Source organism: Platalea leucorodia (genome assembly GCF_965183815.1).
Source record: "Platalea leucorodia genome assembly, chromosome: 7".
NCBI lineage: Eukaryota > Metazoa > Chordata > Aves > Pelecaniformes > Threskiornithidae > Platalea > Platalea leucorodia.
Window position 1 is genome coordinate 71,235,397 of NC_138829.1, and position 283,155 is coordinate 71,518,551.

At 46.8% G+C, this 283,155-nt stretch overlaps 18 protein-coding genes, 1 long non-coding RNA gene and 1 pseudogene across 46 annotated transcripts; 7 read left to right on the forward strand and 13 right to left on the reverse strand.

Moving 5' to 3' along the window:
* Positions 1–19,407: 19,407 nt before the first annotated feature.
* Positions 19,408–31,299, reverse strand: LOC309593311 (acyl-CoA (8-3)-desaturase-like; the record flags this gene model as incomplete). The annotated part of the gene is made up of 12 exons (XM_082317649.1): positions 19,408–19,459; positions 19,799–19,924; positions 20,115–20,194; positions 21,342–21,438; positions 21,796–21,893; positions 22,394–22,470; positions 22,910–22,967; positions 25,084–25,212; positions 25,404–25,505; positions 26,527–26,724; positions 27,177–27,287; positions 31,081–31,299. The coding sequence occupies 12 exons, from the start codon at positions 31,297–31,299 to the stop codon at positions 19,408–19,410; spliced, it is 1,347 nt and encodes a 448-aa protein (XP_082173775.1).
* A 13,979-nt stretch (positions 31,300–45,278) lies between these two features.
* On the reverse strand, positions 45,279–79,774 carry LOC309593310 (acyl-CoA (8-3)-desaturase-like; the record flags this gene model as incomplete). 6 transcript variants are annotated; one of them, XM_082317644.1, is made up of 19 exons in its annotated part: positions 45,279–46,908; positions 47,693–47,818; positions 48,243–48,322; positions 48,914–49,010; positions 49,362–49,459; positions 50,603–50,679; positions 50,803–50,863; positions 52,358–52,486; positions 52,657–52,758; positions 53,548–53,745; positions 54,034–54,144; positions 59,050–59,269; positions 63,528–63,694; positions 64,559–64,726; positions 65,212–67,857; positions 71,560–73,404; positions 73,491–73,784; positions 77,985–78,137; positions 79,684–79,774. In XM_082317644.1, the coding sequence occupies 12 exons, from the start codon at positions 59,212–59,214 to the stop codon at positions 46,857–46,859; spliced, it is 1,296 nt and encodes a 431-aa protein (XP_082173770.1). In that variant the 3' UTR covers positions 45,279–46,856. The 6 variants fall into 6 exon arrangements, with proteins under 6 accessions (XP_082173770.1, XP_082173771.1, XP_082173772.1 ...); XM_082317645.1 differs by lacking the exons at positions 63,528–63,694; positions 64,559–64,726; positions 65,212–67,857; ... (2 more) ...; positions 77,985–78,137; positions 79,684–79,774 and adding an exon at positions 57,839–58,109 and having other exon boundaries at positions 59,050–59,135; XM_082317646.1 differs by lacking the exons at positions 63,528–63,694; positions 64,559–64,726; positions 65,212–67,857; ... (2 more) ...; positions 77,985–78,137; positions 79,684–79,774 and adding an exon at positions 57,839–58,083 and having other exon boundaries at positions 59,050–59,133.
* Positions 69,945–89,231, forward strand: LOC309593313 (acyl-CoA 6-desaturase-like). Its single transcript, XM_082317651.1, has 11 exons — positions 69,945–70,579; positions 76,566–76,676; positions 78,111–78,308; positions 78,774–78,875; positions 79,740–79,865; positions 82,181–82,241; positions 82,718–82,794; positions 82,988–83,085; positions 84,797–84,893; positions 86,453–86,532; positions 87,367–89,231. The coding sequence occupies exons 1-11, from the start codon at positions 70,373–70,375 to the stop codon at positions 87,494–87,496; spliced, it is 1,287 nt and encodes a 428-aa protein (XP_082173777.1). The 5' UTR covers positions 69,945–70,372; the 3' UTR covers positions 87,497–89,231.
* A 117-nt stretch (positions 89,232–89,348) lies between these two features.
* Positions 89,349–130,823, reverse strand: RAB3IL1 (RAB3A interacting protein like 1). Of its 17 annotated transcripts, none has more exons than XR_014228764.1 (15): positions 130,335–130,816; positions 126,022–126,126; positions 120,375–120,609; positions 119,767–119,862; positions 118,126–118,203; positions 117,294–117,509; positions 113,803–113,931; positions 113,577–113,689; positions 112,244–112,267; positions 110,264–110,363; positions 109,184–109,250; positions 108,389–108,761; positions 105,503–105,725; positions 97,934–98,379; positions 89,861–95,727 (listed from the first exon to the last, which is right to left on the reverse strand). XR_014228764.1 is itself a non-coding variant. In XM_082317635.1 (12 exons), exons 1-12 carry the CDS (start codon positions 130,502–130,504, stop codon positions 108,679–108,681), a joined length of 1,416 nt encoding a protein of 471 aa, XP_082173761.1. In that variant the 5' UTR covers positions 130,505–130,816; the 3' UTR covers positions 106,168–108,678. The 17 variants fall into 17 exon arrangements, 8 of the variants coding, with proteins under 8 accessions (XP_082173761.1, XP_082173765.1, XP_082173763.1 ...); XR_014228765.1 differs by having other exon boundaries at positions 97,934–104,381; XR_014228766.1 differs by having other exon boundaries at positions 97,934–105,407.
* Positions 130,824–131,002: 179 nt separating this feature from the next.
* LOC309593314 lies at positions 131,003–138,220 on the reverse strand. Its single transcript, XR_014228772.1, has 4 exons — positions 138,048–138,220; positions 136,293–136,383; positions 134,520–134,666; positions 131,003–133,722 (listed from the first exon to the last, which is right to left on the reverse strand). It is a non-coding gene; the product is annotated as an uncharacterized lncRNA (long non-coding RNA).
* BEST1 (bestrophin 1) lies at positions 132,454–144,708 on the forward strand. Its single transcript, XM_082317650.1, has 10 exons — positions 132,454–132,473; positions 134,664–134,823; positions 135,799–135,893; positions 136,299–136,532; positions 137,586–137,740; positions 138,842–138,919; positions 140,488–140,640; positions 141,134–141,214; positions 142,060–142,211; positions 142,617–144,708. Exons 2-10 carry the CDS (start codon positions 134,672–134,674, stop codon positions 143,815–143,817), a joined length of 2,301 nt encoding a protein of 766 aa, XP_082173776.1. The 5' UTR covers positions 132,454–132,473; positions 134,664–134,671; the 3' UTR covers positions 143,818–144,708.
* A 632-nt stretch (positions 144,709–145,340) lies between these two features.
* FTH1 (ferritin heavy chain 1) lies at positions 145,341–150,070 on the reverse strand. Its single transcript, XM_082317487.1, has 4 exons — positions 149,804–150,070; positions 147,838–147,984; positions 146,695–146,820; positions 145,341–145,680 (listed from the first exon to the last, which is right to left on the reverse strand). Exons 1-4 carry the CDS (start codon positions 149,912–149,914, stop codon positions 145,516–145,518), a joined length of 549 nt encoding a protein of 182 aa, XP_082173613.1. The 5' UTR covers positions 149,915–150,070; the 3' UTR covers positions 145,341–145,515.
* Positions 150,071–164,861: 14,791 nt separating this feature from the next.
* On the reverse strand, positions 164,862–165,737 carry LOC309593151 (olfactory receptor 5AS1-like; annotated as a pseudogene). The gene has a single exon. The product of its transcript is annotated as an olfactory receptor 5AS1-like (transcript).
* Positions 165,738–170,480: 4,743 nt separating this feature from the next.
* Positions 170,481–171,446, forward strand: LOC309593152 (olfactory receptor 5AR1-like; the record flags this gene model as incomplete). Its single annotated transcript, XM_082317307.1, has 1 exon — positions 170,481–171,446. The coding sequence occupies one exon, from the start codon at positions 170,481–170,483 to the stop codon at positions 171,444–171,446; it is 966 nt and encodes a 321-aa protein (XP_082173433.1).
* A 3,999-nt stretch (positions 171,447–175,445) lies between these two features.
* Positions 175,446–181,483, forward strand: LOC309593153 (olfactory receptor 5AR1-like; the record flags this gene model as incomplete). Its single annotated transcript, XM_082317308.1, has 2 exons — positions 175,446–175,480; positions 180,502–181,483. Exon 2 carries the CDS (start codon positions 180,521–180,523, stop codon positions 181,481–181,483), a length of 963 nt encoding a protein of 320 aa, XP_082173434.1. The 5' UTR covers positions 175,446–175,480; positions 180,502–180,520.
* Positions 181,484–188,396: 6,913 nt separating this feature from the next.
* Positions 188,397–189,332, reverse strand: LOC309593154 (olfactory receptor 5J3-like; the record flags this gene model as incomplete). Its single annotated transcript, XM_082317309.1, has 1 exon — positions 188,397–189,332. One exon carries the CDS (start codon positions 189,330–189,332, stop codon positions 188,397–188,399), a length of 936 nt encoding a protein of 311 aa, XP_082173435.1.
* A 17,072-nt stretch (positions 189,333–206,404) lies between these two features.
* Positions 206,405–207,418, reverse strand: LOC309593155 (olfactory receptor 5F1-like; the record flags this gene model as incomplete). Its single annotated transcript, XM_082317310.1, has 1 exon — positions 206,405–207,418. One exon carries the CDS (start codon positions 207,416–207,418, stop codon positions 206,405–206,407), a length of 1,014 nt encoding a protein of 337 aa, XP_082173436.1.
* Positions 207,419–220,603: 13,185 nt separating this feature from the next.
* On the reverse strand, positions 220,604–221,530 carry LOC309592877 (olfactory receptor 4E2-like; the record flags this gene model as incomplete). Its single annotated transcript, XM_082316813.1, has 1 exon — positions 220,604–221,530. The coding sequence occupies one exon, from the start codon at positions 221,528–221,530 to the stop codon at positions 220,604–220,606; it is 927 nt and encodes a 308-aa protein (XP_082172939.1).
* Positions 221,531–230,012: 8,482 nt separating this feature from the next.
* On the reverse strand, positions 230,013–230,933 carry LOC309593156 (olfactory receptor 4S2-like; the record flags this gene model as incomplete). Its single annotated transcript, XM_082317311.1, has 1 exon — positions 230,013–230,933. The coding sequence occupies one exon, from the start codon at positions 230,931–230,933 to the stop codon at positions 230,013–230,015; it is 921 nt and encodes a 306-aa protein (XP_082173437.1).
* A 7,723-nt stretch (positions 230,934–238,656) lies between these two features.
* Positions 238,657–243,117, forward strand: LOC309593286 (proto-oncogene Mas-like). Of its 2 annotated transcripts, XM_082317575.1 has the most exons (3): positions 238,657–238,766; positions 241,058–241,148; positions 242,001–243,117. In XM_082317575.1, exon 3 carries the CDS (start codon positions 242,022–242,024, stop codon positions 242,976–242,978), a length of 957 nt encoding a protein of 318 aa, XP_082173701.1. In that variant the 5' UTR covers positions 238,657–238,766; positions 241,058–241,148; positions 242,001–242,021; the 3' UTR covers positions 242,979–243,117. The 2 variants fall into 2 exon arrangements, with proteins under 2 accessions (XP_082173701.1, XP_082173702.1); XM_082317576.1 differs by lacking the exon at positions 241,058–241,148.
* Positions 243,118–247,917: 4,800 nt separating this feature from the next.
* Positions 247,918–249,013, forward strand: LOC309593060 (proto-oncogene Mas-like; the record flags this gene model as incomplete). Its single annotated transcript, XM_082317157.1, has 1 exon — positions 247,918–249,013. The coding sequence occupies one exon, from the start codon at positions 247,918–247,920 to the stop codon at positions 248,872–248,874; it is 957 nt and encodes a 318-aa protein (XP_082173283.1). The 3' UTR covers positions 248,875–249,013.
* A 4,800-nt stretch (positions 249,014–253,813) lies between these two features.
* On the forward strand, positions 253,814–254,770 carry LOC309593066 (proto-oncogene Mas-like; the record flags this gene model as incomplete). Its single annotated transcript, XM_082317164.1, has 1 exon — positions 253,814–254,770. The coding sequence occupies one exon, from the start codon at positions 253,814–253,816 to the stop codon at positions 254,768–254,770; it is 957 nt and encodes a 318-aa protein (XP_082173290.1).
* A 7,350-nt stretch (positions 254,771–262,120) lies between these two features.
* On the reverse strand, positions 262,121–263,104 carry LOC309593157 (proto-oncogene Mas-like; the record flags this gene model as incomplete). The annotated part of the gene is made up of 1 exon (XM_082317312.1): positions 262,121–263,104. The coding sequence occupies one exon, from the start codon at positions 263,102–263,104 to the stop codon at positions 262,121–262,123; it is 984 nt and encodes a 327-aa protein (XP_082173438.1).
* Positions 263,105–270,494: 7,390 nt separating this feature from the next.
* Positions 270,495–276,850, reverse strand: LOC309593444 (proto-oncogene Mas-like). 5 transcript variants are annotated; one of them, XM_082317991.1, is made up of 3 exons: positions 276,762–276,782; positions 273,775–274,078; positions 270,495–273,143 (listed from the first exon to the last, which is right to left on the reverse strand). In XM_082317991.1, exon 3 carries the CDS (start codon positions 273,082–273,084, stop codon positions 272,125–272,127), a length of 960 nt encoding a protein of 319 aa, XP_082174117.1. In that variant the 5' UTR covers positions 273,085–273,143; positions 273,775–274,078; positions 276,762–276,782; the 3' UTR covers positions 270,495–272,124. The 5 variants fall into 5 exon arrangements, with proteins under 5 accessions (XP_082174117.1, XP_082174115.1, XP_082174114.1 ...); XM_082317989.1 differs by having other exon boundaries at positions 273,718–274,078; XM_082317988.1 differs by having other exon boundaries at positions 273,703–274,078.
* On the reverse strand, positions 274,280–281,873 carry LOC309593443 (proto-oncogene Mas-like). The gene is made up of 3 exons (XM_082317987.1): positions 280,846–281,873; positions 277,651–280,061; positions 274,280–276,937 (listed from the first exon to the last, which is right to left on the reverse strand). Exon 3 carries the CDS (start codon positions 276,909–276,911, stop codon positions 275,949–275,951), a length of 963 nt encoding a protein of 320 aa, XP_082174113.1. The 5' UTR covers positions 276,912–276,937; positions 277,651–280,061; positions 280,846–281,873; the 3' UTR covers positions 274,280–275,948.
* Between the last annotated feature and the right edge of the window lie 1,282 nt (positions 281,874–283,155).

The window sequence follows — 283,155 nt, forward strand, 5'->3', positions numbered from 1 at the left end:
GAATGTATGGACCCAAACATGACCCAGCCCCATGTCACCTCACCCTTTTCTTCCTATTCTCCTCTCCTCAACCAGGACCTTGATCTGAGTACCCGTGTGCAGAATTTCTATTCAGAGCTTTTAAAATATTCACCTCTTTTTTCCCACTGCAGGTGCAGAGCTTACACATAGCAATTAGCTGTGGAAAGTGGATAGAAAATGATTGTGGACCTTCAAGAATTCACACTGGTTACTCATGCCCTGAGTGCTTCTGTACTGCTGCACTACCTCATTATCCAGACGGAGCCTTCAGGTAGGCTGCATTGCAGATATTAAAGTAACGCAATTTTGCAAGGGACGTTAAAACAGGGCAAGTGGGGAGTGTTCTGAGGAAGCAATGGGTCAAAAGGATCTCACTGCCTTGGCTGGACATGAGAGAAAAGGACGAGTTTCTTTGCCCTTTTCTTTCCTGTGTCATTTGAAAAATAAACAGCAGCTTTTAAGTCACAAACACCTCCTTGAGCTTTTTTAGCTTGGTTTTCCAAGAAAATGAGATTTAACAGGTGCCTACCTGTTTCTCAGCTCACTTTTCCTCCCAGCCAACAACTTTTGTATTTACTGGGACCTTTACGCTATGTCAAATTTGATTAAAATAAGCCAAGAATAAGTTCCTACAAGTTTGTATAAACTCACAGTGGGTTCTGAAAGCTCGTTCAAGTGTCTCCACTGAGGGCTCAGCTATTATGAGACAAACTACCAACCGTTAAAAAAAAAAAAAAAATAAGAAAAAAACCTTTCAACTGGAACTTGCAGTTAAGGAAAATAAAGTTACGAGAAACTAGGCTCTGCTATTTACACTCAAACTCCATACTCCAAACACTGTGCTCTCTCTTGAGATTTCTGTTAACTTACTTCGCATGTTGGCATGGAGTAATATCCTTGCTTGTAGATTTATTTGAATTTGAAAATGCATAGAATAACTAAATATTCACCTTGGCCAGGCTGATCCTTTTTCTGTGTCTTGCTGTCTACTGCAGTTCTAGATCAAGATTTTACTGTCAGACTAAATCCCCTTCCGCTTTTTGCAAGATGGATTGAAAGAGGAGGCTACTTGTATAAGAGGCCATGTAGCCATTCCTATACTCCATTTCTTGGAGAAGAGTTTTTGGAGGAGTCTTGTACAGAAGGGAACTCAAGGACTCTGACCCGTCATCCAGACCCTGAGTCTTTCCCCTTCAGAAAATGAGGCACCATAAGCTGGTAGCAAAGAACACCTTCTGTGGCTACCAAGATAGTTTCCTCAAAGACGACATGTGTCCTCCTGGACACTGGCAAACTCCTTACAGTATCCAAAGCTATGTCAAAAAAGAAGGTACTAGAGAAACATTCCTGTTGCTTGCTGCTTTCTCTACAACATGTTGAAAAGCAACACTAATTGCATGTGAGGTGAGAATGCTCAACCGCCTTGTTTAGGCTTGCAGGCAAGTAAGGTGTGTAGGCAAGAGTCTGCCAAGTTCTCTAGTTTATGAACAAGCCCTCACAATTTGTTGGAAAAATATGTGAGGCAAATTCATTCTACAAGATGTAGAGCAGTCAGGACACAGAGGGAAAAACTGCAGCAAGGCACTATTATGAACTTCACACTGAGAATTTCCCTGTGGACAACTGTCCTTCTTGTACAGGTCCTGGAATGGCTGCTCTAAATATACAGTTTTCAGCTTACAGTTGTGAATTTTAAGTCCCATGTAGTCCCAAATATACTGCTGTTACCAATTAATCCACAAACAATGTTAGTGTTTTCATGTCATCTTTTCTCTCTTTTATGAGCTACTTACAAAGTGGCATTTTCAAGCGGCCGCAGCCAGCACCATACCCAGCATGTGGTCTACCCACTGACCATTGTGGGGTTTGTAACTTGTCCTGGGGAAAGCCATCTGTCAGTGTGTTTAATCAAAGGCTTTTAACGAAATTCTGAAAGAATGATTTTTTTTATGGCTTTCAGACAATCATGCTTTCTAAACAAAAAAATACAGAATTTGGCTTTCTGTAGTCTGCATTTTCTTAGGCTGGGAATCAGAGGCTGTCCAAGATTTTTCTGTTGTTCATTTATATGAGTTTATTACAGCTATTGACTGCAAAGTTCCTTACTTCCTAAGAAGAATGATAAGAAGGTGTAATTCAGAAATAATTTTTAAAAGTCTGTAGCCTGGTGTGGCTTTTACTTTTCGTTGTGCCTGGTTTTGTTTGTTGCTGAAAGGATGCCAAAGCTCAGGGGTACCTGGTAAGCAAGCTGAAGCTTTGCTGGTGAATAAGTCCACCAGCCTCAAAGAATGTTGTTCCAGTCCTCCCTGGGTCTAAGATTTTTCATAAAACTGCCAGAGGATGAGGTTCCCTTTCATCCATGGAAGGGGGCTGCTTAAGGAGAAAAGCCCTTAACTGTTTCCTAGGCCTTTCCCTGTAATTCCTTATATTTCCCTGCAAGTTCTTATATTTCAGCTATATTTTTAATGCTTATTGGCTTCCTGCTCTCTCTCAGACAGTACCAGACTCTCTTGCTGAAGACAGTTTGGGTTCTTTTAACCACAGAGCAGTGCTTTGACTGAATAGCTCCAGCTGCATAACTGTGTGCTATAAATTAATTGCTACAATCGCACTGCCTTTTCATTTTCAAATGCACCTAATACAAATGATAATGGTAGCAATCCAGGAGAAAGATATTAAGGGTTTTTTATATTGTCATTACGCTTCTTTGGATAAAATTTCTGTGTTACACACACAGTGCAGGAGCACTGCATTGTAGTATCGGATATTATCAGGCAAAACTGCGTGCTCTCTTTGTCCTGGCTGAACAATGCTAGCTGGCATTAAGTCTCCAAAATCACAACTGAAGTCCTAAAAGGCCAGGGATGCTCTAAGCAGTCTGTTAGGACCACAGCTATTCCAGTCTCAGCAGCAAACAGGGAGGAATTCATACAAAGAAAAGGAAAAAGCGGTCCATTTCTAGGCATAACAACAGGACAGCACCACAAGGAGGCAAACTTGGATTATTTTTCCTAATCCTTTCCTATTTTTCTCCTTGAGAGAGGCTATAGCTCTAAACTATTCGGATTGCAAATAAATTTCCTTTTGTGGAAATCATGCCAGGATCTTCCACCTCTTCTAGCACTTCAACAAGTAAACAGGTCACGGCACCAAGGCTGTCAGAGTTCAAGGAGCGTCTGGACAATGCTCTTAGTCATATGGTTTAGTCTTAGGTAATCCCACGAGGAGCAGGGAGTTGGACTCAATGATCCTTATGGATCCCTTCCAGCTTGAGATGTTCTGTGATTCTAGGTGAAATGAGCAGGACACAAGTCAGTTCAGAAGTCTACAAATGCCCTGGAAGCTTCTTTGGCTAGTCACAGAAAGATCTAGATGGCACTCAAGGTGCAAGCTATAGCTGCAGACCAAGAGTAGTCTGTCAGGACGCAGCCAAGGTGGGCAGCTCCTCACAAGATGGAGAGTGGGGGGCCACAAGCAGCACGGCCATGTCAGCTGGGGCCTGTCTCACAGTACCTGAGAGGTGAGCAGGGCAGGCCTGGGATGGTAGCCAGGTTCAACCAAGTCCCAAAAGCCAGGAAAAAGCTTGTGGTGATGAAGCAGGTCCATGGGTCAGGGTCAATGGGGTCCATGGCCAGGCCTAGCTGAGCTCAGGGAGGGACTGAGGACTAAGCTAAGCTTACATGGGGACTGGGTGAGGCTGGTCACAGCCACTAAGACCTGTTACTGTACTCAAGGCCCTGACATAGTCCGCCTTTTCTTAGAAAAAGAATAGAGAAAGAGATGCTGTTTATGATTATGAGGTTATGAGGTTGTAGATGCCCCATCCGTGGAAACATTCAAGGTCAGGTTGGACGGAGCTCCGAGCAACCTGATCTAGTTGATGACGTCCCTGCTCGTTGCAGGGGGGTTGGACTAGATGACCTCTAAAAGTCCGTTCCAACCCAAGCCATTCTATGATTCTGTGATTCTATGATGGATAGCTAAACAACTGACTCAAAGCTGTGTTTCCCCACTTTTCAGCCCACTCCCTTCCATATTGAAAGACGTCCTTTACCCTCTACTAGCAAGACTGTCATTGTGCAGCAAAAGGTGCAAGATGTGTTGAGCCAGAGAAAGACCAAACAAGCACAGAATATAGTAGGCCACCAATTAAAGATTTGATCCAATGACCAAGATTTGATCTAATGCAGACCATAAGTCTAGCCCAGGAGCGCACTCCAAAATAAGGTAATTTCACACTGTCTCCATATTGTCTAGAAATAGTCTCCTCAAAGAAAGGCCTGAGAATTTACACCTGAAAAACTAAGTGAGGAGCAATCTTTCCTCCAGGCACGCATTAAATGCTTATCTCTACAAAGAAAATGAGATCACATGGACAACTGTGTTGAAATTATTAAGTACCCTGACCTCTTTTTTCTATAACTAAGGATTGCCTTTTTGGTTTTAGAAAACGTAAAGTAGAATCCTGGCATGTATTTCATCTTCATTTTCATGCATTTGCCACTGCGGGGAGCACATTGCCACGGCTACTATTTGGCTTTAGTAAGCACATGAGCTAGACAGCACCTGGAGCAGGCAGGTTTTGCTCCCAGTTCCAGATGGGGATGTCGCTAAAAGTATCAAACAGTGACCCCAAGGACAAGTTCAGCTTGGAGATGAGTTCAGCACAGAGTGAGTCCAAGCTATAGGGCAATGTAAATGGGAAGATCCAGTTGCCAGTAAATAGAAGGAGGTCTTACCACCTTCTCCTGGCAGTCCCACCATGAAAGCACTCATTAAGACAAATGCAGAATTTTTGGGGGCTCAGAGCTGGGCTTATCAGGTGCCAGCTCACCAGTTAGCACCAAGTGCATGTACTTTTTCATCAGCATTAATATCAGAATTAAATGTTGTGAAAGGATGCTGGAATGCATACAGAGAAAGTAAATGATAGAAGTACCACATGGCAGGCTGAGACACAAGACAAAGATAGAGCCAGGCAAGAAGGGATCGAGTCCACTTCTCTTACTAGTGCAAGTATTCATCTTCAAAGGTCTCCAACCTGTTTCTAACTTGCCATTTTGCATTTCTTTCTCATCTTTTTTACATCTGAATCTCTCCCCTTCATATTAACGGACACATCTATATGGCCATTTGCTTTCACAAAGGGTCCAGTGATGCAAGAAATTTGGACTTAGTTATGTTCTCCGCCACAGTCTTCTTATAAAAATAAATGACTCATTGCACACTCAAACCATTTAGAGGCAGATGTTGAGACTTCTCTCCCTGTAAGGGATATAGCATTTTCCCAGCTCCCAAAAGGATTATGAAGATCAATGCGTGAAAAAGACATGTGGGATGATCAGACACTGCTGTTGTGGAGTCACAGAAGCCTCTAGTCACTGCTTATTTTTTCTCTTTGCCTGTAGAGCTCTTACCTTAAAAACCCTCATATTAACAAACCAAAGTCTGTAGTCTGGGAACAAAAATGAGTAACAGTCTTCTGGATGCCCCATTGCTGGAAGCATTCAAGGTTACGTTGGATGGGCCTTTGAGCAGCCTTATCTGGTGAAAAACGTCCCTGCCCATGGCAGGGGAATTGTACTAGATCATCTTTGAAGGCCCCTTCCAACCCAAACCATTCTATGACCAGAGACAACCGCTGATTGCCTTGCCATAGATTTTATTTAAAATCCATGGAATCTTGTCCTGTCCCCAGGGTAGCTCTACCACTGGGAAACATGTTAAGAGTTTGTTTTTTTAGAGACCAGAGGAATTATATTGCTGTCAGCAGATGCAGACACCACAGCAAGAAGAACGCAAGACACGCCCTGGTTCATGCAACTGAACAGTGACGACACACTCATGGAAGACAATAGAATAGTCTGTATAAACAAGGCAGCAACGCCTCAATCTTGCTTTTAATATCTGAGGTCATATTTAAAAATTTGCTTATCAAGAGAGTGTTCCTTCTCCAGGAATCTTCTGCTCCACAAGAATTGCAGTTCTGAAGCAGCAGCAGCCAAGGAAATTATATTCCACCAATTTTTCCAAAGCCACGCTTTCCTTCTTAAGAAAAAAATGGAAGGCAAGCTTTTATTCCCACGACCAGCCCCAGCCACACTGACCCTGGGCAATCGGTCCATGCCAGGGCAAAGTGCACTCCAGTCATGCGCTGGTAGCAGGGCTAGGAGGACTGGAGCTGGAGGAATCAGGTTGGAAAGGTGTTGGGGATGCATAGAGAGAAAAAGAGGTAACGGGATCCCTGAGGTGGACACAGAAAGGTTATGGCAATACAGACCTAGGGAGCGTGACCAAGGGAAACAACCACTCGAGGAGAACGCTGGTGAGAAAGGAGAAAGCACTCTGGCATGTAGAACCAAACCTGGGTTTCTCTCTCCTGCTGCAACAAGGAGGTGAGTGGAGGAATGCCCCTTGAGTTGAATGAAGAGGGCAACATAAAAGGACTGCGATCAATGCTGATCAAGGCCTGAAAGGCATCGTAATACAAGGACAGGGAACAGGGCTCTTGTACAGCTCCCTGGAAGAGCCAACTACTTAGATCTGTTGCCTTTATCTCAGTTACTCTTGGCATACTTTCAATAAACTTGCAAGAAATTAGCTGGGATCTCTTCTCCTCTGCTGCACATAAGACACTGGGTGTACTTGTGGTAAGAAATAACAATAAATTGTACAGAGAAGGACAGCTCACACAGAAACAGTCCAACTGCCTAAATCCAGGTATTATAGTTGATATCCCACCAGTATTCATATCAAATCAACTTACAGTGGGAACAAAGACTGTCAAAATACCAGGAGTAACAAAACCAGAGACAGTAGCCCAGAGGTAAATCCCTTCACAAGTTGTTATTAGCAAGAGATGAAGGTGGCAAGATAACTTACACAAGTTGTATTTACAACTACAATGAAACTACCTAGGGATATTCAGATTTTTAACTGGTAAGTGTAACAAGGGTGTAAGTTAACAGTCCATACTGGAAAAAAGGAGACGTTAGTTAAAAATAAAACATATTGCCTTTAGTCACCAAATATTTTTAAATATAAGTAGTTAAAATGAGGAACTCATGCCCATGATATAGAGAATGAAAAGGATTAAAGCAACAAAAAGGAGTTGAGATTTTTGGTGAAACCAGATCCCTTGGTTCATTGGAGAGGACACATTTTAGAGGGATGGTCAAACTGTAAATCACAGTCCAAAGAACATATTATTTGAGTCAGGGAAAAGTTTCCTCAGTATTTTTTCTAGTATGTTATTATGCACTGCTAAATTTCATCTCGTGCCAGAGAGCACAGAAGTCAGGACGTGCTACCAGACTGCTGCCTTAACGTCCTCTGGATAAAACGCACATACTGCTTCTAATTAGAAGTGGCCTACCTTCAAACTCCAACCGCTCCTTTTTACCTGTTCACGAAGTCTGTCCAAACCAGAAAACAGCACTTGGAGCTTGCACTCAACATAAGTAGTTTGTTGCAGAAGAAATCTAGTAAAGAAGGACAACTTAGGCAAGAAATACTGCAGAGTTTTAGCTACAACCAGGGAGAGGCAATGGAAGATCCCTTTTTCAACAGCATGCTGATCCCAGTCATTTACTATGTGCATTAGACAGTAAATAATCGCTGTGGACTACTAACTTGCATAGAACCCTGCTTACAAGTCTTTCTGCACAGTGAATAAAATTCACATACATGGCTTAGGCTTACAGCCTATAGCTATTGCTATAAAATACAAACTTCTCCAACCTCATGCAGCACCTGTGAGGCTCAACACTGGACTTGCATGCTTTCGGTCCACGTACCCATCACTCCTCTTTCATCCTTCATGCAACATATGTTGGGGACCACTAAATGAAAGTGGAGGCTTTCCACATATTTCAAAGGATTAAAAAGCAGGGGCAAAAATCCAATTTCAATTGGAAGATTTTAATATTTTATCTTATTTTATAAATCTAAAATAAATGTAGGACACGATTAATTCATCAGAATGAACATGACTTCTACAAGTTTAAACCTGCCAGCAGGCAAACAGTGGGGACAACCCATGCTGTTGCAAAACCACCAAAGCAACCTTGTGTCAAGAAGCTGCAAAAGAATCTACACATCGGAATTAATTTTTTTCACCATAATGCAGGCTGCCATTTTGAAGTTTTTTTGTCTTGCTTGCGTCTATAGTAGCTTTTTACCATAAGTGGTAAACAAAAGCTAGTAAATAATTTATAATGTATAAGGCTGGAAAGTGAGGAATGAGTAAATCATGATGGAGTGGCTACATTAGTGGACAAGGGAAGAGCTATGGACGTCGTCTATCTGGACTTCTGTAAGGCCTTTGACACGGTCCCCCACAACATCCTTCTCTCTAAATTGGAGAGGTACAGATTTGATGGATGGAGTACTCGGTGGACAAGGAATTGGCTGGATGGTTGCATCCAGAGAGTAGTGGTCAACAGCTCAATGTCCAGATGGAGATCGGTGACAAGTGGTGTCCCTCAGGAGTCCGTACTGGGACCAGTACTGTTTAATATCTTCATCAATGACATAGACAGTGGGATCGAGTGCAGCCTCAGCAAATTTGCAGATGACACCAAGCGGAGCGCTGTGATTGACACAGATGTTCTACACTCTTTACACAATTACACACAGCGATCGAAGGCTGAGTTTTATCTCGCTGGCTGTCAGCATGTCAAAGCTTCTTACTGAAGGTATTTTTTTATTTAAAGGTTGGTAAGGGCAGTCAAAAGAAGAAGTTAATAAAAAAGGATTAAAAAGTATCCTGAGAAGCTCTCTCTCATTTTCACACACCCACAGCTTCCAACTTTATTCATAGGGTTAAGAAGCTTACAGCACCATCCCATACATTGAGCAAATTTGGTATGCTGCAATATCAAACTTCTAGCTCATGTCCCACAGCTGACATTTAAAGCTATTATAATGAGTGTTTTTATGGGCACTACATGCCTGCTTTGTTTTGCTTATTCATGTGCATGGCTGATGTATAAAAGCATTTCTGATTCAGCAAATTGGAGCTTCATAATGGTGTGTTGAAAGAGAGCATCAGAAATCCCAGCAGGCCCTGATAGAAAGCAAGATACTATATTCCAAAATTGGTTGACTCTGCTCACCTTGACATAACACGAATAATATAGGGACTCTTAGTGTCGTGGTTTAACCCCAGCTGGCAACTGAGCATCACCCAGCCGCTCACTCACTCCCCCCTGGTAGGATTGGGGAGAGAATTGGAAGACTAAAAATGAGAAAACTCATGAGTTGAGATAAAGACAGTTCAATAGGTAAAGCAAAAGCCGTGCACGCAAGCAAAGTAAAGCAAGGAATTTACTCACTACTTCTCATCGGCAGGCAGGTGCTCAGCCATCCCCAGAAAAGCAGGGCTCCATCACGCGTAACGGTGACTTGGGAAGACAAACGCCATCACTCCAAAGGTCCCCTGCTTCCTTCTTCTTCCCCCAGCTTTACATGCTGAGTATGATGCCATACGGCATGGGATATCCCTGTGGTCAGTTGGGGTCAGCTGTCCCAGCCGTGTCCCCTCCCAGCTCTTGTGCACGCCCAACCTACTCGCTGGTGGGATGGGGTGAGAAGCAGAAAAGGCCTTGACTCTGTAAGCCCTGCTCAGCAGTAACGAAAACATCTCTGCATTATCAACACTGTTTTCAGCGCGAATCCAAACCATAGCCCTGCACTAGCTACTATGAAGAAAATTGACCCCAGCCAAAACCAGCAGACTGGTTTGAAATCACTTTTTTAATGGCATAGCTCTCTCTTTTTTGGTAAACCTCTACTGTGATGTTATAGTTAAGAGTGTGCATTCTCCGAATGCACAGGAAGGAACAATCACACAGAAACAAAGCAGTGATGATTTTTTCATATCTATTACTACTGTGATTTTTTTCTCATGGTGTGTGTAACTTCAGTGCCCACTTCAACAAATGTTAAAAAATGAAGACAAATGCTTTTTCAGCCTCATGAGGAGCCGCAGCCTGGTAAATCCACTTCTATTGCAACAGGCTGAAGTGTCTTAAGCTATTTCGTAATTCAAAAGGAATTGAAGAAGGTTAGACTAATACTTGGGACATCTAAGGTGGGATTTCAAAGGTCCTAGTAGGTCAGTGGGAGTGGAATGAGTAATTCCTGAGAAGAGCTACCCTTTAAATCACTGCTAGCAACAATTTCAGTAGCCAGAGCTGCTATTATTTTCCTTCCCACATTGCATAAGTCACCGCGTATTCAGTCCATATATGATAATAAAATAGAGATTATAATTAATCCCTATTGAATCTGTTTTTATATTCTTCTTCAGGCATCCACTTTTTGGACACTGGGCTGGCTGGAATATTGCTCTGATCTAACATGGTCTCTCTTATGCCACCTCATGCCTATTTATTGTTCTAAGGTAGCCCCATAGACACAGGTAACTGAAGCTTTAACCAGTCTGTGTGACACTGATCGGAGAGGTTGTAAATGGTTTGGAACGCCCATATAAGCAAGACCCAGTTACATACCGAATGGTATGCGACTGCCATGCACGGTTCTGTTCATAAAAATGGAGTTATGCGTCAGAGTGAAAATTAAGGTCATGTAGATTTCTGTATGTGGCAATTCTTGCAGAGTATATGGGCTTTATTTGCATAATTAGCTTGCTCTTACTCAATGTCCTCCATACTATGCTGGTATAAAACCACGTGTATCAGCACACCAGTTTTTTTGGCACAAGAATTGTGCAGTGCTAAACAGGTAATTCTAAAATACATAACGTTTTTTATACTAGATACTTAAATCAAAGCAGGGTGACGCTGCTGTCACGAATGGGCAAATAGAGAATCAATCCGAGCGACCCTCTGATAGTACATGACATAAGAAACAAAGTTCCTGTTGCTGCTTTTCCTTACACAAGGATTTACACGTCTCTCTTGTGCTCAACTCACACTTCTCACACATTTTTTAAGACAGCAACTGTTGATGCCGCTATTCTCCTGTCAAGTTTGGTACAGACCAGCAAACACAATCCTATATGTGAGAACCCAACAGTCAGCGGTCGCCATAGAGGGATGACTTCCATAGGAAACTAGGCTTATAAAACAAATCTAACGTTAATTCACACTGGAGTTTGACGGTGGAGATTCTAGAGGTTCATGTTAGGTTTCTTGGGTATTATATGCAATAAACAAATCCAAAAGAAAAGAAATAGTGCTTAAAAAAATGCCATTATTTTTATTTCACTAATACATGTGGACTGAATTTCTTCTAACCCATCCTAGATCAGAATAACAGCTCTAGTGGACACCCTTGTGTCAACACCCTTCAATCAATAAACTTGATTAATTGGCACAAAAAATAGTATGGATCGCTGTACATGTTTCCACTAGAATGTTTCCAACATATCACAAAACCAAAACATAAAGTATAAGCATATTTGCTTATGTTAAGCATAACCACCCTGCTGATAAAATATACAGATAGTGTAAGTATTACTTGAGTGGTAAATATATTTAATGATAGGGTAGTCAGTAGGGAGAGATCTAGATCCCCTAGGAACCTAAACCATCGCAAAAAGATGTATTTTCACATATATTTATATGTGTTTTCCAATGTTAATTGTTACTTCCAAGAAGGAACGTAGGTCCTTCGGGGAGAACGATTTTTTTCAGAGCATAGGTTACCAGCTTCAGTTTAGTGTCCAGTCAAACCAATAAAGATTATTTCTCTTGATTCTCGTTTTTCCTCACGTATCCTCAGCCATAACAGGCATACCACCTTTCTGATAAGATATAAATACCCTTCAGGGACCAAGGGTCCAAATGAGGAACATCTTCACAACTCATCAAAAAAGAACACTTGAAGCATAATGATATAATTCATATTCTGGTACAAAACTGTCACAATGGAAACCTTCGGTCCACAGAGAAGTATTCTGATAAACATTCTTCTGTGTCTAACTGGAAGCAGTTGTTCATTAGGCTGGCTACCAGCTGGAAATGTTCTTTTAATTAAGATTCAACCTGAGTCTAAAAATATGTAACGAACTCGTCCTTGTTAGGAATTGCTTTGTGATTTCTTATCAAGTTGCCAACCTTTACCTGTGTGGTAGTTATTACTGTGTTTATTGTACTGGAGTTATTACAGTATTACTGACAGAATTCTGAAAGAATGTATCTTTCCATCATCTTATCCTCTTAATAATCCTACTCGGTTTCTCCAAAAAATAAACTTTGGAGCAGGGGCAGCTGGGGTTGGACTTTATACAGGCCCAAATACTGCTGTAGGCTAGTACCCTTTTCGATTCAGTCATGAGGAAAGATCAGCTCTGATTATTTCTCTCTCCCAAGCAGGGTTTTGCAAGCTGAGCATTTCTTGGTATGAAAACCAGAGAATTCAAACAGACAGGCACCTTCCAAAACACAAGTACTGACTCCTTTTTTTCACCTTGATTTTAACAATATTTGTTGGTTTCTTTGACCTGCAAAATCCCAGTGGTGAAAGCAGGTTTTAATTTGCAAGAGCTGAACAAATTAATTTACTTTTTATCGCTATTTAGGTACTTTTCTAAGTTCATCTTAAAGCATTGAGGAAATAAAAGCTACCTACACTTACAGATCTTAAAGAAAGCATATCTGACTTGTCTTTAGTTCTTATTATAGTTACATACATTAAGCACAGAGATTACACTGACCTCATGGAAGTGCATTTGGCAACACCCCTATGCACGTTGTCAGTGCAATAGCACTGCCAGTCCTAAAGGAATGCCTACATTGCATGACGTATCATGCTAATGTAGACTCACCACACTGGCCTCTTCCCCACTTTATTCCCCGGTGTCCAGGTGACCACTTGAACTCAACAGTTCATTAAAGAGCCCATTAGTAGCTCTTGAAGGTGCTGCAAGGCAAAGTTGGCATGTTCGGCGCCAAACACGTTGTTGAGAAGCAGGGAATTAGCATGTTGGCTTCATTCAGATTCCAACTTGTACATGCAGAGCCTAACTTGTAGCTGACTCTACCAGCACTGGGTAGCAGAAGACATCATATACCATAACAGGTGTTTCCAACTAGCTCTTACAACAGCATTATAAAAGTTACCACTTCATACTGCACAAGCTTCTGTAGGCTCTCCAGTAATCTCTCTGGTTCTCACTCCGTGTTTGCCCTGGACTTCTGCACACAACTATTCATCCTCTAGTATTCAAGGCACATCGTTGTTTTATTCGAGGTGACAGTAATGAGTGCGAAAGGGGGGACACTAGAGGCACTATCCTGATTTTAAATTGCTTCTTCCTGGTACCAGAGACCCATCACGGTGCTTCTCAGACTGCAGTGTGTGCACAGCGCACAACCCTTGATAGCAATTTCCTCAAAAAGGGTACCGAAAACCAACGTTTGAACAATTGACTCAGTCCTGGCACACCATTTTCTAGTCCCTTGTGGAGTTTGAGCAAGGACAGGCTCAGAAGTACAACTTAAGGGCCCAGGCTGCCTAAGATAACAGCTTAGACACTGTATCACTCTTATCAATGCAATTACAAAGGATGGAAATTGCTCTTGCAGTTATCACCAGCCATTGAATCTAAGGTGTAGAAAGCATCTAAAATGGGGATTGAATTCCTCCCCGAGAAGTACACTGAGAACGAGACAAGAAATGCTATAAATGAGAGGCCAGTTCTGCCAGTCTTGAATTCTTTGTTGCACTGTGGTACACCTTCCAAGGAGAGGGGAACATGTCACCATCCAGTCCACACGTGGGTGAGAGGTGGGCGTCATGGCTTTGAGTCACTTTTGCTAGGGAGAGAATCCAACCTAGGCAATTATACTGCCATAACAACTGCATAACCACCGTATCATGAAAAAGTGGAGGATCACCTCTTCCAGTTCCATTTTAGAAAGAAAATAAACACAAATGTTCTCTGAAAGGCACAGTCCTGCCAGCATGTCAAGCGTGTTCTGAGCATGCCTATGGGATCAGGCCCCTCAGGAGATATGGCAGACAGGAAAACCAAACCTGCCCCACCCTTAGGTGGGTGATAAGCTGAAAACGGCTCAGACCGAGGCAGTTCTGTACATGCACAGGAGCATAGCTCAGCATTTAAAGAGCTTTAGAATAATCGCAGAACACACCTACTGAGCCAACTGTAAGTAACACCTGAAGAAAAGGCATTTTAGGTGGTGAGCTGGAATATAGTCACCTATGTCATCAGACTTCTTTTTAGATATCGTCTCTATTTCTGGTTGACTGTCTCTTAAAGGGTATACATTATATACATACATTGTAGTTTCCTTCATGTCAGCTGACAAGCAAGTTGGCCACCCATCAGTTATTTACGAGTTTACGCAACAACACTGAAGAACTCCAGCATTTTGTTGCAGGGGTGGGTGGTAAGAGGAATCAGCGAACAAGTCTTATATAGGAATCATTTTACCCTTTGGTGGGAGGAGAGAGGGCAAGTGCTAAGCGGAGGTCCTGCCGCACAGAGCAAGACGCCAGTAGAAAAGGGAGTTGTTCTTTCCTTTTCTATATTCTTTCAGTCAGATTCCACTTGAACCATCTTATCCAATTGCCTTCCTAAATCTAGATCCCGAGTGAAGAACAAAAGCAAAGATACAAATTTAGGAGAGGAAATGTAACCATATATGCCTCCCTTCATCATGAAATAAGCTTTGTTAAGCCAAGCTTATCCTTATCCCCGAAGCTTCATAATCCTTTTTGGTCTGCGTAAGGATATTTGCTGCAGCTTCATTGACATTACCTACCCATACAAACAGCCGCCGAGTCAGCATCCTTCAAGTCTTTCAGAGAACCTACAGGGTAGAAAGCCCGGAATCTGTCTAATCACGAGGAGACAGGAAATATTCACGAGTTGGAGGTGGGAAAGAGGTTGATGGAAACCCATTTGGAAAAGAGTTAAAGGAGGCAATGGTAAAAATTATCCAAGAGGAGAGTGAGAGAAAAACTGAGAAGTGAAAGGAGAATACTAGAGATGTGTAATATGAGAACAAGAAAGTAAGTGGAAGAAGAAATAACAGATTTATGACATTCTTCCTCCTTTTGCTATAAAAGATTGTCTATATTTCTTATTAAAATAGCCTACGTATCATCAAGTACGTGAAGCGTTTGATGATGGAGGGAGGGAGACGGACTCAGAGTGTCCACTACCAATTTGAGAGAGAAGCTTGTTGTGAGAAGTGACCCTGCTTAGTCAGAAGAAGAGATGAAGGGGACAGTGGCTTAAAGAAGTGACTTGGCGTTTGGAATAGAAAGAGAAGGACTATAAGTGGTTTAGTTCTCTCTGCACATCAGTTTTAACAGTCCTCTGGAATATTGCATTTCACTCTGATAACTTAAAACCAGAAAGACTTCCAAACGTACAACCTAGATCTTCAACCCCATTTGCACATTCTTGTGTTTGCTCTTATCTGTAAGATTACTGAAACGGTGGATCCAGGAGTCTGGCTTTGGTTTGATTTTTCTTCAAAACTGCATTTTAGTAAAGGCTGGGCTTTTGATTACATTTTTTTCTTAAAAGTCTCTGGTTTCTTTGAAATTTTGACCATTCAGAAAGGTAGTGCCTTGAAACAAATATTTTTGTTTGACAAGCTGACTAATTATGAATGTAAAGTTACATTAAACCCCTCAATTAAGGCAAAGGAGCTTTGAGGATGCAAATACAGTTGGGTATACAAGCTGGACAATATCTAGGGGTTTAGTTCCCATTCTTTCAATTAGAATTAAACATTTAATTACTATGAGAAGCTGGAGATAGGATTGCTGCAGAATAAAAAGCATGCTGCATTACTCTGCATGACACACTGTATTTACATGACCCGAATTCGATTCCTAACCACTGTCAGGGACTGTGCCCCATTTCTTTTGCTCTTTTGGTCTACCTGTATTAGAAAAAACACTTCTAGCAGAAACTCAGTATAAACTCCTGAAGCAAGCAGGATTCTGCAAACTATTTCCCTAATTTCCTTGTTTCTTCCAGGTATTCCAGATGGCATATATTGTCTTTCAGGGATCATTACAGTCATGAAAAACGTGATGAATAAGATTACAGTCTCAAGAAGACTGTTTAAGCACAAAGCCTGTATTTCAAGCTTAGTCTGTTGGGAATGTTTTCTGTTGAACAAGCTTTCACTGAGCACATTTTACTCTCCTTCTATACCAGTGTTACAGCTGGGGCAATTTCCAGTTATTCCTCATTAAGATCAGACTATTAGAGACTTCAGTATTAGTGCGAATGCAAAATGAAGCGGCTTGCCAGCTTCTCACCAGGTGTTAGCCTGACCCCTTGAAGTCTGTGAACTGTGTTAGAACTCGATACAGGTAAACCACCTTAATTGTTAATAACCTTTATGAAATAAATAAAGAAATGAATATTCACACAAAGCAGCCTGTTGAGCCAATTAGACAGAAACGTTTTAACTAAAATGAGGTTGCAAATAGACTCAATAAATTACTACGTTCAAATGAGTAGAATGTTAACTAAATGCAACAAATAACCCGTTTGATTTATGAGACTGACACCAGAAAGAACCATTTTGTGTCACTCTTGTATTTCAAGGATTTCAGCGGGTCTCAGGATCTAACCAGCACAGCTTTCAAGTCTCACCGGTAAAAAACCATAGGAATCCTTAATATTTACATTACCTTCACCAAAACACCCATTTGAAAATGTCTTTGTGTATTACCCAACAGAGCATGCAGTGAAATCCCTGCATTCATCTGAAGACGGTACTGTCACTTAAATACTTATAAAATGTTACTACTGTTACACATAATTGTGGATATCACCATTCTAACCAACCTTGGATTTGGGAACACAGAATTGTTCTAGGTACTAGTTAGAAGGGATTTTCAAATTACATTCAAAGCAGTTTTTGAATAACTACTTTTTTAATCAGGATCCTTTTCAGTGACATCTGTCAGCTATTATTAGGGAGTAACCAGAACAGTGTTGTTAGTACCTGCACATACACACAAAAAATATAAATAAAAAGAATAAATGGAGATGTTCTTTAAAAACAAAGGCAAAAATAAAAAGTCCAAACTCCTTCTGCTTTGTGTGTTGGGCTTGATGTGATTTGTTACCTAGAAGGCGGCTGTGGTCGTCTGTAGCTTGTAATACATCTAAGCTGCTCACCAGTGGGTTGCAGATGGGTGATGTTGTTCATGGTGGAATCTCACGTTAAGATCTTTCATGTTTTCCTCCTTTAGGTGGTTTGTAAACTGAAAGCTGGGACATGGAGTTCTGGATGTGAATGGCAGAGGAGAAGAACCACTTTTCTTCCACATGGTCTTTGCTTTTATGGGCAAATTGTCTACTTATTGCCGTTACAGACTACCTTCATGGTTTTAGGTCAGTTAGGTGAATACAGTACAATACAGGTTTTGCCAGTATGGCTCAACTGTCTCATAATGAAATATATGAGCTATAAATTATATTAGAAAATGTCATCATTGAATCATCATTCCTTTGCAAAATCAGCAAGATTAATCAGAGGTCATACACTCTTTCTAAAACAGGTATTGACTTTCAATTTAAAAATCATGAAGCGGAGCTTTATTGATATTCTTATTTCTCTTTTTTCCTGTATTCTAGCTTTTCCAAAAAAACATGTTATCACCACTCAGCTTTTTTTTTTTCCCTTCTTTTTTTCCTGCTATTAATTGATACTCACACATCTTGTTCTTTCATACATCCTCTATTTCTTTGGTCTGTTATTCAATGCTCATCTCTCCTTATCTACAGTTTACCTTTCCCATGAAGTTTAAAGCACTTTCAGTGAAAATATTCTACTATAGGCCCACTCTTAGCTTCTTCATTTTGTTGGCTCTCTCTCAAAAACCAATTGTGTTCTTGGAGAGCTACTGTGCCTTTACACAGGCGGTCATTACGCTTCCACTAGCAGAAGCTGTCTTTGCCCATAAGCAGGGAGGGGCTAGGTCCTTCTTGGGCCCAAACAGCTACGTACCAGGTATCAAATTGGTAAGAGAGTGTGCCAGGAAAGGAGCTGGTTCTTGGGGATGCTGAAAGAGAAGAAGAGTTTGCAAGGCCCAAAGAGGGATGACAGAATTAGGTATGATTTCTTTCCTTTTCTGGATACAGCAACAGAGCCACAAGTGTACTTAGTTGCCTAACAACCAATGTACATGCCCACAGGTCCTTGGAATCACTGGGAAGTAAGTATTTAGATGAAAATGAAGGTATATAAAACTCAATAAAAGCAAGAGTACCCTAAATACCCTTGCAATCCTCAGTGCCTAGGCTTCTCAGTCTTACTCAAAGCTGGTCTACATCAGAAAGCTAATCAGACAGCACAGTCACCACTCAAATAAGGGGTACACGTGTATTTATGCATATAAATAATACATGCTATGCAGACTCTTTGGACTGTATTCAAACCAGCTATTACAGGTGTAAAACTTAACATCTACTTATCTGCCTCCTTATGCAATCTATGAACAGTACTAGTTATAACACCTAGGTGGTTAGAGCGAGTAGTGTACACATGATCAATAGCGATGGGGACATACCCCAGGCCATCTTGTTCTTTGCGTACTTATTTTATCTATTCTAGAATATCCCTTAAAGATCCCCCCTGCCCTAATGTGTCCTGACTCCCTGCAGTTTGCTTCGTTCTATGCCATTTTCACTGCTCCACTGAGCCAAAAACACTAAGAAGGAGACCTTATTGTGGCCTTTCAATACTGAAAGAGGGCTTATAAGAAAGATGGAGGGAGACTTTTTACCAGGGCTTGTAGTGACAGGACAAAGACCAATGGTTTTAAACCGAAAGAGAGTAGATTTAGATTAGATATAAGGAAGAAATACTTTACTGTGAGGGTGATGAGACACTGGAACAGGTTGCCCAGAGAAGTCACGGGTGCCTCATCCCTGGAAGTGTTCAAGGTCAGATTGGACAGGGCTTTGAGCAACTTGATCTAGTGAAAGTTGTCCCTACCCATGGCAGGGGTTTGGACGAGGTGATCTTTAAAGGTCCCTTCCAACCCAAACCATTCTATGATTCCATGACTCTACGAAGAATTTCCTTTCAAACTTTTTCCATAAGCAACGAGCTGGTGCCTCCAATGAAGTAAACCGATCAAGCTGATTCAAGAGCTACTTCTCCCCAATTTAAAGGCCCAGTTCATCATAGCTCTAAATTCTGAGACTGAGAGCAGGAAAAATAGAGGTTCATGGTTGGGTACAAGAAAAAAAAATGTATCTTTAAACCACTTCCCCACCCATTCTTACTGAAATTACTTTTGCCCAGCTCCTGAGTTTCTATGCCAGAAGACGCACGCACACACACACAGATGGGCTGTGCTGACTCTTTGCAGCAGTCGTCTGGTGAAGAGGTTCCCTTTGAGAGCTGACAGTTTCTATCCATGCAGATATGCTTCAAGCCAGTGCTCCCCAGAATCCTTCAGTGAACTGCAGGAACAGAAAGTAAAAAATGGCTTATGGGGAGACAATATTCAACTTCACAGGAAGCAAAATGTAGTTTAGATGTAAAAAGAAGTAAATGGAAAAAATGGAATAAAAACTGCACGGACATCTCGAAGTCTGACTACAGGGAATGAATTGAGAGGATTTAAGGAAGAGAAAATAATCTTTGAAACTTTGAAAATTTTTGAAAATTAAAAGTGCCTTTAGAAAAACCTAAATAAACTCTAGGTTTGATCTCTCCATGGATATTGTTTTGAAATGGTTGCCTACGTCCCTCCCTTGCATGCTATTACAGTGCAAACTGTCTTGTTAAGTGATACTTACTGCAAAATATCTACAAAGGCTGTCAGTAAAGTCTTGCTTTTATACTCAATGCCATGCTTATCACAAAGGGCTTTCACCAGAGGAGCAGCTTTCCAGTAGTTGTGTCGAGGCATTGTGGGGAAAAGGCTGCAGAATTGAATGAGAGAGAGCTATTGTAAGACTTTGCTTGCACCGCCCTCTGTTCAAAATATTTCCCTGACCTCCCCTAGAAGGAGAGCCAAGGGTCTCCTGAATGGTTTCATGTGAGGCTACATGGTCTTTCTCACTTTTAAGTGCCCCGTATTATTCCCACTCTTCTCCCCTTAATCATACTCACTGGTGCTCAATTTGGAAGTTCAAGTGCCCAGTGAACCAGTCATTGAACAAAGATTGCTTCACATTGCATGTTGCGTGGAGCTGGAAGGAAAAAAGACCAAAGAAATACATGATTTATTTTTCTGGAAGTCTGATAATTGAACCCCAACAATTATTACCCACCCTCATCTAGCATAAAAAGCAATTTAGTGTCAGAGATTGTAGGTATCATTGCCCTGAAGAATTAAACAAAGTCTAGATTGAAATGGGCTGTTGGGACATAGGTTATTTCAGCTGGCTCTTCACTCAGAAAGAACAACTTCACTGGCATGCACACAACTCCAACTGTGGTTCTTTTAAAGAGGTTCTCCTCACATCTTTCACTTGGATGGAAAGAAAAGATGCCCAATAAAGAAACAAAAACCATTCTTCTGGCCTCCTCCCACCGGTACAAGTGGAGTCAGATGCAAAAGCACAAGGACAAACGTTTGTGTACACAGGGTTCATCTCACCTAATTTAGACACCTTTAGTTTGAAATCTGCGTCTGAGCTCATCACTTTAGAGTCAATGGAGAAAAATAGACATTTTTATGGTGTCATTCATCTGACCCGATTTAGATGTCTATTTTAGGGTAAGATGAATCATGCTCTAGAAATGGCTTTTTCTCTCCAACGAATGTGGCAGGTGTTCAGATGTAGACATCCAGATCTCATCAGATGAATATCAGGCTGGGTCTTTTTCCCTCAATATAAGGAAAAATGCTTAGAACCCACTATGTGGGATTATACTGCTGGAGGAAGTATAGATGTGAGTAAAGTTGTATTCACATACTCATTTTTATCAGACCTACATTTTGTCAGATTTATCTTATCTGCAGTAAACCTGTAATCTGTGGGGTAAAAAATAAAGGTATCCAGTCCTACTTTGCTTCTCTTTAGTTGGCCTAAAAAGGAGATTGACTGCTATTCTATCAGTACGTTTTCATAATATGACGGGAAAAGTGTTGTGAAAAATGTGTGAAAACTTTTCAGTAAAAAAATAGGATTTTTTTTTTTTTTTAATCTAGATGTCTTGTTTTCCAACTAAAGTTTTAAATGCTTTGATTACTACAGAAATGCATGCCTATTTAACAAATGGCAAGGACAAGCCTCATCAACACAGCGGTAAAGCTAAGAGAAGAACAACATTGTCTTTGTCCTATAATTCAGAACTGCAGATCCACTCTTCCAGAAGAAAGGAGATTCTCACCTGAGTAGATACCCAGTCTTTGTTCTTATCATAGTCAATGTCCATTGGAATGTGATTCATCTGTGACACCCAAATAAACCAGGTACTCTCTAGGTACCTGGGCAGATAAACACAGAAACACTTATCATATCTCTGATCCCACCCAAAGATACCATTAAAACACTTTCCTGAGTCTCATCTTAAGTAAAAGAGCACTTTTACATAATTCAAGATTTTCCATTCCATTCCTTTGCCTCCTAACTTCTGGAGTTTCTTTTGAGAATCACTAAATTTGTAGTTGCAGATGTCCCTGAGCAGCCACCACCACGTCCCCAAGTTACACTGTTCCTTCTTGGCTGACTATTTATTCCTGAGAAAATTGTAGTGAGTATGACTAGTTTTCATTTATTTCCATTGAAGTTCAATATTGTTTACAATTATTAGTCGTGGAGACTCTGGGTATGCTGTGTGTTACCTGGACAGCCAGTAGTACACCATGAAATTGTTAAATCCCATTAAAGGAATATACATAAGACAGACTCGGATGTTGAAAGACACAATCAATAACAGGTCCTGTAAAAAAAAAAAGAAAAACAAACCAAAACAAAATAAAACAACAAAAAATATTAAAATAAGTCTTTGTTGATGAACTCCCTCCACTCCCTCCTCTCCCCTTTACTTGAACTGCAGCATTAAAAATGTTCTTATTTATTGTTCTCTTATTTATCAAGAGTAAGCTCCATACCATCATTCCGCCTCAAGTTGAGTGTATCCTTCAAATATTCCCACAGCACTCACTTTACCATCAGTAACTAAAGATCAGCAAACAGCCCTGTAATCACAACCTGCCTAGGTCTGATAGTGTTCTGTTAACTTTTATTCAGCTGCTAAGAGGCTAAAAAGCCTCTCCTAAAAAAATCCTCCCTGGACCCCTTGGCTGCATTCCTGCTGCAGCAAGCCTAGACTCAGCCTTTTCTATCTTAAGCCCCACCATCACCTGAGGTGAAGGTTAATATAGCCACAGAGTGGCAAATATCTTTTAAAGTCTTCTAGACAATGCAAGCAGTGCTTACCAACCACTTTTTCCTCTTGATTGCAAAGTAGAATATAGACAGCTGGAAGAAGGGTACAAGTGCAAGTGGGGCCAATACTGAAGAATGAAAAGAGAGAGACATTATAACTTCTCTGCATCATAAATCTTACAGAACTGGGGGCGGGGAGGACACGACAGTTCCCCCAGAAGATTCTTCTTTGCAGTGGAATAAAAAAATTGCTGTCTTCCAGTTACACTAATTTTTCATGTGTCCACATAATCTGTTCCTCTTTTCATCTCACCAGTTCTTCACTTCTTTCCCACCCCTTTCTTCCTCCCACTCAATTCACCCCTATCTAGTACCTACCATCACATAATCCTAACAGAGACGTAAGGGGCAATTCCTCCTCACGTGAACCTTCTTTAATGTGAAGGAAGCTTCCTGAAGCTGTGACTTCAATAGGGGTGTCTTTAAAATCTTTAATTTGGGGAGGAGATGCAGTCATGATTTTTAGGTGACGTTCCTATAGCACTGCAAGGAAGTGGGGATACTCACAGATGAAATACTTATGTTGATAATTGTAAGGCATGAACTTCTTCTTCTTTTTTCCAAGCTGAAAAATGAAAAGACATTGTAATGGGCCAGTTGGAGACCTGAGACCCTTCATAAGGTATTTCTTATTCCTGACTAATGAACACATCGAGAACTACCTCTTAATCTCTCTAATTCAACCCCTTTTCTTGAAAAGCAGGTGCTGAAGTTCCAAAGCAATGGAGAGAGAGAGATTTCATTTGAGCCTCTGTATCCAGATATCAACGTTATGCCAATGTCAGAACAAAGCCATTTTTAGGAGAGTTCCAAAACTCATGGCAGGATACAAAAATGCTCAAAAATCACAAAACCACTCACAAGTCATTTGAATTTTGTAGGGGAAGTTTCCAGTGATGGTAATGAAAGTCCAATCTAACCAATTCCACATATTAACCGCAGAGTGCTGAGACTGTGGCTGCCCAGGGAGGAACAGGTTATTAACGTGAAAACTAAGACAAGAAACTTGGTGGATGACAAATGCAGGATGTTTGCTGTGAAAGCTACATCTGAATTTCTGTATCAGATAAGATAGGATGCAGACATCCCAAATTTTTGAATAATAGAGGAGATAATAGTGGCCAGAAATGGATGCTATCCTAAAGTGATCACAAGATCAAAGTAGTAAGTACTCTATAAAGACATCTGCCTTTTTGTTTTGTTGAATATTTTGCCTTCAAGTACCTGAAACAGCAAAAAGGTAAAATATCTACAAAAAGAACAACTGAGTTTATTTCCTCACGGTGTATTTTTTCACTATTTGCACAAAAGGGTTCTTAACATCTTCTGCAAATTTTATGCTTATGATTCTTCAAAGGACAAAATAATAAGGTGGTAAAGCAAACTATTTCCAGAGCTCCCTTATTACAGAGAAAAAAAGCTTGAACACCTCAAAGATTTCTTCACTGGATCAAACCCGAAACAAAACAAATGAACTGGACTAAATGAAACCACTGAAATCCATTTTGCCCATCCACAGTGTGCCTGACTCTTTTCTGTTAAAAAGCAGGAAGACATGAGAACTAATTTTCTACATTTTCACTTCCATCAAACCCAATCTAACACAGCCAGCCTACTCTAGATGCTCATGCTAATAGATAGCCATGAGAGATCTTTCGGAAGACCACTGACAAAATCCTTCCCAGTTGCAGCTAACAGTTTTCTATGAATAAGTATTTTGTATAAACTCTCTTTACAGGAGTCTTTCTGAGACAGCAGAGCTGGAATTTCCCACATGCCTTGGAGAGCTGTAATTTCTTTGCTTATTACCAGCTAAAGGAGAGTGAGAGTTGCGCCGGGGAGATTTAGATTGGATATTAGGAACTTCACCGAAAGGGCTGTCAGGCCCTGGCCCAGGCTGCCCAGGGAAGTGGTTGAGTCCCCATCCCTGGAGGTATTTAAAAGACGGGTAGACGTGGTGCTTGGGCACGTGGTTTAGTGGTGGCCTTGGCAGTGCTGGGTTAACGGTTGGACGTGATGATCTTAAAGGTCTTTTCCAGCCTAAATGGTTCGATGATTCTATGATTCTGTGATTATTTTAAGAGGCTGGTTATCTAGCAAAGAGGCCATTTCATCAGCCCATGAGTAAACAGAGTTGCCAGGGAAAGAAAAGGCAAAAGAGACCTTGCCTATCCTGATGATATCAGAAATCATGAGGATGCAGGGAAGGGCTGTTCATGGTTTCTGTTTTTATGAAAGCCATAAAATTTGTGATTAAGAAATAATTTGCTATGCTTGTGTTTTGTGCGTAGCAGCTATACTGATCCTGAAGGATTTAGGTGCCAAACAGCTCCCATGGCCAAAAGGACCCAGAGGGAACATCTGACTCACTATCTACAGGATCACTATGAACATCTAACACTAATGCAAGTGGACTGACTCATTCTTTGGACTGCCTTCAAGGTGCTTACCCTGCTCTTCTAGCAACACAGAGAACTTCACTGATTTTAAGACTTTGCTTCTCAGGAGCTGGTGCCTAAGCATCATAATAACCAGTCACTACATGAGACTCTCAGACCTTGGAACGCTTTGGAAATTACCATGAGTTTATGCAGAAAGGCACAATCTGGGTTATTATTATACCTCACTCTACAGCTTTCTGTCTTTAAAATCTTTGCTTCTCCAGGCATCCCCACGCTCACCTCCACAGAAAGCGTCTTTCCCAAGCTGAACAGGAGAGGGTGCATGTTGAGGTCAGGGTCTTTGCGGAAGCAGTTGGGTTTGGCATGGTGCTGGTTGTGTAGGTGATTCCACCAGCTGGCGGGCAAGCCCTGCAGGAAAAGTTGAAGACAAGGGATTCAAACTAGAACAATATCAACAATTACATCAGTATTTATCCACCTATTATTGACAGCTGCACTATGTTTCCCTCACAGGCGATATTGCCTGAATATAGGGACACTCCCATTCATTGCTTAGTCCAGATGGGCCTCAGAGTCTATTCCCACCATGAGCCAATTACCTTCAGAACATTTATCACAACCATCTGCAGAAGTCGATTCCATTTAGGCTTCCTGAAGACAGAGCAGTGCCCCAGATCATGTTGGAACCAGCCCATCTGGATCTGGAAGACAAAAGGATCACAGCGGCGTCGCGTTAATTTGCCTCAGGATTCTCTGTATCTCCATAGTGCGAGTGCATCTTCCTTCTGGTTTGGGGAAGCAACGCTACCTGCCGTCCTACGTGCTCAATGCTGAGCATTTCATTCCAGGCTACTGTCCACTAAAGCTGCTCAAGGCTTGATATTAATTTTATTGCAGCAGCTAAAGGGAAAGCAGCAAAGCATCTTTATAATTAATTTGACTGTTACAGCATGGAAGTCTTCTGCTCCCATCGCAAATATATAATTTCCAAGTAACCAGCTAGAAAGTGCAAGAATTTCCAAATCCATAGCTTCGTTGCATTTCATATTCCCACAGAAACACAAGAATGCTCTTTGTGGAATATCTTCCCTAGCAGATATTAGGCAAACAGAACAGATTATTTAAAAAATTAGTTACTTTGCACACATATTCCATGGATGTCTGAGCAAACCTAAGGTTTCAGCGCTACTAAGAAAATCTTGCTTTCTTCCTCCCCTCACCCTCCAATTTCTCCCACCTAAGGGCCACAAAGTCCTGTGCCCTCCTTCCCTACACCTACCCTGACATGTATCGTGCCCTTCTATGATTCAGTTTACTAAACAGCAGAAAACTATTCAGGTCTAGTGAGTGTAATTGGCTTCTGAAGGACCCAACAAACACCAGAGCCATCAGTCAGTAAACAGAAGGAACATGGAGCCAAAAGTGGAGCTGAGAATGAAATATTCCCTCTTTTGCTGAGGTAAGTGATTAGATCAGCTCATCCCGTCTTGTGAAATTGCCGGCTCCACAACACCCCACAAACCCTAGTGAGCAGCTCGTCAGCAAATCTAGATTTGCTGGAGGCAGCAAAAATTATGGAGAACATGCTGCTTGTCTTCAGCCAGATTACAGGATCTAAGAAGAGGCAGTAAAGCAATGACTGGGATATGAACATTTCATTAACCCTCTCCATTTGGAAGAACCAAATGTGGCTGCAGTGTTGAACAGCTGTCAGGAGTTTACCTGAGCAATGGTGAAGAACGCAATGCCAACCAGGAAAGGCACTAAGGATATCCCAAAGTACCAGACCACAAGCCAGGATGCAGCATCCAGTATCAGGAGGTGAAGGAAAATCAGGAAGAAAAAGATGTAATTTGGTCTCAGAAGTCCCATCTTCTCAATATCACAGCGCAGCTCACGAAAATCCTCTAAAAGTGATTTCTGTGGGTAAAGTGAGTATTAATGCACTATCTACTTTGAAAATGCAACATAGCAGACCCGGGAATCCCAAAGCAGCCATGGAAGTCAGAGGAGATATTCTATCAGAGGGGTCTCTGTGCAAAAATGAGCATGAGATCCACAGATCTTGGTTTTGCTTTGATGCTGGAAAAGAAGTTGCTGACAGGCTCTGTTATTGAAATATCACAGTGGGAAGAACTGAGGAGAATTTGGGGCTCTGGGCCTCGTTCCTCACACCCAGGTGTGGATTTGGTGATTCTGGGACAGCGCGTGTTTCCATGCATGACTACTGCTGGCTGCCTCCCCACCACCCAGCCTATGGCACAGTGTCAGGCATGCTGCTTCAGAAATTATTTCTGATAGCTCCCTTATTTTCCTTCTCCTCCCACACTGAACCCCAAGCCGTTCCCACAGCTGGATTCTAGGACACTTACTTTTTTATTAGACTCAAAGCTGGGTTGATCTGGTGCCAACTCCCCGATCAGCAGAGATTTCAAGTATTTTTTCACCAGGGACTTATCATTGTGAAATGCCACAAAGGCGTCCTGAGAAACACACAAAGGAAGGGGGTAAGAAGGGGTATGTGACTGAACACCAGATGCTGAGCCTCTCCTTTTTTTCAGGTCTTTGTTATAATCCATAATCCAGTTTGCTTTGTCCATTTTTGTCCCTTTGGTTGCTCCTGTTGTTCTTTGCCATCAACTGGAACTTGGCCCAAGGAAGCTGGAGAAGTTTCAAGAAATTAGATTTCATAAAAGTACCTGGGTGAGGCTGGTAATAAACGCGAAATTGTTTGATGAAAAACTCTTTGCAGAGGGAAACATGCTCTTTCATCTGCTTGTTTCAGCACGGTCCTTCCCTAGAAGGCTCCAGCCAGCAGCCCTGCCTTACGGATGGGACCCAGGAGCAGGAAAACACCGCAATGAATGAGGTGTGTCTTTGCCATGCTTAGGATGATGATTTTAAAATCCTGTTTTTATTACACTAGGACCATAGGAAATATATGCTGAAGCTCCATACACAGCAGGACTAACTGGGTATCTCTTACAGCTCCCTCTAAGTTGTCAGACTGATTGATGTTTTGGGGAACTGGGTAACAGTAGTGACACAAATGGGTCTGTCCAAGAACCATTTGAAATACCAGTTTCAAAAATCAATATAAACTATGGAATAAAGGATGAAATTCCAGAAAACCAAAACTCTTCTTTAACTCATGTCCTTAGTGAATTTTCCAGAAGAAAGGTAAAGAGGCTGACCGTACTCTTTTGTCTTCCAGAAAGAGTAGATATAATAAAATCCTCAGTGTCTGAGCAGCCAGGTACTCGCTGATTTTGGCTCTGAAAATCAATGTGGTTTGATCACGACACAAAAAAATTCTGCACATGTCTGGTCAGGATTAAGTCCCTGGAAGAGGACAGAGGACTTCCCTTGTGCAGTCTGACATTCCTCTGGAGTCCCTTGTTTAGAGACAGCCTAACTCCGAGTACTTTAGTCTAGAAGTCAGCGTAAGGTGACTTTTTGGACAGATGAGCTTTCTACAGATATCCAGTGGCTCTTTGTCACAGTGACAAATGAGGAACTCTGTCCAGACCCAGAGGACTGGGGAAATCTTTCCATTATGATTCTGTGCCCCTCATCCTACAGGTTTTTTATGCATTTTTATGTAGCTCCCTCTTGCCAGGAATTCTAAAACTGAGTCAAGCTGTAAGTATCTATACTGCAGCTTAGAAACAGGAGCCAGAATCCTTTTAAGCAGAATTTCCTATCCACATCATCATTATTACAGATTCTTATCACAGAAACACAAGCCTTTCAGTCCTGCAACCTGTCCTTTCTCCTCCCTGCTCTTAGGCCTTGATTATCATCTTATGAGAGATTAACTTTAAAGACTATCATCTGTAACGCACCTAACCTCCAACATTTGACATCAATGTAATGTTCTGCAATGCATATTGTCTATATTTATAAAGTAATCCACACAGAGGAAGAAAATTCTCACCATATATATACAATTATGAGTTCTAGAGTAGTCAAGAGTACTCGGAAAAAAAATCTTGGGTCCTGGCTTTAGGCAAAGTCATGCACCAGATGATCTTTTGAGACACCTTCCAGTCCTGCTTTTCTGTAAAAGTGTGTATTTCTCAGAATATATGAGCATAGCAGCATTTTAAAAGCAAAAAGAACGATAAAGTCTAGCAGAATAAAAATCAGGAGCAAGACAGAAGAATGTCATTATGATGCAACATAAATCCACAGTGTACCCACAACCTTGAGTACTGCATGTAGTTCTGGTCCTTCTGTCTTCAAAAGGATGTGGTACAACTATACGTAGCAAAAAAAGATGAATAGAGTTCTGGAAGAGCTTTCTTACTAGAAGACTGCCTTGGAAAACAGGTAACAAGTTAAAGAGTTTTAAAAACCCGTAAGTAGCATTGAGAAAATGATGGAAAATCTATTCACTTTTTCATAACACAATAATGAAATTATCAGGAGGTAGGTTTAAAATGTATGAAAGTAATAATGAGGAAAACCACATTGTAATATTATTGTAATAATAAATACAAGTAAGATCAAAGGTCATTCTTTAAACTCATTCACACCAGACAAATTCACTGCGGTTAAAACCCCTGGGTGTCTACAAAGCGTAATCATCTAAATGCAAGTCCTTACACTGGTGGCGGCAGAAGCTGGGAGGACATAGCTTGGGGACAAATGCCTTCTGTATTCCTTGTCTCCTTTTGTAAAAGTCCAGTAATAGAAACTGCAGGAGATGGCTACAGGGATCTCTGGGCTGGCTCGATATGGTTGGTCTTACGTTCTTAAGAGTGGCAGCCTCAACATTTGTCTCTATTGCTGCAGTAAGCTCATCACAGCATGGCACAAAACATCATCTGAAAGGGTTGTGTTGATTTAAAACTGGCATGTTCATCTTTAAGTAAAAACAGAGTTTTCATTAAAAAAATACTTTTAGCATGCTTAAATCCTCCTGAGAGAAGACTACAGTGAATTAGCACGCACAGAAGGTTTACTGGGAAGATAAGAGGTTGGTGAGAGAGCTGGCAGTGGCCGGTGGGCAGGATTGGTGTCCCTTCTCCAGGTAGCTCCTGGTGCAGCCCTGCAATCTCCCATCACGTTGTGCAGGTGCTGCATAATGGACACACAACCCTCTCCTTCAAACAGGGCTGTATCTGCCAGTCAGTGAGCTGGAGAAGAAAACCAACGAGACTCAGAAGCCGCCTTTTTTCTTCATTTGAGAACACTAGGTATTTTTCTTCCTCAGTTTCAAGTAGGGTGAAAGGAATGAAATGTGAAAAATAACTGATCTGACCCATTTTGGGCCATGAGTTAGGAAGTGCTATCCCATTTTATACACTGAAACCTGAGGAATTAGGCAGCCTAAGCAACTTCCTTGAAGTCAAAAAGTCTTGTCGAATTAAATCTGGGTCTCCCACATCACAAGTTTATGACATAATCCTGGTCATGTTTCTAATGTGCGTATTTCTGACTATTCAGAAATTCAGTACCTACTTTCAGCAAATAGTCTGTGAGATCCGCTTAGAATTTATTATTTCTGTCAACAAGCAACAAATTATTTTAGAGAAATCCTCTAAATGAAAGAATTTTGCAGGAATCTCTGGAAAATCTATTTTCAAATAGTGATTATTTGTAGCATTTTTCCTCATTTTCTGCAGCCAGATGTCATTCTGTTTCTTTCTCAGTCATTTTTCCTGTATTTTATTTCTTTTATCCCCTCTTTTGAAGTAGCCATTTTGCTCAAGACTCTCTTCTCCTCCACTTACCTGGACAAAGCAGTGTCACTTCCTTGAGTACCCCCTCCTCTTGCTTCACTGCCCCCAAAATTACTTTATGTTTGGATATTACCTCCTCCTTATCTATCTACCCATGCTCTATCTTTGGTTATCATTTGCTTATCACCAATCACATCCACGTGACACTGAAAGAGCAGCCTTTAAAGTAAAAATACGCAGTGAGCATACCGCTTCCTACCCTCTTCCCTTTCTCACTGCTGCAACAGAGACACTTTTCAGGCATCTGGAAGACAGCTCGCCTGATCACGCCTAGGGGCAAGGCAACCTGCATGGATATTGCTTCGTCTACAGCAGGGTGGCATGAACCTAGACAGAGCTTTACAGTTTGCATAGCAGGTTACCTTGAAGGTAACCAGAAGGGCATTTTTACAGATAGCACAGATATGCCCATTACATTATCTGACCAAGCACAGTGCCAGCTACCATGGGCACTCTCCGCTGGCGTCCCGCCATGTCATCCTGCCCTGACAACAGAACCACCTTCCTCCACTGTCCTCCTAGATCTTACCGTAGCATCTTGCCCAGCGTAGTGGCTAATAACTCGGCTGCCTCCAGGGTGTTGTTTGGAAAACTTGGTGACATCATAAACCTTCCTGTCAATCACCAGCCATTGCTTCTGACCTTGACCATGGCCGTTGTGGATTCTGATCTCTTCCCAAGTGAAAAGCTGTAGAAAGGCTGGAACAGGTCGTGTCTCCTTTTCGGTGGAGCCAGTCTGTGGAGCCATCTGTACCGGTAGATGTGCAGTCAACACGGAGATTCACTAGTCTAAGCTTTGCGGCACTGTGTCCAGGTGGAGGGTGAATCGTCTCAGCCTGCCCGTTACACAGTCCCTCTCCAAGCCACTCCCTCTGCTTCTAGGGCTGGTTGGCTCCCCTTGCCTAACACACCCTTCCATAGCTCCCTCCTCTTCTACGTTCACACCAGACACTTCGACACGCCCTTGAATAAAAGCCCTGTTCCTTCATCTTTTCTGAGTTGCCTTTGGAAGGTCTGATTACGCATGAGAACTGTAGCCTACTTCACTGAATATAAATGTGCATAAATAGAAAGACTTAGGAAGATTATCTGTTATTCAGTTAAATGGGATGGCAAAATGATGGAAAGAACTATTAAGTGAGCACCTTCATAGAGCATTAGGAACTGGATAAGGTAAGCTGTTAACTTGCTTCTACACTGCTAAGTCAATACGGGGGTTAGCCACAAGAGAAATCCGAGGAAGGCTGCGGGAAGCTCTTCTGCAGCAAATATTCAGTGATCTTCTTAGAAAACTGAAGCACTGTCAGCATCCTGTAATCCTTTAATCAGTCGCTAAGATCAGGAAATCCTGCATTTACCAGGCAGTGGAGCTTCATAAAGTCATAGCGCCAAAATGTAAAGCTGTAAAGGAATTTGTGTGGAGAGGCAAAAGCTGCTATTAAATATGTTTGCTAACATCTCTCATTCAACTGTAATTCCTGCCTTCAGGGCATAGGGCCAACTTTTACATAGCATAGTGAAAACAGAAGAATGCTCCAAGGTCTGCAATCTCTCCACAAGGTATCTCTCAACAGTCTCGTCACAACCCAAAAATTTCAGGTTGTCCTTGGGCTTTGAAATTTTTCATGTTGACCCTGGCACACTAAATTTACGTGTCTTAACTAAAAGCATTGCTGTTCAAAATACCACCAGATCAGAGTAAAGACAGAGCACATTAAGAAAACATCATTTATCTCCTGTTAATTTAGCTTGCACATTGACAATACTGTGCATACAGTTGTTTTCAGTCTCCTGTGTATACTCCAGTCATTCAATCATCTCATTGTTCACGTAATTAATTCATAAGTCAACAACAGATGTTAAAAGATTTGGGGGTTGAGAATAATAATAACAATAATAATAATAATAACAACAACAACTGTTAACACCAAGTTTGGCTGTAGATTAGGAGTTTCTAAAACTATGTTTAACGGCAGTCTTTACATAATTAACCTTACTTAAATATTAGTCTTGTAGAGCCAAAGTCTAAATATCTCTGATGTTCAGAGAGGATCTGCTATGCAGTAAAGAGGTAAGAGTTCTCAGTCGTAAAAAATAGAAGGCAATGCCATGTTTCCTATGAAGTCACATCAATTTTGCATGTGACCCAGAGAAAACTAAGCCCACATACATGAAATATTGCCTTACTTGAGATTTAGGGTCCTCTTAATCTTGTTTTTTTTTTTTCTTTTAATCCAAAATTATTAGCCTTGGGTGCTTTTGAGGAAGGTACAAGCAACAGGCAGATACAGTATAGTCTGTCCTCCTTAGGTTTCCATCCTAACCCTTTACAGTGCAATACTGAGTTAAATCCCGAATCATGATTTTTCCACCTTTCCGCGAACTTTTTATTTATGTTTATCAATGTATTATGTTTATAACCACAAATATTGTCTACAACGATGCCCAGTCCCTGCCTGAAACCTAACAAGTTCTAGGTCTCAACTATCTCTTGTGGCAGTTTTCACAGACAATTCACATATCGTGATTCAACAAAAAGTGGTTGTTGTGATGAGCTCCCAGTTCCGAGAAGGCCTGAAAAAAACCAGCTGAAGTTGCAGATTTCAGGAAGAACAGAAAGAAAAGAAAGCCAAACTACATTCTTGACCAAGGTACCTCAGCAGGGTGAGATGAAATTATGGCTGCATTCCCTGTCTCCCAAGCAGACGGCATGCGTAGGCAAGAGCTGATCAAAGCAGAGATGATCTGATAGGCCTCTGCATCAGGAGAAAGGTACCGTTTAAATTATATAGAATAACTTTATTTTGAAGAGTTTGTCCTTAAGGGACTCTGGAATGGAGTTTACAGGGTATATGTGATATAAGCGACCATGAAGTTCTCTGCTTACAATTATCTTTCTTAGCAAATTCTGTCCAAGTCTTAGACTGCAAACACAGTGGCAAATGTGACGTCTTGGGTTTTGTCTTCCTTGTGTTTCCCAGTGAATTAACAGTAGCCCAAAACCAGTTGGATAGAGGCAGCTGAACTCTCACATAGCAGAGACGCCTGCCTGGCCCTCAGCCCTGCATGGAGTGGGCAGTCTTTCTGGCTGACACAGAACTGTAAATTATGCAATTCTCGTTCTTTAAATCATGTAGCATCTTGCAAATTAATCAGTCAAGCCCAAAACAACCGTTTAAAGTTCCTGATGTGTGGCAATGGTTGAACCACCCTAGGTAAAAGAGAAGTGTGACTACTGGTATTCATTAGAAGGCAGTGATAAAAGAATGGGAGGAATAATGCCTACCGTGCTGTCACGTTGCATTTTGAAACCCTTTCTCTTGCTCTAAAAGTTAAGAGTGTCCACACTAGTGATGTGTTCATCTTCTAGTTGGAATATGTGTAGAGTCTTACATAAATCATGTTCAGTACTTGAGGTGGTGGTAATAAAATATGCAATAGTTGTTGCAAATTTCTGCATATGTGGGTTTTTTTTATACATGCAAAAAAATTTCAAGGGACTCCATAGCTGGCTGAAAGTACAAAAAACCCTTCCCATTGTGTTATATTCAGACTTGTAAACGTAGCAGCTACCTGAAAAGAAGTAGATAAAAATGTGGGTTTAGATTCTGGTCTACAAGGAGCTGGAAAATCCAGAGCCAGGAACATATTGAAAAAATACAGAATGTCTCTGCCTATAACGCACACAGTCAGGAATCGTGACTTTCGCTGGTAACACACACTGCAGGTGCCAGTATCTACCACACCACTGTTGTGACTTAGAGGAATTAAGTTTGGGAACTCTAAGATAATTGTCTTCCATATTAACAGTGCACGTAGTATTTCATGTCTGAATTTATTTAGCATCAGATCCCATCTAGAGGGTCCTGTAATGCCTATCAATATTACATTACATTAAAAGACCTCAAACAAGTCCTTTCCCAATCTGAAAGCAGAAGCTGTCTCTGTCTATATTACCCAGGTCACCAACCAAATTTCAGAGTTGCACGGAAAAGCCCAGACAGATAGTGAAAGCCACCACAGTCATGCTCACCCAGAGAAACTATTGAGTGAATTTACACCACGCTTGGTGTTCTGCAACAACTACCCACACACCTGCCGAAATCTATGTCGTATGCGTCTGGGAGCTAGTATACGTGCACAGAGCTATTCTACAGCGCTGCTTTTGTGACCAAGAGTCTCCTTACACAGGCACTTGACATGGTTTTCCGGATCTCCAGAAAGCCAGTATGTGACTGCTAAACTGGTAGTTATTGCATCAACATTTTTGTCCCGTACCACATAAATGTTTGCCATTTACACTTAATCCACTGGAGATAAACTGGCATAGAGTGGTCCAGAAAACAATCTAGTACTAAGACACACTGAAGCACCTTGTGTCTAAGAAAATCTCTTGTTCCAGAGAAGGCCTGAGTAATTTTGTCATACAGGATGCCACCTATGGTTCTTTTGACCACTTTTTCTATGAAAACTAAATTTTGCATGGAGCCTGTCACATGTGCTGTGAGAATACCTACCAAGTGAGGCTCCTGGGCAAGACTGGATGAAGAACATCTACTTTACAAGCTGCACAGTCTCACCCAGAAGGAGAACTTAGGTATAAGACAGACAGCTATGGGTTGTACATGTCTTTCTTTGCTATGAGGCTGGTGAGGCACTGGAACAGTTTGCCCAGAGAAGCTGTGGATGCCCCATCCCTGGAAGTGTGCAAGGCCAGGCTGGATGGGTCTTTGAGCAACCTGGTCTGGTGGAAGGCGTCCCTGCCCATGGCAGGGGGTTGGAATCAGATGATCTTTAAGGTCCCTTCCAACCTAAACCATTCTATGATTCTGTCTCCAGGGTTACATGTCAACAGGACAGAGAGTTTGAGAAGTGTGACCTTGGAGGTAAGCATCTACAATTACGGCTGCACTTATCTATGTAGGCAGACCTGGGTCTCTCTGCCCTGCCCTGGCTGGTCTGAAGCCATGCTGGAACAGCACCTTGCCTTTGTGGCCGGCTCGTGGATGGTCTGCCCTAACATGGCTCTGACCTCTGGCAGGGAGCTGACCTGCATCCATCTGCTCCCACTCCTGTAGGCAGAGCCTGTGCTCCTTCATGGACCCTCATCCAAGACTCTCTTCTGTGACTATGATGCGTCTCTCCAAACACAGCAAGGAAACTGCAATTGTTAAAGTTATTTTCTCTCCGGTAGAAAACTTAATTGGGAATCCATAATTCAGGACAAGGCTACATTCTGAAACATCTCCTCCATCTTTTCAAGGGACAATAACTTTTGCAGGCTGCAAAATTTTGTTTTGAAGAAATGTTCCAGAGGAAAAAAAATCCAGTAATTACTTGTTTGATAAGAACATTAAAAGACATCATGTCAGTCAGGAGGAGAAAAGGACCAGGTTTTCCTTTTTTCAGTATATTCGGAATTAATGAGACACCACCCTGTACCTCAGATGGGGCTACTTTTCAGGAACATCATGTACTTTCAGAAAGAGAAGAGAAACCACAAGCAAAACCAAGCTTTTTTTTTTGTAGGGCACAGAGTCAAGTTTGCAATGGAGGCCCTTTTCTCTTCACTACCTCGAGGAGTTTAGTTTGCTCAGATAGTCAAAGTCTTGATGAACTTTGTTTCATTCCTTAATCCAGATATCAGTAGTAAGCTAACACATGGGGGGTTGTCCTCTGTGAAAGCAATCTTCATATCCTTTGCAAAAGAGAAAAACACACCTGTGAAACGCTACCATTTGGGTGGTGCCAAACTTTGCTTTCACTCCTAGCTTTGGGTTGCATTTTATGGGTAAACAATAAAAAAACCAAGATGGATGTCAAGTCAATTATAATGAGGTGTAAAATTAGATTTTGTAATAAGCACTGTGAACCTTCTCATCTAAAACTTCCCACAGAACACTAAGTTGCATTAAGACACTGAGCTATATAAATTTTGTGTACTTCTGAGTAAGTTACTAAAACCCCCACACAGAAGATGCTGCAATGCTGCACAATGAAGCTGTAAAACTTGACACAGTTTGCTATTGCAATTTTGATGTGACCTTCTCGTACACACCATCTGTAATTACACACCACAAATTCTTTTTAAACAGGGTCAATATTAATCTCTTCAACAATCACCATGTACTTTTCTGTTTTGTGTCTCTCATGTAACCTGCAATTCCTATGGAATATACCCTTCACATCCTCCCACTTCACAGAAGTCAGAACCCCAGGGGCTCTTCTGTGGCTTTAAGATCTAAATTCAGCTGATCTAAAATCATAAATTCTAAACGTAACAGTTGTTTAAAAGCCCCTCTCTCAAGCACACGGCTAGCATTACATATTGTTACAAAAAAGAACTAAGACACAGCATGATTCAAGCTAAAATTGTTAAATGCCTATAAAAAACCTATTTTGTTTTCCCACTGTCAGATATTCAGGGGTGATTTTTTTGGACTAGTCAGCATTTTTATAGCATTTTCTGCGTTCAGTGCAGAGCACCCGCTGATTACAGACACACTTCTGAATGCTCTGGCTATCTGAAATTGTGCATCCACAAAAGAAAAACTCTACAAAAGGTGACCGTGCTTGAAAGTTTTCTTAAGAGAGGACTTGTGCAACACCAATTAGGAACAATGTGGCATAAGCAAGGATTAAAACACCCACGGTGGTTCCACAGCCTACACACAGAGCACCTTCTTCCTTCTGTCCTTCTTGTGGCTCTTGGGCCACCTTCCAACTTCTGCAACGTATGAGGCTGGGATCCTGCAACAACTTGTCTCCTGCACTATTCAACCATAATTCAATTCTCTGGCCTTCACCATTTGCCTCCTACGCCATCCTTCCTCAGACGCATATTGTGGTGTATATTCTTAGCGGGGCAACATATGCATTTTGACTCAGAGATGTGCATCAACCTTAAACTTCTACATCCTACCCTCTCCACAAGGAAGTCAGTCAGATTTTTCATTTATATGGCTGAAGAAGCTTTTGTTACTTGCTTTAATTTCTCTTGCAAAGTTTCATTTTCTTTGACACTTTACCAATTCCTACTTGTGCTTCCATGACCTTTTAGCTATTCTTTGCATTCCCAATCTGCCTCACAGACAGTTCCTTATCAATCCAAAACGCTCTCCTCAGTTTGTTTCTCCCCTTCTTGCTAGGGACGTAAGTCCCATAAAGTTTTATGCTCTAAGACTCCTCCATACTCAGGTCAGAGCTCCTTCCTCTAGCTGTCTGTAATGATTACTTTCTTTCATTTTTCAAACTTCGCTCTTAAATAAAAGCAGCAAAGGCTCAACTCCAGTGTCGCTAAGCTGGGGCATGTAGCTCTGATGTGGGTGCACAATACTCTTAGCTGCCAGTTCTTTTATCTCTGGTGGCAGATCATAACTTTTAGCCACAAGCTACTCCACTACTTCAGACAAAAATGGAATGAGTTCCAGACCCATTTCTACCTATTCTGCCTATGGTACATGGCAAACGTGCAAGGGTCTGGCATGTTCAGGACCCAGGGACCCTAGACTGCAGCAATACGAACTGCTTGGTATTTTGCTGTTGCATTTGTTTTGCTTTTAATTTTTTTGCTAAGAACTATCATTGTCTAATGAGGGAAATCGGCTGCACCTCTCTGAAAACAAGGGACGCATGCAGAAGTGCTTTCGGATGCAGTCGAGCAGCGTGCTTATACGCCTAAGAGGGCTGACATATAGCTCAGCACAGGTCAAGAGTTGCCTGCAGGGAGACTCCACCTGGAGTTTGGGTCCAAGAACAAGAACGTATGCCCTTCTTTGTTAAAAGTACAAGAATATTTAAGAAAAGGAATTGCCAATGCAGAGTTCTTTCATCCGATCCCTGCATGGCCTCACAGGTCTTCAGCATTAAGCTAGTCTTGATAGTGGCTCATTTCAAGGGACAAAGGGTACTCCAGATCTGTACGTGAATGTCTGATTGATAAAGGAAAATGGTCAAGCAGCAGAAAAATGTTAAAGCATCAGGTAAATACCTGCAATCCTTGTAAGCAACCCTATAACTCTCCAGTTTGGAGTTAATACATGGAAGCTACACCCCATTCCTGTCCTATTTCTAGAGTTCTTTGTGTTTGCTCCTGAGTTCTTGTTGACTGTAGCTTTTCTCTGTTCAGACAGTTTTTAGGCAATGTCAAATTGATTATAGTTCTGGACATGTCTCCAACTACTATGGTGAAATTCTCTTTAAATTTTGAAAACCATATGACATCCTACCGCTGTGTAACACTTCCTCCTAGAATGAGCATCAAGAGTTTTCATATCTGGGCAATCAAATGTATTATTGGGTTGGGCAATCTAGTGACTATGCTTCAGACCATCAGGTCCTCCCTTTTGCAGGAGCAGGATCTGTCCGATGTCAATCTATTTCCACTTTCTCCATCCAGGTTTCCCATAACAAAGTTTCAAATGAAGTCACATGTTTCTGATCTTCCTCTTGGATGAAGGGAGAAGAGGGAATAAAATAAAGAGAACCTCAAAATGACCAAGACACAACCTGAGCTCACTGGCAGCATCTTCATTCGCCTTTTCTTTTACTTGGGCAACATCCAGCGTTTATTACTTCATCTTGTTCATTTTTCATAACTGGTTGTGAGATGATCCTGGAAAGGAATTCAGACTCACTTGTTAGGACATTTGCATCTTTTCTTGCCAGAAGAAGTTATCATTCTATCTGGCTATGTATCTAAATTATTGTTTTAGAAGCACTCATGTTCATTCTGAAAGGTCTATTACGCAGGAGATGACCTAATTATGGTAATGCTGCCCACAGGACTGCCCTGATCTCTTTCTGAGTCAAAGCAAACAACAGCTACAGTTTACAAGGAATCGTCTTCTAGAAAATTAAGTTATTCTTGAATTTTGGTATTTCCCTTAGTGGACAATCTATCGCTGCTCCTGCTATATTGAACATCGGGCTAATTAACCTTGATACTAAGAATTTGCACCTTCTGTATAGCTTGAACTGGTATTGATTCACATTTCAGCTACTGAGTATTTCTTATCACTGACAGATTGAAGTACTCTTTGCTATAAAATTTATCATTTTATGATCTAGTCACCACTTCTTCTTTTATTGGTCTCAGGGAGCTCCAACAATTTTATTCTTCTACAATAAGGAGCTTGCCGAAGGCTTGCCAAAGGTTTTCCTGCATCTCTGCCCCATATCCTCTTTAGCTCTTCAACACTGTTTTTGTAGAACGTAGGAACTCTTCTCTATTCCTGTCCTTTTTAAGCCTTTGTACATACTGGTCTTTTTTTAGGCGTTTCAGAAAGCATCGTTCAGCTGGGAGTTCATGTGCAACAGACAACAAACAGTGACTCCCATGTCTTTTTCTGTTCTGTTCTCCTAATTATCCCAGAGATAATTAGGAAGGGCTAGAAAAGCAAAATGGATCAAATTTCTCAGCACTGGCTGGTTCTCCTTGAATTTAGTTTAAGACACCCATTGAAATGGGTTTGTTCTTATCCTATCTTTTAGGAGAAATAGAATTTTGTATTTCAGTAACGTGCCACGCAGACAAGATTCTGCGTGGGAACACTCCAAGCAGGCAGGGTCGCTTCATTTACCTCCACGTGCTTCTTGCCAGAGCCCGTGTCTGTCACTGAGGGCAAAATCTTGCTCCCTTTTCTGCAGCTTGAGCCAGTGTGAGGAAAGCAGCAGGTAATAAAACAAAACAAGGGAGGTCCTGACAAAAGTTTTCTCTACAAAGATAATTAAGCTTTGGAAGACATTGCCCAGAAAGCCTACAGGATCTCTGCCCCTGCAGGTTTTCAGGACTTAACTGAACAAAGCCCTAAGCAACCTTGCCTGAATTCAGTATTTACACTGTTTTGAGCATGAGGTCAGAATATATGACCCTGATATGATATATGATATATGGTATATAAATATATGATGTCCCTTTTAACATGAACAATCCTATGATTCAGAGGTCCTGAGGCCCTGTTGTCTGCCCAGAAAGACACTGCCTTTGGCATCCATACAGGACATATTTGGGTTGTCCAGAGATCACCTTTGGTAGTTGTAGAAGTTAGCAACACCTCTGATACACCAAGAAACATATATCGGTGTAAACAACCTTCTTCCCAGAGAACTGAGTTCTGACAGTAATGAGGAGATTAATCCTAACCTAAGCAGAGGACAACTTTTACAACGTTCCCGCGAGGCTGCTAGATTAGCCTTACATGATTCCACCTCCACTCTCCAAAGCCTGAGTAGAAGGGGGAGGAAGGAGATGGAAAAAAGGACAGGCTTGGCAATAGAGGCGAACTGGTAAGAAACCTGTCCTCTAGCAGATCCAGAAAGGAGTTCCAAAATGGAAGGAGCATCACAAAAAATATGCTGCTAAGAGCCTCCGGTTTTTACAGGGGAAGCATCAGGCTATGTGCTTTTGCTCATATGCTTTGCTATCAAGTAGGTTTTTGAGCACTGGACAAGTTACAAATCTACTTAAAACCAACTAGAGCTGTGTGAAGCATTTTTCTTTCTATTTTTAATGGCACAAACATTCAACCTCCTTTTTATGCATTAACACCAATAAGTTATCATTCAAGACATGGTGACTACGGTTCAGAGGATGCAGAGAGACGTAGTTTCTTGGGGTGGATGACTCAGTGAAGAAATCTACTTGCAAACAAACAAGCAAGGAAACTTAATTTTTTCTAGAAAACTGAATTGTCTGTGCACTCTTTGTAAGCATGCAGGACTGCCCCTCCAAAAAAAATAAATAAATGTATATATACATATATAAAAAACAAACAAACAAACTGGCAAGAGTCCAAATAGCTGCAAAAATCAAAAAGCCAGGCTAGTTCTTGTGACCAAAGACAAGGTAGACTACTATGGATCAGCCAGACCTTTGGAAATGGCCTAACGGCTTCCTCTATATTAGTGATTCCACTTCACCTTTCTTTGCCTTTGGGGATCAAACATCGTTTTGCATTCAACCTGCAACACATTTCCCAGTTTTCCCATCTCAACAAGACGTGAAAGGCTTTGTCATTGACTGGCAAGCATTTGCTACCATTGTATTGCAGAACCTGTGAAACAAAGCCTCCAGCAACCAAAATGGAAGGGCAATTTTCACCATGACTATGTCTCCACAGTGTTCCTAGAACATCTACTGGAGGTGTCAGACACACGTAAACTTGATGTTCTAAAGACTCTTTTGTCCTTAGACAAGCGTTCCAATGATTAAAATTGCACTGTTAAATGATATTTTGTTTATTGCAGTATATTTATAAGCTGATTTTCCTGAAGAAAAAGCATTCTGTCATTTGATCCTCCAACTCTACAAAACTGCTACTTCTCACAGAAGCAAACTATTTTGCCTAAAGGACACCATCATAATCAGCCTTTCATATAAGCACTCCTCAGTGCATTATTTTTTATTGCTGTTTCAAAACTCTCTTTGTAGAAACTCCTCACCATTTTCTGAACACTTAATATTAGTCTCTGTAGCAGATGTAAATCGGACAGAAACCACATTCATGCCAATGAACTCTCGTCCAGTGTAATGTAATCCTCTTTCTTTCCCCACCCATGAGTTGTATTGCATTAATACCTTAGTCTTCTACACCTGACCTGTTAAGAAATCTCTTTATATTCCTTATAAAAGAACCTACCTTGGGAAGCAACAAATCATCCTGTTTCCAAGCGGCTTAGCTGCATCCATCATCTATCCTTTATGGACCTACGATCATCTTCATTTCTCCTTCTTTTCTAAAGATGGAGAAATTTCCATAAACACCACAGTTCATCTCTTCAGGAATTCAGGATAATGGAAACAAACACACACATGGGCTGGGCAAGGATTACAAACCCAGATCATTAACAAGTCAAAACGAGTGGGTGTTGGGAAGGGGAAAGCTACAGCATTTTCCTCTTCCAGTTGCCCCATCACCCTTGACTGTTTTAACATCCCCTTAACTTTTTTATAATTCCAGCTACTCCATTGCTGAAAATGTTCCTCCCTGATTTGAAAAAAGTAATTTATTCTGGGCTGGAGCCACCTCTTTGTCCAATTATACTCCACTTAACTGGATACTCTTCTAAGCCTTATGAACCTCAGACCGCAGTTTTTAAGACCCCATGCAAATGCCCGATAAATTTGTTCTCCTTGGAACATCTTTGGGGACTATATCCTCTCCCAACATCCAAATCCCATGGAGAGGCTGAAGACTAACAGGCGGCACCTTGGGTGTAAATGCTCTGTCTTCATCCCTAAATAAGCTTTGCTACAGTGCTGGGGCTTTTTAACAATTATCCTATTAATTAAATCTCTCCTTACACCATGTAATTCAAATACTTCATTGCCTAACCTGCCACAGCTGTGGCAGAAAAAGAGCATATAAGTACAGGATATGTGAATGCAACCCACACAACTTCAGAATTACCATCTTAGTGGTCATTTGGCTTTAAACAATTACCAACAGCAGAAGATTAATGAGTCTCCCTTACCTCATGATCTGATCCACCGCAGGGATCTTCAGAGAGAATGAATTTTTATGTTTATTAAATCCATACTCGATATTTAGCATACCTTTCATTTCCTAGTGTTTAGGCTGAACTAAAATAAAGACCCAAAAGCAAAAGGCTCAACGAGCTATTCCTGCTTTTAACACAGTCTTACCTATTACAGAGGGTGAGATGGGGACATAATGCTTTGGTTGGTGAGTTTTAGGAGTTCCATTCTCACATCAGCCAAAAGTTGCTTTAAGTTGTGCATTAATTTCATATTTACTTCCTTTAAGTGAACAGAAAAGTAGGATAATAGCAAGACCGGAGCCTTTAAACCCTCAGGCTTCAGTCCCCAGGAAGGTTGGATGTCCTCCTTCCCTTCTGATGCCTGACTGCCACCCTGTGGCTATTTCACAATGTTCAGGTTCCACGTTTTAAAGCTGAATTGTGAAGCCAAAGGGCTTCCACTAAATGGCAAATTTGGGGCCGAGGTTGTTCCAAAAAGGTGCATCTCAATGCACATCCAGAGAACCAGAAAGGGGTTTTGGACTTGCATTTGAATATTGTTGTAAAATTTCAATATTAGAAGTCTGAGGGTAATATGCCACTGTGGACTATAAACAGCCCAGAGTAATCACAGAAACTGAAGAAGTTGTCATACAGCTTAGTTCTCCTCTTGAGCTGTCATATGCCTGGAGAGCTTCTAGCAAACTCAGCATATGCAAATCTGCTTATGTGGATTCAGGTCCCCTTTCAGTCTTACCCTTTAGGATGGTGAATCAGTTCATACATTTTATTTTTCCTGGTTAGTTAGGCAACTGGTTTAGTGTATTGTGGATGTTTCCTCCATGTTGTGGCAGAGAAAACACAAGAGTCTCCAAAGTCTTAGGCACTCAAGTGGAACTTAGACACATTATTCCCTTCAGAAGTGTTAACTCCTAGATCATCCCAGCCCAGGGAGTAGCTCAAATTTATTTGCATTTTCAAAATTCAACATCCAGATAATGAATGTTCTGACTCTGGGCATTCAAAAAAACCCACTTGCTGGGCAACACCAAGCACTTCAACATTGCTGAACACTTATGGCCCACTTGACCTACAAGCGGCATTTCTTCTACTTACCTTATTTGCCACAACCCGTCTGGTAAATATTTTCAAAGCTTCATGAACTGAGCTGAAGTCTAGCTGTCTTCCTTCAAAATGTGTTGGAAGTACTTGCACTTCTATAGTATCTTCACGCCTAGAGCGCTAGTATCCAGCAACCAGAGGAGCTTAGGCTGTTCCCTCTTTTATCAGAGATGACTGAAAACCTGGTTTTGTCCTGACAAAAGAGGAAGAGTACCTTTCTTGCCTGTTGAAACCAATCTACTTGCATGTCCGAATTAAAGGTTGACCAGACCACAAAAAGAGAAGAGTGAACTTTATTCTCAAACCTGGCAGTTATGGCCAAAACGTGAGATGGAAGCATTCTTGCTACCAGAACAGTCTGCGTGGTTTTAGCCAATGGACAAAATTCAGAGTTGTGAAACTTGAGTTAGGGAGATGGAATGCCTCTAGAGGATTTTTGAAGACTTCCTTGTCTTCAGTGTTTTTTCTTGCCTAGCTTAGGCAGCTCCCCACTTGTCCAGCTTTCTCTGTATGTATGAAGAGCCCAGCCTGGGGATTGGAGCTCCTTACGGAGCCGAGATGTTACACAGCTCTCCTGACTAGCACAACAAGACTTCTGGGCCTTTGTGGCTTAGGGTCAACACTCCAAGGTCAGAGGGAACTTTTGGCAGTGCCACCGAAGTTTCATCTGAGAGCTGATTCCCTGTTGAATTTAAGTCCCTGCGCTACAGCTCTTGATTTCATCAAACATGCGTACCTTCCTACATATAAAGTAATGCAGCCACCAGAAGTCGGGGTAGATCTTTTTTTCCTTTCCTCCTCCTTCTGGAGGAAGAACTGGTGTATGGTTTTGTTTTGGTAGGATTAATTTTGGTTAATTGTTTATACTTCATACAAGCTGATTCCCTTCCTCCGGAATACAAATGCTAAGGTTTATGACAGTTCTCCCTCTGCAGCTGTGGACAGGCATTTGTTCCACATTTTAGAGAGTGCAAACTCTTGCGCAGACATATTTTACTCTGATGACAGCAATAATTGGTAAGATAAGGAATTTTATTATTAGACTTTCCTCCATCAACAGTTCTAATAGTAAGAGGGAAAGAAATAGAGCAGGAAAAACCAAGATAAAAGAGTAACTAAGGCCCATTTGCTTTATGGTCTTTATCAATAGATAACAATGATTTAATGATTATTTTGTTATTTCCATTACAATTTTATTCTGTGCTTAACAACACTCTCGGCCTGGGAAGATGCGTTTCTTCCATTCCCTCCCTCTTTTTGGATGTTGATCAGAAAAAGCACCATATCTTCCTCAAAATCAACCCGTCCCTTCTGGAGCCTAAGCCACCTGTCACTGAGGTAACACGGTGATGGGGCCATCTTCATTAGTGCTACGCCAGGTGCTGTATCCTGGTTTGGCATCTCTAACGTTGATGTAGTAAATGAAAAGACACCAGGAAATACAGTAAGGCTAATTCACATTCCAATAAATCACATAGTAATTGCCCTCTTGGGATGTGTTTTGAAGGCACATCATTCAATAAAGACCAGCAATGATTTGGCTGATGTGTGCCTATGGGTGTGCAGCCTGCTGATTTCTGCCGATTGAAAAGTTAAATGCATTTAAACAGTACCCCAACCCCTAACACTTTTACAGGTTCATCACACTTGTCTGCAGCTCAGACAGGAACACCTCATGCTCCATGGGCCAGAAGTCATGAGCTCTCTCCGCTTAAATCACTCATCAGTTCAGAGGTTCAAAAAAGAGTGAAGCTTCAGGTGACCACAGACCGATTACTCTTTTGCTTCCTTAGTCACCCTTGCAGGGATCCCGAGTATGGACATGCCGTATTTCTGTCTCTTCTGACTTTCAGTAACGGGTTCAATAACGCTCAGAAGTATGGCACTGTGGAAACCACTTGCAGAGACTCCATGGGAGGTTACAAATGGGCAAATACCCCAGAAGCCTTCACGATAGAAGAGATGTGGAGGGCAGCAACATTCCCACAGAATATGGCATGCTGAGCTCTCACATCTACATGCCTGGGGAATAACCTCCACTTTCCTGTTTCTCTACCTCAGTTAGGACTCTAATTACATCTTTTTGCTCATGCTTATTCCTACAGAACTGCTGCCTGCACCTTCTCCGCCTCACCCATATACATACAAATTGGTTTGGGCTCTCACATGCTGCCCGCTGCCCCTTGGTTTGGGCACTTCTATTGCCACTGTTAATTACATAGAGGTATTTGAAAATACTGTACCTACACGATTCCTTATTGCTGCCACATTTTACTAACTCCCGTGTTCTTTGATTTCATACTGTCTCAACTTTCTTACTACCTTCGCAATGAGAGCCACTTCACAAAAGCCTATGTTAGATAAGAGACTTCCCTCCTATATACTCAGCAAATGAAGTATCAGCTGACAGAAAGGAATCTGTTCCCAGTCCCAAAGCTGCCTCCAGCTTGGTGGAACATAACCTCCTCCATAGAGCTTTTGCCCGTAACTCAGCACCAGAGAAGAGGAATGAAAGAAGCACAAGAAGAATTAAGAACACATCTTTTAAAAAATCATATTAATCACATTCATCAGTGGAATTAAGCTGCGCCACCTCCCCACCTCTGGCTTAGCCAGCTCTCTCTCCTCTGTGCAGTATCTTCATGGTGACCACCACAGGAGGCAACAAGGGTGGGAAATCCCTCTGTAAGGATCCACTGCTGCTTATTTATGTAGATACGCATCAAGCCAGAGCTCCCCTGAATCTTTCAAAGAGCTGCCAAAAGAGAACGACATTTCCTCAGAAACAAGGTAACGAAATACAGCGTCCAGGGAACTGAGCCTTGTGGGAATAATTCCCATCTATAGATTAAGCAAAGGAGATCACAGAATCATAGAATGGTTTGGGTTGGATGGGACCTTTAAAGGTCATCTAGTCCAACACTCCTGCAATGAGCAGGGACATCTTTAACTAGATCAGGTTGCTCAGAGATCTTCAGAGGCAAGGCAATGTAGACTACAGCTCCTTGGAAAGATGATGAAGAACCAAACCACTGGGGCTACATCAGACAAAGACTGGAAGGCTAAAGCAAACAACATAATTAGAATGAAAACGAAAGGAGCAAGCATGGCAGAAGAGAGCCACATGACTTTTCAACGGAATAAGAAATATCTGGGGGCAAGGAGGGGAAGAAAGGAATTAAAAAGAAAGAATGAATGACAGTTCAAACTCATCTTTATGAAAACACCTCTTTCCCTGGAGCATACTTGGAGACAGAGGTGCCAGACCTGGCATCCTACTGACCTCTGACTCTTCAGAGCTGAAGAAAAGGAGTTCTCCATTGGGGCGTTCCTACTGACGCCTTCTGTCTGCTGCTACTGAAACCAGCGCCATGGCTGAAGTTTTCCAATCCCTTTCATTTCATCTATACTATCTACAGCTATTCACAGAACTTTGGTGACCCAAGCTGGGTGCCCCTCCCCTTCCCACGTCCCTCGCTTGTTGACTCCGTAATATTGGAAAACCCTTCACTTAGCGAATGCAGCGGGTTGATACGTACTGCACTATGTCTGCAAAGGCGGTGAGCAATGGCTTGCACTGGTACTCAATACCATGTTTGGCACACAGGGACTTCACCAAAGGGGCCACCTTCCAGTAGTTGTGTCGAGGCATTGTAGGAAAAAGGCTGTGGAAAAAGAATATGGTGATTCAATGGCATCCATCATCACCCCACAGAATTCCTGCCCCTCTTCTGTGCCTAAGCCTGGGAGTGCCTCAACCTCCCCTTGTACCCATAGCCATTAGTGCTCTGTGCTGGTCCCTCTCATGTCACTTCAGTCAGTATCTATACACCCAGGAGGCTGGTAATTCCCAGTCCTGTGCCATGCTATTCGCATCTGAAGCAGTGTTGGTGGTTACCGGTGCTCCAAAAAGTCTCTTGGAGTTCCCATTCCATCCTCATATAAAGAGCACAAAATTTACCCACATTATCTTTTGTTCTTGTATTAGCTGATAGAGAGACAGGCACCTTGTAGGCTCTTCAGACTACTACTAGTGTAACTAGCACTCCTTGAAATTCCCTCACATCCCCAATGCATGCTTCAACTCACTGGTGCTCGATTTGGAAGTTCAGATGTCCACTAAACCAGTCATTGAATAAGGACTGATGCACGTTACAGGTTGCCTGGAGCTGAGAGAAAAAACAGGAACTTTTAAGTCTTGTTCCAGGAACACCCCTTCTCTCACATGTGCCAAACACAACAGTAAGCAGGTACAAGTTCCTTATCATCACATGCCTTCTGGCTGAATACAGCAGCTCCAAGAGCTATCATCTCCAGTCAACACAAGATGGCCATGCTATGATATACAATTGGTAGGGACATAATTTAGGAGAACAGACTTGACTTCCCCAGTGAGATAAACCATAAGAACCATGACTTTCACTTCCCTCACTTAAAAAACTGCATGATGACTTCAGAACTAAAATAAGACAGAGCACACGAGATCTGCATCCTTCATGCACATAAAGCTATCTGAAGAGGACTGTAGCACCTCTAATTATTTTCCTTGAAGCATCTGTGCTCAGCATTTGAAGCCTCCATCCCACTTCTGCACCTTCCTTCTTTGCACTAATCCCTCGCTTCACACAGTGAGGACAAGCTGCTGCTGTTTTCCTCTCTCAGGTCCCATCACTTCTGTGATCAGCTCTCTTGGGCATTGCACACCCAGAACTAGAAATTCTCACCTTCGAAGTCACAGGTCTCTGGAACGAAGGTCTTACCTGGGTAGAGAACCAGTCCACATTCTTATCATAATCGATGTGCATCGGGATGTGATTCATTTGTGTAATCCAGACAAACCAGTTACTCTCTATAAACCTGTGCGTACGAACACACACAAAACCATTACTGATCTCGCACCTATGCCATAACAAGTCAGTACAAAACACGTGTACACATATAAGCTAGTCGTTGCTTGAATAAATGAACACCAGGAACCCCAATCATCTGGTCAGACCTACACACACCTTCTACCTTCTACACAGACACTTTCTACCTTCTAAAGACACATGCCTGACAGACAACAACCTCTGTCTTGCTGAAAGGCATAAGGAGACAGAAGAATAGGGAGCCGACGAGAAAGATAACCGGGAGGCTGAAGAAAAGTTGACGTGAAGGATCAATAGGAACTGAGTAAAGAAAATGGAGGAATTATAAGTCGAATGATACCTGACTAACAGATGAAGCCCCAGGATACCCTTCACCCCCAGTAAGGGCAAGTAGGTGAGAAAGAATCGGATGTAGAAGGTCAGCATCCAGGCCAGGTCCTGTAGTACAGGGAACAGATAAAACTTCATTAAGAGGAAGAATTACTGGCTTCTGAATTTATTATCCACTCTACATGGCACTCCCTTTAAAGCCTCCCATAATACCATCTGCTGAGAGATTCTTCCTCCCCAGCCCCATCACATCTGACACACAGCCACTCCCCAGCCACTCCTGCGCTCGGGAATTATCTTGGTCTTATAAGCCCAGCACAGAGGAAACACTAGAGGACATGCTCTAAAGCATGACATTTCCCTCTGGATCTAAAGAGAAAGCAAGCAGTGAGAAAACCAAAAACCTAGCTAATTAAAAGAATAAAGAGCTCGGGTTTACCTCCGTCTCATCCTTTTTTGTTCCTCTTCACATTTCTTGCAATCTCTTATTTCCCTCATGTTCATTTTCTCCCGACTGTCCCACCTCCCAGGCAAGAATAAAGCAGCAAGATGCCTTGCCTCTAACCCCCACATCTCAGAGAAGACACATCTTTTTTTCTGCATTTTTTTCCTAAAGTCTCTAAAAATCATGCTATTCCTCAAAGTCCTAGATTTTCCCGTAAAAAACTATCTTCCTAACAACTCTGAAAGTCTACTACACATCCCCTATTCCACTTCACACTGAACTGTGAGGATTCAGTTTTAGGCTACCTGAAAGCTACTTGATTTTTAATGTATCATTTTGCAACATGGAGGCGCACTGAATCCTCCTCCAACCCCACCCCTCCAATTTCTGCTACTTTTCCCCTTTTGCTGTGCCCATAAGTTTTTATTGTATTGGTTTGGGAAAACAAAAAAGAGTGGTCGGAATGACCACTTCTACCTTAAACTACACTCTCATGCTACCTGAAGGACAAGTTCTGTAGGAACATCAACTCTGCAGAAGAAGGAATCCTTCCAGACACTCACACAGCCCAGACCGAGCCAGAACATCAGAAAACATCTTTTGTTACCCGTCTGTGAATGGATCTTTTACAGAGGAGAGGGCTGTGTGGAAAGTACCCTCTCTCGCCCAGCAAACATAATTTCCCAGATTATTTCCCACCCCTTGCCACAGATACACAGCTCAGAGTTCCTCCCAGTAATTTCTTGCACTGAAATGTATCCGTAAAACAAGGAGAAGTCACCGCTGGCAAAGTGGAGCTGACTTACCACCCACTGTTTCCGCTGTATCACAAAGTAGAATATGTACCACTGGAAGTAAAGAGGCACCAGAGCTGGGGGACCGACTAGAGAGGAGAAACAGATTGCAGAGACATTAACCGTGCCCTTTTGTCCCAGGGAGGTGGACTGGAAAAGGAAGGGGTTGAGTGAATGCTGTCCATACAACTGCAAAGGGTAGGGTTACTCACTGATGAAGAAGTACTTGTGCTGGTGGTTATAAGGCATGAATTTCTTCTTTTGTACACCAAGCTGTTAAAATAAGCAAATTACGCAGGCCGTGAAGACAGCTAAAGACATCTGTGCATACGCTCCTACCTATGCTTTCAAAGAAATGCATACTCAGATGCCTCCTAACCTTTGAAAGAGATGGCCTATCAAACCATGCCAGCATCCACCATGCCATTGGCTTCATCATCCCCTGGAACTTCAGCCTATGACTGCTATGATGATAAGTTTTCATCCCTGCCTTGGATGCACAAAAGGCTGGGTAGTCCCTTGCACCACAGACAGCAAAGTGCACTGGAAGCTCTTTCCCTACAGAGGGCACAGTTGCCTAACAACTCTTAAACCAAAAACCACAGGAGGCACTGAGACCAGTTTGCTGCTAATGTAGAGCTTCAGAAAAAAAGATAAAGCTATGATACTATTAACAGCATGATGACAGTGTGTAGAACTCCCACCTACTTGCAATTAGTCTCCAAAACAGAGAAATGAGCATCTAGGCATTAACATTTGTCCACAGGAACAGGGGTGAATAGATTACCCTAATAGACCCCTAATTTTTCAGTTTTCACTGTATAAACATAGCAGATCATGTCACTGACTTCCTTGAGGAACTCCGTTACATCCCTGCACATGTACAAACCAATTCCGAACAGCAGCCCTCCCTTAATTTCCATGCAAACCAGAGCATTTAAGCCAGGCGACACTATGAATTTATGTAACTTTTTTTTTTAAAGGACCAGCAAATGCCAAAGCCATTCAATTAATTTCAGAGTTGTACCAGAAATAAAGTTGGACGCCAGATGGGACTGGTCTGACACCCGCTGTCAGACTGAGGCCACTGAAACAGCTTCTTCGATCAGTGACTGTGAAAGTTCCAGCCAGTCCTTGCTTGTCATCCGCTGCTTCATTTCCCAAAACGCTACAATTAGTCAAAGCTGATCTCGGTAAAGAGAACAACTTGGAATCTGATCTTCGTACAGCTGCAAGTCTCTCATCAGAGAAATATGAACTTGTACTTGTGATAAAGATTTCATCCTTATTTTAAAATATAGCAAAAATAACTTCTATTGAAATTTTAAGAACATAAAAATCTCAGAAGCACTGAAGTATTACTAAAGAATATTAGGGATTAGTGGAAGGCAAAGTAGCACTATATAAAATAGCAGGTCAACTCTGTTTTCTGGATGTACTCCTCATGTTACAGAAGCAGTTTTGGTGGGTTTTTTTAAACCTGCAGAATAAATTTGGAAAATTTCAACCCATAGCGAGATTGTATTAGGGTAAAAAACATAAAAAACCCAGCTGCAACATTAAGTATATGGAAGCTAGTGATGCATCAGGATCTTTTTTCTTCTTGTTTTTCAAAGGCCATTAATGCCAAGCTGCACCTTCTCCAAATTTCCGAAATACTGAGACAGCTCATTGACCAAACCAGCTGGTCACTAGGCTCCAAGCTCTCTACAGCTTTCCAAATTTGAATCCTAATGCTGTAACCTCCCAGCCTTCACCAGGTCTCACCTCTACAGAGAGCGTTTTTCCCAAAGCAAAAAATAAGGGGTGCATGTTAACATCAGGGTCCTTTCGGAAGCAGTTGGGTTTAGCGTGGTGTTGGAAGTGGAGGTGATTCCACCAGCTGGCTGGTGCTCCCTGCAGGAAGGGATGAGAAGAGAGTGCCGTAAAGAAGTTGTATCTTCTGCCCTTAGTCCTCCCTCCCCAGTAGTTCCTTGCATTTGCTCTCTTCTTACACTGAGATTGGTTTTGACTGCAGAGCATCCCAGGCAAGGCTCTAGCAGTCCCTCTCAGCACTGAATGCCCACCTTCAGATGGCCGATCACGAACTTGTGCACCCAGTGGTTCCATCTGGACTTGCTAAAGACTGAAAGGTGTCCAAAATCATGCTGGAGCCAGCCAGCCTGGGCCTGGAATTAAAAAAAAAAAACACAAGAGTGCTGCTGGGGAAAAAGAAGAGTCAAGTGTCTGCATCGGAAAAGGGCTTTCTCTCCTCCCACTCCCACGCTCCTTGCACCATACCCCTGGATAGCGAGAGCATTTCCACTACTAAGACCCAATCCAAACACTTCTCTTTTACTATATACCACTGCAGTCCAGACTTTGCCTAACGACTTTTGGTCCCAGATAGTTGTTTTCATGAGGAAGGAAAAAAATCATGAAAAAAAAAAGTCACGGAGCTCAGAAACAGCATTTATTCTCTTACAAAACTGTACTGAAATCGGCAACAAAGTCTCCTTTAAGGAGCAGCTTGCTGCTGCCTCCTCCGAGTACTTGTAATTCCAAGGGGATCAGCTGGCCACAGGAGAAATAGCTGGAGCTTTGAGAGCTGCTCTGCCCTCTCCTCTAACTCGCTGCAAGTTCCCATGGGAACATGGTGGCTTGGCCCCTGCACAGTCCCTTGGAGTTCTGGCACAAGGGACCGCAAAAGCGTAGCGTGGCTTTCATTGTATGAAGGAGGCTGGGAATAAGGAGGGCTTTGACGAACTACGGGAAGGAAAAAGCAGGGCAAAGCCTGCTCTACCAAAGCAGCGTATCATGGCACTGTGATTTTGCCCCTTCGGTGGAACCCAGGGAGAAGCAGAATTTTGGGAAGTCCACAAAGATAAGATTTCTCCTGTGCTTACGGCAATGAGAACCTAAGTCTCAAAGGATTGGCTTTTGGTGTTTCTGGGGCTTCTTTTTGCCTAGCTGCTTACCTGGACAGTGCCTAGAAGCACTGCAGAGAAGAGGAAAGGCACTGTGGATGCTCCAAAATACCAGATGGTGAGCCAGGCTGCAACATCCAACACCAAGATGTGACAGAGATAGAGGATGAAAAAGGTGCGGTTGGGGTTGAGAAGTCCCATCTTCTCAACGGTTGCGCGGAGTTCACGGAAATCTTCTACCAGCTTTTTCTGTGGGAAGACCCAAGAGGATCTGCTGGTCTGAAAATGCCTCAGGAACCCACAGAGGAGCTCCGCTTCCCCTCTCAAGGAGCTACTGTGGCAATGGGGAAAAGCTGAGGGTCACCTGGAGACAAGTCTTCACTAAGATAATAATGACATGAAGTCAAGGGGAAGCTTCAGACCAACACAGTGATTCTAGGAGACGCTATCATTTTAGGTACACGGAATTCTGGCCGCCAGTAAGAGATGTTAAACAGCACAATTTCAACCCAAATATGAAGTTTTTAAGATACTTACATTCTTGCTGGGCTCAAAGCTGGGTTGATCTGGTGCCAGTTCCCCAATTAAGAGTGGGCTCATGTACTTTCTCACTAGCGCCTTGTCAAGATGAAATGCTATGAAAGGGTCCTGAAATACAGATATAGGAACACGATGAGAAAAACGACCGTTCAGGTAGCAGCAAAAGAAATGTGTTTCATGATATCCTGGACTCAGCAGAAAGCAACCCAACTAATGGAGCTGGCTGAACCAGATCTGACTGCCACAAATCTTACTGATTTCTTCACACCATAAATGATCGTTGGAAGCTGAATTCTCTGTATCATTTTCTATCTGGTCGCTGTTAAGTGCAGGTCACCAAAAAATACAGGCTCACTCCTCTCTTACTTCTGAATCTGAAAATTTGATATCGTGTTGAACCTTAAGATATATCATCTCAATCACATACTCCTCTATTTTGTCTTTAGCTTCCATCTTATTTTTCCTCAGGCCCCATATCCTGAAATGAAAGTCTGACTAGGGAGAAGGGCAAGGTGTTAGCACAAAAACTGAATCAGCTAGCTGAACTGGGAAAAATAATGGGACACGCAGGACACAGACAGGTGATGGCAGCTTCTGGTGACCCACACCAACCTCTCAAAAGCCCTACGTTGTTCCAAACATGCTTCCTTGGCAGTCTCCAGTGCCCACCCTGCCACATTTTCCTAGAAAAGTTTTGTTTTCTTTCTATCTGCCTCTTGTTCCTCACCTGGTTCCCCTCCACATTTCTGAAGAGTCCCATGAAAAGGCCTTTTTTTTTTTCCTCCTTGCCATTCAAAAGATCCCTGTTAGGGAAATCAGTTACTTTTATCATTTAAATGCAATGTCAATCTCCGTGACAACCAGGCAGCCAGGTGAAAAAATCCATAGTGATTGCTATCACTACAGACGCTATCACTATATTTAGACTACAAACCCCCGAGCACACATGGCATTTTGACATCTACCTCCTACCGAAGAGCTCCCATTTACCTCCTTTTGCATATTTCTCTCGCTGTGTCCAAATTAGCATATACTGTACAACCTCCCTCAGCCTAAGGATGCTTTTTCTTTCCTGAGACAATATTTGCCCACTGCACATCGGTTTGGAAGCTTCCTGCACCGGCCACGGTTCAGCACTATAATTACTAGCTCATGACTGAATGCTTTTAAAATAAATTATCCTTTTAAAAGATCTCTAGTCAAGAAAGGGGTTAAAAAACCAGCTGATGTTGCCAGCTCTGGGTCAGCCCTGTTGTACTTCAGCTGTAGCATCCTCTCTGCTCAGGCTTATGTGGATAAAGGAGGGAAAGAGGAGAGGGGAATGTACATTTGCATTTTCTCATTGGAAGAGGAAAAAAAATAGGGAGGAGGACGTGGGCAGATCAGAGGAGGATGGTACCACACGTTTAGACCAATCCTTTCCATGGAGGCTGTAAAACCTGGCAGTGCAATCCTAACAGGAGGTTAAGGGGCCGCTGGTTGCACCTCCTAGAAATCAGAACACTCCTGTGGCATTCAGCAAACGAAAAAAGTGTTCTTTCTTTACTTTCCATTTTTTTCCTGGTTTTGAGGAGCCTGATTCTTTTCATTTCCAGGACAAAACTATTGGAAAAATTGGAATTCACTTGGCTCGGGTTCCTCAGCAGTCAGCACTTCAATCGCACCCCGCGGTGACACAGATGATAGAGCCTAAAGAATGCAGCTGGCTGCAGCCTGACGATTTAACTGTGTTCAGCCCTACGTGCTGGCCACCGTCACTGACCCACTTCTGACCACACAACGCCAACGGGGCTTCCAAAACGCACGTGTGCACCCCGGCCTCATGAAATACATGCCAATTCACGTATTATCTTTGGCTTTGCATTACATGCATACAATGAAGTGAAGGAAAGCACTAGATCTCAAGTTCCATCCTTTCTGGTCAGGAACAAAACTGGACTGAAACAGAGTCCATCAAAAACACTCTTGAGGTAGCTTCGACATCCCATACCTGCCCTTGGGGCTAAATACTGACATTTGGAGAAATGCATTTTCTTTCGTGAAAGACATAAGCGGACGAAGGAAACACACTGACAAAATTACCCCACACCCTGCTGCCCATTCAAACATTTACTCCGCTTTGCAATAGCCGTCGGCATTCAGACATGAATGATTTTTTTTTAAAAGACTGAAATACAACTCTCAGTAATATTTTGCACGAGTGCCATCTCTTGGAAACACACTCCTGGGTTTTTAAAGTTAGAGGAGGCTGAATGCATTTGTATACTAGCAAAAAATAAGCCTATGTGCACACACCAGTGTCGCTATCAATAAATACCGTGGCTGTTTCTGTTCGGTGCTGGCCTGTGGCTAGACATGTAGAACAACGGGAGTGTTTTTATTTACAGCATGTGTGCAAAAATTATTGGGTTTGTCCCCAGAGTTACGGCCGGTGACGGACACCCTATTTGCGCACACTTCAGCCATTGCTTCCGAAGCGTTCCCCGTCGGAACAGGCGCCCAGGACCCGGGCTCCGGCGGGCGGCTCTGCACAGGCGCCCTCACCCCGCAGCCGAGCATCGCCCGCCGCCTCCCGCAGCGCCGCGCCCGCCCCCGGCTGCCCCGGCCCCGAGCATCCCGCTGCCTCCCTCCCCGGGCTGCCCTGCAGGAGCCGGGGCCGGACACCCCGCCGCTCACCGTGGCGTCCTGCCCGGCGTAGTGGCTGATGACCCGGGAGCCTCCCGGGTGCCTCCGGCAGAATTGGCTGATGTCGTACACCTTCCTCTCGATCACCAGCCAACGCTCCTGCGGCGCCGGCCCCCGGCCGCTGCGCTGCCCGATCTCCTCCCAGGTGAAGCGCCGAAGCGCCCGGCCGCCCTGGGGGTCCTCCATGGTTGGGCTGGGCTCGGCTGGGCTCGGCTCGGCTGGGCTCGGCTCAGCCCCGCGCCGGCCAGACCCGCCCCGCCCCAGTCCCCCCTCCGCGCTCCTTCCCCGTGAGAACCGGCCCGCCGCCCCGCCTCCCATTGGCTGCCCGCTCCCTCAGGCCCCGCCCCCCCGCCATTCCCCCACGCCCATTGGGCCCCGCTCGCCTTGCGCCCGCCCCTCGGAGGGGCCGCGCGGTGGCCGGGCGGGCAGCGCCGGTGCGGGGCTGCGGCGCCCCGAGGTGCGGGCGGGGCTCTGCTGGGGGCAGCCACGAAAGAGGGGGAACCTTCGGGCTCCCGCAGCTGCCTGGCACCTCCAGGCTGCAATAAATTACACCATTTAAGATAAATTAAACCATTGGTGCAGCCGTAGGCACAGGACAAAATGATTTTGAACATATTTGAGGGCACTCTGTAGATCTCATCATCTTGGCTTGCTCAAAAAGTAGCCGGTTACAAGATGCGTTCCTAAAGGTGTCGATGCTGGTGCCAAACCTATTTACATGCCTTCACTTCCAACCACAGAAATGGGATAAATGCACCTTTATATAGATTTTCTGATTGTAGCAAAGTGGGGGGAACACTTGAGATGCTGGAGAGCAAGAAAGACGGGCAGGCTGACAAGAACATCAAATAGTTCAGCATGAGCAAATGCCGAGTCCTGCACTGAGGAGATAAGAAAAGTGGGAAGGGGATCAACATATCAAGTGGCTGGTCCTGGGTGACTTGCTGGTGGGAAAGGACAGAGGCTTGGTGGGCAGTGTTATACACCAGGTGAAGACACAGCCTGGAAAATTATATCCTGAACCAGAGAGAGGATTTGGAGAAAGCAGAAAAGGCCAAGGACCCAAGCCATTGACAGAGGAACCATGCATGGGCTCTGCAGCCCAGTTCACACCCACCTTGCTTCTTTCTAGACCGATTTTACAACCTGTTTCTCCTCACTTCTGGGCTGAGGATGCCTCATCTTCCCTGCCCTTGGTTTTGTTTCCCCTTTCCAGCAAATCTCTCCCGCTCTTCCATCTGTCCTGCCTCTCCCTTTCGGCATCCATGGCCTCTTCTGTTCCTGTGGCGCCCGGATGCGCAGCCAGAGGGAGGAAAGGGGTCACCCCAGGTTGATCGCAGAAGACGCCTGCTTGATGGTGACCTGTGGATGATTCTTCAGACAATAGACTACAGAATAATGATAGAAGAGCAAATGATGCTAAAACAGACGGATCCATCTACGTGGGACTTCATACATATACATTACAAACATACATTAAAATGCCTGGTTCCACATTCAGCTCCCTTCTTGCTCTCCCTAGGAGCAACCGTCTCCTCTGCGCTCTTATCACCAATTCCGAGTCTCTTTGTTTTCATTCACACCTTCCAACCTGACCTAGTTACAGCAATTCCAGTTGAACGTAACCATAGAAACCCTCCAGACTGCATCCCTCCTTGTTCTGAACATCACCTGATCGCGACAGCGCGTCTTTCTAGCCTGGAATACTACGCCTGCAAAACACTGGATCGAACATCTTTTCTTTCCCTCCCTTTAGCAATGCCACAGCTAATGCATCGAGTAAGGCATCCCTGCTTCTACACATTTGCACCATCGTCCATGAAAGAAAAGGTTCTCTCCCCATCTCAGCAAAAATTAAGTTGCTTTGTATGTTGGCTGCTGACCATCTGACAAACATAACCATAAAAAGCATTAATAAATGTTTAGCATCTTTTTAAATTTAGCCATTATACTCAGAATGGTATTATTTCAACGTCTCTTTTTTCTCATTATCTATTGCACAAAAGAATAATTGCCCTAAATTGTGTTGATAATTTCAGTTTGACTTTTCATCATGAATACGGGGGCGGGGGGGCACTGGTCTGTTTTCTTTTTCTTATACACCACATAGTAAAAAAAAGAGTCTATCTTCCTACAGAAGTTAAACCTTTGGAAACTTGTTTTAAGGGATCTTAACAATAGCCAAAAAGCACCACTGAGCTTGATAGCTGCAGTCTTGTTCCCCTCATGTGCCTCCTCTGATTTGAGCAGGACCAGAAGCTATAAGGGATGTTAATGCCTTATTAACAGATTTTCCCAGACAAACTATACAACAGTCCCTGGAATTACCTTCAAAGCTTCTTCTGACATAAAATCTGTAGCTCTGTTTCTTTCCCCCTCAGACGATTCACCCCGAGATAAGAGGTAATCATCCCACTCCAAACAGGGAAGGTTTTCGTGGCCTGCTACAAGCTGCCAGTTGCCAACAGTGGTTGGTTCTCCTGCGCTTGCCATGCTCAGGATCTCAGTGGGTCTCACAGAGGCAAGAACGAGATCTCTGTAATAAAGGCTGCAAGGGAAAACCGGCTGCCATTATACACTCACCAGCAGCCTGCGTCCCGCTGTGACTGTTGGCATTAACGGAGTCAGTCTTTGCTGGAAGACAATTAACTACGTAAAACCAGACCTGGCCACTCTGCTCTTCCAACAGCATTTCTTCTTTTGGGTGTTCTGACTCCTTGGCTTGCCTCCGCTACTCCGATCTCCATTTCTCCATTCAGTCAGTTTGCAGATGACACCCAGTTGGGTGGAAGTGTCGATCTGCTGGAGGGTAGGAAGGCCCTGCAGAGGGCCCTGGACAGGCTGGGTCGTTGGGCTGGGGCCAACTGTGTGAGGTTCAACAAGGCTCAGGGCCGGGTCCTGCACTTGGGTCACAACAACCCCATGCAACGCTACAGGCTGGGGGAGGAGCGGCTGGAGAGCTGCCTGGTGGGAAAGGGCCTGGGGGTGTTGGCTGACAGCCGCTGAACATGAGCCAGCAGTGTGCCCAGGTGGCCAAGAGGGCCAATGGCATCCTGGCTTGTATCAGGAATAGTGTGGCCAGCAGGACCAGGGAGGTGATGGTGCCCCTGTACTGGGCACTGGTGAGGCCGCACCTCGAGTACTGTGCTCAGCGTTGGGCCCCTCACTCCAAGAAGGACATGGAGGTGCTGGAGCGTGGCCAGAGGAGGGCAACGAAGCTGGTGAAGGGTCTGGAGCACAAGTCTTATGAGGAGCGGCTGAGGGAGCTGGGGTTGTTTAGTCTGGAGAAGAGGAGGCTGAGGGGAGACCTCATCGCTGTCTACAACTACCTGAAAGGAGGCTGTAGTGAGGTGGGGGTCGGTCTCTTCTCCCAGGTAGCAAGTGATAGGATGAGAGGAAGCGGCCTCAAGCTGCGCCAGGGCAGGTTTAGGTTGGATATTAGGAAAAACTTCTTCACCGAAAGGGTGGTCAAGCATTGGCACAGGCTGCCCAGGGAAGTGGTTGAGTCTCCATCCCTGGAGGTATTTAAAGAACGGATAGACGTGGTGCTCGAGGACATGGTATAGATGGACCTGGCAGTGATAGGTTAACGGTTGGACTCAATGATCTTAAGGGTCTTTTCCAACCTTGATGATTCTATGATTCTCCTTACTGTCGTCACCTAGCTGTGACCCAGCTACCAAGGGTCATTGAAAATCTGAGGGGAGATAAGAGATGCTCTTTGATCCAGTCTTCTGATCTGGCTGCAATTCATTCTTAACAGCCTAGATGACTGGAGATCACCAAAAGTCAGAGAAAATATATTAAAACTCCTTGTGTCGCTACCATGATTTGGCTGTAACATACTTTCAAATACCTAAGTGACCTGGGTGATGAGGGATCCCTCCGTACCCAGGCATCTGGTGACCAAACCGGTAATACAGAGAAATAGAGGAGATGGCCTGAAAGGATGGCAGCCTTTATTTGACCATCTTGAAGCAGGGGAAAATGAGTTAGAATAATGAATGGTGGGGTCTGAACCCATAGAAAATAGGAGATTTTAAAGGAAAGATAACAAATGCTGAAAAACAGTTTAAAATAGCAAAGTCTAAAAGAAGAATCAGTTCTTGGCTTTTGTTCAGCCTAAGAAAAGCTTAAGATTCAGGGTGCATGGGAACTGTGGTGTGAAGATTTACAAAATGCGGACTGTCACCTGTGCAATTAGAACAGCCACGCTGATGAAGCAAATGCAGGAGGAAACCACCAACTTTAGCATCCTACTCCTCGCAGGGAAGAGCTTGAAACTCGTGACAGCTCACTGTAACACAGCACCAGACCGAGGATCCACAGGTGCATTGGAAGGATTAGCATAAGACCAGAAAAAGGGGTAGATACTAGAAATATTTCCTTTATTCAACTGTTGCATTATTGGGAATGAGCTGTGATAGTTCATTAATTTGGACTAAATGAGTTAGTGTTGTCCCTGGAACTATTTCTTTGGATTGCTAAACACTTTATACCAACAATAAATTCTTGGTTTTGCATAGAAACACTGTTTCTTCGCTCCGTATTAACTGCATGGGGTATTTGCTCTGGTACTCTGTCCTAACAACGGACTGTTAAAATTTAAATGCAAAAATTATACATGACAGAGGGAAAGAATTAATATGTTATAGTGCGGACTACCAGAGGAAGATTGTGATTTGGGAGGAGTTTACATCTTGCCAGAAAAAGCAACCAGGGATGGGGTTGCTGAGATAAAAGTAAGCGTAATTTTTGTCCTCTAGAAGATGTAAATTAAGATTAGTATCTGAGGGAGTAAGGCAGTAATTGTTGAGAGTTTTTCACATTCGAAAGCAAAATCTGAGTAAAGAGAAAAGGAAAGAATCTGATGATAACAGGAGAACATCAGTAAGATGGGCTTTTCATTACAAATTACTACAAATGAGATTATACTGACAAGGCAGGGTTAAGAACAGAGCCTTTCTTTCCTTATTCTTGTCCTGACGGGTACTTGCAATGCCTGCTGCTTTCTCTACTAAACAAGCGTGATTATGTACCCAGCTTCCTTGGCATCTAGGCCAGTTTGTGCCCTGACCCTGATAATCCCACACGGCCAACCCAAGAGCCGCTGCAGAATGTGAAATTCATGCCAGCGATGGCAGTACAATGGGAATTTCTGTTTGGTTGGTTGCCTTGTCAAGTTAGTCAGCGCTCAGCCACTGTCCCATGACTGGAAAAAGTGTCGCCAACTCAAGCTGCTAGAATACGTCAGAGTAAAAACAATATCAAAAACATCTTTGATATCATTTGGTCTTCCTTTTAAATATATCAACTTCATTAGCCAACTCTAGCAGCACATGATCATGAGCTATGTAAAAGAGTGGAGGAAGCAAAATGACCGATACTATACAGAGTATCTGGAAAAAATTATATCGAAAACTATGTTTTTCAATAGACATTTTTCTGATTAATGTTACACTCAAATGCAATGGAAACATAAAGAAGATTGAACAGTGATCTATGACATTCGCGTTTCTTCCTTTTCACAGATTTTTAAAGGTCAGGGGGGTTTAGTGGTCTAATGTTCTATATGATAAGGAACAGATAATAATTTATTTACCATGGTAAGCAGCATTTGATTAAAACGTGCTTCAGAAAAGCATGTAGCCTTGACTTGAAGGTAATGCATTAATATTCTTAGCATATATTCTGCTTAATTACTAAAATTTTGAGCCTCAAAAGTGTAATTTGTTTGGTTTTGACTTAGAAATTATTTATTGGGTTTTGATTTACAAGTCTTTCCTAGACTAAAAATCAATTGGTTCTGCTATTTCCTCTCTACAGGGGCACTGCCACTCCATAAGCAAGTAATTTCCTGATCTTTATTTTTTCTTTTTGTATCCTAAAAATTGCAGATAGCCTCAGAACACGTTAATCAACAGTGGAAATCTTTCGGGGGGGTTCCTTGCACTTTAACACTGCATATTCTATACCCGTGTTTCACCCTGAAACTCCCACATCCCCAATCTTCAGGCAACTGTAACTAAACATCCAAGTTAACAAATACATTTACACAAACAACGTTTTGTCCAGTCTCAAGGACCTGGATGGCAATAAAAGGGTTCTACCAGGGCTGATATGGAAAGACAGCAGGACTCCAAAGGTGGTAGGAGACTGTTCAGTTTGGTATGAAACTATCACTCTCCTTTCTAATTATTATTTCTTCGTTTCATATTTTGATACCTAAAAGCCTTGGTCACATCCCTGTTTTACGAAGTGCTGTATAAATATCTGCTCTTAAAAAACTCTTGGTGGCTGGCAGAAGAACAAAAGGCAATGAGGAGACAAGAGCAGTCAGATGTATCAGTAAGGGACATTAAAACTCTGAACTGGGAGCACTGTCACTCAAAACCAGTATTATTAACAAGCCAACCTTCTTGGGGGCTTCATATTGACCTAAGAACAGCGTAGTTTAAGATGCCTAAATGGATTTGAAAATGGAAGCACTATTCCCAAGCTACTTTCCAGAGAGAAAAGAGGTTGAGAGATTTTATTGTACCCTGGAATCCCATTTTTTCAATATTAACATGAGGAAAAAGATCTTTCCCTGCTCTTGAAAAAGGCAAATGGAGTTTTCCTTGTGGGTACACATAAGTTTTGAGATGCTCAAATAAGGTGTAGGTTCTTCTTCTTTTGAAGAGCCATGACATCCTCATGGAACTGATTATTACTTTTCTTTCTTCAGGGGAAGAATACTCCATCCTGAAAGCCCAAACCAAGGATCCAGTCTTCACCCAGTGAAATACACAGTACTTATTGCTTACCTTTGGAGAAATTACTGCTCATTACTCCAGCATCTTGGGTGTCTTTCTGCTTGAATCAGCTTCCTTTGGTGCAGAACCACATCACCCTTCATGCACCCATCTGTTCTATACGGTGACGGACAAGGATGTTTCCTCCTCAGAGCCATCAGCTGGTTGCTTCTCAAGCACTAGAAATTTGTTTCAGGGCAGAGACAGAAAGAAGGCAGAGTTTGGGTCTGCCCTTAAGGGATGGAGGAGGTTACATTTGTTATTAAAGTGATGCTGCAACAGCATCCCGACCTAACTGTTGGGTTCCCTCACCTCAGGCTCCATGCTCTGGCACCCCTTTCCCCAGCCCAGTCAGGATGGCATTTCGTTGTTTCCCACTGTGGTTGGACATATTATTCACCCATCTCAACCCAAGTTCAGAGCTCCTCAGCCTTTCCTTCTAGTGAAAGGGAGGGAAAGCCCGGGGTCCTTTCTCTCCTTACATGTATTTTTCCTTGGCAGAGTAACTGAAGGTAGCTAAAAGTCTAAAGATGCAGCTAAATCTGATCTTCGCTCTGTTTTTCTCCCAGTATCCTCAGTTCCCACTTTCTGCCTTAGCCCATCCCCTTCTTCCTCTTCACATAGAATCATAGAATCCTTTAGGATGGAAGGGGCCTTTAGAGGCCATCTAGTCCACCCCCCTGCAATAGGCAGGGACACTACAACCAGATCAGGTTGCTCAGAGCCCCATCCAACCTGACCTTGAATGCTTCCAAGGATGGGGCATCTACCACCTCTCTGGGCAACCTGTGCCGGTGTTTCACCACCCTCATTGTAAAAAATTTCTGAATCTACCCTCTTTTATTTTAAAAGCATTACCCCTTGTCCTGTCACTATTGGATAGGACAAGGGGTAATGGTTTTAAACTAAAAGAGTTTATTGGAGCTAAACCAAAAGAGCTATTGGAGCTAACCGCTCCATGTTCCCCCCATGCACCCCTTCCTCACTGCTCTCTCCTGCTGCCTGCTTTTCCCATCACCTGCCCTGGAGCCGTCCAGCCTTACCAAGTGGCCACTGATGGATCCCATGCTTTTTAAACTGGGGAAAAAGGAGGATTTCCCTGCATCCATGAGGACGACTGCGCAGCTGCAGTGCATTTCCATGTGCTGGTGCCAGGCTGGGTGCTGCTATCCGAGTCATCCTCCAGGTATTAATGGAGACACTAGTCCTTTCTAAAAGGCAGATTAAAAGAATCTTATCTGATCTTACCAACTTCTACATAAAACTCAGTAAAGGGATGAGACAACAAACACAAAAATTGTGATTTCTACTACATTTTTAAAACGCTTTCCTCAGGGTCTCAATTTCTTTTACATTAACAAATCAATGCATGACACAGCGTAAAGATACCTGAACTACCAATATGCCCTGCTTTTTCCCCATTCCAGACTAACCCAGCAAGATGTCCTTTGCTTACTCATTAGCTACGTTATCCTGAAGAGCAGACATACCCCTTCTATGTGTGCTCCCTACAAAAACTCTTCCACGTTGCACTTCTCTATATCCCCTTTCCCATGCTTTCTTTCCTGTCGTGTTTCTCACCTTTTTCCCCCCCACCTCATGGCTACCCGATTAAACTCAGGGCTTTCATGTCCCTTACACAAGCTCTTTGTGCCATTAAAGCTACACCATGAAACAAATGCAGCCTTTCACCTACTTGGCCGCAGCAGAGAGTCTGTTCTCCTCTCATTGCCGTGGCTGGTTTGGGCCCCAGGAGCCAAACAAAACCAAGAACAAGTGCCACATAAAGCCTCGACGGCATTACAGGCTGTGCTGCAAGAAGATGATAGCGCTGGCGTTTTTTTGATAGGCACCTTTCAATGAGTTGTCATTAAGTTATTACACAATTATCTATGTGAAATACCCACTGAGGAGTTCTGTGTGCAGACTTTACCTCCGTGCCCATCTAACTGGTACAAGAGCCGGTTCCAAAATGTACCCACCTCCTTACCAGTTCATTTCTCAGGGGGGAGAGCGTGCCAAGGCAAATACACCATTCAAGCCCAGCGTTTGCATATGTAGCCAGCCCTGCATAGATTATCCACTGCTTAAAGTGAACAGCCCTGTAGTATGAACTTCCATGGACTGACTGGTAAAGCTTTTTGTATACAAAATAACCACTGATTTCAATAACACTAACCCATTCCTTCTGTGGAGCAGTCACCTGATGGACTACGACCGTCAGATAATACTGTGAGTTACCAATAATATGTATCTTTATCTCTACAAGTCAAAAGAAGTCATGGCTTTGAATCAAGTTTTGGACACAGAGGACAATTAGGACACTGAACAAGCAAAAATATTTCATGAATTTGCAAATTAAACTCCTTTCAAAAAATCTGGCTTTGTAGTGGATCCCTCCTACTTTCTAACAGTAAAACATCATCAGTGAAGCTTGAAGAAACGCACCCTAAGATAATCAATCGCAGTATGTTTTCTTATTCCTTTCTCTGTGTTGCCCAGCGGCCCTCTCCATCTTCTTAGACATCTCTATGCTCCTTAGCTTTGCAATCTTCTTCTATACAGAATTATAAAATAAAATGGGTTGCAAAGGACCTCTGGAGGGCTACAGTACAACCTCCTGACTCAAAGCAGAGCCACTGTCCCTCTCGGCACAGTCACTGAATCTAGAGAACCAGATCTTCAGCTGCTATTACCAGGAAAATCATTTAGGATTCGCCAATTCACAGTTGCACAGGATTTTACTCTGCAGAAGCAACAGAGCAAGGGATGCTGCTGGGTCTGTGTTCTGAACTGCTACCAGAAGTAGACATGTTGAAGTAATTCACATAATCCAATAGATACGCTATAAATTACAGCTGAAAAGCAATAATAGATCTTTATACGCAATGATTTTCAAACTGAGGTCTGCAGACTGCTTGGAGTCCCTGAACCACTGCGTAGGCGTTCCACAAAGATGACTGGGAAAGATCTATAGTGCGGACGTTTACATTCACTAAACATGGACCTCTCACTGGAAAATCTTTAGAGGATAACAAATCAAACCGGCAATTTATTGCCATGCAGAGCTAATCAATAGAGATTTGACAGCCGGCCTGATTTCCCTTGGGATTTTCTCCTACACATGGAATCCCAGAGCTGAAAGCAGCTCTCTCCTATCTCCTCCACCAGACCAGCACAATGACTGACATGAGCCAAGGTCTGGTGTGGGGACAGTACTACACTATTTCTTAACAAATAAAGCTTAGAAGAGCCTGACTTCCATAGTCAAAGCCCTTGCTTCAGAGATGAAAATTTAAATAATGCATAGCAAAATGACACTATATTTACAAGCAGAAAAGCAGAGCATCAACACATACAGCATGCAAGAGGATCAAAGAAAAAAGAAATCAGAGGTGTCTCAGAATTGCACCTAAATTAAACATATTCTGCCATGTTATCTACCCTACCTCCTTCTATTCACCTTCCTTGATTGTGCTTTCTTACAAAAAGATCTACAGAATGCAAAAGGTGGAGAAGTGATGATTTGGGAAAACAAAAAAAAGCAGGGATCTATACTCATGACAAGGGTCCATGACTTTCACTGCCGCAAAGAGTTTATGTTTCCTTAGATATAATTTCTCCCTTCATTGCATTTGGAGTTCTTTAAGTACAACTTTAACACTAAATTCCTGTATACTCTTTCTATCAGGTGGTCTCACATACGCTTCCCCTTCAGGATGGTATGGAAGTCATTACTGCGCCGCTCAGTCGATGGGGCTGCTCAACATTTCACATCGCCAAGCCCCAAACCCTCCAGACTGAACAGGTAAATGATTTGCTGGCAAGGTTTCTTTCTATAAAACAGCATGGATCCATGTTTCTTATAGGATGATTTTGCAAAGGATGGTGCACAAACAAAGCCAAGACAGGCTTATATGCACAATTTTTCTTTTTTTAGATGAATCCACAATTTATGGCATACATGGACCTCAGCGCTATTTCAGAGGGGGAAAAAACAACCAAAAAAACCCAACCCAAAACAAAAAACCCAAACAAATAAAAACAAACCAAAGAAAACACAAACAAAACAAGGAGAGAAAGAGAGAAAAAAAGAGAGAAGGAAAACCGTCTTCCCGATGACCAGCCCAGGAACAGAAGCAATGGGGTCATCCAGACAATTGTCCTCTTCTGGCCATCCTCTCCAGTGGAGCAGGGAGTCCACACAGCAGTTTTCCAACACTCAGTTTTCATCAAAACCCACTTAAACTCATTACTGGTTGCTCCTGCCTGCGGTGACGTTACCACTGGCTGGAGCGCACTTGATGAGGTGCAGGAATTGCATGCTCCGTGCACAGGTAACCTACAAGTAATATTTATTGGATACGTAAATTATTTATCTACTGTATTATCCAGTAGGCTCTAAAGTTATAAACAAAAAGCTACAAGGCAAAGCGTAAAAAAAAACAGGGTAAGAAAAGATGATTCACTTACCCATGGTAATCAATTTTTAGGAGAAACCAGATATAACAGACAAACTCATGGGAACGCGTCTGCGCAAGGCCCTGGGGATAGGGGCACTTGGATGCCCCAGTAAAAGCCCCAGGACAGCAGCCTCCAGGTGTGTGGTTAGAAGGGGAAGGCAGGCTACAGAGGGAACACCCTTAGCATTACAAGGGTTAAAGCATCCAACACGCTACGCCTACAGGATTAAAATCCTGAAATTCAAAGAACTCAGCACAGAAAGTGTCACGGTAAACTTTTCCCGCATCACACGCAATGAGCTTCAGGTCCACCTTAATGTAGTGTCTTGCTGACGTTTATTATTATCCTTGTCAGAGGTCTATTTTGAACCAAACTAAATAAAACCAGCAAGTCTTAGGAAAACATTCCTTTCATTTCTGACTTTCGTCACCCCACACCGCAGGAAAAGACTCTTTAATAGGCTGAAGTCCTTGTACAGCAATAAGAGCAGGCAGAAACAGAGGAAACCTGTAGTGTGCCTTGGCACGAAGGCACCACAAAGTGATTCTCACTGTATAGAAATGATGCACGTTCTTTCACTTCAGTCTCCGTTCCGATTGCCTAGGGAGGGAGCATGGGTAGAGAAAAGGAGAGGAGCAAGAATTTTGTAGATATTCGCTGTTGTCAGCTCCTTCGGGCTAATGGCAGCAGGCAAAAACACAGCACCCTTGTCTGTGCCTGCTCCAAACTGCAGCTGGGGCCGGACAGAAGCACACCAGCCCCCGGACTGGAGGCACATCTCACTTTCACTGACGGAGGTGGTCTCTTATCCTATGCTATCCTTCAGCAACAAGACACGATAATGGGCTAGAGAGCAAATAAGCGTTGTGAATTAAAGCATTTGATGGTTCACCATGTGGGGAGCTTCCCCTGCTTTTCCAGACCAGGTCGGAACACAGTGCTATTGAACGACGAGACAAATAAAGGTCTGAGCTACTGGAAGCCAGTGTTGCTCCAATGCTAAGATTTGATCGTGCAAGAGAATGCTGTAACTTAGGGAGTGCAGTCTGTACCCTAAAACGTTTGTATATGAAATCTGCTCAGAATCAGCCGGTGCCTCTACAGAAAGGATTAATAAGCCTTCCACCTATTAATGCAAAATGGTCCCAAGGAAAGATATTTATCACCGGGAAAGCTCTGGGTCACAACTCGCTTGCCCTGGAGAGCGGGCAGACACCTTCAGACATGAGAAAGACAGCAGTGAAAATGCTCTTCCATTGTTTTTACCCTTGCACCACGACACCTTGCATAACCTAACGACAGGGATTATTTTATTATGAAGTGGCCCTGAAAGTGGCCTCTCCTGGCCCTGAAAGGAAACTGGTAAGTCTGACAGCCATTGAGTCGGTAATTCAGCATGACAAAATAGAGCAAAACAGTGCTAATTTCAGGCAGAAAAGCAAAATCTGCTTCTAAGCCCACCACTAAGAAGTAAGGTGAAATTCTGGGGAAAAAGGGGGGGGGGGAGGGGGGGGGAAGAAGGGGGGGAAAGGAAGAAAAGGAGAAAAGGGGGAAAAGGGAGAAAAGGGGGAAGAAAGGGAGGAGAAGAGGGGAGAAGGGGGGAGAAGGGGGGGAAGAGGAGGAAGGGGGGGAAGGGGGGGTAAGGGGGGAAAAGGGGGGAAAAGGGGGGAAAAGGGGGGAAAGGGGTAAAAGGGGGGAAAGGGGGGAAAAGGGGAGGAAAAGGGGTGAAAGAGGGGGGGAGAAGCTTTTTAAAGCAGGAGCCAAAATCCCGAGGAAAAGAAAACAAGAAAGAGGAGAGGAGGGGATGCCCGCAGCTCCCGTCCCAGCGGCCCCGCGGCCAGGGGCAGCGGCGGCGGGGCCCCCCCGGGGCCGGGCCCCCCCGGGCCGGGCCCGGCCTGGCCGGCAGCCGGCTTCGGGCTTCGAAAGATCGCTCAGGGCCAATGGCAGGGACCAGCTGGGCGGCGGGAGGGCCGGGATTGGTGCAGGAGCTCTGCTGATCCCTGTGGAAACCTCACCGGTACTGAATGGAGGAGGATGCTGGGGGGGGAGGAGGATGCTGGGGGGGGGAGGAGGAGGATGGGGAGGGCTGGGGGGTGGAAGGGGCCGAGCTTCCCACAAAACAGGGCTGTGTGCGAGGAGAAAGTGCATCAGTACGGGGAGAACCAGCCTAGGGGGCACTTCCGAGCAAGGGAGGGAGCGGAGAGATTGCAAGGGCCGGGCAGGGAGAGACAAAGAGACGGGAGGACATGAGCGAAGGGAACGGGAGAGAGCAGGGCATCAGCTGAGTTAAATCAGGCAAGAAAAGCTCTTCCCCTCCGGCACATCCCTAAGAAGGGCAGGGACAGGTGTCCCCCCCCCTTTTTTGGCGAGAAGACAAAGAAGCGAGTGGCCCCATGGGGAAAGGGGGTGAGCAAGGAGGGGAGTCGGGGGAGCCGGAGGGGCAGAGCCGCTTCTACACCTGGGAGGAGATCCAGAAGCACAACCTGAGGACGGACAAGTGGCTGGTGATAGAGCGAAAGGTTTATAATGTCACCAAGTGGGCAAACAGACACCCGGGGGGTCACCGAGTGATCAGCCACTGCGCCGGCGAAGATGCCACGGTAAGGACCCACGCACAGACACCCACGCAGCCGCCTCCCAGCTCCCACCAGCAACCCCCGACAGCTCGTTGCCTTCTGGTGGTTACTGCCAAGTCAGCCAGCTTGTGTGCAGCCCGCTGTCTGGCCTCCCTCTCCCCATCTCTCTACCACCTGCTCTACGCCCAGCTCATCTCTTTCGCCGCTTTTTAGGAGCGAAAAGCTTGGTCCAAATGGATGCCGCTCCGTTGCGCCGTGGCAATTCGCAGCATCTGGAAGATGGGTTGGTAGAGATTGCTGGGCTCTGCTTAAGTCCTGCTGTTTTGTCTTTGTTTCTTGTTTGTGCTGTGCCCGGAGCTCTGGATTCATGAGCCAAGCGTCCCAAATCTTCCCCTCTCCAGTGTGCAGCTTCTGACATGCAGAGGCGCAGCAGCCGAGCACAAGAAAGGGTTAAGGAGAGGCTGCTCTGTGCTTCAAAGTTGCTTCTGTGAGGAGGGTGAGCTGGAGGCTTTAAAACAAGGAGCTTTTTAGCTTTTTCCCCAGGAGAGAATTCTCTAGAGAATTTAGTTACAGGTTTCTACAGAAAAGAGGGGGGAAAAAAAAAAGGAAAACCATTTGCTGCTGCTGCAGCGGCTCCTGCACTTCATAGCTGGTTTCAGCTACCGCTCAGGTTTCAGCAATTTAAAAAAAAAAACCAACAAAATCAAACAAAAACAAGCAAGAAAAACCTTGAAAAAGGAACAAATTGCCTCAGAGGTTGTTGTCTGCAGTTTCCCTCAAAGCCACCTTCTTCACAAGCGCATCCCCAGAGCCTGTTCTCTCCCCAGGGCACTAGCCCATAGTTAATAAAATTTAAACTGCCTCAGAGCTTTTCCGAATATGTGCATGGTAAGCGGCAGGAGAGACCAAGCTGTAACATTAACTATTCGTCTCCCACAGCTCTTAACACCTTAGCGAGAAGGAGGCTCTCTGTGTGGCAGAATTAATTGGCAAGAATTACTAACCCTTTCCTTTCCGTCAGTCTCCATTTGCCTGTGGTCTGTGGTTATTTTCCGTTCTTTTCCTTGAAGCACTGAGATGCGTTTTGGTGTTCCTGTCCCCTTCCAAGAAATCCTCTGAATGAATAGCTTTCTCCATCAAAAAGATGGGCCAGGTTTTACTTTCAGCTGCTTGAGCACAGGCCTGCTGAAACCGGAGGAGTTTGACTCCTATCCCCAAAAATTTAACTCCAGTATCTCCAGTAGAAACCAAAAAGCATCTGCTGTTGCAATTGTCTCGAATCTTTGCAGGGGAGGCTGAAACACAGGTTTGTGATCCTGGTCCTGCTGGTCCCCCTCCCACCTCCCCAGGGTCCGTAGCATCCGTGAAGGCACGGTCTTAAGAATGCTCTCAAATTGTTCATCACCGCTCTGAGCCTAAACCAGAATTGATTGGCATCTGGTTTCTAGCTTCCCTGTGGTGAAGAACAGTTTACTGCCAAGCAATCTCTCTCCCATTCAGGGTGAGAAAGCCTTGGCCTTGACCCTGTCAAGGCTTAACTAGCAAGTTGCATTCCGTGTTGCAAGATAGCACAACTGGAAGAGTTTAGGAGGAGGAAAAAGCAATGATAAAAATCCAGTTTAACAGGCGTACATTCCTAGTTCTTACATGGCTTCCATCTTCCTCAGATTCTCCTTAGCACCACGTGCAGTTAGGACCTCCAGTCCAGCAAACGTGCACCAAAGGAACCTCAGCATCTTGTCCATTTGTCTTGGACCAATCCTCCAGAGGATCATGTGTATCCATCTACCACCAGCTGCCCACCGACAGCCTCCCTGAATTCCACATCTATGCTGGGCCGCTCTAAAGATCCCCTGCTAGGTGATGTGTGGGCTACTTCATCTCAGGATGCTCACAAGGCAGCTAGCCGAGACGCTTCCATGACAGCTGTTATGTTCAGCACGCCCAGCTCATGCCGGTCAGGTTAGGAGTGCCCAGGCTAGCTTACGCACGGATTTCCACTACAGGTACTAACAACGCTGAGCATTTCTTCATTTTAGGTCATACTTTAACGTGCTGAGACAGCAGACTGGTGTGGGACAACCTGTTCTGGTATCACATCATGCACAGTTGCCTTCAGAAAATGAAGGCAAGAGCATGCAAGGGCACCTTGCAGCCTGTTTCAGAGATGTTCAAGGATGTGAAAGAACGTCCTTGTACTGACTGCACTAAGCCCTTCAAATGCTCAGGTACAGTTCGTACCTCTCATACGAAGCCTTTTCCACCAAATGCAGCTGGAATAATTCCCACTTGCCCACTTCCCATAAGACACTTCAGCTTATTTGGCCAGGAGACCACAAAGTTGGGAGGTCAGGTGTAAATATCCCATGGTGCTTCCCAGAGACTATCTTTTGCTTTTTATCTCCTCTAGTACAGAACTGAGGACAATTTCAAAATTCAGGTAGTATCTTCCATTTGGGACCTATTAGTAAAGGAGATGCATGAGATATAGCTAATAAAAAAGCAAGTCTTCCATCACTGTAGCTTTCTGTCGGATGATAGTAAGAGTATTCGGGAGATGTTATTCTCTCTCCTGCTTGGAGGCTGTACTGGAAAAGCCCGTTCTCTACAGATGCCAATGACATATATCTGCATTACTTCTCAGTGAAGGTAAAACTTTCCTGCTGCCAGTATTTCCTTCATGGCATAGGCTTGCGATAGCAGTGAAGTGGAAGATAGGTAGTGTAGTTTTGAGTAACAACTGTGGTTTGACATGCATGATTGCATTTCTGACCGGTTCCAACCTTTACTTTTCAGCCCATCCAGAAGGATGTGAGGCTATGAAGTTCAGAGGCAGAGGAGAACTCTCCCTGGAAAAGTCGTGGCAGAGCGTTTATAAGCATGTTTAGAAAACAGACAGGCTGCTGGCAGGGAAGCCCCAGGTAGACAAAAATACCTCTTAGGTGGTCAGGCAGACGCTGCTGTTCTGAGTCACCCCCCAATTAATACAACACGAATCAGCGAGATCTCCAGCACAGTGATCAGGCGGTACCCAGCGCACCTCCAAAGACTTCTTTTTCCCCATTAGTTTAAATAATATTGAGTCAAGAGTCTTGCTTCTTATGTGTTCACCTTCTCCCTCTTTCGCCTTCTTCCCTTTTTTTCACCCAAAATTGCAAAACCTTGCAGCAAGTACAGTCAGCTATTCACATCCCCGCTCATTCTGCTCTTCCCTCCTCTTTCACATCATCTGTAAATTGTACCAGGGAAGAAAAGTAGCAACCAGACTTCATGTTTCAGTGACACATTTATAGGTCCAAGAGCTGAAAATGCTACGATAACTGAAGCACTAGTAAAAGAGGCTTAAGCCTGGTCTGCTACCAGTTGTAACCTTGGGCAGGTCAGTCCTTTAGTGTATCATCCCCTCTGTAGAAGGGAGAGGACAGCATTTCTTAACCTCAGACGGGCTGTGAGGATAACACCAGAGAGGGTGAAGTATGCATAAATTATGGTAAAGCAAATTAAATTCCTCAAAGTAGAGAAGGAAGCTGATGATTCAGGACAAGTATTTCTTTGCATGGGAAACTCCAAACTGTCTGCAGCACAGGGCTGTAGAAACAGCTTTGCTGGCCCTAGAGTTTTATCTTCATTTTGGCACCAATGAAGTAACACCAGCGGCTAACCCAATGCAGTCAAAAAGCATGGGTTTCACTCGTGCCAGGATAAATTTTGCCAGTGATGCAGCCTTCATGAGTGGACCTGGACAATTTGATCTAAACTTCCCCCTGTGGTAACAGGGATCACTCTGTCCCTGAAATTGGTTACAAAAGAGGAAAGTTTGGGCACTTTGGTACTGGCACGAGAGCTGAGCTGAGAGTAACTAGGAAATTCTGGTGCTTTACACAAGAAACGCACCTCAGTTTCATTTCTGGCATTTTGGTTTGCCTCCCCCATTGAAATTACTTTTTTCCCCCTCCTTACTTCTACCCCCATAGCCTCTGGCATTTTATGTTTTTTACAATCTTTAAATTATTCCACAGAGTTTTATTTCTCTCCTCCACCTGTAGCTAGCTCATCTCTCCCCTCCACCCCCCTACCAATGCTACACCTCTAACTTCTCATATATCATTTCTTTAACTTCAAGTTAAATGGCTCAGGTCAGCTTTCACTCTCCCTCCTTCTATGCCTCCCACAGCAAACTTCTATGCTCAGAATATTATTTCGAAGCTCAATCCAAAGTCTTGGAATCAGGTGAAAGTCTCTATTGATTTTGGTGGACTTTGGGACCAAGGTTTTTGGCTGGTATTTTTGAACACCAGAGCTAGACTTTTGATGGAGGTCAACTCCCAGAAGGGTCAGCTGGACCCAGTGAGTACTTTCCAGCCTGCCTTTTGTGTTTAGAGCCAGAAGTGAGATTTTAGTTGGCCCCTACTATTGTTAGGCAATGGGACAAAGGTGGAAAGGCTGAAGCACGGTACTCCTGACTTCTGGGTTTGACTGTTTTTTCTGTACCAGTCTTAGCGCTTCATGTAATTACATCTTTACAGCTCTCCTAGGTGATTTTCTGGAGTTAACTCCAGTTCTGTGCAGTAAGAAAAGGGCAAGGACAGAGTAAGAGTTTCTGACCTTCATCAACTTACTGTCCCTACCACTATCTTTGGAGTTAAAATTCAAGCCATGCCATGTGAAAGGAGGGCTGTGCAAGATCTCACTACTAGCAGCAGATGCATCAAATATATGCTCCCACCAGGTATCTGTAGGGCATAGCTAGACAAAAACATGTGAAAAGGGGAAGGAATACAGAAAAAGAAGAGCCAGGCAAACTCAAGAATGCCAGGTTCAAAAAGACTCTACAAACAAGGCATTGTCTTTCCATATTAGAAGTCTTGATAAGAAAAGTATTATTCCAGCTGGGTTTCCTGCTTTCCCAGCCTCAGGAGTATATGGGATAGGATTCGTTTCACAAGTTTCCTCCCTCAGTTAGGTTCTGCTGCTGAAACTTAACAAGCTGTTTATGTCTATTATCACATGTTTGAGAGACTTCAGTAAGATGTCCCCAACGTTCAAGGCAGGTACCGAACAGCAAATAGGCACGCAGTCTCACAAAAGATTAATGGGCCTCTTATAGGGACAAGCAACCGTATACCACAGCACAGTAGAAATAACAAGAAGTCTTATCATAGGTATTGATAACTAGCAGCTCTTCAAGACTGTTAAACTCCTTAGCATATTTCAGAGTAATGAATAAAGTTGCTTTTTGGTGTAAGTGCTTTTTTGAATGGGGCCCTAGCCACTGCAAAGTTTGATAGCAAGCACTTTAAAGCAATTGCTTAAAGTTCTGGTATACAATCAAGTTTTTGGTTTGGTTCCTAAGACATTCTACTTGGACTTACATGGAGATAGAATTGCCTGTATATCTAGAATATGGTTCTAGAATAAAGAAGAGTTAAGGTAGCATTCAGTTACTCATCTTCCAGAACAAAAAGAGAAAGGCAGTCTCCAAAACGAAGAGTCACCACTTTTCACTCAGCTGTGTTAGTGCTGGGATCTACAGGTCTGGCCAAAAGATCCAGTACTATTTTTTTGTATCTGCAGTCATGTCCAGGTTCAGTCACCCCAGTCACCCCCTCTCTTGAATTGCCTCCAGGCAGCAGACTTTCAAAGGGTATTTATATCCTAGTGGGGATTTGCACAAATTCCTCTCTGCCTGCCTTCTAAGGGAATTAACAGGATTTAGGTATTTAGTTGCTTAGAAAAACATTTCTTGAGGTGCCTTTCACCATATGTCTAGATAGCAGCCCAGGTCTCCCCATTCACTTCCTACCAGATAAGTAAATTCATCAGCCCCTGGCAGAAGTACTGCACTGAGCAGCGGTCACAGAGATGGACGTCAGCCTGGCACCCCTCTTTCACAGTAACATGGGGGGACGACTGCAGAGGACAGTGCTGGAGACGGACAGGAATGACACAATGAGTAGAAAGGAACAGCTTACTCCTGAATCTCTCACAGTTACTCATATTTCCACTCCAGGATGCATTCCAGGCCTTCCATATCAATCCCACCTTGGTGCAAAAGTTTCTCAAGCCATTACTTATTGGAGAGCTTTCTCCAGGGGAACCTAGCCAGGACCGAGATAAAAACGTGAGTATTTGTTTCTGAGCTGGGGTTTATGATGGGTATGTTCCACTATTTTTTTCCTCTCGGGATGTCCTCCAGGTCAGAGGCAGGCAGATTATAAAGGTCTCTTCACTTACAGGCAGCTCCAGAGAGGGAAGAAAGTGCTCAGCGACTGAACATCTGCATGTAGCAATGTGTGCATCCCAGTATAGATTAAAATGCATGTGGGAGGGAGGCGACACATGCAGGCTGGCTGTACAAGCCTTTCCTTTCCCATAGAGCCACCGACAGCTGATTTCTAGCAGCCCATTCCAGGTGCCCAGGCTGGACTTATCCCACCCTGAAGGGACATGGGAACTGAGACACGTGGACTGGGAATTGTGCACCAGCCCTTGTGACTGGTGTCCCTTCTGCTATTCCTTCTCTGGTGACCAAGCTCTAAAACACATGTTATCGCTTGCCTGTTACGGGGGAAGGAGAGGAGTGGGCAAAGAAGTCTGAAAACACTTGCAAACAAGTTGCTCACCACCTCAACAAGACTTGACTCTCTTTCACTGTTTGCTCTGCAGCTCCCTTTGACAGATTAACTCCCAGGGAAATACCCCTTTGAGACTCAAACTGGTTTATCCTGCTGAGCCCAGTACCAGCAAAGCTCCGGAGAGCAGCTATATTTGTGCCACGCATGGCACGAGCAGTAGGCACCTATGAGTGAGGTGAACCAGATACCTCATTTCGGTGGCTGTGCTTAAGGAGCAGCAACCCACCAAGTACCTTTTCCACCCGCTCCGCATCCTCAGGGCAGCTCTGTGTCCCTCCCAGACAGTCCGTTCATTCATTATTCAGGCACAGTGCGTGGCATGACTAGCTCTTGCCACGAAACTCAATCCTGTCCCGTTGTTTGTGACTGGCCATGATTATGATATATCTGTATCACTCACAATAGGAGTGACGACGCTAACCCGCATTAACCCGGGAATGCTCTTCATGAATGATTGCACGGTAGCTGACCTGCATATTAAATAGACCACGGGTGCTCTGGTATTGGGTGCTCACCATCAGAGCTCTGGAATTATGCATAGGACTGAATTATCTCCTTCTCCAGCTGCCTCTTTAATACTTGTAAAGCTCATTCAGATGGGAGTCATCAGCTGATGTAACTGCCAACAGAGCCAGGTAGTGCCGCTGATTCACAGCAGCAGCCTTGAATTACTCTCCTAGCTCAAGGTGCAAAAGGTCAGGACGTGGGCTCAGACCAGCCAGGATGTTTATTCATAGGAAAGTGCTATGAAAAGCTAGAATACAGTGTGAATATGGAGGTAGGTCCTTCCTTACCTCTGCAGTAGCCAACCAATGCAAGAAACAGCCCGGGTCCTTCGTATGGAAGTTGGCCTTCCCTCCTCAGACACATTCAGACTGACTTACAAGCTGCATACTGTGTCTTGCGTGTCTATTTTGCAGTCCCAGCTGGTGGAGGATTTCCGGACCCTGAGGAAGACAGCAGAGGACATGAACTTGTTCAGAGCGAATCCTTTGTTCTTCTCTCTTTACTTGGGCCATATTATTGCAATGGAAGTTTTGGCTTGGTTAATGGTTTCATACTTTGGTACTGGCTGGATCACAACTCTCATCCTCGCCTGCGTCCTTACAACTTCCCAGGTGAGAAGTAGTGGCACAGAGCATACTGGCTACACAAATCACTCAGGAGAAGGCCAGTGTGCGCTGAACTTTTTGTATTAGATTAATTACCAGTGCAAAACAGTCATACCAGTGAAAAATATTCACAACGTACCTGCCACTGTGGTGCCTTCTGGCCAGCCCTACCCACTGCTGATTGCGGCTCACACATTTTTATCACCCCTTTGGCCTTTCCTTCCACGTGTCGGTGGACTTGGTAGTGTTAGGTTTACGGTTGGACTCGATGATCTTAAGGATCTTTTCCAACCAGAATGATTCTATGATTCTATGTTCCCCTCCAGAACGAAAACAGAGATCTTCACCTTCTCACTTCAATTAATTCCCCCTCTTCCTCGCACTCCCAACTTGCCTTCTATCTCCGTTTCCTTTCGTGCTTAACTTTGATTTCAAAGAGCTTTCTAACTACTTTATTTCCCCTCATCCCAGGCCCAGGCAGGGTGGCTGCAACATGATTTTGGACACCTCTCTGTCTTCAAGAAGTCTTCCTGGAACCACATCGTCCACAAGTTTGTCATTGGACACCTGAAGGTAAAGGACATTATGGACCCAGGGCGCTGCGGAAACAGCTGCAGTCACTTTGACTGTGTCAAAGTAGGAATCCGCAGCTCTAAGCCTTTCCACAGCGAGCAGATGCACAGAGGAGAAGTTAGTGACCATTGCACATGGAGCTGTTGTGCAGAAGAGATAAGAGATCATAACCATAGCTGTTAGAGAACACAAGCTGTAGTTCCACAGGCTTCAGTGCAACTGTACCGATTTATAGCAGCTGAGGACAAAGCTTATTAAATTGCATAAAACCCTATTTTAACATCACATTTTTGCCATGCCCTCCACCTCCTTCACACTAAGGTACAGTATTTTTCAAATGTCCCACCCTGCTACCTTCCATCCATTCAAGATGCCATCAGAACTTCTGTCCTGGGCAAGGTCCAGTGCAAGGTCCAAGGCATTTGGGCATCCACCTGCAGTAGGAACTTATAGGGGGTGGGACATAGCTTTGCCCGTTCTCCCAAACCCACTTTGTCTTGCCGGGTTCCTTACAGGCACAGGCAATAGAGGGAAACCAGTATAATAATCAGTAAGGCAGCAAGGGGAAATAGCCTACCATCCAGCTACTAATAACAGCTTCACATGTGGGAAGACATGGTAACACACAACTCACTCAAAGTATGTTTATTCCCTGTTCTTTCAATATGGATGAGCCGTAGCGAGGGCAAACCACCCCTCTGAAACCAGCTTAGCGACTTACTGCTTATTGCTATTTCAAAAGCAAATAAGCAAATAAGAGTTTGGCCGTAATCTGTTCTAGTTTATAGAAATGAATGGGTAATCCTACCGTTAGAGGAACCGTACTTTTCCATGGATTAACTCCTTATTCTTGTATTTGCCCAGGGTGCCTCTGCAAACTGGTGGAACCATCGTCACTTCCAACACCATGCCAAGCCCAACATTTTCAAGAAGGACCCAGATGTGAACATGCTGCATATTTTCGTCCTCGGAGATACACAGCCTGTTGAGGTAAGGCAAAGTGGGTAAAATGTGGAAAACCATTGTTCTAAAGGGCTTCAGAGAATGCTTGTGCAAAACCAGGAGTTGGCTAGCATTGGTAGACATGACTTACACAGTCAAGACTTCATAGAATCATAGAATACCTCAGGCTGGAAGGGACTAATTAGGGTTAGGACTTCCACGAATGCTAAAAAAGTAAATGCTTCATCCAGGGATTTCATCTGTCTATGTTGTCTGATAGGAGTTTGGCCCTCACACCCTCCCAAACCTTGGGCTGAAGAGCAAGATTGACTATATTCCCTATCCATTTCCTATATTGACCACAGAAAAAAGTGTTATGGGATAGCTTGGGAAAAGCAATCAAGACAAGACCGGAAAGAAAGTAGAAAGTCATTAAAGAAAACTTTATCCTGCTGGCTTGAAATGTCAACGTGAGGGGAAAATATGGTGTTCCTCAATACTTCATCAAGAACATTTCAAAACTGATCTTCCATTTGCACAGAAAATATCTTCCAGTGTTTGTCAGTCCAGCTGTGCTCCAGCCAGCCTGTTCAAGGTCCTCTCCACTGGAGCCTTTCCCATGCAGTTGAGGGGATATTGCTTGCATAAGCAATACTTTCTTACATTAACTATGTACTGTTATGCTGCACATGAAATAACAGTCTACCTTAAGGTATTTTAATCCAATCTGTCCTTCTAGAGCCAAAATATTTACTGTCTATTGTATAAAAACCTACACTAAGGACACAAACCTTGTACTATCCCTGGTCTTGTTTATAATGGAACAAGGATTTCTAGTTTTAAAAACAAACCAAAGAAAACAAACAAAGAAACATCTGCAGCAAGTACAACACCAGGAAATACAACATTAAAAAGTTAATGGTTTCTCAGCCAGCTTTTATACTACTGAGAAAGTAACTCCAGACACATGTAGGGGCCGTACATGCTGGTATATGGACATGTATAGAGAACGTCTTGCACACACAGAGTTTTCAAGAGGCAGAAGGGCTCTTATATATGATTAAAATGAAAGCCTTCTCCTGGGGTATAAAAAAGCCATTATCTAGAAGCTGTAAATCAGTATCACACTCTTAAATGTGTGGGTACAACCCATTGGAAAATCTTGTGCTTGATAACTGGGTTTAAAAGAAGACCATGGTTCTGCCATTTAAAGGAAAAACTAAGAATGTAAACATTTATGACCACAAGGAAAACTGGATCTCCCTCCTACAAAACATCTGAAATGTTAGGCCAGCATCAATCTGTCCCAATACCCTTTCACACTTGTATATAATCCTTTTCCAGATGATGCTAAGCACACGGCCTTTCAGAGCTCAGATCAGAGTCAATGATGTGGCTGATTTATTGGTGCTACAAGACTTACCTTCATTGGGAAGCTGCTATCCTGGAAGCAAAAATGCAAGTTCACAGCAATCCAGATTCTCTATGCATTAGCTCCTTGTGTGGACACTCCTGGAGCTCAAAAAAGACACTTCTGTATAGCTCTAGATATTTCACTAAGGAGACGAGGTTAGGAGACCGGGTGCTCTTGGCTCCCTCTTTTCACTGAAAAGAAATGGGCACCTGCAAAAATGCAACAACCCAAGGTCTGAACCTGTGTTTGGAGAAACTTCTCTGCATCTGCTCTTTGTAGATGGACCATAGTAACACAGGAATCAGTGCAGAATAGCTCTCAACGACAGCACTCTATTTCTATCACTTACCTGTCAAACCAGTGACACGCCATTATAGATTTAAGCACGTCTGTGTGACTTGCCGTAGTAACAGCTAAGGACCATGCTAGTTTTCCCACTGTTGGTAAAGTAAGCTTTCACAAGACCTGGCTAATGGCAGGAGTTCATGGGGGCTGATGGCTGCAGAAGTCAAAAAGGATCAATGGCTAGGACATCTCGCATGGAAGACTACCCAAGGATCATTGTCTTCCACTGATATCCTGTGTAGTGACTTACCAAAGGTCAGATTTTATGCCTATCATGTTTGTATTGGTAATGATGGAGGTGATAGCAGCTCTTAGCACAGCCTCAGGCACGGCAGAAGGTGGAGAAATGCATTAAAATGCCCTCAGGCTCTCAAGTAAATAGAACTTACCTGAATATCAAGCCAGAAAACTTAAAAAAGGAATTTACATCTAGCACAATTACAAAGTCAAGATATTTAACCATATCAAAACAGTTTTTACCTTTACTGGTGTGGGAATTTTGTCAAAACTCCCCAGTCAGTAAGCAAAGAAGTATTGCAGAGAATCTTCTCTTACATGTGAGTGTCATAATCCAAGCCTGAGCTTTCTCCTCTGTGCCCTGCAGTATGGCAAGAAGAAGCTGAAGTACCTGCCTTACAACCACCAGCACGAGTACTTCTTCCTCAGTGAGTATCTGCCCTGCACTCTGCCTTTTTCCCTGAATGCCAGTTGACCTTTCCAGCCCCTACTGTGTTAGCAGAGCAACTCCTTAAGTCTCAACTCATCTTTCCCTTCCTCAGGACCACCATCCCCTGTGCAGGTCCCAAAATCACTTCAATATATTCTCAATGATATCCAAGCAGCTTGAACATTGCCGGTGTGGTGTTAGGCAAGGCAAACAACTGAGACTGGGAAATAACCTCTGTGTGAGAGGCTCCATGGAAAAAATGCATGTTGCCAGTCAATGCTCTTTGATAAGTCAAGAAGAATGGGTGTGAAGCAGAGCCTTCTTTCTTCACAGAAAGGCAACCACCAGCCCTTCACCTCTCTCACCAGTGCTAGGCAGGCTTTCCCTAGAACCAGTCCTAAATCACTGGCTCACTCTCATGTCAGACGCCTTTCCACCCCTCTGATGGCCAAAACATTTCCCTTTGCTTTGCAGTCTTCCCGCCTCTGCTCATCCCTGTGTATTTCCAAATCCAAATCATCTCAACCATGATCAGGCGCAGGTTCTGGGCGGTGAGTGAAACGTTCCCTCAATCTTTATGGGGTCTGGCTGGCTCACAAGAAATCACACTTGAGTAGGGAGGGAGGCCAGTGGGCAGGGATTGCACTTTGCTGTATTAATTACCCAGCGTCCCTAACATCCCCAGCAAGGACACGTTATATGAGCTAGGCAAAGTGATGCCTAATGTCTTCTCTCTTCCCCTAGGACCTAGCCTGGGCCATCAGCTACTACATGCGCTACTTCATCACATACATCCCATTCTATGGCCTTCTGGGATCCCTGTCTCTCCTCACGTTTGTCAGGTAGGAGATAATCTCCCCTCCCTCCCGTGCCAGATGAACCAAGTCTCAGCTCTGATGTGCCCCATAGGCCTTCCCTATTTAGATTCTCTACAGTCATTGATCTCACTGTGTGTTATCTTGGGTATTCCCACTGCTTCGCTTACCTCTTATCATCTCCCAGTGTGGAGGATGAATGGCCTGTACACTACACGCACACGTCATTCCTTCTACACAGAGGTTTGGACCTCAGAAAGCCGTTTCACACCACAAATCAAAGTGTTCCTACCCCTACCCTCCAGTCCGACCCCTCCAAAGCCACCTCCTTCAGTCCATGGAGAAGTGCTTCTTGTGCCTCTTGATTTTGTCCCCTCTTCTGGCCCCTTATCATTACCAGGCTTCATGATTTGCTGTTCTTAGTACAGAAACAGTATTAATCAGCCAACTGCTGTTTGACTGATGCATGGAGAGTTCAGTGAGAAACCTAAAAACATGAACTACAAGCGTGAGCTGCCAAAATGAATCGGGCATGGCAGGGCTTGGGATGCTTACACACTGAATGGTCACAGTATTCCACATGGCAGCACTGAATTCATGTTTTCTATCAGGAATTTCTATCCTGCATGCAATAGCTGCGACTCTTCTGGCTAATACCACAGGGCAGCATTTAGTCCCACAGTCAGAATTAGTTTTAGGAAAACATTTCATCACAGTGAAAAACATTTTCTAAAAAAATTTCGTTTTTTGAATAAAAAGAAATGGCAACAGATGTACAAAAACCTTCATGACTTAAGTTTTCATAGTTTCAAAACACTTTGGACCTAAGGAAAACAGGAGATTCAAAAGACATGCATTTGTGTAAGTGCCTAGCCAACCTTTTTGGTCTGAAATCAAGCTGAAAAACTTATGACAACCAACCTATTGTTTCCAAAACTTTCATATTTTGATTAAGCTAAAAGTGCAAGAAGAAAGGCAAAATTGCAAATTCAGATCATCTGCTCTTTCAGAAAACAAGCCTAAGGACTAGAACAAGGATGCTTCTGGACAACTACCTTGTCAACATACCTCTAAGTCTCAGCATAGAGAAACTACTTTGGGTAAATAAAGAGAAGAAAGTGCATTCCTGTAGACTGTTGTACCGGTGCTAAAAATGCGGTTACATACCATAAGCAATAGAAAAGCCGCTCCAAAGCAATACCCAGCCCAGTGCAGAGTTGAGACTTATGGTAAAGGTACTGAGAGAGCAAAAGGACGCCGGGAGCTCCAGTGTGCTAAGCTTGACACCCAGAAAGCTAACACCAATGGGCAGGTGGATTTTGAAATTAGTATATATATGTCCAGCAAGCAATGAGAAAGATGAAAACAGTTCTGAGAATTTCTAAATCGGGGCTTGGTTTTTTTTCAGGGAGTTGGATCATCTTTATTTACCAAAAGGCAAAAGTAGCATGAGAGATCAATCCACTTGTGAGGAAGAGGGATAGCCCAGTAGGATGCCCTCCTTGTATTTAATCATAATTGCCTTGGGCCCAGAGGTATAAAGAGGGGAAGAGAAATTCATCACAGAAGTGATTCTCTCTGGTTTCCACAGAAAGGGATGTGTTTACTTCCATACCTCGGAGAAACACTCTCTTTGCACGTTGTGTCTCCTGCTGCTCCCCGTAAACCCCACGCTATTTACCTCGTATCCTGGTCTGCAATATAAATTGTCATGCTTTTTGCCTGTTTGGTTTTGAAGGTTTCTGGAGAGTCACTGGTTTGTGTGGGTCACCCAGATGAATCACATTCCAATGGAAATTGATTGTGAGAAGCACAGAGACTGGCTTAGCTCTCAGGTAACCGGGAGGGGAAATAATACTCCTGACTCACCCCAAAATGGATTAGAAATTTGCTCAAAGAGCAGACAGGTTACCATTATCCCCAGGTACCAGTATACGATCTCTGTCCATGATGCCTCCCATAAAGATGTTCTCCCCAGAGCCAGTAGTGCTGTGTCAAGACACGGGAGGCCAACCTTCTGTCATTAATTTGACAATCAAAAGGTTATAGTTTGTTCTTTCAGATTTGAGGGAGCATCAGGCTCAAGAAGCATGACTTGGCTTTCCTCTGTGGTGTATTTTGGCATATACATATGAACGAATAGAAGAGCCCCGATGAAAATCAAAGCTGAAGAGAGCGCCCAACATATTTCTAAAGCTTCTATTTCAGCAATAAGGACTGAAATGAAAACCAGCTGCTTTCTACATCTTTTTAATGCCTGGTCAGACAAATCCACCCTGCTGAAAGGACACCTCTTATTTACAGTGCTCCAAGTCCTATTCAGACCTAGAGAATAATGAGAGCAACTTTGACACTGGGCATATGAATTTGGTATTACTGAGCTGAGAGAAGAAATCATCTCATGTGTTAATTAGTATTTGTAGCTGTTAATGGGGCCTTGAAGGTGAGCTTTCACAGTCTGACAGTCAATTTCTCTCCCTTGTGCTAAAAGCACTAAAAAAATAAAAGTGCTAAAAGCACTCTTCAGGAAAGCACCTAAGCATTTGTTTTAAATTAAGCACCTGAATAGCTTCACTGAAGTCATGGGAGTGTTCAGGTGTTCACCTTAAGCCTTCGCTTAAGCACTTTATGCAACTGGAATTTGTAGACAGAGAGAGGTTGTGAGAGCGAGAGATTTGGGGAGGGGGATTACAAGAGAGAGAAAGATGGGGAGAGAGAGAGAAAATGTGTGTGGAGGGAGATAAGCCTCTTTCTTAGACACTGATGGGGTTTTAGGATGCATCCTGGGGGGGCGAGGAGAGTGTATCATCTCCTACGGGTACTATGTAGAAGTCACAGCTTAGCCAGTTCAGAGTGTAAGAGGATTTTAAGAAAGACTACCTAATTGTACAATCATTAATAGCAAGAGTAGCTAAGAAATATTCCCAGAATATTCAGATCTTGCACTTAAGGCAAACCGGACAATAACTAGATGGGATGGGGGAAGCAGGCTTTCTGTGTCCGTGTGTTTTTCCTCCCTCATTTTCCACCTTGGTACTGTTATCAACCATCTGATCTCCAAGGGGAAAGGCTGAGATTTAGGAGCCTATACCTGGACTGCTATGTGACTCGTCACCAAATGTCCACAAACTGCCTCCTTATTTATATTGTCCCCTTTACCACCGGCCAAACCCGTGGAGACATGGTCAGCACAGCAGTTGACAGTAAGCCCCGAAGGAGGATTAAAGCTCCCCTTGCTGCCACCAGCTCTCTCAGCACGGCAGTCTTCTGCGCTCTGACAGCTCAGTAGGGCAGTAAGACACATTACCAGCCCCTGCCACAGGCGAGACAAGCTTCGTTCTGATTTTAGGGTGAGACTTCAGCAATCTTCATAGTGGCTTTCTTGCCTTCACAGGTGGCGGCCACTTGCAATATCGAGCAGTCCTTTTTCAACGACTGGTTCACCGGGCACCTGAATTTTCAAATTGAGCACCAGTGAGTATGGGTACAGAGTCAATGGGCCATTGCCAGGTTGGCACAACACTGGCCTTGAGGCGAGGGAAAGTCTGCTAAAGGCACGTGTGTGGGATGGGGCAGGATCTTTGGAGCACTACCATATGCCAAGGAAAGAGAGTCCCAGACTACTGGGGGTCATAGCCTGCTTCTACTACAGGCATGGCATCTTTCTCTCTTGCTACCAAATACTTCAGCTCTCATTCTCACAATTTTAATTTGGGGTTTAATTAGGGGTCAGTGGTACGAGTCTACCAGTTACAACGGCTATGGACTCATATTCTAAGCTAACTACTTGATCTTGAGTATCCAGTTCAGAAATTTCCTCTCCCTGACTAAACGCACTTCAGCGTTTTACAGCATGGGACAGCTCTGTGGGACTGTGTACGCTGCTGGGTACCAGGTTTCAGGAAAGATATTAAAACCAGGGCCATCTGGACAGGCTGTTGCCAGTGACAACACAAAATGTAAAAGAAACGGCATTTAGGGTAAGGCTGACTGGTTTGGAAGTCAGCTTAGGAAATCTCCATTGAACAGCACAGGGCAAGGTGATCCCAAGTTCTTCCTTACCTGCTTCTCTGTCCCATGAGCTTCCAGAGGTGGGAAATCAATGCGTTCAGTTTTCACAAGCCTCCTTGAAACAGAGGACTGTAAAGCATGGATGCCTCTCTGTGCCTCTCTTTCTTTTGTCTGCTTGTACAGCTTGAGTAGAAGACATTAATAATTAGCCCCAATGAGGAGGCAGAGAGAGATGCCCATCCCTTGGGGTTAGTCTCTAGAGTTTGCTCAGGTTTGTTTTCTCTTTCTCTGTTCAAGCCTGTTTCCAACAATGCCACGGCACAATTTCTGGAAGGTGAAACCTTTGGTGAAGTCATTATGTGCCAAGTATGGAGTCCAATATGAAGAGAAGCCTCTTGGCAAAGCATTCGTAGACATCGTTGGGTAAGGTCTTCTAGTATCATCTGCAGCTTGCAATTCATTGTTACATGAACATCCCATATTTTCTAGTACAGAGAATTCAGGACACTATAGACCCTGCAGAATTACCATGTCGATATGTTGTAATCTGGTGTCACGAGGTTAACAATCTTCATATCGCAGTCCAAGGAACACCTGCAGCAATGTTGACCCACAGCAGAGGTGACACAGCTCCGCTGATTTAGTGGACTAACGCCAGGTGACAACAGATGGGAAGCTGCTTCACTACATCATGGGGGAAGAAGCAACTGTCCCCCAGAGCAGCTTCTGCAACCAGAGCACTGCCATCGAAGCACTGAGTACTTAGCCTTTAGATGGCTACTAACCTGATCAAATAGGGACTTTTTTTATAATATCTTTTAAAATGCTATTCTGCCAGCTGATGATTCTTGCTTTCGGGAGCTGGCAGCCTGTCTTCAGGCTGCAAACTGAGATGAATCAAAGGGGAATGAGTCAGGTTACAGCCCGTGCTCTTTCCCATTTGAGCCCTGCCAGCAGCAAAGGACTATTCCCTATAGACATAGTTGAAGCCTAGCCTAATAGTCCTTGTCAGGCAGATACTGGGATAACGTTTCTGTCTCAGTTACTCCAAGGGGAATAATTCATGAGAGGGAACATGAGAAAGTATTTTGCAGGCCAGGGATCTCCACTCTCAAACCATTCTAAGCAAATGCAAAGTAAAGCAGATTGGCCCCAACATGCAGAAGGGCTGGAAACTGGTTCAAAACTTCCTCTTGGATATCCAATTAGCACAGGAAAATGCTTGCAACACTGAGACCCAGGGAGGGTGAGGCCCAGCATCCCACCATGCAGAGCCTGTGTCCCTACACAAGTTCTCAGAAACCGTCTCAGCGATTACTTGCCCTCTCGATAGAAGGATCATCTCCCGTAAAACGTATTAAGCTATTTTTCCAGCCTCCAGACTGAATTCTGTTTGTCGGAGGACTTTTGGGCCCAAACCAGCTCAGATCTGTCACATAAAATATTTGTGGAGCTGATGCAGATGGGAAATTCTGCAGGAGAATTCCTGGGGGGAAGTGGGGAAGCTCCCTCAGAGGTACAACGTGGCAAGCCCAGGCAATTCTGCTCTGCTGTTTATTCAAGGCCAGAGGGACTACAGAGAACACAGTGGGCATCAGGTGAAGCTCTTGCTCACTGAGTCTCAAACTGGTCACTTTGGGGGTCTAAAGAGCAAAATACATAGCTCTTCTTGCTGTATCTGCTATACTGGGGAAAGACATTCGGTGTCCTAAGGATTCATATTCAAATTCGGTAACAGGCATTTTTGTAGGAACAAAACGGCGTAGGGAAGATGCACGTGCCAAACAAACTTCTCTTCGTGTTTCTTTCCACAGGTCCCTAAAGAAATCTGGAGATCTATGGCTGGATGCTTACCTCCATAAGTGAACATGACTTAACGGGGAGGTGTGAGTGACAGGGAGGGACGGGGGGGTGCGCGGGGGGGAATCACACGTGTGTCTTTTACTCTCGGATTTCGGTCTCTATCTACCTGCACGGTTGGAGGGGAGTTTCCTCTCTTGTGAACTGCTACTGGTACGGGCTCAGGCAACCTGTTTAATCCAGACAGATCTAAAATGTGCTTCAGAGGATGAAAAGCGATGCCAGTATTGCACAAAACGGAAGGTTGGGAGAGGGTGGAGGGAAGGACTGTTTTAAAAAGGGGCATTAATATCTGACCTTGACCTTCTCTTCACAAGATTCATTCTAGTTCTACCTAAACCATGCAAGTCCCCGATTCACAGACACATGAGACTTGTTAGGCTTTAGTGAGTATTTACAACCCGAGGACACCCCAGTCAGCTTATGCCTCTTTCCTCTCTTTCCCGTGTTTGTGTAAAAGAGGAGCTCAGCCAAGTTTAATTTGTTATCAAGGAAAAAAATAACGCAGTCCCATCACAGCAGGGAGCTCGGGTGGGCTGCGATGCCCGCCTGCAGGAATCGCATCCCATGGGGACCGGCAGCTGCCGTACCGTGATGGGGCTTTCAGCCCAGCCCAGAGCCCCGCTGTTGGGCTCCCTCCTTTCTCTCCCTCCTATCTTTCTCTAATCATAGCATCGCTTTAGTAAAAGTTGTGATACTGACCCTGCACAACTAACGTCTAACCACCTCTCAGCAGGGTTAATATAGCTGTATTTTTATGACCAACCCCTATTTCCAGGGGTCTGCGGAAGATCTTCGGGCTTAAACAGCAAAATGTCTCCTTTAGGAGGGGGGTCTATTTTCTCTCTAATGAGCAACAGGTCTGGCACAGCATTATGGTTGTCAGTAACTTACACAAAAGACCAAAATAAGTCACACAAGCAAAACTTACTGATTGCTCACGAGTGCTCCGGTGTAACCACAAACGGTCTTTTCAGCAGAGCAGTTCGGCAGCGTGCCGCAAAAACACGCGGTTCTGCCTGTCTGCACACGCCTGGCAGAAACCAAGCCTCCTTCTGCTTGTCAGAGGCCAGGAGCAATGGCACCGTTTGCCCTTCCCTTGGGAACAATCAGCGAAGAAAATGAGTTCTCCCTGCAAAAGGAGCTGCCCAACCGTTTCGCCTGGCTCCCAGGTCCTTCGGGGAGGCAGCTGAAAACAGAATGGACCAGGCTGTGCTGGTGATAAGAAACCTTCTCTAGAACCCTCTTACAAGTTGGCTAAAACTCTATTTTCTGCCCAACACCTAATTACCAAAATCCATGAATGGCTTATCAGGAGATATGGTTGAACAGCTTCCAGGTGCTTCTCCAACAGGCAACCTGATCCCAAATAAATCAAGGGCTTTAGATTCAGTTGTAATACAACAGAAGAGACATAGTCTTTAGTTTATGATAAAGGGCCACGGTTTCAAAAGCAGTCTCCGGTTCCAACAGCTATCTCATTGCTGACTCAAAACACCCAATAGGGCTACTCTAGTTATTAGGCAATGATTATTTTACTTTGCTCAGCTCTGAAACTGGATCCTCTCTAGCAAATCCTTGAATGCTAACAGAGTCGCACAACATCAGCAAGGTTCTTTGTGAACAAAGACAACTCCAGGACTGCTGCCAGCCACTTAAAAAAAAAAATTTCCCCCTCTTTGGAAATGAGATTATTTCTTTGCTTACAGACGGGAAATTCATAGGCAGGACTGCAACTTAACCTAGCTAGTAATAGTTAAGGTTTGTAGAGGGCTTATTTTGGTGTTCTTGCCCACCCCTAAGCTAGCAAGACCTGAGTGACCGCTGTGAATGGTTAGGTTGAAAAGCTACCGTCTCCGGGGTGTCTGAAGCTTGAATCGACTTTGAGCAAATTTTATAGTTGATTTCTAATAGCATAAACAATAACGTCCTTCTGGATGCTGTAATTTCCCAGACAGGTAGTAACGAGCTAGCCTGGAATTGTGGCTAACATTGTTAAGACTGCCTTAATATCTGCATCTCTTTCTGACTCCTTGAGTGTATCTCACTGTCTCTGCTCCAGCAAGGGTGACCACAAGCACACAGTAGCATCAGCCGTGCAATCTGTTAAATATTCAGCTTGCTTTTCTGACAGTTCATATTTTTCTACCCCTCCAGTTCTTACTTTCCAGAGCAAATATTTTCTCAATAGAGATGCCTCTTCCTCCTTAGCGCTCTTAGTCCCCTCTTCTCTCTCTTACCTTTCTTCTTGGGAAACTGTTTGCTTTTCAACACCTATAGAAACTGCAGAAAACTGGTAGCTCAGCCTAGGTAAATAGTCCTGATTTAGCAGCTTGGCTTCCTTCTTGCCACTGACCCGTCTACTGGAAGGACTGTTTTCCTGCTAAAAACCCAAAGTGCTGCCAACACAACAGCCTGGCCTAACAGGAGACAGCAGCTGCTACTGATGATGGCTGAAAGAACTTGAAACGTTCAAGGAGAGCAACCACGTTGCAATGATCTGCAGAAGGAAAGACCAGATCTTAGGCAAATGGGTGATTTTTTTCCCCAAGACCTTAGCACAAGACACCAAAAGGAAGAAAGGGGGGACAGGAGAGGTCTTGATATTAACTCTTCCTCAGCTACTTGCTTCTTTCAGACTCTCGAAAAATTCCCTTTTCATGAAAAATGTTCAGTTGCTCAAATCCAGAAATAAAAACTGTGCAATGTTACAGTCAGAACCGATTTCCAAGTGTCATGCATCGTCCTTGCTATTGCAAGAGAAAAAGGTCTGTCCTGCAAAGAACAGGTCACCAACCCTTTGTAACTAGCCGTGTATTTTTCTTATTCATTGAGCTTATGGGTGCAAAAAGTTTGTCTGGTCCAAATGTAAGATGTTGGTTACTTTTTCAGGCAAAGCCCCTCTGGCTTATATAGTTTCTTCCCCTCCCTCCAAAAAATCCCAGCCCTCTATCTTGGGAGTCAAGCTGTTTCGTATGTGCCTTGATATATAAGTAAGTTCTCCATCCTTTAACTGGAGCAGGTCAAACAGATTCCTGACAAAGAGCCCTGGAAGTCTGGAGCAATCTGCTTTGTTATAATTTTAAGTAGCACCAAAGTGTGACCAGGTTTACAGAAGATGTTGCAGAGGTTTCAGTAAAACTGCAAGCTTAGGTGGATCTAAAGTTCACATGACTTTGCTTGGCTTTGTCTCCAACCTGGGCAAAATGCAGCAATCGATCACAGATGAGCTTCCTTTTGCAGGTTACAATTAGCCATCAAAATGGTTCAAACACAGAAATTTAAGTACAGTTTTGCCCAGCTTTCTGAGGACCGTCACTGACTAGTTTCTCTGAAAATAATGAGGTGAAATCTTATACGCTTTCTCTTTTGATAAAGGTCATTCAGTCGCACTGTAATGAGACACAAACACACACAAAAACATAATCTGTAAAACATGCTGGGAGCCTGCCAGGGTTTATTTAACCCAGCTAAACGACATCATTGGCTACATGAGCGCTTGGCAACGGAGAGAGGCCACGAGTTGGAAACACAGAGTTTGTTTCAGGGCAGATAATAAAACAATAGGCAGGAAAGGGCTGGCTTTGCTTCTCTTCAGTCACTTGTTAGCAGGGACTGGCGTAGGAGCTGGAGGACCAGGACGGTCAAAGACAGTTGGCAGAGAAAGGCATTAACTGAAGCAAGTGCAGCAAAGGCAAGAGAAGCCTCTGGGCAGGAGAGAGATGGGGATGTGTTTTGGGAGAAGTACAGAGATGGGAGAAATGTGGGAAGGGAACCGGCTGGGGAGGGATGCATGAGAGAGTGGGAGAAAAAACCACCAAGGCCATGGAGAGAGAAGAAAAAGCAACTTGAAACCAGGCGTCCTGCATTCTCCCATTCATTGCTAGTGACTGCCTGGATGACAGCTTATGTTGGAGACACAGTGCAAGAAAGGGCTCAAAGGAGACGGCAGAGGCTGGCAACATCACTAGGCAGCTCGTGGTGAGCTGGACCTTGCATTGAGCTCGCCCTCCTCCAGCTCTGAGAGCAGGGACAGCACAGGGGTAACCCAGACGGTGCCCTTCAATAGTGCCTTTCAGTCCCCTGCAAAGCACGTGCTTCTCCTGCACTCCAGCTAAAGCAGGTTAAAGCTGTAGCCTAGACCTTCAGCAAGAAAAATTAACTCCACTGAAGGCCATGGGTCTGTGCCAGCTTTGTGAACTAACATGAAACTAGCCCCGTGTTTCCAGGCAGAGGCACAATGGGAATTAGGGGATTTAAACACTGAGATTTTTCCTTTAAGCATGGATTTGAGGAGTCTAAGATCCCAACTGATTACTGAAATAGGGCTTGGGAGGCTCAGAGCACCAGCAAAGCTTCATCAGGACGTATCTCCAGGCACCATCACTCCTTGTGGCGGGGCTGATCACACTGGCTGGATTTTAGGTCTTTGTTAGGGCAAAGACATCCTTTTCTTTCTGTAACAAGCTGCCATGTCCTAGCCATGGCCTCTTCTAAGTAGATGCTTTCCTAAGAAAGCCTTCCTAACAGAGCCCTAACATTTCAAATGTTCTCTAGGAGTTGTTAAAACATCAAAACCACATTCCGTACAGCTCCTGATTATTTAATTCTTAAAAATAAATACTTCAGTAACTCAAAAAGAACAATTTCTTTCTTGTGTATTCTACTGCTCAATAAAATCATAACTATTTGTTGACCATAAAATGCTTTATGTGCTTTTTTCAGTCACATCCAGAGCCACTGCAGTGCTCGAAGGACCTGCCTCCTCTCGCAGCACCTTCTGCAATACCAACCCACTAGCAGGTAGCATGGAGAAGCCAACTAAGCCAGCTGGGACATTTCTAGGGCGTGACTGTCACCATCCAGGTCTGGCACCGAGGTCAAGAGCATATGTTCAAATTCAGGATACTTAAAGGGTCAGGGTAGGATTTGGCATAAAGGGTGATTCAAGTCTGAATTTCAGCTTTAGTCTTGCAACTGCTGTTCTTACCAGTTCACAATCAGATCCCAGACCAAGAGCTACAAGAACGCTGTGGAAGCAAACTCTAGAAAAGGATTTGGCATCAGATTTGCTGATTATGGCTTCCCTTGTTTTTCCTAACTATGTTTTTTTCATAGAGGAGCTGCAGGTCCTCTATATAAAGGTCTTTTTTCCACTCCACAGGGTGAAATTAGTGAAATTACTTTTATAGCATTGATTTTTATAGTATAATAGACAGATTTCTTTATCATTCTTCACAAAGCTCAGAAACAGTGGTGGTGCTTACCCTCATCTTGGGAACAAACACCAAAGAAAAGGAGACCTTCCTGTAAAAACATTTGCCTGGCCGTTTGGGGAGGCATCTGACAACAAAACTGACGTGAAAACTTCCATAAAAGCTCCTTACAAGTTGTCTAGACCTCAATTTTCTGCCCATTCATGGCTTATCCAGAGGTGGGGTAAGCAGCTTGCAGCAGCTTTCCTAACCGACAGCTTGATCCAATGCTTCGGTGGGCTTTAGGTCCACACCATCAGTGGGCTTTAGGTCAGCCCAGAGGCTTTGACAGAACCGTGAGACTGTTAGGTCTTGCAAATAAACCCTTTGAACCGTATCACCAGATAGCGGAGCACACAACAATGGAGAGAGGCTGCGAGTGGGAAGCGCATAGGCTGTCCTAGGTTAGGCGACAAAACGATCGTCGGGGAAGGCCAGTCAATGCTTATCTGTTACCTTAAACCAATACTACAGTTTTCCAGAGTACACATTAATTGCTTCATAGGTAAACTCATTCTGCACAAAGTACTCTATGAGAAGTCATAGAATTCAAAACAGAAAATGACCCTACCTTGCCCCATTATTAGGACTTCTATTTGATCCTAGATTAAACACATTCCCCTAATACAAACACAGGGAGCTCTTACACAAAAATAAACTGTTACAAATTGATATATCACCTGGCTTTCTTCCCTGGGAGTACAACTCTTCCCAGAACCTCTGAGCATCCCAACACAACATGGCTTGAAGGGGAACAAGGACCTGATAGTCCTGAGTTCACATTCTGGATTAAGATGCCTACGCTCCAGCCACATCTCACAGCCATACCTAAACATTCCCTGCTCTTACAGAGGGCTTGTACCTCTGCTGGGAATCCACAGGCATTAGCTGAAATGCTCGCCACTTTTTCAAGTTTTATCCTCCATAAGCTTAGGCTCAGCTTACCCGAAGTCCAGCTCATCCCTCAGCTGTGAACTTGGGAAACGCATTGCCCCTGTGAACCCAGTAGTACAAGTGGCTGGGTTGGCTGCTTTGGTTTTTTTTAAATTTATCTGACTTTAGGTGCCAGTAAGTTGTGACAGACTAAACTTTCTGTGGACTAGTTGAAATTAAGACTTTTCAATTCCCTCCCTCCCTTGGAATTAGCACATGCCTGGTAAGGAATCCAAGGCATGAAATCAACATAAAATGCACCTAATATTCTTATGTTAAAAACTTATACGCAAGGCATCGAGCTCATCAGTTCCAACTCTATTTTAAGTTACTTAATGGCCTAAAAACAGAGATTTATGATTGGCAAGATCTATAAAGAAGCCTTAATCCATGAGCAACATTGCTTTAAAAAAAAAATCTGGTTTACTTACTCTGCAATGGCTCAATTCCAGGTGTCTCGGGGAACTGTATGTTTCACAACATACCTAGTATGTGGCATCAACGTGATAAGAAAGGTGTTCGTGGTGCTCGTACACACGGTTTTCACCCAGATAGTGCAGGAAGGTACGATGTCACACAGCTCCTTCCTCGCAACAGGGTTTCTAAAATTCTGTTCAGAAAAGGCAAGGACAAGTTCAGCCTCTGAAGAAACTCAATTTTTAGTTCAGCATTTGTGCTGGGGTTATATCATATTAACACATATTTTCTTGGGCAGCTTGAAAATCTGTCTGAAATCATCAAACATAATATAGACACATTTCCATAGTGCGTCCTACTTATACTGTCCCTCTCTCCTGGCTGTTTTGCAGTTTCTACAGAATAGGTTACAGGTGAGGTTGCTAGCTTCTTGTAAGGCAAATATTTCATTCACATTTCCAGACAGAGAATCATCATTTGTCTGAAAACCATCTTAAGAATAGTATTAAGGGAATAATACAGAATTCCAGAATTCAAAAGCAAGCTGGGAGGCGGATCACTCCCCTGTGGCAACCCTAACACTGTCCTGGGACAGATCTATTTAACACAACATGGTTTTGCTTTGCATAGCAGGGTGCACACCACTTCCAGCATCCCAGAAATTCTGCCATTCGAGCATACTAAGGTCTGAATCAAGATGTCATTCCTCTTCTTCAGGAAGACATTAAGATCCTCCATGATCCCCAGACACATCAGTTGTTTAACAGTCTGAAGTCACTTTCTGCTGTGTGCGTTTTCAGAAGCACCACGATCCCCAGCCGCCGCAGGAATCCAGCGGTTCAGCTGGAGGGAGTCACCATCTAAGCCAGGAGCTTAGCCAGGAAGGTCAAGCAAGATGCACGAGGAACATTTTGCAGAATTCTGACGAGACAGGCAAGAGGAGGGAAGAGAAGGCAAGAGAAGACGACAAGAGAAGACAAGAGAATTCAGTGATGAATTGACTTTCATGGTAATGAGTGCTGCATGTTGACAGATACATAAAATCAAACCATAAAATCAAGATGTTCCCACTTTTTACCTTCAGTCAATGTTTTTTCTAGACTCAGTGAGAGAATGGACTCCCTGTCAATCAGGCATTAGATTCAAAGCCTCCTCTAGTCACTGAACAAGTTCTGGATTACGGTTTTGTATTGAAATGCTGTTCCCAGCACCCCAGGGAGACAAACTGTCCATCAGCCTGCTGCAGAATTAGACAGCATGTGTATCCATTGCAGATGTCTGGTGAGAAGCCCAGTTTTGTTGGAGAAATACTTGCAGGAGCTCACAGTAACTTCTGTTGCATTTCTTGATCAGAATTAGCCAGTCAGTTTGGAGGAAACGTGGGGGGTTTTTTTAGCCTGGGGTTAGTTGTGAGCTCCCAAAAGATAAGGGTACCCAGTACTCGAGATGCTAACATGAACGACAATATCCTGCTACAAAGACATTATTCTTAGGCTGTACCTATACCTGGGGACTCCACCCAAGTCAGCAAGCTGTGTTATAAATAAAGGGGCTATCTAACCCCTGTGGAGGTTGCTTGGTTGCAAATATAAGGAGCTCCACTGGTGTGAATGATGACCATTTTCGTAAATACCCCAGGTTTTTGTAACAGAGCTCTACCACCCACTCCGAACAACTGTTTGCATCTCAAGCGCAGGCTACTCAGGTCAAGTCAAGGAAGCCAAGGGAAGCTCAGCAGAAACCCAAGACTCTCAAGAAATGAGGGGCTCAATGAGATGGATCCTCACGTAGAAGCACCACCCTTGCCTGAAGCATCGTTCTTAGCACAATTAGACAACTATGCAACTTATTGGCCAGGTGCTGAATTTGTATATGACAACGAGAAGATTAATCACAGTAATTGCTTGTGATTGCACCCATCCTAGTTGAAATGGGTGCGGCCAGTTTACTTGTCTGATTAATTTAGTTGACTTTGATTAACTTGCGCTCAGATCTGCACCCTGTTTCATTAAGCAGTGACCCATTTTATATAAAACATAGGAACCACTTTCTCTTCTGTGATTTTTTTCCCTTATTTTGGTAGTGACCAGCACAAAGCCAGAGCCCACGTGCATGGGTCTAATTACAAAGAATGCCTGACAGTCTTTGGGTCCAGCCCAGATCAACCTGCTTCCCTGGGAGTCTTCATGGGTTTCATGTCAGCCCTTGGCTGTGCCATTTCACCGCCCTTCTACCAGAAGTCTATATAGCAGCTTCTGAAATCGGTTCAGGTCTCTTCTGTGCCAAACAACACCCTGGATCAGGAAAGCACCTCCGGTGAAGAGATCTGTGAGTGATTTTGGGAGTCACTGCTTATGGAGAGGTAAAAGTGTCAGCTGAGACCAGAAGAACATGCTTACCTGAAAATTTGGTTTCTGAATCTGCAGAAGATGCTGTTGATTTCTCAGCTGGAGCCAGTTCCTCCTTCTGCCTGGTCCTATAAGCATCTCCAGATAAATCACTCTGAGTTGTTGTCCTTTGCAAGTCAACAGACCTTTAGGCCATCCTCATGACCCCAAACAGCCCTAAGCAGCAAAGCCTGTTCTTCACCATCAGCCGGGAGGGTGGGAAATAAAGTGTGACCATAAATGAAGGTGTTGCTGCCAATACCAATTCCAATCCCTTGCTCATTCTTCTCTCCCAATCATGCTGAACCTCACAAAATGCTAAAATTAAACATCTGACCCGGGAAAGGTATGTAACTGAAATGCAATCCAACATCACTAGAGGGCAAGGCATCATCAGGATGACTTTAAAACTACAGTGTTCGTTGCAGCATTCCAGCATCATGACTCCTTTCACATCCCTGCAAAAAATCAACAATTTGCTTAAGAACAAAACGTCTGGGCTTGAATGTTGGAGCACGAGATTCTGTCCCTCACCTTGGGCAAGTCAGGAACTAGATAATCTTTAAACGTGCCTTCCAACCCAAGCGATTCTATGACTCTATGAACATTTCTGTCTGCGTAACTGAAAATCCATAAATAAAAAGCACAGAGATGTTGCATCGGTCTGCTCTGTGATGCGCAAAGGAATCGCACGCAAAATGGGGGACAGAGATTAAGAGGCCATTTCCTTCCCGCAATGCCTCTGTAGCCGCCTCTAAGCAGAAAGGGGCAATTTTCAAGGTCTCTATTGAAATATTTTGTAAATGTACCTAAGTTTCAAAAAGGCTCTCACAGACGTGGTGTTGTTAAGGCAGTGAGAATCATAGAATCATTAAGGTTGGAAAAGACTGCCGAGATCATCGAGTCCAGCCGTTAACCTGCTGCCAGGTCCACCTCTAAACCACAGTGTGATAGCACACGTGCTGCAGTAAGAGGGTTTAAGATATTTGTGCATTTTGAATGTGGAAAGCCAGGCTTTTAAAATCAGCATAATGAAGAGAAGCTAGTGACACCACTGCTGACAACAGCAAAATTACCTCTGGGTTTTCATAACTCGGTTGGATAAGGCACTGACCGGCCTGACCTAACTCAAATGTAGCCCGGCTACGAGCAGGGAGCAGAACTAAATTACCTCCAGAGTTTTCTTCCCTCTGTGCAAATATCCTGTGATATTTGCATTGCACGTGAAATGAAAGAACCATCTGCTGCAAAGGAGGTAAGTTTTACCCCGTCACTCAGGGATGGACCCCGGAGCACCAGCCCAAGGCAAACCAGTTGGAGGACTCTGAGCCACAGGGAAACTCTCAAATCTTCACAGAGTCACTGAGGATTTTCAAGAGCTTGTCGTAGCGTCTGATGTGTCTAAATTAGTTGTCACGCCAGGAGTCCCTTTGCAAACCAGGAGTGAAGTATCACTAAACCCGTGGATGTGCAATGGTCTGGCCAGAAGAACGGGGAGCTGCAAAGACAACCTAAACTGGAGGTTAAACATGAGGTCTTCTCCCAGGCACATGAATATCATTTCAGTGCTAGATGAACAAGAGTTGGTCCTCCTGTCCCCTCTGTTAGCGTTCCTAGTGTAGAAGTAGATGAGTCTTTAGGCTTAGTGCAAGCCAGAGCTGTCAGGCTTTTTGGGTGGTCCCAACACTTCCCCTGCCCAAAACCACTCTTGTCATCCACTCGTGGGACCATTAGACACTGCTGCAATTCCCACCGAAACATTATTTGTCAAGGCTACTGCACTGCAGTCAGTTTGACTGAAAGCTGGGGTTAGTGCTTCATTCCTTATCGTTTTTGGCAGCTGGCATTCAGCAGGTGGCCTGACAAAGGGGAAGGTCATCAAAGGCAATGGACAAGGCACCTCTTCCAGCCCCGGCTGCAATTCTGATGCAGAAAGAGCAAAAGTGTCTTTCAACCGTGACTGACATACACGTCCATTGGCATGAGGCATCTTAAATTGACTCTAAGGTGATTAACAGGGCAGAATTAGCACAATGAGCCAGGGGAATTAAGGGCAAGGAGCTGTCCTTGAGCCAATACCATGTCTACATCTGCCAGAGGAAAACCTGCAGTCCCAGAACTCAACTGGAAGCATAAATAGGAAACATTAACAAAGTCTCTGGTATTGTACATTGAATTAAAAAGCTCATGAGGTTCTGCGTGCCCACGTGAATGTCACCAAAAGCTCTCTAAGTAGGACAGGAACAAGTGCTAGAGTTTTCACTGCAAAGCTTTCTAGGGACCACCTGCAACATCTCTTTCAGCTTCCTTCTCACAGCTCCCCTCTCTGAGACAGTCCCATGGGGAGCTGGTTTGGGGCTTACTGCTACTCCTGCACAAATTGCTGCAAACCACTTTTCCGTCACTGAAGTTACTGGTAAGTAACCAGACATGTACCCGTGACTCAATTTTCCTGTTCTGCTAACCCAGCTTGATCTCTTCTCCTACAAAGGGAATCACTTCAAGTTCAACCTGGCCAAAAGAAAGCTAAGAATTACCTTTTTCTTCCCAAACTTCCCCTGCCCTCTGCTCCATCGTGCTCGCTGGGGCTAACACAGCTCCTGAGCCAAGGCATCACTGTCAGCTCAGATTTGCCCTTCTTCCCCTCACATCCAGCCCACAACGAGACCTAGTCTCATTTTCTCCACATTCTCTTTCCCTTCTAATCCACCCCCAAATGAGCTCTTTCACTTCTCTCTTCTTCAGGTTGTGCACTGCACACCTGCCATCTCACCAGTGAATTCCTACCGCGCTATGAATTCTCCCACCACCTCCCATCACACCAGCGATCCGGCACAAGTTCCCCTCCAAGAGCGTAGGCCACTCCGTCTTGCTGCTTCTCTCTGATTTCGTCTCCTTTCACGTTCCCTCTCTTGCCTCCTGACACTGCCCACTAAATACCCTATTTAAAGCTTTCCCTGTTCTTCACCTCAATGCCTTCTGCCACACCGTGTGCCCGGATCCCCCGTGATGGAGGGACCCACAGAATATACTATTGCTTGATAAGTGGGGAGGGGTTGGTCTCTTTGGACACCTCCTGTCAAGAGGATGCTGAAGACCCTTTGCTGCACAGCCAAGCTCCGTGGTGCACAGGCTTTGCAGCTGCTTTACCACAGTTCCCTGTGGCACACATCAGCTCTTCTAGAAGGGACCTCACTGTCCACCGAGCCCTGTCCACTTGCCCTCAACACAAAGTAGGTAATGGCACGCTTTAGCCTTCTGCTTGACCTAGCCCCCAGCAACAGGCATGCAACTACAGCGTTTCACTGGCGACCAAAATTTGAAGGGTATCATTACAGCCAAAGTAAGCAGGGCTAGAAGGCATCTTGCTCTCCATCCAACTCATCTCTTGCAAACGGGAATTACCCCACTGGGGGCCTGTTCTGGCTCCTGATAATCCTGCGAATATTATGTAAACCAGCACAAAGTCCATCTGCCTTAACAGGTTGGCTAAAGTCAACCTTTCAGCTCCTTTCAGCTCAGCCCAATAACCCTTGCACAAACATGGAAATATTGACATGATAAATAGCAAAAACGACCTCCTGGCTTCCAGCGGCAGTGGCACCACAGGGAGTGCTCCTATAAGGAACGTGTTGCCTTGGCAGAGCTGACCAGCCCCAGCCCTCAGCGCCACATGCACATTTAGAGTTGTGCCAGGACATTGACTTCTTCCTGGCAAGGCCACGATCCCCAAATTTCTGAAATTACTGGAATTTCCCCCCCGGCTGATATCGTGTTGTCTATTCTGCAGTAATCCTCACTGGTTTGATACATTTGTCATAAAAGAAGGTCGCTAGTCATCACGAAAGCTTTGATATAGCTGACTCTTTTGAGGCCGTCTGCTTACTTCTTCCCTTCTTGTCTGCACCCGAAGCAAACAAAAAAATCTTCCATTTGTTGGTTCCTGGAAACACACAGCTCTCTGCACAGTCGATCAGGCTGTCCTGACATGCACAACGACAGCCTGATTTACAGCCCTGTGCAAACCTTGAGTAACTTTGAAGGCAGGGTGAAGGACAGGACCAGCAGACCCAGGGAATTGCCACGAGCAACCAAATCGCTAGGTCCCTTATCCTGGTTTCTCTCTTCTTGCCATTCAAAGTCTGCTAGATTCTGCACTTAAACATGTATTAACATCTAAATACCTAAAAGCACCTCATTGTGCACAGTAACGCCCATCAGAGACATAAAATATCCCTGTTCTGTTCCAAACCCAAGCTCTTTTGCAGGCCAGGTTAAAATGCCTCATTCTGGACCTGCAGACCCTTCTCCCAGCCGTGAACACAGGCACAAATGCTCAGAGCCCCACATATAAGCAGACCAAATATATCAAGCATACCTATACACCTTATCACTCCTACTAGGGCTCTAGATAGCAGCTGTCCTAAACGGTGCACCCCAAATATTCACCTCGTGGTGGAAACTAATCATCTCCCAGTTAGACAGATGGGGAAAGTGAAGCTCCAAGACATGCGGCTGAACTGATACCACCTGGGATAATCTACTCGAGAACTGGTGTAGGAAAAAACCACAGGAAGATTGCTGGTCCCTTTTGCTGTAACTGCCAGGCTATTCGTGTTGTGGTGCCACACCAAAATGCCTCACGTCCTGCGAATGTGGTTATTGGCAATACCAACAAACACCAGGGGCTGCCGACGAAGATGCCGGCGGCCCAACGGACGTACTATCGAGCTACGTGTACATTCGCCCTGGTGCATCTATATATCTATAGTACTCCTACACAACATCATTACTTAAGTTGGCCAAGCCTCTCTGCATGGATCGTCACAGGGACGACTGAGGACCGCTGTCCTTCACAGCATACCCTTCTCTGGTCCTACAGTTCCTAGGGCATCTCCAGGGCAAACAGGCAGTCCATTCCCACTTGCCCTTTCCCTCATCAGCTCCAAGAAGAGATCAAGGTCGCACACACGTGCTTTTCTGCTTACAGAGCATGAGAAAGCAAGGGGGGATTGCACAAAGGCTGATTTATGGACACGGAACCCCAGCCCTGATATAAAACCATGCCTTTATGCCTTATGGCAGGGGAAAAAGGATTTAGGAGGGAGAGAGGAAGAAAAACAAAATCCTCTGCGATCGTTTTGCTCGTTGTCCTTCAAGCAAGTCAAACGCATCTGCAAAGGCAGATGTTTGAGCTACCATCCCTTTGAAGCTCTTTTTTGGCCCAGGACAGGCTAGCAGGCCCTACGTTGCGGGGCAAATGGGCGCAAGGAGAAATGCTGTTCATACAGCAGCGTGTACAAGAGGACCCAGAGACTGTTCAAAGGACATGGAGAGGGTCTGGCAACTGGAGCGTGGTTTATTTCTCAGAGGGAAAACAGCAGGAAAGCTCTGGTGGGAGAGGTGGGCAGACGGGGATAAGGGATAGGGCTGATGTCTTCTCAGGCCATAGAAGCTTAGGAGCCAACCTCGTGTTTCAGCTCCCAGCTGCAGGCAGGTTTCCGAACAGCAATCCCCGCTGACTCCAGCGAGGACGTTACACCTACAGACCCAGACAGAGCAAACCATTCACAGTCTCTCACCTGGCCGTCCTCATTGCTTGGCAACGTTCCTCAGGCTTAACCTTAACGAAATCCAAATCCTTCCTTTCCGTTCCACGTCCCAGGCTTACCCTCCCGTTGCCTAAGGAGAGCGGCACCCACCTAACACCAATTGCCATGGCCAGCAGCGGAGGAAGGCTGCAGAAATACACCTGCCCAGAGGCTGCAGAGGACAGGGCAGCCCGGTGTGATGCCTTCACAGAGGCAGGAGGAGAAGCAAAGTGGGAGCCTGGGGATGCTCCGTTCTCGCAGGGCGGACAGGGCGGGAGGACAGGCCCTGCCTGGTCTGCCTGTGCCCTCTTGTGGGTGCCTGGCCATGCTGCACAGGGTCGGAGCAAACCTCCAGCGAAAAAGAGAGGCAACTCTTGCAAAGAACGAAGATTCCTGTATTACTTTATAATACAGACTCTGTAGGATGCTAAAAAAAAATATTCAAATTGATATCCCACTCTGGAGACAGCTCTCAATTCAAAATTTAGCTGCGTAACGCAGCTGAGGAGCTGAAAAGCCCAAAGCCGCTTTACAGTCACCTGAGCACAGCCCACACCGGAGCCACCAGGGAAGGGACACGCAGACACAGCTTTGAGTTCGGCAGGAGGGCAGCCCTTCTGATCACTCCATCCTATCTGCTGTTGGCTGCCTGCCATCTCCTCCTTGAAGCCCCTATCCATCCATCCATCCATCCATCCATCCATCCATCCATCCATCCAGGGGAATGGTCTGGCTCTCCTGGCAGCTCCCCTCCGCTCACACCCCTGCTCTGGCACGGAGGGCACGAGCAGGACGGGCAGACACCGCCGGCTCCGTTCCTGCTTTGCGAGAGCCACTTGGTTTCCTTCTCCATGCCCCGATGACTTGTCCTATAAAATAGTAACACCATTTGAAAAATAACATCATTTTAGAAAAAGGCAGAGGACCTTTGGGTAAGCTGTTATCTGTTGGGGTTCTCCACATCCCAGGGGTGGCAGCCCCTTCCTCTGGGCACTTGTCGAAACTGAGCCGCCTCCAGTGCCGTCGCTCCCTCCCACAATGGCAGATGCCAGCGAGTGCGAATCCAGCCAAGGAAAATTTTACGCACCCTCACTGACCAGGAAAATCCGAGAGCAGCAGCGAGGGACCACTCATCCCATCGGAGGGAGGCAATGCCCACATTTACACGGCAATGGAAAGGGATGACAGGGAGATTTGGGGGCCCGGCTAAGAGCGACTCCGGGCGCTCTGGGTAGGGAGGATACAGGACCACAGCTCCTGGCTTTAAACACAGCGCGGAGAAGGTCGTGGCGATGTTTCTGTCACACTGAGCGCCAGTGACTGGGTCTCAGGGTTGCACGCCAACAGGAAAAACAGCGAAGGCCTGACCACCCTGCATCAAGCACAAACCCAGAGGAAGGCCATGGGGGCTCAGCGGTTCGTTGCCCCACGCTGGGGAGAACCCCAGCACCGCGCACTCACCCTGGGGTGAGACACAAGGTTCCCTGGGGCCAGTCTTTCTCTCCCTCATCCTCATGCAAGTTTACCTTTACTGGAAAGAGCAGCCCCAGGTCCCAGAACCACTACTACCATGAGGTCTAATGCTGTTTTCTGCTCTGGCATTCATTTCTGTTGCATTTCCCAAAGGTCTTTGATGTTTTGCCTTTTCCCCTCCACTGCCATCACCAAGAGATGATGACAAGAGATCTTCCATGTTAACGTCCACAGCTAAAGGCAGGAGAGCAAATGATTTTAGCGAAGCCAGAGCGACCCAGCTTCCCAACCTGCAGAGTCTGAGAGCTGCTGTGGCGGCAGGGCCGGCGCACGCTGCGCCCAGCACCAGCGGGCATCGCTGCCTTCTGCTTGCCTCTGCTGTGGCACGGAGAGCTGCACATGGGCTGGGGCCGGGGAGACGCCTTTAAAGGACAAGGAAGGGCCTGCAGGAGCTGGATCTACCAAGGAAAGGCAGCTGTTTTCAAACCAAGTTGCAGCTAAAAGCAGGGTGAATTACCTGAACAGCAGGAGCAAGTTCAGTCCCCAGTGCTGCTAAGCTCATGCTTGCCAGCTCCTGCCTTTGCGTCCAAAGCCCCGGGCGCCCGTGCAGCCAAGGGAAGACCTGCCAAAGAGTCCCTGATCCAAAAGCCTCCAGAAAAGAGAAACGTTCGCTCTGCACCACGAAGGGACCATTGGCACTGGCAGCTTCTGAAAGGTTCCCACCACAGTACTGCCTCCACCTGATAAGGAAAGCAGGAGACTGCTCAGCCCTGCAAGGAGAGGAGGAGGAAGATCCTTGAATTAACCAGCCTTCGGGACGGGCAGCGTTATCCCACGCAATGCTTCGAGCCGGTAAACTGAACCGGACCACGGCTGAGCTGGGAGAGACCTCAGCCTCGCTCAGCGAGAACCACGCAGGCCTGCCTTGTCACGAGAAAAACCTGGGATAAAACTCTCTTTGCTGCCAAACCACTGTCCCTGGGTCCCTGGCGAAGTCAGGGAGCAGCCAGCCACAGCAGGAGCAAGCTGAGGAAGAAGAGCACTAAAAGCCCGGTCCCCCAGGACACGCGGCGGCAAGAGAAGCACAGAGCCCAATGCCGGCCAAACTTTGGTTTTTCTCTTGGCTACCGAGCACACGTGCCCCAAGCAACCCAACCCTAGAACGGCAACCAGACCTTTAAAGAGGTTAATAACTAATGTTTATTTTCCTTTATTAAAGAGCAGGGTGCAACCAACCCGCTGTTAACGGAGTGACTTCGTATTAATTTACCAATTGTTCTCTCTGCTTTGTTTTAAATGTAAGACAACCTCATACAATGCATTTCTCCAATTCCTTTCATCTCAAAGTGCTTTACAAAGTGACACTGGGGGGAAAAAAAAAATCCCACAAACCCAAATGTCTCCTACATAGAGATCACCTCATTCCCAGTGCTGCAATGCAGCCACGACTGTCGTGCAACGTAGCAGCTAATGGCCCAGGATGACTTGTAGAGATCAGAAGGTCAGGGGGAACAGAGACAAGGAGAAACTGGCAGGGATAGAATTTATCTGAGCTGAAATCTGCAGCTGGGAAAAAAAACATTTCTATTTTCTCCTCTAGAAAAGCTGATGTCAAATTGCCACAAGTCTGCAGACAGCACCAAAAGAGATGCAGGTTTATCGCTAGCTCAAGACCCAGCCAGACTCTCACCCAAAGATGTATTTTCCAGGCTTTAACTCCACATTTGAAAGATATTCCTTTGGTGAAGAGTAGATGTACGCACTCACCCAGCTAGGGCGAGCAGCACGAGCTGGGGCACTCAGCTGCGGGAAGCAAAAGCAGAACTGGGGTGGTAACAACTCGGAGGTCAGCCCTGTCTGAGCTGACGGAGGTGGGTGCAAAGCTGGTATGTATTGTCAGGAAGGTGCTCTCCCAGCTCTGGGGATGACAACTCACGTTTCACATAGCTACTAAACCTTGGCAAACAATACCACACGCCAGGATAGCTCTAAGGAAAGGAGTCCCCTGAGGAGCAACTCAGCAGCATACTGTGAGTGTGCTCAGTGACAGGAAAGCTTGTGCTCATGGGGGTCTTCTACAGGTCTTCTCCCCTGGACAAAAACACAGCAGCTCAGTTTTCTTCCACTGAAGATACAGAGCTCCTACTGTAGCACCTCTTAGGAGAGGATGAAACTTAATGGAGCTGAGGATGGTGAGCCGGTTCTGGGCACAACTTGCTCAGATGGGGGTTATGATGATGGCGGAGGGACAGGGTGACATGCCAGTCAAGAGTGCAGAAATGCCAACGTGAGATGAAACCCCCGGGGTGGGTAGTGGCTGAGCTGATTCCACAGTCACTGAAAAAAAATGGCTAAATTGGCTACAAAACACTGTCATGGCTTTAACACAGTTCTGTACAAACCTGGGCCTGAGCTCAAGCTGTAGAGCACCTCCGCTTCACAGCAGCTTTAGTGACATCCTTCCCAGCACATGTGAGGCATGCAGGAACTGCAGCCACATCCCTCATGTGCACACAAAGATGTCTCAAATCTCCTCAGTGGGGATGGCAGCCCAGAAGAAGCGGGGTTTCCCAGTGGACATGCATCTCTACGTCTGCTGCAATACCGGGGAGGAAATCTCGGGGCCTCAAGACTGCACCCAGCCTGGGCACGCTCCTTCTGGAGACAAAGAACCCAGCCTGGGACCATGGTTTCTATCTAAACAGTGGGGCCAGTGCTGCCCAAAGCTACCCTGAGAGCAGGAACAGCTCAAAGGCATCTGTCTGGGCGTGCGGTTTGTATCTAAGAGCACCACAGGGGACTCCTGCACTGAGGATTGTCACAGGGCACCACCCGTGAAGGTCTGCATCCGCCCGTGACAACTGCAGCAGATTCTCTAGACCAGGAGAAAACATCCCGCAGACTGCGGCCACGCTGCAGCCAGCTGCGAGTTAAGCAGTTTCCCTCCTCACTTTCTTCTGCCGATAGCCCCAGGTGCACAGCTCCGGCCTCTGCTCCGGCTGTTCCCCCAGCCTGGGGATTACCCAGTGCCAAATCGCAAGCCCAAACACAAATCCCGCTTTGTGACTCGGTTGGCAGAAAGCTTCTCGTGCAGGCTCCTTTAAAAGGAGCAAGGAAGTACTTGGAAACAGGCTGTTCATGGCTCTCCAGAAGATTATTGTGTGCTTCTGGCATTTACAGGGCCGTGAGGGGAGTGCATGGTTGGCAGGACCTAGGCGTGTGGCTGGACACAGCACCCTCCACCCCAAAGAATGAGTGGAACAGACGGACAGACAGCCAGCATCTGTCCTGAAAGACTTGCTTACAAAGAAGGTCCAGGACTCCTGCCCTGCACAGAGCTGGCCTCAGACTATGCCAAAGCAGACTGCATATAAAAACAAAAGTTTAAAAAAAATGGATATACACTGCATATAGGAGACTCCAAAGAGGACAGTCTGTAGATGGCCACCCCAGAGCCGCCAGGGCCAGCCCAGCTCTGAGGGGGTAGCTCGGCAGCTGCGTTCCAGTCACAGTTGGAGAAGTGGGACAGCTGAAGGTGGAACTTGTGCTTCTTGCTCCTGGATCAGCTTCAGGCGGAGGGAGGGCGGGGAGTAAGGCCCACTGCAGGAGAGGCACGGCATTCATCTGTTCGGCAGACTACGTTTGACAAGCCATTCATACAGGAGCAGTTTCCTTCCATGCTCAGGCGTCTGCTTACATCTCACTGGGATAAAATCCAAGTTTGGCCAGAGACATCTCTCTCCGGAGCCGCATGACCTCCCAGTACATCAGCTCCACTGCAAAGCAAAATGGGTGTGGGGAAGAGAAGGGAAAAAAAAACACCAAAAAATCAGTAAGCAGGGCACAGCTGGACACCACCTCCTGTTACGCTGTGCTCTCAGTGCGGCCCAGCCAGGCTCATCCCCAAAGAGAGGGAAGCAGATGTGCTGGAGGGTCCAGCAGGACAGGCTCCTCAGGTCAGCCCTTACCAGCTCCACCCCAGGGCAAAGCTCCCAACAAGCTGATGAGCAAGGAAAAGGTGCATCTATTCCTCCTGCTCATGCCTTTCTTTTGTCATTTAACTGTTTCTAAAAGACATAGGGAGTTTGGAATACCCCAAGCTGGCCCCATTCCTGCCACGCTAAATAGGACCCTCTTAATCCCTCCCAACGGCCCACAGAAGGCATCCCCACCGCAGCAAGCTGCCATCCCCACTTACCATCCTGCCTCACCAAGCCCTGCTGGATATAGCGAATGTATGTGAAAAAGTTGCACACCGCTGTGATCTGAGGGAGGAAAAAAAAAAAAAGTCAGCTACAGAACTGCTTTGCCTGTCAAGAGGCTGGCACAGCACCCAGCAGGAGAGCAGGACAGCTCTTAGTGTTCGGCACCTGAGAAATGGTACCACGTACCACCAGGCAGAAAGAGATAGGAAGAAAGTTGGCTAAAAAAAAAAAAAAAAAAATCCAAATTCTGGGCATATGCAATCCCATCCCAAGATATTACACTATCCGTGAGACACACTGTGGAAGAACTCTAATCTACTGCAGGTTTGAGACATAAGTAATCACTACTTAATGTGGCAGCAAAGTCCACGATTTTCCTTCAAAGAGCACTGTTCTCCGACCGAATGAAGATCTTTGGAGTCAAAGGTTTGTGCAGAAAGCGTGTGTGCAGGGAGGTAAGGGTGTTCATGACACATTACTTTGGTGCCAGTGACAAAAATTAGTCAACTTAAGTCCATGCACAAAACCAACTTTTTGTCTCAGAAAGTCACATGTTGCAGGATCAGCTCTTCTGATATGCAACTCGGAAAAGAAGAAACTTCTAAAATGCTCTATTGAATCATAGCCCCAGCAGCAACATTAACAAATCATTCACCTTCTCCCTTCCCTCCAAAGAAAGGACAGCTTCTTCTCATAACCATTTGAGTCACTGATCTGTACTGGAACAGTAATAAGAGCCAGCATTTAAAGAGCAGAAAATTACTGTGTTTTACAAAGGAGAATTAAAAAATAATAATAAAGCAAAACAATCAAAGCCCTGTACTGAATCACACCATGGAAAGCGAACATGCTGAAGACAGCTTGCCTGAAGGAAGGTAAGGCAGAGCACCAGAGCATGAGGCAGGGCTGGAGACCTGCACCCTAGTCATCGACCAAGAGCCACCTCGACTCCAGGAACAAATTCAAGCCCCACAGATCTCTGTCAGTTTGAGGGCTGACCCAAGAGCTCCTCCATCTCAGGGCTTGGAACAATTTTGGAGGGTGGAGGCACCCTGGGAAGGTGGAAGACTCACCCTGGCCCTGCAGGATGGTGAAATGTAGTAGTAATTCCCAGAATCGCCCAGCATGATGCGGTGCTTGCAGGTCCTGGGGAGGCCACTCAGAGCACATTTCCTGCAGACGAAGGAAAAACACTTCAGCCTTCAGCAATCTGGCGGCACAGCAGAGCACAGCAATTCAACAGCCTCAAGACTATCCCCAAGAGGTGGAAGTGGGAGCTCAGAAGCCAGATGCTGTGTCAGTTCAGCATGAAGAAGAAAATATGAGCCTCTTGCTCCTTGAAAGATTTCATAAATGGCAAGTGTAGGAGACCTTAGGCTAAATATCTGGAACCATGAATTACTTCATGCCCAAGCAAACCAAGGCTGTACCCTTTCCCTGGCAGACAGCCCAAAACAAAACCACATAAGATATTAAAGACGTGAGGCTGGAGCAGAGCATAACAAAAGTCATCTGGTCTCTGCACATCTCCTCCATGTTCCAGGCAAGGCTTTTGCTGAAGGCGTTCTGCTGAGGTGTATCAGCTTTCCTGGTGGGATGCAAACACGCTGGCTGGGGACCAAACCTGGTCTCAAAACAGGTAAATCCAGCATTTGAGCAGAATTTGCTCATGTTGAGAACTTAAAACAAGCCACACCGCAGCCTTTATGCCAGGCTCCTATTCATTAATTTGGGCCTGATTCGGACCTACACTAGTTGAAGCCACATGGAGTGACTTTGTACTGACTCCAGGGGCCTTTGGATAAGGCGTGCAGTTCCTAAGAACAAGCCAATCCCTTCTTGTGCAGACAGGGAAGACGCTTGGCTTCACAACTGTAAGGAGATTTCAGACCGACTGAAGAAAAGTCTTTTCAAGACAACTCAGCTCCCAGGAAGACCACCGAAAGATGTAACCAGCAAGGGTGCAGCATGCCTCTGTTTTCTTGCCATTTCCTTCCATTATTTGCAAGACGAATGGTTCCCAGCACCAGCCAGTTGCCCTTCCTTCATCACCACTTAAAGCAGCAAAGCAGAATTTTCTACTGCATAGTCATCACCACATTCCCCGGAGACTTAGTGCTTGCATGGTGGGAAGGGGGACATCACTCCCCAGCTGCAACAAATTGCTTGGTGGGCCATGGAAGATGACAACACGTGGGAGTAGATGTTTCAGAGAGCTCTGAGCATGTCTCTGTGCTTGCTTTCCACTGCTGTCAAGGCAATTATTAGCTAAGAATGGAAACACGGGCTGTAAGTGTTTAGAGGCAATGAGAAGTAATCATTGCCCAAATATTAACACAACCTACAGGGATCAAATCCTCAGAAGGTACAGGATGACTGACACCTTTGTAAATGAGATACTTTTAAGAGGTCCTAAATTTGAGCATTGCAGCGCACTGGGAAAAAAGAGACTCCTGCTGGTCACTCTTGGCTTGGTTGATTCCATTTGGTGTAACCCCAGCTATCACAGCTGTAGCTAGAAGTAACCTAAACCACAGCATTTGGACACCTGCCCTTCAGCACTCTACGCACCCCAGGGCACTTTGCTGGGCATGCCATCATGAAAGCCAGTTGTCTTCAGCACCTCCTGGCCAGCATTTTACCCTGATGCTATATAGGCAGTGTCACATCGTGGCCAACTCAGTCCCTGCCCATCTAGACTCCTCAAACTGTTGCACTGAGGTCTGCACAGTACAGTACAGACAAGTAGGTCTGGCAGGTCCCAGCTTGGGGAGGGACCCCAGCTTTCTCCTTTCTGGCCCACAGCCTGTCCAAAGTTGTCATAAAAATCAGTGGTTTGCATCTGGAAAACAAAGGGGAACAAATTCCTTTGGGGTCCTTTATTGCCAATAGCAAGATTCCTTACCATCCTGTCTGGGTGGAAATTAAACAGAGTTAAAAAGTTAGCTTAGTTCAGCTCTAGCCTCAAAGGTGCTAAATTGCACTAAGTTTAGTAACTTGTTAATGGATTAGAGATCTTTGATCACTGACTAAAAAATAAACACTTCACTTACGTTACAATTTGTGACCGGAACCCACTGCGAAGACACAAAAAAAAAAAAATCAAAAGGAAACCAGTAAGGATAAACACAGGATGGGTTGTTCTTGGAACAGGCCTGACACATACTCATGGAACAATTTGCCCAGAGATGACAGAAAATGCAGGAGAGAGGGGTAGGAAAACTGCATGCCGGCAGCATTTACTGTTACAGGAACACCTTTGCTTACAAGTTGCTCTGCTTGAAGGTAAGGGAGGGAAGAACAAAGAGAGCAAGCCCTGACTGAACTTAAATTCAACGGCTGAATAAAATCCCCTATCTTTGTCTGGAATATCACGTCACTCCTGCTAGCGCTCCTCTTCTTTAAGGCAACCTCAAGCTGTCCGTCACATCAGATACAGTCACGCAAGCTCTGCAGCATCCATAGCCCCGGTTCTGATGGCAAGGTGACAGCATCAGGTGGGGAAGGTGATATGCAGCAAGAGGAGATCTCTTCTGACCTAGGCTCAAACCCACCTGGTGCATCAACAAGGTTGGGAGTGCAAGGGGAGCTTAAACCTCACAAGATGCAAGAAGATGAGATAATGCAGCTCTGACTTAATCCTTTCACCCTAGGTTATGCAAACACACCTTCAGAGAACATTAAAGTTGCTACCTTAAGGGAAAAAAATAAACAAACCTCTCCCAAGCCAAGGGCACTAACACATCACTAGGTTATCCCCCAAAACAGTCAAGTCCAGTACATCAGCTGAGCTGAGCTAATTCCCCTCCTCATGTAAAGAGTTGAGCTGAACTACCCCTGGTCGTAGGCGAGGAGAACACTCAGAGTTGAGCTGAACTACCCCTGGTCGTAGGCGAGGAGAACACTCAGAGTTGAGCTGAACTACCCCTGGTCGTAGGCGAGGAGAACACTCAGAGTTGAGCTGAACTACCCCTGGTCGTAGGCGAGGAGAACACTCAGAGTTGAGCTGAACTACCCCTGGTCGTAGGCGAGGAGAACACTGAGTTGAGCTGAACTACCCCTGGTCGTAGGCGAGGAGAACACTCAGAGTTGAGCTGAACTACCCCTGGTCGTAGGCGAGGAGAACACTCAGAGTTGAGCTGAACTACCCCTGGTCGTAGGCGAGGAGAACACTCAGAGTTGAGCTGAACTACCCCTGGTCGTAGGCGAGGAGAACACTCAGAGTTGAGCTGAACTACCCCTGGTCATAGGTGAGGAGAACACTCAGCTGAGCCCTTTGAACTGTTCAACTCAACTGACTGAGCGAGGCCTGACCAAACTCCACTAGATGGTACAAAAAGACCAGTAGCAAGGAGAGGACAAGAGAGCATAAGCACGGTTCCTTACTTCGGCCCACCGCACTCTTCTGCTGACACCTTCACCACAGGCAGTGTCTGGGAAGCAACCGGCTCAATGGTGAGTGTATTCTGCTCCACAGCCACTCGCACCAGCTCCGACAGCTGCAGCAAAGAGAAATGAGTTCAGATACGAACGTGCAAAGGTCACCACCATAAAGGTGCAACTTTAGTGCTGCCAGACTGTGCAGGTTTTGTCCTCCTTTTCCAGCACTCACCTCCTGCTTAGTGAAGTCCAGACAAGGTCCTACATCTTCTCGATAAATTCTGTCCAGGAAGGAGCAGGATTTATCCAAAGTTGGAGATTCCTTCCAGGCCTGGAACTCAGCAAATAAAATGGAGTCGACCTGCAGCAAATGTCCAAGAGGAGCGGGAAGAGGGAAGGTGGGTGGAGGGCGAGACACCATATCAGAAGGTATCTGTTACTGTGCAGGTAACCTAACTATGAAACATCTGCTTTGGCATCTAGAAAGGCTCAGACATCACAGAAGTGGCTGAGGGAAGCTGGCTTGCTCGAAGGATCTTTCATCTCCCACCCATCAGCAGTTCTGTGCCAGACTGACACAGCCATACTGGGCTTATTCTGCCTAAAACCTGCATGCACCTCTCTATCCCATCTTCCTCCAGGACAGGGCAGCACCTCTGCTGCAGGAAAGCCACCACACAACCACCGAACAGACCAAGCGCCCGCTCAGCCCGTGGCAGGAATGACGAGAGGAGCTGAATGGCAAAGCACAGTGGCAATGGCACCCAGGACACAGGAGGCAGGAAAGGATTGCTACAGAAAAGGATGAATTGGAAAAAGCTACTAATAAACAGCCATCAGCAGGACTACATTCAGTGAGCCCAAGTATGAGCTCACAGGGTATGCCAGCCCTTTAAAGGCCACTCTAAGCCCAGGACTCTGGTGTTTGGGGAGTCACGGAAGTAGTGGGAACACTGGGCAGCCACACAGGCTTGCAGAGGCAAGCTGATTGTAGGAAAGGAGGTCTCTCAGAGGGAACTCAAAGAGTAGGAACAGCTTTCCCCATTCTAATGTCTGCTTATTGCCTTTTACAGGTGGACCTGCAAGCATTATCACTGCTCAGCAGAATGGGACCCATGCCCTGAGCCAGCAGGAGGGTTGCTCCCTCCATCCTTGTCTGGCTGAAAATACTTCAGTCCTGGAGACTCTCTGGGACCTGACATTTAAAACCCAGATGGATCATTAGCGGAACCACCAACCTGACTGACAGGCCATCTCCTTAAAAGGCCAGCAAATCCTATTAAAGCTACCAAAAGGAAAAACAAAACTAAAGAAACCCTGCTGAGCAACACAAAGAACATAAGTGAACAAAGCTGAAAAAGGTCTGCGTTCTAGCACACTCGCTCTATGCTACGGAGACTGCTCACCTGGTACCAGGAGACAGCTTCAGAGCCACAAGATGGAAAAACAAATTGAGAAAAACACAAAAGCAAAACAAAAAAAAAAATGGAGGTTAGCATAAAGGGAAGCTAGAACTGAAAGGCTGGAAGCGTGAGAGGCGGATGGGTCCCTCCCCTCCCCAGTGCTGTCCAGAAAAGTTACCTGCCGCAAGGATGAGGAAGCATCTGCCCCCAAGGCCTGCCAGCTTGGTTCATAGGTGATGTGGATAGCCTTCCCGGGGATGATACAAAGGAGCAGAGAGAGGAGAGCGGGTAACCCAGACTTTGAGGGCAGAGGAAGAGACAGACAGTGAAGGAAAAGGTTTAGAGGGACAAGCAAGAAAGGGAGGTAAAAAACACGAGACAAAACAGAAGATACAAAGAAAGGCTCGAGTCCTCCCTTCCAGGGAAATAAGTGTGCTGCTCGAGACATCACGGGGCCACAAGCCACACCTTTTGACTTCAGCTTGAGGTGCAAAAAGGGAACAGAAATTCTGTCATTTTTAGGCTCAATTTAAGATGGGGCACATTTTTTCCATAGAGCACCAAGCACCAACTCTCTGAATGCCAGGTTCCCTTTGACCACCTCTCACATAGCCCCCTAAGGACTTCGAGGGATGGAAATTACCAAGTTAACAAAAAAACACCCCACCCTTGATACACAAAATTATTAGTCGCTTTGGAAGCTGTAGCCCTGGGATTTTAAGCCCCAGGATATCTGCACCATGTGGAAACTACCTACACAAAGAAATGAGAGGTCCAAATCTTTAACAAGCACATCACTTACAAGAGCCAGCGTTTCTCTAAAGACTGTCAACATGAGCTTTGCTGAGACTGAGCCAAGAACAGCAAAATGAACTACCCAGTGGGCAAAAGTTCTCTCTGCTTACTGTAGGCAGAGGGCAACTGCTACAGGGTAGTCGGTAGCTCACCGAACTGGGCTCTCAGTTTGGAGCTCCTCTGTTCTGACTGGAGGAATGGTTAGCATCGGGAGAGGTCACAGGACCTTAAAAAGATTAAAACCTTTTTCTTCCTAGCCTTCAAAGCAGCCTCTAGCTGACTGCATTTGACTCCAACTTCCAGCATATCTGGACTGTTCCCTGCTTGACCAAGAGAAACCAGTGCATCAGGGCTTCACAGCTACTGAACTGATTTTTTTCATTTGGCTTTCTTTCTAACATAGCCTTTGTTCCTCTCTGCCTGTGAACAGAGTTAAAGATCTTCATCTGTCGTTGCTATTGCTGTCTCAGGACAACGGCTACAGCCGACGTTGCCTGAAGCATTTCATCCAAACTCTAGCAACAAGAGCACCGCGCGGAAGCTGACAAGGCACATTCATTGAATCCACCGCCAAAAGCAGACATTACCAGTGTTGCCAGCACAGTCCTGTTTGGTGAGAGTATTAATTTCACAAGCGGCCCTTCTGCATACATTCTCACACAAGCCAAGTGACCAAGTGCCTTCGTGCTCCCTCCACAATTCGTCGTGACAGAGGCCACAGCTCCCAAAAAATCACTAGGGAGACATGTTCCCCCACCACATTCTCATTTTCCTTCTTCCTGACCAAGTGCCATAAGCTGCCTCCTTTTTGCTTCCCAGGACAGCTGTGTACACATCTGGCTAGTGGAGAGTTCCCAGACGGAAAGGTCCTGCTCACAGGAAGAAGCGTTACTTACACCCATGGTCACAGCAGGTGGGGGACTATCAAAGGATCACCGAAAGGAATTAAACAGGGTTTGTTTGAAAGATATTCACAAATGCTTTGTATGCTTCTCTGCCCAGTTCCTTCCAGTGAGGAAGGAATTAAATATTATTAACTAACGTTCTGCAAAGAAGAGGAAGAACACGCTCAAGAATACAGAACAAGTGACAGAGACCACAAGTTGATGGACGTGTCCTGGTGTCCAAGCCAAACTAGGCAGGGAGAAGAAGCAACAGCAAATCACGCCAGAACAGGTAGTGGGCTCAACTGCCAAGATGCAGCAAACAGCTGGCTTCTGCACAGCAGCTCCTGACATATCCCCTCTCGGCACTGGTAACTCCTGGATCTGTCCATGCCCTCCAGGGATCCCTCAGCTGTCCTGACGCAGCCTTCAACACGCTTCCCAGAAGAGGAAATCTCTACAAACCCTCCAGAGCCTGCCTCAGCACAAATTTAGGGAACAAGCCACTACTGCACAAACAGCTTCTCCCACCACTGAAACCACAGAGCTCTCCAGGAAGCCCAACTCAGAAGCCGCACAGCTCCCTGAGCCCAGTGACAGCAGTGGCTCCGAGGCCGATGCAGTGAATGGCCCTCACCCACCTCTTTGCACTCATGGCTGACTGGCTCTGGAGTCACATTCTGGCTGGCAGCTGAGACCATTGCGCTGCTGGTGCTTTTGTTTCGCCCATGGCCCTTCCTGAAGACAGCTTTAGAAGGGCTCTGGAGCTGAGGGTGCAGCTCCCGGTTTGGAGAGGAAGGTGTGGATGTGATCACCAGCGTCTTCAGAGCTGTTACCTCTGCTTGTAGCATGTCGATCTGAGGAGACAAGGCAAGAGTCAACAGCACCTTCTGAGCTTGAGCTTGCTGCAGCCCACCAAACACTAAAGCCACAGGGAACCAGCTACAAGCCCAGTCATGAAGCCTTCTCCCCATTCTCCCAAATGCCCACCATCACCCAGAATTTTAAACAGGACTAAACAGCAACTATTTGGGAACCCATCCCTCTGCTCTTCAGTCTGAGCACATTTTGCCCCAGGCTCTTTATAGACCCAATAACCCAGAAGAAATTTCTCTCTCCTCATGAAGGAACCAGTTGAGCAGCCCTGTGATGCAGCCTTGTCAGGAAATTCCAACTCCCCAGCTCCCTGCTCTATCCATCCCCACAGCTGTGGCAATTAAACAGCATATCACTTCTCTGTGGTTCCCCTGGCATCCATTTCTCAAAGAGGAGCTGGATCAGCAGCAGACTGCAAGGATGCCTTTTCCCCCTCACTGTCTGCTGGAGAGGGAACAGAGCAAATGCAGCATCTCAGAGAGATCGAGCTGCAGGCACTTTACTCTCCTCCAGCCAACAAGCAGCACCACGGCCAGGCTGGGCAGAGACGGCACCAACCTGGCACAGGGATCAAGTCACAGAGAGCGCAGTTCTCACCTTCCCCCGTGCCTCCCTCAGCTGTTTCTCTGACGCCGCCTGTTTAGTGTTTGCTTCTCTCACCATCTTGTGCGCTTCCTGGACCAGAGAGAATTTTAGTCTGCCTGTTGCAGCCCCAACTCACAAAGCCACCAGAGCAGGCCAAAGCTCTGCCACATCGCATGCTCCGGGCAAGCAAGCAGGGGGACAGACATCACTGCCACATCCAAGGGTTTTACTCTGTCAGCCGTGAAGTGCCTTCCCCCAGAATTTCCCAGAGAAGGCTCTCAGTGCAGAGCCTGGAGTGCATCCCCCTTCTAGGAATGTACTTGGCTAAATTAAAGAATCCAGCTAGCTGAGTCCAAGGTCACCTCTTTCACTGATAGGGGCTGCTGTGAAGAAAGCTAGAAGCAAGTGCCTGCCCCTCCTTGCCCTTGGGAATTACTTTAAAGCTGAAGCTTTAACATTAGCACCCACCTGTGCTACATCACAGCTGTGTAGCAGCTGTGTCTGTGCCCAGTCTAATACCTCTGCGACTCTGACCTTGACTCAGACTCACTAGCTTGGCTTCCTGACTTGACCTCAGGCCTGCGTTGTCACTGGTTGATCACTGGGCTGTTTTCTGGCCCTGACTGCTGTCTGTGGCACAGATCCTGATCCAGACTTGCTGTTCCACGTCTTGGCTCCTCGCTGGTGAGGTCACTGCTCTCGCCTGGCTTGTTATTGCACTTTGCTCCCACTTCCCTTGAGGAGTGGCCAGCCCTCACCGCGCTGGGCATGGATGCAACACAGCAGGAGCTGTAGCTCAGGTGGGGGCCAAATGGTGGAGGCTGGCTTAAAAGCATCTCCCACAGGAAGAGGGGAGCAGTGCGAGTCCCAGCTGGGGCCTCCCGCAGTGCTGTCTGGAAGTGGTCTGTCCAAGGCCACCAAAGGAAGGGGACAGCCCTCAGCTACTAGATCTCTAAGTTCGCCCTGAGCCCAGGCAGCCAAATCTCCAGGAGGGGGATGCTCTCTTGGCCCTCACACTCAGCACCAGCTTGTGTTTCAAAGGTACAGATGGGCTCTGGCTTTCCTCACTGCCCAGTCAAATCCAGACATTAGAGCTGCTGGTAAATGGGATTTTTGCCAGGATAGAGCTTGGCAAGAATCACATTACAAAAAAAAAAAAAAAAAACCACAAACCAACAGGCCTTCTGAACGCTCACTGGAGCACAGTATATGAGGACAACCAGCTTGTTCCCACCCCAAGCAAGGGCTGACACGAGCCAGGGAATCATCTCTATTACACAGCAGCTGCTGTCCAGACTACAGAGCAGACACGGGAGAGGGACAAGGAGCTATGCGTAGCTCCAGCTACAGGCATCCCCACATCTGTTTTTGCTAGCAGATGTACAGACCCATAACTACTGTGCTCTTTACGCCACCCCACAGCTGCCAGAAGGGGAAAGAAATGCATGCAAATGCTCCCCAGGAGCAGGTACGAGCCCCTGCTCTGAGGCTGCAAGCGCCTGCAGCGCTGCCCAGCTCTGCTTCTCTAAGTGGGAACAGGGGAAAGAAGGAAACCGTGGGAGGAGATGGCTGGAAGTTCAGGGAAAGCCTATCTTAAAGGAGTTGGATGTAAGCTTAGTTTAAGAAATGATGGGAAAAGGAAGAGGGTGGTACCTCAAATAGGCTAGCTGTTAACTCCTCTAGTTCCTGCTCCAGTTGTTCTCTGACTTTTGACAATCTCTCACATTCTTTGTCCTTCAGCTTCAGCTCCTGTTTAGGAAACAGAGGGACACGTGAGCTCATAGCAGGCCCCAGTAGTGCTGATGCCTGCTTGCCCCCATCTGTCAGTCACAACCTTCCCTCCCCACCACGGCACGGATCCCCGACCCAAGACTCCTGTCGCTAAACCCTGTACCACGCTCCGTGTCACCAAAGGCATCCCTCCACAAGTTGTAGCAGACTTTTGAGGCTGGAATTGCTCATTTGCCATTAGCAAGGAGGCTCCATAGTAAGCACTGCCTGCCTCAAGCCGCTTTCTGCAGCAGGTTTCCAGGACTAATTTGGATGTTGGCACGGAGGCTTTGGGTCAACCTAGCAACTCATGTCCGGCTCCAGAGCACTTTGTGGCCACCTCAGCTCAATCTCTCTCCTCTTCTGCCGCCTCCAGACTGCGGCACAGCCACATTCAGACCCTGCTTCCCTCAGCACCACCTCCAGGAAAACCCCCACTGCTCAAATCTGTGCTGCCATCCTCAGGTGCTCTCACAAACTCTGGGCCTTACCTTTTGTGCTTTGTGCAGCTCTTCCTTCAGGAATTCAGACCCCTTTTCACGGATCTCCACTGAAGAGCTGCGTAGACGTGACACATTGAGCTGCTCGGTGGACTGGGTCTCATCCGCACCTCCAGCATCCTGGCATCCGCTCTCTGGCTCCTCCTTGCTGCCTTTGGATGGCATTAGTGGCTTCCAGCGTCCCACGGCTGGTTGCTTCTCGCCGTCTTCCTCAAAACTGGCCTGGCTGTGGGGTACCAGCACAGCGAAACTTTATATGGGGGCGATTCACAGCCCTCCTCTAACACTCGCAACACGTCCACCTCCAGCCTCTCACAGGCACCGAAGTGAGGCTGGGAGGGTGATGGTATAGGAAGAAGGCAGGGCTGGTTTCGAGGACCTGCTTTGTGCCCAGCAGCACCAGTTCCTTTACCCTGCATGCAGGCACTGCCTCCCTACTGAAGTGTTTCACCCTTTTGGCATGGATTGCTTCCAGACCAGCAACAGAAGAGATTACGGTCTAAAATAAAGACTCTGGGGGAAATCTCTACTCCTATCCTGGGATCTTTAAGAATCACACAAGTTCAAAGACACTGCTTCCCCAACTGAAGGGGAGTAGCAAGAAAAAGACAGTACCACACTCTCATTCCCTAGCAATATACAGGCCCTAATACCCTCCACTGCAAACCCAGCCTTCCTCTCCCCCCACCCCTGCTTCAGAGGGGAAAACCCCATTTTCAACGTACTAGTTTCCCACCAAAGCCCAAAGACAGAGCTGTCTAAAACACTGTATTCCCCTTGAGCTGGGCTGAAGCCCTATTTCTTAGTTTCCATGGCTGTCAAGTAAAGATGTAAGAGAGGAAACCAGAAGAGTCACCCGGGACACTGTTCCCCAGTGCTCAGTAGGACTTTGTCACCTGTGAGCAGACTAACACAGACCCTGGAAGAGGCTGACAAATTTAGTAGGTTTTGCAGCTGCTGGCATCTTGCGAGAGGAAAACGTAGGCTTGAGTGCCTGCAGGACAGGGCACTGCAATCATAGTGTTGCCTAGAGCACGTGCATCCCCTTTCCTTCATGCATCGAGCTGTCCTCACGTGGTCACCTGCCATTTGAAGTCAGCGGGAGCACGATCAAGCCTTGCACGCACAGGAGCTTTCTATCATGTCCAGCCACTCACCAGGCCACACACACTGCACTACTGATTAACCTGCTGCCAGTTATCTCCGGGTCACAAGCCTCAGTGCTATCCTCGTCCATGCACAGCACCAGTCCCTCCTCCCTCACACTCCTGGCTACTGCTTCTTGTCTGCCACCTTCTCCCGCAAAGAAGCTATCACCTTTTTTCGGTTAGGTTCACTTTCTGCTCTTCCCTTTCCCCCAACCTCTGTATTTTCCTCTCCTGAATTTGCCCTGCGTCCTGTATTCCAGCCAGGCCGCACTCCTCCCCCTCGCTCTGACTCCAGCTCCATACTGCACGACAGAGCACGGACTGGGCTTATCTCCTCAGCCACGTGTAGCTCAAAAGAGCCTTGTTCTCCCTCATCTCACCCAAACACAAAAGGCAGTCAAACCATGAGGCCCAAATACTGACAAGCCTTCCTCTCCTAGGCTGTGCCAGCCGGCAACAGCATGGTGCTACCACCTTTTCTACTTAAATTGCTCCCTTTCTGTCCTCCCAAAGCTGCCCACGAGCAGCAGTTGTCCAGAGTCATCTTCCAAAGAGGGAAAGAAGCGGCAGATACCAGCTAATTCAGCTCAGGTACCCCAGGAAAGCATGTGGAAAACTCTCTGAACCCTTGGAAGACAAAAAGCACAGGATCGTCCCTGCTGCCGTGCCGTGCCGTGCCATGCCAACCAGGCAGCGTTTTGACTACAGAACCGGGGGAAGGGGACATGCAGTCGGTATCATAGATTTTGTTGACCTCTCTGTTGAGCAAGAACAAGTGAAAGCACCAGAAGGATGGTCACACAGCAGTGCTAAGATGGTAGGAAAGGACAGAAACTAACTAGTGTCCCATTGACTTCACCTGCTTTTACTGAACATTCACTGGGAAGATCTAGAAAAGCAGGCTCATCCTGGTGATGCTACTAAATTTGGAAGTGTGGAAAATAACGTAAAAGGGTGCCCTGGGGAGAGGGCAAGAAAATAAAATTAGTTTTGGCCAGAGGAAAAAGGACAGACAGTGCCTCCAAGCAAAGATAATTCACCTTGAATTATTCAGCATGCTGGGACCGCTTGATAAAAAGCAGTACGGACAAACATGGAGGGATACGCCTGACTGAGCGAGCCACGACCAACGGGAACCCCCAGACTGGGCAGGCATCTACAGCTTGAGGTGCGAGAGAGCGCGCAAGTGCGAACTACGTGGTGTCCAGGGCGTGCAGTGCCTGCTCCATCCAGTTAGGCTGCTCTGCTGGCACATTTGGTTAATCGGAGGAAAGGCAGAACTGCACAGAAGAAATCAAATGGTTTAGAAAGGTCAAGATTAGCTAATGCGGATCACTTGCCTAAACAGTGACATCACTAATGGGATGAGGAGGTCTCCAAAGGCTCCGAACACTAAGGAAGGGGAGGGATTGAGCAAGAGAATGACCCAAAGGAAGGAATTAAATCCATTACAGGAAGGTGGGGATGTAATGAGACCAATTCATCCCAGAGATCAGGGGAGGTTCTCTGCAACGGATTTGCCACGGAGCAGGGGAAGCATGCCAAACAGAGAGGTCTGTTCAACAGTTAAACCATTTCTCAGTGGAAGCCCTCTCTGCCGTGGACTTTTGAGATTAGACAGGGTTAAGTTGCAGAGAACACATCTCTCCAGGTTCTGCTGTATTAGAGAAGAAACACACCAGAAGGGCCCCAGCCAGCCCGAGCACCTCCAGCTTCTCTGATCAGAAGGAAAAAAAAAAGAAAAACAGAGCATAGAGGAAAAGCTAGATTCAAAACCAAGCAGCTAGCAAAAAAAAATATAGCAGCAGCAAGGAACAGGGACATTTCAACAGTCGACTAAACTACTAAGACAGCCAATCTAACCCATACATAACAGGAAGAAAAAAAAATGTTGTTTTTTTATGAATCTCAAGTTCTCGGATGAAAGGGCCACCACGTACACTCACGCTCTCTGGCTGATCTTTCTTGGAAAAATGTATCATATCCTAAAGGTCCCACACTGACACAAGAAATGCAAACTTAGACAAAAAAAAAGAAAAACAAAAAAAAACCCAACAACTTTCTAAAGTTGGATTCTGTAGAAAAAGCAAAAAAATGTGCAGGATCCGCACTTTTTTCCAGCGGGCCCCACACGTTTCCTGCAGCGCCGATCTGACAGGGTTATTTCCCATAGGAACAGCCCGGGGGTCTCTCCGGGTTAAACTCCTGCCCCGGCTTACGAAGAGGACCCCACTTCTCCATCCCCTCCAGGACAGACGCCTGGCCGCCGCCGTCCCGCACCGCCACGGAGCGGCATCGGCCGGGGCGCTCGCTAACGTGCCTCTCAAAGGCTTTTGGCAAAGCATATGGTAGCGTTTTATTATTTCTGTATGTTATATTTCTTATATTTGCCTCGGCAGGCAGCAATCACCCGCCGCGTCCTTACGCCTGCGGGTCGCCGGTGGGCACGGTGTCGTCTTATTCTGCCTCCTCGGTTGACTTCCACCGGCAAACGGGCGCCGGGAGGGCAGACGGAGCCGGGCGGCTCTCGGCTGCAAGGACGCAAGGTGTTAACGGCAAAACCGAGCAAACCCGAGGGGAGCCCAAGGGGAAACTCGGCCCGCCGAGACGCCCCTCGGCCCAGCACCCGGCGGCAGCCGGCTCCCACCCCCGCCTGCTCCGGGGGGGTCGGTCCGGAGGCCCGCAGAGCCCCGCCGCCACCGGCCAGGCCCCGCCGCCCTCAGGCTCCCCAGCCCGCGGGGCCGCGCTCCCGGACCTACCCCCGCCGCATCGCTGGGTCCCGCCGCCGCCGCCGCTCACGGCGGAGGAGCCGCCGCCGCCCCCATGCCCGCAGCCGGAGCCGTGCCCGGCGCTGCGGCACCGCCTGAAGGACGCGCTCCCGCCGCGGAGGGCGGGAACGGCGGCGGCACCACGTGATCCCCGCGCCCCGCCGGTGGCGGCCGCAGGCCCTGCCACGCGTGTCGCCGGCCGCCGCCCGGGGCCCGGCCCCTCCGCCGCCCTCAGGCCGCCGGGCTTCTCCAACCGGCACCCCCGGGTCGGCTCCGGCGGGTGGGGGCCGGCGGCCCGTCCCCTCGGCTGTAACGGCGTCACCGGCCTGACGGTGCTTCCCTTAGAGCCGCGGCCGCCCGAACTGGCCATCGCACCGGTCTCAGCAAGAAAACCGGGGATGCTTCCAGACCTGCGACCCCACGGAAGAGTTTGCACGCCCCGTAAAACGCCTTGCGAATAGACAGGAGAAACGCAAACCTCCGGATCCCCCGTCAGCGTCCCGCTTTGGGGCTCCCGGCCGGCGATGCCCGAGGTCCGCGCTGCTGGGCTGAGCGAAAAGCCGTCCCGCCGAGCCGAGGTTGCGGCGAGACAACCCCTGTCGCGACGCTGGCACGGGGGGAAGCAGTTGTGCGCAAGCGGACGGCGCTAGGATGCGCGGCCGGCACAGCCGGAGGGGCCCTGGGAGAAGGGGTGCGCTCAGCCGGGCATTCAAACTGGTTCCAGCGACTGCGAACAAACACCCTTACGCTCCCCATAAACACATCACCCCTCCCCGGCATGGAGCACGCCGTCAGGCTCCCCCGAATCAGCTCTGTGGGAAGGCTGGGATGTAACAAAGTCATATTATACAGCAAAGTGAAAGGAGGGGGAAATCTGGCCGGTGGGAGAAATGACTTAGTAGTCATAGGCAACAGTGGGACTGGAGCAGGGTTTTTAAACTCGGCATTCAGGGGAAGCACTGGGCTTGCCATAGCCTTACGTGAATGAGACAAGTCAGCCTCGTTGTTACTGAGCTTTGGACTTTGGATGCTGTGGCTCTGATTTTTAGCTAGCTCATCCTTGCACTCGCTGTCTCCAGGAGGCTGCGGGAGCAGGGCGGCTCGCCCAGCAGACGGGAGCAGCCATGTGGCCGCACTGCGTTACATCCTCTCTGCCAAGCAGCGGGAACACGCCGTTCTCCGTCCACCCATTCTCCCCCCTGCATCACCAGCGGTGCATGGAGGAGCCCCTTGGCCCAGGGCATACTCGTCCTGAAAGCTTTTTCCTCGCTTGCTCTGCTCTGCTAGCACAGAGGGGCAAAAATGGTCAGCCCCAGGTGATTCCTGGGGCATTTGGAAATGACCGATCCACTCCACAGCCCGCCAAAAATCAAGAGCTATAGTTCTAGGGAGTTAATCCTCTCACTGGGGCATTACCTACAGGCAGAGAAACTGCCACTCACAGCACTGTGGGGTTCCCACCTCCCCAGAAAGCGCTCCAGGGAATGCACAGCCTGTGTCCCTGTCCCTGGGGCACATCTACCCTCTGGGACAAAAAGGGCAAAACACTCCTGCTGTTACCCCAGTCCCACAGCGGATCCCATGACCACCTCTGGACTGACAGCACTGCAATTTTGGTGACAATGCCTCCACTAGACCAAAAACTGCCCCTGCCCTCGCAGGCCGCCCTCAGAGTATGTTTTCCAGATCGGTCCTTCCCCCACGTTTCCCATCGCGCCTTACCTTGCCAGCGCCCTGGGCTTTCCTCCAGGCAGGGGTATCCGCTCCGAGCCTTCGCACGCAGGGGCAGCTCCCTGCCTGGTCTCAGCTGCCCCATCCTCTGCCTCGCTGCCAGACACAACGCCAAAGGCAGGCAAGTTAGACATGGCAATCCTTGTATCCATGGCAGAGCGCTGCTGTAGATACTACACGGGGAGCAATTCCCTGTCCCAGCTTTTCCTGGGTGTCCATGTCATCTACAGTCTTGCCCTGCCTCGTGGCCAGGATCCACGGTGACAACAGAGGCCAACCCCATGCTCTGAAGTCTCAGAGCGAAGTGTCCAAGAGGTTTGTGTCGATGGCTGTAACCTTTGTTATCTTCAGGGAACTTTTGGGAGGAGGGGAAAGATCTTAGCTTTGCAAGGCAGCACCAGAAGTAATTAGTCTTTGTAATTATTAACTCCCAAGGCCTGGCTGGCAGGGACGGAGGGTCCTCAGATTAGAAAGGCAGAACTGCTTGCAGGATCCAACAAAGGCAGGAAGAACGAGAACTGATAGTGCAGACAGGCAGTGTTAAAGAGGGGATGTGCTGGAGATGCTGAACCCCATCCGCTTGCAAAAATAACTCGTCACAAGGTGAGAGTGGCATGGAAGTACCCTGCTCTCTCCCACATTATTTCCCATTTACATTTCATGGAAGTCACTGACCGCTGGCTACTGAAGTGTCACAAGATCCACTTTGCCTCCTGCAAGTCTCCCAGCAAGGCACAGACCTGTTGTGAAGGCCCTGATGTGGTACCTCCCCCCTGCCACAGGCATTTTTAGTCACCCTTTTTTTCCCCTCGTATCTTCCCCACTTCTGCTGCCTCTGCTCCCTCCCTTGTGCCCCACTCCTCTCACATCCCTCCTGCAAATCCACCTTGCCAAGCTACTGACCTCCCTGGCTCTTCATCTTACATTTCTCATCCTCCCACCTCCTCCAGGCAAAGCAGCATCTTGCTAACGCTTTCCCTGTCTTCTTGAGAGTCGGGTCCCTTGCTCCCCACAGCTCTTTCACAAAGGAGAGGACCCCCTCAATCCTTCCTCTGGGTTTCTCTGACCCAGCTCTGCATCTCCAGCCTGAACACCTCCTCCAGCACCCCAGGCAGACCCCTGTCACTTCTGGAGCCCCGCCACACCATTCCCCAGTGATCTCCTCTCAGCCCAGGCGATGCAGCTACCTTCATATTCCCTCCCAGAGTGCCCATATCTTCCTCTGAATTGGTCATAAATGAAGAGCAGGACTCAAAATCATCAGTTTGGCTCAAACAAGGTGCAAGACTGACCTGCAGAGCAAAAGCAGCTCTCAGCTAGGACACCCTGCCTGGCACAGATGCTTCCCAGTCATAGGAGAGGGCTCAGGGTTGCCTTGTCTGCTCATGGATTCAGATCCTACTACAATTTAAAAAAAAAAAAAAAAAAAAAAAAAAAGGAAAAAAAACAGACACAGGCTGGGAAGGGAAGGAGAAACAGGGATTATCTTAGAGCTTGGAAAGCAGGACTACTCCCCTGACCCAGCAAACCCAGACCGGATGTTATTGCCATGAAAACGAGAATGAAAACAAATGGCCTAAAACTCCAGGCTTCATCCACCCACTCGCTCCCCTCCCTCTCGCCGGTCTCGGCCAGCTGTGTTCATGTTTGCTTAACTGGCTGGAAGGGCTTCAGCAAGGATCCGCTGGGATCTCTGGGTCTAAGATCTCCGATTTCATGGAGGGGATCTGCTTTGATCACCCAACAAAGTGCAGCCCCTGTTCCAGGGCGACAGGGTGAAAAGACAAGACTGAAAAAGCGTCATGCCCAGCTCCTGACTGAGAGCCAGAAGAGCGGGGCGGGGGGCCCGGCCTGGGGCAGCAGCGCTGTATTGCTCAGACGGACGCTGCTAAGAGCGGTCGCATCGTGGCACCGAGCAGACACCCACCAGAGACACTGCTGTTCCTGCGGGTTCTCAGCTGCAGACAGCTGGCAGAGAGCAACCTCACGCTCAGCAGCATCCTTTGAAGGAGGGGTTCAGCCTGAACCCAGGGGAGGAGACACCAGACGGCAAAGGAAGAAGAGAAGAAGAGCAGCTGGGAAACTCAGAGCGAAAGGAGGACTGTCCCTCAGCTTTTTAGGGAGGTCTGTCTTTCTGCTGGCTGCTTTGGTCACTGTTTATCCAACCCGAAACTTCTCAGTCCTGCAGCCTTCCCACAACATCTGCAAGGAGGTAGCAGGCAGTCCCAAGAAGTGACATCCAGGACCAACACATTTGGTCCTCCCTTTGGAACCTAATGCCCACCATGGTGGCTAAGGCAAGAAAAGGGGGACCTCGCCAAGGACTCTTCCCTCCTTTTCATGTCTGTACAAACTGAACTATGCAACGTCAGAGGAAGAGATTTGTCACCCTCCAGGCCCCTGAAAAATAAAATGCAGAGGGTCAGACAGAGATTGGCACTGGGATTTGCAGGGGGATACAGAGCTTGGCACTGAAACCTCAAAGCAACAGAGAGATGTCGTGCTCATACACTGCTGATCTCTCCTGGGTAAAGACATATCTAGATGTGTCAGGGAGTGGTGGCAAAAAAAATGCTATGAGGTACAGTCAGTCTGTCAGTGTACGGAGCTGTTTGTCCGGGATTCCCAGGCATCCTGCAGCTTGGTCCATGCCTTCCCAAATAGCTGCTTATACACACAGACGCCAACTCTGCCTCACAGGAGTAGGGAGCCTAGTGCTGCCAGATGGCTCTTGATTTGCCACAGAGCAGAAAAAAAAAATACTAAGACACTTGTAAAAAGCAGTAGAGCTGGCAGGGACATGGCTTCTTCCACTGGAGCAGCAAGTTACCCCCGCCCTATGTCAGAACAGCACGGAGTCCTCGAAGAAAGAAATTATCACACTGAGCCTGAGTGCTATACGGGGGGCAGGCAGCACCCTTAGCGTGCCCTCAGCTCTCAGGGCCCCCCCAGGATGGCGCAGAATTAGTGATGAATCCTGCAACGTAAGGGGAAGAAGCCTGGGGGTCCTCACAAAAGCACTGAGGGTCCCTGCATCCTCTTCAAACATTCATGGCCAGCTCAAACCTCAGAGTAAATCCTGTCTGTGCAAAACAGCACCTCCTCAGACACTTTCCACTTTTTAAATTTTTTTTTTTTATTACATCAGATTCCAGGGAAGAATGTCAGTTTGAGAGACACCCCTGATGCCAGCTGCCTCCGTGTTTCTCAGCACTGAAACCGGAGAAGGGAAAGGGATTTCACCAAGCTTTGGGACCCACAACATCCTTCTGAGAAAAGCATTTGTTATTCTCTGGGAGACAGCAAGGAGGGCACCGGGCCTTTCCCAGACAGCTGCAGCTAACTCGGCGCAGAGAGTGGCCCTTTGGGGTTCCCAAAGCGGGGACTCACTTCCCATCACAGTAACTCAACCTCTGTGTCTGTAAAATGGAGAAAATGAGAGTGATGCCAGGGCTGTGAGACTGAGGATGGATGGCAGCACCTCCTTGCTTCCTCCTCTGCTGCTGTGGAAGGCAGGCTTTCAGACCAGCATCTTCCTCAAGGCCTGCAAGGACTGAGGCCACAGGAGACGTGAAGAGAGATCCAAGCAGCGCTGCCACGCTGGTAGCCCCTGAGTTATTTACTTTCATATTAAATTCCACAAATATTTCATGCTGTCCTAACAGCAGCTCTGAACCAGACGAGCTGCCAGCTGAGCTGCTCTCAGAGGAGGGCAGCAGAGTCCCCCAGATGCCAGCACATCCCTCCACAACGAGCAGGACACGTGAGGTTTTACTGCTTCATGTCAGTCCAGCAAATGTCTCACCCGAACCATTTTTGTCCCCCTGCCCCATGTGGGGTTGAAGGCTCAGGCACTGAGACCCTCAAGAACTGCCTCAGCCTGCCTGTCTGCTAATTCCTTCTCTCTGGATACCTCCCCAAAGGGTAGGACCAAACCATGGAGCAGGGCCCTTGCATGGACCACCTTGCCTTCAGAGAGGGTCCATCCCCGTGCTCGCCCAGCTCTTACCCCCATTCACAGAGCTATTTGGCATTTCGAGACATTGTCATGATCCTGAGTCACTTGGAGACCCTGTCCCAAGGCTTTGGGAGCAGCCACAACCTAGGAGCAAAGTTTCAGGGACTTCATAGCAAGCCCAGCCCCATAACAGAGCAGATGACACAGTAAGTACACCTCTGAGGGACAAGACTGTCCCGGAGACTCAGCAAAATGAGGAGACCCCAGCTCCTGTCCCAGACAGATGCCACTCACACAGGGGTAGCCACCTCAGGGTCTGAAACAGCACCCCTGCCTCGCTGCTCACCCAGGGCAAAGCTTCAGAAAGGGAGAACAGCTGGGGTGGTTTGGTCCTGGTGGACGCTCCTCCTTCCCCCTGAGCCGGCCGGTGCTGCTTATGACAGTAAGTGCAAAGCTATGTGCTCCTTCAGTCAGTACGATGAGTTTGCTGTGGTTGGGCCAGTGAGGCAACCCCATCCTCACCAGCCTCTGGCTGCTGATAAGAGCCCTTATCTAGTTCCACACCTTGAATGTGAGCTGTCCCAGTGGCCTTCCATGTGCCCTGCTTCTCCTGCCAGGTCTGTATCTCACACTACAGAAGCATCACGCTGCCTTTTCTCTTCTGCGTTGCCCTCCCACCTACCCAGAGCCAGTCACCCCTGGCAGGGGGGCTCCAGGGCCAGGGAGCTGCAGCACGCCCAGGGATGCAGAGTGTTCATGCGGGAAGGACCCTGGCAAGGCCAAGTGTTCCAGGTCCACCCCTTCCTCCTGCAATTATACACGTTCTCCCAACGCATAGCCTCCCAATCGCATGGCCAGATGTGGTAACTTACTCCCATCAGATGTGTGCCCATGTCTGCTGTCACGCAGTCCAATACAGAGCAGCTGCCACCCGGACACTAGCAGAAGTCAGGAGATCTCCATGGTTTTTTTGCCAGGTGGGAGAAGCAAGGATTGCTCCCTCCATTTCTGTTGAAAAGCAATCAGGATCAGAGGTAATCCAACACACTACAGCCCACACCAGAATTAAAACCTCAGATGCTGGCATTGAGTCCCGTGCTTTAAACTATCATCTCCCCACCGTTGGCAGCAATTGCAGGGCTGCACCAGAAACCTCCCATTAGACAGATGCCAGGCAGCACCTGCTTCAGTGAAGCAGTGACACAACACCCTCCCCTTGTCCAGGCTCGGCCACACAGAGAGGAGAAATCTACAGTTTGGACAAATTAATCCCTGCTGCTGATGCTAAACAAGCGTCAAAGCCACAGGCACATAGACCAGCACAAGAGAAAGTTGGTTATTACAAGAACTAGCTCTTCATTTAATGTCACTGGAGACTTTGCTGCCTCCTTGCTTGGAAAGAGCAGCGAAAAAACACACGTGGCAACCCCACGGAGCACAGGGTTGCTGCCCCGGCGCCGGCTGACAGTGAAGGGTGCATGCCACAGCAAGACTGATTTGGTAAGAAAGGATCTTGATTCAGAGGCTCTTGGAAGGGGAATGTCTTAAAGACTTGACAGGAGAGATTGCAGGAGGTGGTGGAAGAGAAGGATGGTCACAATTGTGAGGGACAGCTTGGGAGCAGAAAAGGGACTGAAAGACCCTGGAGAGACAGAGGCAAGGAGTTCTCTGGCTTGGTGGAGGCTTGAGGACAAAGGCAAGGAGCTGTGTTTGGCAGGGTGGCACGCAAGAAAGAGCAGTGACAGCCCCCAAATGCTGCTGGAGAAGCAAGCGGAAAAGAAAGTGAACACATGGAAGGAGTCTTGGGGAGCCAGTGGCAGAGTAGAAGTCCCCCAGCATCCAAACCACAGCTGGAAGAGACGGCAAACTCATCCAGGGACAGCAGAGACAGTGAGGAGTTAGAGAGAAACGTCCTCCAAGAGCCAGGCAGAGCATGGGCCAGGCGTTTCACCGACCCAAGGAGCTTCCCCAGGGAAGAGAGGGCTGCACAGCCCCAAGGGTGACACATTTTATAGCCGTTGTGGAAAATTCCAGCCCTACTTAATCTCCTGGGGCTCCTGTAAGATTGTGACACAGAGAAAGGGACCAAACAGGAAAGAATTAGAAGGAAAATGCCTCTCTTCTGGCAGCCACCATGGCTGTGCCAGGAGTTAGCAGCAGCAGCTGCGGAGCAGCCAGCCCTGCCTCCCCCTTCTCCGGCCGCCTCTATAAACACGCAGGGCTTACTCAGAAGATTAGAAGGGAACAGGGCAAAAGACAACAGAGTCTCTTTTGTAATGAGGGAGGATTACGGCATCAAGTGACCGGCTGCAGCTCCCAAGTGGGTTTCAGGCTCCTTAGCACACCGTGTCTGTCAGGTTCAATCCCCCCATGAGCCAAGGGGGCACGAGGAGGCGGGCCGTGGCGTGGGCCACAAAGGACCCAGCAAGGACACGTGCGGGACCAAACCTCCACAGCCTCCAGCGCAGCTCAGGAGCCCATGACTGTAAGTATCTAGTCCTCCCAAGAGCAGATAGGTTCCTTCAAAGATCTATCTTTCCTTCCTGCCTATCTGTGACCTCCTCTCCCTCTATCTGTCCACTCTGTCTGCTTGTTCTCCGTCTTTGCAATAGCTGCTCGTGGCTGTTTGCCATCTCACGCGGTGGGTAACGCACCTGACGCAGGCTTGCTGTTGTGGGATCTTGGTTGCTGTGGACTCCCACAGTCTGATTCGTGTCAGTCGACCTTCAGGTGCAATGGTTAGTCCGGACGGATCAGGCAGGCAGATGCAGGCAGCGGCTCCCTGGGATGCAGGCTGCGCAGGTGCCGTACAGGGGTGGCTCTTCCTCCCCATACCGACCCCGGTGTGCCGGTGCCGTGGTGAGTCACCTCCCACCACGTACCGCAACCCCAAATGGTACTTTGAGCGTGCCAGCTGCCGAGTGACATCCCAGGGCAGTCCCGCACAGGCTGGCAGGCGGGCAGGGAAGTGCCTTAACCCTTCAGGACTGGAGGAAAAAGCACTGGGAAAAGCCCCATATCCCATGCTGGAGCAGAACCGCATAGAGGTGGGTGACATCCATTATTTACACGGACAGGAGCTGAAGTTTTCCATGTTTGGTAAAAAGTGAATCTGTATTTGAATTACGCAACGAAGAGTCTCTCTGAGCACTTTCAAGACCCAAAGCATAGCGAAAAGAGCCAGCTTTCTGTAAGCAGCCCCCAACAGATTTATGGGTGTTTGCATACATTTCTCATCTGTATAGCCCAGCGCAGTCTCTAGGGCAGTTAAAAACCACTCTTCTAATCCTGCGCACTGGCCAGAAATACATATGGAAACGGCATGAATGTACATGAAGCTCTAGTGAAAAGTACATTTGTGCAGCTGGGGAGCCCTTGGCAGGGCAGGTGCCAGCTCGGTTCCCCCGATATAACCTGTGAGAGGGGACTCAGGGAAAGTCATGACAGGGAAACCCAAAGGAGGAGCAGCTCCGAAAAACCAAAGCCAGGACAAAGATGCTGTTTGGTTGAAGCAGCCAACAAAACAGACTTTGCTGTTTTTCTTCACAGCACCAGCTCACTGGGACCTGAGTTGTCCCCACCTAACTGCAGATATTTCACGGAGATGCTTAAATGGGGAGCATGGACACAAACTTACCTGCCTTCAGCTGCTGCGAGAGGGCAGTAAGGTCTGAATTGTCCCTTGAAGTGCTGCTTTGTCTCCATCATTCAGGGACGAGCCCAGGGCCCTGTAACTGTTAACATTATTGCCTCTGTTAGATAGCAATGTCTGTGTAACATCCTGGTATTAGCTTTAGATTAGATTATTAGATTTAGAAATACCAGTATTTTCACGTTGGATAATTATTTATAAACCAAAGGATCACTCACCTATCTGCCTGGCATGGATTACACTGGTCTGTTTTTTTTCCATAAATTCAGGTTTATATGAATATGAGTCTGATTATTAATTGATGATAAAGAATTCTTTATCCAGAGTTAGACTAGAAGAAGTGCAATGGGGATGCTGCATGATTGGGAAGCATTTCACGAGCCTGAATGCCTTTTTTCATCCAGCGTGATTTATTGTGCAACGTATGGTTGAAGGAGAGGGGAGGTGGAGCTGCTGGAATTTGTGCTCTGTGAGCCTGGCCAAACTCCATCCCTCGGTTCTCTAACAGGGAGGGCTGTTCTGCTTGCGAGATTAGGACCGGCATAGTCCAGATATGGCCCTCAGCCCAAATTTAAAGACAGTTATACTTGTTGGGCAAGTGCTACCAAAACTGTCAAATCTCCAGGGGGACCTTCATCTGGATCAGTACCAAGAAATCTCTCCTTTCTGGGGTTTCTGCTTTCCTTTGGGTTGGTTTTTTTTTTTTGCCATCAGTATTCCAGGAAGACACTTCCCGACAAGCAGATTTACAGAAACAACATATTTGAAGCAAATACTACCACGTGCAGCTCAAAGACAGGACAAAGATGGCAAGCTCATCAAATTAGTTGCCTACCATAAATTTCCTCCTGGTTCTCTATGTCACTGACTTCATCTTACCTGTCTTTTGATCTCAACTCATTGTTTCTTTCTCCCTTTCTTCCATCTTGCTTGCTTGCTGCGACACTTGCGGTGTCCCCGTCTCCTCCCTCTGTGCAAGCTTGCTGGCAGCTTCAAGGTCTGCTCGTTTTGTGTCTCCACTAGGATCTGTGATGACAGTGACATACACCAACCGTGTGGCTGACGCCCGCCTAGGCACCTTCTCACAGCTCCTGCTCCAATGGAAAGGAAGTATCTACAAACTTCTCTACTCCGAGTTCCTTATTTTCATCTCTCTCTACTTCACCATCAGTCTTGTCTACAGGTAAGCACCCTTACACCCCGACACGAACACAGCCGCATCCTTACACCCCGACACGAACACAGCCCCTCACCCTCAGCCTGTCCCGGAGCAGGACAACTGAGCAACACAGGATCGGGACAGTGATCCTGGTGAGCTGGCCAGCCACGCACCAGCCCCTGTTCACAGGAGGAAAGGAAAGGTCCTTCCTCACTGCTCCAACATGGATTAGCAGCTGACAAATCTCCTTTTTCTGTCCTGGGAAGTAACACAGTTTCTCTTCCCTGGGATGAAGAGCTGCATTTGATGACTACCTACAGAAGAATAGTGTGTAGATCAGTGGAGACCAAGGCTGAGCTAGTACTGGAGATGTCCCGCAGCGGGGAGCTGTAGGAGAGAGTTTCCCTTGTTACACAACAGGCGATGCCTTGGGTACATTTTTGAGAGCAGACATCAGCTCTGGGACCACAGAACTTTGATAAGGCAACTGTAGTCTGTGGCTGGTCTGGTTTTGGTGAGGAAAGACGGGGAGTTCCCCTAGCTGGTTCAATCGGAGATGCAGCACAGAGATAGGAAAGCAGCTCTAAGAAAGAGGCAGGAACTCAGAGAAGAGCAGAGCTTGGGCTGACATTTTGCAGGATATTAAGTGAACTCTGGTGCACATCCAAGCTCTGTGGCAAACCTTGATACCACACAGCGCTCTCCCGAGTGAGAAAAATAGGGGTGGGCCCTGACATCAGACTGCATCGCTTACCGTCAGTGACCACCTCTGGCTCCCCTGGACGGGTCAGCAGGGTATTTTGGGGAGGTGGGCTGATGTCCCAGCCTCACGACGGCTGTTCATTCACATCATCCCCAGACTCACAGCATGCCCAGACTCACAGCGTGGCCATATCGTGACTACCCATCCTTGGCTTCCCTTGCCAGGCTCCTACCCCAGCAGGCCCAACGAGGCACAGACTCTTCTTTGAGACTGATGCCTCTGTTTCTCCCTTTTAGGCTGATCCTGAGTGAGAGCCAAAGGCTGATGTTTGAGAAGCTGGCGCTCTACTGCAACAGCTATGCTGAGCTAATCCCCGTGTCCTTTGTGCTGGGTAAGGAGCTCTGTCTGGGAACACACAGGGAGGGGAAAGGGACAGCATTTCTTCTCCCTGGTTTGATATAGCTCTGCAGGCAGGCAAGATTCACTGAGCAGATCCCTCCCTCTGCCTTTGTATAACTCCTCAAGCAGAATACATCATTCCACGTTGCAGCTGTGAAGTATGCCCCCAGCACCCAGCTTGCACTGGCCAGATGTACCAGCGCGTTCTGGGTTCTGCCAGGAGAGCAGGCACCAAATAAACCGGGAAACCCAGGCTCTAACTTTAGCACAGAGATCTTGAATTGCCCTCCAGGCATGCTTGCACCCATCCCCGTATGAACAGTACCAGCCTTCCTACACATGAGCATTTACATCTCCCGCTCCTTTAGGACTGCTAATTTGCTCAGCTCACCTCTAGGTTTCTACGTGGCTCTGGTGGTGTCCCGCTGGTGGGCTCAGTACGAGAGCATCCCATGGCCTGACCGCATCATGAACTTGGTCTCCTGCAACGTGGATGGGGAGGATGAGTACGGGCGGCTCCTGCGTCGCACCCTCATGCGCTACAGCAACCTGTGCAGCGTGCTGATCTTGCGCTCGGTCAGCACTGCTGTCTACAAGCGCTTCCCCAGCATGGAACATGTCGTGAGGGCAGGTCAGTACTGGTACTGCCTTCTGCACAGCTCTGGCACCAAGCAGACAGCAGCACCTTGCTGCTGGTTTTGGGGCAAAGAGCCCTGGAAACGGCCACATGACCTCCAGACTGGGGATGGGATAGTGCTGCAACGTGCTCAGCTGATGTCTGCAGCGGGTGCTAAGCATCTGCTCGTACCCTAGCTCTGCTCTGCTGAAATAATCAAGTGTTTCTGTCTTCCTGTTGCACAGCATGCTTGGTCCTGCTAGCGGCTGGACGGCTTGTTTGAAAGATGAAGGGTCTCTGCCCAAATTTTTTACGTAAGGAGAGTGACGAGATCCAGTTTGTGAATGCAGATATGCGGCAGGTCACAGGGCTGATCGGATTAGGGTAACTGTGGTGCAGCAACTTCACTGGGAGCTGCTCGCCCTGCGCTGAAAGTGTGCATGGGAAGAGCGCTCTGCAGTAAATGACCCTGTGCACAGCTCTATAGCAGAGCATGGGAAGACCCCTGCCAAGCGGTACGTTTGTCCTCCCTCAGGGCAACGGGTTTCCCCTGGGCAGGTGGGAATTGGAGCCTCAGACTTCCAACCTTAACGCTGGGCTCTCTGAATCCTCTCTGAAGATGCTCCTCAAGGTACAACATTTCCCAGTCTGCCCAAAGGGTGATGTCTGCACCTGCCCTAGTCAACTGGGTTCCCTTTGCAATCCAGCGAGAGAAACTTCTAGCACACAAGCTATCCCGTTCTCAAGAAATGCCTGGGTACACCGGGCAATTGCACCCTCAGCAGTGCTTTATCTCCCTGCTGGCTGCGATCTGAGCAGATATGCTGCAGACATCCAAAGTGAACTGGGGTAAAGCCTGCCCCTCACACTTCTATAACTCAATGTTTTAACAAGAAGACTTGCCCTCCTTCTCTGTGTCTTCCAAAGGCTGAGTGCCTGAGTCTTTCCTGTGATTTTTAAGGAGAGCTAAAGTGACCACCTGAGATTTAGATGTTTTCATTTCAGACCAGATCAATTTCTTTCTGCCCTCTATGGCCACTCCTCTCCCATCTCCTCTTTCCCACCTAGGCCTCATGACACCAGAAGAGCACAAGAAGTTTGAGAGCTTGAATTCCCCTCACAACAAGTTTTGGATCCCATGCGTGTGGTTCTCCAATCTGGCTGTGAAGGCAAGGAATGAGGGGAGGATCCGGGACAGCGTGCTGCTCCAAGGCATCCTGAATGTGAGTGACAGAGGCAATATCCAACTGTTTGAAATTCTCGTCCAGTCCTTTGGGTGGAAGTAAAGGGATTTCCAGAGGTCAGGCAAAGAATAGGAATGGTAAGGTAGGGCGGTGAGCCAAGCCTGTCCCTGGGGATAGGATATTGCATTCACCTTGATGGGAAATGCCTCCACTGCCACGCTCCAGCTTGTGACAGAACTGAGCTTTTCGTGGCCTGCTGACATGGTAGCAGCGTCATGTACAGTAGAGGCGAAGGGAACGTGACATCTTTCTCAAATGTGGGACTGGGAGGAACAATGGGACTCACATCTAGGTGGTAATGGGAGACACCCGTGCAGCAGGTCCTTGATCAGCCTTCCTCCAGCCTTCACACGCTCCAGAGCAGCCAACCACAGTGACCAGTGGAGGTCTCTAGGATACAGATGGAAAGCCGCAAAGAAGCACAAGGAAACACGTATCTGGAAGAGACCAGGAGAGGTCAAAAGCATCCCTGACAACCAAGGTCCCTGTAGAAAACTTCACTACTGAAAACTCTTAGATAGTTCTGGGAAGCAGGCCATGCTCCACAGCAAGACCTGGCAATGATCCCTGCCCAGCTGCAGAGAAAAAACGTCCAGAGCAGCTCATCCTTCCTGGTATTCATGTGCAGAGAAAGTCACATTGTTTCTGTTGCCTGGAGCGAGATTCATCTGCCCAGAGCGCGAGATGTCCCTCCGGGCTGTTTATCTAGACTCGCTATCTAGTCAGGAGAGAGAAATGGATGCTCCTGAGACATTCTTTGCCCGACCTGTTGGCTGCTCATTTCGTGAGGAGATAAACTCTGCTATGAAGTGAGGTAGGAAGGGATCTTGGGCTCAGATGGAGACACCCAGGCAGCAAGGAGCGAGACCAGGGCAAGCGTGAGACCCTGCTGGTGGTCTGCTGGGGTGAGGCTGGGCACCAAGGGAGCGGGAGTCCCAGCTGAGCCCCCGCTTCCAGAGGAGGTGTGAGAAGGAGGGAACGGGCTGGAGCAAGAAAGGGCAACGGGGCCAGAGATGCTCAGCATCCCCAGCAAGGAGATGCAAAGTTCTGCTGACAGGCCATTCCTTTTCCCCGCTGCAGGAGCTCAACACCTTGCGCAGCCAGTGCGGGCGACTCTATGGGTACGACTGGATCAGCATCCCCCTGGTCTACACTCAGGTGAGAAGGGATCCCCCGCACCTACTGCTCCGCTGCCTGCCTGCACACACTGCCCCATGCTACCAGGGGCACCCCCATTTACACCCATACCTCACCCACACGCGGACCGTGCTGATGCAAGATACGCTCGGACCCCTCATCCCCCCCTACACACATCGCTCGCTCGCATACGTAGCTCAGCAGCGCGCACCCAGCCCAGCCCAGCTTCCATAACTCAGACACGGCCACCTCTACAGAAACACGCGGTGCCCAGGGATAACTAACCGCGACGTGGGCCACAGGGAACCCACAGATACACGCGGATCCGCTCCCTGCGCTGCCTCGCAGGGAACACGTCCCTGAAGCAGTTTCTTCCTGCTCAGCAGAGCTGGGATCTGTCGGCCAGCAAAGCCGCGCCAGCAGGCAGGGCAGCTCTGACGGAGTCGTGCCACGTGCGTGAGGGCGAGCTGTGTCCCTGGACTCAGCTGTTTAATAGTTCTCTCGATGCAAACCCAGACCTTTCGGCACCAACTTGCTCCTTTGTCTCGTACAATCCAGCTGCTCAGATAACACTAACGCGCTCCGCCATGAAAGGGGAACTGCTTCCCTTCATGCAGCGCTGAAGGTTAACGGGGAACACGTTGGGAAACTATATTCCTGCACAGACCGGTGTCCTGCACACTAGGAGCAAAAGCAATATCATAGCTTACTTTGCCCACTCTGCAGTACACGACATGTTTTTTTATAGGTGCCCATCCACAACGCAAAGTCTGTCCTTCCAGGCACTCTCTATCCTGCCCATCATGAAACAGCCCCGCGCTGGTCACTGCAAGGAACTGCATGGCTAGCTCTGGAGTCTTGTGATGCCGGGTGTTTGTTTTGAACTCCCTTGCTTGTTACGTCAAGAAACCATGCAAGTCTCAGCTGCTTTTAATTTGAAAAGGGGAAGTTTCCAGCCCCGTGATTACAGAGAAAAGCACAAAGCTCATTGTAGCCTGAAATCTGGGCAAACAAGCAGGCAAATATAAAAAAGGCCCAGCGTGAGGACCGGGAAGGAAGGAGCTAGTTCAAAGCTGGCAGCACTGCCAGGGTTCCCCTCCCTGACTTGGAAGCGGCCTGCCAGCACGGACTGAGCCACGAGGGGCTCGAGACAGCTTTCAGGAGAGGCAAGGGCAAGAATGAAAAGAACTCACAGCATCCATCTTGCAGAACACCAACCACGCAGCCACCTGTCAGTTGTTTAAGCTCTTTCCTTCCAGGATACCATGTGCTTTCTTCTGCCACTATCTTTCTGTGACGCCTACATAGATGTCATTCCAGGGACAGCATGGAATGACATACAGTGGATGTAACAGCTAAAGGGCAAAGGGCATATTTAAAGCTTTCTGCAGTGGAAAGGCATCTTCCTGCAAAAAGCAGAGGAGAAGCCCATCATAACTGACTCCAAGGCTTAAAAGGCTACAGAGCCAGCAGCTCTGCAGCAGCTTGCCGCTCTCTGGAGTTGTGTGGGGTGGAACTGAGGAGAGATACTGGGAAAGCAAGCTGGGAACTCAAGCTCCTCTTGGTGTGTCCCCTGGCCTCTTTCCCAGGTGGTGACCGTGGCCGTTTACAGCTTCTTCCTGGCCTGTCTGATCGGGCGGCAGTTCCTGGATCCAGAAAAAGCATATCCTGGCCATGAACTAGACCTCTTCGTGCCTGTGTTTACGTTTTTGCAGTTCTTCTTTTATGCTGGCTGGTTAAAGGTAAGTCCAAGAAAATAGGTCTGGAACTGGAATCTGACCTAGCCAAGGGTTTTTCCCAGTGTGCGCTCACCAGGGATCCAGCCGCGTTCTTTGGTCGATGGGCAAGACGCCAGGTGCTGGCAGACAAATGGGAAGCCAACAGGGGCTGAGGGCATTGCCAAGACCTTCTCAGTTTCCGATGTCTCACCCTGGAGATCAGCTCCACCTCTCCTAAGCTTGGGTCCTGACTAGTTTGGGGAAAAAGAGAGGCAGTAGGCTGCACTTCACCTGCAGTTGCAGCAGGGCTATGTTAGCCAGGGGCAGTTATCTGTGTTTACCAATGTCTCCCAGCCACAGGCAAGCCTCCCTTTTTAACCCACCTCTTTTCGGGAGGAACAGCATTGCTCCAAATTCAAGGGACATGAGGCTTGACTCTGCCCCACAGGCCTTCTCCCTGCAGGGAAAGGGGCAGGTATGCCCTTGATGACCTTTTCTATGCGCTCTCCACATGCAGGTAGCCGAGCAACTCATCAACCCTTTTGGGGAAGACGATGACGACTTTGAAACCAACTGGCTCATCGACAGGAACCTGCAGGTAAAGTGATGGCGGGATCCTCCAGATGAGCCTGACCTGCAGAGGAACACCGAGGCAGGACTGCACCTGAGGGTTTAGCAAGCCCCATCAGTGCAGTCGCAAAGTTCTCCTGCAACACCTCTGCCGCCCACCTCCCACGCCCGCAGTGGGGCGGAGAAGCAGCCCTTTACCCTCACGCTTTCCTGAGTTGTCGGTGGCTGCGTGTTAAGAAGAGGCCCAGGATCTCCAGAGGGAGATGGCTGGGAGAGCAGGAAGAGAGCGTAAGGCTTCCCATACATACGAGGGTGAAGGTGGCCAGCTCAGTGTTCCCCCTCAGCAGCCAAGGAGACATCCCAGGCTCCAGGAAGAACGTGGGGCAAGACCTGTGCCAGGAAGACCCCCACATGCCAGGGAAGACAGGGCTTTGGGCGTATCTTTGTACACAGAGACCGACGGCAGCTTTAGTCCGTGCTCTGGCACACACAATGGATCCAGACTGTTCGTTTCATGCCCTTGCTGCCTCTGAATGACACATCCTCCCTAGCTTTCCCACCCTGTGTCTGGATTTAAAACTGCCTCCTCTGCTTTCTTCCATGCAATAACTCTCCACCTTCAGCCCTTCCGAACACCGAGCCCTTCTGTCCTAGTGAGCATATTGCCTTCCTGTCTCCTTCAGCATCGCTTTCCTTCCAATTAATCAAATCTCTCCATGTGAGAAACAACCCGAGTGACAGGAAACCACCCAGCAAACCCAGCCACTTGCCTCGCTGCCGTGCTACGCTGCTTCCTCCTGCCCTGCGCTCCTTTGTCCACCGATAACAGGTAACGCTGCTCACCCCATATGCCATTTCTGCTGTCCCCTGCAGGTCTCCCTTATGGCAGTGGATGAGATGCATCAGGATTTACCCATTCTGGAGAAGGACCTATACTGGAACGAGCCTGATCCCCAGCCACCCTACACCGCAGCCACTGCTGAGTACAAGCGCCCATCGTTCCTTGGCTCAACTTTTGATATCAGGTGAGCGCAGCCACAGGGTGTCAGAACAGTCCACATTTACGCCTTGGACCAGGTCTTGTGCAGGGCGTTCTACTTAAGGAGTAAGAGCAAGCAGTAATATCTTTCTCCATAGTTTGTGAAATCTTGCTCTGAGATACTTTTAGGCTCATCCAAAGATGATAGCCAACATCCTCCACGGAAAATCCAAAGATGATAGCCAACATCCTCCACGGAAAAGGATGCCTCTGCCCTCTTGCCCCCCTCCCCTCTACTACGAGCATCCGTATTGCAGAGGGCCTAACGCAAATCTAATGGCAAAAAGAGAGAGGCTTGCCACTGGCAGCAGCACGCCCTGTGCTGCCAGCCTCTCCACCAGAAACCACCTTCTTTTGTGGCTGTGTAACAGCCCATTTTGCCTTTCCCCAGCATGCAGAAAGAAGAGATGGAGTTCCAGCCCCTGGAGCAAATTAAGGAGAATGAGGAGGCAAACCACTCCACACCACTACTGGGACACCTGGGCCGCCTCCTCGGCGTCCAGTCACCAAGCTTCTCCAGGTCCTCTTCCCGGATGAACCTGCTGCGCAGGCGAGGAGAACCCACGTCCCCCTTCTCCCATTATACGTACCAAGACGTGGGCAAGCCTGGAAGCCCTTGCAGCATCAATCAGCCAAGGGGAGACTCCAGCTCCCAGGAGCAGTGGGACAGCGAAGACGGAAAACTAAGGGAGTTCGATGCCTTCATGTCAACCCCATTTTACGAGAGACCTGGTTTCTACAGTGCTCCGCAGACACCGATCAGCTCTATCCCCATGATTTTCCCTTCCAGACGCCAAGGCCGCAAGAAGCCTCCTGCACTCTCCAGCATCGCCGCGTGGTCGACTTCTCTTAGGGACGTTATCGTCAACTCCTCACCTTCCAGAGTCAGCGATACGTATAAGAGCCAGAGCTCCCTTGGCTCAGGTGCAAAGGAAACATTTATTTGGCCAACAGATCGGAGCAAAGGTCCTGATGCACTGGTTGTAACAGCAGGAGAAGAGAAGGGCAACTCTAACAGTAAAAACAGAGAAGCTGCCACCACAGGAAGCCCGGGAGCTCAGTCCACAGCACCAGAGAGCCCTAAATTCCCCTTCTTGGCAGAGTCCCCAGACCACGAGAAGCAGGGTAGCTTCAAGAGTCTGAAGAGTTTGAAAGGCTCCTGCCCACCCTGGCTCACCCTGGAGAACACGGCATCAGCCACCCCCAATTCTGAGCACTCCAGCGCCTTTCACACCCCCAGTAACAAAACCCCCGGAGGCAGTGCCTCCCTCTGCTTCTCCTTCACTCCTGTAACGTCTCCAGTGCTGGAGAGATCCCACATGGGGAACATGGGCCCCGATGCTCACAGCCTCAGTTTAGAAGATGCAGTTGGCGCTCCAGACCAGCATTCAGCAGAGGTTTCCAAGACCACGAGAGATACTGGAAATGGAAGCACCAACACTCCCCCTACAAAAGAGCCAAGACAAGCAGAGAGTCCATCCCCCAATGACTCTGGCATCTCCCTTGCCGAAGGTGACTACGTGGGGCTGATGGAGGTGATCATGGAGACCAGTGAAAGCACATGTGAAGAGCAGATGGATCAGTACAGCTAGAGGAGACCAAGAGACACGCAGTTCTGTTGAGATACCTGCCATATTAGCGATATTGCAGTATCTTTACACCTGGCCACACTGGCACTCACCCAAACAGAAGGGTAGTGCAGCCAAAGCACCTACTGCTGGAACATGCAGCTAGAGCCCAGCCTAGGCTAAAGTGACACACTGCTGCTGGCCTCGGGTACAGTAACAGGCACAACTTCAGTGTTGCAATAACAAAACAAACAAAAAACCCTCGACATTTGCAGCAAAAGGACAAACAAGACTGAGCATTAGGTATTGCAGATACCTAACAGCAGAGCAATAGCTCAGCCTGAAGAACCTGGAGCACAGGTGTAGCCCAAAACAGAAGAGGAATACAGTTAATAAGGATACCTCCCCCCTCCTCGTCACAGCAAGAATTGGAACTTTAGTTTTTCATTAACATTCATCACAAGACCCATTACAAGTCCCAGGCAGGACTTACTTGCACTACTGATAAGTTACTCCAGGGAAAGTAAGGGACTGAAGCAAGTCACATCATTTGTGATGCAGACCCATAGTGCTCCACAAAGTCACATCTAGCTGGTGCTTTCCAGTACAGGAAAAGTAATGGAATAAGGCAGGGCAAGCGTCCACTAGAGCGGGTGGCTGCAGTCAATTTGCCCAGCACATCGCTTCCTTTTGAAGTTCAACATCCCATCTGCCACTGATTTGACAGCGCTCAGAAAACAAGTCATCTGGATGGTAGCAGACACCATACAGCTATGAGTTTTTACTGTCTTCCCTAAGAAAATAAAAACAAGGCTGAAGTCCAGGATCATCCGTTTCCTCATTTTAGTTTCCATGCAACAACGGGAATTTAGAAAAACCACAGAAGTTTTCCTACTTCTTCCATCTTCAGAAACAGCTGCAAATCTCCCCTATCACAGGGGGCACATGACAAATTTAGTCTACCTCCCACATCCTCTCCAGTGCCTTCACAGCAGCTGCCTACCCTCTCTGCCTTCCAAGTACAGCTGCTAGACCAAGGCAGCTGCCACCACTGTCCCCTACAACTCCTGATACAGTGTCATTGAGGCACTGCTGCTTCAGTCCAGCCTCACTACAGAACACAGCTCTATAGTCTCGATTCACCGTACATTTTCTCCATCCGCAAGCGTAGTGCCGCTTGTTAGACAGGCATGATGCCTAGTGAGGCACTACCCCCCCCCCTTCAGTAGCCTCCTCTGAACCCACAGGGACCAATTCAGGAAGCCCAGATACTCAAGCCTTCCCCTTCCTTTCCTTGTGCATTCATTACAGCAACAGCTTTGGTGGCAAAGGCATTTAAAACACAACTTCAGGCACTGAACAATTCCTGCAGTGGATCCTGCTGGATTGGAAAAAAGTAATTTTTATAAAGCGCCAAGTAAAATTCGATCCCTCTAACACATTCCTTCATCCATGCCCAGCTTAAGACAGCTGTCACAACAGAGACTACGGAGCACAATCCTGCGAGTACAGGCCTCTCGCTCCCGAGAGAAACAGAAAAAGCCAACTTGAACCAAGTCACTTTATTGGATGGAGGGCAATACACAAAACACAGGAGAAAAGAGGGGTGATATTTGGTACAGAGTATGAGAACTGTTTATCTAAATAGCTGAAGATGCATGCATGGCTGGACAGTAAAGTAGGAGTCCCACTGAAACCCACAGGGTGGCTCTTGGCAAGACTTCAGCTCTCATTGTCACTGTCCCCTAGGGTGTGCTTGTCAAAGAGGTACTCTGCCATGCCATATTTTGGTGCCCCCATCTTCCGCAGGTTGGTCACATGGTCACCCAGCTCTTTGATGGATTTCACCTGTTCATCCAGGTAGTGAGTCTCAATGAAGTCACACAACTGAAAGGGAGACAAAAGAGTTTAAATGCAGGCCTGCACACACCTTACCCTGCTGAAGCAGCATCTGAAATTCTACCAGTCCTCTCTAGGGAAAGCAGAAGATGCAGAACGACAATTTTAAAGCTGCAGAAGATACCCGAGAGGAAGAAGCCTTTAGTTTTGCCTCAGCGATGCCAGAACAAGATCAAAGTGAGGCAGACTTATCTAGGCACGCTTGCTCCAGAACTGCAGTACAATGTCAGCTCACAAAGTGCCCCCTCTCCCTCCCTACAAGAAGCAACAGGCAAGTTTCGGAACATATTTAGAAGCCCCCACTGCACAGCACTTGAATTCATGACCACAAGGATTTACACCTGTAGAATGGCCCAGCTATGTTGTTTCCTTTAAAAAAAAAAAACCCTCTAACTTATGCAGGACACTCCCAAGAGTACTTTGATTCAGACACATGCTAACCTCTTCCTGATACTAAGAAGCCTCAATCCAGCCTTGCCAATAAATTCCATCTGTGAAGAAACCCATTTTTTCAAGCACTGTGTTCTCAAGTGTCACAGCTTTTAACATTCAGAAGTGACTCCAAAAGTTTATGACAAAAAAGCCTTACAGGCATCCATTGGTTTAACCTAAGAACACATCCCCCAGAGAAACAAGCCTTCTCCATAGAGCTTAATAAATTTCTTCTCTTCAAAATGCTGTTCACGAGTGCTCTCTGTTCCCAAGAGCAACAGAAGGGTTTGAACAAAGCAAGGCACCCACAGTTGGGTAAGGCAGGCCTCAGCCATCCTAACATGCTGCAACTGGTTCTCCTGTGAAGAGATGGCAATAACACCACCAAACAGCTAAGGTACAGGCTGACGCCTGGGCCCTTCCCCTCGGAAAGGCCGCACCACTGGTTCACACCCTTTTTTCACCTTTAGTAACGTCAGGGACACACAACTCGCCCCCAAAGCCACACAATTAGACACATACAAGCCCGCTCATTGCACAGCCACATGTTCAGCTTCAGCATCTACTTACGTGTGGGTCATTCTTTTCAGTTGCCAATTTGTGCAGTTCCAACAGTGACTGGTTCACATTCTTCTCCAGGTGCAGGGCACACTCCATTGCAGTCAGTCCATTCTCCCAGTCATCACGATCTGGCTTCTAGAAGGGGAAAACACACGACCACATTTTCTCTAAGTACCCACAGACCATTAGGGAGCAAAGCCTTTTTAGGTCAGTCGCAAAGCCTGTTTAGACCAAGTTCAGGCACTTTGGTACCTTCAAAAATTTGGCAGACACAGAGCACACACTCTGAACAGAACCTGAATGCATGCTCCACATCCCAGACCTGTCCCCATCCCCTAGGTTCTCCTCATGTTACGTTCACTGAGCTCTTGTGGGCAGGATGGCTAACGGAGCTACAGCCTTCCTCCTCACATTATAACCTAATGGCTTAAACATCTGCCTATGTAAGCAGGTAACAGGCACAATCTCAGAAATGAAGCAGTTAAGACGCCAGTACACACAAGTCTAGTCTTCAGCTTAGAACTGCCTAGTGTAGTCTGGTGTTTACAAGTACTCAGACTTACTGGTAAGCAAGGGAATTCTCAAGTGCCCATCACTTACTTTGTTTACTGTTTTCCCCATGAAGAGTTGTCTTGCATTAAACTGCCCCTACAATGTTGCTTACTTTCTGCTGTTCCAAATAATCTAATTAAAGTGACTTCAAGAAAACAGTGCTATGAAATCTTGCAGTGAGCCATAACAACTAATTGGAAACTTCAGATTTCCTATTCCCATGGCAAGCAAGTCAAGAGGTCTCTACAAAACAGCGTAGAGAACAGAGAAGGCTCTTGCTGTTAAAATTTCAGGTAGATGAACCAGTTGTGTTCTCATTACCCTCAGCCCACAGCAAACCACCCAGGGCTAGGCATCCTTGTCTTACACAGGAAGTATTTGTTATTAGTCAATCAGCACAAATTATCACATTACTACGCATCTCTAGATTTTGGGCCAAGTGCCACGCATGGATCGCAGCAATGCGGTATGTTTATCTACTGTCAGCTGCTGCTCCTTCTGGGAAAGGACTCGCAGGGAAATTCCTCCCCTTCCAGCCTGGAGACAGACCACAAGTCTAGTTCTGCATTAGAGAGGACAGCCCATAGCTCCACTCCTCACCTTGATGTCCTGCAAGAAGATGCGTCCGCCCCTCTGATTCTGTAGCTTCATCAGTTTCTCGGCATGCTCACGTTCCTCGTGGGACTGATGCAGGAAGTACTTGGCAAAGTTTTTCAGAGCCACATCATCCCGGTCAAAATAGTAGGACTGAAAAATAAGAATTCATATGCTCAAAACCCCAAGCCTCACTCCAGCAGCCACACAAAGCCAAGTCCGTACTGTGACTTCAGTTACGTCTCCTATCAGCCCTACTTCAAGATTGCTGGAGCCCAAGCTAAGGCTGGCAGTAGCACTGACGACAGCAAGGCAGTGTGGCAAAACTCCTTCCTTAGTAGCAAATTAGGTTTTCCTGTCTAGAATTAAATTTTAACCTGTATCCCTACCATGAACACCAGGGACACAAATGGCATTTCTGGTTCAGTTCTGAAGATAAAAACACCCACACCCCACAAAGATACCTGTTCTTCTGAGCACCATTCAAATGCCTTAAACAAAGCAGACTCAAAAGCCTTTTGCAAGAAGGAGAAATCTTCCCTGCTCCCTTTGCTTGCCTGAGTTTGTTTACAGTGATCACAGTCAAGGTTCTGACTTGCAATACCAGTTAAGGGTGGCCAAGAACTTTAAGTACTTCTGCAATAAAGATCGAGTGCTTCCTTAGGATTATCAGGGATTAAACTAAGAAGTACACTTTCTACTTTTGGGAAAAAAAAAGTTAGCATCACATTTAAAAAACAAAAGATAAATTGACATTCAACAGCAAATACAAAATCATCTTTTTTGAAAGCCAAAAAAACTGCAACAGCAGTTAGAAGCCATCACACAGCTTGTTTGTTCTTTGGCCAGAGCCATTAGGCAGGATTCAATGGCAAGCTTTGTATCAACTGCCAGTTATTTACCAGACAAACTACTACAGAATTCTCCGCTCTTAAACCAGCAGCTTGGAGGTTCAAGGCGAGACACTGGTCCTTGTGTACCACTATCATCCACCAAGATAATTACATTTAGCTTGTAACTGAGGCTCAGACCTTGATAGTAACACAAAAGCAAGCTGTGAAGTTCTACACCTACATGCCGCAACATACTACTGCGTCACCAGAAAGTCTCAAGTTGCCTGGAAGCCTAAAGCACCAAGATTGCTGCACAGAGGTCAGAGCTGCTGTTTGGACCGAAGTTACTCATCTCATCCATGGCTAAAACGCGAGTCTCATGCCAAGTGAGACGTGTAAGCACAACGCCGAGGAAACCACCGATTCCTACTAATTCACTTCAAAAAACTGAACGAAAAACCTTGCCTCAGAGACAAGAACGCCTGTGGGAAAGGTGCCAATCGCTTCGTTAGTCAACTCCTGCTATCCAGCCCAGCCCCAAGGGCAGAGCCGCTTGGAAGCTGCTGAGCTGTGCTGATAAGGAGTCCCCCAAGGGCAACAAACGGAGAGCGGTTAACGTGTAACTCAAGTTCGCCACCGAGATAAAGGTCTCACCTACAGAAAACAAGCGGCCGCCCCACCCCCTGGGGAAGGCCGAGATCGGCCCGGAGGCGGGGGAGGAGGAGGAGCGCGGCTGCGCCCGCAGGCGCCGCCCGGGAGCCCCCTCCCCGCAGGGCGCTGGGGCAGCTGGGCCCGGGGAGCCGGGGCTGCTCCCTCCGGCAGAGCGGGGAGGGCAGACGGGACAGCCAGCCCCACGGCCCCGGCTGCGCCGTCGTCCCTCATCCCCCCCCATGCCCTGCCTCCCCTCCTCAGGCAGGAGGTGCGGCACCTCTCCCGCCGCCCCGGCGGGGCCCAAGCACGGGGCGGGCCCGGATCCCTCTCAGCGGAGAGGCCGCGCCGGCTGGGCCCGCCTCCCCCCTGCCCCAACACCGGCCTCCCCGGCTAGGCCCGAAGCGCTCCCCCTTCCCCACCGGCAGGCCCCGCGCCTCTCCTCCCGTTATCCCCGCGTACAGGCCCCATCCCGCCCGCGGGCCGCTCACCATGCTGAGGTACACGTAGGAGGCGTAGAGCTCCAGGTTGATCTGGCGATTGATGGCGGCTTCGCAGTCCTGGTGGTAGTTCTGGCGAACCTGGGACAGGGGCGCTGCCATGGCGATGCCTTAAGGGGTGAGTCGGTGGGTACGGCTGCGGGGTGGCGGCGGTGGTGGCGGCGGGCCCGAGCGCGGCCGGTTCCGTCCAAGCACTGTTGACGCAGGAACCCGCTCCGCTCCGCCTCGCCGACGCGCTCTGACCGGCGCCCGCGCCGCCCTGCGCCTTTTATAGTGCCGCAGCGTCACCGCCCCGCCCACAAAGGGGCGGGGCCTGCCACCGCCCTTCTGCTAGCCCAGCGTGACTCAGCACCTCCCCCGGCCCCGCCCCCCCGAGGGGGCGGGGCCTCCTCCCCACAGGCGGCGGCCTCCAGCATGGCGGCGGGCGAGGCCTCTCCCTCCTCAGCGCCGTCCTCCCCGGCCTTCCACCCCAAAACCGTCAACCCCCGCCGCGTCCCGGTGTAGCCGACCCCCGTCTCAGCCTAAACCGGGAGGCCGGGGGTGTCTCTCTGCCGGAGCGCGGGGCTCCCGGCCCCGCAGGGAGGGAGCAGGCCGTGGGCAAAGGCCCAGCAAGCTCTGAGGCAAACGCGTTTGGTCGCCAACAAAAAACACCGTAGAGCTTTTCAACCTTAATAGTAAACGTTCGAGCTGCTTAATTAAAGCAGCGGTGGGAAGGAAGAAATTCATGGCATGGTGGATGAGGTTTTTTTTCCTTTCGCTTACTGTGATAGTGGTAATTGGGACTGGAAACCAGTATAAAAGCTGGGCTGGGGGTCAATGGCAGCTGCCGGCACTGGCTTGTCACCCCAGTAAAACGTCAGTGACTCAGTGGTGAGACCTGGCGAGTTTTCAGACTTCCTCCTTTCGGTGACCAGGCACTCCTTGGGATACTGCCTCAAAACCGCTCCTAAGAAATGCAAGAAACAATGAAATAAAGATGAAAATCCTTCCTTACTCTGATGAGCCAGCCAAGCAAGAACGAACGAACACCGCTGAACGGTACCATCACTCTTCAAAGCTGCTCCAAGTTACTACCAGGCACTTGCAGCTCTCCGTGTTTGCTGACGAGCCAGGGAAGGAAGCACGCTGGATGTTAGCCCCAGTGATGACTAAAGGCACCATATGCCAGAAAGCTGGTGAGAAAGTAACATTTCTTGCCCTCAGATGTTCAGTTTGCTTGATGATGAGATTTGGGATAAGTCAGTTCAAACATAATGCTGAATAATAAAGGAGTAATTCAGAAATCAAAGGCCAAACAGAAAAAAAAATGAGGCTTCTGATGATCAGATGATTATTTCAGCTGCTTTTAGTACCATCATAGGCTTTCAGCTTGTGCGGTCATTTCTTTTCAATGAACACTGGATTCTTCTACTTTCTGGTTTCTGAAATTTTAATCAGATTGTAAGTGCAACCTTGAGGCCTAGAAACGGCCTACTTAAACTGAGATCATCGGGCTCTCAAAATCTTGCCTTTTACTAAGACAATCTTAATGTTGAAATTAATCAGAAATATTAGAAGTTACTGAGCCTGCAAACTCAGATTAAATTTTCCTCTAACCAGTTCTTTCTACAAAGTTTTATTCGGTCTTTGAACCTTCCCAGTAATGTGTGATTTCCCACGCGTGACTGCGTAGGTGTCTGTCTGTCCGTAAAGGGCAGCACAAGGCTTGTGTCAGCACAACGGCACTCTCAGAGGCGCTCTGAACACCTGAAGGAAACAGGCAGCCGGTGGCTTCCTTTGTTTTACTGTTTTCTGTTGCTTCTGTCGGTTAACCATCAGAAGTAATTAAGCTCTATAAGTTAACGTGGGTCATACCTATCGCTTCGGCAGGTTGCCAGGTACATTTGAAATCTCATGTTCCCCTCCCACACAAATGCTTATGTAAAAAAAAAAAAAAAAGTTGTACCTGCTGGGCAGACTCGCATTACTGTTTTCATACTGTAGTATTTTCACCAGCATTTGGCTGAAGAGGCTTGCCAAAAGTTAGGAGTTGTCCTCCTGAAGCACAGACTCATGTATAACTTGACCCTCTATATTGGCAGTTCATTGCAGAGCACGTTTCAGTATTCCAGACAAACTAACCTTGAACCTACAAAACACTAAGCCATTCCTTTTACGTTATGTTTGCTGTTCGTCCTCTCTTTCCACTTAACCTTTTTGCCTGTGACTGATAAAGGCACACTTGGAACTACGAGAAGAAAGCTGCCCAGCAGCTTATAGACTGCAAACTATTGCTGTTTATTATTTCCAATCTCATCCTGACCAAACCTGCATAAACCCTCATGGCATCGTTTCATGGAAAGGCTGTGCAACAGCACGGTTTGCAAGCAACTGAGCAAACAGTCCATTAATAACAGGAATATTTCCTCTGTAGTTGGACAGTCTGTGCCACCCGTGATTAAATGTCAGTAAAATTAGGGAAGTCCTACGTTTTGCTTTCTGGATCAATCGCAAGTTGTGCAAACATACATGTTATCTTTGATGACAGCAGATTTACGTGGCCAGAATAGGACAGACCGCGTTGTACAGCCATGTGTCATGGTACCTTGGTGACCAAGAGGAAGAGTGTTCAGCACTGTGGTCTTACAAGAGTTTAGGTTCAGCTATACCCAGACCTTTTCTGTTGATTGTGCAACTGACTCTCAAACTACTGTCACATTATGGTTTAATTTTGACTTCCTACTGTTCTTAATTTCATACTGCTTTCCTATGGCTTGGGTTCAGCCTTCTTTTATCTCGTGCCTTTCTTCCTGAAGAATGCATTTACAAGCATTCTTGGGAAGAAGCCCGCTGAAGCATTACCATACTCAGGCTGGACTTCCCAGCAACTGACGTTCACCTTCAGTAACTGCAAGCTCGTTTTTTGCATCTGACAATGCTTCGCGCGCTACTTTCTATCATATGATTTTCAGTAGCTAATAGTTAATTGCACGCCTGACCGTTATTCATTAAAGTATCCAAATTAGAGGGGAGATCCAGTAGATTAAAGATGTCGGTGTATGCAGGAAAAAGAGCCTGGTAATCCAAATTACTTCTTTCAGTACGCTTTTACACGCAGACATCACAGCTGCCCAGGGACTGACCCATCCTCTCAGCAGAGCGCATGCGCAGCGTTACTTTGAATTCATGTCAGCTCTCAGCTGCTTCGTTGGCCTGAAGTAGAGGCATGCTTCGCGCTGCCTACAGGCAAAAGTCAATGTATTGTCTGCCTACACAAGCTTCAAATTGTTGAAGACAATCTCTGTTTTCCCTTGGACAAGATCCCGTCAGAAACAATGGAGCAAGCTCTCTTGTTTACAGCTTAGCTATTACACACACAGCAGAGACCCGAACATCAGCCAATTTAGGGACAGTAATGCTTGGCCTCCTCCTATGACAGCTGGAGAGGACAATTTAAGTGTGCAAAAACAATCCAAGCTTCTTTGATGAATGTTTCCATATAGATAAAGAAGATGATTCAGTCAGAGAACTGGTGGACCTAGGCGCAGAAAAATCCACCAAGACTCCGTTTGCACACGCCTCAGAGTATCTCAGCAGAGTGGCACACATCGTGTGTGTGCGTGCACGCGTGCGTCCGTCTGTCTGTCTGTCTGAGCGAGTCCCAGCCTGGGCCAAGAGCTGTTACGTCGGGAGCCCCAAGGGGGTTTAAGAGGGCGTGACACGTGGTTACAGCAAGTTTGCGCAGACAGGGCCACGCGTAGCACCATGCAGCAAGAGCATTTGATGCTGGCAAAGACTTTGCGTAGGGTAAGGCCTAGGGAATATTATAAAAAAAAAGGGAAAGTTTCCATGATTCTTACACCCACTTTAATATCATTCATACTGACCCTACCTGTGCCTTTCTTGGGCATGATCTTTCCAAATGATGGCAGTGATCTTACTGCGGGCTGAAAATATGACCTTTAAACAGATACTGGACAGTATTTGCATAAAATAAATTCTGAGCTTGTAGAAACAAAAGCCAGATTTTTGCTGATATAGTCCTTGAGCAAAAATTTAGCATGGGACTTAGGCATTGAGGTAGACCTTCAACGAGAGGGCTCCCTTAATGTGAGCACAGAGCTTGCTGTAGTTGGACAAGCCAGAATTCAGGAATGTTCAGCCAGTGTTCAGGAATACAAAATGTTTCATTTATTACCCGTAGAAATGGCTCCCCTCTCACTTAAAAATGCTTGCTTTTTGCCATGCTAGTGTAATGGGTAGAAGAATAACAGATCTGAATTAAAAAGCAACAACTGTTCCAAATCCAGTGAGCAAGAGAGAGCTGAATATGCCTCAAATATTACATCAACAAAAATACAGGAACCTTTTTTCAAAGCTCAAAGTCCTGTAAATAAGATAAACTGTGCATCTAGTCAAATATTTGTTACAGAGAACTTCCATTCCACCCGCAAACTTCAGTGTCATTCAGCTCGCGGGCTTTATGTAAACAGAAAAGCAACCCTAAACTTGGCTCCAAGGTTGATCATGTGTCTGGAAATTTGACACTGATCTCAACTGTGAGTTTTGAAAGCCGTTTACTAAAAACATCTGGGCTCCACTTGTTCTGTAAGATATCCTAAAAATGGAATCGCCATTAACGGCAAACTCCTCCTCTGTCTCCTTGGGCAAAACCCTGTGCAAATTTTTCAGTCATTTCTTTTAGGTGCCCAAATTTCTACACGTGGGAAAGCCAGGCTTTAGGCAACACGTTTTCACTGAGTACTTAGGGTACAGAATGCAAATGACTGGGTTACTCAGAACTGCTAGTTCCTGGAAACACAGTCCTAAACCAGAAAGGCAAAGGATATTTGAAGTTACTCTAGGAAGTTTGCTTAGGAGATGACTGAACACTAAGCTGTTCTGCTATAGGAAAAAAGTCCCAAAGACAAAATAAGCTGTAACAGACTTTACTACAGAGTTTTGTAGGCAAGTAATATAAAACCCATTTTAGACAAACATTTTCAAAGTTGTGTTACAGTTTTTTTCTCTCTCTGGAACATTTTTGCACACAGTCAGTCTGAATGAAATGCCCCAGGAGATTACAATTCTCCAATTTGTTCAGAATTCCCTTTTAATTCAATTTTTCTTCTTTGACATGCCTCTAAAAATGTACTTAGAGGCAAGAGAGTAAGGAGGAACAATGTTAATAATACAATAATTCTGTCTGCCCGGCATGGGCAGAAGCAGAATTTGGTGAATTTACTAGCATGTATCAACCCCGTTTAACCTAATTTCAAGACTGACTCCACTACCTGTGACCGAAAAGCTCCAGCTCTGATCCCAGTGACAGCCTGCACGCTAGCTGGGCCTGTGGTAGCTTTCACAAAGGAGATTTGCCAAGTTGCAAAAGGCTCAGTTAGTTTAATGTTGACATTCCACCACAGGCCACAATCCACAGCATTTGCTCTACCGTCATCATCCTCTCGTAGCGTGATCTGCTTTTTTCCCCTCTCAGATTGACAAAGTCTTAAAAACAAGGGGGTGGGTATCATTCTCGTTTCCTATTTCTGTTGTACTTAACTTTTTCCTCAAATACTGAAAAGCTGGGAAAAAACGCGCTTGCAAATAGAACCACCCAGCTCGAGCCAACAACCGTAGGGGAATTTCTCAATACACCAGTAATCACCTCCTTCCTATCATGAATTCCCCTGCAAAACACTGGTAAGTATTCCAGCCTTCATGAATGATGGGGCAGCTTTCATCCTCAGTAGGATACACAGGCGAAATGTTGTTTTTTTAAAGATGAGCTTTCCTTTGGGAATCTGTCAAAGAGACAAACTTTAAACAGGTTTCTGTCCCCTCCTCTGCCCCTCCGGCTGTCAGCTGAGGCCATCGTTCATTTTGTGAGGATGCACAACGGGGCGTCTTAGGCACAGACGCTGGAGCTGGCAGGCTAACAGCACTACGCCTGGCCCCACATGCGACGCAGGGAGCCCAGGCGCTCCCAGCACGGTGCCACAGCGCGTCGTAGGGTTATCAAGCAGAAATAAGCGGTGGCACTTGGTCAGCGAGAGACGGAGGCTGGTGGGGGAAGTAAGGCAGCAGTACAGCAGCCTTTAAAAGCTTCCCTACCCCATGACTGCGCCCATAAACCAGGCTGTCCATCTGCCAACGCATGCTCAGATTTGTAATTATTGCTCATCCCCGAGATGCCATTTTGACAGTTTGTGTAGCATCACGTTTGAACAGACGTTATACAGCATTAAGCCTTCCAGAGTAGGTGGTGGTTGCTTTTATATTTAGCCACCTGAAAAGGTGCAGGCGGACAAATGCCTTCAAGCGTGATGAGAAGAAACAAGCTTTTACAGGGAACTGGCAGTTAAACACCAGCTTAAAGAACATGCACCGGGCCGATAAAGCACCAGCTCCACCACAAAAACAAGCAGCGGCCCATGTCGCGATCTCTCTCAGGCAGGACGTGCTGATGGGGGGGCCACCTCCAAGCTGCTGCTGTTGAGCAGGTCTCTCCAGGAACTCATTTCATGGCTTGTTTAGAGGAAGTGAAGAAATTGGATCATCTTAGTGGCTTAGAAGAACCAGAGGGATTTGCTCTATTGAGGTGAGGCATAGGTCGGTGAGCGCAAGTAGAAAGCGGAGGGGATTTTCTGAGTTTGTGGGAAAAGCTGCTTCCTGCTATGCTGTAAAGGGGCACTGAAAACAGCCGTGTGGTTTATGCAGCTGAGATGCAGCCACAACTCTGCAAGCTCCACACACCCCCCCCCACTTGCACACCTTTCCTGCTGGGTGTTATTTCCTCCTAAGCCATGTCCACCCCTCGCCAGCAGGGTAAAAACCTTTAAAAGCAGTTCAAGGGGCTCAAGTTGGATCTGCTCCTACACGCGCTACCTGCGGAGCAGCCAGCTCGTGTTGAAGTGCGGCGTATTTGCTCCCGCAAAGTCACCTCTGGATGAGCTGGACACAGCCCCTTCCACAAGCCAAGAGCAGCTGGTGGGGAAGCGATCCGCTGCTGCTTTCCCTGTGCCGTCACCGCTTCTGCCCCGCAGGCTGAACAAACTGGGCAAAAGGAGAGCCAAGACCTTAGAACCCGGTTCACCCTTTTCAAATTTCATCCACCACAGCATTTGTGGAAAAAAAAAAGCAATGAAACTGGACAGAAAGAGATATAACATAGGGAGAAGAGTCAACAGGCTCTACTGGGGCAAGACCTGACCTTGGTATTAATACATAGGATCGGATACGAGGACCATGTATAAGTCGTCATCTTGAACTCAGCAGATGTTGGACCATGCCCACAGATAGCAACATTTCAGCAACCACTAAAACAGTTAAAGGACAGGCCGCCCGCTCCACGCAGTCAGCTAGATAACGCGGAAGGGCAGCTACAGGAGTACGCGCTGCTACGGAAAGTATATAAACTCAGCAATCACATCTGGCTGTTTCCGACTGTAGCACGAGCTGTGCTGGCAGATGCTCTGCTGAGCAGGCTAGGAAGAATCATTAAACCCAGGCAGACCACTAGCCTCTTAAATGTGGCCATCAGCTCATGTTGCCCTGTGTTTTCGGGCAGCGTGCTGGAAAGATACTCCCACTAAAAACTGTTATTATCAGTCTCGTGTGGTAGGAATCGATGGCAGCTTGCAAGGCTCTCAGGCTTTTGTAGGACAGCAGCCAGCTTCATTTCGGGTTTCAGACAGCCGGAGGAATGCTCTGCCTGGTCTAAGGAATCAGTCCCTCCCCTCAGTTGCTCTACTTTAGGAGTAGTCCTGCTCAGTCACGCATGGCCGCGCTGCCCAAAACCTGTCTAAATAGAGAGTGACGACCAAGACTGAAACCAGTCAAATCAGGAACTTTCTAGTCCCACAAGAAAAAAACCAAGATTTCCGCTCCACCCTTATTTAGCACAGGCTGGGCTCCTTGCCTTTTGTTTTGATGCTCTTGGTTGCTTCTAAAAGCCATTGTGAAAGGGACACGACCCACGGGACAGCAGTCGGCTCGGAGTAAAGCTACAGCATGCGGCTGAAACATTCACACAGCTTGAGGCTGTCAAAAAGGGGAGACTGCATTCCTCACACACCCACGCCCACGCACACCCAGTTATTTGCCTCTTTTCCCCGTCTCCAGCCTCCCTGCCTACCCCACACTAGTTAGTGTTCACCAGGGTTTCAACAGGCCAGTTCAGCTCATGAACCTAGCAGAAGAGGAGAAGGGAACCATTTCTGGCCCGTTTCCAGGGTTGGCTTGGCCGGTGGATGGATCTGACAAGCTCCAGAATCGGGGGCAGGGTGGGAGGGCAGCAGGTTGCTCCATCAGCTCAAGCGTTCAGGTTATGCCTTCATGCCGAGATGGCCGAGGGCTGCTGGCCAAGCAATGGGAAGCAGAAAGGGGAGAGACAGACGCAAACTGCTTCAAATGCCACAGCCAGATCCTTGAGAGCTTGCACACACCCTCCCTGAAAGCAGAGGGTGCTTCCTCACACCTGCTGTGGCCAAGACGTTTGTTTCCCAAACTGCGTGAGCTAGAAATCCTGTTCCTAATTTCGTCCCTGTAACTTCCCGTTTAGACAAGCCATCTGAATTTCTGCTGCCTGTCATGATCCCACCAAAACACCTCCTCAAATGAAATTAAAGTTTCCAGCGTGTGTGTGTGTGTGTGCAAGCCAAGAAAGGAAAAAAACAACAACAAAACGGGAGGCAACCGCAGCCTTGCTCATAGGGGTCGGTCAGTGCAGGCCCGCGATACGCTCCGATGGCAGCGAGGCACTGAGCACACAGCTCGCAGCCAGCCGTTCCTCAGACAGGGACTCGTGCCGAAAGGGCGAAGGCTGAACACCTAGGATTTGGCCAAGATGCCAGGACAGTAAGCAGTGAAGATGTTAAATCCGGCCCAAAAGGGAAGCGGCTGTACTGAGCTCTCTTACAGAGCATTCCTCCAGTCAGGAGGTGCAGATTGAGCAACAGGCTGACATCAGCTAAAATAACAGGATGGTGGAGGGAGCGGCTCAGATGCTAAACCATGCGGATGTTACTTAGGACACCGTGCAAAACGTAATTCCTGACTGGGAAGAAAAAGAAGCCAGAATTGCAGCATTGTTACTTAATCCAGGAAACTTTGGCAGTAAAGTTCAGCTGTGTGAACTGGCTCAGCATGACCACACAAAAAAGCTACCTGCCTTTTACCGGAATTCACAAGCGGCTGCATCCCCAGCCACAGTGAGGCTTAACGAGCAGTGAAGACTGCCTGACGCAGGCAATTCCTACATCTTTTCCTGCCCCTACAGCAGAGCTTCCCTGGAGAAGATGCTGTGTCGAGTCCAGGTCCTTGCCCAGCAAGGAGTACGCACTCCAGCCCTTGCTCGCTCATTATCCCGAGTGCCTCACTTTCGGAAGCAAGGGGGAAACGGATTTGCCACCAAACCTCGTGCTTATTTAACTCCCACTCTTCTCATGCACTTCTTGGATCAGTCAGTTCAGATCCACAGACAAGAAAAGGCTGTCTCACTGCCCTGTTAAAAACAAATTTGGATTTAAGATAGCCAGTGAGCCAGAACTGCCCATACATACTTTGCCAGCAATTCTGACTGGTCTAAACAGCAGACAAGTGACGTTTGCTGGCCCTGCTGTTGAGCCATCGAGTTGCATTCGGGCAGCACATGAGTCCCTACAGATCTCCACTCTTTCTCTACCTTTGCTATTTACCGAGAAGGTCACTTGTTAGAAAAGCCTGTGTTTACTCTCTGCTTTCTCCATCTTTCCATATACTTTGGAGTCACTAGGGTCTACCTCCCTCCCCGTAAATGGCAACACTTCAGGATGAACAGGGTGAACCGTGGTTGTCAGCCTAGTAAAGGAAAGAACACTTCCAGTGTTTTCTCCTGAAAACCCTTCTCCTTTGCATCCTTAGCTTAGTCCTGCCTGCAAGGCCCTGTGTCATCCCAAACCTCCTCAGGTGGGAAGCGTTCACTACCTTCTTGCTCTGCTCTAGAGGCGAGAAAAGCAGCTGGATCCAGAAGGAGCTGAGCACAGGAGAAAGGAGTACTTCAGCTCCTTCAACCTAAACTGGCCCATGGTCACATCGCGGTAACACAACCGCACAGAGGCTGACGATAAGAAAGGTGACAAACTAGGAAAAGAGCTGGAAATTGAGGGGACTGAGAAGGAAGAAGGAAGGGGACTGAGAATCTCTGTTTTTACAGCCACGTCCAGTGTAAGAAACACTAGTGCATGGAGAGACTGAGGAGCGGGAATAGCAAGTGACACCATCATTACTTCAGATCAACTGGAAACTTTCTCTTCTTGTACTAGAAGTCCTTCAGAATTGCCTTCTTCCAGAAACAACCGGTAGGAGACAGTTCTACCCCTTTCCCCATATCACCCCCAACCACAATCAGACAGAGCTCTTTTTGTTTCAGTCAGTTTCTGCTTTCCTCTTGGGTGGGAGTACCAGGATTGAGCAACAGCACCAAAGCAACCAAAGCAAAAGCACCCAAACCCTAAGGGCTAGGAATTGGGAAGCGGACACCATCGCTTCCTGACCAGCACATGACTTTTACTCATTTTCCTTCTTGAGAATGAGACAGCATTTCCTTTTCAGGCAACGTGTTTTGTCTGACGTCTGCCATAACCAAACTAAGAAAGGCACTATGCATTTGCCAAGAGCCAATTTTAAAAAGCATCTTTTTTCATCTTTGAAAACTAGCAGATTGTCCCTGCGTCATACCGCAAGGCAGCGGATATGTGAAAGGTTACAGCACTGAGCTTTAATTTAAGAGTTCAGTCGTCTTGCGAAGAATGCTGCCCTTCGCAGCTCTTTCTAGGAAGATTTCAGAAATTTTGTTAACGTTTCCATCTTGCTTACAGCACCAGGATGACAGTCAACAGCCAGCACAGTGAGAAGCTGGTCAGGACTCCCAGCACCCCTCCTCCTCCCATTTCAACCCCTTCCCCCCAAAACACAGAGATTTAACAGAATTTGGGGGAGGGAGGAAGGACAACAGAAAGCTGCCAAGTGCCAGTGGTGCCTTCCAGTATCATTACCATTTGCAGAGCTACCACACCTGCCTAATCCTGTCATCGTAAAGCAAGAAAGCTCATTTTCCCATAAGTACTTTCCGCTTTGTTGGTCTTCATATACATTAGCTCTGCTCCCTCAAGCCGTACAACTGTGTCATAACTCATCTGAGTCTTCTTTCCCTTAGCAGAGCCAATCTGAGTGACACTTCCACCTCATCTGACTGCCTAAGGCTGCCTGGAACATCAGGGCATCTCCCTGCTCTCAAGCCTATGCCAGCCTCTGACCCAGAGCTCCTCCGGCTCAGCGTGACCTCAGCTTGCCACCACAGCGAGCGAGCACGCCCTGCCAGCCAGCGGGGCCACGGCAAGTCGCTAAGCACCCAGCTGTCAGGACCAGGCAGCCACTGAAGTCCTCGTACAGGCTTTAGGCCTCCGGTGTCTGTGCCAGGGCGCCCCGGGGGAGGAAGGAAACAATCCTCAGCGAGAGAAGGAGGCTGGGTGCCGCACCCAACTGCCCCTCCCCGCCGTCCGGCCCTGCCGCTCGCCCCGCGCACCCCCACGAGCGGCAGGGACGTGGGAGCCAGAAACCAGCACCCTCACCCACGGGACCAGGAGTGAGAGGGGCCAGGGCAGCCAGGCGAGGCAGGCGGGAGCCACCCCGGCACCGGGCCTTGTCCCACCCCGGCACCGGGCCTTGTCCCTCCCCAGTCCCGTTACCGGCCCAGCCACCAGGCCCGGCCCGGCCTCCCTCCAGTCAACAGCGGGGTAGCTCAGGCCAGGCCTGGGGCCCGGTACGGCGCTTACACGGCGCTGCGGGGCCGAGGGAAGGCGAGCGGGGGCCCCGGTGAGGCCGGGCCGGGCCGGCGGAGCCTGCGGGGGCCCGGGCCTGAGCCCCGGGCTACGCTGCCGCCGCGCGGGCCGCAGGGGGCGCTGCCGGCGGAGGAGCGCCCGGCTGAGCCAATCAGGGGGTGCGTCGCTGGGGTCGCGCGTGCGCCGCTGCCCCGGAGCATGCTGGGAGATGTAGTCCCCGGCAGCGCGGCGGGAACGCGGAGCTGTGGACTCCCACTACCGCTCTCGGCGGGGCCGCGTCCGCGGCCCGTGGGGACCCGCTGCGGCGCGGCGGGGTGCTGTGGCGGCAGGGAACCTTCCGGCGTCTGCCAGTGCTGCCGCAGGCTGCGCGGGGGAGCTGGGCTGCCCGCGGACCGCGGCGGCGGTGCCCGGGCCCTGCGGGGTCGGACCCGTGTTGCCATGGAGATGAGGCCTCCGTGTCGTGGAGTGATGACGTCGCCGCGGCGGCGCACGGCATGCTGGGAAGTGTAGGCCGGGGGGGGCGGCGGCGGCCGTGGCGAGGGCAGCCCCTCTGAGGGGAATGGGGCTTGTGGGTGCGCTGGTGCCCGGGAAGCCCCTGCTGAGGTCGGGGAGAGGGGGCCGGGGGCAGCCGCCACTCCGGGGCTGGGTTCCCCAAGCGAGGGGGGCCTCAGCAGCGGCTCGCACGCAGCCAGGCCCCGGGCTGCGGCGCCCGGCCGGGGGGAGGCGGCCTGCACATGGCAGGGACCGGGTGATGTTCGTCAGTAGCGCATGCAAACGAACGGCAGCCAGGATTTAACAAGCTCCAGGGTGAACATTTGCATGGTCCTGGGGGTGCTGGTCGGCAGCCGGCTGAGTACGAGCCAGCAGTGTGCCCAGGTGGCCAAGAGGGCCAATGGCATCCTGGCTTGTATCAGGAATAATGTGGCCAGCAGGAGCAGGGCAGGGATGGTCCCGCTGGTCAGCCTGCACCTCGAATGCCGTGTTCAGTTTTGGGCCCCGCACCCCAAGGCGGCCATGGAGGGGCTGCAGCGTGGCCAGAGCAGGGCAGCGAGGCTGGGGCAGGGGCTGGAGCACAAGGCTGGGGAGGAGCGGCTGGGGGAGCTGGGGGGGCTCAGCCTGGAGAAGAGGAGGCTGAGGGGAGCCCTCATCGCTCTCTGCAACGGCCTGAAAGGAGGCTGGAGCCGGGGGGGTCGGTCTCTGCTCCCCAGGAACAAGCGATGGGACGAGAGGGAACGGCCTCAAGCTGCGCCAGGGCAGGGTTGGGTTGGGTATTAGGAAAAACTTCTTCACGGAAAGGGCTGTCAGGGCCTGGCCCAGGCTGCCCAGGGCAGGGGCTGAGTCCCCATCCCTGGGGGGATTTAAAAGCCGGGGAGATGTGGTGCTTGGGGACATGGTTTAGTGGTGGCCTTGGCAGCTCTGGGTTAACGGTTGGACTCGATGATCTTAAAGGCCTTTTCCAACCTAAACGATTCTAAGATTATTTACCTATTTTCATTTACTTTGTGATTATAATAATTTCTGTGCTGGTATTCATCCTTTTGATTCTGTGAGCTACTAGCAGCTCCAGACGGACCAGTCTAGCTCTGCCTCCGATTGTACCGTGGCTTCCTACACCCCGTCTCACAGCGCTTTCCACAACTTGGTTTTCTCAGCAGCCTGAGCCAAGGTTCCACAGCTGGGCCGTCTCAGAGATGGACCTTGGACTCCTGACACAGAGGGAGGTGAAAGCTGGGGAGAAGATGAAAGGGGGAGGGTTACAGAGAGATGTTTACAACCTATGGGAGGGAGGTAAAGAGGAGCACGCTTGGCATATCTTCTTAATGGAAACTTCACCAAATACAATATGTTGCAACTTCACAGAAGAATTAAATTGGATCTTCAATTTTCTGTTGCTGACATTTGTACCTAACAGCTGCACACACAAAATTTTCTCCCGCTAGCCTAAGAAATGACCATTTTCACTGTTTAGAAAAACCCACGATTATGTATTTTTTAGTGGAGACGTGAAAGAAGATGAAGAAACCCAGGGCCAAGTCAAGTTGGTCTTCAGGAGACACAGTTATTAGGAATCACAGAATCATTGGATTGGGAGGGATCTGAGGGAGTCCTCTGGTCCTGCCTCATCTTCACCTTGCCAGCCTGGCGGGGGGGCAGCTGCCATTCCCCATCTGCTTCACCACCGCTCTGCAGGAACAGGGGAACACAGGAGCATTTCTTGGGCTTGCAAAGGACGGGGTTAGGAAGCCCGTAGTTTAGTTGCAGATTAGAGCGGCAAGGAATGGGCAGGGGCAACTAGAAGGGCTCCCACAGGCACCAGCAAGTGGAAAGCCAACAAAAAAAGGGTCCGGTGCTGAAGTGACAGGAGCCAAAGCAGAGGCCCGCTGCACCCGCGCTGACCCAGTATATTAATTAATATTTCTTTATATCGAATCCAGACACCAGTGCACTACAAAAGCGTATCTTGACATCAGCGTGTTTTGCAACGCTGCGACGCTGTCAATACCATAACCATCAACAAGCATTTCGTAACACAATTAAGCAGAAATATAAAAGCAATCATGCTGCGAGAAGGGAGACGAGCTTGCGGTAGAAAGGCAGAAACAGATTATGGAAAAACATACGCAAGTAGTAAAATCTTCATGGTAAGAACACAAGATGAGAACAAGCATGAAAGATGTCTGGTGGGGGCAGAAGAGGCAGGAAGGATGGCTGGTAAAACTTGAACAAGTCCAGTCCTAAAAATAAAATAAACTATATCATGAGCAGATGAAATTCCTCTCTTTCTAGAGGGCGCGGCAGAGCTGGCTGCCCCATAAGGGAAGTCTTTTCCACTGTACAAAAGCTTTTAGTTTTCCAAATTTAATATATGCGATCACACCCACATGTAGTAGTCATCTAAAGTGGACTTTTCTTTAAAACATCTTGGTTGAGAGTTGTCTCAATAATTGTAAGCTGCAAAAATGTAACTTCCTTCTGCATTTGGGAAAGACTCCCTTTATGGGCAGCCAGGAGAAAGAGATCCTTCTGGGGTGGGATCTGTCTGACCTGGGCTTCTGTTTTATGATGAGGTGAATCACCTTCTAAGTTGACTACTTTCTTCCAGTGATGACCAAATGAGCCTGGGAAGCTAGTTCAGACGCGGATATTCCTAACAAGTCACCTACACTTAGTCAGATGGATCCCATCGCTTGTATTTTTATTGTGTATTGCACCAGAAACACACTATATCTTTTTCACTTCTAAGAAAATCACTGAGAAAATATTTTTCTCTCTACTGTTCTCCTTAGGGCATCCTTCACCAGTTTGTTCCTCAGGCTGTAAATCAGGGGGAAAGACGACAGTATAAAACGCAGGGATAAAATGCGAGTAGCTGGAGCTGGGCTGTAAATACATGAAGAAGAGGGAGCCATAGAATAACGCAACAGCCGTCAGATGGGAGGTTCAGGCACGGAAGGCTTTTTGCCTGCTATCTGCCACATGGATCTGGAAGGTGGTGCTGGGGATGCAGGCGTAGGAGACAGCGATGGTCAGGAAGGTGCCGGTTTGTATAAAGCCGAAGAGGAGGACCTCGTTGATGTGTGCGTTGGAGCAGGAGAGCTCCAGCGGCGGGGGAATGTCGCGGAAGAAATGGTTGACCACGTTGGAGCCACAGGACGACAACGTGAATGCGAAAGACGTGTGCACCAGCGAGGTCAGGCCGCAGGTACCATGGAGGCGCAGACCCTGCAGGACACAGCAATGGTGTAGAGAAGAGGATGACACAGCCACATAGCAGTCGTTAGCCATCACAGCCAAAATGAGGCGCTCGGCATCAGCGAAGGCAGCAAAGAAACATGGCTTGCATAGCCAATTAAAGAAATGGTCTTCTGCTGTGCTAACAGATTCACCAGCACCTTGGAAGCAACTGCAGATGAACGGCTCAGGTCTGAGAAAGATAAATTGCTTCAGAAATAGTACATTGGGGTATGAAGGGAGGCATTGAGCTGGACGAGCACAATGAGGCCAGCGTTCCCCACCAAAACGGTGGCATAGATGAGTAGGAAGAGCCCAAACAAAGGTATCTCCACCTCTGCACGGCTGGTGAAACCCAAGAGAATGAACTCAGTGTGGTGCGGTTTTTTCATTTCATTACCTTGTGTTTGGCTTTGTACACGTAAAATTTGTCAGGGGATCAGTCAATCCCAGCAGGTAAGCAATGCAGAAACGCATTATAACCTCCACAAGATAGAGGTAGTGGAAATGTAAGCATCTCACCCAATATAAGAGGGGGAAACCAGTGGTTTAGATGATGCCTGTTGAAAGGAAAGCTTAGGAGGACATTCAAACACTTTATATGTGGAATTCCTTCCTGTATGTTCCATTCATACGTATATGAAATAGGACCTCAGATGGGGTTTTATTTAAGAGCTAGACCATAGTGCAGGTATAGAAGAAATCTTGTACAATATATCACTTGAGGAAAAACATTCATTGACTCAAATAGCTGCTGCACATTTACCTGTGTGAACCGTAGAGTAAGGAGTTCAGGCCAGGTTGATAATGACCTTTCCGAGTCAGCAGTGAAACTGAACACTGGAAAAAGTGGATTGAAATGCTGGAACATAAGCAGATTTTATTTTTATTTTTTTTTTAGACAAAAAGACTAAGTAGTTTGGAAAAAACACAAATAGTTGAGTTTAAAATAAAATTAAATGTTGCATCTCATTCTGGGATTTCTTACAAAGTATTTTGCGGGTTTATTTTCCTGAGGCTGATTAATTGTTAAGCAATTGATGAAAAGAAAACCATGATTTTTTTTTACTGTTCAAACACAAATGTTTTTAGATTTTCCGAGTAGTTTTCCCCACATTTTTTGTGGGGGCTAAAACTATTAATTGAATTTGAATTAAACTCAGTCCCCTAGAAAATTAATTCTGGGTATTAGTTTTACCTTTCCAGAAAGAGTGCGTAATTTAACTTCGCAAAAGTTAAGACACGTTTCTGCTGATGCCAGTAAAAATTCTAGGCAGGGCAGATATATCTTGCTCACCTTTACGGTCACAGGAAATAGAAGGATTACAAAATGACATCTAATAAAATAACTGCTAACACAGGTCAGTTAGCATTGATGTTTACAGAATTCTCCATGTGGACAAAGGCACAGACACACCAGAAATGTCTCTGTTCCTGAAAAAATAATAATCTAAGCTGACTCAGTCGGGATAGGATAGGATATAGGTGGTTACAGTAGAGCCTGGGGGTTCAGAAAGGAGGACTTCAGTTCCCAGCGGTGTTTCCAGGCGCTCTGGTTGCAATGAATCTCACCTGCATTTGGCTGTCTAAAGGTTGGTCTGAGTGCATCATCTTCAGTTCCAAAGAACAACTCATCCCATCGTAAAATAAGTTTCTAAGGAAAATGGCACGTATTGCTTTCTGCAGGTGTCTCCCTCCCTGCGCTGACTATAAAATAAGCCCAGATGGCTAGGTTAGGCTTGCGTAGCTCCATTTTATGCTGCTGAAATTATACAAAATGGATCCTACCCGTCCTATCCCCATACCCTGTCCCTCAGCGCTTAGGCAGAACACAGCTTGAAGCTCCGGGGTACGAGTTCACAGATGACACCCCCGAGGCAAGACCCTAGGTATTGACCGAGGCAATCACGTGGGAGGGAAGCAAAACACCGCAGCAGAACTGGTTTTTATTTCTCCCATTTCAACAAACTGTCTGTGAAGAGATGGGAAAGCTCCAGAGAGGCTTCCAGTAACCTCCGATGGATGCATATGGACCTTCTGGAGCTCTGGGCAGGGGCTAAGCCATGACACATGACAGGGAGGTAATGGATGCTCTGGTCTGGGCAAGGAGTGATGTGGGAAAGCCCCTCCAGAAGAAAATGGGAAAATTACTGTGTTTGGATTGTTATTCATTTCTCTGCTATTTCATTTGATATGCTTAGGATGGGGTTCATCACTCAACTTAAACGATTAAAAGTTACTTGTCTAAGCCTAACTTCTAGGCGACTCCTGTGGTCCGTGTAGAGAAATAATCACTCAAATCCTAGAAAATGCCCAGAGCCCAAACACCTGTATACAGGCTGCTGTGGACACGGCTTATCTGAGTTCAGGAGAGGACTGCGTATCTCTCTTCTGATCCAGTTCTGCTTTCAGGGACCGGTCGTGTGTCCAGTATTAATCAACTCTCAGATGACTACAGACTGCAAATCAGTAAAAATACATCTTAAGGGTCCAATAAGGAAGACTGCCAGCGTTGTAAACTATCCTTAGGTCGAATAAGGAGAATGCGGACTGGAATTCAGCCTGCACGTGTTGGTATTGTTTCATGAGGGCCAGGAAGAACTTGAAATCACGATTACCCTCCCTTCGAGTCAGCTTCTTCTAGTTCTCTTGTAAAGGCTGATGGTTTCATGAGGCCAGCAATCCTCTGCTGCCTCTTGCTCCGTATGACCCCATGACTTAGAGGATCTGTGGCCAGAGAGAAAATGTCATCTATAAAAAACACAAAAAGAAAGCTCCAATTTATTATCAAAATAAATGATAACATTACCTAGAGAAGAATACAAATCCTCTGCTTATGTTCTGGAGGGGTTTTTTCTTTTTTTTTTTTGTCCTAATGAGCTCTGTGTTCATGAACCGAAGACCTCAGCAGCCTGCAACCATTGCGTCACTCAGTGGGGTCCCTCTAGACCACGTACAGCACTTAAGGGAAGCTGGTTGTGAAGACCTTGCCGTTCCCCCGCTGACTGCACGTACCGGCTCACCCGTCGCCACTGCCAGCCAGGGAGGAGCAGAACATGCCAACAACTTACTTGATCCTGTAGCCAGAGCTTCTCTAAGTGCCGTTGCATGTCCAGCTTTCCAGCAGCATTTGTTCCTGAGGAAAAGAAAGCATCATTTTTAATGTTGATTTCCAAGGTAGGAAACATACCCATAGCCTGAAATATTATAAAATCTGAGTGTCTGTTAATTGTGTCACTGTTTTATTCTCTATCCTTACTCTGTACTTTAAATCTTGCACACGGAAAGCACATAATTGCAGTCTAAACTTATATACACAACAGTAAAAAGAATAATTAATGAATTTTCATATAAGGAATGCTGAAAATAAAGTCTACAAAAAAAAAAATGAGGTCATAGAGAGGAGAATTGTTTTGACCTGAGCTGGATGACAAATCTGTGGTTACAGCAGATGCAGGGTTGGTTAAGTCTTAAACATGTGTTTAAGTCTTAATCTCAAACCACCAAAATCCACAGGAGTTCTAACATGGGCTTAATGAGCACTGAAATGTGGGGTTACAGAAACGAAGAATCATTTAACAGCAGCAGCTTGTCATACAGACCGTGGTGTTGGTCACTGCAAACAGTCCACGTGTCTTGTCTAGAGTTCCCTATAGCACAGAAAATCATTAGCAATCAAGCTGTTGGGCTCTGCAAGTTGCTGCTAATCGGCTGGACTACTGTAACTGTCTGAAAGTTAATTACTCTCAATACAATGGAAATAGCAACAGCTTAAAAGATATTTCGATCATTCAGTTGTTTCGGTAAGAAGCTCCACCTCGCAAGCTCAAGCATTCACTTAATACACCTGCAATTAACAGTTCTCATTTTCTACAGAGCCCTAAACGGAAATGTCCAAACCAGACCACAACCTGAAAACGAGAGAGGCATTGTTCTTGAAGTCAACGTTTTAAGAGAAGTAAAAAAAGGTAATTATGAGGTTGTAGTGTTCTTTCCTTTGTGTCACCCACAGACGTGCTGTTATTTAACATGCCTGTAAAGACTGATGGTCCCATTTGTCTGACTCGATGTTATCCCCTACAGAGGCAGACTTCTACAGTTTATCTAACCATTGTGTGCTCTTTATAAGCAGTGATGAGAAACCAGCACCTCTAAGAGGCAAATCATTTCACCCCAAAGTAAGCAGACATTTTAAGTAGCTTACAGGAATTTTGCCTTACATTACCTGCTTCTTTTCTGTGACTGCAAACGAAGCCTTGAATGGCTGCCTCAAACGTAGCTGTCCACCGAGGAAGGGGGTAACGTCAGGCAAGATGGATTCGGTCTTCAGTGTCGGCTCCTGTGTTTCTTTCAATTTGTTTGCAACTCCTTTCTTAACGTTGGCCAAAACAAGTGTGATTTTGTCAGGACAGACACACAGACTTTCCTCCTGCCGTTAGCATGAGCTAGTTCAGGGATGCAGGGCAAGGTCCATGACTACACTGCCCCTGTTTTCTTCTTTGAATTGTTATGTTTGGAATCAGCAAATACATTTTAATGAACTTATCTGCTTTTTAACAAACTGCTTTTCTACCTGGGTTTTTTTTTTTTTTTTTTTGATTTGCGGGTATCTTCCTATTGAGGATTTCTCCTCGGAACTTCACTGTCCAACTTAAATGTCATCCTTAGAAGCTGAGAGCAATTTATTACTCCACTATTTAAGAACAACAGACCAGATAACCAGAATCATCCCCTTATTCCTCCTAGGCACCATGGACACGGATAAGCATTTGAGAAAATTTAACAATAGAACTGAGCAGGAAATATTAAAAAAGATCAGAATGAATAACAAGTTTCTCCTCTTTCCTGGAACAATCTCAGCCACGGAACAAAAGTAATCCCTCTTTGAGACTGCCATTACAGAAGTGCTAAGTGGATAACAACAAGCTTCTCCAGCGAATCGAGTTAAGCACCCAGTTCTTGCATGCTAACAAACAGCTAGGTTTCCAGTAAAACAAAGCAGCACCCAATTTTCTTCTACTGCTTTCCTGCCCGACGTTCCCAGCATCATTATGACTTATTCTTCTATCCAGAGTTGTAACTTATTTGTCATCTTTGATTTTTCTCTCTCTTGAAGATTCAGGTTCATTAAGGGAATGGTCGGAAGAAACAAGACCACTGTCGATGAGTTCATTCTCTTGGGAATCACAGATATTTGGGAGCTGCAGGTCATTCTCTTTGTGCTGTTCCTTCTGATCTGTGTCACCTCATTGGTGGGGAATCTGGGCATGATTGCATTAATCAGGCTTGACTTTCGACTCCACACCCCCATGTACTACTTCCTCTGCCACCTCTCTCTGGTGGATATAGGTAATTCCTCAGCGGTTGCTCCCAAAATGCTAGCGAGCTTCTTTGAAGAAAGGAAAGCCATCTCTCTGCCAGGGTGTGCAGCCCAGATGTACTTTTGTGGAGTCTGCATCATCACCGAGTGTTATCTGCTTGCTGTGATGGCCTATGACCGGTACGTGGCCATCTGTAACCCTCTGCTCTACGTGGCCACCATGTCTCAAAAGGTTTGCGTCCAGCTGGCCGTGGGATCCTACATAGTAGCTACTGTGAATGAAATAGTTCTTGTCAGCTCAGTGTTCAGTTTACACTTCTGTGGCCCTAATGTCATCAATCACTTCTTCTGTGACATTCCTCCGCTCCTGAGACTGTCCTGCTCCAGTACGACTGTCAACGAACACGTGCTTTTTAGCGTTGGTACTTTTATTGCACTCAGCACTTTAGTATTCATTGTTGTCTCTTATGGTTATATCCTTACCACCATCCTGAGGACCCACTCCTCAGAGGGCAGGCACAAATCTTTCTCCACCTGTGCCTCACATTTGACATCAGTCTCAGTTTTTTACGGGACTCTGATCTTCATGTACCTCCGTCCCAGTTCCAGCTACTCCCTGGACCAGGACAAAGTGGTGTCCATTGCCTACACCCTGGTGATTCCCATGCTGAACCCCCTGATCTACAGCCTGAGGAACGTGGAAGTGAAGGATGCTCTCAAGAGACTCCTAGAAAAAGTTCTTGTTTCCTTTAGAAATCAAACTGGTAAAGAGGTGTCATAAACTAAGCAAAATAAACTTGGACATTCTTGAATTTCAGTCTCCGTTTGGCTGCTGACCATTTAAACTAAATACAAAAAGAAGATAGCAATCATGAGCAACCAAGTGCTTGGGTCGTTGCTACAAGATACAGCGAGCCACTGCTTGCTTTCTCCTCTGTCAGGGTGTAGCTGTACTGTCCGATTTTACCCTTAAATCCACTAATTATAGTCAGAGCCTCACGTGCACTGCTTTCCCACATGCCACCCTCTGCTTTAAAGACTTGGTGTTCTTTGTGTCACTCCCTAAGGAGCTGCATTTTTCAGATTGAGAAGCATCCCTCGCGTTATTTAGTTCTTCTGGGAGATCTTCAAGAGGGAATGATGGGGCAAAGAGGAGATCCAGGTCCTCGTGGATGTTTGCTAAGAATAAACCTGGGCTAATGTGTTGGAAACCAGGAACGTGTCCAATTGGCAATGTAGTCTGAGTTTGCAGAAGCCAGGTTTAACATTACTAATGAGCAGTGCTGTTTTAAGATCAAATAAATGAATGCTACATATGTGCATTCCCCAGATAGGGTTCAGCAATCAGACACAGCTTGATGCAATCAATTCTGTGTGACATCTTCATATGACCCTATGCTGATACAGAAAACCCATCTATTTTTAAAAGACAAAACAATAAAATTTGCAAGTCCCAGCTGTGGATTTAAATAGAAAGTGTCATCTACGGCGATGGATCACCACTCACAAATATTTATTCATTAGCAGAACCAATGCCACACCACATCACTGACCACCAGCTGAAGCCCGTAGGAGCAGCAGAGAAAAGGAGAGCTTTTGTCTCAAAAATGCTTGTGGGGAAGCTCTTCCCATGTGCCACACTTAGGAAAAATTGCCTTAGGAGATGCATATTTCACCCCTTTGATAATGAAGTGCTCAGAGACAAGTAAATATAAATCGCCCATTTCCCTGTTAGATACACAAAATGAAGGGCATGAATCTTAGCCGTGCAGAAACTGAGTGGTTCAGACACACCTGCAACACAATGTTCGTCTTAGAACAGATGTTTGGGAGGATGACTAGTCCCTAGCCTGACGTCAAACTCACTGACCAGACCACAAAAAACCCCTGGACATAACAAGTAACAGTGAGGAACTGTCGAATTAGCAGCACCGTGACGGATAGCCAGATTTCATCAGTGGTTAGGAGGGCACCAGAGGTGCTAGAGGTGGGCAGACTTCACAGATGGTTGAAGGGGAAGCGCTGGGCACCCTTTGGGGAGCAGACCCCCACAAGGCCAGCAGCGCCTAGGAACCATACCAGAAACACCACGGATCTAGTTTACCTGGGTATCAGGAATAGCAAAATCAGGTGCGAATGTAGCAAAACTGGAATAAATGTGGGGAAGTGATCAGGGTGGGTCATTTTTTTGGGAGGAGACGATGATGGAAAAACTGAGGTATCATGGCTGATGAGAGAAGAGCAAGGAGCGGACAATGAGAGAAGGGAGGCGTTAAAAGGGGCTGGTGGCCTCTAAGCAGGCTGCTGGGCAGTTTGTTTGTCTGGCCAAGCCCCGTGCTTGACCACCACAGCTGGTCCCATCCTCTTATTAAATCGTATTCGCAATGACGAGCTATGTATTTGTGACTACTTCTGCCAACAACTGGGTTTTAAAGCCTAGAAATTCTTTTGGGGAAGAGATGCGACTACATGCCAGGTATAAGCAATGCAATTATTTCACCATAGTCAGCTGGGACATCAAACCGAATGAAAATTTGCTATCCACGTGGCCACGCAAAGACAGCAGAAAATGCGCACACCTAGTAGAATGAGAGCTCCTAGTCACTTCTGCCATATGTGATAGGTTAGGAACAGAAAGAAAATAGCTTTAAGGAGAGATGGGGCAGAACATCGGAGCCTAGCCCTAAAAACAAGAAGTTTTGTGAAGAAAAAGGAAAGGGGTTTAATATTGGAGATATTCAGGGCTATTTCATACCTGGGCTAGATGGGCTGAGAAGTGTCTTCTTTCAGAGTCCACGGAATTTTAGGAGTAGAGGCATGTTCCTGCAACATATCTGCATGGCTTCTGTCAGGGAGCTGCAAGGGCCAGCTGGTCCCCAAGGGACGGGGAGCGAGGAGCTACGGAGGACCCCAGGGCAGGCAGCACCTCAGTCCTGGGGGACAGACCTGCAGGGGCTGAACACAGCAGGCAGAGCCAGGGACTGGCAACGGGGTCCATCAACAGCCACAGCAGGCAATGACCTCGGTGCAGGGCCCATCCACAGCGTGCCATCAGGAGCAACGGGGTTGGAGACAAAGCTGCAGTCTTCATCTGGGGTCCATCCAGGAGGCAGAAACACAGCTGCAGCCAGACATGCCTACTGTGGAAGGATGGATGGCCCTGGACTGAGCTTAAATGGGGCTTCTGGGCCAGGGGCATGTGTGTGGAGTGGTCCAGGTGAGGCTGGTCAGGGCCATTAAGTCCTATTAGTGCCCTCAAGGCCCTGGCAGCTTCTAGGTGGAGTTGGGAATTAGTAGCAGGAAGGCTGAGTGTTGGCCATCAATTAGCAGAATAATACTAGTGAGAGGGTGAATCTCTGTAAGAGGAGTGATTCTTTTGGAGAAGTCGAGGAACTCATTCAGACTCCGCTGATAAGGGCTGTCCTGTGCCATTTAACCCCTCCTTTTCCTTTCCAAGTTGAAAGAACTAAACACAAACCTCACTTTCTGAATCAGCTGAAATACCCGCTTTACGTGATAGTAGGTTTTCAAGGATCCACAGCTTCCCAAATAGAGGAAATATAGTTTCTAATAGATGAAGATGCAAAGTACTTAAAGGGCGGCTACAAAGAGGACGGAGGTTCTCTCTTCACAAGGAGCCATGTGGAGAAGACAAGGGGCAACAAGTACAGGTTGTACTGGGAGAGCTTTCATCTCAACATAAGATAGAAATTTTTTACAGTAAGAACAATCGTTCACTGAAACAACGTCCCCAGGGACGTGGTAGAGCCCCCATCGCTGGAGGTTTTCAGGATACAATCGGACAGGGTGCTCGACAATCTCATCTAGGTTCCCTTTCCCCCAGAAGGTTGGACCAGTTGGTCTTTCGAGGTCCCTTCCAACCTGGGCTGTTCTATGGGGGTTGTATGAAGTGCCACCAAAATAATAAACACCGCTCCCTGTGCGCGTGCATAGGTATGCGTGTGCAGTCCAAGGGGACCGACAGTTATGTGTTAGTCTTTAATCTCCTTATTCTCCGTGTTTATGTTGGCTCTGTGGATCGCACTGCGCCTAAACAGCTCCCCTCACATATTGTAAAGAAGACTTCCAATGGAAAACAGCCCACTCCGAGGAAACAAGGTACCTTAGCAGAACATCATTAGATTTACTCAGCTGCTTTCTGCAGCAGGAGTCTTGGGTTTGAAGTTTTGAAAGTCCTCGATTCCAAATTTATGATGCTCCATGGGTGTAAGGAAAGTATCTACCATCCCTGCACATAACTTTGGGCAACCTGATCTCGTGAAAGATGTCCCTGCCCGTGGTGGGGGGGTGGACTAGATGATCTTCACAGGTCCCTTCCAACCCACACCATTCTGCGATTCTACAATTCTAGCTTTTGTATACAGAATTTTAAAAAAATACAGAGGAAAGGGAGGAGAGAATGACACTGAAACACTGAATGCTAACTTTTTTTTGATCCCCAAAGTCTTGGGAATTTTAAAGCCAGAACTGTAGCCCAATCCGAATTTCACAACTGGATAGTATTTTTAAAGGAGAAAAAGAAATCATTCACAACCTCTTTTGTGTTGCACATTTTCATATCTGACAGCACCGTACAAAAGGCAGATAGGGAAATCTGCCCTGTTTGCATTGCAAACAGTGAAAAACCACACATTAATAATATATTTGAATTTTGCTTAAGGAAAAAAACCCTTTTTTTTTTTTTTAGAAACGCCTTCTCCACAGCAAATATGGAGAAGTGAGAAAACAGACGAATGTTCACAACTTCACCGTGTTCTTGTGCACCGGTTCTCCATTTTGGCTCGCATACACTTTGTAAGAATACGGGGTGTTCCTATGAGAAGTGAATTATGTCGGTGATTGTCGGAGTGTCTCTGGAAGCACATTAAGCCGTCTGCAACTGGTCTCTATGATTATATTAAACAGTAAAAGTCAACGTCTTTGTCGAGGTTTCAGTTGAAGTTCAATAGCAACAGGCACATGAAATTTTTTTGGAAGGCACATCAGGAATTCCAGGAGTCCTTTATCTTTAGGAATAGATACATGAAAGTGGTTCATTTGCATCCCTCACTGGTTGTATGAGATAAGCCAGCTATGCAAACAGGCGAAGTCTGATTTTCAGTAGCAGATGTGAAGTGCAAATGCACAGATGATGATTAGTATGAGGATTTCGTTGATACAGGGTATTTTTCTTCACTTTATTTGGACTCCCCCATATTTTATTCATTTACAGGGACAGCTGTATACAATTAGAGGGGAACTCATTCCAGAAATTCAGCTTCCCCTCCCGGCATCCTGGTGTAAAGAGCATGTCAGAGAAGACTCAATTTGTAGAGATGTGAGTGAGCAACTGCATGGAAAGACTGGAGATTCTCCTGAAGCAGCAGAATAAAAAAAGATCACCAGCCAGAGCTTGCCAACATTTTTCTGGCTGTTCCAGCTGGCCGCTGGGTGATGGCGCTGCCTGTACTCCCACCCTCCTGTTCCAACAGGGCAGCCCCACCGGTCAGAACATGAGAATAGCTCTGCGGTGCGAGACGAGGCAGCCCAGGGGTATCGATTTCTGACGGCAGCCAGAAATAGATGTTCAGAGAAAGAGTATCAGAAATGGGACGAGTATATTACGATCCTTCCCTGTTAAAATTTTTCCAGCTCTGGCAAAGAAAATCACAGCTGTCTGACCGAGCTCCCTCTTTCTAGTGTTGTAAGCTAGCGGGCACAAGAAAAAAAAAGAACGTCTCGTTTTTGAGGAACACTTATGGATGAGCACCTAGCTCCAGGAGGGGGTTACAGCTGGTGATCTCTCCTCAGAGATGGGTACACCTCTTTATCCTGGCTGAAGATGCTTCTGTTCCTAATGCAAGCAGGTCCAAAGCGAGGTCTCGCTTCCCCTCAGGCCTTCAAAAGTTTGAACGAACCTTTGGCACACCTGATCCAGCACTGGCACCTCATCAAAAATGTGTCCTGGAACAAACCCAGTCACTGAGCCCAGATTTTTGCAGTTCAAACAGCTGAAGTTAAAAAACCCAAACATATTTGGTGAATCCAGTGCAGTTCCCTCTTCTTGAGGTGTCCGTCTTGGGTCCAGGCAGATGGGAAAGAGATGAATACGGTGCTAGGGGAAACTCTCTAGACCACCCATTTCACCACTGCCTTCCCACTCCACCAGCCCTTGGGAAGTCATTTCACCAAATATAGGTATTTATCCTCCTCTTTGCAAACAGGGAGATCAATCGCTCTCCAGAAATGCCGATTCCTCTGAGCTGAATACGGAGGAAGCGTTGTTTCCCTTGTGCTCTGAAAATGGCTATTTTCTGCTGTTAACTATGCAGAAAGTTAGTAGCTTAGACCTAGATAACTAACTTTTGGACATCTGAGGAGGATTTGACCTTATGAGATGTATCAGATTCTGCATCTCCTGATGTCTTCAGACCAAAATTGGAGTATGAGTGTGTTTCTGGATAAAATTTCATCTTTAGACAATCCTCTAAAAATCCCACAAATCCATTAAAATATTTGGCCTCTTAAGATTTGAAGTGCAACATACGGTTCACCAAGTCTTGAACAGGCAATTTTAAAAACTTTTACCAAAACTACAATTGTTTATGACTTAAACACTTAAAATTATACTTGGGCTTGTGCTTACAAGAAGTAATTGCAATGCTCCCTCTGGGACCACTTCCCTTTGGCATTTAAGATTGGTTATGGTGTCTCAAAAGGGAAATTTTGAAATGTGATTTCAATTCCTCCACTACTTTGCTATCACTTTGAATGAGCTAAATCTTTGTAAAGGACTAAGCCACTTGGCATTTATTTCTTACCTACAAATATCCAACATTTCCGGAGACTGGGCAAGGGGTGTCTGCAATTTTCTTTTGTGTATTCTGCTAGCAGTATTCCTGTTATTGGATGAGTTTCAACTTTCTTGCAGGTCGGAACTTTTCAGGTACAGAAAAAACATTCTTTAATTTTACAAATCTTGAACAGAGATATGTCAGCATGATTTCAAGGTAATTTAGTCATATTATATGAGAATTTATATAGGTCCAAGGCATGTTTGCTGATAGCTATGCCATGATAAGATAATGGTTTCTCTGAGAAACCTTTTAACCATGAGCAAAGCATTTAGCTTATTTTTGTCTACTTTTTTTCACCTCTAAAACATAAATTACTCTCATCCTTCGAATGGCTTTGAAATCAAAAGATATAAAGTTCAGAGCTTGTGCTATCAACTAATGTCAATAATATAAGGAGATGATTTTGAGAAGGAGGTAAGTGATCTAGAAGCACAGATCTCAAGTCCGTTGAACTTCTTGTGAGCCACTTGGGTCTCGGATACTCCAAAGTAGAAAACTAAATCCTATAGAGAATCCCACTCTAGTTATTTATACTGTTGTTGTGGTTTAACCCCAGCCGGCAACTGAGCCCCACGCAGCCGCTCGCTCACTCCCCTCTGGTGGGATGGGGGAGAGAACTGGAAGAGTAAAAGTGAGAAAACTGGTGGGTTTTAATAAAGAAATGTCTTAATAAAGACAGTTTAATAGGTAAAGCAAAAGCAGTGCACGCAAGCAAACCAAAACAAGGAATTCATTCACTACTTCTCATCGGCAGGCAGGTGCTCAGCCATCCCCAGGAAAGCAGGGCTCCATCACGCAGAACGGTGACTTGGGAAGACAAACGCCATCACTCCAAACATCCCCCCCTTCCCTCCTTCTTCCCCCAGCTTTACATGCTGAGCATGATGCCATACGGCATGGGATAGCCCTTTGGGCAGCTGGGGTCAGCTGTCCCGGCCGTGCCCCCTCCCAGCTTCTTGTGCCCCCCCCAGGCTCCTCGCTGGTGGCCTTGACTCTGTGTAAGCCCTGCTCAGCAATAACTAAAACTTCCCTGTATTATCAACACTGTTTTCAGCACAAATCCAAACCATAGCCCCACACTAGCTACTATGAAGAAAATTAACTCTGCCCCAGCCAAAACCAGCACAACTGTAGGCAGAGTAAATTTCCCTTCTTGCTCCCAGAGGCTTACAGTTTTCAGATCCTGAAGGATGTTTTTTAATGTGGTATGATATTCATCAAAAACATTACCACAACTGGTTTATTGAAGGCAAAATTTAATTGTTCTTTGCCTATGCCATGTAGTTATGTAAATTATAAATGCCTAAACAGAATCAGAAGTTGACTGTACCTGTTTATGTTGGCACAGGCTTTAAAATGGTTGCGTGTATATGTGCTTCAATGGGAGAAAGATGTCTCTCTTAAGAAAGATGCTGAATTTCATATGATTCAGGTTCTTATAGTTGACATTGTAACTGATAGAGTCCACCTAGTCTAGAGAGTTCATGTCTTGAATCAGAATTGGATTAATCTCATTAAACATCAGGGATCAAACCCATCTCACCGAAATTTAGGTCTTTACATATGAGCTGATTGCCACATTTGCACAGGTGCCAGTGAAAAGCTAGTTGACGCAGTCGATACAAGTCTTCTGCAGCTCTTTTCTCAGATGTGCTTGTCCCGTACAGATGTCTTGGATACCACAGTGTACATAAAATGGCAAGAGGCACGGATGCTTCGGCACCTTAATCCTTCCTTTCAAGTCAGGAGGGATGCATAATTGCTAATTCAGGTTGTGAGAGTCTGCTTGGTCCTTAAAACACAGGATAGGATTCAGTTTCAGGTTAAGGCATCAGATTTAGGCATCTACATATAAACATTTATATGTAAGTTATACATCTAAATTTGTGTCATGAGTGAGGAATAAACCAGGTGTCAAGGTTAAGTCCAGAAGGCTACTCAGGTTCTCGGGAACAGCTGAGACGTTGAGATAGCTAAAGTTATCACCTACTAGCTACTCGGCATCTGAATCGCCCTTTAGAGTCCATTGACTGTATCACCTAGGCATCCAAATAATTTGTTCAGCCGTAGCAGTCTGGTACCACTTGAGACATCCTGGTGTGACCTGTCATTTGTCCAATTTTCATTCCAGAGGAGCGCAAGCCCTCCAACATCCCTGCATCAAATGTGACGGCCGCCTTCAGATGTCTCAGATACCCTACAGCATATCAAGTGACATTTATTAGTGTGTCCCACAGCATTATTAATGTAGGCATTCCGCTACTCTCCTTTTACTGCAGGATCCAGCAACTGTGACCACATACTACTCAGAAATTTAATGTTATGGTAAAGCCTTAAAACATCTTAGACAACACCGTGTAAAGACAGAACATGAACAGTAGGTGCTATAATGATGAGAATGCCGTAAGATCCTAGATATACGTTAAGGTGGTTGGACATATTTAATTTGTTAGGTGTGGTCTGTGTGCTGAATTTGGACTTTATTGCAGGAAAAGGATACAGGTCTATGGATATTTGTCCAAAAGAGCAGATCTGTGTCATAATGAGAGTGTCTGAAGGATTGTTTCACTCCAGAAGTCTGTTTCGTGTTTCTTCCCATGTTAAGAAAGGATATCGAGAACTGGGATTTTAACACATGGTCTTTTGATCTAACATTGAATTTTGATTTTCTAAAGAAGATGGTAACTCTGTTGGGCATTAAAATGTGTATAAATTAGGCATTCTTCTGCTAAATCTGTGTAATTAGGCCACAACCAACATGAACAGGGGTTCAGCTAAATGCACCATGAGAAAACTTTCTCAACATTTTCTCATTTCTCTGGTCATCATAATAGATAATATAAAATGGATGCCATGTTGTGTCTGGTACAGTATTTTCCATGGCAGATTCTCTCCCCTTCAGAGAAAAATATAAGCTCTTGTCACACTTACCTTGCAACACATTTGAGTTGACTTTGTTACTATTTCTTATCTTGACAGTTAAACCACTGGACTAATCATGGCCAGGGAAAACCAAAGCGTAGTGACAGAATTCATCTTTCAAGGCCTTTCCTCCCAGCCAAGGACACAGACTGTTCTTTTCATAGTGTTCCTGGTTTTTTATCTGTTCACAGTTGTTGGGAACATCATGATCGTTACGGTGATCAGAGCTGATTGCCAGTTGCAGTCACCTATGTACTTTTTCCTTGCCAACCTGTCCTTCTTAGATATCGGCTACGTCTCCAGCAACATCCCCCAGATGCTGCTGAACCTCCTGACCAAGAAGAGGACCATCTCCTTCTCTGGATGTGCTGCTCAGATGTATTTCTCTCTGGCTTTTGGCATGGCAGAGTGTGTTCTGCTTGGGGTCATGGCCTATGATCGATATATGGCAATATGTCAGCCCTTGCGCTACACCACTGTCATGAACAGGAAGGTTTGCATTCACATGGTCGTGGCTTCCTGGACCAGCAGCCTGCTGTGCTCCATGGTCATCAACAGCCTCACCTTGCGGCTGCCCTTCTGCGGGCCTGACATCTTGAACCATTACTTCTGCGAAGTGCCAGCAGTGCTGGCCTTGGCCTGTGCCGGCACTGCCCTCATGGAGCTGGTCATCTTCATCTTCAGCATCCTCATAGTCTTCATTCCCTTTCTTCTGATCATCACCTCCTATGCCCATATCCTTTCCACCGTCTTGAAGATTCAATCTGCCCATGTGCAAGCCAAGGCCTTCTCCACCTGTGGATCCCACCTGACGGTGGTAACCATATTCTATGGGACAGCCATCTTCATGTACATGAATCCTAAGTCAAGGCCTCCACAGGACAGGGACAAAGTGGTTGCAGTGTTTTACACCATTGTAGCCCCAATGCTGAACCCCCTCATCTACAGCCTCAGGAACAAGGACATGAAGCGTGCCCTGAGAAGGGCAATGAATAGACCCAAATCCCTGTTTATTCAAAGGCTTTTCCAGGATTGGTAGTATTGCATGAGTTGAAACAATACTCAGATGTGATTATTTCTCTACCTGCAATTATCTGAGACTTATTTTTACAGAGACTGAGCTGAAATCATAAACGTACTTAATTCAACAGCACCTAAACAAAAAGACCTTGCGTAATAACTTTCTAAATAACGTTTGGGATTTGGCCTAAAACCCAGGGGCTAAATAAAGACATTGCGACTTCAGCCTGCCTCACTCTGGCAATTCATTTAAAATAGAAGTGGAAAATGCCAAGAGCATCCTGAGAAGAAGGAAAGAAAGAAGAAAAAAGAAAAAATAGTTACAGAACTGTGAGAAAAATGCATCATATAAAGCTTAAAATGTATTTTGCTTCTGAAGGGTTTTGTAATTAACTTTGGAGCATGCAAACATTGAAGTTAGTTACGTTGCAAACATGAGCTGCTACTGTGATTTCGCTTCGGACCTGAAGATTTCTCAACGTCTGTTATGTTGGTTAGCAAACAAAACTGCCATCTTCTCCAATAAAGGGTGCAGTTGTTTGTAACTAATATTTATCCCCTTGCGCTGTGAGCTTTTGCTCAACCCTGTTTCCATAACCCGCTTTGCTTCCTCTGTAACTGATTTCTGCTCCTCTGAATTCCAACTTCATTTCAGTCCAACTCTGGGTCCTCACGGGCCAAGATCCTTCAATTTTATTTTGTCACGTGGACAGCTGACAGTAGATTATTTTGTTTTCTGATTTGAGTAAGGCGTAATCAGACATGAATATCAGAGGGGTTTTCTTTCTGTAACTCAAAGACAGATCCTTAGGTTTTAAGTAACCCAGGCAAGATGAAGAGTATTTCAGACCTCCTGAACTTACTGACAATTAAACTAACCTTTGTAAAGATGTGCTTTGTACTCACATGCAAAAGAGGTGGTTTTGCTCCCCACCCACTAGGTTTCTCAGTCATGGACGACTGTGCGTCCTCCTTTCTGTGGTGTGGGTTTATCTGTTACTCAGTGTCATTATAGCCAAAATCCGGATGCCGTTGGATGCCATTGTAATTCCAATTTCATATCTGAATCCCCCACTGACTACAGGGGGAGAACACCTCTCCACAGACTGAGCAACCTTCCTTATGTAGACGTTTTTTGGCGACTAAAGTTAGATGGAATAATTCAAGCCTAGAGAAACCCACAGAAAGTCCTTCCCCGGTGGACTTCAAAGTCTAAATAAACCAATGCTTGAAAAGAAAGCAACAACGAATCGCTATGACATCTAAGACATGTACAGCCAAAGCAGGTAGAGCATCTTTAAAGCCAAAATCTTGTCTTTCCCCTCTGATTTTGTGGTCCAAACTGTTCTGCTCCAAGAAATATCCTCCAGCCTTGTCTCTTTTTCCTTCTGCCTGTCAAATAACCGTCACCAGAAGCACCTGAGGGAGGTATCAGGACAACTAGATCTAGCGTATGGAAAGTTATAACAAAGCACGGTGGGACACAGCTGACTTTCTGATCTCTAAAGATGAGAGTCATCTCACATGTTTTTAAAAATCTGGAGTGAAGCATCTAAGTCTAAGCTAGCTCCCAAGGCTGTGAGGTGGTCCGCTGGGCTCCTTGTACAGTGGGCAGAGAAGCTCATCCCACGCTATGGTAGGTGCCTGAGAAAGTACCAGTGAGTTGTCTATAAACGAGGGGAAAAGAATCACGTTCATGAAGTCAGAGCGCTAGACATAAATTGGTTTGCTTGATATCGAGCAGCAATGCAAAACATTCCTTAACCTGGCTGAAGCGGAGGTGGCAAGGCTTCAGAAGGGTACTGAGAGGGCACAGCAGTGGGGTGCGCTAGGCGTACCCCCAGCTGGTTTGCCAGATGCGTGTCTGGAAAGGATACCTCCTTGGTTTCTGAGCTGCGGGAGAAACCTGCTCGTTCACAGCCAGCGTCAGACTGGGGGAAAGCTGTCCGAATTCTACAGCCGTAATAAAGAAAGGCACACCAAATCCAGACTGCTGGCAGGACAAGACGTTGTCTGGCTGATCTGTGTGTGAATGGAAGACTAAGAAAGCAATTCTCACTTTAATATCTTGCATTTTTTTGGAAAAGGGTAGTAATGAGATTGATATGCTTGAATAACGTGCTTGAAAAAATGTAAAATACAAATAAGCTGTTACAGGCATCTGTGATCTGGTGCTTGTTTCTGCCTCTCTGTCTGTCTAGGAAAAGTGGCTTTTAGATACCTGTTTTAAGACGATTCTAACCAAGTAGTTTTTAGACTACCAGAGTTAGGCAGGATGAACTTCAGCTTTTATAACTGCAGCTATGCCTGTAACCTTACAGGTATGCAAAAACTCTCTCCCCACCCCACCCAGCGTGACTGAGGTTTTAACGACACACCTGAAAATGGCAGTTGTCCCAGATACACAAATCTGTAATTATAATTTTGTGGTGTACATTCTTCTTTTCATGTTTGCCAACACAAAACAACCGATCTTAATAGGCAGGATTTGCACTGATGTGGTTTCCTCTGCAAGCTGGCAGAAAGTGGAGTCCCAGCGGAAAGTAAAGGACGTTTTTTTTCAGCAAGATTGGTGCTTCTTGTGCCTGCCTAAGGAAGATCACAGCAGCAACTAGAAAGGTATTTTGAGGGAGATCGGTGCATCCTGACCCTGCCTGGAGGTTGAAGTGTGGAAAATGCAATTAGTGAACAAATGCCAGTCCTTAGCCAGTATCCTGCACACCAGGAGTGAGCTTACACCCGTCCTGCACAGGGAAGGACCAGACTAAGGGGTAGTGTCAGCCCTGGCTCTTTACGCTGCTATCGAGCACCAGCATCTGGAGGTGGCGTTCATGGGTCTGAGCCCAGAAACCCACCCCAGAGAGAGAGGTCTGGGCTCTCCTGTGGCTCAGAGCAGGGCACATGGCCCCAGCTGTGGCTCTTGCCCTCCGAGCAAGGGCAGGGATTGTTGTATCTTCAACTACTCCCTTACTCTTATGCCATGTAAGATATAAAACATATGAGGACAAACTCCTTGCTTGGGTTTTTGGGCAGATCGCTGTCCCCTGGGGGAAGATCACATGCCAGATGTCTGTCCCTACTGCTATGTGCCACCTTTGAGGGTGGCCAGGGGAAAGGTTTGGGTCCGACGTCTGGCACAGGTCCTTGCTGGGGTAGGACGTATTGCCACTTTGGTGAACGACTCATTCTTCACAGCCCCAGCAGCGACGTGCTACGCTGGCGGATATTCCTGCTGCTCAGCACCATCCCAAGACTCTCCAGCCACCTACCAGGAGCATTAGCCTTGAATTATGCCAGCTGAGCTAGCCCAGAATTGAGCTTGGACTTGGTGGGTTATGTACTGGAGAAGTCTGCATCTCCTGCAGAGCCTCTTGGCATAGTGTAGGTGAACCCTGGGATAGATGAAGCCTTTAGCAGGTAAATACAAAGATAAATATAAAGATATTTAGTGCAAAGTAAGCCAGAAAAGGGGAAGTGTAGCCAGATCCACACACCAGCCTTTTCCTAGGCCAGCCCAGGTTCCCACCACACCTAGAGGACTCTTTACTTTTTAAAAATATTCTTTGCATGAATGAAAGATAGGAAAGATAAGGCAAAGATAAAGTATCTGATTAGCAAAGGCAAACAAATGCATATGAACTGTACATGTAGGGAGAACAGGAGAGTTCTTAAGCCTTAACGAGACTAAAGAGGCCTTGTCTAGCAGTGAGCGGAGGCAATAGTCATAGCATGACCCACTGGAAGCCTCTCAAAGGCCTGAACTCCAACATCATCTAAGTTGTTAAATCTATTTCCATCACAAACTACACTACTCCCCTTCCCAAAACAAGGAACTCCCCCTGGGGGCCAGCCACCCAGGAGTCACCAGCTTAACAAGCCCTTCTGGGCATCGTGAAGAAGCCCCTAATGATCTTGAAACCTTCTTAGACAGCTCATAGTAAAGGTACCTCATTCCTCCTAACAAGCCCCTGGGGGACAACTTCACAGACACTAGGGAGAAGGAAACTTTCCTCTTTGTTAAAGGCAATGAGCACTTCTAAAGCAGTTTAGTTTGTCACAACTACTCCACACCCTGAAGTTGGTGGTTGGAGGGTTTATGGGTTGGCATACACCTCTCCAGTCCTCCACTCAGTTGGTACAGAAGTTACCACTGGAGTTTGAAGGATAACAGGTCTGTGCATCACACCACCAGCAGCAGAGAGAGCAGCTGCCCCTGGCCAACAACTTCTGGTTGGCAGAAGTCACTCAGCAGCTTGCTTGGGACATCACAAGGGGTCCATCAACAGCCACAGCCATGGCAGATGACGAACCAGATTCAGGGTTCATCCAGGGGGTCCAGTGAGAAGCAAAAGGAGATGTGGCTGGAGACAAAATACAATGTACGTACATTTTCCCATCCCGGAATAAAACTATCTACAGCAAAGGTCCAAGGTCCGTCCAGGGGACAGATGTAGCCAGGCACACCTACAATGTGGTGTAGGGAAGGCCTGAAGGCACACTTAAGTGGGGGGTCCTTGTCCATGGAAGGGGGTGAGTGTGCATGTGGTGGGGCAAGAAAACACCAGATGAGGTTGATCAGGGCCACTACGACCTATTGTTGCCATCAGGGTCCTGACCCACATGAACTACCCCAGTTCATGGATGCTAACCATGCTGGTGGTTCTCGGTTGCTTTCTGCTGCCTGAGGGGCTGAAGTTTGTGAGGTGGTCTCCGTAGCCAGCTCTGTCAGTAAAGCCACGGTTTGATCTGCAGCCGTCCAAGGCTCATCCCGGTGCTTACCCTCCATCTCCTTCCACTGCACAAGTCAAAGCACAGTCCTGTCTGCTGCTGCGTTGCAGCCTCGCATCTCCCTGAGACACGCTGCTGCTTAAAAACAATTCACTTCGAGAGGGTATTGAATAACATTAATACGCTAAAAATGCTAAATGTTGTGAAAGATGCTATCAGTCCTAGTGAATTCACTGTTCACGCAGGCCAACGTCTTGGCAGGCTTGGGGAGTTTGTAACCTCTCACTTCAGGCTGGGGAAGGGGACATTAGCACCTTACTTCTCTTAAGGGAACCTCTTGGAATCGAGCGCTTGCCTGAATCACCAGTGGGGTGGTGCAAGGCGTGAGCTCCTCGATGCGACCTGGAGCGAGCCCGTGTGAGCACGGGGAGAGTCGAGAAACACCGAGCGCCATGCGGGGGTCTGCACCCTCAGGGGAGTCTCGCGTGAGGAGAGGCTAAGCAATAGGATGGCTGATGAAATTCAGCATATCTATACATAAAGCAATGCAGGGGGAAAATAAAAAGCATTAACTTCAGGTCAAACCCCCAGGTTTTGTACTTGATCACCGTTTCATATTCTGCGCTGAACTAAGCAAATGGAAAAAGTGCCTCTGGCTCTTAACATAATCTAGAGAGGAAAACTTATTTTAAGGAAAGACTCAAAATGAATTTGAATAGGTCGTTTGATGTGTTCTTTACTTATATAGAAAACTATATTCAGTTCAAGGATATGAAGTTATACAGTTACTATCCTGGAGGCTAGTGGTGGTCAACAAATAATGCCACATTTTATGATTCAGCCTAAAAATATTCAGATATATAACATACGTTTGTTCAGAATTAATAAAACTTTATATTTTATCGTGGCTTTTAAAGTATTCTCCATATAGTACTGCACATTCAAATTCACGCTCACTCAGCGTATGCACCAAGCATTCTGGAAATATGGTTTGCAGTCAGACTGCTTAACAAAAATGGAAAACAGAAACAAATAGTTCTTGTTAACCAAAAAAGAGTGATGGCTCTAAGTAGCTGCAAATATTTTGAATTGAATTCCGGCTACTACACCCTCAGCAAGGTCATAGATGATACAGACTTGGGAGGAATGGCTGGTCCACCAAATGGATGTGCTGCCATTCAGAGAGACCTGGAAAGGCCGGAGAAACGGGTCGAGAGGAACCTCATGGAGTTCAACAAAGGGAAACGCCAAGTCCTGCACCTGGGGAGCAATAACCCCAGGCACCAGTAAAGGCTGGAGCGTGACCAGCTGGAAAGCAGCTCGGCGACGAAGGGCCTGGGTGTCCAGTGGGACACCAGGCTGACCATGAGGCAGCCCTTGCGGCAAAGACGGTCAAAAGCCTTCTAGGCTGCATTAGGAAAAGCATTGCCAGCAGGTCAAGTCAGGGAGACCACACCTGGGGTGCTATGTCCAGGTCTCGGCTTCTCCGTGCAAGAGAGACAAGGACATGATGGAAGAGGAGCAGTGAAGGGGATTAAGGACTAGAACTTCTCATACCAGGAGAGAGCTCAGATAGTTCAGCCTGGAGAAGAGAAGGCTCAGCGGGGAATCTTGTCACTGTGTGTAAATGCCTGTTGGGGGGGGTAAAGAAAACAGAACCAGACTCTTCTCAGTGGCGCCCAGTGGGAAGATAAATTGAAATACAGGGAGTTCCATGTAAACATAAGACAAAGCTTTATTCCTATAAGGGTGGTCAAGCGCTGAAAGACCAGAAAGGTTGTGGGGTCTGCATCCTTTATTTGTCCAATAAAGATATTCAACACCTGAGTGGACACATTCCTCGGCAGCCTCTCTGGTTGACCTGGCTTTGAGCAGGTGGTTGTACTAGGTGATCTCCAGAGGTCCCATCAAACTTCAGCTATCCTATGATTCTGTGTGAAGATCCAGATCGTCACCATCTCTGGCTCATAGACATACCTTTTTCCTTGATTATTGCATGGGAAGTAGAGTAACTGGGCGAGAAGTTTGTACCTGAGACAAGACTGATGTAGCTATGGTAGTGGGCACAGTTTGAGAGCAGACTAATTAATTTTTCAACCCTAACATATGAGGTGCCAAATGGTTTTGAAGGCAACAGAGACCTGCATGAAACATTCTCCTTAGAGAGAGAAAAAAAGGAAAATAATATAACATCAGATTGTCTTTCAGAAGTGAAGCTTCCTCCTGATAAAACTGGTCAGGGCATGCTTCACCTCCTTGTTTCTCAGGCTGTAAATCACAGGGTTCAGCATGGGGACTATAATGGTGTAAAAGACGGATGCGATTTTCTTGCTCTCCAGTGAGTTTGATGAACTGGGTTGCATGTAATTAAAAGTAGCAGACACATAGAAAATGATGACGGCTGCCAGGTGGGAGGCGCAGGTGGAGCAGGCTTTGCGCCTGTCTGCAGCAGAGCCCATCCTGCCCACGGCCACCATGATGCAGGCGTAGGAGGCAAGGATGAGCAGGTTGGTGGTTATCATGTTGAAACCCACAAACGCAAACATTAAACCCTCATTGAGGCGCGTGTCGGTGGAGGCGGCAACAAACAGCGGTGGCCCGTCGCAGTAGAAGTTGTTGATGACCGGGAGGCCACAGAAGGACAGCTGGAGCAGGGCGCTTGTGTGCACGATGGCATTCAGCAACCCTGCAAGGTAGGACACAGCGACCAGGCTCACGCAGATGCCAGGAGACATGACAGCCTCGTAGAGCAGGGGCTTGGAGATGGCCACGTACCGGTCATAGGCCATGGCAGCCAGCAGGTAAATCTCAGCTGTGGCAAAAATAGCATAGAAATAAAACTGCATGAGGCAGCCAGCAAAAGAAATGGTTTTGGGTTTTGTTGGAAGGTTCAGCAGCATTTTGGGGCTGATGGTGGAGGAGTAGCAAATGTCTAAGAAGGACAAGTTACCGAGGAAAAAGTACATGGGGGTGTGAAGCTGGGGGCTGACCCTGATCAGGGCGATCAGGCCGAGGTTTCCCGCTAACGTCAGCGCGTAGGTGCCCAGGAAGAGCGTGAAGAGGACGGGCTTCAGTTGTGGGTGCTCTGTGAGTCCCGAGAAGGTGAACTGGGTCACCTCGGTGCAGTTCTCATCAGCCATTTTTGCATCACTGCAGAAAGACGTGGAGGGAAGAGGGTGAAAAATTTCCTGATGCAATTTCCAGTTCATAAACATCAATGTAAAAAGTTGACAGTCATTGAATTTGAATGGAAAAGAAAAAAATGTAAGAACTGCTGATTTTTTTCTTGCAATGACAGTGCCATCTCTAGAAGAAACATCAGCAGTTCTTATAAGGTTTTTTTTCCTTAAGTCCTTAACAGAAAGCAGTTTGTCACAACCTCTCCTTTGACCTATGATTCTTTTCCAGTTTCAAGTCCCATATCTGCACAAGGATTTTTTGGGGGCACATGAAGTGTTTCATAAATAACCTGTCCACAGTCGCAATCATGTAACCTTGTTCACACTGACAATTTTTCCTGTATTTCAAACACCTAGGTTATTTCAAACATCTTAAGGCTACAGTTAATACAAGGTCCCATCACAAAGTGAAAATGTAACTTGGAATTTAACATCCTGGGGGACAGTGGCTGTGCTTTTTAGTCTAGGAACAGGTATCTTTTTATCTATCCACAGTCTAGGTGTAGTCCTTCCTTTGAGCATTGATTCCTTGGTTGTTAGAAGTAAGATCCATCTTGCTTTGGATGACCACGCTATACACAGCTATAAATGAGCCTTAAGTTCTCCTTTTCATAGGCTTTAGAAAGGATTTTCCAATGTGTAATAGAGTGCCAACATGCTCCTCCGACTCGGTGCATGATACGATCCTTGTCTTTCACTCCCACTAATCATAGAATCATAGAATTGTTAAGGTTGGAAAAGACCTTTAAGATCATCGAATCCAACCGTTAACCTATCACTGCCAGGTCCCTCGCTATACCATGTCCTCGAGCACCACGTCTATCCGTCCTTTAAATACCTCCAGGGATGGAGACTCAACCACTTCCCTGGGCAGCCTGGGCCAGTGCCTGACTGCCCTTTCGGTGAAGGAGTTTTTCCTAATATCCAACCTAAACCTCCCCTGGCGCAGCTTGAGGCCGCTTCCTCTCGTCCTATCACTTGTTACTGGGGAGAAGAGACTGACCCCCACCTCACTACAGCCTCCTTTCAGGTAGTTGTAGAGAGCAATAAGGTCTCCCCTCAGCCTCCTCTTCTCCAAACTAAACAACCCCAGCTCCCTCGGCTGCTCCTCATCAGACTTGTGCTCTAGACCCTTCACCAGCTTCGTTGCCCTTCTTTGGACACGCTCCAGCACCTCGATGTCCTTCTTGTAGTGAGGGGCCCAGAACTGAACACAGTACTCGAGGTGCAGCCTCACCAGTGCCCAGCACAGGGGCACCATCACCTCCCTGGTCCTGCTGGCCACACTATTCCTGATACAAGCCAGGGTGCCATTGGCCCTCTTGGCCACCTGGGCACACTGCTGGCTCATGTCCAGCGGCTGTCGACCAGCACCCCCAGGTCCTTTCCCACCAGGCAGCTCTCCAGCCGCTCCTCCCCCAGCCTGTAGCGTTGCAAGGGGTTGTTGTGACCCAAGTGCAGGACCCGGCACTGAGCCTGGTTGACCCTCACACAGTTGGCCCCGGCCCATCGACCCGGCCTGGCCAGGGCCCTCTGCAGGGCCTTCCTACCCTCCAGCAGATCGACACTCCCACCCAACTTGGTGTCATCTGCAAACTGACTGAGGGTGCACTCGATCCCCTCATCCAGATCATCAATGAAGATATTGAACAGTCTTTATTGAGAAACTCTCAATATCATTATCAGAAAATATGCTTGCTAAAATTGGAGTCAGACACTGGAAAAGCTCTCAGATATTTGACGTGAATTATCACTTGTAGTTGCTTACTTCTTGCATTTAACAGGAGGGTAGACAGACAGCGTAGAGCTACGCTTATGAAGTTTGAGTGTCTAAATTTATGTTAAGATTCCTAAGAGGAGAAAGGTCTGCACCTATGGCAAAGGAATGAATGATCTAAGGTACAACCAACTGCATACAACCACTGAAACAACAATACTGATGAAGAATACCTAGTGAGAGCCAGTGGCCTTTGTATATTATGTGACCCTCAAGTGAAGGTCCAGAGTAAGGACGGACAACTTAACTGGGGGGAATGAGACAAGAGGATGGAGCAGCCATGCCAATGAGAGAAAGTTACACTCTTGTGTAATTTTATGTTGGTATCAAATATTGCCTCCAGCATCTACAGGAGCAATGGTCATGTCCTGCTACCTACAGGTACCTACAAAGCCCCATTTCTTCATACATCCTCTGATCAAAACTTGGTGTGATGAACCCAGGGACGGTTGTGCCTTTGGATGAGGCAAGGGCGGCATGCTAGGTTTGGGGTGTTCAGTCTCGCCAGTCACTAAAACTCCTTACAGATTACAGTAGTCCTGTCTATTCTCTCATTCATTCGTGTCTCTTCCCCTGCAGCTTCTGGGGCTGGTGCAGTGATGTACACCCGAGGAGTACATCTGCAGACTGCCTTTTGTCAGTCCGTCTTCTCTTTTTGAGATCTCCGTTATTCTGAGAATCCCGATCAGTGCCAGATATCAACACCTACGTAAGTATTTCCAACAATTATGATTTAAAACTTCCCTCAGTTCCTCATCCTGTTAATATACATTAGAGCCCTCTACAGTCTTCAGCCAGCCTTGAAACTTCAGGCTCTCATGCCATTTATCTGGATACCAGTGATTCAGACAAACTTTTGAAACTGAATAATAATGGTGAGCAATTTTGCCACCCTTCGTTTTGAAGACGGGCCACGGACAAGACAAAATGACAAACTTAGGAAAAGCTAATTTTAGCCGTGTGATTTAAACACAGTGCTAAACTAAGAATCCTTATTTGTTGTGTTTATTATCTACTGTGATACTCAAATTCCTCATGAATTCATGTGTAAAAGGGTTATTCAATGTGCACTGTCATTTTCCTCTTCTTTTGCGTCTTTGCCACATTCTTTATCACTAGGTTCTTAATAAGATCCTTAATTTTCCTACCTTACATCAGAGCTGCTGCAGTTTTTCATAGTTCTCCTCCATCCCAGTAAAACTACAGGCAGGTAGGATCGTCAAGCAGGTGTTGATGGAAGGTTTTGTCCACCCACAAAATTATTTAGTTGTTAACAGAGACTCATGAGGACAGTCAACACCTTACCATACAGCATGACTTCGTATCAGCAGTTCACCCACCCTCTCTCATTTCAAAGGTCTCCCATATTATTTGCAGACCCACACTCAGCAATTATTATGCTGAAGTCAAAAACCAGTCGCCATCGGTCTTTATGAAACCAGAATGATGTCGCATTGATCCCGTGCTCATGGGATAAATCATCATAGCCTCTCTAGGGCAGCTGGAAAACAGAGCGAGATTTCCCCAAGGGCGTCCTGCAGGGATTTCGTTCTGAAGTTTATGTTTTGGGAATTTCTCAGAACACCAGAAATAATATGTGCGGAGGATAAGTAATTCTACTTACGTACTTAACTTTGCAAGAAAAATATAAGTACAAAACAATATGTTTTGTAGAAGGATTTGAATGGGAAGAACTTTTTCTTCCTGCGTTTCTGGAGAATAAACTACAGTAACTGTTAGTGGGTCAATTTAGGGAAATCAGCGTTTATCTTTGCAGTGGCTGGTTAGGTTAAGCATACTTTTGTTTGTACTGCATTCTTTGGTTAAAGTGGATGTATATATATTAAAGAAAAAGCAAATCAAAATACAGAAATCAATTTGCTATTATATTCTCGCTTTTGTGGGTTTGCGACTGTTAGAGAGAAATAGATCATGTGTGGTCCAACGGCCCGAGAGAGGTGAGGCTGCTGCCGCTGCACGTCCCCAGGTCCAACCTGTGGAGAGGCTGAAGAGGTATTCCCAGCAGACACGTGCACACAGAGCACGCGTACACGCTGCATGTGTACGTGTGTACAGGTACATGTATGTGTACATATATACCTGGCTGGCCACACAGATCACAGACACTAGAGCTCCCATATGAACACAGACAGCACCAACGGCCTCATCCTGCTCTTCTCTCTGGCAGAGCAGGATGGAAGTCCACTAGTGAGAATATATACATATATATATACACACACATACATAAAAGGTGGATCCTCCAGCAGCTGGACTCAGACACACAGTCTGCCCAGTAGCTGCCCCTGGATCCCAGTCTCCCCAGTTGCTGACACCTGGCCATACAGGCTCCCGAGGCTGCAGCCCTGCTCCAGTTGCTGGTACAGACCATCACACTGGCCAGGACTTTCCAAGTCCCAATAGCTGACCCACCTGATCTGGAGAGCTGCTCCCGATGGTGGTGGGTTTCACAGCTGGACACTGGAGCTGATGGCTCTGCTGGGACAGCTCTGGGAGGGCCCAGACAGGATGGTCGTTCCTTGCAAGTCCCTGATTCGAGTTCCCACCTGCCGCTGTGTATCCCTGTGCTCCTCTGGCTTGTGCAGGTGGGCTTGTGATGGGCTTACTTGATGCTCTTTGCTCACATCTGTGCTCATTTGTATGAGGATCAAGCTCTGCTTTCACCACAGCATCCTGCTCTCCACATTTTATCCAGTTCTGTGATGGTAACTCAAGTCTCCTCACCCAAGACCAACTCAGTTTGAGGACCCATCAGTTCCAGCCAGGGGAGCCAGCTGTTTTCCTAGCTGACTCCAGTGGGAGGCCACTTCTTGAAGGTGATGGAAACTAAAGACAGATGCACGCTCAGGAAATAAGCTCTTCTGGCAATGCAGATGATGCATTGTATCTCCCTTAGCACTTATAAAATCAACACATCCTCTTTAGTGCTTCTGAGGGCAAATGGTGGAAGTGGTGGAAGGCAAGAAGTGGTGGAAGGCAAGAAGTGGTGGAAGCCACTTCTTGGAGGTGATTCATCCCATCGTAACAGGGCTGGCCGAAACATTTGGGATCCTAGAGTTAGATGTCCAGACCTAAGTGGGATGAGCCCCAATATCTGCCTGTGAGAATGCACTTGGCCATAGACTGGCCTGAGGTTGCTGGAGGAGCTGCAGAGCCAGCCCTGTTCCTCAGCTCTCTTGGTGGGACCAAAAGGGCTGTCCCTTAGCTCTGGTGTCCACACAACTCACAGCCACATGTCCCCAGGGAAAGCATTGGTGGCTTCAGCTCCTGCCAGGCCCCTGCAGCATAAGCAGCAGCTTTGGGGGCTGCGGGCTTGCCTCTCTGACATTGAAGTGAGGGACAGCCCCGCACCAGAGCCCCATGGCACCACACCAGCTGGGGAAAAGGCTGCGACTAGCACCAAGCCCTTCTCGTCCTGCAGGTCTGCTCCCTCCAGGATGCTGTCATCGAGGGAGGACCATTTTCTTTTCATGGAGGACATCACTGGCTTGCGCAGCCTTTTGGTAGGCACCAGCTTACGCCAACATAGAACTGGCCAGAGAGCAAGCGGCAATTCAGCCAGGGCTTCTCTTCTGTGGCATTTCTTCCTTCCTTTTCTGCCTGCCTGGGGCCATGGCATGGAAAGGGGAGCAGTCGTCTGGTCCTCAGCTCCACTGGGAAGGGCTCCTGGGTCTGCTGCACGCTTCGGCTCCCTGGCAGCAGCAATACAGTTGCTGCAAACAGCAGAAGAAGGGATGCACAGGAGTCTCCTGAGAGCATCTGTTAAAGCAAACAGGCATGGTAAGCAGAAAATACTCCAGTAGCCATAAAGAAGACACATCCAGGAGCTGCTCTGCCATACTCACGCCAGCAGAGAGGACTGGTGGAACAGCAAAGCATCCTGCCTGGATGCATGGATGCACCAGCACATCTCATTCAACACGTTGGCTGATTTAGCATTACTGTTTCCATATCACGTAGCATGCACGGAGCTCTTTGCAAAGGTCCTGTCTCTTCGGCACGGTCAGACGGGACCACAAAATCAGGCTGCTCACATGCTCAGGTTGGAAAGACCTTGGGATGCCTCTGCCTCCAAACTCCTGCTTAATACAGTTTCAACATGGAGTTCACATCATGTTGCTTAGGACTTTCTCCAGTCAGGTATTGAAGACCTCCAAGAAGGGAGGCTGGGCCCCTCTTCCAGTTTCTGACTGTCCTCTTGTCTTACAGAGCCAACCCCTTCTACCTAGAATCTCCGCTCCAGGTAGATTTCACATCTTTTGGATTTCACAGATCCCTCAGGCTCTGCAAAATTATAGAATGGCTTGGATTGGAAGGGACCTTTAAAGATCATCTTTAGTCCAACGCCCCTGGAATGGGCAGGGACATCCTCAACTAGATCAGGTTGCTCCAAGTCCCATCCAACCTGACCTTGAATGTTTCCAGGGATGGGGCATCTACCACCTCTCTGGGCAACCTAAGAAGCCTTAGCAAAGTCTCCCTCTGTCCACCAGAGCTTCAGGTCTGCTTCCCTGCCGCCCCAACCAGCCTCCCCGGAGCCAGCCATCTTCCAGCTCTGGGCAGGTGGGCACCTCTCCCCCCACTGTATGACCTTTTTTTAACTTCATACGTAGTGTTTGGAGGCCATCTGACAAGGAAGAAAATTGACCATCTAGTACAGCAGAGCTGGTTCAGGCTGTGCAGTAAGAAAGTAGGTGGCAAGCAACAAAGTCCTAGATTAGCTCCTGAAAAGAACAATTTGGTAGAGCTGCCCACAAGATGATTCAGAGAAATTCCAGTCCTACATCCCATTTCTATAGAAAAGCAATCTCCAACCCTACAAGATTATCTCCTAGAACTACCACGGCATGACTACTGAGCTAACTCTAGGCTCACAAAGTGAACAGGAATAACCTCTTATTACCAATTATTTTTAATTCTTGAAATATTTTGGTTTTAGTGATTTTTTTTTTTAACCTGCTTTCATGATTTTGGGGCATTCTCTTGTGACTTTTACTCATTCACAGCATCAAGGAACCACTTAAAAAAAAAAAATCAAGCCACTTTTAAGTAGCTCCTTACAAACAGCTGTAGGGGTTTTCTTGTGTCATCCAAGCGGGGAGCCTTTAGGTGACCCCACAACCAACGACATCAAGGAAGGATAAAACTGGCTACCGTTCTTTGTCCAAATACTTGAAGGAAAAAAGAACACCCTCTGCAAGTTATATGGATTCCCAAGTAATTCAGCCGTTAAGCTCATCTATACCTGTCGCTTGGGAGGTTGGTACAAACCCGTTGTGGAGAAGGAGTGCAGGAGGCACGTTATGCTGGGTGTATGGATGTGAATGTTGGGTAAGCTCAGCCTCGGAAAATCCAGTTCACATTAGTTTGAGGTATTATGCCAACAAAAGAGCCATGCTGCAGGCATAAGAGAGCACTGGGATTTATTCAGGTCCTATGGAAAGCAAGGCACACTCCAGATTGCCCAGCAGTTTTTGCCATCTTGAAGATCTACAATGGACAATTTCTACCCTTGAAAACTGTCCCTGGTGTTCCATGAGTCTCCAGAGATATCTTTCACCCAGAAGAAGCAATTACCAACTACTCTGCTGTTTTGTTTTGCTTCTTTTTTTTCTTCCTCTCTTTTTCTCCAGAGGAAAGTTAATTACACCCCAGTGTACTGTCATATAAAATGACCCAAATTAAGTGCAGCAACTATTGGGGAAAAAATAATCCAGCCATAATGCAAATGAAGGAAATTCTGCTCTTCAGCAAGACGAGAGGGATTTGTCTCACCTGCATGTTGATATCTAAAGTGTCCCCAGAAGCCACCTCATCCTAAAGTAGAGGGTGCTAGCTAAGGAGTGGACATGCGAAGTTAAGTGTGATGATCCCCACCTGCGGTATCAAAGCCAGAGTAATTTCCAATGTTTTCTGGCTGCGTTCTCCAGGGTTGGAGCACTCTCGGACAATCAAGAGTTATGCATGAGCCCTTCAAGAAGCCATGTACCTGTGAGACCTTATCCCACACCAAGCTGGGCTGAAACAGGCTGCTAGGTTTTACTGTTAGGAGAACACAAAAATACATGCACAGATGTGTGCACGTACAGCATAATGCACAGCACTGTGTTCCAAAGAAGGCAAGCTGATAATTACTGCATCAGACAGTAAAGGAATTTGAAGTGTCAAATGATTTTGCCACTTTTGGCAAAGTTAGAGGGTGTATTTCGCATGAAGTATGAATTCATAATGCTAAACAAAAGTCACATAAAGTTCATCTCTCCTCTATGAAATGCCATAGAAATAGTGGGGTCATCCTGGCGCACCAGAGTGAGCACCTTTCTACAAAGCAGAGTCACAAAATAAGTCCTATTGGGGATGTCAGTCAGGTTTTTTGTAATTTAAGGGTCTCTATCGCAAGTGAAGAACAACCACCAGTAAAGCAAGCAGCTTTGGAAGCATCTGTGGGTTTTCATATAGGACCTGTTACGAGGTAAGGACCATGGACGTGTCCCATGGGACACGCTGGAGATGGTCAGGAAGAGCACGTGCAACTGAAGCTGTCCAGCGCTTTGCCCAGGGCGCTGCAAGTTGAGAAGATTTGGTTGCACGTGATTTGCCTCTGTGGAAGAAACTGCTTTACCCAAAGTGCTTCCAGCTACCTTGGAAGAGCAGGGAGCTGTGCTAGGGCTTGGGAGAAGCCGTGTGGTGGGGAATGCAGGGTTCACCATCAGCCTCACTAGGCACGCCTGGGGCTCCTCCGGCCCTGGCCCACGGCTGGAGCACATCAGGAAGAGGGGGGCCATTGCCAGACCCCCACAGCACATCACCTCCTCCCCTGGGCTCTGTCAGAGCCACTCACCCAGTGCAAAGGGACCGCCAACGCAGCCGTAAGGAAACAGCAAGTGTTTACTCCTTCATGTACATAAGAAGTCCTGGGAGCGGGTCTGCTGTGGGGCTCGGTGCCCATCCGCTCCCCCTTCACCTGGGACACCTTGGCAGTCGTTACTGGAGCAGTGCTCACCAGTCTGGAAGGGAACCATCGGCTCCTGAAGCGTTGGGCTGCTGGGCAGAGAGGGAGATAGCCAAAATAAGGCAAAGGGAGCAGAACGCAAAGGAGAGAAAAAGGGACAGGGGTTGGACAGGGGTGTATAGCAAGAAAGGATGGGACATGGAATGGGACAGAGAAAGACAGAAAAGGTAAGAATGAGAAAAAGGACAGAGGGACAATAAGAGAAAAAAGGGACAGGGATAGAGAAAGAAGCATGAGGGACAGAGAAAAAGGCAGGAAAAAGAACAGAGGGATAAAGAAGCTGAGGGACAGGGAGCTGGAAAATGGGATACAGAGAAAGAGACAGGGAGAAGGACATTGGGATAGAGAGCAATAGGGAGAAGGACAGAGTTGGAGAAATAAAAGACAGCAATGGAGAGCAGGATAGAGGGAAAGAGAAGGGGAGAGAGGCAGAATGACAGAGGGACAGAGGTGAAGAAAGAAAAGACAGTGAAGGGCAGAACAAAAAAGAGATGGCAAAAGAAAAAACACAGATGGGGACTGGGACAGAAAGACAAAAAGAGGGACAAGGAAAACAATGGTGGGATAGAGAGAAAGAGGGATTGGGAGAAGAAAACATACTGATGGGGAGCGGGACAGAGCAAGAAAGTGTGACGAGGAAGCAGGACAGCAGGATGCAGAGAGAAAATAAGCGATGGGCAAGCTCCCTGCCCTGCTCTCTGGGTCCATCCTGGCTGCCTTAACCCCTGCCCACCCTCCGCTCCCATCTGCCCTGCACTGCTTTGGGGGCTTTGGCTCTGCCCTGCTCCACCATCCCTCTCCCAGGCCAGTCACCCATCCCCTGTCGTCGTCACCTGCAGCACTTCTGATGCGCTCAATAGCCTCACAGTGGCCGTGACCTCACTGTCCCCATCCTGTCCCCAGGGGACAGGAGGGCTGCATGGGGAGGCACGCGCAGCTGCAGAGGGCTGCATGTGCTCCCATGGCCCTGACCCCAGCCCCACCACGCTGGATGCCGTGGGGCTGGCTCGGCACAGCTGGCTCCCCCTGCTCTGGGCCAGCAGCTGCCTCCTGCTCCTGACGGTCTGGGCTGCCCAGCACTGCCGGTGCTGCACCTCTGGCAAATGGCACCAGCTAGGAGGGAGGCTGGCCAGCAACAGGGCCCCTGCTCCGCAGGAGGGTCCCTGGCCTCATGGAAGGCGGGGCTGGCCGGGACCCACACGCAGCGCGGGTCGGGGCTTGGCCGAGGTGACTGAGCCAGTGCTGCTGTGCCCACAGGTCCCTCCCTGCAGCCGAGGGCGGTGGTGGAGGCTGGCAGAAGCCCAGGACCCAGGTGAGGCCATGCTCTTCCCCCATGCCAGGGACAGTGTCCCCAGCTGGCCCTACTCATAGCCCCCAGCAGCTGAGCTGCTGTCACAGCCCCACATCCATGAGATGTGGTTTTCCTGGGATTTGCTATAGAAGCAGCACCATCCCAGGGCCCTGGGGAATCCCGTCCCTCCCATATGAGCAGCTGTGTCCCTCTTCCTCTCCCATGGGCCCTGCTGGGAGGAGGAACAAGGAGGGGATGTCTGTGGGGCTGGTGCATCCCTCCCACTCCCAGGGGTGAGGACTGCCCTGCTCCCCAACCCCAGCATGGCTCCGCTCTCCGCAGCGCGGCACGCTCACCCTCTGCATGGTGCCGGGACAGTCCTGGGATCGCTCCAGCTGCTGGGATTCCCGGTGCCCAGGCTGCTGCCCAGGGCTGGGCTGTGCCTGTGCCCATGCCTGACAAAAACTGGGCTCAGCCATGAGGCTTCTGCTCAGGGCGCTGCACCCCCCGGCTGCGTTGCAGGAAAGACGACACGAGCATGCATCTGCGGGACCGAGGTCCTCGATGCCCGCGGCAGGTCCCTGGGCCGGTTCCTGTGCTACGACCTCGGCTGCGTGCAGTGCAGGGAGGCCGCCCGGGAGAGGCGGCGGCAGCTACGTGCAGCAGAACGAAGCCCCCGGACTGCCCGACGGTGGAACTCGCCTTCCTCGCCCGGCTGCAGGTGCTGGCAGGGGCACGGCACGCAGAGGATAGTCCTTCCTCGGCACCGGAGACAGCCCCACAAGGGGCCAGAGGCTCTGGGGCCACTCAGTCCAGCCACAGCCCACCCCGGCCTCCAGCTTGGTAGCCAGGTGGACAAGCTCACAAGTCCAGCGCCCTCGGTGCCGGAGGCAGATGTCAGCCACCAGGCCGGCTCACCCGCCACCCTGGACTCTCACACAACTGACGGGAGTGGTGGCCACCCACTCGATGTTGCAGATCCTCATCCTGTCTTGAGGCTGGAGCTGGGAGAGGATTTCCGGAGGAGACTGCAGGCGCACATGCGGAGGAAGTGCAGGCAGATCCACCTGGGAACGTTCCCCGCCTTGGTGCGACGGTCCTACAAGTCATCAGCCCACAGGACGGTGCCCCTCGTGTCACAGCACTCCAGCTCTGCCCCCATCTACTCCTGGTCGCCAGAGGCCTCATTCCCGCCAGAGGAGACCCGGGAGGCCCCGGAGCTCCACCCTGGGGCAAAGAAGCTAAGCCATGACTGGGGCTTGCCTGGGAAGTCAACGGGCTCAACTCCCGAAGAGCACAGTGCAGAGCTGGACAGCGAGCCCCACTGTGCTCCCTGGCCAAGCCATGGGGAACCCGAGGTAGAGGATGATCCCTGTCTCGCCTTGCACCAAACTGACTCTGCCCTAGACCTCTCCCACCTCAGTCTGGAGAGCCTGCAGGGCAGGACTGGGGACAGGGCCGGCAGGACTGGGGACAGGGCCGGCAGGACTGGGGACAGGGCCGGCAGAGAGGCCGCTGGGCACCAGCGCAGCAGCTGGACGCAGAGGGACTTCCAAGAGGAAGGCCCCAGCTCAAGGCACCTTCATGAATTTGTTCACAAATAAATACACAAACCAGAAGATGGCACTCAAGATAAAGACTGTTCTCATGAGGAGGGGAAAAAAAGCGAAGTACTCATCCAGATCAACTCCAGGCTCCACACCTCCATGTACTACTTCATCAGCAGCCTTTCCTTCTTAGATGTTAGCTACTTAGACCCAGTGTAATGATGACCTTTATGGCCAAGACCAAAGTCACATCATACACAGCTCAGGTTTTCCTGTTCTGCATCGCAGTGACAGGAGAGTGCTACCTCTTGGCCATGATGGCATATGGCTGGTTCATAGCCGGCTGTAAGCCCTTAACTCTACCCTTGTCATTATGTCCAAGAGGTTCTGCATGCTCTTTGGGTGTGGCTTCTACTTCATGAACTGTGTGAATGCAACTATTCAGATATTATTTATATTCCACCTGTCCTTCTGCAATTCCAACATCAATCATTTCTGTGCTGTGCCCCCCATCCCGAAGCTCTCCTGCTCTGACACATACATCACTGACCTGGTTCCTTTCACCTGTGCTACTGTGCTCATCACCTCAACCATCCTCCTCATTCTCATCTCCTATCTCTGCATCAGAGTTGCCATCCACAAGATTTAAGTCCACCAAAGGCAGACAAAAAGCCTTCTCTACCTCTGCTTCCCACCCGACTCCTGCCACCATGTTTACAGGACAGGCTCCTTCAAGTACCACCCCGTTCAAAATTCTCCGTGGAGCACAAGATCATCGCTGTGTTTTATGCTCTGGCAATTCCCATGCTGAATCCTATGATTTACAGCCTGAGGGACGAGGGGGTCAAATAAGCCCTGCAAAGGACAGTACAGGGCTGTATTTCTCTCTGTGAGTACTGCAGAGGTTCAGGAGTCCAAACAGGTCTAAAAGAACCCGAGAACTGTCAAAAGAGAATAATTAAATGTGCAAGTAGGTTGGCTGTCCCTGCCAAAGAGAAAGGAAAAGGGAGCAATATCTAAGACTGCTTGTTGGCACACCTGTCTGCTGCAAAAGAGAGTAGGCAGGCCCCTTCCTATTGCAGGGCTCCCTATTTTCGCTCCCACCCAAAGGAGGGATATGTCACTGAGCAGTCCCAAGGAACTAATTTCATAGGGTGACAATCACTCTTGCAACAGCTCTATAGCATAGTAGTGCCTCACATGTGATCTCACGTTGCAACCTCCGCAACTACAGACAGCATCAGACAAGCCCATTGAGAATATTTGTAGGCATTTTGGGTCAAGATTTTTTTCTATTTGGAAGACAAATATAACAGGATAAATATCAAATTTAAGACTTTATAGAGCTCTAAAACAGGACCAGATTTTGTGGGTTCCTTTATGCCAGTTGAGCCCAAGTTTTAGCAGGCAGCTCCTCCAGGCTTGTGTGTTAGATACCACACCTTCAAGGAGGATTGCCTACGTGATGGTAACGTGCTCCCAATGTCTAGATGTACTACAGCAACTCCTGTATTTCAGCTACCCAGGTACCAGCCAAAATGGTGATGAAGAGAGGGACGAATGGCCGGAAACAGCATCAACTCACTTCATCTCTCTTCCCATTAGGATTTTATGCAGCAAACAGCAAAAATGGGAAAAAAAAGCAAAACTGTATGGCAAACACAGCCAGAGGCTCCAGCGGTCCAGAGTACCACCTTAATGGATTTCAGGCTCACATGTGGACCCACCCAGTGGCTGCCTGATGATGAGCCCCGAGTCCAATCGACACAGCCTGGAGTCGGACGATACACTTGTATTTCTGACCATACCGCACACATCAAACTTGCTTCTGCAGCCAAAGAAACCCTCAGTGTTTCTCCTAGTATCAGAGAGGGTCACTCTGAAGGAAACTGAGGATTCCAGCGACATCCCAAACATACACCCAACAAGCAGAGAGAGGGGAGAGATTTCATGACTAATCCCTAAAACATAATTTAATGTATTTGGGGTTTCATTTGAAAAAGGATCAAGGATTTTTATGTCCAGTTTCCACCTCAGACAAGGTAGAGCCCTGTCTGTTTCTGCCACCAAATGTGTGGAAGCACATCACTACCTTTGTAGGATCTAGTAGGATAGAGACATCTTGTTACCATTGCGGGGTAGGACAAGGTGTTACTTGGACCATAAAGTCATTCAGCACTAGAAGAGCTCAACTATGAGTGCATTTCAGGGAGCGCTGAAATTAAACCATGAACTCCCCGAGCTAAGTGGAGGTATGGTTGTGTTGAAAAGGAATTATTCATGCTGCTTAGCTTAAGGATAAAGTTCAGGGTACCAACATAGAAGCCAGTCTCCAGCAAAAAGAATGACATTAGAGACGCTATTTTACGATGCCACAGGAACAAATATAACCTACTACCTTGAAACTGTTACAATTCTTCACTAGGGAAGCACCCGCTGGTTGAAAATGCTATATAAGAACACCAGGATTGTTTCCCCCCCCCCAGCTGCTCCGATATGAGGGAATTAAGATTGAATTCAGAGCAGGAACACAGGTCACAGCAGGTCTTTCCTCAAATCCAAAAGGAATAGACACCAGAAGGCTGCCCTGACTCCCACATCTGCAGCTAGTGCTCTGTTCCAGGGTGAGAGAGAGGTCTGACAAAAGCATCCAAGACGGGGTTAGAAGGGCAGTGTAGGAAAGTGGACCCTTTCTCCTGCTCTGCCTATCTAGTTCGGATGCATGGAATTCAATGAAAAGTCTGTGTGCATAGGTGGCAAAGCAGAAACAGCGCTGGGGCAGGGAGTCACCATCATCTTCTTTCCACATAAATCCACCTCTCCCCTCCTTGGCTTTCCTTGCTTCCCTATTGTCCCTGCTCTGTCCTAGAAGTGACTCTGGACCCTGAGACAGCTCATCCCAACCTGGTGCTCTCAGATCACCTAGGGACACCTATTTCACCAGCATCCCCTAGGAGCTGCCATACAGCTCTTGGCATTTCACTGCCTACCCCGGATGCCGGTATCATCTGTCTGCGTCTCCAGCCACCACCGCTGAGAGGTTGTAGCAGGGACAAAACCCACAAGGCTGTGGGTGTCTGGTAGAAGTCAGGCAGAGGACCCCATGCAGGAGATGGGCTTCTGGGCAGTGCAGCTATGGCATGAAGAACATGGCCATGACCACCCCCTCTGCCCCACCGCTGCTCATGGCCAAACCCCTGCAGCCTGGGGTCTTCCTCAGCTATGAAGCTAGGAAAGTCTCCTTTTATAATACGACTAGTCGCTCTCGCATCTACACTTCTGAAGTCATCATCGCTGACCCAGTCTGTCCCCTGTTCCATCCAGGCATCTACATGGTCCACGTTAACGCTGGCCCACTCGGTGCACATCAGCCCTCAGACTGGTACTCACAGCTGATTGCTACTGTCCTATCCAAGAGATACCATGCCAAACATTCAAAAAGCAAATGAGGTGTAAGAGGGAAATGCTTCCTGAGCAAGTCTGATCTCATAATCCCAGCTTTAACAACCAGAATCTTCAGATTTACAAGGAAACCAAGCGCCACTGCTCCTTCCCCATCCCCATATGCCTACAGTAGTTTCTGGGACCCTGCAGAGCAGTTAACTGACCCCAGAAGCAGAATGGTGCTCCAGCCTACACTGAGTTTTCCATGCACATTTTTTTTTTTTTGAAGTACAGACTGTCACTTTGTCCACATTGATGCAAGTCTTGTGATTTGTCAGATGGCTTTAGAATATATGGCTTTTTTTTTTTTTAAATGGTTTCCACTGTCATAGCTCAAGAATCACAGGAAACCCTGTGTAAACATCTGCTGCTCTGCTCACAATAGGTATATACCCCCTATTTGGCAGTAGAGGGCTTCTGATCTCACTCAGTTGGTGGAAATGAAATGTGAACTATGGACCAGGAAAGATACAGGTTTTAATGGCATGGAAGATGAACCAAGGTGTTTAGAAAACTGAATCCCAGCCTTACTGTAGGTCAGGACATTGGACTCTGTGTGAAGCTCTGTAGCTACATGGGTGGCCTCACCAACTGCTAATGCTTGACTTTGAAATTTAAGTGGTCTTGGATGGACTTACTGCATTGTCTTAAGTTGGTGAAATATACTTAAAAGAAAATCCCAGAGAATCCAGAATGTATTATCCTAAAGAAAAGCTCTTTGATCATTACAGTTGACTTTTGAACCCATTGTCAACATGACTGACAGCTGAGAATGGATGAAGCTTAAATTATTTCCACTGGTTTAATATTAAGAATATGCATTTGTTACCACTAAGGTACAAATTCCTGCAGGAAAGTCATTAGCTTATCCATTACACCAAGACAGCAACTACAAAAAAAGGCCACTAAGACGGACATCCTTGACATTTGGTTTTAGTAAGGAGTAGTGTGCAAACAAAGTCACATCAGTTATTTAACACCAGGTGCAACAGCTAGAATGACATGCCACAGCACTTTAACATAGCCCGAGGTCCATCTCAGGCTGTAAGAGTTTATTATCCCAGCACAGAGCCTCGTAGCTAAGATAGACACAGATTTATAGCCACAACACACAGAGGAGACTGCACAGCACTCCCTGTCTCTGCACATCCATTTTCACCTTTTTGTCAGCCACGTCTTCACTTTTTGCCTGGAATGAAGCACTGTTCCTAGTTAGGGACTCACACAGACCTAAAGCACGCTCTGTAAACCTTCCTTCAGTCTGCCAACACTGAGAAAAGCCAGGACGTGCCTGTGCAATGGCCACAAAGCCCATGACTGCAAAGCCTCCTTTCCCCCCACTGGCCATAGAAAGCTCTGTCATGTATAGGCACCGGCATAGGTGACATCTGTAGTTTACAGGAGTTGATCTGTGCCCTGGCAGACTGATTGAAATCGTGGTGCAAGCTATGGCCAGATTGTGCCTCATGGCACTGCAGGTGTTGCAGTTGGATTCTTGGCATGCTGCTTGAAAATATACCCAGACTGATGACCTTAAATGATGGCAAAGGAGCCTTCCTTCCAGTCAGTCTCCCACAAAGGACATGCTTACATTCTCTGCAGGAGCAGTGCAGTCAATAAGAGGCACCAGTCCTATAAGCTGCTTTTGTACAGAAGAATGTATATCTGAGTGTGCCTACAGCACCAGTTCCCAGCACTCATGCTCCAAGATGTGCATCCAACACCTGTGTCTAAGGCTGAGGCTCTCCTCTAACCGTCCTCTGTGCTCAGTGGAGAAACAACATTACCAGCTGAAGTCCTCTCCTCCTGTGATAATGGCCTAAAGCTGTGCCATCCAGCTGGCCTCCCAGAGGTGCACCCCTCTCCCTTTTAACCGTAAAGGGAGCCCAGAGAAGGACTTTTGATTCCAGCATCTAACTTTTAGATGGCTAAAGTTAGAGAAGATCAGTGAAACTGCAGTGCTGATCCAATCGCTAGGGCTCCAGAGGACACCAGAGACCGAGAGAGATGTTCTTGTCTTGTTAAAGCAGTTCTTACCTGGCTGATCACTCTTCTTAGGGCACATTTAATCTCTTTGTTCCTCAGACTGTAGATTATGGGGTTTAGCAGGGGAGTGAGGATTCCATAGAGCATAGAAACTATCCTATCCTGATTAGGTGAGTAGGTGGAGGAAGGACGTACATATGTGCAAATGGTGGTCCCGTAGAAAAGGCATACGACTGTCAAGTGGGAACCACAAGTGGAGAAAGCTTTGTGCCTGCTCTCAGAAGAGTTCATGCACAGGATAGCCAAGAGGATGTAGATATATGAGATCAGAGTGACCGCAAAGGCTCCGCTTCCAAGGACCCCAGCAACTGTGAGAATTACCAGTTCCCTACTGTAAGTAGGTGAGCAGGAGAGGGCCAGCATAGGAGGAATATCACAGTAATACTGGTCAACTTCATTAGAATCACAAAAAAAGAGTGTAAAAATCAAAGATGTGTGCAACAGAGAATTAAAAAATCCTACTACCCAGGTGCCAATGGCAAGGTGAGCACACAGTTTCATACTCACGATATTCATGTAGCGCAGCGGATGACATATTGCAACGTAACGGTCATATGCCATCACAGCCAAGAGAAAAATCTCTGTGCCTACAATGTCGATGAGGAAGAACAGCTGGAACATGCAGCCAGTGAATGAAGTCACCTTGTTCTCAAGCAACAAGGCCTCCAGCATCTTCGGCACGGTGATAGTGGGACATAAGATATCCAGTAAGGATAAGTTGCCAAGGAAGAAGTACATGGGGTTGTGAAGACGAGTGTCTGTGCTAATGGCAACAAGGATTGTGATGTTGCCTGCCATGGTGGCCAAATAAATGATCAAAAACAGCACAAAGAGAAGAAAACAGACTTCCGGAGCATCAGAAAGGCCTACAAGAACAAATTCAGATACCGTCGATAGGTTAACCCTCTGCATCTTATCTTTCCTTGTAGAAATGATTGCAGAGGTTTACCTGGAAGAAAGAAGTTACAACAATCAAAATTGCATCACCCTTCTAAAAAGTGTGATTTTTGGGGGTCTATTTAGCAGTTCAAAAACATTTGCAAGTTTGCATTGCCACACTCAAAATCTAGATTTTACTCACATATACCCAATGTAAAAGGCAAGATATAAGTATTAAGCTTCACAGTCATTAATCGAAAAAGTTTAATTCTTGCAAGCCATCTTCTCAGACTGAAGAGCTGAAAGTTGAAGACTTTGGTACCTCGTCTCTGGTAGCTAGCTTGGTTGGACACAGCCCCGAGCAACCTGACTGGGCTTTGAAGGCAGCTGTAGTCTGAGCAAGGAGGGTGGAATACAGATCTCTAGAAATCCTTTCAGCATAAGTTATTTAGTGATAATATCACCAAAGGGGTCTAGATTACTAGCTCAAGTTAAAGACCTAAGTTTTTAAGCAAGTAATGTTATCACAGAAGAATTAAATGCCTGGTAATCAACAAGCAGGTAGTATACCCCCAGTTTTTCAGCTTCATCCAGTGGGATATAAGAAGAGAGATAATCTAGTATCCAATTAAAGACCTCCCTCCTTTCTATAAATTTTACCCTATAGACTTTTATAACAGTATTAGTACTTTTAGGATCTAGCTGGACTTCCCCCCTCCTTTTCCCAGTTCAAAGAAGTCTGGGAAGACTTGGCATCGCAGGATCTTTCCATCTACCCTGCACTGCTACATGGAATGCAACTCAGTACTTACAGTAATGATTTGCATAGTAGCCCTATAGAAAGATAAAGCAAAGTTTGGCCCAAGTGCCTCCGTGTTTGCAGATTAAAGCATGATTATGAGGCCGTGTGAATATTGTAACACATTCTCATCTGTAAGAGATACAGAGAACAAATTAAATAGGTGGCTACGATACCCCATCTGAGACAGGCTCATCTATTGTCTCGTGTGCTCACAGAAGCTTCCCTCCAGTTTGAAAGCGACCGAAGTCAGAGCTTAAACTGCTATAAGAAATTTTTAGTCAGCAGAAATAAAAGGCACATGGTGCTTTAAATCACAGCATCACTTGGTCTAAAAACGGGGAACTTATTCAGGTGAAACAACAAACTTAACACAGAAATACTCACTGCTACAAAGAATTACTGGTAATCTATAGTAATGTTTCCTGGAGATACAGATGACTATCCTTTTTCTTCTTTCTACATCTGATTAGATTATCTACATATGACAGAAAAAAAAATATTTCACTGTAGACTCAGGAACATCAATCTATGAAGTGACAGGTCCAGATTTAGCAGCATAGGAATATTCATACAGACATCCACAAGCACTGACAACAATGCTAGCTTGACTGTGCAGCTAAGTGCCTCTTCTCTTTAATGAGGTTTTATAAACACGTGAAGATGTATCTGGGGAGGAGCATCTCCAAAGCTTTTTTGGATGCTACCTTCATTGCATATATGAGGCTTTTTCAGAATATTGTCAAAGGGGGCTAGAAACGTGATAAACTATTTCTCCACCCTGAATCCTTTTATTCCTATGACTTTCATGTTGTAGGACCTTTTTAAAGGGCTTTGGTTTGATACTTGAGTCTACTCCCAGGAAAAAGAAACAGATGGTCTTGTTCTACCAGCCCACCTCAGGTGCCATTCCAGATTAAAAGTTTCACATCTCACAAGAGTCCAGTGTTCCAATTTCTTTAAGTTAAACTAAAGCCTTAAAAATCACTTGATCACAAATTGTTTTCAAACCAATTTGTCTTGCTCTGGAGCCTGAAGCCTATTTCTTACACGTTGGGTCAAAATAAATTTGGCAACAGCTACTCCGCAAAAGAGCATGCCTTAGACCAGGGCAGTGGTTAAGTGTCTTTGCAGGGTAAAGAGCAGAACCTGAGTGACTGCTGTGGAGCAGTTGTAGTGGTGTTGCAAGGGCAGCTAGCACAGCATCATGTGCCAGCGTCAATCCCTTCTGTGTTGATTTTATGGGCAATCTTTAATTCTTCTACAGGAACAACCTTTTAATTTTGTATAGCCCCTACAGAAACGACAGAAGATAAAGCACTTGTGAAATCCGTGCACTACTTGAAGCAGATGTGCACCCTGGCATAAGAAGGAACATAAATTACCAGCACTACTTTGAACAGCTAACAAAATTTCCGTTTTGGTTCCAGAAAGCATCCATGCATTATACATTCATTTATGGGAGCACCACTTTCCATCTGATATATTCCATCCAGCATTACCTGCCCATAACTTCTGCACTCTTAACGTGAATGATACTCTTTGTCAATCATTCTTAAAGCCTGTTTGCTCTGTTTGCAGTGTATGACTCTTACAAAATTAAGACTTCTGCGTATATGTCAGAAGATCAGTTGGAGTTCTCCAGGGGTTACGAAGCACAGGCCTATCCTGCCATGGTTGTGCAGACCTGTGGCTGGAATAAATCCATGTGGTCCAGATCTTTCTCTGTGTACTGCAGTTAGCTCTAGGGCCATCGGACATCATACTTCCCGTGTTGTTTTACAACAAAGAACGGAGCTAATCCATCAAAGGCTGGACCAGATGATCCTTGAGGTCCCTTCCAACCTGATATTCTATGATAATCATTTTGTAATAAACCCAGATGCCAGAAAGAGTTATAATAAAGGATCAATCTCATCCATAGCTGTGAGAACTAGGCACGTGCCCTTCCATCTTCCTAAACTGGCTTCACGCCACTTCTACTGACAGTTACCCATCTTTTCATTGAACAGCCACAAGAGGGCAATACCTTATGCAAAGATCTCTACGTGATCCAAGGCTTCAAAGTACATTGCTGTACCGATAGTCAGGAGATGATGTGCTAATACTGGCCACGAAAAGGGGCCTCCTACTATTTGCTTTTGGTATTTTTCATCTGAGACCTTATGTCTAAAGCCCAGTGCTGATAGCCCAGCCTTCGCACAACATAATGCCCGACGTCCTGCTAAACTATTCATTGCTAGCCGCCAACGTGATGTACACGTGGTAGCTAGCTATCTCACCAAAACGCAAACTTCTAAAAAGTGATGGTGTGGTAACGTGTGCGAGTATAAACACATTCAAGGGGAGGTTCGCATCATAAATCTTATCTGCTTGTTTTGGGGTGGGATGCATTGGCCCCGTCAAGGTGGTGGCCACCCAGGACTGTGGAGAGCGCTTTGGGTTGCGGGGCTCTCAACGCTCCATCTAGTGCTCCGTGTGTATTTGCAGGGATAGTCTTAGCTGGGTTATTAGAAGCAGAGACACAGGACAGTATTTGAGAGATGCTTTTAGCCTAATCTAATCAGGCTTTACCATTTAACAGGGTTATTTGTGACATTGTTAGCCCAACACTACAAAGGCCTAACCCGCAGGATTATAATGCCCATGAACTATACGGGCCACTAGTATGTGCCGCATGCAAACACAGTCTTTAAGCTCTCGTGTCAATCATCAACAGTTACTAAAAGCTTCCTCAGCTGTGCCTGTTGTGCTGTTATTTTAATCAGTTTTATTTACCATATGCTTGCCAAGGCCTAGTGAATTTTACATAAATAAATGCTTCATAAGAACAGCCTTACTAGCCTCTCCATACACTGGATACTGAAATATTCACTTCATGTGCAGCAATTGCAGCAGCTCTGAAACACTGCTCAGGGGAAAAAAAAATGAGACCTTAAGCCCAAATGCCTGCAGACTTGACATATTGCTTCCCTCAAGGGGAAAAAATAAATTTAAAAAAAAATCAAAGCTTCCCAGGTAGTATTCCTCATCTTGTAATACTTCAGAGCAGTCTGGAGATGCTTGGATGGCGTAAATCCCTCAAATGTTGCTATCCCATACCCCCAAGCTACTGGTTTATGTAGTACAGTGGAAACTCATTGTGTATCTTACTCCCCCAAATAGCTCAGTCATCCAAAGTCACTTGCTACAACTCAATTTGCTCATTTTGCTGGGGCCTCCACAAGAAACCCCTAGTGAAGATGCACACTTTAAAGTTACAGTTCTTGCATTATATTTTATAATAACACACTCATTTCCCCCACCCCCCCAAAAAAGCAAAAATAAAACCAAAACAACAAAAATGTCAGCAATCTATTTGCAGACTACAGGCCTGCAGCAGCTGATGATCTGCTGGATGAGAGCTCCCCCGGGCCTGCCAGCCCCTGACAGTTTAAACCAAAAGTGTTGGTCACATCTCTGAATTCAGAGAGACAGCCCAGGGGCAGCTGCTGGAGAGGGGCTCTGTCGCCCACCCCTCCTGCCGTGCCAGGACCATCCCCAGCGTAACACAACCAAAGTGATTTGATTTTGACCAACTGTGGGATTACCGAGCTTTGTCAAGTCTTGAGCTCTCCAGCTAGGAATGCATCATGAGGCCAGACCGATTACAGACTTGGCTGCTGAAAACGCTCCTTTTTCTCTAATCCATTTATGTTTCAGACACAGGGATAAGCTCATTTGAGGTAATTCTGCTGTCTTCATGCTTAACAAGGGAGTAATCCCACACTGCAACTCACATTGCAGATGGGCTCTGTACTCACTGTCAGATTCCCTGACAATGTACTCTCTTCTAAAATGAAATTTGGGGTTTTAGTCAAAACTTTTTCCCCTGTTTGCCAGGTTCTGGCAAGAAGGAGCAGCCAGAAGAGGTCTACGGAGCAGGAGCCCTAGGACAGCTCTGGATTAGCCTTATCTTTGCCAAGAACCATTTTCAAGTTTAGTTTTTGCCGTGAAGACCAGATTCATTAGCCTGCAGTGTGTCACCCCACAAAAGAGGTTGGAAACCAGCCCAATCCAAGCAGTTTTAAAGCTGCGCCCCCCAACAGCACGATGCAGATAGCTCTGCTTGACCCATAGTCTTTAAATAAAATTGATTAGACCAGGATCTCTTCAGTTTTCTTGGGATTTAACAAAGAGAGATCCTTCCAGTTTTCAAAGGAGATTTTTTTTCCCTTTGAGGTAGTCTTTCACTGTCCTCTAGATTAGGGCAATAATCAAACCTGAGCATAAATTCAGAGAGCTGCTAATTTCCAGGAGAGGAAGAACTTGAGATTTTAATGATGCACAGTGGAGCCACTTTACACATACTTATAAACTCACCTGCCAATTTGCACCATTGCGATTTGTCAGGCACCAACTTTTTAACAGCATCTACTGAGGCCTTATTAAAATCATCCCAAGCTGTTTCCTGGAGAGACAAAATCACTTGTATTAAATTGCTTGTCTTGAGACACAAGCTCCCGAAAACCATATGGAATTTGCATTTGGCTTCCTTGTCAAAATCAGAGCGATTATTTCAAATCAATACATGCAATGATCTGCATGGTGTTTCCTCATAGAAAAGCAAAGGAAATAGCAGGCACTTCCCCTAGAGGCCACGTGGAACTTAAAAAGTAGGAAATTACAGTTTTGCTGTTACAGATAGAACAAGTGAAGGAACAGCTGAAATTCACCACTGGTTCTGATGGGGACTTTATCATCAGACAAAAATTGTTTGTTATCTACTAACAGTTATCAGCTTGGCATGCCTGTTTTGCCTAGTCTTTCCCTTCTGCCTCCCCAGCACAAACATTTCTTCTTAATGGGACATATAGTAATGCTGAGAGAAAAAAAATGGCAATTGAGAAATCCTGCATTGAACAAAAATATCCATCACTGACACAGACTATGAAACAGATTGCCTCATATGAAGGAAGTTTTCACAGTAAAATAATTGAAGTGTGACAGCACACGTCCCACAGGAGGTCCACAGCTTCCACAGACAAACAGCAAGGTCCTTTCTAGTTTTAAGATCCATGGGTTTTGCTCCGCAGCCTCGTGCCATGGAGCGTGATGGAGAAACAAGACCGAGTCATGAATTTTCTCAGTAGTCTCAGAGATCCAAACTAAAACAGTGACTGAAACACTGTCAAGAAGAAAAGTCACTCAACTTGGACACGCACTTTGCAAAAATCCACCCAAAGGGTCTCTGATGGTGCCCAGCATGTTAATCCTGCCCACTTTGGTCTCTCTTCACCACCTCTTCTGGGGCGTTAGAGCAGACAGGTTGCCTCGGGCAGCAGATTACCAACGGCAGCAAAACAGCCATGACCCCAGCATGGCAGGATCCTGGTAAACACAGTGGGTGGCAGAGGAAGGTTGTTACTGAAGGGATGGGGAAGGGAAGGAAGAGCCCCCTCCCAAAACTGGCAACAGTGTCCCTTTTTTCCCCTGTCTCCTTAGTAGTGAGCAGTAAGTTCCAGCTCTTCAGGGCTGTCTCTTAACACAAGTTACAGAATTATTAAATCATTGAGGTTGGAAGGGACCTCTTGAGATCATCCAGTCCAACACCTCTGCTCAAGTAGGATCAGCTAGACCAGGCTGTCCAGGACTGTGTCCAGCCAGGTTTTGAATATCTTCAAGGATGGAGACTCCACAGCCTCTTTGGGCAACCTCTTCCAGTATTTGACCACCTTCATGTTGCTCCTGCACAACGCTCTCCTTTCAGGGTTGGCAGCCAAAGGTAACTGCTGAGAAGCTTGTCAGCCAACCCCTCCAGCTCTGCCAGCGTGGCTCATATCTCAAACCCTGCCCCACAAGCACCCTGTAGTTCAATCAAGCCTCCCAAATCCTCATTTCCTCTGCCATTTTCCCTACTGTATCAACAACCAAGGGCATCTCCATCCCATCTCCCCATATGTACCAACCCACAGACCCAAATGCAATAACAAACAGTGAGGTGATCAGAAACTGCCAAGATAAACTCATCTACATGTCCTTGGTTTGCAGAGGGACGGTTCTGCTCCCAGACTCACAGCCATTGCAGTCCTGTGACTCCTCTCCAAAGTCCAGCTGAGCAACTTCAGTTTTACAGCACAGCCACCTCTGTTATTTCAGCCTGCCCTCACCCCTGTGCAGATGGGGGGACATCTTTCCCATAAACTGTTCCTGGGAGATAATTACATTCCCAATTATTTCCAGTTGATAAATCTTGCATGCTTGAAGACTGGCGTGACAGACATAAAGGCAGAATTATTTATAGATCAACCACTTAAATTTCACTTTTTTTCCCCTTTTGCATTTGCTATGGTTCTTCCTCTTTTAAAAAAAAACATTCCTGGATTTACTACTTCTACTGTAGCATCCAGCAGCAAGTTCAGCACAAAGCAATACTAGCACTGAGAGACTATTTAGAGTGGATATGCCAAGTTTCTGTGTCTTTGGGGAGACCAATTTCACTGTGAGGATATAGGTAATAGGGGCTGACACTATACAACAGAAGAGCTTAAAACTAACTAAATATCCCATAAATATCTAAACCTGGATTTGTGAACAGGTTCATGAATAATAGTAAGTAACAGAAACAGTGAAGATGGCTGGTTACAGCCCTTCTGCCTCTCTGAGCAGGAGGACTCGTCTCCCATCCCAGTCTCCTCTGACCCTGCTGCCCAATCTGTTAAGTTTCCTTACCTTCACCTCAAAAACCACACAGGGCCATTCAGCCCGATCTAAAACCTACCGATCCCAAAGCAACAGTTTTAACTTAACACAAGCTGCCAAAACCCACAGGCATCTTGAGAGACTGAATGATGATAGGAGTGATCTGGTTTTTTAGTTACAGACTCATTGCAAATGGGAAGAGAAGTCCCTTAGCTGACAAAAGAGCCACTGCCAGTTTGCACTAGCCGTACGCACGCAGCAGCATCTCTAGGGTACAGAGGTCCCCCCCCAAACTTTGAGACACTTGGCCAAGGGCCATCACTGTGACATTGCTTACTTACACTCTGACTACAATCCTCTGCTAGGAGAAGCTCTGACCTTTTTCTGAAGACAGCTCCTGGTCATCTCAGACATGAACTTACTCCAGCTTCTATCAGCTCTGATCTCTTGATGCCCCTCATTTATACCTGCCGAACAAATGAAGCAAAACAAATTAACATCAGCTGAATAACGGGGCCAGGGCTCTGATTAGACTTGTGTTGATTTACAACAGCTGAAGACTTTTCCACCTGCTTCCCATAACTCTGCTTACACTGTTTTGAGGATTTGGTTTATAGGCTTCAGTGGTGCAAAAGTTATTTTTACCGCAAGTGTTTTTAGCCAGTATCTTCAGTGGAGGTGTTAATACTCTACAACACAAGAAGTTCTGGAAAATTCCATACTATTTAGCCCAGGGATTTTATTAGAGGTGGTGGTGATTCACCGGAGCTGGGAAATGGGAACGCAGCACATTACACGTTATGGGGTGATTTCCCCTGCCCTGCCCCTTGGCTACCTGGTCTTTGCAGGAGCTACGCTCACTCCTCTCAGCTGGAGATCTGGTCGGTTGTGCTCGGTTTCGATACAGCATTTTGCACCAGATGAGATGTTTCTCCCAATGACTTAAGTGAGCCTGATCTATGAATATTTTAAACGATTTTTACTTCTTTTAAGCCAACTGCCTAGCTAGTCAGCTGGCATAGTTTGACTTTGATCCGTTATTACGTTTTAGATCAAAAAATTTCAAAATGCCAGATAAGTCTGGGGACTTGGTATCTTATAGCATTGAAGCATTTGCCTCAGTAAGATAAAACATGGTGCATGCCTATTTTCCTGTCTAGTTTTATCTAATTTAAAATAGAGTGTTATTAAATATTACATGATGTGTATGATATACATTCTGAAATGTCTAATAAAAACTTTACTGAAATGATGCAAAATTATCAAAATTATGTATTTTTATTTTTCTCAATTGAAATTTACCCTAATTGACCCAGAGGACGTTTTAATATTTCAACATTTCTCTCTAATACAAAGGAAGATTACAGAAGTAGGAATTCACCATTAAAAAGGAGAATCATTTGCACGAAGATGGGCGATATTTGGAAATCTGTCTTGCCCAGGAGGATCAATGACTCATCAATGCTTCTGATCTTCCTCCTCTTTCTACTGGTGTGGGAGTGAGGGCTAATTTAAGACCAGAGAAGAAAGTGGAAAGCCTCCCACTTCCTTGCAGCAATTCACCTGCTCAGAAAACAAGGTTGGGATCAAGGCATAAGTTTATTCTCAATCTGGTCTCCTCCACATATCTATCCCGGGGACATAACAAATGGACCGGTATCTGTGTGCTCTGGAGCGACAGCGCTGAAAGTCTGGACAATCTGCAAGGGAAAACTGTTATAGGCTTCTGCGTTGTCGTTGTCCAAGTCTTAAATTGGAATTAGATACGGCAGTGATGGCTACAGAAGACACGTAGCTGGTGCTGTGGCCACTCAGCTCTTTCCATACAGCGTTTCCAGAGCTTTCCCTGTGCCCTGGGCAGATAAAATATCTCAGATCACCGCTGCAGCACAAGAAAAGAGTTTTGATGCAACTAAGATGGAGGAGATGTGGGATGCAAAAAATCTCACCTAACAGTAGCTAGGTTATCAGCTCTCTCCGTAGTGAAAGGTTATATACAAGCAGACCCAGAGGACAATTTATGACGCCTAAGATGAGTTTGTAAGAGGGATATGATTATTTATCTTCTGAGAGGGCCTGTTTCTTTCCTCTATTATAAAGGGAGCCTAGACAACTAGATTAGATCAAGTCACCTAACATTTAAATAGCTTAACTTCAGAGAGATGAATCCTACTTGTTGTATAGACATGTAGGATATGCACAATAAGCCTGATGTTTCCAGATCCACCGCACAGCTATGCCCTGAAATATCGAACCAAGCAGCACCACGTGTGCTCTGACCATCTTCACGTGCACAGTAAACCAGCTGTGTCTGGGATGCGCTGCGCTTAACGGACACGGACCAGCGTGTTTGAAATGGCAAATACATGCGTAAAAATACAAGACGTGAGGTAAGGCTCCATGATGAACTGTTTCAAATACTTGGTCGTGTCAAATACTTGGGATAAACATACAGGAAGGTTTCCTCGCTGGACTTTAGCTGTCTGTAAGCGACCTGTTTAATCAGGCTTCCTCTGTATTCATCAGAGAGAAAAAAAGTAGCTTTTTCAGAGTGAGTCTTCCTGAGGAAGGGATAAATCATTTCCAGGAACCGCCTCTCTGCACTGAGTACGGAGGGAGCTTGGATGACTAGATCAGGCTCAGACAACATTTGTACGTGCTGACTGGTGGATGGCACCAACTTTTTCACGCTCAATCCTCTCTATTTTTTTTCCCTTTAAAGGTATCTTTTTCTCTTTTGAGAGACTTTGAACCGCATAGGCTCCAGAACGAGACGCTTCAGAGGGATGCCCAGATTTAGGTGCTATGCATCCAATCCTAAATCATTCCAGCACAAAGAAACTTACTGTGCTCTCCTGTTGGCAGGCACTGAACTTCTGACGGATTTGGTGATATAATTGCTACCCTCAGAACGGATAAAGTTTGCTGAAGCAGTACAGAAACGTAATTACTGCAAGGTGGAAATTTCCGTTATTAAAAACACTTTGCAGAGCAAAATCCTATTGTCTTTTCTTTAGTCTTCTTCCCCAGACACCGTTGCCATCTCCCCAGATATAACGCTGGGTTGCGTCACTTCTTCCTTTACATATTGTCCCTTGTATGATTTTAATAATTCGCTTGTGTGAGAGAATTATGACTATTCTTCCGAAAAGTTAAAAAAAAAAAATCACATCTCTGTATGTCTAAAGAAAATCCTACAAACAAAATCTCCACCGTCTTTAACTTACCTGTCAATGTCGGTATAGCTGTACGCATTTAGGTACAGTTAGCATGGGTGCCTCTGCCGTCTGGTGGCAAAGCACAGTAACAGCATGTCAGAGAGGGAGAAAATTCCTGTACTGGATTTATTTCTTTGAAAATTATGATCCTGCACGAGTGAAACTCTTTAGGAAGTTTCAGGTTTTCAACATTTATTTTTAATATTATCAGTTATATATATATATATACCTCCATTGTTTGAAGAGCTTATATTTTGTAGGTACTTGACTCTGTGATATTTGTTTACTGCTGCTATATTGTATTGAATGCTATACCATTGCATTATATATCAATGTGGTGACAACAAGATATAAGACATACTCTGTTCAAATAGCTGAGCGTGATTCTAGCTATGAGCTTCAGCAACGGGCTGTCCCAAGTTATTCCAAATACGGATAAGCACATTGATTTATCTCACCCAAATCTGCACCAGAAGTGAGGCCATCTGATCTCACCACTCTGAGCTTCCTTTGTGGTCGAAACCAAAAACACTTCTCGGGCACTGGTGATCTCTTAGAAGAGACATGTTCATACCCTAGGATCCACAAATCTTCTTCGTTAACTGTAAAGATCAGACAAACAAGTGAAGCTGATGACTTTTCAGATCACGTACCTTACATCACGGACAGCTAAAGCATAGAAAGCAAAAACTCGCACTTTGTCCTTCAAATTGGGGCATCCAATTGACCAAATGTAAACATAACCCCGTTACTCTCTCGTGTATCCTGAAATATTGATCGTGTCAGGTATAGCCATGCTACCCTGGCGGGCTAAGGTACGAAAGGTCTTTGACACATAATACATATCAAGGTAAAGAAAAAGAAAAAGACTAATTCTTGCTTCTTGTGGGAGGGAATTCAGCAGTTACGCTGGGTTAGTACGAACCTTGTGTTCTTCAGGTCTCAGTGGTGAAAGAGCTGTTTCCCATTTCCAGTTTCTTCACGACAGAAGGCCCATCACTCTGTCATAGCTGCTGTTCCATTCTCCTAGAACAGCGGATTTCAACACCGGCAGAGTTGCTTACTTTCCGAATTGGGAAATAACCTCGGTGTGCATTTCAGCAGTTCTTGTATGACCCAAGCAGAAGCTGCTGTGTAACTGCTTTTAAATCTCTCTGGTAAGGACTGGGTTACTTGCCAGATTTCCCTATAGACCTTTGATCTCCCGATGTCTATACGTACACATAAAAGTTCCACTGTTAACATGATGCAAGCATTTTTGGAGCTGCTTTTTATTTTTACAGTGCTGGGAGTTACCAAAACTGGAATAAGACTGTTCTGGGATTCCTAGACTGTAATATTGTAGTTCCACATTTGCCCTGAAATGCTGTTTTCTAATTTTAAGCCCAGTTTTAAATATAAACTGATTTTGTCTCTGTTATTTCAGATAATTCAGAAAATGCCTATAAGAAGCAGTCCAAAAACCAAGAAGCAGTCTAAAAACTATGACACCTAAAGCCAGTCGCTGTGCTTTTTTTCCCCACACACCTAATGGTTTCGGAACTGAAGTAGAGGAAATTATTTTCTTTCCACCAATGATGTGGAAAGAGGAGTCACTCAGGCTCCAGAACTTCTTTCTAACCAGATTTTTGTGGTAGCAATAGTTAATATCTTAAGAAGGGATCTGAAACGTTTTTGAATAGGTTGTAATCACTTGCCGTGGCAGAGAAATGGCTGTGGTGATGGGAAGAGACCATCCATTTTTATGAGAAAAGGAGGAACATCATGGAAACAAACACAGACAAGCAAAGAGAAGACAACAGGGGGAAAAAAGACACTGACAAAGGCCACAGTTGTTCGGATCTTTCTGATTTGTAGTTCAGGGAAAAGAATTATCCACACCTTAAAAATTTCTCCATGTTTCTTAATAAACAATAACAATGTTCGTGCGAATTCCGTTGTGTAACGGTGGTTTACTCTTTCCAAGCAATGTTCAGAGGCTGCTCAATGTTTCCTACTCGTGCAGATCCAGTGCTCAAATAGTTGTTATTTAGACGCTACTATATTCCGCAGCATAATTCCTTTTCCCTTAGAATTTCATCCCAAACCTCTGAGCTCCGCCTGAGCAAAACTTCCAATTCCCTTGCTGCATCACAAAGCTCACTGCGTAACGCTGTCGCTCTGTACTTGAGTCTGGTCCTCCTGACTTCTCTTTGAGGGTGCAGAGAAGGATGTTGCAGAAACTGCAATGATAATTGCAAAGCTATGTGAATAGTAAAAACCTTAAAAATGTCTCATCTGTCGTGCAGCTGTGAAAAATCCATAGGTGGACTAAGGGCACCTAAAGCCCACAAAACAGAGTACCAATGACATCTACGGCTCTGAAGAAACCAAGGTTAGGTAAATTCCTTAACTGGATCTGAACATCCTTTGGATTTCAGATATTGCCCTACATGTTGGATTCCAGCCCTGTTCCCATGCCCCAATCTGCCATTGGTCTGTAGGAACGTAACTCCAGGTTTGCTGCAAATCCAGCTTGTCTCAGAAGACTCTGCAGCGCTTCCACAATTTCCACATGGATGCCTTCACCTCGTTATTCCTCAGGGTATAGATGAGGGGGTTCATCACCGGGGAGAAGACGGTGTTGATCACACAGATGTGCTTGTCGAAGGGGAAGTTAGAAAAGGGCCGGAGGTAGACGAAGATGCAGGGTACAAAGAAGAGGGTGACGACCATCACATGTGAGGCACAGGTAGAGAGCGCCTTCCAGTGCTCCTCAGTGAAGCGGACCCTGATGGTGACCAGGATGAACGTGTAAGATGTGACCAGCATCAGGAAGCAAACCAGGGATATTAAGCCGCTGTTGGAAACCACGAGCCACTCGGTGACGTAGGTGTCTGTGCAGGCAAGCCGAATGACAGTAGGCACGTCACAGAAATAGCTGTCGATTGTGTTAGGGCCACAGAAGGGGAGCTGGACTGTGAGCAGCATCTGGACAATGGAGTGGAGGAAGCCCCCTGCCCAGCAGGCAGACACCAGGACCCAACACACCGGCCGGCTCATGATGGCTGTGTAGTGCAGGGGCTTGCAGATGGCAGCGTAGCGGTCATAAGCCATCACAGTCAGGAGGAACATCTCTGATGCCCCAACAAAGTGCAGAAAAAACAGCTGGGCTATACAGTCTTCAAACGCAATGGCCTTCCTCCGGGCGAGCAGGTCCACCAGCATCCTGGGAGAGGTGACACAAGTGAAGCAGATATCTATGAAGGACAAATTGCAGAGGAGAAAGTACATGGGTGAGGACAGCTTGGGGTCAGTCCTGAATGTCACAATGATGAGAAGGTTCCCCAGCAGAACCATGGCATAGGCCAGGAAGAAGAAGGTGAAGAAGAGGACTTGCAGCTCCCTTGTATCAGAAAGCCCCAGGAGGATGAATTCAGTCACCCGGGAGAAGTTTCCCAGTGCCATCACTTCAGCTCAGGCTCCCAAAGCACAGGTGTGGGGGTGAAGTCATGGGCTGACCAGGAGGAGAAGGGGATGTGCTACAGCTCCAAGGTTCATGGATGATGAGAGCAGGATGCATTTACTGCTCTTCGTCTGCCTGCTACAGAAAGCAGAGTGTCACATCATAAATTATGGTGAGCAGTGTTTGCAAAGAGCACTGTCTGCCTCCCTTCTCCTGCCTTCACACTCCCTTTTCAGGTTTCTGGCCCCTCCACACTGACCCTCACCCCTGAACTCACTCCGGCCACTATTTTTCTGCACTGTAGTTGGTGTGACAAAGTCTGTGCTCCCGTTCTGTCAGGGAGGAATCACATCCTACTCTCACAGGACAAGAGCCACAAATGCTGGAAAAATGCTACACTGTCTTTTTACCTCCTGGGATTTTAAAGTGCCATGATGGAAGCGAATGCTAGCCGTGCTCAAGCATCGTGTCTACGATATATGGCTCAACCACGAGCTGTTCCGTGTTCTACTCCTAATTGCATTCCTCTAAATTGACAAAAAGGCTCTCCAGTTAGCTTTTCCACTCTGAAACTAGAAATACATGCACAGAAACTGGGTCTGGGAGGTTCTTCACTGGTATTCCTCTCTGTTGAGCTAGCAGCTGTTCAGTAGCTTGAGTGCTCTCTTAGGCCTGCTGTTAACAGAACATGCTCTCCTGAAGAAATTGTGTTTTCTAACATAGCAGAAGCTGCAAAACCCTGTACAGTTTCTCTACTTCTTTGTTGCCCAGAGTAATTTTTAAAGTAGACAAATGCACTCACTACCTTGTGGAGGTTAAAATGTGACCAGCAGAGGAATGCTCATTTTCATTTACAATCACACCAGGAAATTGTTCAGCTGCTCATTTCTGCCTAAGAGTTTCTAAGTCAGCAAGCAGGAGATTACTACTAAGAAAGCAGTGTCTGTTTTTCCTATGTGCCTCTTGCCTTTTGCTAATACCTGAGCACTTTCCTCAGGTCCTGCTCTATTCTCTACCACTTTCTGGTAGTTCTCAAAGACTGTTTTTCTTTCCCATCAAACAGGTTTGCTTCATGCATAATTCAGAATATATATATCTGCAAATCACAGCCCTAGTTTAGAAATGATCCCACTTGTTCCTCTCTGCCTCTCCCAAGGGCTCGGTAGTCTTCCAGAGCTAGCAGAGCTGCAGAGAGGGTGAACTGTCGATAGCCATCCCTGATATTGCACTAGACAGAGACCGACACAATAGGCATCACAGTTTGAGCGTAACATAGTCAATGAAGAGGAATAAACGCCTTAAAGGCATGACTCGGTTTACCTTGTTTAGATCATTACACTACGGTGAGATGACTTATACCATAGAAGACAGTACATCTGTCCTTGAGTATAAGTGGAGAGCAGATACCTGCCCCATGCTAGATGTCTACGATGCAATCAACATTAAATGAAGCTGCCTTGAAGGATCCAAATGACCAAAATGTCACAGTAATAATTAAATTTTTCTGTATATTTTCAACGAATTACCAAGCATTTCTTTCTGCCTTTCACATAAACAAACACAACCACACACGTGTACTTTAATATGCCACAGCTGATACGAAGAACATAAGCAAAGGAGAGGAAAAGATGGTTACTACTGTACCCAGTTACTAAATGTTGATACAACATGAACTTTCAAGTCTGAACTCCACAGCATTTGTTGTCTGAAAACATTTTAAATCATTCACTCCAAATCTGTTTCAAGTTATTCATCCAACAGGTCAGGGCATTGTTCCACTCTTCTTCCTCCTGCTTGTAATTGCCTTATCCTTGCTCTTGTTTAAGTTTCTTGTTGCATAGAAATTTGTTTCAGCAGGTTTTCAAGGGATTTTTCTTTTCTTGACAGGTTACAGGCAAATTTTACTGTGATGGTATCCATGTCCCATTTTCCGTCTACCATTTTGACAGAAAGATCCAATGAGGCAACACCTCCACAGCTTTCTGAACTTACCTCTGTGATTCCCACATCTTCCTTCTCCCTAAAGTCATCCCATCCCAGCACAATGTATAAATACTCCTGTAACATACTGGGTATGAAACTCAGGCAAAAGAGAGTTTTCCGCTAGTGGAGTTGGACCTGTGAGAACTGTGTCATTATCAAATTCCAAGCAGCTACCCAAGGGCCTTATTAAACAGTTTTGATGGCTGGGTCCCTTGGTGTGCAACAGCACGCCAATTTGCTCAATGACCTTCTGTGCGTGGAGCCCTGAAGGTTGATAAAGAGAGGATAGGATACCACGCACTTCTAAGCACTCAGAAGCCCTTTGTGTGAAAAAAGCAAGTCTCTAGTAATAAAAACATGAATGTAGGGTTGTCCTACCTGTCCCCACATTGAGACAGTGTCGGGCACCAGGAAACGTTGCTAGAGATCAGAGAAGCTGCAGAGCTAGGACAGGTAGCATTGGTGGGAAACTGCAGTCACCCAAGGATAGACTGGATCAGTGCCTCATCAGGATGAGATATAAAGATAAACTAATACGGATGTTCATGCCCCAAGACAAAGGAAGGTCTGGGCAGACCAAAGGTATCAGCGGTGATATGCCACTGAGAGCTATGGCTCAAGTTCAAATCAGCTTGAACTGATTGTTCTGCCTGTGATGTTAATCGATAAGAGATCCCCCTGTCTTTATCTCAACCCACAAGCCTTTTTATCTCATTTTCACCCCCTGTCCTGTTGAGGAGGGTGAGTGAGAGAGGGGCTGGGTGAGTGTCCAGCAGCTGGCCAAGGTAAACCAAACACATAGCATGAACTTTAAAGATGGAAACTGGTCTCTGAAAGCATACAATCTAGAAAAAGAAGAAATGTGATTACTGAATTTTATGGCCGTTTCTGCTACATCTTCAGGAGGTGAAAGGAGCAGCCTCTTCCAGTGAGGAAGAACCTGGACATCTAGAAAGGAAATCTTGGTGACTACACACCTGTTTTTACGCCCTAACAGCAGGGAAGGTAAACCTTCCTCTTCTGTCAGTCATTGCTGCCTCTTTCTCTTCCTATTCTGTCTGGAAATATGAAGAAATTATAAAAATTCTTTGAGTAATGATGTTTTACTTCTAATTTTACTACCATCGTAAAGTAACAAGGACTTTTTGCTGTATTTCATCTCTCTGTGTCACCAATTACCTTGAGGCAAATGAATGAGTTGTCAACTATTTTAAGGACATCCCATTCCTCTGCTTGCCTTCCCAAAATATTAGTGCCAATAGAAGTTTTGAGAAAATTCATGCCTTGACTACAGTCAGTCAATTTGCAGTAGCAGAGCATTGCCCAGAGTCATGAGATTCCAAGGGCATTTCTACATTTCCATGCTGGAAATGGCTGAGGAAAATGTCAATCAAACAATAATGTTCTTATTAAGAAGATGAGGAATGTTTTCTGTGTTCAGCTAGGAACTTGGTTGTATTTCACTATGGAGAAATACTTAATTCTCTTATTTCTACTGAGATACCTATCCCTTAGATAATACTAGTGTAATAGCTCCAGAGTACTGGCTAAAACATGAAACTTCATCCAGTGTCTAACTAAAGCTATGAAAACTATCCTGGTAATTCCACTGGGCTGTGGATCAGTCAGTGTCTGTGGTCTTTAACTGCGCTTGGATTGCTGCCCGGATAGATTATAAAGGTCACCTATGAGATAAGCTCAAGGACTCGGAAAGGTGTTAGCCAGCCAGGCTCCTTTAAATGAAATTGATCCAAGCAAGAATAGCCATCATTTTAGGTTTATAGTACGGGAGGGTTTTTTGGACCTGGGCATTAATTTGCGTGTTTTACATTTGCTGTCACTGGACAGCTTCGATTGTGAATGTTTGAGGAACCAGGAGGAGGAGGGAGAACAAAACTGAAGTAGATAGATAGCACGTTCACCAGAAAGTACCAAATACATGGAAATGGGAACAGTCAGACTTACCATTGTAGGAAAGCTTTTAGCTCTTAGCCTGGTGAGCTTTTGCATCATGGTACTGACATTGAGGTGCAATAATGGTAATTATTAATACTGGGAATTGCGCTGGCAGGGGAAGGAGAGAAGATTTCCCTCCTGTTATCGGCATCAACAAATGACCAAACTCGCACCTAGTACCAGCTTTTTAATAGCTAACTGATGGATTCAGCTGATGGACAATGTAGTATTCATAACAAGGCATTTACCCCAAGCAGAAAGGGAACACCAGTGGTATGACTGCTTCCAGCAGCAGGCAACGATCAATTTTGCAGACACCTTGGGCCACCATTTCCCAGCTGAACAGGCTACAGAGAAGCTGCAGGTTGTCTGACTGAAAGCTCACGCTCTAGCTAATAGGATGCTCTCCCTGGAAAACATTTTTAATATTTACATATTTCTGTTTGTTTATTTATTCGCTGGTGTTTCAGTACAATCTGCCATCTCTCCCTGTCATGCAGAGACCTAATATAACCTCCTGCTTCTCTCATGGTCCTATTTTACCATGAAATGAGTCCCGTCCGCCCAAAGGCTGCTGACTTTCCTCAGCAGCTTGCTCAGTTGTAGACACCTCACGTTAGCACATCAAAATATGTTAGATAAATGCTGCCAATGCTGTGCCCTACTGAAAGGTTTGTTTACTCTTGGAAACTGGGTTCCACCATCACTTCTTTGTGCAGAAATGTAAGAAGATGCTACTCTCCAAAGCTTTTAGGAGTTAGTAGGAAAGAATGACCTCTCAAAATACTTGGTTGTTTCTCCTAATGCCGGGAGAAGCCTAGACAAATACCCAAGATACAGCATTACCAGTACACATACTTACTGACCACTGGTATGTTAAATATTAAGCATATTTCATTTGCTGTCTTTTTGGGACAGTTTCCATTTAAAGTCAATGCTTCCCTCAAGGAATAACAGGTGATACCCAAATCAGAATATATTATTGACGTACATAATAACAAGCTCAGATTATTTATTTGAGGAGGGTGGCAGAAATAATACTCTCAAGAATCCTAGTTCTCACCTTTGCCTCTTTTAAAAAAGAAGACCAGGTCCCCCCAAGACCCACTTTTACCCTATAATGTTGATTTGGAAAGAAAAGTTGACCAAAAGAGACAGTGCAGCTATAATTCAAGACTCAATACTTTGATCATGGCCTGAGGAAGGTCCTTGTGCAAGCATCGATTGTATTTTCCTTTTCAGTCCTCTAAAGGATTGCAACAGAACCACTCTTTATTATCTCTCTGACTGTGATAGATCTGAATAAGTTCAGTCACAGAATGAGCTGGCCAGTGTTTTCTTGGACCGCCTTTCTTACAGTAGATGAATGAACTAATCTGGAGCTAATTTGCATTAATGGTGCATCAGCAGGGGTTTGTATACCTCACGCAGGTCCCGGACTTAGTGTGGAACACCTCATAAATACACCTGTAGTGACACCGGGGGAATGAATGCACCGCTGGTGACCCTCCTTTGCTCACAAACACCCATGAAGTCACCTTTGCGGCATTCCCATGCAGTGCACAAGTATCACTAGTGTTCAATTTATACGTGAAGACGGAGGTGGCAATGTGTAATAGCCTTGTCTGTGATCTCAGCACGCCCTTTGGGGTCTGAATTCTGTTTGACAACCACAGGACACTCAGTTCTTTCTCCTGAGCTCTCTGCCTCACCTCCTGGCTACTCCCCAACTAGGGCAGCAGAGGAAAGGCTCTTCAGCATCTCCATCCCTATCTCCATGCCCCTCCATGAGCCAAGGGAAAGCAGTGTGGGGAAGACCAAAGAGTGTGTGTCGTGACCACTGTTGCCTGACATGTCCAGCTCGGACAATGTAAGACTGAGCACATAAGAAGTGCTGTCATCAGCTCCTGAGTCCTCTCTAACACTGACAACATCCTTTTAACAGGTCTTTCGGGAAACAGCGTATAACGGGGGGAAAAAAGCAAATAAGGCACCAACTAAAATAAAGGCTGAAAAATCTGTAATTTTTTTTCTAATTCTTAAAATGGACCTCACAAAAGTCGCCCACCAGAAGTGCCTATTTTCAAAGGCAGGATTTGAGTCATGCTTGAACAAAACAAAGGAACAATATCAGAAAACTTACACAGTTCGTATTTGCCAGTCTCTTTGCTATTGCTCCTTTGATGACCTCCTCCAACCCCTTCAGGTGGTTTCATCAGAATGTCTCAGCTGCAAGTTGCTGCTTAGACATTGTGAAAGCAGTCCATATTTCTGCCAATTCTGAAAAGAACAGCCTGACTCTCTTATCTGCATTTCTCATTCTGCAAAAAACAACTTCCAAGAGCGTCTACAAGAACAATTATCTCTCACAAGAGGGGGGAATTGCAGCAGAAATGTTTAAAGTAAAGCACACAGCAGAAGCACAAGACTATCAGGAGTAATGAGATCTCAGAGGCATATGAAGTTCTGTCAGAAATCATCAGTGGACAAGGAGCTAAAAATTGGGTAGCTATTAGGGTAGTCTCTGGAGAGAGATACTGGAATGTGGTCACCTAGACTGTTACGTGTGCATGGGTTTGCTTGCTTGCTTGTTTGTGTGGTGGCTGGCTTTTTAATGCTGTCCAGATAAATAGACTTTATTTACTATTGGACGTGTATTTCTTCAGGAAGCATTTCTGGTTCAAATAAACATTACACCTGGCCATTTGCAAGATTTATATTCACCTTACCTTTGCAATCAAACATTCTTGAAGTAAAGGTGTCTCTTACGCAGTACATTTATATAAATTCTGCTTTCTATCCTAAGCTAATATTTCTCATATGCGTTCTTATTTCTTATTAGCTTGTTCTTACCATTGCATGTTGACAGCACAAAAAAATATCACAACTGTGCTATAGATTATTATCACTTAGACAGCTGCTGTACAAATTTGAAACAAGAAGTAAACCAGGAAATTACTTCAAAATTTAGAAAGGTTTGTGGTTAGTCTTCACTGCTTACCAGGTATTTTTACTGAGACAATGCAAAACACAGAAGCAATTCTTTAGCCCAAGTATTAAGTTATTATAAGAATTCTTACCGGAGCATAGAGGAGCCTAATGTCGTTTCCAGTGACACCTTCCATAAGCTATGGTTGAATATTTGCCCAGCAGTACCCAGAAGTGAGACCTCCAGAAAAAAACTAGTGTCTACCCCCAAAGCATTAAACAAAATCTATTTTATATATATATACATATATATATGTATGAAGCTATAAGCCCTAGCTTGGGCTGGGAACACCTTATAACCTTGAATCCTACTTAAGTCACGTTAAGGTGTAACACAGGTGCAAGTGTTTATAGGGAATGTAAATGAAGAAATAAAAGTGCTTTAATTACTTTTGGATGGCACCAGCCAGGTCTTTTCCTTCCTCACTCAGCTGATTTGGTGGTTTTCTGCTGGCAAAGTAGGGGCTAGGGTCTCTTGTCTCATTCTGGCTCCTCAGGTGGAGACCCCGAGCTGCTATAGCTTATGTGACAGCTTTGACTGGCACTGAACTGGTTTGGTCTTTCATCCTCGTGTTTCTTCGCTTCCTTCCTGCAATAGTAGGTGTACCGGCTGTTCCCGTGGAAAACATGCTGCTTCCCTTGTGTGGGTGTGTAAATGCGCTCTGTTGGGCTAGGAGTTGTCTTGCATACTGGAATAGTTCCTAAACAATTCTTTTTTTTAGCATTGACACATGAAATTGTGCCTCCAAATGCCTTCTTTGGTGACTCCTTCATTTCTTACAATCAGCAAGGTGTCTTTCATTAGATCTATGATTCTGTATTAATCTAAACATTAACATAAAAAACCTGAGTCAGAGCTGAAGGATAGAGGGGATGGCTGGAAGGATGGCATCAGTGATAGGTGAAGTAGATAGAATTATAGAACGGTTTGGGTTGGGAGGAATCTTTGAAGATCATCTAATCCAAACCCCTCTGCTGCGGGCAGGGACGTCTTTCACTAGATCAGGTTGCTCAAAGCCCCGTCCAACCTGACTTCGAACACTGCAGAAAGGATTTGTTGCACTGGCAGGGGAAGTGGAGAAGCTTCCCCTCCCGTTACCTCTATCAGCAAACAACCCAACTAGCACCTAATATCAGGTTTTTAATTGTTAACCCATGGATTCAAGATACCACAATGTGGTTCTCGTAAAAAGGCATTTACTGCAAGCAGAAAGGAGCCTTGGTATGACTGTTTCCAGCAGCAGGTGACCATAGTGCTCTCTTTCCCAGCTGAATGAATTACAGAGCAGATGGAGTTTGTCTGAAAGTTTATACCTGACTAACGGGATGCTCTACCTGGACAACATTTTGAGTATTTTTGGTAGTATTTATTTAAACACTGGTGTTTCAGTTAGTGCTCAGGAGCCCCCGGCCTGGGCCTGCACTAGTGGACAAGAGAATAGAAAGGGAATGCCTGCTTGTCACAGAGTTCACAACACCTTTCAAGTGGAAAGATGAACTTTCAGTGTCTTCCTAATTACAACGGGAGCTAACAGCAAGCTTTTCTTTGAAAGGCAATTAACTTCCCACTTTTCTACTCCACAGTTTTCTCATGGCATTCTTCACCTCCTCATTTCTTAGCGTGTAGATGAGTGGGTTCAGCATGGGTGTGACGACAGTGTAAAACACCGCCACGCTCTTGTCCTCCGACAGATTGCTGGACGGACGTATGTAGATGAATGTGCATGGCCCGAAGAACAGAATCACCACAGTGATGTGGGACCCACAGGTGGAGAGGGCCTTGTGACGCCCTTCGGATGTTTGACTTCTCAAGGAAACCAGGATGGCAACGTAGGACATGACCAGGATGAAGAAACAGCTCAGAGTTATCATTCCGCTGTTGGCAACAACAATGATGCCCACAGCGTAGGTGTCGGTACAGGCCAGTTGTAGTAGGGGGTGGACATCACAGAAGTAGTGGTCAATTTTTTTAGGGCCACAGAAGGGGAGCTGAGTGGTTAGAAGAGTCTGCACTATGGAGTGGATGAAGCCTCCTACCCACGAGCCGATCACCATCCGGCCACACACACGCCTGGTCATGAGGGTGGTGTAGTGGAGAGGTCTGCAGATGGCAATGTAGCGATCGTAGGCCATCACTGTGAGGATGAAGATCTCTGTGCAGCCAAAGAAATGCACCCCAAACAGCTGTGCCATGCAACCGACAAAGGAGATGGTTTTAGCTTCAACAAGGAAGTCGGCAATCATTTTGGGAGCTGTGACAGAAGAGTAACAGACATCTACAAAGGACAAGTAGCAGAGGAAGAAATACATGGGAGAGTTCAGACGTTGACTGCTAATTACAGTGATAACAATGAGCAGATTTCCTGCTACAATAAGCATATAGAAGAAGAGAAACATCACAAAATATATTTTTTGCACCCTTTGATTCTCTGAGAGGCCCAGAAGAATGAATTCCTTCGCACTGCTTGCATTATCCATGTTAATCAGTCGGGCAGCGATATGCAATGTACAGCCTAGGCACATGGAAAAATAAAGACAAATGATTCGTCAGGTTCTTTCGTTATTAATAATGAATTCTTTATAAGAAGTGCATACAGACTGAGAAATACATAGGATTAGCATTAAGGTTATGAAGTGGGGGGTTTGTTGTTTTTTCTTCTTCCTCCCCTAGGTATTTAGTTCTCCTTGCATGAGACTTCAGCCATGGCTGTTACCGCACTGAGAGAGGTGCACTTTGTGATACGTTCCTCCTTCCTGGTCCTCCAGGATTTTGAAGGACCGGATCCATGGCTGGTGTGCGAAGGACAAGGACAGAGTGTTCACCTTGAGCACTACCGATGTTTAATAGCATGTTTGCCCTCAGTGTAGACCAAGTCCGTGAAAACAGTCTTTGTAAAAACGGTGCCTTTAAGAACACCTGGAAATATTCCTTGGAATGCTGACTTATTTTATAAGTAAAAATGATCTTTAAATTGTTGTTCAGAGGGGAAATGAAACCACGCACAGAGAAAAAAACACCTCTTGTGTATATACATTTTTAAACATAAATTTGCAGCTTCATGGGCTGAACAATGAGTTCTGGGGAAGTTCTCTGTCACGCTGAAAACAGCAGCCAATTTCACATATGACTTGCTCTAGCATTTAGCTTGCTCTAAATCTCAGCAATGTTGCTTTGAGAGGAAGGAAGAATGAAAGGATCTTTTCAGATCTTCTGTCCCAGCATTGTATGAATTTTACTCTATACCGATCTGTGATACACTCTGGGGGATATTCTCAAGGATTAATTTCTGTTTAGTGAAGCCAAACTAGCTGGTGGTCAAAGTGCCTCTATAGGCAGAACAGCTAAACTAATGTCCTTTACAGAACTTTCTTTTTCCATTGACTAGGAGGAGCCTAAGTAAATGAACATCACCAGGGTAAAGTTAACTTCAGAGAATTATCCTCTTTGTCCCCTGAAAGTAGCTCAGGGCTTTCCATAATGCCATTCCCCCCCCCCCCTTTTTTTTTTTTGTGCTATGGCTGAACTCCTTATCTCTAGGCATTTCTACACCTCTACAGTTTCTCTTTTCAGACATGGTCACATTCCAGTGTGAATGTGGGGTTTCTTTGGTTTGGCCTGTTCCAGCTATAGCCCCCAGAGCAGTACATGTCACAGGTAAATAAATAATCTACATCCTTAAAAAGACTTAGTCCTTAACATTACCAACTTGCCATTATGCACCCAGATATCAGAGTTCCTTTGGTCAAAGAAGCCTGGAAACCACTAGATTAAACTCTTTACAGAATTTAACCAAAAATAGGCACCACTTGGAAACAAATTATCAGCTGTATGGGATTCATCCTGGTATCAAAACATACCCAGTCAACTGCTGTTAAAAATCGCTGCTGCAAGTCCTGCCCAATGAAAACACAAGCAGTTCTCCCTCTTTGTGCAGGTGATCTGAGCAGATCTGTGGAATGATTCAGTTAATACAAATTATCTAGCACCTATTTAAAATTACAGCAAAATCAGAAACTCTTGTGCAGGCAAAAACTGATCAAGCATCCACAGGAAACACTGAAATGGAGAAAACCCAAAATTGCTCTCAAACCCACAAAGTAAAGCCTAGAGAGGAAGTTGGGAAAGTTAGGGACTTTTCCTGTGCTTACAGCTGTACTAACAGTAGGTAAAAGATATTCAAGAAGGGAGGTAAAATTTACATGGATAATTCCTTTTCTGATATATCTCCAAGAAACAAAGATCAGTAAGAACAATGTGATATTGATTTCTACCTAGTCCTGGCAGAAAAGGACCTGGGGGTGCTGGTCGACAGCCAGCTGAACATGAGCCAGCAGTGTGCCCAGGTGGCCAAGAGGGCCAATGGCATCCTGGCTTGTATCAGGAATAGTGTGGCCAGCAGGACCAGGGCGGTGATAGTGCCCCTGTACTCGGCACTGGTGAGGCCGCACCTCGAATCCTGTGTTCAGTGTTGGGCCCCTCACTACAAGAAGGACATGGAGGTGCTGGAGCGTGGCCAGAGAAGGGCAACGAAGCTGGTGAAGGGTCTGGAGCACAAGTCTGATGAGGAGCCGCTGAGGGAGCTGGGGTTGTTTAGTTTGGAGAAGAGGAGGCTGAGGGGAGACCTTATTGCTCTCTACAACTGCCTGAAAGGAGGCTGTAGTGAGGTGGGGGTCGGCCTCTTCTCCCCAGTAACAGGTGATAGGACGAGAGGAAATGGCCTCAAGTTGCACCAGGGGAGGTTTAGGTTGGATATTAGGAAAAACTTCTTCACCGAAAGGGTGGTCAGGCACTGGCACAGGCTGCCCAGAGCAGTGGTTGAGTCCCCATCCCTGGAGGTATTCAAAAGCCGGGTAGATGTGGTGCTTGAGGACATGGTTTAGTGGTGGACTTGGCCGTGCTGGGTTAACAGTTGGACTCGATGATCTTAAAGGTCCTTTCCAACCTGAACGATTCTATGATTCTATGATTCTATAAGTTATGATCCTTTCCATCCCTCCTCTTTTCACTTAGCACTGACATAGTTTTCTACAGAAAACAAAAGGACAAAATGAGTACGTTTTTATGGGTGTGCAGTGGCCAGTGGAAGAGAAACAGCTGGGCTCCATCTAGGCCAGAGCAGAACTGGAAGCAAACCCCACCAGACTTGGTGTCATGTTTAGGCAATTGGTGGTTCAGAAAGGAGTGACCAAGAGATAAATGATCAAGGAAAACTATATTCCTGAATAGCGGGAGATGGGAAATTCCTAAGCTAAAACAAGGTGTATATTTTTGAAAGGATTGTAACGATACGACCCATTCACAACAGACAGCTTTACTGTGTGTCCCTCTTGGTAAAGGCCCCTGTCACCACCGCTAAACTGCATTTTACAAGATATTTATTCATCTGCCTCATTCCATCTCACTAACTTACATTACGTAGCTTACATATCTTACATTACGTAGCATTACATTACTTAAATATCTGAGCCAGTCATATGCACTCTTTTCTGCCTTTGCAGGGCAATTCATGACCAGCCTAAGGTGTCTGCTTAAAGATGTGATGAATTACATGCTGGAGGTGCCTATTTCTTTCTGTTGACTCTGAGAGGATGGCTAGAATGACTAATTCAGTAGAGGATTCCCACAAGTTATGTCTTACCTCTAAAAGTCTCTTTTCAGGGGGAGACTAGAGGTATATGATATAATGCAATCAATTGCAAAATAAAATAAATACAATGTGGACTGCTAACATTTCCAAAACGATGAGAAATTGCACCCTCTCCTTATTGCAAGCATTCTTCCCTAAAATCTCAGGTGGTTAATGGGAAACAAAATAGCAAAATAACCTAATCTGGGACTCCAGAACTACCTCTGTGCATGGTTTCAGCCAAAGATAGCCACAGACAGTTGATAAGTTTAGTGAAAAATTCTTTTTGTATTTTCACGTTTGTTCAAGAAGAAGGGAAACAAAAGAGCAAAGGAAATCAGGCAAAGAAAAGAAGAAAGGAAATAAAAAAAGAAAAGAAAGAATCCAGAGAACCTGGAAAACTTACCTCCTCTGTGTTTGGAGATCTAATTTTTTGTGTAAGGGCTGTATGATTTTATCTCCTCAACACCTGCCTTCCCTGATGGGAATGTGTTAGAGCACGGAGTCTTTAAAGAACATAGAATGGCTTCTGGAAAGCTTCCAACATTTGCTTAGGAGGTGCCTTTTACTGTATAATCCCATCCAATTTAATTTCTTGCTTTTCTGTATCACAAGTATTACCTTGGTATTCTCTGTCTATGTGAGAGCTGCTTTGATGTCTGGGTAGCTGGCCTGGCCTGTGTATTCACGACCCAGCAGGAGAAAGGAGGCTGAGAAGAACACGGCTTAAGTAGCGCTCTTTAACTATCTCCGAGGAAATCTTCCACCTGAAGGGCTCTTGGGGCTGGAGGAGGGAGGTGTGGAGGCTCAGGGAAGGCATGAAAGGAAGTGGCAAAGGAGGAGAAATTAATTCTGTCCTGACTGAAAAGTTTAAGCAAACACATTTTAAAGAAATAGCCGTCCATCAATGATAATGATATTATGAAGGCATTTCAGGATTTCTCCAGAAATAACAGCCAATGGATTAGCTGAATATTAAACTGGACAAGCATGTGCAGTGATCTAGTCCAGTTAACCCTTTCCAGAGTCCTCCATTAAGCCATGCTTTATGGTTTTCCCAAGTGTAGAGGTCCATTAGATCCACTGCTTTGTCTTTATAGCACGGTGAGTAATAAAACAGGACTTCTAAATCTTTGTGTATTCCAAAAAGAAAACACATGAAACACAAAACTTGGTTAAAAAAAAAAAAAAATCAGAGAGATTTCTCGTAGTAAGGAGAGAGGCACCATGCTCTGGGGGTGGTAAAGAGTTACCTGTCATGGGAGTCTTTTAAAGGGCAGGTTAGGCACACTTCTCTCAGTAGTGGTTACAATTAAGTTAAGCTTTCACAGAGGTAGAAGATGGCCTGGGTTACCTCTTGATGACCCTTCAAGTCCTATTTTTGCGTGAAATTTCATCACTGGCAACGCAGTGGATAAAGCCTTTTGCAAGGACTTGCATGGTTTAGCCAAGGTCAGCAAATTACAGAGCAAGTGCAAAAAATCCTTCTTTTACAAATTGGGAAACCGAGGGAGGAAGGCAGCTCTTTTATGCCTATGGAAGTCAGCTGAGTTGAGTCTTCATCACTCCAGGCTTTCCTATGGAAAGAAATACATCTCTCCAGAAATTGATTCACCTGATCTACCTCAGACCTGATTTTCGGATGGGATTAGGTCTGAAAGAGACATCTAGATTTTGAACAAAATTACTGAGGGCAGGCAAAGGCCGTGTCCAAAGAGTTACAGTCAATGGCTCAATGTCCAAGTAGAAACCAGCAACAAGCGGTGTCCCTCAAGGGTCCGTACTGGGACCAATACTATTTAATATAATCTTCATCATTGATAAAGACAGTGGGATCAAGTGCACTCTCAGCAAGTTTTCAGATGACACCAAGCTCAGTGGTGCAGTTGATACGCTTGAGGGAAGGGATGCCATCCAGAGGGATCTTGACAGGCTCGAGGAGTGGGCCCATGAGAACCTCATGCAGTTTAGCAAGGCCAAGTACAAGGTACCTGGGTTGGGCAATCCCCACTATCAGTACAGACTGGAGGACGAAGGGATTGAGAGGACCCCTGCAGACAAGGACTTGGGGATACTGGTGGATGAAAAATTGAACATAAGCTGGCAATGTGCGCTTGCAGCCCAGAAAGCCAATCATGTCCTGGGCTTCATAAAAAGAAGTGTGAGCAGCAGGTCGAGGGAGGTGATTCTGCCCCCCTACTCCGCTCTGGTGAGACCCCACCTAGAGTACTGCGTTCAGCTCTGGGGTCCTCAGAACAAGACAGTCATGGACCTGTTAGAGCGGGTCCAGAGGAGGGCCATGAAAACAAACCGAGGGCTGGAACACTTTTCATAGGAAGAAAGACTGAGAGACTTCAGCCTGAAGAAGAGAAGGCTCCTCAAGACCTTCTTGTGGCCTTTCAATATATAAAGGGGGCTCATAAGAAAGGCAGAGAAAGGCTTTTCAACAAGGCCTGTAGCAACAGGACAAGGGGCAACAGTTTCAAACTGAAAAAGAGTAGACTTAGATTGGACACAAGGAAGAAATTTTTTATGATGAGGGTGGTGTGACACTGGAACAGGTCGCCCAGAGAAGCTGTGGATGCCCCATCATTGGAAGTGTTCAAGGTTGGGTTGGATGGGGCTTTGAGCAACCTGGTCTAGTGAAAGATGTCCCTGACCATGGGCGGGGGGACAGGACACTAGATGATCTTCAAAGGTCCCTTCCAACCCAAACCATCCTATGATTCTATGCAATCTTGCTGGCAAGAAGAGCCTCATCTTTCTTAACTTAAAACTTCTGCAGCCAAAGGTGAATCTAGGAAATGAAACACAATAAAGCAAATGGATATGCCAATTCGTGCATCAGTTCAACTCAAACCCATCACTGCTCTGGAGTCTACTGTGCGTTTTTAGCTTCTGACTTATGGGTGTCAATAGTTTCATCCACTGCCCATTACTGACATTTCTTGAAATTTAGAATGGCCCAATAACAGCCAAGGTAATGTAACCATGTCCCAACACAGAATGCCAGCGATCCATGCAGTGAAAATGGAAATCCTCAAATTAATGAGGAGGTTAAATACAGCTCTAGATGAAAATAGTCCTCTAACTTAAATATCATCTTACACTGAAATATCATCTTACACTGTAGCCTGGAGTCCTGTCCAGGTTAATAAGGGTTAACAGTAGTCACTATAGCAAACAGAGTATTGGGTAAGAAAGTAAAAACAGTCTTACAATCTTTGGGAAAGGAAGAGGAACAACAAATGACAGAAGAAGCTAAAGATGAACCATCGGGTGTCTGGCCTGCTAAGCTAATTTGGGCCAAATCTGCAAATTTCTGTACCCACTGACACACATGGCAGCAATTTGGCTAGCATCATACTCATGTCCTTTTGTTTCCCTAGCCAAATGGAGTAGGAGAAGTGACTTAACACACAAGCCCAAATCAAGAGTTGCTGGTATCTCCTGTTGCAAAATAGTTCCCTATAAGGATGTGCTTACTGCCAGGAAAGGAGAAAGGTGTTTTCTCCGTTTTCACTCTGCTTTCTTCGGCACGTGGATCTGGACGCCATGGTGGTGGTAGCTCATGCACATGGAGGGACTGTGCATGGTGAGAAGACAAGTGAGGTGGTGTGGGTGGGCAGTGAACGATGGCAAGAGGCTGTCTTGATAGAGACACGAGGTGGTGAAGAGGGGTGAATTTGATGGTGGGCAGGATGGGGCTGAGGCACTGTTTGAGGGGAAATTGTGAAACTGGAAATGGAAAGCATGAGGCTGGAGGCTGTCTTGAGGGATTTTGTGAAATCGGAAGTGCCTGAGGTGTGGTGAAGGACTGTTCTGAAAGACAGTATGAAGTGGCAGGTAGTACTGTGGGGTGTGAAGCTGCGTTGAAAGAGCTGGTGACGTCAGAAGAGGGCATTGTGTATTGAAGGCAGCACAAGCAGAGGCTGTGCAATTGTAGCCGCTGAGGCGTGGTAGGGCTATGGAGTTTGGGTGGACCCTCCTCCAGGAAAGGTTGCGTAAATCAGTAGGGACCAAGTACGGAGGTAACTTGTGTTGGGAGAGGCTGTGGGTCAGAAGAGGACACTGTGCCGATGACTGTGTTACGGCCAGCTTGGCAGGAACAATAGGCCCTTGGGGAATGAGAAGTTGTGCTGCGCGAGGTTGTGAAATCAACAGCAGGCATTATGGAAGAGCACTGGCAATTTCTCAATCTATGTGACCCTGAGCAGCAGTAAGGCATCCTCTTCAAGAACTGTGAAACTAGAGAATCTCAGGGACACAAGTAGGAAACAAAGCATCGGTGCAAGAGGCAAAGTATAGTTTTGTACACACAGTTCTTGCTTTCTCTGTATTGTGAGACTGGCTGAAGAAGGGAGAAGTAGTAAAAAAACATTTCCAGAGCCATGACAGTGGCAGGTTCTTTACAAAGAGGGAAGGGGGAAGTGGTTCAAATGTAAGTGACCACACACAACAAACTAGATATTTGCCCAAGAGAGTGATTGGCTGGCTGTCGGATGTCACGTTGAAAAGACCATGGCTTTTTAAAGAGTGTCTGACTAGCCCAGCACTACAGTATGGCACAAGGATTTTATCTGGACCATATATCAGAGAATTCAGGTGACAATTTTACCCAGCAGATCCATACCAGGCAGCTGCTGCAAATCAGTCAGTGAAATTCCACGGAAGCCACAAAAAGGTGAGAAATTCCTAGGCGATATCTTTGCCGTTGCACTCTGTCTAATGCTTTCTGTCGTGCTTCTGGAGAGATGGTGAGGGGAAGGGAGGAGGAAAAAAAATGGAGGAAAGGAGGTCAAACGTTTTCTTCTCCTGCTGGTTAGAAATTGGCTATAGGTAAGCAATTGTCTTGATCACTTTCAGGATAAGGAGAGCTTCATTCTGGGGACCCTTTTCCATTAACAAGTGCTATTGAATTGCTCTAAATATACGTCTGTAATATAAGATGGCATTATTCAGAGACCTAGTATTGGCAGTTTTGGTCTTAAATGATCACTTAAGATTATCCAAGAAAACACAACATCATAACTTTGTGCCCATAGTCTAAAATGTCTTTGTGGTGCCAAGGTTGTTCAGTCTGACATCTGCCACAGGAACTACATGGTAATCAGCATGCAAATGTTTAATCTCAAGAGAGAAAAAGACCACCTAGACTCAGTCTGCTGCTCTTTGATGCAAGCTTTCATTAATTAGTTTCGTTAAGGAAGTAGGCTTACATCTTGAATGTGCCTTGGAGACATGAATGTGTCTTGGAGACAAGAAGAAATCAATCTTTTCAAGTTCATACAATAAATATATGAGAACTGTGAGTGACTTTTTCGGTATTCTTTTCCACGGTCTACAGAAGTCAGAGAAGGATTCCTTCATTTCCATTACAGTGGAAGGCAAAATTATTGATGTTTTGTCATTTATCCACAGGGCGTCCATTACAGCCATACCTGTACCTGGCAGTCTTTATGCATATATGACCAATGGCACAGGGCCATGTCATTTAACATTAGGAAATGTGCCTGACAAGCTTAAGTTAGACAGCTAATCACCTGCCATTCCCTGGATGCCCGGTGGAGAGACGCAGTTCTGGAGGATGGGGTCAATTGCCTTCTGGAGATGACTGCAGCAGGGAGGTAGAATAGCCACTTTCCTAAAATGGGCACCGAGTCAGAAGGCTGGAGTGGGCTTAGACAGAGCTTAAGTGGCACTCAAATGTTCGTGTCCTCTTCAAATCAATTGGAAATTTGCTTCAGGTTACACAGATAGCTTGTGGCAGAGACAGCGCTGCATTGGGTCTTCTAAAGGCTAGGAAACTGCTTAACCACCAGGTCTTCCTTTGTCCTCATAGCAGACTTGGTTCACAGAATTAGAGGCTGCTCCAGCTGCTTTCTGCTGTGAATCAAGGTCTGATAATTTGCTGCAACGCCAAAAGCAGATAGTGAGGAAGTGAACAGTCCTAAGGCTGGATCTTTTCAATTTGCTTGCTATGGATGATCAGGGAAGAGGTAGCCTTGCTAGTGAGGTTGGTCAGGCAGTATGCTGCTCTCCCCAGATAAGGAAAGAGAAGGTGAGTTTGAACTCAGGGATGTTCCTGTTGTGAAACTGTGCTACAACAGAGATTCTGTGCATTCTGAGGGAGATGATGGGTTTTGCTTTCTGTAGTCCCTTTCAGTATGTACTAAAATTCTTTCTTCAAAGACCACTGGTCTCTAAAGTCTTCATGTTAGAAGCACTCAAGGTCGTGTAACAACTGAGGATGGAATCATCCAGCTTCCTATATATGAGTATGGTGCAGCGCCAGAAGTTCCCTGGTTCCAATCAGCCCTAAAGGTTTCACATCCAGCAAGCCCTGGTGAAGTTAAGGGTGGAATTCACCTCAGCTCACTTCAGCTGTCCACATGCTAATCCTCTCGCTGAAGCTGGCACTCTGCAATGTATCTGCAGTCAGCAGAGACAGGCAGGTGACTGCACACCTACCTAAGACACCTATCTTAGGATAAAATGCATTACCGTTGGAGGTGCTCATAAACCTCCATTAATTCAAATGGCAGCCTTAAAGGCAATATTAAATGAGATGTTTGCATTTTTAATGGTGAAAGCCAGGTTTAACAGTCCCAGCTGCATTTCCAACCAAGCACTGCTGGTGTACGTGCCTTCCACGGACTAACGCAGCAAGGTTGTCTCCACTGCTCCAGGCCAGCAGCTGGGCGAGGAATCTGCCTGCATCATGCGTTTGTCTTGCCTCTATCCGTGCAGCACTGAAGACTGTGTGTCTGGGGCGCTGAGACGAAACAATAATGATTCAATCTGTCACATTTTGCTTGTTTATGGAAGTCTGTCTCCATGTATGCTGTAGCATTTTACAAAGAGAGAACAGAGCATTCGTGCTGGTTAGAGTGTTCAATGATTCACAACTTCCTAGCTCTCCCCCTTTTGACTTGTTCCTCTCTTCTTTTTAACTATGTCCTGCTGTCTTTCAAGACACTTCTCTACCTTCCCACATCAAAATTAATAGCTGGTGGGGACAGAGGAAGAGAGTCACGCTGTTTGACCTCGTCAGACAAAAATAAAGGTATGAAATCTATTTTTTGACTTTTTTTTTTTCTCAAGATTCTCATTCAGATCCCAGTATCGTGGGGGAAAAAGCATGAACTGCCTCAGGGAATGGGGTGACATAATTATTTGAGCCATAATTCCAATGTCCTGTGAGGGTCAGACATTTTTTCCAACATATGGTTCTTACGGTTTCTCTCTGCGAAGGAAGTTATTAAGGGCTGACTCTGCCAGACTGAATTGTTTATTGTCTGTACATAGGGCTCGAGAACAAACCAACCACATTAAACTACACTTTATTAAAATAGAAATCAGTCGTCAACATAAAAAACTAGCAGCTATTTGGAGTACTCTCGACCATGTTTTCTGGGCATATACATAGGACAAAACTTGATCAGCTTTCATGCTGATTGAACTTGGATGCCGATCACCTTGAACTTTCACACGCTTTTGACAAGATTTGTCTCATCTAATCCTAGCCACATGAAGCAAAGACAATTATGCCGGAGTTGTTAACACAGGGTTCTCTTTTTATTCAGACAAGAAAAAGAGGTACTTTTCAGACATGATTAATCTGAGCTATTATGGCTTTTTTAAGATATTTGTTTCTCAACACGGACTGAAAACAGGACCCTCAAGAAAGGAATTTTAAAAAGGGAGAAATACACTGCGATCTATCTTTTTGTACATGCCATATAGAATTTGACTTGGATAGAGTGCTTTGAACAACGCTCAGTGCTCTAAGTCCAAACACAGCAATCCCTCCCTAAATCAAAGGCTACAAAGAGCTGGAACAAATCCAGAAACACCAGCAGGTCACCATGAGGGAAAGTCACACTGGAGTTACCACCTCTCTCCTTTCTGCTTACAGGTCTGTCTGAAATCACTCATAATGAGTACTTCAGCTACGGCAATCTTCCTTCCGACTGCAACCAGCCAGGCTCATGGGACTAATCAGAGCGGGGCTGCGGGAAAGACAGAGCCATCATATGCTGTCCTCAAGTTCATGGAGAGCTTCTGCCTCATCAGCGCTGCCTGTGGGATGGTGGGAAATGGCATGGTCCTATGGTACCTTGGCTTCCGCATCCGGAGAAACCACTTCACGGTCTACATCCTGAACCTGGCCGCTGCCGACTTTGGGTATCTCCTCTGCATCGCCATTGAGACCGTTCAGTACCTGATGCAGTTCAACGTGGGGGTGCAGTTTGGGATATTCCTCTTCCTGGACCTTTTCATGTATGGGACGGGCTTGTATCTCCTGACCACCATCAGCATTGAGAGGTGCCTCTCTGTCCTTTGCCCAATCTGGTGCCGAAGCCACCGCCCAAAGCACTTGTCCGCCATCATCTCCGGCCTGCTCTGGGGTCTCTCCCTGCTGCTGAACACCCTCGGGTACATTTTGTGTACCGTCCGCCCCTCTGCCAGGAGCTGCCACCTCCTGCTCATCACCATCGGAGCCCTGGACTTCCTCTTCTGCACGCCCCTCATGCTGCTCTTCAGCCTGACCCTCTTCCTTCGGGTCAAGTGCAGCTCCCAACACCTCCGAACAGGCAGGCTCTTCACCGTCATCATGCTCACCGTCCTCTTCTTCCTCATTTTCGCTGTGCCTCTGAGCGTCCTGATCCTCTTTGACTTCTTGGGCTACAAATTCCTCTACTCCCCGGAGATCGGCTTTGTGCTGTCCTGTGTGAACAGCAGTCTCAACCCCGTCATTTACTTCCTTGTGGGGAGCTACAGGGATCGGAGAATCAAGTGCACCCTCAGGCTGGCATTCCAGAGGGCCTTTGAAGATTCAGCAGATGACAAAGATGAACGGGATACCCGGGACACGATAACTATGTCCTCCTAATACCCTGTTGTGCCTAACACAGTAACACTGGTCTGGAGCTGAGGGTTGATAGTTTACAGAATTGAAGAACTCTGAGGTATTGGGGATGGTTTGTCTCACCTGACCTTCGGTATCTTCGTTGTAGGTCTCTACCCTTTAGCTAGTTATTTTCAGCTCCATCTGTGGTCTGTGAAAACATATAAGCACCTGCAGCACAGAATTTATCTGATCTTTATTAGGACCACATTGAAATTGTCTATTTGTTTTCAGTTGCCATTAAATGATTTATATTTTATAAGGGGAAATGTCTTGGTGTCTGCATTTCATCAAAGGAATCCCACTCAGAATTTGCAGCTCACTCAATAAATCCCAGTCTTTCAGAGCACAACAATATCAAGTTCATAAATTCCTGGTCACTTTTTACTCAGGTCTCTGAAGATGAGATGGGAACCAATCCTCTTCCTGTTGAAAGCAGCCATGAAATTCCTGGAAGAAGAGTCTACCTACCTCGCTTAATTTTAAATACCTGTATCTCAGCAACACACACATCCTTTGGCGGCTCACAGAGTGCATGATTCTTTGCTTCCTAATGTGAGGATTTCAAACAGTGAAATGATTCATGCCCTAGAATTTCCTTTCTTCTATTAACTGGGGAGGTTTCCATACCATGGAGTTGTGATGTAGTAGAAAAGGGCTCCAATCCCTACCAATTCGCCTTACAACATTATGCACTGAGTTGCATGTTCCCTTTTCTTGTGTTTCAAAGCAATACCGGGCTGGAGTTGCATATTATTTTAGCTTCCCCCAGTCCAGGACAGAGTATCTGCATCTCACTACAGCATGCATTGGGTTATTGTTTCTTCCTTTAAGAAGGCCAGGTGATGAGAAGCCATGGCTTCTAACATCTCCTCTACCAACAGAAATAAATTCAAGGATAGGGAAAAAATAGGAAACAGAAGAAAAGCAAATAAATACCACAATTTGCAAGAAATTATCCTCTAGACCCAATCCCTTGAGATGCAAGATGTGATTATTTGAAATGTGGTACTATTAGACTACACACCATTTGTTCTTTTAACCTAAATTGATAGAAAAGGGCAACACACGTAATTTTCTTTGAGAAACCTTACAGATTTCCTCTTCGTGCCTTCATCTGGAAATATTTTCCTAAAGGGAAGCTGCATTCCTCTATTGTCTATTATGTTTTTTCTGTTCATTTGTCTTTTTATTAATTTTGAAATGCACCACTTAAAAAACTAGTGGTGCACCCTAGTGCCTGTAGTTGCTTTTTGCTTCCTGTTTACAGTTCCTGAAAGCTGAAATTTGTGTTCCATTTCTACCATTCTTTAATTTTTAATGCTATTGTTCTGCAATATACGTATAGTTGATCCAGATTAGGTCTATGTCATCAATTATTTTTAGTAAGGTTTTTTTCTTCTACTAAGGTTTGTTTTTTCTTCTACCGCTGAAGGGAAGAGAGCATCCATTTATCAGAAATCATGTTAAAAATGTTTTCCTTTTAATATCTGTAATGATTTTATCATTGGGAGAACTGAAACATTTCCATTATTAGTAAAAATGTCAAAAGCTTTCTTTTTAAAAGGAAAACAAATTGTATTTAAAAACATTATTGTCCTCAGAAGAAGCCATCAACTGATAAAATCATACAGAATATAAACTGTGAAAAGCTTTCCATCCTGACAGTTTGTCCTTAAACATACCTATCATGAAGACATGTGACGTTTAATGCGAACACATTTTACACATCACATTAATGTGAACACTTTACATCCAGCCCGGGCCATTTAAAAGGTGACGCCTGCATATAAACCACCGTCGTAGACACCTTCAATCATCCATGGTAAAAGACAAGCGTTCTCAGGGGTGGCATCTGCCAGATATTTGCAATGTAACTCCTGGGGTCCAAAAGAAATCAGTGATAGGATCTGCAAGGAGATGGGGATCATTTGCAGGCTTTTCCACCCTGAACTAACACCAAGATTGTCAGCCCAGCCTGCCAGGGAGAATGTCCTCAGCATCTGAACAAAGTTTGTCCTCTGAATTGCTCAGTATCTCTCTGGAAGGATGCCACAGCATCCAGAAGATCAGTGGTCATGCATGAGAAGGGTACATTCCTCAGGGGCCATCAGCACCATGAAAAAAGCCCGCATTTCTGCTTCCCTGGGGACAGCTGAAAGGAGACAGGCAGCCCAGGCCCTAAGTGTTGAGTGTGCTCCTCCACACGGTCCGTGTGCCAGCAGCATGCGGTGCCTGCGAGGGATGGTGTCGCCTGTTCCCCAAGGACAACAAATCTAACTCCACTCCTCTGAGGAGTCCCTAGACACCAGAGTCTGAAATAGTCTTTATTTTCTCATTGATTTCAGCAGAAGGCGCACACATTACTGTTGGTATTTTTCTGCGGTGCAATTAAGACCTGGAGGAAGGGATGTGTATGGGCGTGTGGATGCTTCAGAACAGTCCAGCTTTCACCACATTCAGGAGAGTGAAAGACTCTCCGGTGCCTTGATTTGGTTCCCTTTTCCAAGCCTCTGTCCCCCCATAGTTATCCCCACCCTCCCCTTCAAGCTGCTACCCCATTCTCCATTCCAAGAGCTTCTACAACAACCAGCCCGCTTCCCTCCCTCACCCCAGCCTACCTCACACACACCTCAAAGGAGCAGCCTTCCCCTTGCAGCCGTCCCCCACATCAGCTGCCAAATTCCTTCTCTTGCACCTTTCATGGGAATGTGGCTTCGTGCCGCAGGAAGGACGGGGCAGCAGCTAGTAAGAGAAGGCTACGTCCTCTTTGAAAGAGGAGAAGTCAGGGTCAGCTAACCGGGGACAGAACGAGGGGCAAGCACCTCCACACAGCTATCTTTTGCACTATTTAGGTGTTGCACCAGCTCGTAGCCAAGTGGCGTCTTACAACCCGCAGAGCAACTTGGGATCAGGCACAAAGAAGAGCAGAGGAGGTACAACAGTGCAAACAGGCTTTGGCAGGCCTTGCTGGTGAGACCCGAGGTACGGCATGGAAACCGCACTTTAGGCCCTACAGGTTGTGTGCTTTAAAAGCTTAAGTGTCAGAAAGGTAGTCACCCGTTCCTACCCCGGCCAGGAAAAGGCAGTACGTCAAAGCAAGTGTCCATAGGCAAGAAGCCATAGATAAAGGACTTAATCCAATCCTAAGCTCTGTTTAATTTGAAGTAAGAGAGGTGACAAAAAGTCAGGTAATCACAACATCACAAAATTTGGATCGGGTCTGCTCAAAGGCAACTCCTGACTGCAGAGGCAGAAAAAGATCCTTGCTTCTTCACAGTGTGACACCTGAAGACTGAGGGACATGTGTCCCCTTGGAGCCAACACCGACCCATTTCAAAACTTGCACAGCCACATTGTTAAAAGTCCTTTCTTCCTCTCCGTTTTATTAGTGGCACACAGCAAGGTTATTTCCTGTCTGCAGTATTTCTCTTAATTGCTATGAATAAATAATTGCTCTGTTTACTATCCTTCTAAAGTCCCTTTCAGTTCAGCCTTTTAAAATACTTTATTTCTCCAGGGTCAGAGGTGAGTAATGAGTCATCAAAGCGCTGTAAGAGCCCTGTGCAGTTTAGAGAGGCTCCGCCTATCCGGAGGAGAAAGAAATAGGCACCTTTTTACACATTCCGGGGAAGAAAGGCTCAGAAGTGTTCTGGGGTGGAAAGTGAGGGCTGATCATGTCCAGGAAGGGTTACTGATGCCTAGCACTCAGGGGATGAAGGGCTGAAGGCCTCATTGTCTGATCTGTCTCCCTCACCCCAGGCACGCTGGACAAGCCATTTTTCTTCTTGGCGTCTTGGCAGGATTTGGGATAAGGCATTGCACAGGAAGTGATTTTTGAAGGAAACATTGGGAAAAGGGATACTGTCCCTCAGACTAATCCAATCTAAACCAAGTCTGATTTTCCAAGAAAGACAAAACAAATTAGAATACCGTTCCTCTGAGAACTTCCCACAATCTCTACTAACCACTCATTTGTACATCCCTAGCATAGCAGCATTTGGCCCCAGTACAAATGCACAAAGAGCCTTTCACAGATGGAAGCAATATCCCAGAGCATCGCTGGCAATGGAATCCCTGGCAGGTAATTTTCTCCGCACCTACTGTAGGAGCGACCAGAGAAGTGGAGCAGAAATGTGAAATTGCCTCACAACGTAAAAGAAACCCATTCTCATCTGCTGCTGACTTCATCCCATCCTCCTCCTCTGCACAGTGAGAACGCTCCTTCCTGACAGCACCTGCTTCGTGACATGACAGAAGACACAAACTGAATCTGCAGACTGAAACACCTTCCCTGTCTTTTCCACAGAAAGTGTATCCCAGAAGATCCAATGGGATAAATTACAAAGCAAGAGAAAGACACCAGAGCTGCTGCCAGATCCTAGCTTCTCTGAGCGCTCAATTCAGCTGCACAGGGGCAGAAGGTAAGCATTTGAGGACCGGGTTCAGGAATGCCTCACCATCCACACGTTTTGTGGTGTTCCTTGTCTCTGCTGTGCCACTTCTGGTCCTCCCTCACAGGCACACATGCACACAGAGTCACTACGTAGTCACACCCTTCCCATCTCCTACTGCTCTGTCTGTAATTCACTGCTCTGTCTGTAATGAGCAATGTTTTCTTCTGCTTCTTTTTCTTTACTGTGTTTAACGGTCTCATTCTTTCTTCTTCTGCAGGGATGCCGCACTTAGCCAATCTCCACCTCTCCAAATTCCTGCATGATTTTGCCCTCTCCTCAACATTTTGCGTCTTCCTAGCTGTTACCTACATAGATAGTAACCATGCATGCTCCTTGAAAGCTATCTGTCCCAAGCCACAAAGCTGTAAGAATAAAAGCAATGTGTCAGTCACTAAGTGCCCTCTGCCTCTTCCCTGATCCCAAGAGAGACAGAAAGGAGACACGTATTTGATTTGGGGGATTTCATCATGACTGAGGAGCTCAGAACACTCTTTTCCCAAAGCAACACAAGCCAGGCTCATGGGACTAATCAGAGCGGGGCTGCGGGAAAGGCAGAGCCATCATATGCTGTCCTCAAGTTCATGGAGAGCTTCTGCCTCATCAGCGCTGCCTGTGGGATGGTGGGAAATGGCATGGTCCTATGGTACCTTGGCTTCCGCATCCGGAGAAACCACTTCACGGTCTACATCCTGAACCTGGCCGCTGCCGACTTTGGGTACCTCCTCTGCATCGCCATTGAGACCGTTCAGTACCTGATGCAGTTCAACGTGGGGGTGCAGTTTGGGATATTCCTCTTCCTGGACCTTTTCATGTATGGGACGGGCTTGTATCTCCTGACCACCATCAGCATTGAGAGGTGCCTCTCTGTCCTTTGCCCAATCTGGTGCCGAAGCCACCGCCCAAAGCACTTGTCCGCCATCATCTCCGGCCTGCTCTGGGGTCTCTCCCTGCTGCTGAACACCCTCGGGTACATTTTGTGTACCGTCCGCCCCTCTGCCAGGAGCTGCCACCTCCTGCTCATCACCATCGGAGCCCTGGACTTCCTCTTCTGCACGCCCCTCATGCTGCTCTTCAGCCTGACCCTCTTCCTTCGGGTCAAGTGCAGCTCCCAACACCTCCGAACAGGCAGGCTCTTCACCGTCATCATGCTCACCGTCCTCTTCTTCCTCATTTTCGCTGTGCCTCTGAGCGTCCTGATCCTCTTTGACTTCTTGGGCTACAAATTCCTCTACTCCCCGGAGATCGGCTTTGTGCTGTCCTGTGTGAACAGCAGTCTCAACCCCGTCATTTACTTCCTTGTGGGGAGCTACAGGGATCGGAGAATCAAGTGCACCCTCAGGCTGGCATTCCAGAGGGCCTTTGAAGATTCAGCAGATGACAAAGATGAACGGGATACCCGGGACACGATAACTATGTCCTCCTAATACCCTGTTGTGCCTAACACAGTAACACTGGTCTGGAGCTGAGGGTTGATAGTTTACAGAATTGAAGAACTCTGAGGTATTGGGGATGGTTTGTCTCACCTGACCTTCGGTATCTTCGTTGTAGGTCTCTACCCTTTAGCTAGTTATTTTCAGCTCCATCTGTGGTCTGTGAAAACATATAAGCACCTGCAGCACAGAATTTATCTGATCTTTATTAGGACCACATTGAAATTGTCTATTTGTTTTCAGTTGCCATTAAATGATTTATATTTTATAAGGGGAAATGTCTTGGTGTCTGCATTTCATCAAAGGAATCCCACTCAGAATTTGCAGCTCACTCAATAAATCCCAGTCTTTCAGAGCACAACAATATCAAGTTCATAAATTCCTGGTCACTTTTTACTCAGGTCTCTGAAGATGAGATGGGAACCAATCCTCTTCCTGTTGAAAGCAGCCATGAAATTCCTGGAAGAAGAGTCTACCTACCTCGCTTAATTTTAAATACCTGTATCTCAGCAACACACACATCCTTTGGCGGCTCACAGAGTGCATGATTCTTTGCTTCCTAATGTGAGGATTTCAAACAGTGAAATGATTCATGCCCTAGAATTTCCTTTCTTCTATTAACTGGGGAGGTTTCCATACCATGGAGTTGTGATGTAGTAGAAAAGGGCTCCAATCCCTACCAATTCGCCTTACAACATTATGCACTGAGTTGCATGTTCCCTTTTCTTGTGTTTCAAAGCAATACCGGGCTGGAGTTGCATATTATTTTAGCTTCCCCCAGTCCAGGACAGAGTATCTGCATCTCACTACAGCATGCATTGGGTTATTATTTCTTCCTTTAAGAAGGCCAGGTGATGAGAAGCCATGGCTTCTAACATCTCCTCTACCAACAGAAATAAATTCAAGGATAGGGAAAAAATAGGAAACAGAAGAAAAGCAAATAAATACCACAATTTGCAAGAAATTATCCTCTAGACCCAATCCCTTGAGATGCAAGATGTGATTATTTGAAATGTGGTACTATTAGACTACACACCATTTGTTCTTTTAACCTAAATTGATAGAAAAGGGCAACACACGTAATTTTCTTTGAGAAACCTTACAGATTTCCTCTTCGTGCCTTCATCTGGAAATATTTTCCTAAAGGGAAGCTGCATTCCTCTATTGTCTATTATGTTTTTTCTGTTCATTTGTCTTTTTATTAATTTTGAAATGCACCACTTAAAAAACTAGTGGTGCACCCTAGTGCCTGTAGTTGCTTTTTGCTTCCTGTTTACAGTTCCTGAAAGCTGAAATTTGTGTTCCATTTCTACCATTCTTTAATTTTTAATGCTATTGTTCTGCAATATACGTATAGTTGATCCAGATTAGGTCTATGTCATCAATTATTTTTAGTAAGGTTTTTTTCTTCTACTAAGGTTTGTTTTTTCTTCTACCGCTGAAGGGAAGAGAGCATCCATTTATCAGAAATCATGTTAAAAATGTTTTCCTTTTAATATCTGTAATGATTTTATCACTGGGAGAACTGAAACATTTCCATTATTAGTAAAAATGTCAAAAGCTTTCTTTTTAAAAGGAAAACAAATTGTATTTAAAAACATTATTGTCCTCAGAAGAAGCCATCAACTGATAAAATCATACAGAATATAAACTGTGAAAAGCTTTCCATCCTGACAGTTTGTCCTTAAACATACCTATCATGAAGACATGTGACGTTTAATGCGAACACATTTTACACATCACATTAATGTGAACACTTTACATCCAGCCCGGGCCATTTAAAAGGTGACGCCTGCATATAAACCACCGTCGTAGACACCTTCAATCATCCATGGTAAAAGACAAGCGTTCTCAGGGGTGGCATCTGCCAGATATTTGCAATGTAACTCCTGGGGTCCAAAAGAAATCAGTGATAGGATCTGCAAGGAGATGGGGATCATTTGCAGGCTTTTCCACCCTGAACTAACACCAAGATTGTCAGCCCAGCCTGCCAGGGAGAATGTCCTCAGCATCTGAACAAAGTTTGTCCTCTGAATTGCTCAGTATCTCTCTGGAAGGATGCCACAGCATCCAGAAGATCAGTGGTCATGCATGAGAAGGGTACATTCCTCAGGGGCCATCAGCACCATGAAAAAAGCCCGCATTTCTGCTTCCCTGGGGACAGCTGAAAGGAGACAGGCAGCCCAGGCCCTAAGTGTTGAGTGTGCTCCTCCACACGGTCCGTGTGCCAGCAGCATGCGGTGCCTGCGAGGGATGGTGTCGCCTGTTCCCCAAGGACAACAAATCTAACTCCACTCCTCTGAGGAGTCCCTAGACACCAGAGTCTGAAATAGTCTTTATTTTCTCATTGATTTCAGCAGAAGGCACACACATTACTGTTGGTATTTTTCTGCGGTGCAATTAAGACCTGGAGGAAGGGATGTGTATGGGCGTGTGGATGCTTCAGAACAGTCCAGCTTTCACCACATTCAGGAGAGTGAAAGACTCTCCGGTGCCTTGATTTGGTTCCCTTTTCCAAGCCTCTGTCCCCCCATAGTTATCCCCACCCTCCCCTTCAAGCTGCTACCCCATTCTCCATTCCAAGAGCTTCTACAACAACCAGCCCGCTTCCCTCCCTCACCCCAGCCTACCTCACACACACCTCAAAGGAGCAGCCTTCCCCTTGCAGCCGTCCCCCACATCAGCTGCCAAATTCCTTCTCTTGCACCTTTCATGGGAATGTGGCTTCGTGCCGCAGGAAGGACGGGGCAGCAGCTAGTAAGAGAAGGCTACGTCCTCTTTGAAAGAGGAGAAGTCAGGGTCAGCTAACCGGGGACAGAACGAGGGGCAAGCACCTCCACACAGCTATCTTTTGCACTATTTAGGTGTTGCACCAGCTCGTAGCCAAGTGGCGTCTTACAACCCGCAGAGCAACTTGGGATCAGGCACAAAGAAGAGCAGAGGAGGTACAACAGTGCAAACAGGCTTTGGCAGGCCTTGCTGGTGAGACCCGAGGTACGGCATGGAAACCCCACTTTAGGCCCTACAGGTTGTGTGCTTTAAAAGCTTAAGTGTCAGAAAGGTAGTCACCCGTTCCTACCCCGGCCAGGAAAAGGCAGTACGTCAAAGCAAGTGTCCATAGGCAAGAAGCCATAGATAAAGGACTTAATCCAATCCTAAGCTCTGTTTAATTTGAAGTAAGAGAGGTGACAAAAAGTCAGGTAATCACAACATCACAAAATTTGGATCGGGTCTGCTCAAAGGCAACTCCTGACTGCAGAGGCAGAAAAAGATCCTTGCTTCTTCACAGTGTGACACCTGAAGACTGAGGGACATGTGTCCCCTTGGAGCCAACACCTACCCATTTCAAAACTTGCACAGCCACATTGTTAAAAGTCCTTTCTTCCTCTCCGTTTTATTAGTGGCACACAGCAAGGTTATTTCCTGTCTGCAGTATTTCTCTTAATTGCTATGAATAAATAATTGCTCTGTTTACTATCCTTCTAAAGTCCCTTTCAGTTCAGCCTTTTAAAATACTTTATTTCTCCAGGGTCAGAGGTGAGTAATGAGTCATCAAAGCGCTGTAAGAGCCCTGTGCAGTTTAGAGAGGCTCCGCCTATCCGGAGGAGAAAGAAATAGGCACCTTTTTACACATTCCGGGGAAGAAAGGCTCAGAAGTGTTCTGGGGTGGAAAGTGAGGGCTGATCATGTCCAGGAAGGGTTACTGATGCCTAGCACTCAGGGGATGAAGGGCTGAAGGCCTCATTGTCTGATCTGTCTCCCTCACCCCAGGCACGCTGGACAAGCCATTTTTCTTCTTGGCGTCTTGGCAGGATTTGGGATAAGGCATTGCACAGGAAGTGATTTTTGAAGGAAACATTGGGAAAAGGGATACTGTCCCTCAGACTAATCCAATCTAAACCAAGTCTGATTTTCCAAGAAAGACAAAACAAATTAGAATACCGTTCCTCTGAGAACTTCCCACAATCTCTACTAACCACTCATTTGTACATCCCTAGCATAGCAGCATTTGGCCCCAGTACAAATGCACAAAGAGCCTTTCACAGATGGAAGCAATATCCCAGAGCATCGCTGGCAATGGAATCCCTGGCAGGTAATTTTCTCCGCACCTACTGTAGGAGCGACCAGAGAAGTGGAGCAGAAATGTGAAATTGCCTCACAACGTAAAAGAAACCCATTCTCATCTGCTGCTGACTTCATCCCATCCTCCTCCTCTGCACAGTGAGAACGCTCCTTCCTGACAGCACCTGCTTCGTGACATGACAGAAGACACAAACTGAATCTGCAGACTGAAACACCTTCCCTGTCTTTTCCACAGAAAGTGTATCCCAGAAGATCCAATGGGATAAATTACAAAGCAAGAGAAAGACACCAGAGCTGCTGCCAGATCCTAGCTTCTCTGAGCGCTCAATTCAGCTGCACAGGGGCAGAAGGTAAGCATTTGAGGACCGGGTTCAGGAATGCCTCACCATCCACACGTTTTGTGGTGTTCCTTGTCTCTGCTGTGCCACTTCTGGTCCTCCCTCACAGGCACACATGCACACAGAGTCACTACGTAGTCACACCCTTCCCATCTCCTACTGCTCTGTCTGTAATTCACTGCTCTGTCTGTAATGAGCAATGTTTTCTTCTGCTTCTTTTTCTTTACTGTGTTGAACGGTCTCATTCTTTCTTCTTCTGCAGGGATGCCGCACTTAGCCAATCTCCACCTCTCCAAATTCCTGCATGATTTTGCCCTCTCCTCAACATTTTGCGTCTTCCTAGCTGTTACCTACATAGATAGTAACCATGCATGCTCCTTGAAAGCTATCTGTCCCAAGCCACAAAGCTGTAAGAATAAAAGCAATGTGTCAGTCACTAAGTGCCCTCTGCCTCTTCCCTGATCCCAAGAGAGACAGAAAGGAGACACGTATTTGATTTGGGGGATTTCATCATGACTGAGGAGCTCAGAACACTCTTTTCCCAAAGCAACGCAAGCCAGGCTCATGGGACTAATCAGAGCGGGGCTGCGGGAAAGGCAGAGCCATCATATGCTGTGCTCAAGTTCATGGAGAGCTTCTGCCTCATCAGCGCTGCCTGTGGGATGGTGGGAAATGGCATGGTCCTATGGTACCTTGGCTTCCGCATCCGGAGAAACCACTTCACGGTCTACATCCTGAACCTGGCCGCTGCCGACTTTGGGTATCTCCTCTGCATCGCCATTGAGACCGTTCAGTACCTGATGCAGTTCAACGTGGGGGTGCAGTTTGGGATATTCCTCTTCCTGGACCTTTTCATGTATGGGACGGGCTTGTATCTCCTGACCACCATCAGCATTGAGAGGTGCCTCTCTGTCCTTTGCCCAATCTGGTGCCGAAGCCACCGCCCAAAGCACTTGTCCGCCATCATCTCCGGCCTGCTCTGGGGTCTCTCCCTGCTGCTGAACACCCTCGGGTACATTTTGTGTACTGTCCGCCCCTCTGCCAGGAGCTGCCGCCTCCTGCTCATCACCATCGGAGCCCTGGACTTCCTCTTCTGCACGCCCCTCATGCTGCTCTTCAGCCTGACCCTCTTCCTTCGGGTCAAGTGCAGCTCCCAACACCTCCCAACAGGCAGGCTCTTCACCGTCATCATGCTCACCGTCCTCTTCTTCCTCATTTTCGCTGTGCCTCTGAGCGTCCTGATCCTCTTTGACTTCTTGGGCTACAAATTCCTCTACTCCCCGGAGATCGGCTTTGTGCTGTCCTGTGTGAACAGCAGTCTCAACCCCGTCATTTACTTCCTTGTGGGGAGCTACAGGGATCGGAGAATCAAGTGCACCCTCAGGCTGGCATTCCAGAGGGCCTTTGAAGATTCAGCAGATGACAAAGATGAACGGGATACCCGGGACACGATAACGATGTCCTCTTAAATTTCTCCTTTTTTTTGCTCAATCACCTTTTGAAATGGAGAGAGAAGGAAAAAGAGAGGTAGAACATAGATTCCTTTGAACCATTGGGCCCTAGATCCCCAGAGTGGGGGCAAAAGTGAATATATGAGTCCAAGTTAGGGCTATACCAAGCCATGTTGCTAGCCCTGTATGTTAACCCCAAATTCAAATGCGCTTTTGTTTATTTAGACTCCCCCATGGTAAAGCATGAGCACTGTCTTTGTGGCTCGCTTGCTGTCGCTCTCTTTGGGTGCCAAGTTTAATAAACAGCATTTAAAAATGGCTCTGCCTGGTCTTTGTTTGCTTTATTCGCTCAGCTATCACTCTAGAGCCGACATTTCAGCTCCTTTTCCATCAACTTTCTCACTTCTTAAGCCATTGCATATCTCACATATTGTCAAAAATGCCTTCCCAAAACTAATTTCAAAACCAATTATTTTTGGCAATAAAGCATAAAAGCGATCTCCCTTCACCCCCCAACATTTATTCTTTAAAAAAAAGACAGAAATCAGTTGTTCAAAAAGAAACATGGAAGCAAGCATGCCCACAATCTGTTGGAGGCCCAGAGATCCATGTGGGAGCTGTGCTCGTGTGCTCCTCCCCAGGCGTCTGCCTGGATACTGTCCCTAGGGGCTCACCAGAAGGAGCCCACCAAAACCACCTCGGCCACACACTGAAAGCCTTCTCTTAAAAAAAGGGTGGGTAAAAAAGGGGAGGGACACAGCTTCTAGGGGAGGCGGTGCAGAGGAGCTTCAGAATCAGCTGAGGAAGACACACACTGCACAGTCCTGCACAGTAGAGGAGTCTCTGCAAGGCTTGGCAGCAAAAGCTGTTACCTGGCTGCAGGCACGGACTAGACTTTTCAGACCGTCTCTCCTGGCATCGGCTTCAAATCCCTGTGGGGGTCCCATGAAGCCCTGGACAGAAGAAATCTAGAACATCTTTTGGGGGATCAAAGGGGTGGTCACAAGGTGTTGGAGAACCAGACAGGATTAGTGCTGGTCCAGGACATTCTCTTTCCTGAATGTACCTTTATGGCAGAATTCACTTATCCTCATTTTTACTCCTTTCATGCACCTTCAAAACTCACTTGCATAGCAACAAAGGGGCCTTTTCGCCCTCCTTCATCCCCCAGCTCCGGCAAATGGGGATTCTCCCTGAGTGAGTACATCTCAAATACTGTGATACATCCCTGCAGTAAAGCCGACATCGCAGAAATTTGAGTGGGGTTAATTCAGCAAATTCAGCCAAGGTCACAGCTGGGCCAAGGTTGTTGCATGGGCTCTTGGACACTCTGCACAGCATCTGCCCTGTCAGACTTAATCCTCAATTATTCACCTTGTTTTTTCCCTAAGAGAACAGATGCCATCTGAGACTAGAATTAAAATGCTAATACTATTTAAGATGTCAAAATCACCCAAAACTTCAAAGTACAGATACTATTATTCTGCTCTTTCTATTCAGGTTAGTAAAGTGCCACTACATCTCCCCTGGCAATGAACTGGACAGGAATTTGGAAGGTTTAGAAAACAAGGCAGAAAATTTTATGGTATCCAAACAGAAAACGTACCTTTGTCAAGAAGATGAGCTAAGGGCAGAAGTGATGCAGTCGTGATAGGGAGAGGTGATTTTTTGTTCTATTGAACTAACTAAGCAAACTTCAGGTTAAATATATTCTGAGAATAGTTCCTCTGAGCTCAACCTGATGACACTGTTCAGTGAGGTGAGTCCTCCAAACAAACCCCTTGACCCTCTTGGGTTATTCCTTATAGGGTAGTAGATAAAAAAAAATGCTGCTGCTGTTTGCAAGGAGAAAACGTCTGTGTGCAACATGTGTTGACCAGCTAAAAATTTGATGGGTTTGATACGTGCCCTGAGGAGAACATCAGGCACGAAGGCAGCGATGAGAATGTAGATCTCCCCTAGCTAATATTGCTCTGTGTATGTTTTAGATGCTAACGAGGAGGGGAAGAGGGAGAAAAGTCAGGAGCAAAAATAAACAAATCAGGAAAACTGATATGAAGCTGGGCTTAAACGCATCTTCATTGTTAAAACAGATTGTTCCACACAACATTAGACAATAGGCTTTTGGGTTGGTGGGCTCAACACTGGACCAAAAAGGGGAATTATTGATGCCAAAATGCCAATCAGAGCTGATGGGTGACTGCTGTGGCACATACCTTTGTCGCACTGTGGATTTCACAGTTTTGAAACAAGACGAGAAGCCGCCGATTGCGCTAACCAGCAAGAGGACGCAGGTGCGCAGAGGTGCAAACAGCACCCAACAAGGCGGGAGGGGGAGGATGGAAACCTCATCCTTTCAAAGATGACCAAAAAAAAAGTGGAATGGGAGGATGGAAATCAGTCCAAACAGAAAAATGGCGACGGTACCTAACAACAGAGATGCAGCCCAACTGGGTTCTTGGCCATGAACGGGGAGGGAACGTACAGGGATCTGGCTGACCTTAGGTAAAGAGGGTGGAGGATGGAGAAGTGGAGAGAAGAACGGAGGAGTGAAAGAATTAACAACAACATATCAATTACAATGTGTGAAAATCAGCTCAAGAAACTGGCCGCCCTTCCTTCCAGACCGGTACCTCAGAAGTTTCTCGAATTCAGCCTCTCATCTCCTCCAGTCTCTCCTGTCAGAGTTTCCAGACAAACGCAGGCTGCGGCAGAAGTGGCTGTGGAGACGGCAAACCTCGTGCGTGTGTCCCACGGGAGAGGGACCAGAGCAGGGAAAACCCAAAGTCTTAAGTACAAAAAATAATATGTGTGTCCTGGGTGTCTGTGGCCAGCTGCTGGCAGTGCGGGCTGCAGGGTCCTCTGTGAGGGGAGTGAGGGGCTGCCCTGCGCTGGGCACAGCCGGTTCCAGCCGGTTCCAGCCGGTTCCAGCCGGTTCCAGGCAGTTCCAGCCGGTTCCGGGCAGTTCCAGCCGGTTCCAGGCAGTTCGATGGCGGCTGCGCTGCAGCCCACAGCTGAGCCCTTCAGGGGATCCTGTGGCACCGATGTGAAGACATTATTTGAGAACGGACAGAAAACACGCGAGAGGCAGAAAGGGAGGGAAAAAGAGCGAGAAATGGCGGGAAGAAGAGCGAGGGCAGAGAAGGGGAAGCAGCGCTCTGCAGCTGGGGAGCACCCTGCGCCGGAGGAGATGGGTGGTACCTGACAGGAATTGCCGCCTGAGCGGGATCCATGCGGGAGCAGGGGAAAGGCGGGAGAGGGAAGGAGCGGGAGAGAAACCGCTATGTACGGACTGTAACTCCCTCGAGCACCCCTGTGCTTCTTGGGGGGTAGAGGAGTCTGGAGGGAAGGAGTGAAGCTGAGCTGGGGCTGGGGGGGAGGTCGTATTTTAATTGTCTCTCACTACCCAAATCTATTTTAATTGGCAATACGTTAATTTTCCCCAAATCAAGTCTGTTTTGCCAGTGACGGTAATTGGTAAGGGATCTCCTGTGCAAAGGGGAACTAGGGACACATTTCTCCACCAGTTTTAAAGAGAACTGAGGACTTCTGTCATGTTCTGAGGGTCCGCCATGAAACATCAACCCCTGTACCTCAAACCCGCCTCTGTCAGAGGAAAGGACTCATTAGAAAGCTTTCCTTGCTGGTGTTTCTCTCCCTGTTTCTCCTCGTTCTCGCCCATCCTTTAAGAGGCAAAAGGAAATAGGAACTTTCCTATGCCCAGGTCTGTACTTTTCTGGTAATGTGTGTCCCTATCCAGGTCCCAGCTTGGAGCTGCCACATCCCAATGGGCGTGGGGAAAACAGAGATTGACCATGACCAAGGGGCCTTCTGGTGAAAGATACGGAAACAGAATGGAGGGAAACCAGATCTGTCTGGTTCAAAACAATAAGCTAAGGTGTTATTTGTAGTAAAAAACAAAAAAAAACACCTTCCTCTCAGTGCCTGGGCCTGAACCAGGTACTGTAGGGAATCTGACGTGGGGTTGAGGCAGATCGACTCCACAACCTCAGCTGATTTTCCCCACAATTTCCATGTGAATGTTTTCTGATTTACAACCAGTCACTTGGAAGTCTAATATTTCCCAGCTGCACCATGGGTGGAAGTTGTCCCCTTGGGATCTCTTGGGACCTTTCACAAAGAGGCTGTCTTTGCATCACCTCAAACCAAAAGAGGAATGAGCTCATGAAATCCAATTTGTTCTGAAAACAGACTGAGTTTTAGGGCACTCAGCAATGCTCATGACTTCTAATCTTCTCTGAGTAGAGGAAATGACTAATGCAAAGAAACTTCAGAAGATAAGCAGTATAGAAAACATCTTTTTTGCTGACAGATATTCCTTTTTTATATAGATTGTTTCTGTCCTGGTAATTATATGACTATTAGCACCTACTTAATTGTTTTGGTTTTATTGTTCTCTGTTTTTAATTGATGAATTTAATGGATATTTGGCAATATGATTTTCTCCATCTTAAAATACATCTTCTTATCTCAGTCCATCATACCTATTCCAGAGCTTCTTTAGGATATGTTTCCATTATAGCTGTGCTTTGCATTAGAGCAGCAATATATGCATCAAGGTTTTATGGGAAGTTCCTGACAAAAAGGAGGGATCTGAGAAAAAACAGGAATACTCATTGTACAATGTGTGGTAGAGGAAATAACACTTGAATTACTGTCAAAGACAGCACTAAGTATAAGGCAAATCATAATGAAAATAAAGGGGAAAATGAAGATGGAAAATGAAGATGGAAAATGAAGACAGAAAATGGGGGCTGGACCAGGTAAATAATTTTTTAATTAAGACACAGGAAGAACCTTCAAGTCAGCGTGGGCTGAAAAAGGAGGGAAAAGCCAAGTTTATTTTAGAACAGATAATTCCAGCTGTTTGTTAGTCTGGTATTTCACAGCTGCGCTTGCTCTTTGGCAGATGAATAACACTTTCTCCAGTGATTCCGGAGGGAACGGGACCAGCCCCTGTGTGACTGACCCAACTACGCATGAAGATTTAGCACTCTGGGGATATTCTTCTTCATCTGTCCTGCCCAAGCAAATCCTTTGTCATGCAAACACTTTATGCTATCCCTGTTCCCCAGTTCCACCTGTACCTCTAGCCATCCTGGCACCTCTGATCTGCAACCCATGGGAGGTGTTCATGTGCCATCTTTACCGTACCAGCATCCTGTGCTTAGCAAGCTCCAGGGCTCAGGCATTCCACCTATGCCATTTGCATCAGACATTTACACTTTGTATAAACACCTTGGCTGTTGTTCAGAGCTTCTTCAGGCCACTTCTGGCCTGTGAAAGAGCAAAGCTTTCATGAGAACTGCATTCATGTGAGAGTCAACTCCAGCAAGGTCCAGAGAGACTGCCTATACCTACAAATCCTCCCTTGGTTATGTCCCAAGACTATGATAAGAAACAGCAATACTTCTATTGTTACAGTGATTTTCTTTTTTATTGTTGAAAAAAACTTCAGTTTGAAATAAAATTAAGTATTTGGGGTGGGAGGGATTTGTCTTTAGCCTTCTAAAAGTAGGATTTAAGTCACTGGATTTTGGGTTCTTGCACTGCAGGAGTCACAGATGTGCCAGGTGACCCCACTATAAACACAGAGATCCCCTAAACACAAACAGGGGAGCTGAGAGCATAACGAGGTAAGGGGAGAAGACAGTAGGGAGGCTTCACGGTTTCTAGTGAAATCTCTGCTAAAACAATATTGTAATCAATGATCAAAAGTTCTCCAAACCTCGTTAACTAACATGAAATGGCTTCAGAGAAAGTGCTGCCCTGTAAAATGAAAACCGAAAAGAAAAGGCTATGACCCCCTGTTATTTCTTTGAATGTTCTGATCAGAACATTTTCCCTTCTTTCTCTGATTTAGACTGAGCATCCAAAAAGCAGATTTAGATTCCCCCAAAAGACCACAAAGACTCCTTCACTGACCAAAAGAGCAAGAGTTTATTACGATGGGTCCAGGGCATGGGGGCCCTCTTTCCCCCCGGGGTGCCTGTGGGGCTCAGCATCTTCAGCTCCTGCTGACCCCCACGTTCCCCAGCCTGAGCACTCCCCAATCCCACCAGCACATGGCGTTTGCACCAGTGGATGTCTCTGTATGAGCCTGGAGTAGCTGCAACAAAACCCATCTCTGCTGGGAGCAGCCTCCCATGGGCTTCCACGTTGCACGGGAGGCCTCCAGGCTTGGCCTCAAGTCAAAGCAAGGGAGAAGCTGTCATGCAGGGTCCAGACCTGGCCAACATCCAGCGTCGCTCTTCCTCCCCTGCTCTACCTGGCCTGTGCCCCTTGCGCAGTGTCGCCTCATACCAGGAATGAGGAGAGGCACCAGCTTCGAGGAGGATGCTTCTTTGGTGGCTGTCCCCACCGCGGTCCCAGGCAGAGGAGACGCATCACCACCCCATCCACTTGCCCCTCTGCTCTGCCCCACAGGAGCTGGGCACACGTCCCATGGACGGCAATCTTGTCAGCAGGAGTTGGGCACATCACCCTCTTCCTCTCCTCCCGCCGCCCTCCAGTGTCATCCCACCATGCGAGGGGCTTCTGGCTTTCTCTGTGTGTACCTGGCGCTGGACCAGGAGACCCTCCACACTGGGAAGTCACCAGCGTGTGGACATGCAACAGCCTAAGGGCTTCAGCCGCTGCCTCTGATGAAACTCCCCAGGTTTGTCGCCTTAGAGATTGCATCTGTGGGTTACATAGGGCTGCAAATGAGATTTTATCTGCAAGATTCTTGTCTCTCCAAACCTCATCCATCAGCACCATAGAGACAGCTCACTTTTCTCTGTATTTCTTTTGCTTTCCAATTCTCTCTCTTTCTTTTTTCTTTCTCCCTTTCTCCCTTTCTTTCTTTCTTTCTTTCTTCCTTTCTTCCTTTCTTTCTTTCTCTTTCTTTCTCTCTTTCTCCCTTTCCTTCTTTCTCTCTTTCTTTCTCTCTTTCTTTCTTTCTCTTTCTTCTTACTCTCCAAATTGTAATTTTACCCTATGTCATATTCTCTACCCCACTAATCCATGCATCACCCACCAAGACCCATTGGCTTGCCCATTTTTGCAATCCTTTTGGCAGACCCCTGCCTTGCTTGGACAACAGAGGTGGCCAAAGCTCCCCCAGGGTCTAACGTGTCAGACTTTCCCCAGGCAAGAGATCCCCCAAAACACCGCGAAACTCATCTGCTGAGCAAAAGGAGCCAGAGTTTATTCGCTGGGACCAGAGCAACGCGGGTCATTGCCATGGGGAATACAGCCAGGCACGGGGACTGAGCCCGCTTGGATCTGTGCTACGAGCCCCCATGCCTCCATCCCCCAGGTTGTCTGCAAGGCTCCACATCTCCAGGCCTCCTCGCCAGCCGTGCCTTATAGAGTGGTCTCCACCGCAGTGACCTCAGGCGCATGGCTTTCCTCGCTCGTCGCTTTCTCTTCGAACACTCGGCGGAAGGTGACTTTCACGGAGCCTTGGAACCGGCGCTGCCGGCAGCACCCCACCAGAAAGTAAATGACTGGATTGCTGCTGCAATTCAGCAATGCCAGCAGGAAGGATGCTTTGCCAGGAAGCAATTCAGATGAACTTGGAAGGTTGAAGAAAACCTCTACAGTGAAGGGAATACCAAGGCCAAAGAAGAAGATCATGTTGAGAAGGACAGCAACATAGAGTTTCCCCAGGTGTCGTCTCTGTGAGCCACATCGGAGTTTGATAAACAGGGACAGGTTGGAAACCAACATCATTGATGACAAAATCATGGAAATTGCAATGGCTAGACCTCCAAATACTGTCGTATACATTTTAGCAAAGTTAAAGCTAAGATACATTGAGGAAACAAAAAATCCAGCGCAAGCCCAGAGCACCCCACTCACGACACCTGATAAGTGCTTCGGGCGGTGGCAGCGATACCAGATTGGGAAGAGGACAGAGATACACCGCTCCACGCTGATTGCTGTCAGGAGACCCAGGCTGCTAAGATCAAAGAAGTGGCACAGAAATTCAACTACAGATACAAAATCTGTGTAGAAAGAAAGAAAATAATGCAAATAAGAACACATTGCTGTTAAGGTCAAAAATGCCAATGTGAGCAGAAAAAACAGGAGGAGCAGAGAGAAGTCAGCAACAGCTAGATTTAGGATGTAGACGGTGAAAGGGTTCTGCTTCATCTGGAAGCCCAGGAACCACATGACTATCCCATTCCCCACAAGTCCACAGAGAGAAATCCCTATACAGACACCTGCAAAGACCTTCAATCCGTAAGGCACTCCTGAGCATTCATATTCAATATTTTCCCTATAGTGCACATATCCAGAAGTCATGTAGTTCAGAGAGAGGTCTGTTGTGATGGTCTCCTCCATGGCGAATGACCCTGCTCTGGGTGTTCGCCTTCTCCCTCTCCCACCACCTCCTAGGAGAGATGAGGAAGGAGAAGGAAATGAGGGGCATCGGCGCTCCCAGCACTCGCCATCTTTCCCCACATCCCCACACCAGCCCCGGGCTGCGCCAGGAAGGACCCCGTCCCCTGCCGCGCCCAGCAGAGGCTCCCACCCCTCCAGCCCTGTCCCTGGCCAGGAGGCATCGCCCACCTGCCCGTCCCTGGCCTCCTACCTCCTGGTGCTCCTGGGAACAGTGCTGCCGCAGGAGCTCCAGCACACGAGGCTTCCAGGCTCACCAGGAGAAAGGGTCTGGCGATGGCTGCTGTGGCCACCCCGCTCTGCTTTGGCCTCGTCCCTCGTGCCTGAGGAGCAGACCTTTGCCTAGAGATCACGTCCTGTGGTCAGGAGACTCCCCTCACAATCTCACCACATCGGTGACGGCTTCCCCTCACATGTCCCACGAACGGTGATCTTGTCAGTAGGACTTGGCCACATCACCTCCTTCTTCTCCTCCCCCCAGTTTTTCACCAGGAGGCGCTGATCTGTTATGATCCCATTAAGAAAGGCACTCAGACTCCACAGAGTATCATTTAAAATGCCATTTACTAGATCTAAAACTATGAGGACGGAGAGGATAGCACAAACAATCTGATTTGTGCTGGGTGCTGGGAACCTCAGGTCTTGCAGCATGAAACAGGCAGATGATCAGGGCAGATCCTGTCCATGGAAAGGTTACCCCACTATGTCGTCGGAGCTTTTATAGGATTTTCTTAAAAAAGAAAACAACTCATTCTCCTGTCAAACAGAAGGATGTTCACATGAGAACCACTGCAGCAGTCTTAGATAAAGGCAAGGTGTAACCACCAGCACCCAGTGGGAGCTGCCTGCAGGCTCCTCCCTTATCGTCAACCAACCAGGTTTATCCCATGGCCAAGGGAGACGCACGGCACGGCACAGCGCAGCCCGGCACAGCACGGCACAGCACAGGGCTGGGACTACTCAGGCTGAGTGTTTTGTGGATTGCTCACTCCATGATGTATAATGGTCTTCTGGTCAGGATCTCTACACCCCCATCCTCCAGCTTCAGCTTGCCATGCCGGAGTCTCCCAGGTTTTGCTGTGCAAAACTGGTGGTGGAAGACTTCCTCTAGCTCTCTTCTGTTCCTTCACTCTCCTTACAGCATGCATCGCCAAGGGGATGGTGCGGAAGAGATCTGGCAGGGCACGAGAGGGGCAGAAAGATGAGAATGAGTGAGATGAGCCAGGGACCATCAACAACGGGGATGAACCAGCAGAAACCGCTCAGAAGTCCCTGACAGTCCCATGGCCTTAACGCTCCTTCTTCTTCCCATCATTCCTCGGGTGCAGAACCACTCCTGGTCATGCCCATCCCTTCCTCTGCCCCTCCAGGCCTCATCATACACCCACTCCTTGCACCTGGGATGCCAACAGAGGCCCCTCAACAGCAGCCAATGAGGCAGAGCACTGGCGTTGTCTCAACTTGCCGTGAGAAATCACCAGTATTCAGATACAGGACAGCACGAGAGCTTTGTCCTCTGCCTCTAATCACACCCGTGACATGCATGTGTCTCCTCTGAGATTACATTTTGTAGGGTACATAGTGCTTCAAATGTGCTTTTATCTAGAAGTGGTTCCTGTTGCACAATCTCGTCCTTTAGCATCACAGGGGCTGGCATTTTCATTGCTTATTTTCTCTCTCTCCTTCATGTGTTTTCCATCTTTTCAATACCTCTTCTTGGGAGTTACTGACTATGTTTGTCATCCCCAAGACTGATGTCCTCCAAGGATGTCCTTTGATTTCTTGTGGTGAATGCACAGTAATGAACAAGGTCCGCAGCGTCTCCAGGGGGTCCAGCCTGGAGCTGCAGGAGCTGGGGCCCAGAGATAGACTTGAAATAAGGCTAGAGCATAGGCCTAAGGTCCATCCATGGGAGGGGGATGGAGACAGGTCTTCAGACAGGTGCAACTCCTGCATAGCTCAGGCCAAGCCTGGTTGCTCAGGCCTGACCCTAACTGGAACCCCTGGTCCCATGGGCAGGGGATGAATGGGTGGGATCAGGGCAAATGAGTCCTGTTGTTGCCTTCAGGACCCTGGAAGAGAGAATCAGAGTGCCTCACATGGACAGTTTAGCGTGCTATGTCGTTCAGTCACGCTTCATGAGATTAAGTCCCTTTATTCCCCTTTCCCACAGTTTTGGGCCTATAAAAATCAGCTCATCGTTGTCCTACAATAACAGCGTGTGTTTTTCTTTCTTCACCTCCACTGTGAAAAACATTTCCCTTTATTGATTTCTTCTGTGGCTTCGTAGCATCAAATTTCTCACAAGTATTATGTTCCATGCTTTGACAGATTAAAGCAAAGCCTCTATCTGATGGCAATGTCTCCCAGAAGAAAGCTGGGAGAAGTCTTTGAGCACCAGGTTACATGTCATTAGAGGCACTGAGCAAAGCCCTCATGCTGTTGCATGTCTGCACATCAGTGATTTCCAACTGTTGAGGGTCCCTGGCTTGTCTCTCTCACTCTCACCTTTCTGCCATCCTCTATCCCTGGGAATGATCTACGTACCCTCCTGTGCTGACAGATGGAGCTTTCCCCATGCAGTCAAGCGGTGCTGCTGGAAAGTAACAGGAGAGCACATTACTCTGCAAAACTGGCCCCAAATCTTCCTGGTCTGGGACAATACGCCCTTCACACACCTCCTTTGTACATGAACTGTCCAGCCAGCATCATCCCTTATTGGTACGATGCTCCTCTCTCTTCCTTCACCTCCAAGCAGAAGGTCTTGCTTGCCCTTGGCTCTGAGGGGGTTCTCTCCTATGGTTTTGGGGCTACAGCTGAGTTACTTGCAGTACGTTCCAGGTTTTGCCACACATTATGGTAAAGCCTCTGTATGGGGGCAAAGTCTTGGACCACCAGGTACACACAACAAAAGCCAGAAGCCCTTCTCGTGGCGGGAAAAAGCTGGAGGACGGCAGGAGGAGAGGAAAGGGGTGATGTGGCCAAGTCCTACTGACAAGATCACCGTTCGTGGGACATGTGAGGGGAAGCCGTCACCGATGTGGTGAGATTGTGAGGGGAGTCTCCTGACCACAGGACGTGATCTCTAGGCAAAGGTCTGCTCCTCAGGCACGAGGGACGAGGCCAAAGCAGAGCGGGGTGGCCACAGCAGCCATCGCCAGACCCTTTCTCCTGGTGAGCCTGGAAGCCTCGTGTGCTGGAGCTCCTGCGGCAGCACTGTTCCCAGGAGCACCAGGAGGTAGGAGGCCGGGGACGGGCAGGTGGGCGATGCCTCCTGGCCAGGGACAGGGCTGGAGGGGTGGGAGCCTCTGCTGGGCGCGGCAGGGGACGGGGTCCTTCCTGGCGCAGCTCGGGGCTGGTGTGGGGATGTGGGGAAAGATGGCGAGTGCTGGGAGCGCCGATGCCCCTCATTTCCTTCTCCTTCCTCATCTCTCCTAGGAGGTGGTGGGAGAGGGAGAAGGCGAACACCCAGAGCAGGGTCATTCGCCATGGAGGAGACCATCACAACAGACCTCTCTCTGAACTACACGACTTCTGGATATGGAGACTCTCAGGCAGTTAAGCAATCTGAGTGCATAACACAAAGTTATAGTATGTTGATAATTTCAGGGGTCTGTATTGTTATTTGCCTGTGCGGACTTGTGGGGAATATGGTGGTCGTGTGGTTCCTGGGCTTCCACATGAAGAAGAGCCCCTTCACTGTCTACGTCCTAAACCTGGCCATCGCTGACTTCTCTCTGCTCCTCTTCCTTCTTGTTAAACTTATATTACACTTTGTTTCAACAGTCTATTGTATTTTCTCATCTCAATATCGTTTTACCAATTACATCCTGATGGATCTGTTTCTGTTTTGGTATTTTGCCAGCATGTATCTCCTGACAGCAATGAGCATGGAGAGGTGCCTGTCTGTTTTGTTCCCAATCTGGTACCGGTGCCACCGCCCAAAGCACTTGTCAGGCATCATGTGTGGGGTGCTCTGGGCTTTCGCCGGGCTTTTTGTTACTTTGGTTTTCATTAGTTGTTATTTCCCTTTGAATATAGACTGTGTAATGCTATTACGAGGCGTAAGCATTGTGAATTTTCTCATTTTCTCTTTATTCCCATTTCTTTCCAACCTTTCCCTATTCATCAAACTCCGATGTGGCTCACAGAGAAGACACCCAGGAAAGCTCTATGTTGCTGTCCTGCTCAGTTTGATCTTCTTGTTCATCTTTGGGTTTCCTTTCAGTGTGGTGATTTTTATTGATCCTATTTATTTGAACCTGTTTTACCTGCATATTTCTTACCTGCTGGCATCACTGAACAGCAGCATCAACCCATTCATTTACTTCCTGGTGGGGAGCTGCCAGCGGCGCCGGTTCCAGAACTCTGCAAAAATCGCCCTCCTCCGAGTGTTCGAAGAGAAAGCGACGAGCGAGGAGGGGAGCCGCGTGCCCGGGGACACTGCGGTGGAGACCACTCTATAAGGCACGGCTGGAGAGGAGGCCTGGAGATGTGGAGCCTTGCAGACAACCTGGGGGATGGAGGCATGGGGGCTCGTAGCACAGATCCAAGCAGGCTCAGTCCCCGTGCCTGGCTGTATTCCCCATGGCAATGACCCGCGTTGCTCTGGTCCCAGCGAATAAACTCTGGCTCCTTTTGCTCAGCAGATGAGTTTCGCGGTGTTTTGGGGGATCTCTTGCCTGGGGAAAGTCTGACACGTTAGGTCCTGGGGGAGCTTTGGCCATCTCTGTTGTCCAAGCAAGGCAGGGGTCTGCCAAAAGGATTGCAAAAATGGGCAAGCCAAGGGGGTCATGCAGGCATCTCGCTGGCACGGCTGCACCCATGCTGAAGTGAAAGGCTGAGCAAGGAGTAGAGGCAATTGCTGCCGTGGGAGGGAACTGTGTGGCTCATCCGCGGGGTAGTGCAACCCCCTCCTCACCCTGGTTCCTCCGGCACAGAGGCATTGCCATGAAAGGGCTGTCAGGCACTGGCACAGGCTGCCCAGGGAAGGGGTTGAGTCCCCATCCCCGGAGGTATTTAAAAGACGTGTAGATGGGGTGCTTGTGGACATGGTTTAGTGGTGGACTTGGCAGCGCTGGGTTAACGGTTGGACTCGATGATCTTAAAGGCCTTTTCCAACCTAAACAATTCTATGAGGACCCGCTCGGAGGGCTCGGAGGGCTGCGGGGTCACATCCAGTGCAGGGCCAAGGGTGATTTCACAAATATCTGTGGGTTTGATGCCTCTAGATGGCAGGAGAGGGGTATGGATCGCACGGAGCATCCTTGCTCTTCTGTCTAAAGAGCTGCTCAGCAGAGCTGGCCCTGCGCTCCCAGCTGATGGAAAGAGAAACAAACCAACATCAGGTCGGGCTGCAGAGCTGGGGAAGAAACAAGAGCATTCTCTTGAGCTATACGTGGGAATTTGTCATACTGTTTAATTCCAGGGTTAAACCGTTCTGAGAAAAGTACGGGTTCGACAGTGCCGGGGGATTATGAGTGGCGTGTTCCTGGCACTCGTGTTCATGCCAAGACGGTCACGCAAGGTGCTGCTTTCCGGCTGTGCTCCAGGGGAACATGGCTTTTTGCAACAGATGACGGCTGGCTGACGAGACATCGTACGCTGGAGGTTGTCACCTCCCTGCTGGGGTCTCTCAGGGACCGGACAGCACAGTAAGCATCCCTGCAAGGGGGCTGGGAATCTGCTCCAGCCCTGCTCCTGTCAGTCCCTACAGGAAAACTAAGAGAGGATTTTAAGACATGTTTTACTTTTCAATATCTCCACAAAAGTTTTGTCCACATGGGACAAAAGCATCCCAAAGGAAGCTTCAGCCTCTTTCGCCTTACTTCAGCCAAGGCTATGATACCTTGTCCTCCAAACTTGGAAGGGGAGATGGGGGGAGCTATGTCTCCAGAAAAGGCACCGATTTTGGAGAGGCAATATTTCAAGGTGAAGCGTGAGATAACACAATGCAACTCAGGGTGTCTGATGCCAAAGATCACTTTTCTGATGCCAGAGAGAAGCACAGCGGGCAAATATCAGCTGCAGAGGCTGAGACGGGAACCTGCTCTGGCACAGCTCACCAAACACTCCCCAAACACGGCTCCTGGCCATGCCGTGAAGCAAGGCAGGGGATTACCAGACCAGATGGTCTTGGCAAGTCAGAGACACTAATTCCTGTATTTTCTTTGCTCGCGGCAAAGATTTCATAGTAACTCCACTGAACACACCTCTGTGTCCATGACCAAAAAGAGCCTGAAATATGAAAATTAACATAACCAGATGTATGGGCCACTTACTTTTATAGAAATTAGGAGGATCACACTGCTTATCTGCCTCTATCTGTGGGGAGTGGGGCCATCCTTTGGTTCCCCAGCCTCAGCGTCAAGAGGAATCCTTTCACTGTCTCCATCCTGAACCTGGCCGTCCTCAGCAGGAGATGAGCAGCTCCTCTGCACAGCTCTTTCAACGACTAACCACAGACTCCAAAGTCCTCATTGTACTGATCTTTTTCTCGTTACCTACCTGAGGCATCATTTTGTTACTACTCCTAAATTAAATTTGGATTTCTTTTTTTGTTTCCAACATGGTAACTCTGACCACAAAGTTTGGTGAATACTCAGCAACTGGGCTTCACTGCATAGCTTGTCACTGGTGAACAGAGCAAGGCTGACTCGACTCTGTCCAAAAATGGCTCATTTTCTCTCTTTCTGAAGCCTCTGTCTTGTCTATGAGGAGGCCAGGCACCTCCAGAGCACGATGCACCTCATCCTGAGGTAGGTGCCTGCAATAGTTGGGATGAGCCATGTGTTGACAGTGCCAAGACCTCCTCGTTCATTTTGGGATGGACCTGGGCAGCAGATGACATCTGTCTGGGACGCTTGCAGTTAGCAGAGATGTGTCTCACTGTAAGAAGCCTCCAGTTGAGGCAAACCACGGCAGCGGAGCTGCCCACACGTGCTGAAGGCTTTCCTCTCATACCAGGAGAGCAGCTCCTTGTAGGGTGGAGGGCTGAGGCCGGCTGAGGCAGGCAGGGGTGGAAGGGCAGAGGAAAGATCAGAAGGAAAGGACCTCGCAGCATCCCAGCAACTGGGAGACTGCCGGGGCAAGCGGAAAGGAGGCACACAGCCTGCCAGGGGAGATCGTCCCATTTACGGGTAGCAAACCATTTCCCTGCCTCTTACACAGTGGGAAGTTGTCCGTCCTTTTCCCACTGCCTTAAATCCAAGGGTAACCAACATGCCACTGCTTTTAAAAAGAGAAGCTAAAGGATAACCCATGGGTGGTGAGTCATGCTTTGAAGAGACATGATGGAATTAAACATCTAAGAAGCATTTATTAATAAAGGTGTTTTACAGAACAGGGCAGGAGTCTTCCACGGTTGAGAGGGTTTTTTTTCTCCCTCTCTCCCACTTTCCTGTCCTTTGGAAAGTAAAAACATTCTGAGTTGCAACCTGTTGTCCAGCAAAGGGCTCCCATCATCCGGGGAGAGTCTCCCAAGGCAGGTACAGAAGGACCACGATCCTCCTGTGTGCTTTTCCCGCTTCCCGGGATCTCCCTTGCCTGCAGCGTCACCCAGGCCACCACCTCGCCGAGCTGCTTCTTTTTACCAGAGAGTTTTATGGGTTTAGCTATCGCCGTACCTGTGCTGCACCAAGTGATCAGTTTTCATTCCAGCCTGGCCGGTGACATGTAGCTCTGGGCTGAAGGACAAGCCAAAGGGCAGAGAAACTTCTGTCACCATCCCAGATCCCAGAGGCCACGGCATCAGTAGCTCCTGGGGTTGCTATTTCAGTCTGCCCTGCTGATGCCTTTTCTCCCTCCGCTCCTCCCTGCCAGCTGCATCTTCCCAACCTTTCCCTTCTGCTCATACTAAAGTTAGTGCAGCCTGGTGGGGAGTCACACCAGGAGACAAAACCAGCTCAAAAGCAATGGTTTGTTGGTGGCTTAGTTCACAGGCAAATGAGAGCTGGTGTATCCCCAGCAAGGGCTGACAGACACGGAGAGGAGAGAGAAGGGGAGAAAGCGCTGCCACTACCCCTTTTACCCAGGGAGTGCCTGAGCCAGGCTACAGGGATTCAGTCCTCGTGGCCTCAACAGGGTCTTTTCCATAAAAAGTTTTCCCTCCCTCTCCCTGTATCCTCTTTCACATGGAAAATTCATGCTTTACAGAGTCTTCAGGCAGGGCTGTGCTCTTTGGGTTGGTCCATTTTAACCCTACTCTCCTCTTGTTTTCATAGATGAGGAACAGACACACCAGAAATGGATACAGACCTCAGATCATGGTTGCGAAATGGCATTTGCTCAAGCTAACCATCCGACCAGCCCCGAGAAAAGTGGAAGGAACCACGAGAGGCACTCCCAGTCAAAAACCCTTGCGACCAAACCACCTACGTGATGTGCGGACAAAACTCAGTTTGCAGCAGAAGCAATGCAATTTTGGGGAAAGCCCTCCAGGGGCAAACCCAAACACAGGCCCACTTGCCCGGTAACAAAGCTGAATGTGAAGTCTCCACATATTCTTACACGTGTCAGCACCCGCCGGAGATGCACGCACAAGGGTTTGCCCAGGAATTGTTCTGCCCAGCTGTGCCAAGCTTTCTTATCCACCCGCACTCTGCTTTTAAGCAGACACACCAAAAAACCCACTGGCAGGAGCTAAGAGCCTCCGCGGCTCTGTTTTAATAGCACGCACGGTAGAGCAAGCTCACTTTTGAGACGGGGAAAGCTCAGACCTGTTGAATAGGACAGATTCAAAGCAAAGATTTCACAGCAAAAGGTTTCGCTGGGTGTTTCCTCACGCTGTCCAGTGTCCACCCCAGGCGGGAGCTCCCGTGCCACCCAGCACGTTTTGTTGTGCCACAGCTGATTCCGTTCAGCCGCAGCCAGACCCGCACCGAAGCCGTCTTCCTTGTCTCACCCTGGATCCTGGGACGCCTCCGTCCCTAGAGCATCTTCTCTCAGGGAGAGGCTGCAGAGGTTTAAACAGCCATTTCCACTGTGTTTTCTCTGGGAGTCTCACCTCTATTTTGGGGCTCTGTTACATCTTCAAAAGCCCTCTGGAAAGCAACCCTAGCAGAGAGTGTGAACTTCTTCGCACAGCTCCCAGCCAAGAAGTAAATAAGAGGGTTGATACTGCTGTGCACGCAGGCGAACGGGAGAGAGGCATCAAAGACAAAACCAGAAAAATCAAACAGCCTTAGCAAGAGCCAGTAACCAAAGTCAGCAGTGAAGAAGGGGAAGAAGACGACAGCTAGCAGGACCACAACACAGAGCTTCCTTGGGGGATATTGCCACGAACAGCACAAGACCCTGGCAAGCAGGGTTAGACCAGAAAAAAACAGGATAAGCACCGATAAGAGGTAGCTCAAGACGAAGAAAACGAGCGCCGCAGGGCAGAAGTAGAGGGTGACGGTGAGCAGGAAGGAGAGGGCCCAGAGCAGGGCACACACGAGCACTGGCAAGCGCTGGGAGCGGTGGCAGGGGCAGCGGGCCGGCGGGAGGACGGACAGAGACGCCACGGCACTGAAGGCTGTCAGGTGGTAAATGCTGGCGGTGAAAGTGAAGAGGATGGCGATGTTCAGCACAGTCGTCACGTCCTCTGAGCCCAGCCTGTGACAAAGGCTCTCTGAGCCGTAAAATATCACAAGGGCAATGGTGGTGGAGAGGAGGAAGGTGAAGTCGGCGATGGCCAGGCTTAGGACGTAGAAGGTGATGGGGTTCCTGTGGATGCGGGAGCCGAGGAACCAGAGGACGGCCCCGTTCCCCACCAGCCCACAGAGGCAGATGAGCAGTGTGGCAAGGATTTTGCTCAAGTGACCGGCTTCACAGTCCGTCCAGTTGTAGTCATTGTCCTCATGCCTCAGCAGCCTGTGATGCCAGCTCCTGTTATACGTTGTCCCACCGGATTGGCTCCAGCAGGCAGGGCCGGCTCTTTCCATGGCAAGGAACGATGTGCTCGTTACAAAACCTCTGCTGCTTCTCCTTCCCCCTCGCACAGCTGGAGGGAAGAGATGAAAGAGAAATGTGTTAGCAACTCCGCTGTCCCCCACGCTAGGCTTTGCAGATCTTTGCAGCCACGTGCCAGCTTCCATGCGGAGGAGCGCAGGGAGAAACGAGGGACAGGAGAGGTGGAAGACAGGGTGTGGGGAGATGGGTGTGAAATGCCTGGTACAAGAGCATGTACAGACAAGGAGCAAAAGCTAGGGAGATGCCTCCTTTCTGGCTTTGGACAGGAGAGATCTGGAGGAGGGAAGTAATAAGATGAAAGGTTTGTCCTTGGAGATGTCAAAGAGCAAGTGGGTTTGAGGGTAGATTTGACCTGGATTCTCAGGTGTTTAATATTACAATTGATATTCCTAAACTGCTGGGTTCCTTCAGTGGGATAATCATTTCATTATTCCCCTACCGCCTTTTTCCACAATATTTATAGGTCTTAATATCCTAGAGACCACTATTCCCCAGTCAGATTTGGTGCAAATTGATCAACAGGTTCAAAACCGATGATGGGAGGTACTGATTAGGCTGGAAAAAAAAAAAAAAAAACAAAACAAACCCACCCAGAGAAGTCTGACCTTCTTTCCTCTCGCAGCCCGGAGAACTTCACTCGAGCAGACGCACTGCGGACTCACATTACATCGCGCTCGCCAGCTGCCGCCCCCGTGGTGGGATCTTCATGAGGTTTCCTGGAATTATCACTTGGAAAACTGGACCGAAGCCTGCCTTGATGAGCCTGTGCAGCGTCCAGCATGGGGTCTTTCTCAGGTCCTTTCACAAATCACTTTTCTCGGTGTTAGCCAAGCAGGTCATGTTCTCAAGGGTTCTTGCAAACAGGGAACTATTTCGTTGCATTTGACAGTATCAGGGTTCTGGTTATAATCTCTTCTTGGCTTTGTACAGGAAATGACTAACAAAAAAGAGTCTCAGAAACTAGACCTATGGGAAAAGCCGATTTTCTCAATGTCAGGTTCCTCTTTCATTTCATTTTAAAGCAACCCCAATCCCAAAATATTTATATCTGAATATTATATATCTGATATATAATATATATCAAATATTTTATCAAAATATTCATATCTGAACTGGCTGAAATTTTCTCCTGTCGTTCCAAGGGTCTGTCTTTAGGACCCCGCGCTACAAGCTTAGCGTTGCTCCAAAACTTCTCTTTCTGATTCAGATCTAGGTTTGCCACTTGTCTACCGCAATTTCACAGTGATACTTGACCTTCAAACACACAGTTTCCAAGGCCGTGCTACTATGTGCATTTTGATGCATTTTAGCTCTTTGGAGCTAACTGAATAATTAGATCTGTGCATGAACCAGAGCATAGGCAGACGGCGGAGAGATGACTTAGGATTTCAGGAATATCTTTTTTTCCTAAGACGTGGTGAATCAATGCTGCTCGCTTGGCTTTAGTCATCTAAAAGTTAAGGGTTTCATCTGAGTTGTCTTCTATACTCCCTTTGTAGTCAGTCAAAACGCTGCGTTTGTGTCCCCAACTACAGAATCTCACGCCCTTTCGCCAAGCCAACCCTTTCAAGTGCAAACGGGTCACGAATAGGAAAGCATCGAGGTAGATCAGCATAATGCCGTGCAACACAACGCTCGCTGCCCGATCTATCCGTGTGCTCGACAAAAGAGCAGAATTACCCAAGGTTTCTCAGCTTCTGCTCTTGCGAGCAACATCCTGAGCATGTTTGCCTAAAATTTTGATTTCCAACACAAGATTTACAGGTATCAGTTATTTGTTTGTATGCGGGACAGGCTTGTATGTGTTCAAAGGAAGATACGTTCTGTAAATATTATGGCTCTGATAGCAGTTGTTTCTGTGTGTCAGGAAAGCTAATAAAACCATCTGGTAGGCAGAGCTCAACCTCCTCGAGCTATCGCCTGCGAGAACCTTCCCATCCTCTATTTCTCTCTCTTTTCCTGGGTCTGCCTTGGCCGTTTGCTCCACGGGCTTCTCCACCCGCTGCACAGAATTGCGCTTTCCAACTGCCATCAGCCCCTAGCTGTCTGTCTGTCCGTTCTCTGCCGAACCTGGCAGAGTGCCGATCGCCGGCAGCACTTGCCTCTTTGCCTGTCCTTTCCTGCCTCCCCGCTTAAGCCCCCTTGGCAGGGTGAAGGTTTGGCTGCTGACTGATGCTGCCAGCTCCGTCAGCCAGACCGAGATGGGTTTTCTCTGCCAGCCTGTGGCAGAGGAGGGCATCAAGCCAGAGGGAGCTGAAAACATCGTTTCTGTCCCTCATCATCATCTCCTCTGGTCTGGGGGCTTTTGAGGATCAGGGTAGTGAGCGGTGGCTGCTTTAGTATCAGGCACCAAGGTCCCAGAAGAAGGGTAGAGGCAGGAGGAGTTGGGACATCTCCCTGCTGGGAAGCAGACACGGTACAGATCGGGGCCCAGGAGTGTGGCCGTGTTAACCCTGGGAAAAAAAATGATGCAGGACTTTCTGGACCACATAATTTCAGCATTATAAACTAGCGGGCAGCGTGAGGGGACTGTCACAACTGTAATTTTGAGAACAAGCGAGGGCAGCCCATGGAGCCAGCAAGGGAAGAAACTGCAATCACCAGTAAGTTACATGAAAGACACATTTATTAAAAATAACTTAAAAATAAGCTTGAGGTGGGAACCAGCCCTGCCTCTGGGAATCTCACTGAGCGTGGCTGTGTCCTGGGGGACGCGTGCCTGCCCACTGCCAGTCCTGCTCACCCAGCCGGGCACGAGCTCTGCTCCCGTGGGTGCTGGCCTGGGGTGCAGAGCAGGGCTGCCCCTCTCCAGGTGCCAGTCTGCAGCCATGGGGGTTTAGGCAGCAATTCCCATCACAGGGGTCTCGCCCACCTCTTGGGAATCTGCCCTATCTTCAAAGACCCTCTGAAGAGCCACTTTGACAGATCCCCTGAACCTGGACTTTCCGTAGCTCCCAACCAGGACATAAATAACTGGATTGATGCTGCTGTTGACAGAGGCCAGCAACAGGCAGATCTCAAAGACAAAATTAATGTAGACAAAGAAGTTGAGGAAGATCTGGACGCTGAGCGGGATGCCAAAGAGGAGGAAGAAGAAAACAGTGAGGAAGATGACAATGTACATCCTCGCTGGGTGCTGTTGCCAAGAGCTACGCCTAAGCTTGATGAAGAGGATCACGTTGGAAAAAAACATAAGGGGGGTGAAAAAGCAGAAATTGAGAAAGCACAATGTTCCAAGAACTGTCCAGCAATGTTTAGAGTGATCCAGGTCACACACAAAGTACACCAGCCCGGCAAACACACAGGCGAGGACCCACAGCAGGCTGCACGTGACGGCTGACAGGAGCTTCGGGCGGTGGCACCGGCACCAGAAGGGCCAGAGGACACCCGCACACCTCTCCACGCTGATGGCCGTGAGGAGGTAGAGGCTGGCGCTGTACATGAGCAGAACCATGGAGTGAAATAGCGGCAGCACCCGCAAAAGCTCTGGCTGAAAGCAGCTGAGCATGGGCATGTGATATATTACAAGGAAAGCCGATGTGCAGAGGAGAAAGCAGGTGTCCGCGACGGCCAGGTTCAGGAGGTAGGCGGTGAAGGGGTTCTTCCTGATGCGGAAGCCAAGGAGCCAGAGGATGGCCCCGTTCCCTACCAGTCCACACAGGCAGATGAGCAGCGTGATGCTACCGGTGACGATTTCGGGGATGTATTCTGCAAAGCATCTGGTCCCATTGTGTCCGTCCGTAGGCACTGGGGACACTGTACCCCCGTCAAGGATTGTGTTGTTGGGATGTGGGTCCATCTTTCTCCTTTCTCTCTTGTGCTCGCCTGGGGAAAGGCAAGAGATGAAGGCAAAATTAGTGACTCTCAGGTCGCCAGTACTGTGAATGTCCTTTAGTCATTCAGTCTTTCCTTCTCCTCCATGAGCTACAACATCTGCAAACCAGAGAATATAAGAACTGAGCAGAGAAAAAAAAAAAACGAGAGGAGAGGAGAGGAGAGGAGAGGAGAGGAGAGGAGAGGAGAGGAGAGGAGAGGAGAGGAGAGGAGAGGAGAGGAGAGGAGAGGAGAGGAGAGGAGAGGAGAGGAGAGGAGAGGAGAGGAGAGGAGAGGAGAGGAGAGGAGAGGAGAGGAGAGGAGAGAAAAAACAAGAGGAGAGAAAAAACAAGAGAAAAGAGAAGAGAAGAGAAGAGAAGAGAAGAGAAGAGAAGAGAAGAGAAGAGAAGAGAAGAGAAGAGATCAAGAGAAAGGAATAGGAATAGGAATAGGAATAGGAATAGGAATAGGAATAGGAATAGGAATAGGAATAGGAATAGGAATAGGAATAGGAATAGGAAGGAAAAGCTTGGGCCCAGGGTGGCAGGAGACAGACAGAGAGCTGGAAGAGGAGCAGAGGGAGAAAGAAAAGGCATGCAGAGCCATTTGCCTTTTAAGGGCTGAAAAGCGCTGAGGAGGTGAACGAGAAGGATGGAAAGACTGAGGAAGAGCAGAGCTGCGTGCCCCAGAGACAGGAGCGGAGGCGAGCCCCAGACCCCTCTCACCAGGCACCGGGTGGGTCCAGTGAGGGCAGAGTCCTTGCACAGCCTTGGTATCCCAGAGCTGCACATTCCAGTCCCCTCCGTCAGACTTGCACGTGAAATTTTACAAAGCTGCCATGCCAAAACCCTCCCAGACGAGATCTGGCCACCAGGAACAAGGTAACTCCATGATGAGGTTCCTCCGACGGTCCGTGTGCAGGCTCTGGTACCCTGTCTCTTCGTCAGCTGGAAGCCAAATGGGCCCTGGGAGCGCGGTCCCGGGTTCCTGCTGAGGGGTGGGTGGCTGCGGGCACTCAGATGTGCTAGGGCTTAGTCATCGCGTCTGAGACGAGCGGAAGCAGCTTGCCAAGGAGTCAACCTCACAGGATGGGGGTTGCAGACCAATCTGCTGGTTGCTTCAAAAGCTTCCTGTTTGCAAACCTGCCATTGTGTTGGGCGTGAAATTATCGTCTTCCTTCTCATTCGCTTTTTCTCTTCTGCACCCAGCTGCAACGTCCCCGAGATGTGTCACGGTTCCCATCTGTGTGAATGTCCCCTCTTTGCTGTCGCACAGAAGCCACCAGCTCCCCATCAACCGCAGGGCTCGATGCAGTGCCCGCTGACTGTCACTTCCTCCGCTGGTCCCCTCCATCACCCCCTGCCGCGGGGAGGGCAGGCGGGAAGCGGGACGGTGTGACGCACCCAGCCTCCGCGCCCCGGGGACAACGCCGACCACTGGACCTGCCCAATTCTGACGCCGGTGAGTGGGCGACCGCTCCATGCCCCGTCCTCACCTCTCACCCCTGCTGAGGTTGCAGGGCGCGGCGTGAGCCCTCGGAGGGGACTGTTGCTCACGAGTGATCTTTGCAGGGCAGGAGCCTCCTTTTCCAGCCCTTTGCCCTGCTCCAAGCATCTTTTTCGGGGCCAGGGAGATCTGTCCCACTTCCTTGTCCGCTGTACAGCAGTTCTAAACAAATAGCTCAGAAAAAAATCCTTGGAGGCAGGCAGAGCAAGGGGAAGCAAATGCAAATGGCTGGGAGAGCATCCCGACCAGCCCCGGGCTGCAGTCCTGCCCGCACCTCCATCCTAAATCCTGCCTGGCCGCAGGGGATGCGGCGTGCTGGCGGGGTACCCTGCTTCCCCTGAGACTTTGATCAAGTGGGGAGTGAAATACTCCTGACGTTAATTAACAGTCCTCATTTGGCATGAAACCCGGGCTCCTCCCAAGTCCTTAATAAATAATATTTATTTCAATGATAATGAAGCGGGACCGAAGGAGAGCTCTGGTGCCGTAGTCTGCCCCATCCGGCCCCAGCTCTTCAGCATCTCCGAAGCCCCCGAGCTGCTCCAGCCACCGGCCGGTTTCAAAAGTGGCCTCAGCTCCCCTGGGGACCGCGGGCACCACCAGGAAAGGGGCCGCACCCTCGCCCTTCTTTTTAGGAGTTAAGGAAGGGTTTAACAGAAGGGTTAAGGCTTAAAGGAAGGGTTCAACAGAGAATGAGATTAAAGGAGGGAGTCATAGGGCCCATAAGCAGGACGGTGAGAGCCAAGCGTAAGGAAGAGGCTGCCGTGGGAGGGTTCCTCCGGAGGGCTCGTTCCTAGTCGGTGGCACCGGAGGCACCGGAGAAATGCGCCCGGCATCTGTTTGGCTGCGTTTCCCAGTTGTTTGTAAATAATGTTAAATATCTGTTGAATGCTAAATGATGTTAATGTGATAAATAAATAACAAATAGTAAATAATAAATACTACTAATAGTAAATAGTACATAGTACATAGTAAATAGTAAACTGTAGGTGGTAAATTAATAGTAAATAGTACATAGTACATAGTATATAGTAAACTGTAGGTGGTAAATAATAAACTGTCGATAATAAACAGACATCAATGAATAAATAGCAAATAATAAATGATAAACAATGGTAAATAGTAAATGATAAACAATAGCAAATAATAAATGATAAACAATAAATAACAATTAATAAGTAACAAATAAATATAAATAGCAAATAACAAATAAATACAAATAAAATAGATAAATTAAGCTATAAATAAATAATAAATAAAAGTTGTTGTTATTAACGTGATGAACAATGTTGAGGGCTGCTGCGTGGGGCAGCTCCCCGCCACCGAGCGTTGGGCAGGGGCGTGCATGAGGCCGGGGGACGCGGTTCCTGACGGCAGCTCCTGACCCGGGGGTCCCGGCGCACCCGAGGACGAGCGGCACCGTGACACTGATGATCACTGAACTGAGCTCCCATTTATTTCACCTTGCGGCAGCCATTTAGGCATCAAAATCTCTGATTCTTCATCAGGCTGGCAGTTAATAACTCCCACTGGTGACAGCCGTCCTGGGGACAAGGGTGACAAGTTCCCTCATGCCGTTGTCCCTATAGGCACCTTTTGGCATCGTTTTAAATGTCTGAGTTTCTTCTCTCTATGGCAAAAATGGGGAGCAAGGGACAATATTAAGAAACAAACTCCCAGTTTTTAATTAAACCTGGAGTTTTGCCGGCTCCGAAGTCGCAGCGTGCTCAGAAATAACCCCCGTGGCAGACCCACGAGCGAGCTCTTACAAACACTTGGGTTTTGCCTGGTTGCCATCACAGGGAACCAATTTATTTCTTTTGGGCTGGGTTTCACCGGGCAGCAGGGGCTATGGCCTCGCAGCATCTCCTCTGCGCATCACCTTTCCCTTCCCAGCACCACCACGGAAAAGTCTTGATCACCTTCTCCCTGGAAGACTCTGATTCGCTTTGTATCCCCTTTTAGATCACTATGATCCCAGGGCAAAACCCCAAAAAAGCAGAAAGCAGAGTTGGGGACGGTCTTTTACCATCTCTGCTGTAGCCAGGGCCAGCTGGACAAAATACCAAACCACAGGAACATATGTGTGAACGGAACATAATTCATTGGCATTCCTCTGCCTGCAGCTCACGCTGCGCCTCTTGGGAGGGCTCGAGCGGAGGTGCTCATTTCCCAGCAGAAACATCTTCTGACAACCCACCCAGCAATCAGAGAGAACCCATACAATTATAAGAAATCAGAACAAAATTATAAACAATTCTAACAGGTTGGTAACAAAAATATATCATGGATAACAAAAGGCAATCCTTTCACCCGGGGTTGTTTAAATAGCCTAAGAAAAATTCAAGTATCTTAATGCTGAGCCTCCGAGTGTCCCAGTGAATAACGACGCTGCCGAAGCTTGCAATAATTACCGCTGCCATCTCCAACTCTCACCGCCCTTGCGCCAAATGTCCTTCCGACCACAAGTCCTTTGGGCCGGCTTGCTCCAAATTCCTCCTCGGCACAGTCCCAACATCTGCTCTGGCTGTGGAAAAGTGAGCAGGGTGTCCTGGCGGAGCATCCTTTGGGAAGCTCCTGCCCGCTGGAGAAATGTGCTGGGCTGACTGGGAACAGTCACCCACCGCAGGACCACGGGCAATACACCCTGCCAGCTCCAAACCAGCGCTGCTGCGGGGCTTCTCCTTCAGCCTCTGCAAAAATCAACCCAAAAGTTGCTTTTTCGTGCTAAAGCAATGTTAGAATTAGCTAAAAATGTCCTGCCCTGGTGGTAACAGGCTGTGTTAAATGCCATGCAGCTGCACTGCAGCTCTGTCTCCCTGTTGCTCCCGAAGCTTCTGTTCAGTCGGATTTCCATGACCCTGTACTGTCTTAACCCATCTTCAGCCAGTGTGAATCAGCATGGGTCTGCAGAATGGTACCTCCCGGCTTCTGCGGCCGCAGGGTGTGCTTCACCGTCCATCCTCCTCCTCCCGGGAAGGCAGAGCCCGCAGGCACCGGCGCCGTGCCCAGCTCTGGGTGAGACCCATCGCAGCATCCGTAGCCGTGAATTGCCAGCATCCCAACAGCTCTCACTCCCCGGGCATTTTTCTCACTGAAACTCATCCAAATACGATTCTGCTTTTGTTTTGGCATTCCCCAGGCTACAAATCTTGCAGGGGTGACCATGTGAACCCTCTGTCCCGAGGAGCCCCTGCCGCTGGGCAGCAATTCGTGGAAGCAGCTGGGGAGACGTGAGCTGTGCCAGCACTTGGGGGTTGAGAAAACCCTGAAGTCCATTTTGCGGAGATGTAGCACGAACTGATTTCAGCCAAACCTTTCTGTGCGACCGAGGGGTGATGCTGCCTGCTTTAAGGTCTGTTTTCTTAAGATAAAAATAGACATCTGGAGAAAAACTCTGCAAAATCTTACCAATCTGTGTTAATGAGCCATCTCTGCCCCTGCAAGCACCGATAACTGCACTTGCAGGAGAGATGGTGCCTGTTGATATGAGAGAGATAAGGAGGCTCCTGGGTGACTCCTCCCCTGGGGTTTTTTGCTGATAATACTTTGGAATTCGTGCGCACGGCGCAGCCTTGATTGAAAAGAAACGGCACAGATCCTTAAGCATTTGCACAGGGAGAAAAGAAAAATTCCACACCACTAAGTCACGAGAGAAGGGAGCCCTTCCCTCAAGCTCAAAGGATAGCAATTAAGAATTGGCTTGAATTGCACAAAATGAGAGGATTTGTTGTTTTATGTAAAGAATTGTTCCCTGAGGTGTAAGAGCGTGTTAAACACAGCCAGGGCTTTATTCAGATTTAATTTTGCTGTCTTCTGTAAACTTCGTAAGAGGCTGGTTACGGTACGTGCCTTTCTGCACTAGGCTGTCTTCATGACAAGGTTATGACAAGGAGAATTCCCCTTTCTGAAAGAGGTGGCCACGAGGATCGTGACCTCTCGCCGCAACTGCCCCGTCTTCAGATGAATCACCCCTCCCACCGCCAGCAGCCACGGTGCAAATGGTGCTATTTCTGTGGGAGAGGTTCAACGAATACAAGATAAATTTGCTTTCTTTGCCCTGTAACAAAAACAACCCAAGCCCTACCACAAAAAAAAAAAAAAAAAAAAAAATCACACCCCCAAGATTGAGCTTAACCAGATCTCCGCTTCGTACGCATTTTATGAGGTAAATAAAGAGACTCAGCAAAGAGCAAAAGGCAGAAAACAGGTTCCTACCATCCCCAGACTAAACTCTCCATCCGCTTCACTAAACCTCATCGGAAAAAAATGGCCATTTCTTTCTGAACTCCGTGTACCGATTTGAAAAGACACTGATGTTTTCAGCTGCCCTCCCCACGCGTAGCAGGGGATTCCCAGTCTCCGGCCAGTTGCGATATATTTATTTATATTTCCCAGCTGAGAGGCTGGAGGGAGGTGGATGGAAGCCCGGCTGAGCTGAGAGCAGGGCTGAGGTCAGCTCGGTTGCGGCCAGCCTGCCCAGGTAATTAGTCGCCAGGGAATAGAGGGCTTCCTCCCCGCTCCCGCAGGTCAGTATGGTGAAGCACTCCAGCGCAACTCAAAATGACTCAGAATTTTATATTTAGCCTTAAAAACAAAGTGAACAAATAGACAAAACCCCCAAAAAAGGACCTTGAAGTCTGCACACGATAATCTCTTTGGGAACAAACATGTAACTTCTAAGAAATCAGATCTATGTGCACAGAACGATTCGGTTAGACAGC

What these genes read in the sequence shown, in the direction of transcription:
- BEST1 (XM_082317650.1), top strand. Translation starts at nt 134,672, where the DNA reads ATGACAGTGACATACACCAACCGTGTGGCTGACGCCCGCCTAGGCACC. An exon ending in TGCTCCAAGGCATCCTGAAT is followed by an intron (nt 137,741 to 138,841) that starts GTGAGTGACAGA and finishes TCCCCGCTGCAG; the next exon opens with GAGCTCAACACCTTGCGCAG. An exon ending in TTTATGCTGGCTGGTTAAAG is followed by an intron (nt 140,641 to 141,133) that starts GTAAGTCCAAGA and finishes CTCCACATGCAG; the next exon opens with GTAGCCGAGCAACTCATCAA.
- RAB3IL1 (XM_082317635.1), bottom strand. Translation starts at nt 130,504, where the DNA reads ATGGGGTTGCCTCACTGGCCCAACCACAGCAAACTCATCGTACTGACT. An exon ending in AAGCCCAGGGCGCTGGCAAG is followed by an intron (nt 120,610 to 126,021) that starts GTAAGGCGCGAT and finishes GGTACCCCACAG; the next exon opens with CCAGGCCAGTTTTGAGGAAG. An exon ending in TAACAGCTAGCCTATTTGAG is followed by an intron (nt 118,204 to 119,766) that starts GTACCACCCTCT and finishes TCTCTGGTCCAG; the next exon opens with GAAGCGCACAAGATGGTGAG.
- LOC309593286 (XM_082317575.1), top strand. Translation starts at nt 242,022, where the DNA reads ATGAGTACTTCAGCTACGGCAATCTTCCTTCCGACTGCAACCAGCCAG.
- LOC309593443 (XM_082317987.1), bottom strand. Translation starts at nt 276,911, where the DNA reads ATGGACCCACATCCCAACAACACAATCCTTGACGGGGGTACAGTGTCC.
- LOC309593313 (XM_082317651.1), top strand. Translation starts at nt 70,373, where the DNA reads ATGGGGAAAGGGGGTGAGCAAGGAGGGGAGTCGGGGGAGCCGGAGGGG. An exon ending in GAGATACACAGCCTGTTGAG is followed by an intron (nt 79,866 to 82,180) that starts GTAAGGCAAAGT and finishes TGTGCCCTGCAG; the next exon opens with TATGGCAAGAAGAAGCTGAA. An exon ending in TCAGGCGCAGGTTCTGGGCG is followed by an intron (nt 82,795 to 82,987) that starts GTGAGTGAAACG and finishes CTCTTCCCCTAG; the next exon opens with GACCTAGCCTGGGCCATCAG.
- LOC309593444 (XM_082317990.1), bottom strand. Translation starts at nt 273,084, where the DNA reads ATGGAAAGAGCCGGCCCTGCCTGCTGGAGCCAATCCGGTGGGACAACG.
- FTH1 (XM_082317487.1), bottom strand. Translation starts at nt 149,914, where the DNA reads ATGGCAGCGCCCCTGTCCCAGGTTCGCCAGAACTACCACCAGGACTGC. An exon ending in CCTACGTGTACCTCAGCATG is followed by an intron (nt 147,985 to 149,803) that starts GTGAGCGGCCCG and finishes CTTATTTTTCAG; the next exon opens with TCCTACTATTTTGACCGGGA. An exon ending in CTGAAAAGAATGACCCACAC is followed by an intron (nt 145,681 to 146,694) that starts GTAAGTAGATGC and finishes TCTCCCTTTCAG; the next exon opens with TTGTGTGACTTCATTGAGAC.